The sequence below is a fragment of the Pinus tabuliformis genome, chromosome J, assembly GCF_031772625.1.
Source record: "Pinus tabuliformis cultivar Carrire ecotype Pingquan chromosome J, CPIR1, whole genome shotgun sequence".
Lineage (NCBI taxonomy): Eukaryota > Viridiplantae > Streptophyta > Pinopsida > Pinales > Pinaceae > Pinus > Pinus tabuliformis.
Genome location: NC_142295.1, coordinates 850,565,957 through 850,854,314, shown reverse-complemented (window position 1 = coordinate 850,854,314; position 288,358 = coordinate 850,565,957). Strand labels below are relative to the sequence as shown.

General features: G+C 39.1%; 1 protein-coding gene across 12 annotated transcripts; it reads right to left on the bottom strand.

Annotated features, from left to right (window-relative positions):
* Positions 1–136,254: 136,254 nt before the first annotated feature.
* On the bottom strand, positions 136,255–235,361 carry LOC149229371 (galactolipid galactosyltransferase SFR2, chloroplastic-like). 12 transcript variants are annotated; one of them, XM_089378583.1, is made up of 13 exons: positions 235,151–235,361; positions 234,852–234,994; positions 234,500–234,752; positions 233,572–234,215; positions 232,766–233,390; positions 232,512–232,650; positions 232,188–232,354; positions 216,588–216,797; positions 214,956–215,130; positions 214,595–214,828; positions 214,310–214,459; positions 137,174–137,288; positions 136,255–136,654 (listed from the first exon to the last, which is right to left on the bottom strand). In XM_089378583.1, exons 4-13 carry the CDS (start codon positions 233,741–233,743, stop codon positions 136,500–136,502), a joined length of 2,142 nt encoding a protein of 713 aa, XP_089234709.1. In that variant the 5' UTR covers positions 233,744–234,215; positions 234,500–234,752; positions 234,852–234,994; positions 235,151–235,361; the 3' UTR covers positions 136,255–136,499. The 12 variants fall into 12 exon arrangements, with proteins under 12 accessions (XP_089234709.1, XP_089234713.1, XP_089234711.1 ...); XM_089378587.1 differs by having other exon boundaries at positions 234,846–234,961; XM_089378585.1 differs by having other exon boundaries at positions 234,852–234,961.
* Between the last annotated feature and the right edge of the window lie 52,997 nt (positions 235,362–288,358).

Below are 288,358 nucleotides of genomic sequence, written 5' to 3'. Positions count from 1 at the left end.
TTCTTATTTTTCTTGAGAGTCTGTGTAACACTCTCAGCAATGATCTGATAAGCTATTTCCCTCGCTAGCAGTTTATCAGGTATGTACAAAGGAAGGACGTGAGGTTCGGATTGGCTACAGAAAACTCTTATATAAGTGAACTTTTCCTCCCCGAACCATCTTCCTACTGATGTTAAGTCAATCCCGGCTTGGTAGGAAATCTTGGGAGCAGGTTTATCAAAAATAGAGTAATGAATGGGTAACATAAAGCCATTGCAGACTTGGTATAAATGGTGCTTATAAGAGGATTTCCATAATTTCTGATGGTATATGTGAAAATGCATGGGGTCTTGTGGTGTCCGCCTCCAGCCGAGCACATGAAATTAAGAGTTAAAACACAAGGTATCTAAAATATAGGCACTGTAGTAGAATGGGGGAATTAACCTTTCAGTAACGTGGGTCTTATTTCTAAACTCAAGAACAGCTGTTGCTAGTTTATCTGAGAGAATAGTGGCCCAATCCATTATTTCACTGTTACACGCCGCTTCCATCAAGGGAACCATTTCTATAGTGAAATTAGAAGAGTCGTGCAACCCCCACAATCTACACATCATTATTCCAGCATAACAATAAGGAGAACATAGGGAATCAACTGAGTACTTACCAGAAGATTCATGTTTGTGTTTTGCCGGATTTTGTCTCCAATTCCGAATGGGTTCGGATTCAACTTCATTCTCTTTTCGGAATTTCTCCAAAAACGCCTTGTTGTACTTCTTCTCTGGCTCAGGCAAATGATACATTTGCCTTAAATCATCAGCCTTGAATGACCTGAAAATTCTCCCGTCTCTGGTGCAGAAGGTTCTGTCCATGATCGGGATTTCCTCAATTGCCCATCGCACTACATCCGTATATGGGAGAATTTGTTCTCGAGCTGCTATCCGATGAAGGAAGGAGTCAGCTAAGTCCTTTAAAGTACCATCAGATTTCCGAGTTGAATTTGCAGAGGCTTGTACTGTTGTCACTTTAGGTTCTTCGGCTTCAATCAAATTGTAGGTACTTTGCCAAGTAGTTCTGCCGAGACCAGAACATGTAGTATCAGATATCAATCCTTTATTTTTATTTGTTGGATCAGCGACGGCTTGTCCTGTGGTTGGCGTAGCGGAAGCGACTGTGGTTTTCTTAGACTTCTTCCCCATTCTGTTAGAGTTTTCTGCTTTGGAATAATTCTGCACAGGAGTGAAAATAAACGTAACACAGAGAATTGGTAATGAAAATCCAATATGAGAAAGATATATTGATCAATGCGTCATGAGGGATTAACCTTTAAAGTGGCCGTGGATACAATCTATTAGGAAGATTTTAGGACTTACTATTACATTAAATGGTCGTTTAAAACCTGCCAATCCTTTAAATGCCCATCATATCATTAATCGTCCAAATGATTCGTTTAAGCTTGCCTTGGATGTTTTGGCGGTTGAGCGCAGGTAAATCATTGTTCGATAGATCAGTATTTTAATATGAATTGATCGTAATATCCCTCTGTTTTAACGGCTTTTTTTGAAATTGGCACTTTATCGCAATCGGGCATCAGGGAAAACTTAACTCCTTATATTGACACCTTTTGAAATCCCCGATCGCCGATAGCGATATCACATCGCATCGGGAGTATTGGCATTCTACGAAAACATCGAAAGCATATCGCCGATCGCCGATAGCGATATCGCATCGCATCGGGGTGAATTACCTGGGGCGCTTTAAGAACATGCATAGTATATTGCCGATAGCCAATAGCGATATCGCATCGGGGAAAACTAATGGGTCGTTAAAGTATGCTTCCTATGTCATTGTGATATGCGATCTTGCTATCGCTTTATCGCAATGATAAAAGATTGATTATTTGTATTATTAAGATTAAAATGGGTTTATCGAAAAGGTTTTCATAATGTTTTTCATTTTGTTTTCGGACCTTTTTTGAATAATACAATGTTGATACCAATCAAAACTAAAGGGACCCATTTCATATGATAGTTTTTCTAAATAAATAATGATATGAGATGGGGGGTTGTTGTAGAGCACAACAATTGGCGATTCGCTGGAAGAAACAGTTATCTCTGAAAAGTATGGAAATACTTAAACTTTTTAAAAATAGAGTTCTCATTAAAGGGGAAAATTCTAATATAACTAGGTATATTTTCATTCTAAATAAAATAAATCTATCTTCGTTAATTTCCTCTCTTGTTTAAAATTAGATACATTCTGAGTTTTAAATTGGCATTTATTGGTTTATAATGATAAAACAGAGAACCTTTCCAAATCAGCTTTTAAAATTGACTCCTTTGTCATAGGTAGAGCCTCTGCTGCCAACAAACGTTCATAGTTTCGACAGGGATACCTTTAAACCATATTATTGTCCATGGTCCCATCCATTTAAGAGTGTGATTAACAGAATGAATTCAAAACATGTTTTCACATTTTGTATTTCCTTTCTTTTTCTGTTATTGCTAAGATAAAAAGCCATTGTCCTGGTTTGGTGGCCAGCTATTAACAATGCCATTCACTGGTAGTAATCTAACCGAACAAGCTGGCTCATGATTAGACCCCTTGTCTTATAGATCTAAGCCATTACCCTGTTTTGGTATGCAATATTGGTAATGTCGGTTAAACTATTTCCCTATGAACATGGTAAGCAGGCTTGTAATAAGACCTCTTATCTTTAATATCAGATATTTTAGAATTACACTTTGAGTAACCATAAACTTTGGTGAATGGGATGGACAATTTTCTCCTTAAGAGTAAATGGATGACAAGGTAAGAGTTAAAGATGTTGAAGTTGGATTAGTTTCTGTTTTGATATTGATAACCCTTTTGTGGCCAATCTGAAAACATAAAATGATTTACAATACTTCTAAACTTTGAGGAGGGTTCACAAAAATTGAATTGTGATTTTGGAATGAAATTATACCTAATTTCCTAGAACTTATCCCCCTTATGTAAGACTTCTATTATTTAAAAGTAAATATCTACACTACTTCTGTTGAGAAACTTTTAAATACAGCAAAGGTCAATGGAAGATACCTTACAACTTTTATTTTCTAATGGTCCTACAAACTACAAAACTCTATTAAACTAAAAAGGAGAAGGGGTTACCTCCTCAATTAAAGAATTTCTTTAAGATAAGGCCATTAACAGGGAGAGAATCTCTCAAACCTGATAAATCTTGTAATATGAAGGTCGAATGGCCTATCTTCTCACAGATCTGAAATGGCCCAAGCCACATCTTCTGGAACTTGGTGTGTTTTCCCTTGTCCTCATGGGCTTTGTCCCATTTCAGAACTAAATCACCGACTTGAAATTGTTTTGAACCGGATGAGACTGAATCAAAGGATGACTTGATGATTTGCTGATGTTTTGCATGAATAACCTTGGCTTTTTCCCTTTCCTCTTCTAATTTTAGAATTTGGTCATGTCTAAGTTGAATAGAAGAAGAAGGGCTTTCCTCAATAAACTGAACTAAGGCTAGAGAAGGAAGAACAAGATTTGTTGGTAACACTGCTTCTTTTCCATACACAAGGTTAAACGGAGAAGATCCTATGGAAGCCTTATGTGTTATCTTATCAGCCCATAGTGCGAATATTAAGGATTTGTGCCATGTTTTATGGTTCGGTTCGATAGTTCACTTAATAATTTTAATCAAATTTTTATTTGTAGACTCTGCTGAACCATTACCCTGAGGATAGTAATTAGCAGAATATTTTAATTTAAATCCTCTTTTAATAGCGAAATCAAACATAGCATTGCCTGAAAAGTAATATGCATTATCAAAAACAAGAGCATTTGGGACACCAAACCTGGTAATGATGAATTGATCTATAAACTCAATGATTGCCTCAGAATTTGTTGTCTTCAAAGGAATTGCTTCAACCCACTTAGTAAAATAATCAGTAGCAGTAAGGATATACTTATGTTGCTTGGAAGAATGCGGAGTAATTTCCCCAATGATATCCAATCCCCACTAGAAGTTTGACAATTTTGGCATTTCCTTACATATTCATGAGCATCTCTAAACAGAGTGGGCCAATAATAGCCAGCATGAATGATTTTATGGGCTGTTGTGTCAGCTCCAAAATGTCCTCCTGCTGGTCCATCATGTAATTCTTGCAAAACCTTTTGTGCTTCAGGTTTTTCTAGGCATCTTAATAAGATTGAATCATAATTTTGCCTAAAAAGCACATCATCAATAATTGTGAAAAATTTTCTTTCAATCTAATGGCCCTTTTGTTTTTGTAAGATAGGTTAGGAGGTGCATATCCATTTTTCAAATAAAATATTAAGTCAGCATATTGTGACCCAGAATCAGCAATACTTATCTGGTTGATTTCTTCGGTTTGATCTGTATCACCTGATTCTGGAATGTTGGATGCTCTGCCAATAACCTGCAAAAACCTTGGCCTCTAACAATCTTTGCTGGTTTAATTTCTAAGTCATATTCTTGAAGTGTTGTAACCCAATTTGCCCTTTTTTCACCTAGTTCCTTTTGGATCAATAGTTGCCTTACTGCAGGAAAAGGAACTATAACTTTTGTGTGGGTTTTTAAAAGGAAGGGTTTGTAATGTTTGACAGCTTTATATACAGCAAAGGCTTGTTTTTCTACTTCGGAGTAATTCAATTCAGCACCCTGAAGATTTGAACTATAAAATGAAATGGGTGCTTCCAAATTGTGATCATTGAGCTGTGTGAGTACTACTGCATAAGACAAGTTGGATGTGATAGTATACAATGTAAAATGATTAGAAAAATTAGGAGTATTTAAGGCTGGGGCATTGATTATTGATTTCTTGATTAAATCAAACGCTTCCTTTTCTGTTGATCCCCACTTAAAGACTGAATTTTTCTTAATCATAGTTTGAAGTGGCAAAATAATTTGAGAAAAATCTGGAACAAATCTTTTGACAAAATTGATTTGGCCTAAAAATGACTGCATGGATTTTTTATTATGAGGGAAAGGGATTTCAGAGATTTCTTTGATCCGGTCAGGATCAATATAAATGCCATCTTTAGACACAATAAAGCCTAAGAGCTTTCCTTGGTCAAGAGCGAAGAAAGATTTTTTAGGGTTAAGAGAAATACCATATCTTTTGCAGCGTTGAAATATTTGATTTAGATCATGCAAATGATTGGACTTCTCTTTAGAAAATACAGTAATATCGTCTAGATAGATGACTACTGCTCTATTAATCAACCCTTTAAAAGCTATATCCATCGCTCTTTGGAACGTCGCTCCTGCATTAATAAGTCCGAAAGGCATTTTTTGATACGCATATGTTCCCCATTTTGTTCTGAATGTAGTTTTAAGCTGGTCATCAGGATGGACCAGAACTTGGTTATATCCTGAGAAACCGTCTAGAAAGGACATTAACTCAGAGCCTGCTACTGATTGGAGTATCTGCTCCATAGTAGGTAATGGGAAATTATCTTTTAAGCTCGCCTTGTTCAAATTTCTGAAATCAATACAAATCCTAATGTCGCCATTTTTCTTTCTGACTGGCACCATATTGGAGACCCAGTTTGAGTGCTGAACGGGAAAAATAATCTTAGCTTTCAAGAGTTTGTTAAGTTCTGATTTTATTTGACTCTCTAAGTTCGGATGTATTTTCCTCAACTTCTGCTGAATTGGTTTCTGATCGGGAAGCATTGGAATGGTATGCTGGATGATGGATGTATCATATGTCTTTAAATCATATGTTTTGAGGAGTTTGCTCAGTGCCAAGATTTATCAATTCAAACCTTAGGGTAGAACTTTGGATCTTTGTGTTAGTCACAGGTTTAAACCTGTCTTTAATATCATAAAGATCCTCAAGCTTTACCACAGGCTTAGGGATTGAATTTTCCTCAGGTTTACCTCTCATTTGAAGGTCATGCTTGTTTTCCTCGATGATTTGATCATCATAGGACTTTTCGGAAGTTAAGAACTGTAAAATGTCTTCATCATGTTTGAATACTCTCCAATTAGTGACATTGTCAGGAATTAATGGCCTAAAAAGCAATTCTACTGAAAATCTATCTGGGCTGTAGTCTTCGGAAGGTAGGAGCTTGGAAGAAACATTGGCTAGCAGGTCAGCTACCGAATTTTGAGACCTGGGAATAGAAGAAATATTGAATGCCAAAAAGTGGGAGGTGAGTTCCTGTATCAGCGATTGATAATGCTTGAGATGGGTGGAAAGATAATGAATTGTATTCCTTACCTGTTTGATAATAATTTCAGAATCTCCAAACACTTTCAAATACTGGACCTTGAGGCCGATGGCTTTATATAGTCCTTGGACTAAGGCTTCATATTCTGCTGTGTTATTTGTGCATTCAAATTCTAACCTAGAGGACAGCATTGTTTTTTCCCCTTGTGGGCTAATCAAAATACATCCTGCTCCTGAGCCCTCACTAGATTTGGACCCATCGAAATATAACGACCAAAATAAAGAAGTATGAACAAATTTATTTACAGTATTCTCAGTACTGTTGTTGGGAAAAGTATCTATTCAAAACGCCCTTATCCCACTCTAAGGTGTGATAGTGCCTTAGCAACAAACAAGGAAACTTACTTGAGTATTCTTCTTTATGAAATGTAAATGAGGAGGAAGGATGTAACTAACCTATGTCTTTCGCTAATTTGTTGATCCAATCGCTCCTCTCTTCAATAGCTCCCAGCTCCCTGCTCCCTTACCAGCCCAGCTTCACCGAATTCCTGCAAGATCACAAGAGAGAGAAACTACACGAAGATATAGATATACATTCATAAAAAGCTCAGGATTAGATTAAGCTAAACATGCAAATATAACAAAACATCATTGATACACAGCATGTAGGAGAAACTCAAATAGTTTATTGATATGATAATAAAGTCCAAGAGGAGATACAACCAAGTGAGTCCCGATCCAACATCTACCTCCCAGCAAAGGAATCCCTTCCTCTCCTCCAACAAAGCATAAATCACCCAATGTACTAATCTCAATCTCAAACCAACAGCAATTCTCTGCAAAGTACAAAATTCCAGCCTCTGGATCTCTGGGATGAGGGATCCATATATAGATGTAAGCAGAGAGGATGAGTCAGCTTATGTTTTGACTTGTGGCTTCTCTCTGTCAGTTCTTGCTTCCACTTGGAGACTGAGAGCCTCTTACTCATCATTTGGTCGAATTCAGTGAGGCAAGTGTCATTGGAGAAGATTCTGGAATCTTCCATGGTCTTTCCACCTCGTTGAATGACTTTGCCACTTGTCATTTCCCGCTCAACGCACCTGGGTAGTGCATTCAAGTGCGTTGCAACGCACCTAGACAGTGTACTGGGGTGCTTTGCAACGCAGGCAGCTAGTGGAGCACTTGAATTGATCCTGAATTGACTGTTTCTGAGTAGTTTTTGGTGGAGAACTTCTGGGAGAAGCTGTCATTGGTTGACCTTGTTCCTTTAGGAGCTGTAACAACATCTTTAGGGACTTTGGATCCCTTGGATTATGGACATTTCATGCTTATAGTTGTAAGGCACAAAAATGTCTATAACAGTTGCCCCCTAAAGTATGAGGCCGTTTATCGGGCGAAATGCTTTATTAGGAGGATCCGAAGTTCATTCAATGCTAGGAGGAGACCTGTAATAAGATACAATACAATACATTATTTTTCATACTATTTTCATGATCTAGCTGACGCGGGCATTCCCATGCTCAGCTTTATAAATTCATTTTTATGTACATAGGACAGACAAACGTCTGATGGTAGACTGATGATTCTGATGAAATCATCATCCTTTTGGTAGGATGATCATCTGTTCTGCAATGTTGTACATGTCAATGTCTTTATTTTTCCTGAATATATATCGCAGCCTGGATGGATGAAACTAGATCTGGGGTCTTCAATCTCGTCCGATCTTCACTCGAAGTACAAGTCGATCCATGTGAGAAATGTTCTGAAGTCGAACATGGAAAGACATCGCTTGATTACCAGTCAATGATGTAAACTGTTAACAAGCGCGAGAGGAATCACTGATAATGATAATGACCCTCAAGGTACTGCAGTACAATTCACGTGCTGTGAATAAAGGACTTGGCGTCGAACACCACGCAAAATCTTTCGGTCGAAGGTCATTGATGTATACCTGTCGCCGGAAGTGAGAAACTTGCCATTGAGGCATGCAAGCTTCAAAGTACTGAAGGGGGTGTCCCTAGATCAACTTCTTGGATAATGAGATGATGTTGACAAGAAGCGATCCGTCAAAGGAGGGCCTTAATGTATCCCACATCAGTGACACGGAACGGAGCAAATGACTTTGATGGAGGTGAAAACGATCTGATGATATAAGGTTCAGGGTGGCGGTCATGAAAGAATGAAGGATAATGTATGGTAGTGGATGGGACACGGTTGACTTCTCTGGATGACTTCTCTTGAACATATCGGTGACACTTATGTGATGGATTGGTAGCATTTACCCCAAAGGTGGATGGTATGGCAAGACCATGGTGATGTGACCGGTGAATGAAACAACCCAACCCGACTCAGGCACGGAGTGGAAGTGTCATGTTCAAGAGCGACTTGCTACCAATAAAGGTTCTTTGAGTTTCTTCCCAATTTTTCCCCAGTCATTGCTGACCAGTACCTCTTTATTTTTGTCAAGCTTGAGGAGGATAACATATGCTTGTTCTATAATTTTCCCTTCGGGAAAACCCATCGCTATGTTTTAACGAGCCTAGTGATAGTGAAACTCTTTCTCGTCTAAAGACAAGTTTGTCGCTATTAATGTTTTTAACGAGTCTAACGACAAAGATAACTTGGTCCTTTTCATTTTTAGAGAGTCTGAAAAGGTACGTAGAGTTAACTCCGAAATTCCTTTTTCGTCATCTAATCCCTTAAGTCCAAAAAAGTATAAAACAATACAGAAGGGATGAATTTTCGATAGTTTTAACGAGCCAAACAAAACAAGCCCTCGATCTTTTTGTGCAATAATCCCTCAGGTCCAAAAAGATTAAAATCTAGAGGAGGGATAGCTCTTCTGGTCGCTTTAACGAGCTGGAAGGCCAAAACTCGGCAATCTTTTCATATTTTACGAGTCAAATGAAAAGAGCTTAAAGAAGACTCGTCTTTTGAGGAACGAGTGATAAAATGGGTAGCAGCTGATTCCAGGTAAAGGTTGGAATTTTCCAATCACGGCAGTGTCACAAGGATGGCTAGTGAAATCACTCTTCGCAGCTGTTCCTCAAAACGGGTAAACAATCAAATGGAGGTGAATGATCGGCCAATGGAAAATTGGAGGTGACGGTGCAAACACGACCAAGGCTTTAATGGCTGATAATGTTACATTCATGGTGCTTATTTACCGAAGGATAGTTCATTTTTTAACGAGCTGTTGTGGTCACCAACAACCCCCCTCTTTGTTTGATATTAGTAATAACATCAAGCAAAGGGGGACCCTTAACCAAAAATCCAAAAAATATTTTGTTTAAAAAATCTTTTGTATTAAACTCCCTAAGAGCTATATCGCGTCGCAAAGGTAGAGAGAAGCGTTTTCCCAAAGCGCATAAATACACTAAAAAAAAAGAGTGACGCGAGAACCCATCGCATCGCGTGCATTAAAAGCGCTCAAAAAAGGGAAAACCTAAGGAATCGCCGACGGCCGAGATACGACGTCGCAATGTCGCATAAGCAGCACAGAGTGATAAAGCGAAAACCTTGCGATCTTGCGATCTTGCGATCTGCGATATGCGATCATACAAAACTGCGATCTGCAATATTGGCAATTTGCGATAACACTTAATGACGTCGCAGTCCTCGATACTGCGATTCCAATCGCAGAAAGGACTCATCGCAAGAATTCTCCGACATAAACGGTAAACCCAAAATTGAGCGCGCACCTTAAGGGAAATTAATGATCGCATGCTTCAGTATCCAAGAATGATTGTATCGCATTTTTCAAAGAGTCAAATCATGATGAGTGTCAGAATTATGCATTCATTAGAACTTAATGCTTTCATGTCAATCTTTTCGTCATTTCTCTTCTTCTTTGCGTAAACTGCAAGACATGTAATTGATATAAATCTATATGCAGGAAACATCTAAGGAAAAGAGGAAAGCGCCAATGGGGTAACAGAGAGAAGATGCCTCTGCAGATGGATGACGCATGCAGCAGGACCGCGGATTCCAGAGTATCACCAAACAGGCGCTGATGAAAATAGACTATCTAAGACTCAGATTCAAAGGCACACAAAAGCAGCATGTTTGCAAAAGATCTTGAAGCTCAGACTGGGTAAAGCAAAAAGAGAAATGCAAAAGAAGGAGGACGCTCTAGAAAAGCCTGGAACAAAGAACGGAAGCAATTCTCGATACATGGGATTGTCCAGACAACGCGACTCCTAACTCATTGAGTCATTCGCACGACCGGAAACCGAAATAGCAACAGCGAAATCAGTTCAAAAGGAACCTGGGTTGTACTAAGTATACGCACAGCGAATACACCCAGCTAGAGAAAGGTTTTCGAAAATATCTTCTAGTCTGTCAGAAAGAGGTGCCAGCTCTTGTTGTTTCCACTTTTATCACTCAAACGAAAGAAGAAGACAACCAGCCGACTCTTCCCAGGCAAACGTTGCATTGCTTACAGCACTAAGGAGTAGATACAGAAACGGTTAGAAATTAGATTTGATTTTTAGAAATAAATTTGCTTTTAGTAAAAGGGCGGTCATTTGAAGCCGTTCCCTAAATTTATGTAATTAAGATTAATTAGTTAGTAGTATTTAACCCTTCTCATGGCATTTGGAGAAGGGTTCGGAAATTTGTCAAAAAACTTGTCCTCAGAACATGCACTTTTGCACCCTCGGAGGGGGTTTTTGATGAATGGATGGATCGAGATTTATTTATGTTTGCATTTTAATATCTGCTACTGATGTTGCACTTTTTTACTCTTAGTAGATGTTAGAAGTAAGTAGAGATAAATCGTTATTGCTTGAAGTTTGTGAGTGAAGTCAGTCATAAATGGTACTTTTATCTCTTGATTAATTTCTGCTCATATTCTTAGAGTGATATACAGCTGATTTGTTTATATGTTAATGTATGAATGCCTGGATTACCATTTGGCACTTTTGTACGGTGGAATCATTTGTTTATGCTTAACATATGAATAACTGATTATGCGATATGTTGTTCACAACTGTTTTGCCTAACTTCTTATGCAGAACGGTTCATCTTAAATTGATTTATATTCTTATGATAGCTGAATGATCTTTATTACCAGTTGTTGTATGAAATCTTTTTAGATCGCATAATGAAAGAATTATTACCCGGATTAGTATAGATTAGATGTGCTGTTTTTGTTAGATTACAGTAGCATAGAGTCAGTTTAGAGTCTAGAATTAAATTAGTTTAAAATTACCTTTAGATTAGTGTCTTCAAAATCTACACACACACACACACATCTTTTAGATTGGGAAGCTTGTCCCATCATCCCCAGTCGGACCCGCTACACCAAACGGGCAAGGAGCCGCCAACCAGGTTCCCGACCGGGTGGGTATCCCCCTTGTTGTTGACCTGATTTCGGGGTCCTCAACATACTTGGCGCTAGAAGGAGGGCACGAACTATGAATGGCGCATAAATCAAAATCTAAATACCATTCTGAGAGCAAATCACCCTCACCAACTCCCCCGACTTCTCCGGTACGATTAAACTCGGAGCTAGAAGTCGCTCGGGCATCCACCGCTGCTACACACTCTAATATATCAGACCAACTTATCATTGATCCCCCCGAACTTCAAACTTTGATTCGTAAACTCCAGGGATTCTCTATTTTTACTCAGAAGTCTGATAAATCTAAAGGCAGCATGACTTCGCAGTACAATCCTACTCATCCCCTAACCAGATTGAAGAGTGAAAAGTTTGGCATCCAGCCAACTGAAATCCCTCTCCCCACTAGGAAAAGAGCAAGGAAAGCACTTCCAAAGTCTGACAGAGAGACTCTTTCATCTACCTCGTCCATTTCAACTCCCTCACCGCGAAGTCAGCCACCCACATCTTCACCCCAGATCACTCATCCATCTTCCGCAACCCTTCCTCCGTGATCATCAAAGATCATAATATCTCCATCTTCTCAGCATCAGGGATCATCTTTTGCACTTCCATTGACTAGCAGCTCAACGATGGCCCAGTCTCCATGGAACAATCCTGGGGCGGTTTTAATGCCTCCACCCCTGAGCCCTATACCGGCCCATCCTGAGAAATGGCTGCCTAAATTCAATCCAGAAGCAGGCATGCTAGCCAAAGAACATATCAATAATTTCATGCTTTCTGTTAATCTCAACGGAGTTACTAACGAAGACGCTGTTGTCCGGCTTTTCCCTTATACAATGCAAGGAACAGCCGGGTCATGGTACTTTTCGTTACCTTCTGGATCCATCACAAGCTAGGACATTTTTCAAAGTCAGTTCCTCACCAAGTTTGGTGATGACAGATCCACGGCGACATTGATCAATGACCTATCTAATCTTAAGGCTGAGGCTAGAGAACCCATTAAAGATTTTAACTTACGGTTCAATAAGATCCTCAACAAAATCCCCGCTGCTTCACAACCCAGCGAGGAAGTAAGATGTGAATGGTACATCACGGCTTTACCCCCAAACTTGGCTATCTTCGTAGATAGGGCAAAAAAGACCACCTTAGTTGACAACTTGACAGAAGCGTTAGTAGTGGAAAAACGCGTGGTAGCCCTAGAAAAGAGATCTACTATAGAAGAACGCAAATCTAAGAAGATCTCTTTCAAAGAAGACACCAAGAAGAAGCAAACAAAAGATCCTTTCGATTTGGAAGGATTACAAAAAGTGTTGAAATCCATGTCCAATGAGATGATTGATATTAGGAAACAAGTAGCAGAGACTTCTTCGAAAAAGCCCTATAGGACTTTTAAAAGAAATCCTCCCATGGAGGTAAAACCACCCAGTGCTGTCTCAAACATTGAATCTGAAGAAGACGAAGAAGAAGAGAATACCATTGAAGGGCAGACCAACGATGAAGAAGTTGTAGAACTACAAGGAATGTGGGACTTCATCCTCCCACAAGAAGAGGATCAAGAAGCATTTCCTGTTAGCACGAGAAGCAAAAATCAACTTGATCCTCCCCAAACTACCCCAAAACAAAAGGGCGCAAGCCCTGCAACAAAAGATAAGGTCGCAACAAAAAAGACAGCTGCTACAGCGACCCAGTTTAGCCCAGTCCAATCTGATCAAGCACCTCCATCAAGAACACTGATAGTTTTGGATGAAATGGAGTATAACATCATTGATGACATGAAGAAGACTAGGGCTAACATCACTCTTTATGAATTGAGTAAATTGAAACACCAGCAGAAAATAATGATGAAAGAATTACATGTTGTGCCTACTACATCTTTACCTACAGCTGTAGCTTCCCACAACATGGGAAGACCTCCAACCAACATGATCAATAAGATTGATCCGAATGACATTGCCTTGATTGGAGGAAGGTCAAGATCCCATACTCCTCCTTTTCTCCTCACTTATGAAATATTCAATAAAAACGTGCACAATTGCCTGATTGATTCTGGTGCTTCGATGAATATTCTACCCAGATCAATATGTGCCAAATTGAATGTTCAACCTCAGAAATCTGCAGTGCGCATAGTTCAACTTGATTGATCTCAAGTCGAAGTGATTGGTGAACTTAACCAGGTGACCATAAGATTGTCGTCTAACCCGAAAGTCTGTCAGGTTATCGACATTCTAGTAGCTGATATCCCTGAATTCTATGGTTTAATTCTTAGCAGGGATTGGTCCGAGAAACTCCACGGATATTTCTCAACCGACTGGTCGCACATGTGGTTACCCTACAACGGAAACCCAATCAAATAAAGTTTGAACGAGAATTGCACCAAAAGTACATAGTGACAGATTTGGAAGGAGAGAACAAAGCGATAGCATACAACAGCAGTATCATAGGCAATTACTCGGTAGATTCTTTCCTCGGCAATTTCAATGCTCACACTTCACCTTACTTAGAAGATTCAGTTGTGTCCCAAATTGAAAATTTTTCCCAAACTGATGATTCAAAGTGTTTTAATTTTTTAGATAATTCTGTAAATACATCTTTATTTTGGAAATTATATTTTGATGGCTCTAAAGTCCAACGAGTGAGCAGGAGCAGGATGCATTCTGATTAGCCCAGACAGAAATAAGACCATGCTTACATGCAGACTTGAGTTCGATTGCACGAACAACACAGCGGAGTACGAAGCCTTGGTTCAAGGCCTATACAAAGCAATCGGATTGAACGTTAAGTATCTTCAAGTCTTTGGAGATTCTGAGATCGTCGTAAAACAGGTACGTAACACCATACACTGCCTGTCAAGTCATTTAAAGCACTATCAATCGTTAGTTCAAGATCTCACTGCACATTTCATAGCATTCAACATCTCGTCAATTCCAAGAATTCAAAATGCGAGCGCAGACCTATTAGCTAACGTAGCCTCTAGACTTATTCCTTCCGAAGATTTTAGTCCTGATAGGTTTTCAATAGAATTAATCTTTAAACCATCCATCGCTGACAACATCACCAACTAGAGAGTATTCAATGACGATCTAGACATCGTAAATTTCCTTACTTCTGAAGGATCCTACTCAAATCAGATAATCGATGAAGGCCATCATGATCACCAAATTCAGAAAAATAGCACTGATAACGCTATACCTAAATCGGTGGTTAAGTTAGAAGATTTATATGATTTAAAAAGTCGGTTTAAAAGGTCTGCCAATTCTAAACTCTACAGTTCAACTCTGAACTATGAATTAGTGAACCTAGGAACCGATCAGAAGCCGCAAAACGTTAATCTGGGCCATGGCCTAGCTCCTGAAGAAAAATCAGCATATATCCGTCTTCTAATACAATTCAAAAACGTTTTTGCGTGGAATTACGATGAGCTGAAAACATACAACTCTTCTATCATTCAACACACTATCCCTATGATTGACAACGAAAAACCTGTCCAGCAGAAGCTCAAAAAAATCCACCCCAACCTAGAAAACCAGATAAAGACCGAGCTAAATAAATTGTTGAGAGCCAGAATAATTATCCCCGTCAGACACTCCAAATGGGTATCCAATATGGTGCCTGTTAGGAAGAAAAACGGAGATATTAGAATCTGTATTGATTTCCGAAATCTCAACAAAGCCTGTCAGAAAGACAATTTTCCCCTCCCACCTATGGAGAAAATACTACAGGCAGTAGCGGGCTCAGAATTAATGTCTTTCCTGGATGGATTTTCAGGATACAATCAAGTGCTGGTGCATCCCGATGATCAGTTGAAAACCACATTCCGAACCAAGTGGGGCACATACGCATATCGGAAGATGCCATTTGGTCTGATCAATGCCGGCGCTACCTTTCAAAGAGCCATGGACATCGCGTTTAAAGGTTTAGTCAATAAATCGGTAGTGATTTACTTGGATGATATAACAGTGTACTCCAAGAAGCGAAGCGACCATCTCAAAGATTTGAAACAGATCTTTCAAAGATGCTTAAGGTATGGGATCTCACTTAACCCGAAGAAATCTTTTTTCGCATTAAGTGAAGGGAAATTGCTAGGATTCATAGTGTCAAAATTTGGTATTCACATTGAACCTGACAGAATCAAAGAAATTTCCGAGATATCCATGCCCCATAACAAAAAGACCATGCAATCTTTCCTGGGACAGATCAATTTTGTAAAAAGGTTTGTCCCGGATTTTTCACGTATTATTTCTCCTTTACAAAAAATGATAAAAAAGAATTCAAACTTTAAATGGGGTCTAGACGAGCATGAAGCATTCAACTTGATCAAACAAGCCATCATCAACGCTCCATCTTTAGCAACCCCAAATTTTTCAGAACCTTTTATCTTATACACGTTTGCCTTAGAGAAATCTTATGCTGCGATTTTAACTCAAGCGAATCAAGAAAAGGCAGAAGCTCCAATCGCATTTTTTAGCTCGAACTTACAAGGTGCTGAACTCAATTATTCAGACGTGGAGAAACATGCATATGTTGTTTTCAAAGCAATCAAATATTTCATACCTTTCTTGCTAAAAACCCATACCAAAGTCATAGTACCGTTCCCAGCGGTAAGAAAGCTCCTGATACAGAAGGATGTGGGCTAAAAGAGAGCGAATTGGATCACCACCTTACAAGAATATGATCTTGAGATCAAACCAGCAAGCATCGTAAGAGGTCAAGGCTTCTGCAAGATGTTAGCTGGAGCATCGCAAATTCCAGAGAACTCATCTGGAGAGGTACACACGTGTGAGGTAAGCCTAAACGACGCAGAATCATTATATGCTGACACCATTTATTTTCTTAAGAACGGGTATGCTCCATTTCACCTAGATCACACCAAGAAGAGAGCCCTGAGATTGAAAGCTAAACAATACCAGCTCATAAATGATGTTCTGTTTAAAAGAAATTACGATTCTGTGCTTCTTAGATGTCTTGAGAAAACTGAAGCCGAAAAGGTTTTGCAGGAACTTCACGATGGACCAGCAGGTGGACACTATGCTGGAGAAACTACTGTGCATAAGATCTTACGTGCAGGATATTACTGGCCCACGCTGTTCAAAGACTCATACAATTACGTAAGGAAATGCCAAGTCTGCCATACTGTTGCGGGGAAACAAAGGAAATCGTCCATGCCACTACAGCCGGTCAACATCGAGCAACCATTCAACCAATGGGGCTTGGACATAATAGGTGAGATCGTTCCTCACTCTTCTAAACAGCATAGGTATATCCTCACGGCAACTGACTATTTCACCAAATGGGTAGAAGCAGTTCCTCTCAAGACAGCTAATTCTGAAAACATTATTGAATTCATAGATCAGTTTATCATCACTAGGTTTGGATTGCCAACGGCCTTAATGTTTGATAATGCATCATATTTTTCTGGAAATGCAATGACTGAGTTTGCGCTCAAAAGAGGGTTCAAATTGAAGTATTCTGCCAACTACTATCCGCAAGGTAACGGGTTGGCCGAATCAACAAACAAGAACCTAATCAGGATTATTAAAAAGACAGTCGACCAAAACCAAAAGAATTGGCACAACGCGCTGGTAAATGCCTTATGGGTAGATAGAATTACAAAGAAAGCTTCTATTGACACTTCTCTCTTTAATTTAGTTTATGGGAGAGAAGTGGTTCTTCCGACTCACCTAGTCATTCCCTCTTTGTCTTTAGTGCAATATATCGATGAAGTATCTACTTCCTCTTTACGATTAAGACAAATGGAAATAACCAAACTAGAAGAACGACGAGAACAAGCTAAGAAAACCCATGCTCACCACCAAGCGCTAATAAAATCCTCTTTTGACTCAAACATAATGACCAGAAAAAATTTTCAGATGGGTGATTTAGTTTTAAAATGGGATAAGGCTCATGAAGAAAAGGGCAAACATACGAAATTCCAGAAGCTGTGTCTTGGTCCTTTTCAGATTGTAGAGGTCATAGGCCCATCGACTTTTGTGTTGCAAGATTTAACAGGCAGGAGAGATTCTCTGCCTGTGAATGGACAAATTCTCAAAATGTATTTTCCATAGAAGATCATTCTTCTATTTTTTGTAGGATAGTTTTAGTTTTATTTTTGTTTTTCTTTTCTTATAAATAAGATTGGTTGTGAATGATCATAAATAGTATTCATGAAAGAGCACGCCAATTCTCTATCAGATTTTGATTTCGCTTGTAGCAAAATTTTTGAAAATCTGAATTTTATTATTGACAAATAGAGTTAACTTCACCTTGATTACGATGCTAGTTTCAACCTCTAAAAACTTTGACAAAAGCAACCTTTGGTAAAGAATTGTTTTGTATCAGCACAATGAAAGGTATCATCAATAATAAAATAAGTATTCTCTGCAAAACTGTTGTTTTCAAAAACTCTATTATTGTCGTCTAGAGCTTTCTTAAGGAAAAACAATGACTTCCTCCCTGCTAAAAGGAAACCGCAGCATTCAGAGAAACAATCCAAGGAAAACACTATATCTCAAAGAATAAGAGGTCTCATCACGAGCCAGCTTATCATGATCACAGATATTATAACTTGCTGACTTTGCCAATACTGTCTATCAAAACAGGGCAACGACTTAAGATTGTTGCAATCAAAAGACAAGAGGTCTCATCACGAGCCGGCTTGTTCAGCAAAAGTGTAAATCAAGTGAATGACTGTGTCATAATTTGGCCACCAAACCAAGACATTGTTCTTTAGAGAATTAAAAAAAGGAAAAGTGTGTCAAAAAGGATTTTTTTCTCTGGAATGTTGCGAGTAACCTCAAGCAGGAAAAAGGATCATTGTTGGATAACATGGTAACCCTGTCGAGGCTATGGACGCTTGCGGGCAGCAGAGGCTCTACCTACGACAAATGAGCATACTTTTAAGCCAGTAAGCAGAGAAGACCTTATTTTATCTTTAATCAAGACCAAGTAATGTCTGGTGCGAATGCAAGAAAAAGCCTGAGGAAGCAAGCAATTGGGATATGAAAAAGGTTGAGACAAAGTATCGTTGACAAGGTGAGGGGTAATCTACTCTATCTGTCCATAACAAAATTTAGACATATAAAAATTTTGTTGTTTCGAAAGTGAACGGTCAATAGAAAAGCAGAGATAATTGGTTCTTCACAGTGAATCGCCATTGTTGTGGTCACCAACAACCCCCCTCTTTGTTTGATATTAGTAATAACATCAAGCAAAGGGGGACCCTTAACCAAAAATCCAAAAAATATTTTGTTTAAAAAATCTTTTGGATTAAACTCCCTAAGAGCTATATCGCGTCGCAAAGGTAGAGAGAAGCGTTTTCCCAAAGCGCATAAATACACTAAAAAAAAAGAGCGACGCGAGAACCCATCGCATCGCGTGCATTAAAAGTGCTCAAAAAAGGGAAAACCTAAGGAATCACCGACGGCCGAGATACGACATCGCAATGTCGCATAAGCAGCACAGAGTGATAAAGCGAAAACCTTGCGATCTTGCGATCTGCGATCATACAAAACTGCGATCTGCGATATTGGCAATTTGCGATAACACTTAATGACATCGCAGTCCTCGATACTGTGATTCCAATCACAGAAAGGACTCATCGCAAGAATTCTCCGACATAAACGGTAAACCCAAAATTGAGCGCGCACCTTAAGGGAAATTAATGATCGCATGCTTCAGTATCCAAGAATGATTGTATCGCGTTTTTCGAAGAGTCAAATCATGATGAGTGTCAAAATTACGCATTCATTAGAACTTAATGCTTTCATGTCAATCTTTTCGTCATTTCTCTTCTTCTTTGCGTAAACTGCAAGACATGTAACTGATATAAATATATATGCAGGAAACATCTAAGGAAAAGAGGAAAGCGCCAATGGGGTAATAGAGAGAAGATGCCTCCGCAAATGGATGCCGCATGCAGCAGGACCGCGGATTCCAGAGTATCACCCAACAGGCGCTGATGAAAATAGACTATCTAAGACTCAGAGTCAAAGGCGCACAAAAGCAGCATGTTTGCAAAAGATCTTGAAGCTCAGACTGGGTAAAGCAAAAAGAGAAACGCAAAAGAAGGAGGACGCTCCAGAAAAGCCTGGAACAAAGAACGGAAGCAATTCTCGATACAGGGGATTGTCCAGACAACGCGACTCCTAACTCATTGAGTCATTCGCACGACCGGAAACCGAAATAGCAACAACAAAATCAGTTCGAAAGGAACCTGGGTTGTACTAAGTATACGCACAGCGAATACACCCAGCTAGAGAAAGGTTTTCGAAAATATCTTCTAGTCTGTCAGAAAGAGGTGCCATCTCTTGTTGTTCCCACTTTTATCACTCAAACGAAAGAAGAAGACAGCCAGCCGACTCTTCCTAGGCAAACGTTGCATTGCTTACAGCACTAAGGAGCAGATACAGAAATGGTTAGAAATTAGATTTGATTTTTAGAAATAAATTTTCTTTTAGTAAAAGGGCGGTCATTTGAAGCCGTTCCCTAAATTTATGTAATTAAGATTAATTAGTTAGTAGTATTTAACCCTTCTCATGGCATTTGGAGAAGGGTCCGGAAATTTGTCAAAAAACTTGTCCTCAGAACATGCACTTTTGCACCCTCGGAGGGGGTTTTTGATGAATGGATGGATCGAGATTTATTTATGTTTGCATTTTAATATCTGCTACTGATGTTGCACTTTTGTACTCTTAGTAGATGTTAGAAGTAAGTAGAGATAAATTGTTATTGCTTGAAGTTTGTGAGTGAAGTCAGTCATAAATGGTACTTTTATCTCTTGATTAATTTCTGCTCATATTCTTAGAGTGATATACAGTTGATTTGTTTATATGTTAATGTATGAATGCCTGGATTACCATTTGGAACTTTTGTACGGTGGAATCATTTGTTTATGCTTAACATATGAATAACTGATTGTGCGATATGTTGTTCACAACTGTTTTGCCTAACTTCTTATGCAGAACGGTTCATCTTAAATTGATTTATATTCTTATGATAGCTGAATGATCTTTATTACCAGTTGTTGTATGAAATCTTTTTAGACCGCATAATGAAAGAATTATTACCCGGGTTAGTATAGATTAGATGTGATGTTTTTGTTAGATTACAGTAGCATAGAGTCAGTTTAGAGTCTAGAATTAAATTAGTTTAAAATTACCTTTAGATTAGTGTCTTCAAAATCTACACACACACACACATCTTTTAGATTAGGAAGTTGGTCCCATCATCCCCAGTCGGACCCGCTACACCAAACGGGCAAGGAGCCGCCAACAGGTTCCCGACCGGGTGGGTATCCCCCTTGTTGTTGACCCGATTTCGGGGCCCTCAACACGAGCTTAAACGCGGGTTGAAACACTTGCTCGATCTTATGTTTATTTTTTAACGAGCATGAACTATGTGCTAAAACTACTCGATTATCCAGTCATATGATAAGAATGTCTCATGTAAGATTCCATTTTTTATGGATCTTGCGCCTTACAAAGCTATGCCCCGCATCCTTTTGTTATGCAAGTTCGGAAACGACTAATCCTACGAGTTTAAAGGGTTATACCTACAGGTTTAAAGGGAAGGACCTAAAAATTTAAAAAATAAATAGCCGCCCCTTGCTTGTACTCCAAAAGGTTTGCATGCCCTCAGGTATAAAACAGAGTTTCGAGGTCTCCCTCTATTTGAGCTGACAAAACATTCGTTTTATCAGGAAGGGTCACCCTTTATTCGAGCTGACAAAACATTTGTTTTATCAGGAAGGGTACTACCTCTTACAGGCTACCCAAAGATTGTTCTATTTACAGTGTAAACAAAACATTTCTTCGGCGATGTCTACCGAGATAAACAAAGGTGAGTGACAACGAGTGCCACACACATAACTTTAACAAGAGAATCTTATTCTAGAATAACCCCTCTTCCAAGACGGACGGGGTACAGACTAGTCATATTCTCCCGCGGAAACCTACCCTATACCCAAAGTTTTCCTGCCGAAGCAGACCAGGACACATGCTCCCTGGGTTCCAGTCATATCCTTCCTAATTACTCGCGCTCATCAGGAGGACGGACCGTGGGTTGAGACATTTCTTGCGTGAAGAGACCATTTAGGGATGGTACATGACTATTTGCGATGCGTGATCCGGGAAATGAAAGCTGGTCTACGAGCTTGACCACTCTTCCTTCGTGCGGAAAACACATTACTCTAAAGAGTGAGGAGATGATGGCTCCCATGCAATATATATAGTCTCGTCCAAGGAGCAGGTTATAATCCAAGGGTCCTTGAACGACCATCACGTTCATTTGAACGGTCTTCCCTTTCAATGTTATGGGCACATTGGGGAGGATCCCTAAAGGTCGACTGGTTCCTTTATAAAAGCCTGTCAGATTTCTCATTTCAGGCAAAAGCGATGGCAAACCAAGCGCTTTCCAAGCAATAGAGGAAAGGATACTCACAGATGCCCCCTCATCAATGATGGTGCCAGCCATGACCATTATGTATATTTGGACGATAATTATGAATGGTATGCTTGCTGGCAAACGGGGTCTGCCTAGTTGGTTCCAGTCGAAGGAGACAACTAGGTTGCTTGGTGGTGGGACCGAGTAGACGGCCGGGTATCGCTCTGACGAACTTCCTTCCTGCGATAAAGGAATGGGTGGATTGCCCCCGTGCTCATTGGAGTCTATGTTGATGAAGAGAATTTGGATGGTGTCATCTTTATCCTCTACAGTGACTGTATCATTCGAAGATAAAACCTTTGAAGGCAAGACCGGGTCAACTGCCACCTCGACCTTTTGACTTTCGTCGGATATGGATTCAGCTGGTTCATCTTCAATGACCGGCACTTCAGCTGACCACTTGAGTGGGCCAGCTGGATTCTCAACTAACGAAGGACTTGGCAAGATTTTCTTACATCCAGGAGGAAGTCGTAACGGTGAAACCGGACGATCATCCAAAACTCTTTTAGCTTCGTCTAAGAAGGGACAACGGTGGATGGCGTGATTGCCTTCGCACAGCTTACATGGAGATCTAGCTCTCCCTTTTTGTCCTGGGACTTCACTTTCGCTAGTTGACGGTGTGCATTCAACATGGCTATCAGAGGTTGACGCCACCAGATTGTGCAAACGGGGAGACCAGTCCCTTAGTATCCAAGGGATGCAGGGACAATCTCTGTGAAAGTGGTCTCCCTTGCAAATGACACATGGTGATTTAGGCCTAGTCAGTGTTGTGTGTGGATTTTCGTTAGACGACACTCGTTTGCCCCCAGCTGCTTTTGGCTCCTTCTTCTTCTTCTCTTTCTTCTTCTTTTCCTTCTTCTCCTTAGGAACTTGGTTTTTATCTTTACCAGTCCCGTCAAGCGAAGAGGAAGGAGGAGAGGAAGAATTAGAGGAAGTAGAAGGCTGGTGGGTAACTCTGGACTGGTCTAACTGCTGATTCGACTGTTCAGGAATAGTGGTGTTCTGAACGACATTGGTTGAGAAGAGCCAGACCGGCAAGCCAATTGTCAGTCCTGGAAGCGACAATGTGGCCATATGGGGTGCACCAACATCTCCCCAAGAGGAGAAGGGACTAGGATTTCCACCAAGGGGAATTCCTTGGTTGGTAGGCTCCATTTTCTCAGCCTAAAGATCAACGCAGGAAAAAGGGGTATGAATATTCCGTTTAAAATAAATTTTAACGACGCTTGGACACAACTTGCTTTTTCAATTTTAAAGAGTCGAGAAAAAGCAAAAGATGACTCTAGTCTCCTTTAATTTTTAATGAGCCTGAAGTGACAAGTGCTCAGATGGACCTTTTCCGTTAAGGAGTCTGAAAAGGAACGAAAGGGATTGCTCTGGAGTTCTAGGTAGAGGGTGTGCCAAACCAATCGCAAAACCACAGAATAATTTTTAAGGTACGGGCGGTCAATCTTCCCGAATGCTGTGTTCAGTGCATTGCGATCAGTAGGGCGGCCGACACGGCTTCCTATGGATAAAGGTTTTATTCCTATATGGGTCTCCCAATATATACTCGACGGTACATGGGAGCACAATCCGTACTGGCGCTTATCGTCTCTTAGGAGGAATCACCCAACCATCAGCGAGATCGGCAGTCACCAGGTTTTACGACGCCGGAACACGTCTCTAGCCTAGACCTCTATGTTGTGCGTTAAGTTACAAAGCGTTGTTAATTCAATTTATTTTAGGTTGATCTTTCTTAGAAGTTTGCCTTTTTGGATCACCACGAGATGTAGATACAATTCCTAAATGTAGTCTAAAGATGATAAGCAAGCATTTATCTCTTTTCAACAATGAAAATCCTAGCTACAAGGGGAAAAGAAAGACACAATCTTTTCTCAAAGAGCATAGAGCACACTGTAAATGCACTTTTCCTAAATCAAACCATACAAACTATCATTATGCAAATGCACAAATGCATGTATTTGTTTTCACTTTCTTAATATTGATGCCTAAAAAGAAAGCTGTTGTACAAATTTGAATTCGATTTCAAGTGAAAACACAAACAAGTTTCTTTTTGAAATCCAAAAAGACGATTACGACACTTTATGATTTTGAAGTAAACACTTGTTTCGACACTAGAAATTCACAAATTCAAACCAAAAGACAAAAGTAAAAGCGCAATCAACTGTCAACAGCAAACAAACTTACTCCTAAGATCAAAACGACACTTACGACAGGTCTAGATCTAAGGGCGACAGTATGACTAGTTTACTTTTGTAATGGGAAACTGCAAATGATGTAACAAATACAGTTTCTTTATACAAATGAGGCGGAATTAAGGCAGAGAAAAGGGGTTTTCAGATAGGTACACACACTGATAACAAGCTGCAAAAAATAGAGATAAAATTGAACACAAGGATGCAAAGAACCACAGCTGCACAGGGCAAAGGCTGATCAGCGCACCTGCAGCACAGAGAAACTGAATTGCAGCACAAGTAGCCCTCTCAAGACCTGCGTTGAAATGCAGAGTCTCTTCACATAGCCTGCACTGAAGCAAAAACGAGAATTATCTCTGGGTTCTGGGTCACGGTTTGCAGTTTGATCTGAGGTTTTTGGCCGGATAAAAGCTATCAATAAGGTACAATTAGGAGGATGATTTAAAGGAGGACTAAGAGCTATCACAAAGGGTTGTTAGAGCATTTGTGGATCAGCTGTTCAGATCATAAACAGGCCCAGTGAGTGGACTAGAGTGGCAGATCTCTACTTTAAATTTGTAAATGGCAAATGCAGTTCGATTCAGCACTCCTGAGTTTATGAGAAGAACAACAATAGAAACACAAATAAACTAACTAGATACGCTCCCCAGCGGAGTCACCAATTTGTTGTTGGGAAAAGTATCTATTCAGAACACCCCTATCCCACTCTAAGGTGTGATAGTGCCTTAGCAACAAACAAGGAAACTTACTTGAGTATTCTTCTTTATGAAATGTAAATGAGGAGGAAGGATGTAACTAACCTGTGTCTTTCGCTAGTTTGTTGATCCAATCGCTCCTCTCTTTAATAGCTCCCAGCTCCCTGCTCCCTTACCAGCCCAGCTTCACCGAATTCCTGCAAGATCACAAGAGAGAGAAACTACACGAAGATATAGATATACATTCATAAAAAGCTCAGGATCAGATTAAGCTAAACATGCAAATATAACAAAACATCATTGATACACAGCATGTAGGAGAAACTCAAATAGTTTATTGATATGATAATAAAGTCCAAGAGGAGATACAACCAAGTGAGTCTCGATCCAGCATCTACCTCCCAGCAAAGGAATCCCTTCCTCTCCTCCAACAAAGCATAAATCACCCAATGTACTAATCTCAATCTCAAACCAACAGCAATTCTCTGCAAAGTACAAAATTCCAGCCTCTGGATCTCTGGGATGAGGGATCCATATATAGATGTAAGCAGAGAGGATGAGTCAGCTTATGTTTTGACTTGTGGCTTCTCTCTGTCAGTTCTTGCTTCCACTTGGAGACTGAGAGCCTCTTACTCATCACTTGGTTGAATTCAGTGAGGAAAGTGTCATTGGAGAAGATTCTGGAAGCTTCCATGGTCTTTCCACCTCGTTGAATGACTTTGCCACTTGTCATTTCCCGCTCAACGCACCTGGGTAGTGCATTCAAGTGCGTTGCAACGCACCTAGACAGTGTACTGGGGTGCTTTGCAACACAGGCAGCTAGTGGAGCACTTGAATTGATCCTAAATTGACTGTTTCTGAGTAGTTTTTGGTGGAGAACTTCTGGGAGAAGCTGTCATTGGTTGACCTTTTTCCTTTAGGAGTTGTAACAACATCTTTAGGGACTTTGGATCCCTTGGATTATGGACATTTCATGCTTATAGCTGTAAGGCACAAAAATGTCTATAACAAGTACCATTGAAACATCTTGACTTATCTGTTTGTGAAAAAATTTCAATCTGAGATGTAAAATGGTTTACTGAGAAAGGGGATGGCTCGGCAGCGAAGTTGCCAAAGAATGACTCTGATGAATAATTCCCCAAAATGTTGTTATTAAATGCTATTGGTTGGTTTTCTTGCTCAAACTCAGTAACTGTATGGGTCATATGTTTTTCTCGATCGATCCTTATTTGATTTGGCTTACCCTTATAGGGAAGCCACATATGTGACCAATCAGTAGAAATATACCCATGTAGTTTCTAAGACCAATCCCTACTCAAGATTAAACCGTAAAATTCAGGTATATCGACTATTAGGATATCAATCCTTTGTACTATTCTGGGATCAGCAGATAACCTGATAGTTACGGAATTAATCTCTCCCAAAACCTATACTTTAGTCCTGTCCAACTGTACAATATGAATAGCAGACTTTTGGGGTTCAATGTTCAGTTTGGAACAAACTGAAGCTGGCATTATGTTAGAAGATGCCCCTGAGTCAATCAAACAATTGCGCAGGTTTCTATTGTAGATCTCATAGGTTAGAAGGAAAGGTGGAGTATGAGAGTTTGATCTATCTCCTATTAGGACTGCATCAGTAGCTTCAACCATACCGGAAGGTGGTTGACCTGTATCGTTAGCAGCTTTAGCACTTGGAAGAGGTGAAGTGGGAACAGCATTTAATTCTTTGAGAAGCAATTTATGCTGATGTTTTAATTTGCTAAGTTCAAACATGGTAATGTTTGCCTTAGTTTTCTTCATGTCATCAACAATATTGTAATCCATCGAATCGGATACTGCCAAAGTTTTAGATGTCAATGGAGTATTTGAGGTTGAAGGTTGGTTTTGAGGAACTGCTGCAGGTGGCTTCTTTGTAGATACTTTTTCCTTTGTTGTAGCAGCACCTGCACTCCTTCTCTTTGAAGTTGCCTGAACAGGTTCGGAGGTACTTTTACTCCTAGTAGTCACAGGAAACGCTTCTTCTTCATTAACGGTATCGGAGTTAGGCAGTATGAAATCCCACATTCCGTGACATTCAACAACTTCCTCTTCTTCATCAGCAGGTGTAACTGTTTCTTCTTCTCCTTCTTCAAGATCTGAATATGCATTTGATATAATATTTGGTGGTTTTGATTCAGTTTTCTTATAATTTCCAAAGGGTCTTTTGGTTGAGGTTTCGGCTACCTGTTTTTTGATTTCAACCATTTCGTTTGACAAAGTCTTGAGGACCTTTTGCATACCCTCCATGTCATATGGATCTCTTGGGGTTTTCTTCCTTGAATCATCTTTAAAAGAAACTTTTTTGGCTTTTCTGTCTTCCAGAGCAGCTTTCTTTTCTAGAGCATTTATGTGTTTCTCCACAACAAGTGCTTCTTTCATGTTTTCAGCTAAATTAGGTTTCCCAGCCCTGTCTACAAAAATAGATATATTGGCAGGTAGGGCGGTTATATACCATTTGCTTCGAATTTGCTCACTTGGTTTGGAGGCCGTTGGGATTTTATTCAAGAGTTTATTGAATCGGGCATTAAATTCCTTAATCGGTTCCCTATGCTCTATCCTAAGATTGGAGAGATCGTTTATTAGTGTAGCCAAAGACCTATCATCTCCATACTTAGTAAGAAATTGTTCTTGGCAAGTGTTCCAACTGGTAATGGAACCAGAGGGTAAAGAAAAATACCAGGATCCTGCTGATCCTTGCAGGTATAAGGGAAAAGTCTAACAACAACATCTTGTTCTATTACTCCTTTCAAGTTGACTGCCAACATGAAGTTATTAATATGTTCCTCAGCTTGGGTTGCATCATCTGGGTTAAACTTGGGTAGCCATTTTTCAGGAGCATCAGGTAATGCATGCAATGGTGCAGGCATGTTGACTGCACCAGGCTTGGTCCATGGATCTGCCATTATAACAGCAGTAGCAGATGATGCTACTGTTGAAATTCCAAATGTCTAGGAAGGAAATAATGTTGCGGAGTGAGCAGATTGGGATGTTAAAGTTCATAATCCCTGATGGACAACAATATGTAATGGGGGAGTGGATGGTTGACTTCGCACAGGGGAAGGTGAGATGGAGGATGTGGATGAAAGCTCTTCACTGTCAGATCCTTCAATATATTTCTTCGCCTTTTTACTTTTGGGTAAAGGGAACTCAGTGGGTTCAATACCGAGCTTTTCGCTCTGAAGTCTGGTGAGAGGGTGAGGTAGATTGAACTGCGAAGTCGCACTGCTTTGTGATACCTCAGATTTCTGTGGTGAAATCGAGAAGCTCTAAAGTTTGTGGATAAGAGACTGGACTTCAGGGGATTCAAGACTTAATTGTTCTGGAGTATGATGGGTTTGAGCAGTGGTAGTTGATTCCTCTTCTTCTTGTTTGGATACTTGAGAACCAGCATGCAATTGGGAAGTACGAGGAGATACGGAGGGAGAATTACTCTTAGAATGGCCTGCAGATTTAGGTTTGCTTGCCATTCACAGTTGAGGCCCTCCTTCTAGCACCAAAAATGTTGATGCCCCGAAAATCGTTGTATCAACATTGGGGGATAACCACCCGGTCCGGACCTTAGTACAACTCCTTTTCCGTTTGGAATGGTGGCTCCGACTGGGGATAATGGGACCAGTTTCCCATAAATGGATAAACGGGATGAATGAATGATTGGTTGACTAATCTAATGATAGGCGAATAACTTAATCTATCGGTGAAATAAAAGAACTACTACTAATCCCGGGAACTATTGTATTTTTTAAAGTGTAGCGCTTGATGATCTATGTTTACAAACAGGCATGTAGATGACTCTATTCAATAAACATGGACTTTTATTCGTTCAAGAATTACTCTGCTTAAATCGTTAAACAAAGGGATTAGCGCAATATTGCTACACTTTATATATCATCGATACATATATGATCAAAGGAAAAGCATCCCATAAACATCCAATAGTGGAGGGAATAAAGAAATGCTGTTAAAACACATACATATATTCGATAATAGCAAAGGCAATCAGATAACAATTCATATGAAAAGAATGAATTCAGACATAGATAATAGTACCATATGAGCTTCTAGACACTCCCAATATCAATCGCTATTTGAGATTCTTCTTCCAACGCAAAAATACTTTCAAACAAAGACAGTAGTGCACATTTGCATAAAATCTTCCTTGTCAAAATTAGAATAATTGGTCCAGTTTTATAAAAGAATATGGCTGAAGCACAATAGTGCGACTTCAGTCTTTAAGTCAAGTACAAAACTTTACGACCCTTTCCAAAACAATGAAAGGGTCTATAAATACTTAATTAATCTAACTATCTACGAAACTGAAATCCTACTTAATTGGTATCAATTGATTTTGATCATATTTTCCTCAGCAACCTGGCAGTCGGCGGCATGAATCATCAAGTAGGCTGTTTGCCTTTAAATCTGAGCTGACTTATCGCAAGCATCGGCTCCACTTCGGGCGGTCTGTTGAGGCGAGAGCTAAGCTGGGTGGCATAGGTGGCATCCTGAATATCGGGGATAATATACCCGATTGCATCTGTAAGGCACTTGAGGGCAGCTCTTTGAGTGTGTGGTTTTACCAAGAAGAACCAATAGGTGTCCCATGTTAAACTGTTAATTCCAGCAATTAATCTCCCCTTTTCCTCTAGATCTGGATAACATGACTGCTCCAATGTTTTCATTGCTGTCAATTTTCCTGGCGTGCATTGGGAAATCATATTTGACAAGTAGAGAGTGTTATTAACTAATTCAACCAAATTGCTTGTAGTTGATTTGCACCTTGAAACTGCCCTCTCTGCTTTCATTAACTGGGACTGCCATTCTGTAAATAATATATCTTTATGTGACTCTAAAATTCTTGGTAAATTCGCCGCTTGTCCATGATCAGTATCTTGCCAGTCAAGAAATGCAACTATCGTTTCTTTAGCTTGATCCAATTCCGTTCGAGCCTTTTCTATTTTCTCACTTATTGATGCCGTCAATTCACATAGTGGCTCCGCTTGGGGGATTTGTTGACATAGAAGCTTAATTTGGGCTATCAATCCCGTATTTATCTGTAGTGCTTCTACTCTGAATTCAGTTATTTTTGGAACGCCCTTTGTCTTCTCAAGCTGTGCTGATAGTTGAGCAATTTGCTCATCTTTTGTTTTCAGCATTTGCTCATTTGCTGCCTTTAGTTGTGCCAAGGCCTCTGACAATTCTTTCTGCTTCTGGATTGCGCTGTGGTCAATCCTTTGTTTCTCTGCCTGCAATTGTTGAGTTAGTTGATTGTTTACTTGTTGTTGTGTCAACAATTGTTGTTCTGCCTGCTCTGCTTTCTGCTTTGCTTCAGTTAGTTGTGCCTGTAATAAGAAGATTTCCTAGTCTTTTGTTTTCAATAAAAGACTTACCTCTGATGCCTTGTCTATTGTTGCTACTGAATAGGCTCCAGCATATTGTGACAGTTTTGTCAGGTCATCAGAGGGGTCAAATTCCTCCTTCCAAACCACATTGCCCGTGACCGTCTGTTCTGGGAAAAGGGAAGGTTGATCAGTCCTTCTTCTCTTCCTCTGTCGTTTTACTACAGCTTTATGCCTTGGGCTATAGAAGAAATCCAAGGGAGGAATCTCTTCTACCTGCAAAATGATTTGATCGGAGGGGTCCTTTGGTATTATTTCTACTTCTTTTGAAATGGGTGGGCCGCTGGTTCCACTTAGAACCTGTTGTGAAGTGGTTTCCTGTGTGTCTGCTGCTTTCGAAGTTTCGGTGTCCTTTGAACATTCCAGACTGCTGATAATATAATCAAATTGCTGCCATTCCTAGAGCAATTTTGGATCAATATGAGTATCCACATTTACTTCAATGTTGGTCTGTTTCTGCTCTTTAGTATGGGTTTCCTCCCACACTTTCTCCTGCTCTTTAGTCTGAGTTTCCTCCTGTGGTTTTTCTTGTTCTGTTGTTGTAACCGGAGGTTCCTTTGACTATTCCCGTTCAGGCTCGCTTGACGATGTTGTTGGGGTTGTTGCTAACAGATCTAGAGGTAGAGTTTGCAACCTCTGTTCTCTAAGTCTGTTGAATTCAACCAACCCTTCATCTTGATATTTCATTCTGGCAAATTCCTTAACCTACATTATTGACTCAGCTGAGGAGAACAGGTCATCGAACATATCTTATTTATGATCAAACTTTGCCAATTTGGCCTGTTCAAGTGCATTATAGGCGACTTTGTTGGGATCAAATTGCCTATTAGGGAGAGTTGCTAGAGTTAATGATTTTATCTTTGTAGCTTCTTTCTCTGCATGTTTGAGATCATGCAAGGTGTAGACACCGCATCTCAAAGGAAAAGAGGGCCAGCCCTGCTTCTTATTTTTCTTGAGAGTCTGTGTAACACTCTCAGCAATGATCTGATAAGCTATTTCCCTCGCCAGCAGTTTATCAGGTATGTACAAAGGAAGGACGTGAGGTTCGGCTTGGCTACCGAAAACTCTTATATAAGTGAACTTTTCCTCCCCGAACCATCTTCCTACTGATGTTAAGTCAATCCCGGCTTGGTAGGAAATCTTGGGAGCAGGTTTATCAAAAATAGAGTAATGAATGGGTAACATAAAGCCATTGCAGACTTGGTATAAATGGTGCTTATAAGAGGATTTCCATAATTTCTGATGGTATATGTGAATAGGCATGGGGTCTTGTGGTGTCCACCTCCAGCCGAGCACAGGAAATTCAGAGTTAAAACACAAGGTATCTAAAATATAGGCACTGTAGTAGAATGGGGGAATTAACCTTTCAGTAACGCGGGTCTTATTTCTAAACTCAAGAACAGTTGTTGCTAGTTTATCTGAGAGAATAGTGGCCCAATCCATTATTTCACTGTTACATGCCGCTTCCATCAAGGGAACCATTTCTATAGTGAAATTAGAAGAGTCGTGCAACCCCCACAATCTACACATCATTATTCCAACATAACAATAAGGAGAACATAGGGAATCAACCGAGTACTTACCGGAAGATTCATGTTTGTGTTTTGCCGGATTTTGTCTCCAATCCCGAATGGGTTCGGATTCAACTTCATTCTCTTTTTGGATGGATTTTCAGGCTATAACCAGATTGTTGTACATCCAGATGACCAAGAGAAGACTGCATTCACCACTCCTTGGGGCACCTTTATGTATTCCAAGATGCCTTTTGGGTTGATGAATGTTGGAGCTACCTTTCAGAGAGCTATGGATATAGCATTTGTGGGAAAGAAGGATAAATTTGTCCTTATCTACCTTGATGACATAACAGTATACTCCAGCAGCCATCAAGACCATTTGTAGCATTTGAGGAAAGTGTTTTTGAAGTGCAGAAGGTTTGGGATTTCAGTTAATCCTAAAAATTCACAGTTTGCTTTACAAGAAGGCAAGTTGTTGGGACATGTTGTTTCTACTGCAAGTGTCCGAATTGACCGAAAAAGAGTAAAAGCAATACAGACCCTGTCTGTCCCGAGATCAAAGAAGGACATCCAGTCCTTTCTGGGCAAGATTAATTTTGTGAGGAGGTTTATACCAAATTTTGCAGAATTGGTGAAGCATATTACCTCCATGTTAAAGAAGTGGTCAGAAATCAAGTGGACGGATTCAGCAAGAAAATCCTTTGAGTCCATTAAGAAGGCTATTATGGAGGCTCCCACTTTAATAAGTCCGCATTACAGTAAGGAGTTCCATATATTTTCTTTTACCTCTAATGACACCCTTACAGCAGTGTTATTGCAAGCAGATGAAGAAGGCTCAGAGCATCCAGTGGCATTTTTCAGCAAAAACTTAAGGGATTTTGAACTGAGGTATGACATTATTGAGAAACAAGCATATGCTTTTATCAATCTTTCAGAGTTCACATTCTACATTCCAAGATAGTTTCATATGTACCCTCTGCTGCAATAAAATATGTCTTAACACAACCTGATGCTGATGGAAGAAGGGCTAAATGGATTGCAAAGTTAATTTAATTTAATATAGAACTAAAGCCCACCAAACTTGTCAAAGGTCAGGGTCTTTCCAGATTGTTGGCTAAAGAAAATTGCAAAACATTGGACATAAACCTCATGGGCTCAATTTCAAAAAGTGGTCAAACAGAAGAAGAGGAAGCAGCTGAACCAGAAAAGAATCAGACATTGGCCAAAAATCTAGCTTCTTATGATTGGTATTCTGCAATAGTTAAATTCTTGCTGAAGCTAGAAATCCCTCCAAGCCTTACTCAAAGTCAAGTCATAACTGTTATACTTAGGGCAGCAAAATATTGTATCCATGAAAATCTTCTCTACAGGAGGGATCCATCTAGAGTGCTTTTGAGGTGTCTAGACAAACAACAGTCAATAAAAGTTATGCAGCAGTTTCATTCCAGCATGTGTAGAGGGCACCACTATTGGAAAACCTTTGCCCATAAGATCCTCAGAGCTGGGTACTATTGGCCCACCTTATTTTCTAATGTCTTTTCATTTGTTAAATCTTGTGACAAGTGCCAAAGATTTGAAGGAAGACAACAATTGAAGTGCTTGCCCTTGAAACCAATACATGTTAATGTACCTTTTCAGCAGTGGGGCTTGGATTTCATTGGAGAAATCAATCCACATTCCAGTGGCCAGCACAGGTGGATATTAGTAGCCACTGATTATTTTACTAAGTGGATTGAAGCAATCCCTACCAGAAAGGTTGATCATGATGTGGTCATGAAGTTTTTGACAGAAAATACCTTTACCAGATTTGGTTGTCCACATAAATTAGTCACAGACAATGCAGTAGCTTTTAGGGCAAAAGAATTGGTGGATATGTGTGATTCAATGGGCATCAAGCTAGTTCATTCCACTTCATATTACCCTCAAGGCAATGGTCTCGCAGAATCTTCCAACAAAAGCCTGATAAGGATAATCAAAAAGCTGTTGGAGTATAACAAAAAGAATTGGGATTCTGAGCTCAAGTATGCACTGTGGGCTGACAGAGTGACCATTGAGAAATCCATAGGGAATTCTCCATTCAAGTTGGTATATGGCACTGAGGTTGTGTTCCCAATTCAATTAACTCTCCTTGTGGTAAAGTTCCTACAACAAGAACAGAACGAGGAAAAGGACATGGCAAAAAGGATCACTGATTTAGTAGAGTTACATCAGATCAGAGAACAGTTGGTAGAAAGGTTTGCAACCCATCAAAAGAAGATCAAGGAAGCTTTTGACAGAAAGACAAAATCAGATAATTTTCAGGTTGGAGATCTAGTTCTGAAGTGGGATGCATTTGAAAGAAAAGAAAGGCAACCATGGGAAGTTTGATGCTTTCTGGACAGGGTCTTTTATCATTTCTCATATTCAAGGGAACAATACCTTCATGCTGAAAAGTATGGGAGGGGAGACAATTTTTGATGACCCAGTTAATGGGCATTTTCTAAAAATTTATGTTCTTTAAGGTCTTTTGGCCTTAAAGTTGTAAATATTTTATTTTATCAGTTTAGTGTAGGTTCAGTCAGACTCCATGCCCAATGGAACACTAAGAAAGTTTGTTAATTGGTTTTCACAGGAAAGGCATTGATCTGCAGTTTCTTGAGACCTCACTAGGAGGATCTCATCCCCAGAAGGAGCCAGTGTTAGCTCTGCCACATCCTTCAACAATTGAAGGTCAGATATAGGCCTAGCCATGTTGCTCTCGTTCAAGGAAAGCTCACATTTGGTCATTTTCTCCTTTTTCCTCTTCCCTTTCACCCCGCTCACACTCTCATTACCCCCGCCACCTCTGTTTGTCCTCCAAAATTCTGTATAAACCATGTTTCTTCAAGCTTTAGCGTGAAGCTTAAGTCCCCGCACAACCATGTTCATGTGGCCCCACGCTCCCACAGTCCATCACTAGCTTTTGATCCCAGTCGTTGATCGTCGCACCTTGATCTAATTGCCCCCGCTGCGTTCAATCAACGATCTGCCCGTTATTTCCTCCACCATCCAATCAACTCCACCGCGATCGGACGGCGATCGCATCCCCCGCGCCCATGAAACAATCGCATGTTAACTCATGATCAAAGTGGTTTCTACCCTGTCCCATCTACCACGCATCACCCGATAACTCGCATCACTGGCCTTTGTACGTTTACCACCCACCTTTGAAAAGCGGTGCAGGAAATACCACTTACCGCCCGAACTGTTTTCCCCAACCGTTAAGCTCTGTGTACCTTCCGCCCCCGATAACCATTGGATCTATCCGCCCAAGATCCAACGGCTCAGGAATGTTTGTTCCCGCTTCCTCCTAATGTCTCCCACCAATAGATCTCCGCCATCCATCTGTTTCATCCAACGGTCGATTCTGCTCCGCTGACCAAATATCCCATCCGCCATGCAGTACGTCGCCTTTGATTGTTCTGTGCTCCCAAAGGACAAAGGCGATCACCTACTAGTACTCGGAGAATTCCATCTTCAACAACTGCATTCAAGGAACAGTATGGTCGAGAAGAAAATGGACAGCCTTGAGCAGATAAACACATTTATCAGTTATGGAGCTTCTTTCATGCAACACTCCACCTGCTCGAGAAGGACAACAGAGTATCTGAAAAGATCAATTTTTTTCATTAAAGCACGTAGATTGTAGCAGAGACTCTTTCAGAGAGTTAAGGTGGTTGGTGATCAATTATGACCCCTCCATGCATAGAATAGCAAAGCATTTTTGTAAAGAAAATCTATATATACCTAGAAAACAGAGGTAATGAAGGTTGATGGTTGTTGTTTTGATGTAAGGTTCAACTTCTGGAGACTGTAACTACTTTGATACTTGCAGCTTTTGGTCTTCATTTTCAGCTAATACAAGCTTCTTTTGCTATTAATTGCTCACTTTCCATTTCTACTCTGTTCTAGGTTGTGCCTTTTATGCATTTGTTCATGTGCTCTTGATATTTAGCATTGGAGGGGTTGTCATCCCACCTCTGTGTTGAAGTCTAGTATGTATCATTGAATGTGTTATGCAGGTTTCTATTTACTTAGTGCCAGAGAGTTGTCATCCTGTTTGTGCATTAGGAAATAGATTTGCAGACCTCTTTACTGGTTGCAGCCGGCCATCACATGGTCTTGTGCATCTGCTGGTGTGGTCAGTATTCTCCATGTACACCTAATCCTCAAACTGTGAGTAATTGGTGGTCTAAAGCCTTGTAGTCTAGGGGTGTTCACGCATGTCTGGAGTTAAGCATAGTAGAAGTGGTTATCTGGCTTGAACAAGCATCATTCCTTCCATTCATCCATTTCCAACATTTTGTTGAGTTTGTAATGTTCCCAAGCATCTCTGAGATACAACCTAGGAGAGTTTCTTGGGGTGATAACAAGCCCAACCAAAGGATCTAATTGAGACCACAGATAAAGGTTATTAAGGAAAAAACACAAACATATATGAAAACCCCACAATAGCAAATCATCAATTAAAAGAGAGAATAAATATTTGAAGGGAAAGTAGTTAATCGTGGAAACCCAGGTTGCAAATGATGTTAAATTGTTTGTTTATGAAAAAACATTATACACAACTAGAGTTAATAGGGCCCACACATACAATGAACTATTCCATTTGATCAAAGATGGGAAAGGATTATGAGAAGTTGGTTTTTTTTTGCCAAAGAAAAATACTCGTAATTTCAATCATAATAAAATGATGAATTTGCATTCGACATATACACCATGAGAGTGTATTCCTGAAATTTCACAACATATCAACTTAAAATTTCTAGCTCACCTGGGGATAAAAGGTCAAAATTACAGAACCATGTCAACCATAATACCTGAGATAAAAGGAGAAAATTTTACATTGCCTTATACAACAGGGGTATATCAGAAAAATGTCACTAAAATTGAATTGTCCATGAGAGAGAACTGATTAAAGAGGTATATGAGAACCAAAAAACAATGCCTTGCAAAAATTATAGATATGTCAAGTTGCAATGCATTGAAATGTACAGAAAACATCATATAGGGCCTGAGTAATCCCTTTGTATGAAAAATATATGGCACATCCCTATGAATCTTTGTAATAATTGTCAGCTGAAAAATTGGGAGTTGTCTAACAAAATAAAAAAAGGAATGCATGTGTATATGAATGGGTCCTTGTGTGTCAATCAATATCAACAATTGGAGTAGTGATATGATCCTTGTATGAACGATTAAAGTATTCATGTGATTGATCATTGACCTGTTCCATTATAGCCCAAAGATTCTTCTCCAAAAGGAGAACATCTTTTGACATATTATCAATAATGTGATTCCTTTTCATGTATATATGAGAGTAATAGAAAGATGTGAAAGTATCAATAATATGTTTTATCTCCTCTAGAATAGGCATAAGGTATATATTCTTGTAAGTAATAATGTCACTAAGCCAATTTATAGATAGCATGGAATCTCCAAAATGTGTAAATGAGAGCAACCCTTCTCTTTTGCAAATAGGAGAAAGTTTTTGCAAGCTAGAATTTCATCTGATTATTGGTCTCAAGTCCCAGACCCTTCTTGACTTTGAAAATATGATTTGAGGAAAGGAATAAAATTAACCCTCCTCCACATATATGAACATTATTAATTGAGTTTCCATCAAATAAATCCCACTGCATAGAATAATTGATGCTTTCAGGAGTAATCACTCTAGGGGAGAAAACATTTTTCCTATGGGTAATGGCATAAGATGGTTCACACCTCATCAATAATGTGCCTAGGAACCAAAATATTATCCTAAAAGATTGCCCTGTTTTTGGCTAACCATACCCCCCAGTAAATGATAAGGGAAGAACTTTGAAAGGGTCATTGATGGGGTGGACATACCAAGAATGTTAAGAAACCTCTAGGTTCACTCCTGCCCATGGAATAGAGAGACACAATGTTGAACTGCAAACCTTCCATACCTATTGAAAGAAATTACAAAACATAAACAAATGAAACACAATTTCCTCATTGTTTTGACATAATGAGCACCAATTGGGCCCATATATGAACCTTCTATGGAGGACTTCCTAGGTGGTAAACTTCCTTATCATCAAATACCACATGAATAATTTTGATTTTGGGGGGCATTTAGATTTCCATACCACCTTCCGCCACAATTTTTTCTCCACATCCACTTTCTCTGCCATGAGAAAGATGAAACCCAACTTTGGAGAGTAGGTTCCAAAAGGATGAGAAATTGGATGAAAGAAAAGAGGAAGAATTCACAACATCAAAAAAAATTAAAAATTTTCCTTCACACATAATGCAACGACCAAAATCTTTAGTAATTTCCCATGCAAAAGTGATCAGATACCTAATACAACATATAGAGATTAGCATTGACAAAATTTTGAATGACCAGGGAAAGTGTGTTATTATCATTCACATCAACAAATTTTAAAGCTTACTATAATATGTCAAAGATTGAAATATACTTCATTGAATGGTTTAAAGTCTTTACTCGTGACCATAATTGTTATGACATCCTTATAATTGGTATGAAGAAGGGTGGAGTTTCAAAACTTTAAGCAATCGACGTTTCCCCACAATGCCTAAAAAAAGAGCAAATCAACTTAAGAATGGCACAGTTCTATAGAAGAATTTGAAGTTTACAATTTTGCATGGTCATGTTAAAGGTAATAAGATAATAATGAAGATGCAACATATATAAAGACTATCATATTTAGAGTTTTATAAGAGATCAAAAGAATCTTAGATTATGTTTCTTCATTTGAAGTGATGAAAATGAGTCACAATCAGTTTTTTTGTCACAAGGGCATACTTTAAGCCCAAAATAAGCATTAAAATTATTCGAAGACATTTGGGGCCACAAGCAGCACACTTACATGAGAGAAACAACACTCACAAGTTGAAACACTAAACATAAGCATCTTCACTTGGCCAAAATGTCACAAGTGGTACTCTTCCATCAAAATCAACTACGACTTGCACTACTCCCAACAATTTATCCACGTCTCTCAAATATGTCACTAGATTCGTTGTTGAATAAAAACCCCATTGGCACGCCATTGTCGCACTGGAAAGCCCCAGTTCTAGGAAACTGACTTAATTTGAGAATGATTAGAATCCATATGAATGAAATCAATGCAACATCATACTTACAAGTTTGTAAATTGATTATTATTAATTGCTATCCAAGAGACATAGCTCAACCTAATAAATCCCATCTCAACTCAATAAATCCCATTTTCTAGATTATAACAATAAAATCCATTTCAAACATAATATATCAATCTCTAATATATCATTTTAAAAAATCCAATATAGTAACCCTAAACTTAGTAATATAATTCCATAAATACAACCCAAAACTTCATCATTTAAAAAAATTCAATGTCATGACCCTAATCTTTGAAAATAAATTCCAAATTCACAAACCAAATTTTATTATTTATAATGAAAACAACTTCTTGAGTGTAATTAAAACAACTCCTTGAGTGCACACCTACATACGTTAAAAACCATATTAAAAAAGATTAAAGCCTTCCTTTGGTTTCTCTAGATTTACTTATACCTTCAATTTCATTTAACACTTAAATATATTCATTTTAATTTATTTTATTAATGTTATGTAATAATTTACCATTATACCCATAAGTAAATACTTAAAAATCTTTCATCATTGTCTCTCAAACCCAACCCAATAGAATCTTGTATCATAAACTAACCTAAAAAGTATGGGTAAGACCCATGAAAATGTGCTAATGTGCATCTCAAAGGAACAACCAACTTCCATAATCAAATAAAAATTAAGAAACAATTCAAGTATATAATAAATACATTTGAAGCTCCTAACATAGGCGTAATGTATATAACGGTAAACATCTCCAATGTTTTAAATTCTAATATTTATACAAACTCAAACTCATAATAAATTTGAAAATTCCACATCTAACATCTTACCAGAAAAATATAAAAATTTAAAAAAGGTATAGTTTAATTAATTAATCTTGCCATATAATATTTAATAAGATTATGATTTCTTATAGTTTAAAATGAACATTTGAATGCATAAATGACTTCAAAAACATCTAAAACACTTAATCTTTATAGTATAAACAAGTTATATTTATGATTTTTAAAACTCTCTATTAGATTTTAAAGAAAATTGCCAAAAATAAGTGTTCAAAACAATCATTTCCTTTACTAGTCAAACTATCAGTTTAGAAAAATTCATATTCAGAGAGAGTGAAAGCAATGTGTAAAAACTACATGTATATAGATTGAAAAATGTTGAATACTTTTTCCATTAATTAAACAATAATCATTTTTTTTTGTAAGCTTCGGCGGGACCCTCTCATTCTACAACCTCCACAGGATTCGAACTTGGCTGGGCGATGTGAAAGCCATCCGCCCCAGCCATTACATCATGCACGTCATGTGCTAATTAAACAATAATCATTATTATTTTTCTTTTTTTGTGTTTCTTAGTTTATGTGAGTCGTTAGATAATTGACATGAACTACATGTATATTAATTGAAAAATGTTGAATATTTTTTCCATTAATTAAACAATAATCATTATTATTTTTCTTTTTTTTGTTCCCTAGTTTATGTGGGTCGTTAGATGACTGGCATGAAGGGACATTTAAACATCAAAATTACTTGGGGATTGTACTCATCCTATGCCACATTAGGCCTTAGCATGGCTGGAATTTTGCCCACGAAGTTTCAGAAAAATGACATTTGCATAAGGGAGTGCCTTAACAGAACAACCTATCGCCTTCTACTAGTCTACCCTCTTGCCTTCTACTAGTCTATCCTCATACTGTTGGCCATTATTATCTTTATTATCAATTAAAGAATGATTATTATTATCTTTTTTATTTAAATATATAGTTTGAATAATTTTGCACTTATATTAATAATTAGATTGAACTTATATAAATTAAGAGTATTATTTTCCATTTTCAAATAATAAATGTTATATTAAATAGTGCCTTACAAATCAAAAACAAAGAAAACAAGGTTGCATAGCTAGCATTCCCTGCTGCTTAGTTTAATTATTGAATTTTGAATGTTTAGTTTAAAGATAGTTAAATTAGAGTGAAAAGTAATAAATACGTGATCGCTTCCATTGGAACCTCATTCTCATTTTGCAGTTCCCCGTGTTTTGATGGGGTTGGATTCATCTACAACTACCAATTTTGATCAATCCATTACAAGGAAACTAATTGTTTGTTAACTGACATCTAACATACAGAATAAGACATGATATTATATAATATGCAGGCTTACACTCTTACACTTTCTTATTAATATTTTGAAAAAAATATATTATTATAAATAAAATACTTAATTTAATTTATTTAGATTAATTTATATTAATAAAATGATATTATACCATATCTATTAAATAGTGCACATATATATATGAACAATGAAAAACAATATAACTCTTTTTCTCTTTTTTTTTTAATATAATTAATTTATATAATAATATGGTAATTATTTATTGATGATATTAAAAAATAAAAATATAATGGAACCCAAATAAATAATAAATAATTATAAATGTGTATAATTTTTTTAAATAAAAATATTATTATAATTTAAAATTCATTTAAAGTTGATATTAAAAAATAATTAATTTCTTTTAAGGGTTTCAATGTAATTTAAAATGTGAATTTATATTTTTTTTTAGGTTCGGCTAGTGAGACATGTTCGGGGGATTGAACTTTGGATCAGTTGGATACACAAGGATTTGCCAACATGCTTTTTTCCAATTGTGCTACCACCCACAAACAAATGTGAAATTATTTTACTTCTTTTAAGAATTATAATTTTCAGTCATTCGTGTGTATATATATATATATATATATATATATATATATATATATATATATATATATTATAATAATACCGGACAGCTTGAATCGAAAACCGGTCAAACCAGTCAGTTCATTGGGCGATCAGGTCAAACCGAACAAAAAACCTGTTTATGGACCTATTTTGCCAAAAATAACACAAAAATTAACCCAAAAATATCTATTTTGGACAGAACTCGCCAATTTATGGCCAAATCAGTCGGTTCCATCCTAAACTAACTGGTTCATTGCCAAGGTCGTGACGAACCCACACTGCATCATTTAGGAAGCTTCCTGGGTGTTTTGGAGGGAAATTAAGGGTTGTTTCCCTCCAAAAACACCCTCTCCAAGCCTTTAAAAGGATCTCACCCCCACATTTGCCTCACACATCTCATTTGGAGTTTTTGTGAATTTGATTGGGAGCTTGGAGAGTGTTGAGTTTTTACTAGAGCATTCATCTTGGAGGCTTGGAGTTGGAGCTGTTTTGGAGATAGTTTGGAGTTGTTAGTAGAGTCAACATCTTCAAGAGGAGGCTAAGGAAGTTAGTTTGTATTTCCAGGTAAGGGTTTTCACTTGAAAAATTACTCATTTCACTGTTTTCCATGTATTATTTTTTTATGGGTTCTATGCTATCAAATCTCTAGTTCTATGTTATCAAATTTTGTAGGCTACATACACATTTTTTTCCTAAATTTATCTTAGATTTTCCATTTTTCTTAGCTGCAATTTTTTTAAATGGTATATTTCTTTGCAAATTTTAATTATTTCAAGCCAACATGGCTCCAAAAGCCAACGACACTGCATGGGCTCATTGTGATGTGATTGATGGAAAAATGATATGCAAATTTTGCAATAAATCTATTGGATGTGGGGGTATTCTCATATTGAAACAACACTTGGTAGGGATAGAGGCCAAGTAAATTCATGTGAAGCACCAAAGCAGTGTTAAGTCATGTTAGGGAAAAATACCTTGCCAAGTTTGAAAAGTTTAAGGAGAATAATGGTAGGGAGAAGGCCATCCAAGAAGAAATTTCAAGGAAGAGGGAATTATTACAAACCATGAAAGACAGTGGGTATGATGATTATTAGATTCAAGACTCCTCTTCTATCCCTTCCACCAATAAAACCTTTCACTATGTTGCTCCTACTCTTGGCCAACAATCTAAAGGAACAAAGAGAACAAACATCCAAAGTTATTTCTCATCCTCTGCCACCACTGCCTCCTAGCTAAGTCGTCAACCCACTTTGGATGAACATTGGAAAAAACAATGCAAATAAACTTCTTATCAATACACTTCTAGATGGTGGTATGATGCAGATATCCCATTTAATGCTTCTCTCTCACCTTATTACCAAGCTATGTGGGACTTTCTTATAGTTGTAGGAAAGGGCTTCAAAGGCCCTATTATGTATGACTTGAGGGGAGATCTTTTGCAAAACGAGATTTCTTCCATTGATGAGTATTTGGCTAAGTATAGAGAGTCATGGCTCAAAACATGTTGTTTCAGAGATCAGTTGCTGCATGTGATAAGGTGAAGCATGCAACCCTTCTATTTGAGCTTTTGGATGAGATTATTCAGGAAGTGGGGGAGAATAATGTTGTGCAGGTCATCATAGATAATGCCTCAAACTATGTTCTTGCTGGAAAGATGCTTGAGTCCAAATATAATACCATATTTTTGACTCCATCCACTGTTTCACATTGCATAGACCTCATGTTTGAGGACAAGGACAAAGTGGAGTGGGTAAAAAACATTGTAGAGCATGCCAAGTGAATTACAAAATACATCTAAAACCACTCATGGGGATTGAGCCTAATGAGGAAAAAAATTAGGGGAAAGGAGCCTGTTAGGCCTGCAATTACGAGATTTGTAACTCATTTCCTCACGTTGCAATGTCTCAATTCTCAACAAAAAAAACTTGCAGAAAATGTTTTCTTCTGATGATTGGATTGAATCTCGGTGGGCTCGTATATAAGATGGAAAAGACACCAAAAAGAAATTTTTTGACAATTATTTTTCGGAAAATTTCTATGGAGCTTGTGAAAACTACCGAGCCCCTTGTTAAGGTGCTAAGGATGTTGAATGGGGGAAAATTGGCCGTGGGCTACATTTATGAGGCTATGGATCAGGAAAAGGAGCAACAACGGAAACTTACAAGGGTGGGTTAGATAAATATGGTCGTATATGGGAGATCATTGATAACAGATGGAACAATCAACTCCATCTTCCTATGCATACAGCTCGGTATCTTTTGAACCCAAAGTATCATTATAAAGCTCAGCTAGGAGATCTGCAGGTTGGGGAGGTCAGAGATGGATTGATTGATTGCTTGGAGTGCATTGTCCCTATCCATGCAGACTAGTTGGAAATACATAAACAATTTACTTTTTTCAATATGGCAGCTGGTACCTTTGGCAAAGATGGAAAGAGATGTGGATCAACCAGGTAAGCAATTCCAATTTATTTTTATTTCCAAGTTAAATTGTTTACAAATTTACAATTCAAATTATTTATAAATACTTGTAATTTGTAAATAAGTAATGAAATGAACAAAGTTACTAATTAATGTTTTTTTCTTTGCAACACATTGGTGGGAGTCATTTGGTGGTCAAAGTCCTCTATTGCAAAAGTTTTCAATTAGAGTCCTCAACCAAACTTGCAGTGCTTCAAGTTGTGAGTGCAATTGGTCTATTTTTGAGCACATACACATGAAGAAGAGAAACGTTTGGAACAAAAATGGTTAAATGATCTTGTCTTCGTGCAATACAACCTTCGACTAAGGTGGAACCAAATGATGAACGGGCCACTTAATGCAGATCTGAGTGTGTTGGATGATATTGATTCAATGATCCGAATGGAAAATGGCATCAACCCATGGTACTCATCCACCCATATTATTCATCGACCCATGGAATTTACCCATGGTATTGTAAATGGCATCCGCCCGTGGTATTGCAAAATCCACCCATGGTACTCATCCACCCATATTATTCATCGACTCATGGAATTTACCCATGGTATTGTAAATGGCATCCCCCCGTGGCATTGTAAAATCCACCCATGGTATTCATTCACCCATGGAATTGACCCGTGGTATTGTAACTGAAAAATACTATAAGTAACAAGTCACATTTTGTAAAGGACAGATTGTCCACCACAATGTAGCCTTTATAGTTCAGAGGCATGTAACCATCACATCTCTTCTCAGAGATAAGCTACCATCGCCCTAGCTAGTTTATTTCCATTTCTGGTTGTAAGCATATTTCAGTATTTTCCATTAATGAAATGAAGTATTATTTCCGCTGCATCTTTGTGTATATGGTTATCTCTGTATTTTGTTGCATTCATGTTTAAATCCATATCAGTCGGTTTTAATAAAAAGTTTCTTTGTGGTTTTGTTTATGGCGCATTGTCCTCTTTTTTTCTTCTGGCAATTCAAGTTTTCAGATCTTGGGGGTCCCTCCTCCCAAGATCCATTTCAATCTCTTAGATCTTGGGGGCCTCCTCTCAAGATCCGGATCAGTGGTATCAGAGCAGGTTATGATTCCATGGGAATGAGGGTTTGATGCATATTTCAGTTTCAAATTTTGCAGCAATATTCAACAAACTTCAAGCATGTGCTACAACCTCCACAGAGCACTTTCTTGGGTCAAGCAGGAAGAATTTTTCTTTTTTCATTTTTTTGCAGGAAATTTTTTTTGGGCGGCGACTTTGCAGATCAGATCTGAAACATTTGGTACAAAATTTACAAAAACAAATGCCAGATCTGGATTCCTCTCGAAAAATCACCCAATTTCAAAAAAAAATGGGTTGAATCGGAGTTCGGATGTGGGAGATATCGCTGCTTTAAAATCAGCTATTTTATTAGAATTTTTGTGACGACGGAACTGTTGCAGCACGAATCTGAGATCTCAGAGTGTCCAGATAGGGATTTCCAACTCACGGGAAGATGCAAAATGATCCTTTTGCTTCTAAAAACAGGTTATAATAAATATTCTGAGTTATATTGGCCGAGTTATGTCTATTTTAACTTTGGAGCAGCATTCGGAGTGGGTTTCCATTGGAGACGTGCCCTCCCACCCCACTTTAGTAGGCACCTGCTTCACATTCATCAGTTTCAACATAGCAGCATTCGGCTTGGGTTATTTGGAGACGTTCCCTCCCACCCCAGGCTATGTAGGCACCTGCTACTTCATCAGCAACCAGCAACATGGTTATGGGTCAACCGCATAAAATCATTGTCATCGAAGTCCATTTGCTAGGCCACACACTGTCAGAATCACAGTTGGTCACAAGCATTACAGGGTATCTCTATCCTCGGATCTTCGTTTTTCAGGGTTTTGGGTTAACCACATAAAACCCTTATCTTCAGCGGCTCTTCATATTCCACAAAGGCTTCGCAGGAGGGAACTTTACGCAATGGGGACCATTGCTTCTTAAGGAGGGAGGAATGATCCGAATGGAAAATGGCATCAACCCATGGTACTCATCCACCCATATTATTCATCGACCCATGGAATTTACCCATGGTATTGTAAATGGCATCCGCCCGTGGTATTGTAAAATCCACCCATGGTACTCATCCACCCATATTATTCATCGACTCATGGAATTTACCCATGGTATTGTAAATGGCATCCCCCCGTGGTATTGTAAAATCCACCCATGGTATTCATTCACCCATGGAATTGACCCATGGTATTGTAACTGAAAAATACTATAAGTAACAAGTCACATTTTGTAAAAGGACAGATTGTCCACCACAATGTAGCCTTTATAGTTCAGAGGCATGTAGCCATCACATCTCTTCTCAGAGATAAGCTACCATCGCCCTAGCTGGTTTATTTCCATTTCTGGTTGTAAGCATATTTCAGTATTTTCCATTAATGAAATGAAGTATTATTTCCGCTGCATCTTTGTGTATATGGTTATCTCTGTATTTTGTTGCATTCATGTTTAAATCCAGATCAGTCGGTTTTAATAAAAAGTTTCTTTGTGGTTTTGTTTATGGGGCATTCTCCTCTTTTTTTCTTCTGGAAATTCAAGTTTTCAGATCTTGGGGGTCCCTCCTCCCAAGATCCATTTCAATCTCTTAGATCTTGGGGGCCTCCTCTCAAGATCCGGATCATTCAACATCAGAATGGGTGTAAGAGACTGAAGATCCTATTTTTTATGTTGATTTTTATATTGACATGGCATTGAGGGGGATGAAGCAGATTTGATAGTGCCATCATAACCAGGATTAGTAGTTGCATCAAGAAAAGGAAAACAACCAATAGAAGGCACTAGTAGTGCAACTCGACCAACTCATGGTTCCATTAGGTCCACTTCTATTTTTATTTATGGCAGTGTTACTACTGAGGTTGCAGATGAGGCTGAGACATCCTCGGACTCTGAACCAGATGATGTCTATGTAGCTCTTGATGATGATCCTGTGTCTAGTAGTGATGATGAATTTGATGATTGATCATGTGTAGACTTGTAGTAGGCCAATGTCCTCATAGCTTGTAGCATTGTTTTTGGATTATATAGGCCATTTAGAACCTCATTGATTATGTATTTTTTCGATGATAGGTATTGCACTAAGTTCCATTTTGATATATTCACCTTTACATGGTATATAGATGAGAAAACTTTGCATATTTTGTCTCTATTGGCTTGGAATCATAGTTTTAAATCTTAAAAATAGTTTTTTCCATTAAAAAATAATTATTTAATGTATTTTTTTTAAATCGGTTCATTGAGATCTGACCAGTCACAGTTTGACCGGTTCTGTTTGAAACCCGGTTTATTAGGTGGACTGGTCCATTCACCGGTTCCAGTTTTTAAAACTATGATGTGTGTGTATGTGTGCATAATAAAATCTAAATAAAATACTTAGTTATAATTCTTAAATTAAATATATTTGTTATGTAGATAAACATGTTTATTTTGAAATAAGATTCCTAAAATTTTAATTTTAATATTTATTGAATATTTTTGTTGTAGCCAATTATATATGGCTGACATTTATCTTAAATTTAACTACTTTTTTATTTTCAATTTGTGAAAATGTATTACATTCCATTTCCATTCAACTTTTATTTGTAGTATTGAACTTGTTATTTTTTTGTTATATTTTTTTAAATATATATGATTTTTTTATATATAATAATAAAAATTAAAATTATAATATATATATAATTTAATATTTTTCACAATTTTATATATATATATATATATATATATATAACTGGTGATAAAAAACTTCTAATTTACTATATAGAGAAAGAAAAATTAATTAAACGCGTCATAATTTATATTTAATTAAACTACTATTCATAAAAAAAAAAAAAAAAAGATTCATATCAAAAAATTTTATTATAGTGTGTTGCATATCTCGCGTGAAACTAGAGAACCTGCTAGCAATTTGAATTCAATGAGGACCCTAAAAGCTTATGAAACATGAGCACTTCAAAACCCCCTTATTTTATTTTTCCCATTGGTGACCACATTGTTAAACAATTACAAGGTCCCATCTTTTCTACAATTATGCATTCAACAAAATATATTTTTTATAAGGTATCCCCACATTAAACTAGTTTAATTGTAAACTAATTCCTCTTTATTATTATTGTTTCAAGAACTTGAACTTCGAGCCTTATACATAGGAAGGGAGCATTAAAAATGTTTCTACAATTTGCATTTCCAGGTTGGGGCATTAGAGGACTTTTGAGGTATAAAATGGGCCTCCAAAGAAAAATGTACAATCAAAATAAACTTTATAAGAGCCAATAGGATTCAAGGTGATGATGTCGACCACGGGGGATTATTCACCATTTTTGGAGTAAAAAAGTAAAAACATTAAAAAAGAATAAAATAATTAAACTACTTTTTCAACTCATATTTTCAACCTATCTCCCTAATGTTTTACTCAAATTTCAAGCAAGAGTACTTGTTGGGTGCAAAATTTAATTCCTCGTCCAAAGAGTACCCATGTTGCATACTTTTGATGGACCCTGCTACACAAAAAATGAGAAATACATGAAAAAATGTGATTGCAATCATGTTTTTCGTGTATTTCTCATTTTTCGTGTAGCAGGGTCCATCGAAAGTATGCAACATGGGTACTCCTTGGATGAGGAATCAAATTTTGCATCCAATGAGTGTTCCTGCTCGAAATTTGAGTAAACCCATAGGGAGATAAGTTGAAAAAGTAGTTTTTTCTTTTTTCCCTCTAAAATTTGATGATGTAATCTAATCTTATTTTATTATTTCCACTATTATTTTATAATTTCCTTAGGAGGCCCATTTTAGACCTCAAAATTCCCCTAATGCACATGTGAAACAAAAATCTAATATGCATCATTGTTGAGATTTAATATAGTCGGTGTCCATTGGCTACACAACTATGACTCTATCGTCATGGCTATCAGTATCTGTGGAGTTATAGCTCCATTAATGCATGGAGGCAGTGCATGTCAACCATTGGATTTAGTTAAGTACAAAATCCAATGGGTGGCATTATTGCCCTCGTGCATTAATGGAGCTATAGTTCCACAAATATTGGTTGCCCTATCGTCATGTGTTATTGTTTGTGATTAAATTATTGTTTTGTTGTTAGTTTGATAGTTATTGTATTGTATTATTGTTGTGTTTTTAACCTTTAATTATTGTATTATATCACTATTATCGTGCTTCCACTTTGATTGTATTGTTATTTTAATCTTTAGTTGTTGTGGCACATTCTAAGTTTCCCTGGTCATTAAGCTTTGTAATCGTTAAGCATCATCCCATCATCGATTTATTTAACCCAAATTGTAGGCTTGGAATTTGGTAGGCATGGGATCATCGTAGATTTCTTAACCCATAGATATTTCCCATATTCGTCTTAGTACTAGGATGGAAGTACACCTGATTGATTGTATAACATGGCCATTGAACAACGACAGTGTGATTGATTGATTGAAATAACCATTGTAAAATGACAAATATTAAATAAAAACCCCAATTTGAATGAAGGACACAAGCTGTGAGAATTACCCTGTGAAAAGGGAATGAAAGAATGAATGCATTGCAAGGAAACTGACTATGGCTGATCGTACACGAAATAAGAGTGCATTTATTGTCACTTCCCAGAAAACGTTGCAAGCACTGGGTAGGATTCAAGGGTCAGGCTAATTGTCAACAAATTTCAGCACTAGCTCTTTGTTTACGCAAGAGGCATGCAAGAACTTAATTGTTGAGAACTAACTATGAGGTGATGGTGGTATGAGGGTTGTACGTCAGCGATGTTGACAAAATAAATCAATGAAACTTAACCAATGAGAGTTGAAATAAATAATATTAAAATATTTTTAAAAATAAATTATTTTCGTTTTATAAAGCTAACCTTATGTATTGTAATTTTATTTTTAGTCAATGGCAGATTAATTCAAGGTCAACGCACTTACCCAATGTGTTATAGAAAACAATATATATGGATTTATCGCCCCATTAATGGGTGGGGTTGGTATATGCCACCCATCCGATAATGTACTTGGTTAAATCGGATGGGTGGCATAAACTGGCCCCGCTCATTAATGGAGTGATAGCTCCATATATAATGGTTTCCATGAGTAATACCTACCTAGCGATAAGGATAATAAATAAAAAATACATCGGCATTCTCACTCCATATATTTAGATTCATTCAATATAATTAAACATAGAAATTCAATATAATCATTGGTTCTCATATTTCCTACCCTAAATTGGAAATATAAAAACTTCGAAAAACATCGATTGAATTACTTGCTACAAGTCTATTTTAGTAGCCTCTATTACATATTATTTTGTCACACCTCCTGCACTTCCCCGTGACATACCCTGAAGTGCCCGAAACATGACCATCATGCAGTGTACTCATTCATATATGCAGTTCATATCCTTCCTAAGACATTGATTGGAAAATGCCTTGAGCTTCCCCTGAAGGAAATAGCTCTAAAACCCTAATTTGAGAATCATCGCCCTTATGAGACTAAAAATAGTGATGGTCGCATGTTACGCTATCCTTGACCCGTGATGGCATTTCTCTCTTCGCTTGTATACCCACAATGATCCCAAAAAGGCAATTTTCCCAAAGAGGATGAGAAGCTTTGTGATCTAGAAGCTTCCAGAGCAATGAGCTGGAGGATGTTCGCATAGATGAGGTTGAATTCTCCCAACTTGGTCTCTTGGTCTTATCCCTATGAGCTACCTCCTTGAGATAAGGACCTACTCTATCTTTGGATAGATCCTAACTCCCTTTGCCAGCCTATATATTCATCCTCTCCCATTCCCAAATGGTTCGTCTATGTCTATTTGCACCCTTATGCTAAGATTGTGCCTATATGCTACTCATTTGGCTTGGAGATGGAGTGCTTGGAGAGCTTAGCTTGGACTTGGGTATTCATTCAAGGAGAGCCTATCAACATCAAGGCTCGGTTGTATGCTTCCCTTTATTTTCTATTAATATACAATTGTTGGTGCATTTTCCCTAAATGTGCATGCTCATGTATCATTTAGTTTAACATTCCTTGATTAGTTAAGTAGGTTGCTTTTAATATGTTATTTGTATTTGTATGCCTTGTTGTGTCTTGATCTCTTGAGCATATGCATAAATGTTGTGAGTGGTAGGAATGAGCCCGTGACACAAGTGATTCAAGGTCTTCAACAAAGGAGATCGAGATAGCATCAGAACGAGGTAGGCCATCTTCTTCGTCTCTCTTTTCAATTGTAACTTAGGAAAGTGTCTGGTAGATTGTCACTTAGGTTGTTAGACCCACTCAGTGGGCTAGAGGGATCGTCTCTATCCGTAGAGAGGATTTACCTAAACAATAGCCTCTGTTTGGGGAAGCATGTTTAGTACTTTCTCATCCCACCTGAACCTCAGGTTAGAACTTGTTATGAAACCAGCTCACAAAAAGATAGAAAAGATAGATCAATACCTTAGAATTCAGCCTCTTCGAGGGGGAAACCTCCTTTACATTACAAAAATGAACAATTCTTGGATGATTCAAATGAAAAAAACTACTTTCTATATATAGGAGTCTAAGGGGTCACAATATAACCAAGCCGACCTAACAATAATAATATAAAGGCACAAAAATAACAATAGAGGGATTTTATGGGGCACAATAATAACAATATGGGGACAATAGGGGCACAACAATAACAATAAGGGATACAATGACAATAGTAATGGGGGAATCATTAGTATTATAGGGACTTAACATGCCCCTCTCCTTCAAAAAAGTGGTGTCCTCAACACTTGAGTAGTTTTGGATGCTTTTGTATAAAATTCTCATCCTCCCATGTGGAATGTTCAACAGGTAAGTTCCTCCACTTGATGAGATACTCTGAAATTGATGGATTTCATAGTTGTCGAGTTCTTGTTTCTTTGAATGACTCAGGTCCCAATATGATTTTTCCTTCCTCATCAAGTTCTGGCAATATTGTTTGAACTGGAAGCTTGTCACCTATAACCTTCTTTAAGCATGAAACATGGAAAACTCGGTGCACTAGGGAAGTTGTAGGAAGCTCCAATTTGTATGCCATAGTACCTATCTTTTGCAACACCTTGTATGGACCATAATACTTTGGTGATAATTTTTTATCCTTCTTAGCTTGCTTTAGGGACATTCTTTACATGGTTGTAGCCATAGGAATACCCAATCACCTACATCAAAACTTCTTTCGTTGCGATGTTGATATGCCTGTTGTTTCATTCTATTCTGCGCCAAGGTGAGGTTATCCTTTAAGAGTTGGAGAACTTGTTGTTGATGCTCGATGTGATCTTCCACTGCTTGAACCTTAGAATTTTCTCTTAAATATTATGTGATGGATGGTGGATGATATCCATAAAGTGCCATAAATGGGGTCATTTTTATTTTAGTATGGAAGGAAGTGTTATACCACCATTCAGCAAGAGGCAACCATTTGACCCATTGTGTCTGTTTATCATATACAAATCAACAAAGATATCCTTCCAAACCTTTTTTTACTATCTCAGTTTGCCCATCAAATTGAGGATGATAGGATGAACTATGAGCTAACTGAGTACCAAGACAAGAAAATAATTTTGTCCAAAAATTTCCAATGAAAATGGGATCTTTGTCACTTACAATAAGCTTTGGGTTTCCATGTAGCTTTTGAATTGTTTCCATAAATGCAGTAGAAACTATACTCGCTTTAAATGGATGAGATAATTCACAAAAGTGTGCATACTTGGTAAGTTTGTCAACTACCACCATGATAACACTTTATCCTTCAGACTTGAGTAAGCCTGTGATAAAATCCATTGAAACCTCCTCCCAACGTTGGCTTGGAATGGATAAAGGTTGTAATAGTCCTGGGGTCTTAATTGTTTCAACTTTATTTTTTTGGCAAACCAAACATTCCGCCACAAAATTTTGAATTTTTTATTTAAGGCCATCCCAAAAAAATCCTTCTTAACCCTGTGGTAGGCTTTTAGAAATCCTGAGTTCCCTCCTAAGGGAGAGGTGTGCAATTCCCTAAAAATCTTTTGTTTGAGTTGGGAATTCTTACATAGGTATAACCGATCCTTGTACTATAACGAATCATTTTTCCAGCTAAATGTATCAGATGTACTAGGATCTTCTTGTATCTTTTGAATGAGTTCCCACACTTCCTCATCATTCTTCCATTCATCCCTCACTTCGTTTATCCAATGTGGTTGGATAATAGAAATGGCACAAAGAAATGATTCCACATCCTCATCCTTTCTTGAGACTGCATCTGCCACAACATTTTGCAAATGATTTCAAAGTCATAACCCAACATCTTTGTGACCCATTCTTGCTGCAATTTTGAAGATAATCTCTGTTCTAAAAAGTATTTAAGACTATCATGATCCTTTTTTACCTTGAAGTGTCTTCCCATTAGGTAGGGTCGCCATTTCTTAAGTGCATGTAGTACTGCCAACATTTCCTTCTCATAAATAGCTTTGTGTAAATACTTTCCTTTGATTGGACGACTTTCGAAAGCAATGGGTCTTTCTTCTTGCATTAAAACAGCACCAATTACATTTACTGAGGCATCACATTTCACAATAAAGGTTTTTGTGAATTCCGGTGTAGCTAAGACTAGTGCTTGGCACATTGCCTCTTTAAGATGTTCAAAGGCCTGCGTTGCTTCTGGAGTCCATGAAAATGCATCTTTCTTCAATAATGTTGTTAGAGGTGCTACTATTCTCCCATAATTCCTAACAAACTTGTGATAATACCCAGCCAACCCGAGAAATCCTCGTAGATGCTTTATGGATGTGGGAATTTTCCATTCCTTAATGGTTTTAACTTTGCTAGGATCTACCTTAACACCTTCATGAGATACAATATGACCCAAATATTCCATCTCTTGTACTCCAAAGAAACATTTGGAGATTTTTTCATATAATTGTTTCTCCTCCAATACTTTGAGCACCATGTCAACATGTTGGACATGATCCTTCCAAGACTTGTTGTAGATTAGTATATCATCAAAAAATACTAACACAAATTTTTTAAGGAAGGGTTTGAAAATGGAATTCATCAAACCTTGAAATGTAGGAGGTGCATTAGTAAGGCCAAAAGGCATGACCAAAAATGCATAATGACCCCCATGAGTTCTAAATGTTGTTTTTGGAATGTCTTCAGTCTTCATTCTAATTTGATGATATCCTAAACGAAGATCCAACTTGGTGAAGTAAATTCATCCATGCAATTCATCCAATAATTCATCAATGACAGGAATGGGAAATTTATCTTTAATAGTGAGCTTGTTGAGCTCCCTATAATCTGGACAAATGTAACATGATCCATCCTTCTTGTGAACCAATACTACTGGAGCAGAGAAAGAACTTTGACTAGGTTGAATTATACCAGCCTCTAGAATTTCTGCAACCATACGTTCAATTTCACTCTTTTGGACATAGGGATATCTATAAGGCCTAATGTTTGGAGGAACACTTCCTGGAATCAAATTAATAGCATGATCATGATCACAAATAGGTGGGAAGCCTTTGGGAGTCTCAAATAACTTGGAATGATTGTCCAATACTTTTTGGAGATCTGGAGAAATGGATGATTTCGATGTGGGAACCTCTAGTGAACATAATTGTGCAATTATGCCTCGTTGTTCTTTCTTTAGAAGCTTTGTCATTCCGTTAGAGCTGATTATCTTTCCTGGTTTCCCTGCGATACCCATTAATTCAACTTCCTTTCCTACTAAAGAGAATTTCATGAAAAGTTCTTGAAAATTAAAAGAGATTGTACCCAAGGATTGTAACCATTGGAATCCTAGTACAACATCAACACCACCCATTGGAATGGAAAGCATTGGGTTATTCAATACATATTCTCCCATAGATAGATTGATATTATGGCACTTTCCTGAGAAATTTATGGTTCCTCCACTTACAACCATCACTTGACGCTTTGGTGCTGGATATAGGAAGCAATTCAATTCCTTGGCTATCTTACAACGAATAAAATTAAAGGTACTTCCCGAATCAATCAACACTATTACCTTTTTCTTCTTGATATGCCCTTCTATCTTGATAGTTTGAGGAGTGGTAATTCCAGCCAATGCATTACAAGATATGGTCAGATCCATTTCTTATTTTTCTAGGGTTTGTTCCTGGTGTATATCCTCTTCTTTTGACATTTCTTATTCCTTTTCTTCCTCCTCTTCACAATCTATATAAAATAATTTCTTCTCAGCACACTTATGACCTTTAGTGTATTTGCAATGACAACTGTAACAAAGCCCTTTTGCTCTTTTTTCTTCCAATTGTTGTGGTGTCAAACTTGTAGGTTATGGATGGCTAGGTGTAGTAACACTTCCATCTTTATGATTTTGAGTGGTAGGCTTCCTTGTTGCCATAATTTTGCTTTCCATTTTTGTTGCCAACCTGAATGCCTTCTCCAATGAATCTAGTTCCCAAAGGCGAACCTCATGTTGGATGTTATATTTTAAAGTCCTTATGAACACATCAAACCTATGCTCCTCTAGAATATCTTTTACCCTTATATTCAATTTTTGGAGGTCCTCAATGTCCTCATCATTGAACCCTTTTGTTTGAGATTTATCAATTAGCTAAAAAAAGTGTTGCTTTTTGTATCCTCATAATGTGCTATTATTTCATCCGTAAAAATATCCCAAGTGACAATTTGTTTAAGAGAGAAAAGCCATCGATACCATACAAACTGATTTGGTTCCAAATATAAAGTTTTGGAACCAAATATAAAATACCTTTTGTGTGTTTTGCACATTATGGAAATCAAAAAATTGCTCCATCTGTAGTATCCATGTTTCGGGATCCTTGCCATCAAACTTCCTCATATCGATCTTTGGAACATGGTGGTTCTTCGATCCAATGTTAGAGTCTATGAAATCATGACTAACATTTATTTTGTTCTCATCATGAGTTTCCTTTACTACCCTTTCGCCATTAGTAAGCATTTCTTGTAAAAACTTTGTCAAATTTGTCTTCAAATCTTCCATGTCTTTCTTTACATCGTCCATCTTAGCTTCCACACAGTCCATCTTAACTTCCACGTCGTCCATCTTAGCTTCCATGATGTCCATCTTAGCTTCCACGTCATTCATCTTAGCTTCTACGCCTTTATTTAAACCATCCATCTTAGCTTCCACGCCTTTATTTAAACCATCCATCTTACCTTTTACATCTTTCTTTAAACCATCCACCTTATTTTCTGTTACTTTTTGTGTGAGTGAAATTTGTTGCACTTAGTCTCGTAATTTGATCTATCATGTTGCATTTCTTCCTCTTCTTCATGAGTCATGCTAGAGATTTCAAGTTGCTTACTAGGTGTTTCAATTTTCTTTCTTCGAGGCATCAATTACCGATAATAATGCTTCACTATGCCCTTTGAATTCTTTCAAACTAATTTTTCAAACCAAGCTTATGCAAAAATTTTAAAAAAAACTACACATATTTTTTCACTTTGTAGGGGCTCAATATTGAATCTGATGTATCTCTGATATTTTGGATCTCGCAGGTCTGAAATTTCTTCCTGCGGTAACCCTCTGAGTAATATTTCTAACCCCGCAAGTCTGATCAAGATTGGATTCTCCAATGAAGAGTTATGTCAAATCTTCCACAATGACCTGAGTATAGACTAGTTCAGTAGAGTGAACTTGTACGACATGATGCGGGTCACTGTTTCAACCTTAGGTTCTGAAAATGATACCCAAAAAAACTACAGTCTGTCCTCTTTCTGTAACTTCTTATGAAAATTCAATCTGATGCTCAGAGCGAAAGTTATGACAATTTTCCCAAGCTGACCTGTTTGGAATGTAATTCGGGGGTCTAAACCCTAATTTCCTCATATTATATCTCCGAAAATATAGCGAGACAGGATCTGAAATTAGAAACCAAGGTTCCAACCAATTTCTTCTCAAATGGGTTTTTTTTTAGCTTTTGAAACTTTGTAGAGAAAGAAGTATAGTGAAAATTACACGATGACCTGTTTTAGATGAAATTCTGGAGCTTGCAAAAACCCTAACTTCCTCATATCATATCTCTAAAAATATAGTGAGAAAAAAATCTGAAATTTGGACCCGAGGTTCAGCGAGATTTAGACTCAAATGGGTTTTTTTTTAGCTTCTGAAACGTCACAGAAAAAGAGTTATAGCGAAACTTCCACGATGACGATGAGCAGCAAAACCCTAAAAGCCAAAGCTCTGATACCAAATGTTATGAAACCAACTCATAAAAAGATAGAAAAGATAGATCAATGCCTTAGAATTCAGCCTCTTTGAGGGGGAAACCTCCTTTACATTACACAAATGAACAATTCTTTGATGATTCAAATGAATAAACCTCATTTCTATATATAGGAGTCTAAGGGGTCACAATATAACCAAGTCGACCTAACAATAATAATATAAATGCACAAAGATAAAAATAGAGGGATTCTATGGGGCACAAATAACAATATGCGACAATAAGAGCACAGCAATAACAATAAGGGATACAATGACAATAGTAATGGGGGAATCACTAGTATTATAGGGACCTAATAGAACTTGAGGCACAAAGATTCACCAATGATATACAATGTTCAACATAGTCCAAATGTTCTGGTGCAAGGCACCCATTAACAGCCAAGAATTTAAACTTTGTTAGTTGTGCCAAACATGTATGCTCTTCGAATTTACACAATCTGATGCCTGCAAGTATTCCAAAGATACCAATGTATTTACATAGAGCAACTCCTGTAAATTATTTCACTCGGATACGTCAATATGTAAGAGATTTGTCAAGTTACCAGAAGGATCTGGTAGCCTTTCCAAAATTTCACACTCATTAGAGGAAATTTCAGCCTAAAAAATCCCATGAAATTTCCATGTACTTTCCATGTCATAATATGTGAACCAATCAAATTCCTTTAAATTTAAAAAGAGGTACATGTAAATATTTAGGAGGGAAAAGAAAAAAAAAACTACTTTTTTTAATTCTATGTTTGGCTTATCTCCCTATAGGTTTACTAAAATTTCGAGTGTAGACACCTGTTGGACGTAGAAATAAATTCCACATCCAACTAGTACCCATTATGCATACTTTTGACAAGACCCACATTGATAAAAATTACAAATACATTAAAAAAAAGTGTTCAACGCGATTTTTTAATGTATCTACAATTTTTATCAATGTGGGTCTTCTCAAAAGGATGCATAATGGGTACTCGTTAGATGTGGAATTTAATTATGCATCCAATGAGTGCCTACACTCAAAATTTGAGTAAACCTATAGGGAGATAGGACAAAAAATCTAATATAAAGAAATAGTTTTCTTCTTTTCCCTCCGAAATTCATAACTGTTATTTTATTATTTTAACTATTATTTTATTATTTTTCCTTAGGAGGCCACTTTTAGGCTGAAATTTCCTCTAATGAAGACCAATGCAGTAGCTCAATGAGTTGGAGCCTGTAGGTTCGTACAACTCCATGTGTTGTTCAAGTTACCAAAGGACTCTTGCAGACTCTCCAAACTCTTGCACCCAGACAACTCCATGTGTTGGAGGTTTGTCTAATTACTAGAGGACTTTAGCATCCTTTATAAACACTCTTGCACCCAAACTACCCCATGTGTGGGACCGTAGTCAAGTTATCATGTGTTCATATTTTGGAAGTTTTTCAAGTCATCAAAGAACACCAGCAGCCTCTCCAAACTCTAGCACTTGGACAGCTCTGTAAATTGAAGGTTAGTCAAGTTACCAAAGAGTTATGACAACTTCATTCCTCAGGATGTTTCTCATATAAACAAAAGACAATTTCATGTATTTGAGGTTTGTCAAATCAAAGGCAACACTTTTGCAGCCTATCAAAACATCCATAGCTAGACACCTCGATGTGTTGGAGGTTTATCAAATTACCGAAGGACTCTGGGAACCTCTCTGAACTCTAGCACCCAAAAATCTTAATGTGTTGAAGGTTCGCCAAATAATCCAAGAATTTTGGCAGCCTCTCCAAACTAAAGGACTTGAAAGGACTAACACCCATACATTTCAATGTGTTGGAGGTAAAATTACCCAAGGATTTTGGTAGCCTCTCTCCAAACTAAAGGACCCCAAAGTACTACCACCCATACCTTTTGATGTTTAGAGGTTCATCAAGTTACAAAGGACTCTAACAGCCTTTCCAAATATTCATATTCAGACAACTTAATGTGTTGGAGGTTCATCATACCAAGCATACATATTGATATGTTGGAGGTTCATCAAGTTGCTAGGAGATTCTGGTAGCCTCTTCAAAAAGCTTGATGTGTTGGAGGTTCGTCAAATTACCAAGGTATCCTAGCAACCTCTCCAAACACCTGCACCAAAACAGCTCGCACCCAGACAACTCAGTGTGTTGGAGGCTTGTCAATTTGCCAAGCTATTTTGGCAGCCTCTCCAAACACTTGCACCCAAACAACTCATTGTGTTGGAGGTTCTTCAAGTTATCAACGTGTTACCAACAAACTCTAAAGCACCCATTTAAGACCAAATCCTCAATGACCTCATATTAAAAAACAAATCTAGCAAATTTTGGAAAGAAACATCGTAGAAAAAAATCCATTCAAGGTGCTTCAACTACCCTATGGATTTGAAATCTTCCATAAGTTAACAGAAATATATAAGTCTCACAATTGCATAGGTGCTTGGAAAATCATGTCCTTAAACTATTAAAAATATATAAATGGGTGATACTCATGAAAAGAACCTTTACATTTCCTAAGAGTCCAGCTGAGAAATATCGACGACTAATAAACAAACAAATTCCAATTTTTATACACAACTAATAAAGAAACAAATTCCAATTTACCTACGATTTTCCTTGCCACGATGTTATCAATACTTTTCCCCCACCTTCAAAACCATGAAATTTTTCATTGGAATCCAGGAAGGCAAATAAGAATAGATACAGTCAAGGTAAGAAATCCATATGACTCTTAAATTTTTCATTGGAATCTAAGAAGGCTCATTGGAATCCAGGAAGGAACGTAAGAGTAGGGACACCCATGCCAAGAAAGCCATATGATATTTGGAAAGTCCACCCTGCTAGAAACGCGCTCAAAGAGATGCCCTTCAGACGCAAGTTGTATGCGCTTTTCATTTTGCTTCAGAAGTTGCTACTCTATGGCACTGATATTATGTGGTCTATTGGAAGGCTTCATCAACTAGTTCAGACTGGTGGTTGAGTGGTATCAGTTGCAAAATGGAACTCGTCTTCATCTCGAGCTTGTGCAAGCCTCCACTTACACTGCACTTTTGTTTCGACTTTGCCAAAATTCAACTAATTCGATATGGTAAAACACTGGAATTATGGTAGGTCAGATGCCCGCATGAGGAGGATCTCATCTGAACACCATCACACATTGGCTTATTTTAAGTCTCGAGGATGTGGTCTAAGGGTTAGGTGGGGAGGTTTGGTCCCGACAAGTCTTGTGGTGCAATCGCGGGTAGGATGTTTACTCCATGCATGATTTCTTTAGTTGAAAAAAAATATATCAACTTAAACTACTTCAAATAATGGCTTCAGTTGAGAAAAAAAATCGAGTCCCTCTTGCAATAATGGCTGAGAAGGAAAATTGTGTGTTGTTGTTGGTGAGATCAATAGTAGAGGAGGAGGGGTAGAGCCAACCAAAGTTGGAAGAGAAGAAGATGAACACCAATTTTCTACTTTGCTTTCAATTTCAGATGTTGGGGACAGGGAAGGAAGATGCAGGAGTTATGTCTGCCATTGCATTTCCCACAGTGATACAAATAGAAATATCAATTGAAGTTGGCTAATGGGAAGCTCTGGATTTGAAGTGGAAAAAATTGTGGTTAGGGTTGTTGTGTGAAAAGGTTCAGAGTGCAAATAACATCAAGCTGACAATGTTCGAGAGGGATCCACTGCATGCTGTCTACAACTGGAAGGAATAAAAATAAAAAGAATCAACATTCCCACTTTCATTTAGGTGATGCCAATATCATTTCTCTTTTCACTACACAACATTGCAGACATTTCAGTCAAATTGGACAGAAACGTTGTCTACAACTGGAACACATAAAATAAATGCTCCTCATTTTCAATTTACTACAAAAATTGAACCTAGAAAAACAAAAAAGAGTAGTCTAATGAGGCCACAATTTTTCTGAAATTCTGGCATGATTTTGACAAAAATCCAGCGGAAAATTTGGGAAATCTAGGTTACAGTTGCCAAGCTTCAGTATTTTGGGTGCCCTAAGGTTTTTGATGGAGCTAAATCCATTTCCACCATCAAAAAAATGATATAAACACTCCATTCCAATGATTGGATTTTTTTGAAAGAAAAAATGACCGAATTACAGCGAAAAATGATTTTTTGGTTAAAATTGTGGCCTCGATAGACAACGCTAAACAAAAATTCACCATGTAGTCTAACAAAGCTTCAAATTTGCCCAAAAAACAATGAAATTCCGACAAGATTTTGATAAAATCCAGCATAAATTTTGGGAAATCTAGGTCACAACTGTCAAGCTTCAATATTTTGGGTGCCTTGAGTGTTTTTAATGGTGTTGAATGTATCTCCACCATCAAAACCATGATTCAAGCACTCCTATCATATTTTTTAAGAAAAAATTGTCAGATTCCAACGATTTTCTAACGTCCAGGAAAATTTGTAGCCTCGGTAGACAACGCCAAAAGTCACCTTGACTACACAATATTTATACTCCCGTGATTCAGAATTGTCAACTACATACCACAAAACATCACTCGTCTAGTTCTTGGCTTCCTTCATGATTTGTAGATGATGGTTGCCTCATTCCTTGCTTTAGGCACTTGCAAAATCATTCATGTCCATGCCATTTATTTCATAGTTAAGATTTCAAAACTCTAGCCATTAAGATTTCAACCAAAGGTGATTTTCAATAGAAAAGATAGAGAAAAAGCAACTGCTTTTTTTTCATTTCATGTTTCGCTCATGCTTGTCTATGGTCTGTGATTAAGACAACTTCATGTTCTCAAAATATGTGGAGGGAATGCATTGTATTCCAATTCCATGTTCCTTTGCTACCACTATCATAGTCGAAGTTGATGCGCATTTTGTTCAAAACTCTCTTCACATGGTATCAACCTTCAGAATCTCTCAAACTGCAGGCGGCTGTTTGACTCAATTCTCTGTTGTAATATACACCTTCAAATTCTATGATTTCTATTTGCTTCACTGAGAAAATATCAGCACCTAGAGTTTATAATTGTAAGACATCATACTTTACAGTTGCATATAGCCTAGTTACGCATTGTAGAAATAAGAGTGGTAAAAAAAATCGAATTGTGAGTACGTATATGATTGAGTTTATATAATGAAATTTTGGAATATTCTAGAATTTTGATTCAAAAATAAAAATACTTAAAAAGATAATTAAAAAAAAACAAAACAAAACAAACAAACAAACTACCTATAGAGAAACTTAAATACCCAAAAAAAAAAGTCAACCTATACAGAAAACTTGAAAAAAAGTCACCCTATAAAGAAGACTTGAATAACCAAGACTTTTAAATCATAGATCTTTAATGCACCATATAATCATTTATATAATGAGATTTTAAAATATTCCAAAATTTGCGTTCAAAATAAAAATTGTAAAAAAGAAAAATATAATAATTAATTATAAATAAATAAAACCATAAAGGAAACTTCAATAACCAAGACTTTTAAAATCATAGATATTTAATAGACATGATAAAAACCAATAATAATAATAATAGAAAAGGAACCACATGTAGAAAAATGAAATTTCATGAAATTTTCTATCTTGGGTGGTTCTAATAAGATCCATGCTTTATCAAATAAACTATCAAATCCTAATTGCTTAAGCTCAAAACTTTACACTAGTTTTTAACAAAGTGAATAACACTTTATTTCTTCTTATTTATGGTAATGGTTATATTTGGTTTGTAATTTTTTTGGATCATCAATATGTAAGCTTAAATTTTAATGCAAAAAAAAAAAAAAAAACTTACCTCTAGCTATGGTGATTAGATTTGATGTAGGAAATTATTTCCAATCCAATATAGAGGTTTTCTGATCTATCCAAGACTTAATATGCCAAAGGATGGAATCACGGGCAATTTATTTCATGATAAAAATCAGAGACTTTTCTAATCCACCTATCTTTATAATTATTTTTCCATTAAATATCATTAACTAACTTGGAGTAAATGGAGTGGTTATTTCCAGTCATAACAAACACTTAATGGGAAGTTATATAACCAAATATATAGATTTGTAGCCCAAACTTACTTGATAAAAATTAGGGACCCTTCTAATCCACTCGTCTAAATGATATTTCCATTAAAGATCATTAACTAACTTAATTGAGTGATTATTTCTAGCCATAACTAACACTTAATGAGAAGTTACATAACCACATATATGGATTTGCGGCTGTTTGAACGATAATAAGAAACATTTCTAACATTTCCCCACTTGGTCCAAATTAACACAAACATAATATTTTTTTAATGATTATCTTCCCTTTCTAGTTCCTCAAGAAAGAATTTCAATGAATGAATCATGGAAGTAATAATCTATTAGATAAATATTACCTTCCATATAACACAATATCATGGATTCCCTCTAAATAGACACTTTATGTGGCATAACTCTTTATGAATGTGCAGCGAAATGTTCATTCGATGTCCAACTTTATTGTCCCAATAGACAACTTGTCATTCATTATTCCTTTAGGTATATAAGTTTGTGTAGACAAATATTCCAGGAATCATCAAAAACATAATTGCAATTATCAAATTGAATGGTGTTTCAAATGTATATAACAAATAAAGCATGAAACAAGTTAAAGAGCTCTATACACCCCACATGTTCTCCATACAACTTAGATGGTAAACCTTTCGTCACGGGATCCAAAATCATTTAGTGTTGATTTTCTTAATAGTCACATGATTATTTTGACCATGTTCTTTAACAACAAGGTATTTTATGTCAATTTGTTTGTTTGAGATACTATTCTTATTGTTGTTAGCAAAGTGTACTGTAGCGGAATTATCACAGTAAATCCATAATGGCCTGGAGATGGAGCCTACAACTTTAAGCGCTATGATGAAATTCCATAATCATAAATCCTATGAGCTAGCCTCATAACATGTTATATACTCTGCCTCCATAGTGGAAGAAGCAATCAACTTTTGTTTCTTTCTTCCCCATGAGATGGAACATTTTGCAAGTAGGAAGACATATCCTAATGTAGACTTTCTAGAGTTGAGACATCCTGCATAGTCTAAGTATAAATACTTGATCACTTCCAAATGGTCTGATCATTTGTATGTGAGCATGTAGTCTTTTGTACCTTGCAGATACCACATAACTTTCTTTGCAACCCTCTAGTGATCAATGTCTGGATTACTTTGATATCTACCTAACATTCCAACTACAAATCCAATGTCTGGTCTTATATAGACCTGAGCATACATCATACTTCTGACTGCATATTCATAAGGAATGGTATTCATATTTTACCGTTCCAAATAATTTTTTGGACATTAATTAAGACAAAACTTATCACCTTTAACAATGGGTTCTACACTAGGTGAAGAGTCTTTCATGTGAAACCTTTCTAGAACCTTATTAATGTAGGCCTTTTGAGACAATCCTAATATCTCCTAATATATGTCTCTATGAATCTCCATGCCATTGAAAACCCATATCCTTCTTATCAAAGTTATGTTTCAAAAATTATTCAACCTCATGTAGCAAGCCCAATTCATCACTGGCAAGTAGAACATCATCCACATATAAGACTAAGGATATGAATTTTCTCCTATTGACCTTAAGGTGTATACATTGATCCAAAATGTTCTCTATAAAATTGAATGAAGAAATGACACTGTGAAATTTAAAATACCTTTGATGTGAAGTTTGTTTTAGCCCATATATGGATTTTCTAAGTCTACAAACCAAATGTTTTTTCTTTATCTAAAGAAAAACCTTCAGGTTGACTCATGTAGACCTCTTCCTCTAGATTCCAATTAAGGAATGTTGTTTTCACATCCATTTGATGTAGCACTAGATCAAAATGATCTACTAATGCCATGATTATCCGAAATGAGTCCTTTATAGAAACTAGAGCAAAGGTGTCATGGTAATCAATGCCTTCTTCCTACATGAATCCTTTGGCTACAATTCTGGCTTTGTACCATTCTATATTTCCAGATGAGTCCTTTTTGGTTTTGTAGACCTATTTATAGCCAATGGTTTTGTCTTCCTTAGGCAATTCAACTAAATCCTAGACATGGGTCATAGCCATTGAATCCAACTCTTCTAACATATAATTGTGCAAGAGCTTAGAGTTTACTTCGCCCATGGCTTTTGAAAATGAGATTCGATATTCCTCAATTCCAATATCTTGGTCAAACTCTTGTAGGTACACAACATAATTAGAAGAAATTGCAGGTTTCCTTATTTTTGAGGATCTTCTTAATCGTATCTCTTCATCCATATTTTGTGGTATTTGAATAATAGGTTTATTGAAAACTCAATCCTCATGGGGTGGAATTTCATTAGTTTGTTTTTATTTCATAATAACATCATGTTGATTGTATTGAAATACATTTAACCAATCCATATTTGTAGGTATAATAATTGGAGCCTACATTTCCTCAAAATTTAAATTTTGAGGTTGCTAATTCCCGTTAATGTCATTATCCTTAAGAAACAATGCATTTCATTCTTCAATGATATTAGGTGCATAGGAAGGACAATAAAACTCGAATCCCTTGAACATTTCTACATAACCAATGAAAAAACTACTAGTTGTCTTTAACTCCAAATTTTTCTCTAATGGGTTATATGTCCTGACCTCAACAAAACAACTCCATATGTGTACATGTCCTAAACTTGGTTTCTTAACCATTCCACAACTTGAAAGGAGTTTTAGGGACTACCTTAGTGACAACCCTATTTAGGATATATACAATGGTTTTTAAAGCCTCACTCCATATACATAATGAGAGAGTGGTGTTACTAATCATACTCTTCACCATGTCCATCAATGTATGGTTCCTCCTTCCAGCTACACCATTTATATGTGGTGAGCCAAGCATTGTGTATTGAGCAACAATTCCTTGTTCCTTAAGAAAGTTTTCAAATGGACCTAGTTTTTGTCTTGTGCCAGTGTACCTTCTCTAATACTCTTCACCTATGTTTGATCTCACGATTTTAATTACCTTTCTAGTTTGTTTCTCTACCTTTGCCTTATAAATTTTGAAAGCATCGGGTGCCTTACTTTTCTCATATAGCAAATAGAGATACATAAATCACATGTGATCATCTATAAAGGAGATGAAATATTTTTTAACATTTATATATGGAGTCGAAAATGGTCCGCATATATCTGTATGTACGATTTATAATAATTTTGAACTCCTCTTAGCAGATTTCCTGGTTTGTTTCTCTGCTTTCCTTTTATGCAGTCCACACAAACACCAAAATCAGAGAAATCAAGAGTCTCAAGGACTCCATCATTTTCTAAAATTTTGATTCTCTCTATGGAGATGTGTCCCAATCTCCTATGCCAAGGCATGGAGGAATCTTCATTCATAATACCATGCTTAATGCCAACATTCCCATGCAAGGATAGAAAAAATTGGAATCAAAAGTAGGGCTTAAATGGAGTTTATACAAACCATCAAGTGTTCCATCACCAATGACAAGTGAGTCTTATATAAGACTAAAAGTAGAATCAGTAAAATTGAAACTAAAACCATGGGGAACAAGTCTGACGATTGAAAAAATATTCATGGAGAAAGAAAGAATATAAAATGTTATTTCAAGATTTAAACCAAAGCTAAATTTTAGGATAATTTTGAAGGTCACAATTGATTCCACATGTGTGAAAGTTTTTGGATATAGTAGTAGTGAATAGGTCTTCTAGTTTTGGATTGGGTCTAAGAGGCTAAGGAACATGAGATCTCCAAAACCCAGAAAAGGTTTCGCGAGAAAAGACTTGAAGGCGCCTTAATTAAATTAGTTAGTCAATAATTAAAAATTTCCTAAGTCTAACTTAGGAAAATTGGTTAATTAAAGGGAATTAATTAAGGAAGTTTGTTTTTCTCTAGAGGATTCTATTAATGAAGTCAAATTGATCTTAGCCATCAGTTGATATTTAATCGTGGACATTGAGAATCCAACAAGATATTATAAGAATAGGTCGAAGGGATTGGAGAAGATACAATTTATGAGTTGAGCACTTTGACTACCCAGTTGCAGATATGCAGCAAGGGCACAGTTCAAGCTAGGGAAAGCATTAGAGCAAGGGTTTCATCAAAGATTTGAGAGCGAGAGTCCACGGGAATTTTCCTCGGTATTTTCCAGTGTCTGGGAGACAAGAAAGAGGAGGTTGAATGCATCTACAGAAGAGGTTGAATACAACAGTGCAAGTTAGCCAGTTTACCCAATGTGAGTTGTCGGAAAAACCATGTTTCAGTTGCCAATTGTCGGATCAGTGTCCCAGAGGAAGAACAAGTGGGTTTTAGAGGAAGAGGGAGACATGAAGACTTACCTAGAGGTGATTCTAGGGTTGTATGATTTCTCCTCAACCAAATTTGTGCATTCCAACAGGAAGTGTGAATTCCAGGAGGAGGTGTGAGTGGCTAGGTGAGGCCAAATCGATTGCAAGGTGTCTTCCATATTATTTTCCAGTAGAGATTATCAGAGCATTTCTATATTGGCAAGTAGATCATTACATAACAATAAAACCCTCATTTGTTGTATTGGTTTTCCCTGATGGTTTTTCTAGGGACAATTGTCCAAAAACAACAGTGACAATTTTTATATGTAAATATATTTCTCAGTTCCGTATTTTATATTTTGTAATGTTTTTTATTGTGAAGAATGCAATATTGAATTTATCGTATTTATTGAATAATAATTAGAAAGGCAAACAAACTACTAACAGTTAGAAGATAAATATCCAGTTTATTACATTCGTGGAAATTTCACATGGTATCATGTTGAAATTTCTAAGTCTATCCGTTAGAAATTTAATTTGTATTCTTCTGGTTTATTTCTTCTACTTGTTAAATTTGAACAAGTTATTTAAAACATATAAATAATGAAATAAACACAATACAGTATCAACATCTACAAATCATCAGCTAAAAGAAAACAAACGCACAAGTGACACCGTTATTTTTGGACAAATGTCCCCAAAAAAACCCAACGCGGGAAAACCAGTGCAACTATTCTAAGGGTTTATTATTATGCAGTATTTCCTTGAGTACAACTGGGTGCCAAACTGGCTCACCCGACAGAGAAAAATAACTGGCAGCAATACATCTCTATTCAAAAACAGGTATTTAGAAAACTTGTCCCACAAAACCCTCTCCAGCGAATTTGAATCTCTACACTAATCCTTCTAGCCTCTGTGTCATCCCTCTGAGCCACTGCGCAGCCTCTAGGACCCTCTGCGTCATTCCAACTGCTCTTTGTGTGGATGAAGCGGTCCCTTTGGGCTCTGCGATGTCTCTACTGGGCTCTGTGTGGCCTGCTCTAGTTGATGCTTCTCGCTCTTTGCCTCTACGCTGGTCTCTTGGCACTATCTCTACCTCTCTATCCGGCACTCACTACCCCTCGCTGCTGATCACTTATTCGAATTCTCTTAGCAACCCTGCTCTAGCAAATTGAATGACTGATCACTCTTGTGTATCTTCCAACTAACCCTCAAGCCTCTTCTTATACTTTTCTCGTTGGTCCTTCAACGGACGAGATTAAATCTCTAATCAATGGCTAAGATTAGATTTGTCTTGATCCATGACCTTTGGAACCTTCTAACCCAGTTTTATATTAATACCCATTAATATTTTATTTTTGCTAAGTTTAGACTTAAGAACTCCATTAAAAATATTAATTATTTTAATATCTCCCAAAATGGTTAGAATCTGCCCAAACCATTTTTGGGTCTGGGATATCTCATGTGCTTTAGCCTCTCCGCTAATTTTCATGGCTAGAACACATCTGATGCTACCCCAAATCAACACTCCCTCTTAGCGAGGAGTGTGCTCTAGTAATACTCCACACTGAGCATCACTCTGATTATCTGGCACCGGTACTGTGTTGATGCTATGTCTCCCCGCCCATCATCCTTTGCAATGTTGCATCCTGTATTGCTGCCCATGGCCCTGCCACTTCCACTTCTACATTTGTACAACAGCTCCCTCTACATCTGCGTTGTTGTTGGTCCATACTCCCAACACTACATCTGCAAGGAAACCCCCTCTCATCATGTTGCATCATGATACTGCTAACTGCTACTGCACTGAAACTCAGTTACTAAGAAGTAAGTAACTGATCCATCCAACTTCTGACATCCCTATCAGGCTAGAAACACTCTTGATGCTAAAGCTCCATCTGCCGCTAATAAGTGTTCCCTCTATTGACCTCTATGATGTTGCAGCAACTCCCTACATCTCACACCATTGCACACTCTCTATGCCATCATGCACTGGTGCAACAACCTTCGTGCCTCTTGCGTTATTGCAGTCTGCTAGCCTCGCACTGCCCGAGGACTCCTGCACTGTAGCACTCTTCACCGCTTCATCTGCATCTGTCTCTACCAACATCTGCCAGTCCTACTACTCTCTCTTCGGGGCTCCCGTAGCAAGGTATAATCCAAGAGTTTTGGTATCTCAAGGATCTTGCCCCTCATCACCTATAGTCCTCCTAACTACAGCTCGATGTCTTCCCACCTCTTCTCTAGAGGTACGCGAGCACTCCACAATCGTCATCCTCCTCGACTTCCTTCTCTGCATTCGTTGGTGCTTCCTTAGAGTCAGATGCCTCTCCCTTGTTCTTCTTCCTCTGACACTGGTTCGCATAATGACCCAGTTCCCCATAGTGGAAGCACTTTACCTTAGAGAGGTCCTTCTTCTTCCTCTTCTCTTAATTTCCCGAAGATGCCAGAGTTGCATCCTCTTCCTCTTCCTTCTTGATCCAAAATCCTTTACTGCTACTTCCCACCTTGCTCAATCGCCTGATCTACTCTTGGCGAAGATTCGCCCACAATTCTTCCCAATTTGGAAGATCTACCCTGCCCAGTATGCTTTGAACAAATGTATCCCACTCCTTGGAGACTGCGTTAAGTGTGGTCCTTACCATCATTTGTGTTAAGTGTGGTCCTTACCATCATCTCCTCATCCAACGTGGCCCCTATGGAAGTCAATTAGTCTTGGATATCCTTCAATTGACCAAGGAAGAGATCTATCTACTCCCCCTTCTGCATCTAGTATGATCGCAGTTGATTCTCAAGTAACATCTTCCTCTACACGGAAGTATGTTCATACAACGTCTTCAAGGTGTCCCACATTTCCTTTGTCGTCTCCTTCTCATCAATATGTTGGACCACATGATCCTTGACCCCACCAAGGATGATGCATTTTGCCTTGGCCATTGCCTCCTCGTACTTCTCATTAGATGTCGGGTCAACTGGGATAGCCATTATTCTCAAGGTGAAGCCCTTGATGCGATGTCTATCTAGAACGGATAAGATCCTAGACTTCCAGACCACAAAGTTGGACGCCCCGTCCAGCCTGTCTTGATCCCTCAGCCCATTCATGGCCATCTCTATGCTCTTCTCGTCGACTCCTTTGAGTCTCTCTACTTCCCTCTAGAAGTTCTCCTTTCGACTCCTACTGAGTCTCTCTACTTCCCTCCTGGAAGTTCTTTGCTAGACTCCCTCTGAGTCCCAATTTCCCTTCTAGAAATACTCCTACCAATCATCAAGTTGCACCTCTCCGATCTTTTGTGCACCTACAACATCGATTCATATTCCTTGGCTAGAAAGTTGCCTCGGTAGCAACTCCCTCTACCTTGGTTTTTCCCTGTTAGGTATTGTTCTAACCACAGTACCCCACCAGATTTTCTCCCGCAAAAATTCCCACAGTTTCCTTTGCCCCAGCAACTAAAGGACTAAGCCTTTAGGCTCTGCACAATCTCGGCATTGGAAAAAACTTCTCCTTTAGCCACTGCGTCAACCCTCCTGGTCTCTGCGTGGCTGTGCTTGATCCTCTTTCTGCCCTCCTCAACCTCTGTGTTGGCCCCTCTTTGGCTCGGATTGATGACGCAGTCCCTCTGTGTCAACCCTTCTTCTGTCACTTCTGCAAGGATCAGCTTCTGTCACTCGGGACAGTTGATTCTGTTGCAAATGCTCTGCTTAGCTGATGCCTTCAACTCTCCTGTGATCTGAAAGCACACTCTCATACCATGTTGAAATTTCTAAGTCTGTCCGTTAGAAATTTAATCTGTATTCTTCTAGTTTATTTCTTCTACTTGTTAAATTCGAACAAGTTATTTAAAACATATAAATAACGAAATAAACAGCTGAAAGAAAACAAAAACACAAGTGACACCATTATTTTTGGACAAACGTCCCTGGAAAAACCCAATGTGGGAAAACCAGTGCAGCTATTCTAATGGTTTATTATTATGCAGTATTTCCTTGAGTAGAACTGGGTGCCAAACTGGGTCACCTGATAGAGAAAAATAACTGGCAGCAATACCTCTCTATTCGGAAACAGGTATTTAGAAAACCTGTCCCATGAAACCCTCTCCACTAAATCTGAAGCTCTGTGTCGGCCCTCCTGGCCTCTGCGTCAGCCCTCTGAGGCACTACACATCCTCTGGGACCCTCTGCGTCACTCCAGCTGCTCTCTGCGTGGATGACATAGTCCCTCTAGGCTTTGTGTTGTCTCTGTTGGGCTCTGTGTGGCCTGCTCTGGTTGTTGCTTCTTGCTCTTTGCCTCTGCATTGGTCTCTCGGCACTATCTCTACCTCTCTTTCTAGTACTCATTTCCCCTCGATGTTAATCACTGATTCAACTTTGCTTAGCAACCCCTCTCTAGCAAATCGAATGTCTGATCACTCTAGTGTATCTTCTAACTAACCCTCAAGCCTCTTCTTATACTTTTATCGTTGGTCCTTCAATGACCGAGATTAAATCTCTAATCAATGACTAAGATTAGATTTGTCTTGATCCATGAGTTTTGGAACCTTCTAACCCAGTTTTACATTAATACCCATTAATATTTTATTTTTTCTAAGTTTAGACTTAGGAACTCCATTAAAAATATTAATTATTTTAATATCTCCCAAACTGGTTAGAATCTTCCCAAACCATTTCTGGTTCGTGGATATCTCATGTGCTTTAGCCTCTCCACAAATTTTCATGGCTAGTGCACATCTGATGCTACCCCAAATCAACATATCATTGCAAGAAAGAACGGATCATAGGATCTAGAGAAAAGGCAATGAGGGTTGTACGGTTTAGAGAGAGATCTAAAGCACATAAATATATTTGTGCAAGCCAGCTAGGCAATGTGAGTTGCAGAGAGGAAACGAATCGATTTCTAGTCCAAGTTGAAGGAAAAGTTTGATTTGTCTCAAAGTGGTAGCAACATGGAGTGTGGTTGTCAAGAAGGGTTTCTAGTGAACAAATCAAATTTCATAGAGAAAATCTAGCGCAAAGATTTTACAGCAAGGGTTTTGCAATTTCATATTAGCGAGGGGAAAGGAAGAGAAAAGCACACAAAGAATTATACCCAAGACTTCTCTAGTGTATTTGAGATTCTCTAATTTTCCAGTATGGTCGTAGAGAGATTTAGAATTCAGAATGCTCTAGATTTCTCTTCTAGATTGGAAGATGAATTCACTCAGATAGCTTGTCTCTCTAGCTTGAATTCATAGGGTGTCTAGTATATAGACATTGGAGCGTCAACACACATGACAAGAGTTAGAGACTACTTCTCTAGTTATAGGGAGGAGAAAATGGATTTCCAGATTGAGATTGGAAACAAAACTAAATGTACTCTAGTAGGGAGAGGTACCATCGAGATTCAAAGGGAGTCAAGAGCAAGCACCAATGTTATAGATTCATTGCATGTGCCAGGCTTAGGTACGAACCTAATTTCAGTCTCGGAACTACGAGACAAGGGATATGATGTCCACTTTCTAGGGAAGAAGGTGTTCATCAAATGCTATAATTGGAAGAAGTTGAAGAAGATTGGGGTTGAAAACAACAGGTTATATAAGTTGCATTTTGATTATCTAAAGGTACTAGTCAGCAACACCAGTGGAAATAGGAGATACCGGAATGAATTGTGGCATAGGAGAATGGGTCATCTGCGCCATGGAGCATTAACGATTCTCAAGGATATAGTAATGGGTGTTCCAAAATTAATCATGGAACACGATTACATGTGTAGGGGATCTGTACTTGGGAAATACGGTAAGGCAACATTCCCAATAAGTGACAATAGATCATATGGGGTGTTGCAGCTTGTACAATCAAAAAATTTCGACCCAATGTCCACCATATCTCTCAAGTGGTACGAGTACTCGTCACCTTCATAGATGACTACTCCATGGAAACTTGGATCTATTTTTTTAAGACCAAGTATGAGGCCTTCAGTGGGTTCAAAGAGTTCAACGCTCTAGTGGAAAAATGAAAAGGAAAAAGATCAAGGTACTTTGCACGGATAATGGAGGAGAGTACACAAATAGTGACTTCATTGATTACTACGTGAAGGATGGCATCAGGAAGGAGTGGAAAACTCCATACAATCCACAGCAGAATGGAACAACAGAGCAAAAAAATAGAGTATTGTTGGGGCAACAAAGGCTATTGTATATGATTTAGACTTTCCGAACTTTCTATGGGCAGGGGAGTTTAGCACAACAGTGTACATCCATAATAGGGTTCCTCACAGGGCTTTGGGAAAGATAACACCAACAAATCTTTTTTCAGGGAAGAAAAAGGAGGTCAGCCAATTCAGAATTTTGGTAGTATAGCATACTGCCATTTACCATATGAAAAACACACTAAATTGGATTAGACTGTAGAGAAGGGGTACTTTTTTGGGTATAGTGAAACCTTAAAATCATACAGGATCTACATTTCTAGTAGTAGGGGAATTATCATGAGAAAATATGTGAATTTCATGGAGGAGAGGGCCCTTAAAAGGTTTCGTGAGATGCCAGCAGGTGATCAGAATGGGTCGGCAAAATCTCCATTAGTCTAGTCATAGTGTTCTAGTACAGTTACCAATAAGAGCACTAGATTAAGTGCAGGGTATCCAGCAAGTTTTCAGCAAATAGAGCTACAGAGGTAGGATGAGGAGCTATTCGAACCACCCACCACTAGTGGTTGAACCAATGAAGAAGTCTGTCATGTTAGAAAATCGAGAGGCTTTACAATTAGATTAGATTTTCCTTTCTTTAATAACTTCTTGTGAAATCTGTTGGCTTCTTATTCATTCCATTATGTTTTTATTCATCAAACAATTATCAAAACGTAAACATGAAGATCACAAGAAACAAAAAACACAAGATATAGGCTCAAAGCCAGGGCAAAACCCCTCCAAGGGGAAAACCTAGAAAATTCTCTTCTTATAGAATCAAATCAAAATGAGATATGCAAGACCCATAACTAGACCTCTAGATTCCAAGTCAAACCTTCATTTTTACACAACAAATCCATCATCAAGAGACAAAATAGAAGAGATGTACCAAGGTAGAATTTCCATGAATTCTATCTCATGAAGAAACTACTTCTCTCATACTTCATCCCTCCTCTTCATATTTCTCATTTCTACGATATTTCAGACCAAAATAATCCAACTGTGTATATCCAAATGAGCTCCATCTTCCCTCTATTTAAACAATCCAGAGGGGAGCGAATAGACATGTCCATTGGGGCAGCACCGAATTGACAGTGTTAAATTATGAAACTAGGGTATAATTCCACTTTGGACAGCTCTTGTGATGAAGATAACCATTGAATTGAATTCCTCTTTTTGAGAGAACCAAAATTGATCTAAAGATCACTCAAATTAGTCAAGGAGAAGTAGTTTTTGAATTTAAGCCCTCACATGTGCAAATTGTCAAGGTTAGATTCAATTTCATGTAGGCTCATGAAGCCCAAATGTCATTTATTTTCACCCTCAAGGATTTGTATAAATAAGAGAGACCTCCAATCTCATTTCGAACCTCACTCACGCATTCATATCTTCTCTCTCCTCATCTGATTGGTTCGTACAACTATTAGGAAGCCTAATTCTCTCACACGTATGGCAACAAGGAGGACAAATTGCAGGGCCGAAATTTCAGATTCTATTGAATTTTTTACCAGCATTGACTAGGGTTGTTTTGACCTCATATTATTCTGATTTTTACACCAAAATTTTGATCTTTGCAAGCCACATATATTGGCACAAAAACTGAGAAGTTCTAAACACATTGACAGAGACTGAGCGTAGGATTTACCGTGGGCAAAAGAGCAAACTTTGAATGAGTTTGACCATATGTGTTGGGATTGTTTTGACCAATATTTGACTAGCTTCAAATTTCGAATTTGACTATCCTAGACTGAGTTGCTGAAGGGCTAATTTGACTATGAATCGTTGACTAGTTAGGGCATTGACTGTTGTTTGTTGAGAAATATAGGGCATCAGCTTTAGGTGATTTCTCTTTTATTAGTGACTGCCTGTGAATGCTTTTTACTTATTTAGAATAGGATCTTCGTCTTATTAGATTATTAGTGTTCTTCTTCATCAAACAATAACCAATGCATGAACATAAAGAGACAAGAGACATAGCATGTAGGCTATGAGCTAGGGCCAAAACCTCTCACTCTTTCAGAGGAAAACCCACACAAATTCTTCTTCTAGAGATTCCAATTGATGAATACCAAGACCAAGACCCCTAACCTACTTTTCACTCCAAGACCAAGACACATATCCTCTGGATAGTCAACCTCCTTCTTCATTCTTATTCGATTTCGATCTTCATAGCAGCATCAAGATCTTCTTAATGTCATCCTTCTTGTTGTCATATTGTCTATACCTTACTTCTATGATGGCACCAAGCCATTTCTATTAACATAGCACTGATATCTTAAGATAGCACCGAAACTTATACTAAGAGCCCACAAAATCACTATGATATGCAGCTCTTTCATAGCACTGAGCAGTGGTCTTCATTATGGCACCAAACTGTGATTTTTTCTTGAAATTATAACCTTCATATTCTTTCTGAAATCATGACACCGAATTGTATGTATCATTGTAGTCACCACAGGGATCTGAACTTATCACAGTGCTTTGATACCCAAATTCTAGAGGGATCCATATTGCCTTGACTACACTAGCATTCAAATTTTTCACTCTAGCTATCCACCGAAGTCATGGAGATGTCTGAACTTCTATCTATCACATTATCTGAATTACAAAGAGATGTATGAATTTTTCTTTGTTCTTTCCATTCGAAAAAATCAGAGAGGTATGCGAAAATATCTGACTATGGAATAGGTTGAGGTGGGTATATATAGTAGTCTATTCGTTAATATAAGCCAACATGAGTTTATGAACCGGTGTGAGACGACGAGTTAATATTTCATCTTATAGATCGACATAGGAAGAGGATTGTGCTTGTCTTTGGATGGATATCTAGACATTTTATAGACTCATATACATTGTTATATCCTCAAGAAAGGTTCTTCATACATGACATAGACTCTTTGACTTTAATGACCAATCCTAGGGATCTTAATGGGATCCATCTCAAATAAAATCACTTGCTTATGAAACCCATGGAACGGGGTTTACAATAATAATTTTATTTTCTTCATTACATCATTTACAAAATTCACAATTACATTTCATTATGAAGACCAAACCTAGTTACACTTTTCAACGCTCCCTCTTAACTAGGGAGGTATTCATAATGGTACTTGGTCATTCTCAATCTGAAGAATTTATCATAAGAATAATTCGGATTGGTAATTAATTTGTATAGCATCATATAAACCAGCATTGTTACATAGCAAGGCCTTAACTAACATCTCTTTATCTCCACAAGATCGGAGCTTAATTTTGGCGAGACCAATGATTTATAGACACCCTCATCATTGTCTCTCTCAGAAAATACCCCACCTGGGTTCTCTTAGGGTGTGTTCCATGAGGACTATTTTTATATTGGACTCCCCATCCCTCAAAGAATATTGGTCCTCCACAACTTCTATTCCATTGAATTCCCTATCTCATCCTCGAAGAGTATCGGATGTCAAATGATTACCCAATCCTCCATTCTGTCTTCCTAAGTGAAGACCAGAATGACATGACTATCTCTCCCTCTCAAATACGAAGGACATATTCTAATAAAGGAATGTACTCATTCCTACCGAAAAAGGAATTTACCTAATCTCCCTCTTGGCTTAGGAATTTCCAAGTTTCTTCCAAGTAAGAAACTTATTTTCAGTCTCCCTCTTAACTAGGGACCTACAATAACTCCTCATGTGGAACAACCAGCTACCTAAAGAACTCCTCTCTTCTTCGATGTCAAATTTCTTTTGTCATGGAATATTCATATTTCAGGGACTTATTCATAGGGCACATACTATCCATCACTTTCATCCATGAGTTAGTCATTTCCTCATATCATTTTTCCATCTAGCTTTGCTTCATGTCATTTTTCTTCCATGTCATATTTTTCGAAAGGATCTTACATCCTTCAATATGGTCCTCTTGGAAATAATCCACGGATCTTCCCTTTAGCAATCCTACATAAGCCCATCTAGATATTAGTTAAAAAATAAGAGGTGAACATTTAAATCAAAATTACCTTTGTGATGGTCTTTCATCATGACATCTTCCAGTTTGCATCAGCATCCTGCATACATGTTGACATATCTCCCAGAGATATCCATTGTCAAGGTTCTCCATATTTTTCTGACTTCCATCAAAGTCTTCATATCTTTTTGGTATATTTCCTAGTCAAATATTTCTTGGTCTTTTGGATGTTGATTGCCTTTCTCATGGTTTCATATTTCACGATCTCTTCCTTCCTTTCTTCACACAATTCTTCCCAGGAGCTTCCAATCAAAGTTCCTCAATTGTAGTCAGCTAAATCCTACTTCATACGAGGACATATTATCTTGATTTCATCTAGTGTGACCCATGCCTTCCGGCAGCCTTTCATAAAAGGAGATTCCTTTCCTTTGATCATGCTTCTCAAGATCGAGCAATGATCCATGTTATCTGCAACCATACAACATGACTATATAAAATAAAATATAAGCATACATACTCATTTACCTTTACGTCATATAGGCTTCTTTCAGCAGCTTCCTTGATTGACAAGATCTTCAACCCCTTGATCTGCTTCATCTCTTATGTCATCATACCATCATCCCATGAATTCCACAAGTTGGAGTTCCTAATGAAACACTTTCTTCCACTCTAGATCAATGAATCCTCCGATGAGAATTCCATCATAGAATCTTGAGGATCTCACATATCCTTATTCATCAAATGTTTCCCTTTTGACTGATGTATGATTAGAGTTGTCATGGATGACTTCTTCATTTGATCTTTCAATGAGGTCACCAAGAGCTATATCCTTCAAAGTTGACTATCATACATCCTTCATGTTTCTTATGGTGATGTCACGATCTCTTGTTTCTAATTCTTCCATGATGCCACGAAGCATCTTATTATTTATTATAGCCATATCCTATAAAATATTTAGGAGCTATGACAAGACCTTTTGTGAGGGAGACTATCTTAGCATAGTAGAGATCTCTTACTTCCTCTTTTCTTGTACCTCTTCTCTTCGGCTCCACTTCTTTGGTGATATGCGCTTCTTCTCTTCCTCTTTTTATATTGTCTCTTTAGGACAATATTTCTTGTAATGTCCATAATCCATAACATTGAATCTCAGTTATGCTTCTTCTTTCTTTTTGACAATATGTCTGAATCCTTTCATTTTATCCTTCAACACTTTTGTCCTCAACCTGTCTTCTTCTATCTTGCATAGAAGCCACAAGTTTTTGAATGAGATAGCTTTCTTATCCTCATAGACATGGTTACCTTGCTCATCAGTTAGTGCATTTACAACAGTGAGGATTATCTCTCCCAGATCTTGCAATTGAGATCTTTATGAATATAACCCTTTATCATTTGATTCCTTTAATTTTAGTAGATCAGATCTAAGTGATGTGACCTTCTTTATCGCATATTCAAAGAATAGCTCTACCAACCTATCATCTATATATCTCTTTGATGTCTCCAATATTGCTATATGAGGAGACCTTTCACAATAATCCCTTTCCATGTATTTAGAGGAGACCTTTCCATTGATATTTTCAATGACTTCACTTTCTTAGAGGACTATGCCTATCCTCCTTTTTCATGCAAGGAATTTCGATGACCTAACCAACTTATATATCTCCTTGCACAACGAAGTCATTTTACAAAATTTGATTATAGAATGAAAGATACTTACTTGAAAATTGAAGATGAAATATTCAACTTGATCACTTTGATGGTGGATGAAGAAGATGTATTGGTGCCCCCTCTTCAATAAAGGAGATTGCTCCTTTTGTGATGTCAACACCTTTAGATCTAGATCTCTTTGTTGATGAGGATGTTTTTGTTGCTTCCTTGGATGATATTCTTCAAGGATAAGGAGAGGATAATTGCTTCAATGAGAGGCAACTTGCCTTATAGTTTTTGAATATGATGAAAATGCCTTCTAGCCTTCAAGATACTTCTACTTCTTTGGTGGTGGATGATTGCATATCAGAAATGATTCTAGGGTTTTGACTTTCTCTAAGATGATGTGATCTTAGTCCTTAAATTCCTTATCTTTGATGTCTATACTTTGGGCTACCTTTTATTTTAGATCTTTTGACTTGATGAGGGTATTTGTGGTCTTTTAATGATGACTTAGAGGATCCAAAACTTTTGTTGGTGTAGACTACTTCTTCGATCTAGGGTTTGATTCTTCAATGTAGATCTTGAACTTTCACTTTGATACCTTTCTTGAAACTCGATCCTTGATTGTCTCTTTGATTAGATGCCCTTCCTTTGACTTCATCACCTTAGCTCTAATTCCATGTTGAGAAATCTAGGGCATTAGCATTAGGTGAATTCTCTTTTACTAGTGACTGCTTGTGAATGCTTTTTACTTCTTTAGATTAGGATCTTCTTATTATTAGATTATTATTGTTCTTCTTCATCAAAGAGTAACCAATGAATGAGCATAAAGATACAAGAGACATAGCATGTAGGCTATGAGCCAGGGCCAAAACCTCTCACTCTTTGAGAGGAAAACCCGAAAAAAAATCTTCCTCTAGAGATTCCAATTGACGAATACCAAGACCAAGACCCCTGACCTATTTTCCACTCCAAGACCAAGACACATATCCTCTAGATAGTCAACCTCCTTCTTTATTGTTCTTTGATTTCGACCTTCATGGCATCATCAAGATCTTCTTATTGTCATCCTTCTTGTTGTCATATTGTCTAGACCTTACTTCTATGGTGGAACCGATTCATTTCTCTTAACATAGAACTGATATCCTTCTTCTTAAGATAGAACCGAAACTTATATTGAGAGCCCACAAAAGCATTGTGACATGTAGCTCTTTCATAGCACTGAGCAGTGGTCTTTGTTATGACACCAAACTTTGATTTCTTCTTGAAACTATGGCCTTCATATTCTTTCCAAAGTCATGACACTGAACTATATGTATCGTTGTAGCCACCACAGGGATCCGAACTTATCACAGTGATTTGATATGCGAATTCTAGAGGGATCCATATTCCCTTGATTGCACTAGTATTCAAGTTGTTCACTCTAGCTTTCCATCAAAGTTATGGAGATGTCTAAACTTATTTCTATCACCTTATCCGAATTATAGAGAGATTTTTTAATGCTTCCTTGTTCCGCCCATCTGAAAAACTCAGAGAGGTATGCGAAAATCTTTGACTGTGGAATAAGCTGATGTGGGTATATATAGTAGTATGTCCGTCAATATAAGTTGACATGATTTTATGAACTCGTGTGAGCCTGCATGATTTAATATTTCATGTTGCACGCTGACATAGGAAGAGGAGGATTGTGGTTGTCTTTGGAGGGATATCTAGACATTTTATAGACACATATACATTTTTATATCCCCAAGAAGTGTTCTTCATACATGACATAGACTCTTTGACTTTCAATGACCAATCCTAGGGCTCTCAATGGGAGCCATATAAAATAAAATCACTTGCTCATGAAACCCATGAAGCAAGGCTTACAATAATAATTTTATTTTCTTCATTACATCATTTTCAAAAGCCATAATTACATGTCATTATGAAGACCAAACCTAGTTACACTTTTCAACATTGTTGACTGGGACAAATATGCACTTGAGTTGATTGTTGTTGACTCTCTCTATTTCGTCTTTGTTTTGGATAGTGGATTGGATGTTGGATATTGCAATTGGATATTGGATGACGTACTCTTTCTCTGTTGAACATTTTAAGACAATCTAATAGAAGAATATTTGCAAGGGTTTTCCCCCTAGTGGGGTTTTTCCCTGGTCATTGACCAAATTTGTGTCTCTTGTCTCTTGGTTGTCTTTCATTGTGCATTTATTTAATTGTTCTATCTATTATTTCTCTACTACTATTGGGTAATTGAAGAAGTGAAATTGTTAAATTGGATGTTATTGGATATCGTTGAAGTGATAGTTGCATCATAAAAAAATTGATGAAAAATTAACAAACAGGTAGGTCGACTTGGCACCTAGAGGGGTTTTTGACCCAAAAATACATGTTTAAAAAAAATCTCTTTTTTCTTTACAATAGGTCCAAATAGGACTTTGACTCTTTTTACTCAAAAACCTAGAAGAAAGAAGAACATGCTTATCTAGAAAAATAATAATATTTTTCTTTTTCTTTTCTTTTACATTTTACATAAAATACATAATGGTACAAATTATGAAGACTGAAACTAGTTACATTCTCCAAAATTCCCTCTTAACTAGAGACTTATTCATAATTGTACACCTGGTACAAGGATACTCTCAAACTGAAATATTATCATAAGAAGAGTCAGATTGACAAGCCATTTTTAAGCATCAACATCATAACCAGCATTGTCAACATAGTAAGCATCTTAACTCATAAGCTTTAATTATATCAGAGCATAATGTTGGGAGGCTTTATGTGAGACATCACACTACCTCTTAAGGCACATACCCCATCCAAGTATTCACTAGGTATGTCCTTTTAGGACTATTCTTATCTTGGATTCCCAATCCTCGGAGAATATCAGTCCTCTTCAATCACTCGTCTTGGATACCTGTCCAATCCTCAAAGAGTGTCAATCTACTTTTATCTTGGATTCTCTATCCTCAAGGAAATCTCATATGCTTATCCAAACCTCTAGACCCCGTTCTCTCTCCATGGCCTCCACTAGACATACAATCGTTAGCCCTAGCCTAGTGCATGAGAAATGAAGAAGAGAACATAATGTCCATCATCACTCCCTTTAAATAAAAAAGGATATTCTCATTCCCTCTTGATCAAGGAATAGATCCTTGTTCCTTCTTAAACATTTTAAGGAGACTTCTTACTCCCTCTTAATCATAAAGGAGATTCCTTACTTCCTTTCAATTGGTAAGTCATAACCATGTGTCTTTATCAACCCATCAACTACTAGTTCTTCATGGAGATCTTCAAGTAGTAGTTGCATGGCTCTTCCTCTTTGCATCTCATCATACTGAGATTTTGTAATGGAGCCAAACTTTCTTTAGTCTGTGACAGGGTTCAGGTCCTCAACATTTAATATCACTTTCATCATCAACAAAGGCATTATATTGAGCTAATCATAGTGAATGCAAGCTACAAGCCATTCAAATTTTGTTTTTGTATCTCAGTTCAGAATTGCGGTCTTTAGAAATATGTTTGAACTTCAGAAAGATAATAGATATGCAATTCATTGCATGTATTTGTAATCTTCCTTTTGAGCTCAGAGAGTGCAAAATTTGAATTATAGACTTCATACCTATGACAATGATCTTTTAGAATTCCAACAGGTAATGATCTTCAAGCCTCCTTAACCAAACCTTAGCTCTGATACCATGTTGGAAAATCGAGAGGCTTTATGACTAGATTAGATTTTCCTTTCCTTGATAACTTCTTGTAAAATATGTTGGCTTCTTATTCAATTAATTATGTTTTTCTTCATCAAAAAATTATCAAAATGTAAACATGAAGATCACAAGAAATAGAAAACACAAGGTATAGGCTTGGAAACACAAGATATAGGCTCCAAGCCAGGGAAAAACCCCTCCAAGGGGAAAAACCAGAAAATTCTCTTCTTATAGAATCATATCAAAATGAGATATCCAAGACCCATGACCAACCCTCTAAATGCTAAGTCAAACCTTCCTTTTTTCATAGCAAATCCATCATCAAGATACCAACAACAAGAGATGTACCAAGGTAGAATTTCCACGTATTTCAGCTCAAGAAGAAACTACTTGTCTCATACTTCATCCCTCCTCTTCGTCTTTCTCCTTTCTACGATATTTCAAACCAAAATCATCCAATTGTATATATCCAAATGAGCTCCATATTCCCTCTATTTATACAATCCAGAGGGGTGTGAATAGACATGTCCATTAGGGCAAGGCCAACTTGGCACCTAGATGGGTTTTTGACCCAAAAATATATATTTAAAAAAAGAATCACTTTTATTTATAGTAGGTCCAAATAAGACTTGGACTCTTTTGACTCAAAAACCTAGAAGCATGAAGAACATGCTTGTCTAGAAAAATAAAAATAATTTTATTTTTCTTTTCTTTTACATTTTACATAAAATACATAATGGTACAAATTATGAATACCAAAACTAGTTACATTCTCCAACACGACAGACGTTGAAGGATGCACAAGAGATTATGGGGGCTCAAAGGATGGGCAAAAGAGAATGTAGGGAGCCAAACAAGTACCAAGCATTGGTGGCACGGGTTTTTGAACCTTCCAATTCTAAGGAAGTTTCACAACATCAGGTATGGCCCATGGTGGAGGAGTATAGCTCCATCATGACAAACGTTATATGGGAGTTAGTTCCTAGGCCTGTGGATAGGTCAGTTGTGGGCTCTTGATGGATCTATAAGATCAAGAACATTGTAGATGATAGTGAAGAGAAGTACAAGGCTAGGTTTGTGGAAAAGGAGTATGCATAGAAGGTATAGACTATGAGGAGACCTTCGCCCCAGTTTCTAGATATACTTCCATCCGAGATGGAAGATTCACCAGATGGATGTCAAGACAACATTATTGAACAAGGTGATAGAGGAGGATGTATACATTGAACAACTAGAGGGCTTCAAGACACATGAGAGGGGCACACATGTATGCAGGATGAAGAGGGAACTATAAAGCCTCAAACTAGCTCCCAGGGAATGGTATGGTTGGATTGACAACTACTTACAGCAGATGGGATTTTTGAAGAGTGATGTGAATCCCAACCTTTACTATCATATGGTATAGGGTGAGCTAGTCATTTTAGTGTTGTATGTGGATGACCTCTTCTTGACAGGGTCATCAAAGTCATTGAGGACTACAAGAGGAACTTGGAAGCAAAATTTGACATGAAGGATTTGGGATTGATGCATTACTTCCTAAGCATGGAAGTATGGCAAAAGGATGGGGAGATATTCCTTGGTCAAGAAAGATATACTACAGAGATCTTGAAGAGGTTTAGGACTGAGGATTTTAGACCTATTTCCACGCTTATGATTATTAACTAGAGGAAGATAGATGCATCGGAGGACAAACACATTGACTCAACCTTGTATAGACAACTTATCGGTTCACTCATGTATCTGGTCACCACTATGCCAGCCATTTGTTTCATGGTCAACACTCTCAGTCAGTTTATGATGGGGCCTAAGAGGGTGCATTGGATAGCAAAGAGACATATTTTGAGGTACTTGCGCAACACAGTCAAGTATGGATTGAGGTATACTCGAGGTGATGATGTCAGGTTATGTGGTTATATGGATGTAGACTAGAATACAGTTCAGTGAATCATAAAATCACATCAGGGTGTTGCTTCAATGTTGGATCAAGGGTTGTATCTTGGTGCAGTAGGAAGCAAAAGTTTGCAACATTGAGTTCTGCAGAGGCAAAATACATGGTAGCTAGCATGGCCACATGCAAAGCTATTTGTATTTGGAAGCTTCTAGTGGGTTTGTCCAGTCAAAAGATGGAGGCAACAAATATCTACTGTGATAATCAAGGTTGCATCAGGCTCTCTGAGAATCCAATGTTCCATGCTAGGTTGAAGCATATCGACATAAGGTACCACTTCCTCAAGGATTGTGTTCAGTGTGGATTATTTCGACTACATCATGTTCCCACATACTAGCAGGTATTTGATATACTCACAAAGGACCTATGGAGGGAAAAGTTCTTCTACTTCAAAGAACATATGGGTATAGTGGAGAACACCTTCCTCGCTTAAAGGGAATGTTAGTTTTTGGATATGGTAGTAGCAAATATGTGATCTAGTCTCGGATTGTGTCTAAGAAACTAAGGAACATGACATCTCCAAGACCAAGAAAATATTTCACGAGAAAAGACTTGGAGACACCTTAATTAAATTAATTAGCCAATAATTAAAATTTTGTTAAGTCTAACTTAGGAAAAGTGGTTAATTAAAGGGAATTAATTAAGGAAGTTTGATTTTGCTCTAGAGGATTCTATTGATGAATTCAAATTGATCTTAGTCATTGGTTGAGATTTAATTTTGGTTGTTGAGACTCCAATGAGAGATTATAAGAGTAGGTCGAAGGGATTAGAGAAGATACATTTTATGAGTTGAGTAGTCTGACTACCCAGTTGCAAGTATTCAGCAAGGGCACAGTTGAAGTTAGGGAAAGCATCAAATCAAGGGTCTTGACAAAGATTTGAGAGCGTGAGTCTAGAGGATTTTTCCTTGGTATTTTCCAATGTCCAGGAGACAAGAAAGTGGAGTTCAAATTCATCTGCATAAAATATTGAATACAACAGTAAGCCAGTTTATCCACTACAAGTTACTGAAAGAGCCACGCTTTACTTATCAGTTATCAGATCATTGACTTAAAGGAAAATCGAGTGGGTTTCAGAGGTAGAGGGAGGCAAGATGACTTTCCTAGAGATGATTCTGGGGTTGTAAAATTTCTCGTCAGCCATATTTATGAATTACAATGAGAAGTGTGAATTCTAGGAGGAGGCGAGAGTGGCTAGGAGAGGCCAGATCGATTGCAGAGGGAGACAAAGGTGTCTTCCAAATTATTTGTCAGTAGAGATTGCCGAAGCTTTGCCAAATTGGTAGGCAGATCATTGTATTCTTGAATTTGTTGAACATAATAATAAAATCCTCATCTGCAACACTAGTTTTCCCTTTGGGGTTTTTCCAGGGACAATTGTCCAAAAATAGGTGTCAATTTTTATGTGTGCATCTATTTCTCATTTTGTATTTTATATTTCGCAACATTTTTTATTGTGATGAATGAAATAGTGAATTCATCATTATTTTCCAAATAATAATTCAAAGGACAAATAAACTACTAATAGTTAGAAGATAAATATGTAGTTTATTGCATTCATGGAAATTTCACAATGTGCATTCATATGGTTTCCTGAATAGATGAAACGTTCACTTTTCATTGGTTTCCTTTGGATGATTAAACACTGCACTGTATTGGAAATATGGATTGTAGAACCAAAGTCAATCCACCAAACTCTACAAAAAATACCAACCATATTATATTCATAATGCACTAAAAGAACAAGATTACCTTTCTTTTCGAGACAAACTCTATATTTAGAGCACTCTTTCTCAATAGTGTCATTTCTTCTTGCAAAAAAAACATTTAATGGTATTCTTATTTTCAACTTTACTAGTTGTCATCTTCTTATTCTTTTTCTTGCAATGAGCATCCTTTCCTTTTTCTAAATGTCCATTTTGATGAGTCACTAGATGAGCACTCTCTAGATTCTCCTGCTTCAATCTCCCTTCCTCTTGGACACACATGATCAATGGTGTTGAATTGTAAATATGATCGGTCTTCATAATGTACTTTTGGTCACTTGATGTAATAATATTTATCATTCTTAAGCATCTTTATAAATGCTTGAGTCAAAGGAAAACCTATTTTGAGTAAAGGTCCCATTGCGACTTTTAAAAGATGTAAATTTGAATTTTTGAAATGAAATTTTTGGCTCAAAAAGTGTCAAGTCATATTCACTCATTTTCAAGTCGTCCCTAGCCAAGAGGCATGCCCATTCACCCTAGACAGACTACTATATAAAGGCAACTCGAGATCCTCATTTGGTCAATTTGCATTCCTCTCTCAAGACAGTTTCTGGGCAAGTAAGCGAAGGAAAACAAGGACAAATAAGAAGGCTGAATTTTCTCTCTCCTATCTCTCTTTATCAACTTGAAATTGTGAAGGAATCTCTCTCTTTGTGATTCACAATTTCCGGGGCAACTGTTGCAGGGGGGTCGAAATTTTCTGGGTTACTGGCGCAACTGCTACAGGGCCAAAATTCTAGAAGTGTAGGATCAATTTGGGTGACTTGAATTGGAGGAGAAGACCAAGTTTGACCATAGGTCTAGGTGTGTATCTCATGGAACAATAAGAATTCTCTATTGAAAAGGTTGTTTGGTTTTTCCCCATAGTGGGTTTTCTCAGGGTAAATCTTGTCTCTCTTTTGTGCATTGTGATCTCTATTGTTTTACTATTCTTTATTGTTGAATTTATGAAGTATAATTGTTGAATGATATATTGGAACAAGTTAAAAGAATATCTACATCAAAATTAATTATCATAATTTCATAAATATTGTGCTAACCCTAATTGCACTAGAAAATCAACATGGTATCAGAGCTTTGGTGACGGAAGGAAGGTACATTGAGATCATTTTTGCAGAAACCCTAGAGAGAGAATTTTATTAAAGTCCTTGTACATTGACATCTATGACTTCCTCCATGAAATCCAAAAATAAGCTAGAGGGAGCATCAAACTTTAGAGCTTGGAAAGTCATAATATATCTAATTCTTGCCAAAAAAAAAGTGTTGGATATTGTGACAGGAAAGACTGTTGACTGACTGATGCAATGGAAAAGAGAAGTTTAAGGAGGATGTCATTACTACTATGAGTCTAATAGTAGACTCCATTAGAGATCATCTCATTCCTTACATTGAAAAAAATGATACTTCCAAGAAGATTTACGATGCCCTAATAAATCTCTATACTATCAAGAATATTGGTCAATCCATGAGTTTGAAGAATGAGCTCTGAAAAACAAGAATCATTGATGATGAAATTTTGGCTTCATACTTCATGAGGATTTCACAAATAAGAGATCAAATTTCAGCTATTGGAGAAACTATATATGATCAAGAACTTGTGACTACAACACTCAATGTTGTCCCTAGATCATGGGATGCATTTGCAGCAGGTATAAGCAATTGGAAAGAATCTCCTTCATTTGAGAAATTATGGACATCAAGTGCTCACGAAGAAGCAACATTTATGACTATAGATCATCAAAATGAAGAAGTTCAAGTCCTTGCAACTCGCTTCAAGAACAAGGGAAAGAAGAAGTTTGGACCTCAACATAAGAAGTCGAGAAAGGGATATTCTTCCTCTAAGAAGAAGAAATACTTATCAAAGATACAATGCTATGGTTGTCAAGAATATGGACATTTCAAGAGAGATTGTCCTAATATGGATAATAAGAAAAGAAAAGGGAAACAACATGCTTCCACAATAGATATTGAAGAAAACGAAAAACTGAAGAAGTCCAAAGGTGAAAAATATTTCTTCTACTATTCCACTTTGACAGGTTCCTTTGTAGATGATGATGACATGTGGCTGGTAAATAGTGGAGCATCAAGAAACATGACTGGAGAGTGTAGGAATATTTCAAGCATGACAGAAAAGAATGTTGGCATTATGACACAGGTTTGGCTCGATGACATAAGTGTTGTTCTTCATGGCAACTCACTCAAAGTGCAGATCACAAGTTCAGGCTCTCAAAATAGTAGAAAATGAGATACCCGCAGGTTCCTGTTCACAAAGTCGTGGACATACGCAAGTGCGCCGAACAAAAGTTGCGGACATGTACGCAGGTTCTCCAAACAAAAAGTGTGGACGTGAAGTTCACGCACTTTCATGCAGAGAAAAGCGCGCACATGGGAAATCTTATGGTTGGTCCATGGTATTTAGTCCGACATTTTTGATCCTATGGTTTTAGTCCGTGGTTTTGCATCTAAAGTATTGAACCCAGGTTTTTGGGTCCCTAGTATTGGATCTCTATGGTTTTGGACCATGGTTTGAGTAAGTCCTAGACTATAAAAAGGAAAGGAGAACATTTGGCTGGGTAACTAATGTGTTGAATATCTTGAGAAGAACAAGATCTGAAATACTGGTGATCGGTTGGTGAGTTATGACTAGACCTGAATCAAGGAGAAACCTGAGCATTACAAGACGGATCTACTGATGGGTCGAGATCTCTTTGACGCATGATCAGATCTGTAAATCTGATAATCTGGGGTATAATTGAAGTCTGATAAATTATCTATACCCACAGGTTTGACACATCGCAAGCATGGATACCCGGAAGTTTGACACAGCTCAGGCACGGATACCCGCAGGTTTGACACAGCACAGGTGTGAATACCCGCAGGCTCGACACAGCGCAAGCGCGTATACCCGCAGGCTTGACACAACGTAGACGGGGATACCCGCAGCTTTGACAGAGCGCACGTGCGGATACCTGCAGGTTCGACACAGCGGAGGTGCGGATGCCCACAAGTTAAAGAAGTGAATACTGCGGACGTATGCAGGTTTCTCTTGGTGAAGTTGCAGACTTTTGTCTTGAAATATGTTTTAGCTGCTTTTGTCTATTACTGCAGTATTCAGGGTTCTGAATTGGTGTATGGTTATTGGTACTGTGTTCTGAGAAGTTATTGATTCAGTATTTGTACAAGTAAGTTAGTTGATTGCAGATCTATTTGATGTTTGATTGATATTCATCGCTCCAGTTTGAAAATTTATGAAACGTGGTCCCTGGAAGAAAAGAGAAGTCTTTTGTAGGTCAGCACCTATGTACTAGTACCTCAGCTAGTACAATAGCTAAGGGGGTTGTAGCTCCCTTCCAGAAGAATCTGGAGAACAAGAGAAGGTTGTAGCCTTCTACAGGTTGAATCTTGCGTACTGGTATAAGACTGCACCAGTACAAAATCATTGTAAAAAGAAGTTTCTAATTGAAAGAAGATAGAGACATATTGCAGCAGGTGGTTTTCACCCACATTGGGTTTCCACCTTACATCTTGTGTTCTTTTGTGTGACTGTCTGCTCTACTTTTTTGTTCCTGCTTACTGTTATATGATTCTGACACACAGATTAATGATCAACATCTGAAGAATAAATTAAATTATAAGTCTGGGAGGTATATGCAAGTTTCATTAGTCAGATCTGCAAATCTTTGTATAAATTGAAAAAGAGTTTAATAATATTGATTCACCTCCCCTCTCAGTATTATTTCCAACAATTGGTATCAGAGAAGGTCCTTCAGGAAAAGCTTGATCTCTTGAAGGAAGATCTATCATCATGAGCAACTACGAAAAGGAAGCATCTATCAGGCCACTGATTTTTGATGGGAGCAACTTCGTCTATTGGAAGGTAAGAATCACTGCCTATCTTCAATCTCTTGGTACAGAAGTTTGGGATATTGTGGAAACAGGATACACATTTCCATCAGCAACTCCTACAGATGTAGTTGGTAAGAAGCAGTATGAAACAAATGCAAAAGTTGTCAATGCTATATTAGGAAGTCTACCTCAATCAGAATTCGTCAAGGTTATGTAGCTCAAAAGCGCAAAAGAAATATGGGAGAAGATTGTTCTGAGCTATGAAGGAGATGAACAGGTAAAACGAGCAAAATTACAAACTCTTAGAATTCAATATGAAAGTCTCAGAATGCATAATGATGAAAGTGTGGCTAGCTATTTCCTACGTATAGATGAGATCGTAAATTGTATGAAAAACTTGGGTGAAGAAATAAAAGAAGTTGTTTTGGTTGAAAAGGTTCTAAGATCTTTGTCTCCTAAGTTTGATTCAAAAGTTTCTGCCATAGAAGAAAAGCAGAATCTACAGAGCCTTACCATGTCACAGTTGCACAGAATTCTAACTGCTTACGAAATGAGAAAAGGAGGACCATCAGACAGGAGAGAAGTTGCATTCAAGGCTTCAGGAAAAGGAGATTACTATGAGTCAGGACTTATGTCAGAAGAAGAGGAAGAATCAAATTTTGTCAAGAACCTTCAACGGGGAACTAGAAGATTCAGAGGTAAGCTACCTTTCAAATGCTTTGCTTGTGGAAGAGTCGGTCATTATGCTGCAAAATGTCCTCATAAAGATAAACTAGACAAAGGTAAGGAACCTGTTAGATGGAACAAAAAACAGAGTGTAAATAAGAAGAGATATTACACGCATGAAGACAGTGATGGACTATCAAATAGTGATGGGGATCAACAAGGTAATGATGATAGACTTTTGATGGCTTTTGAAGATGATGATTTCTTGGATGCTATAAATGAAGGTGGTCTTTATGAAGAAATTTCTAAACTTAAAATTTGTTTAGAGGAAAAGAATATGAATGTAGATACTCTAACATTCAAACTTGTTGAAAAGGATAAACAAAATGAAGAGTTAGAATGTGAAATTGTGGGACTTAGAAAAGAAATTGAGAAAACAAAAGCCCTTAATCTCAGATTTGCAAAAGGATCTGAAACTCTAGATGAGATTATCAAAGTGGAGCGTTCTCCTCTAATCAAGACTGGTCTCAGATATTCTGAAGAAGCATCTCAAGCTCAGAAGCAAGCGCAGAAGTCATCCAGCTCCAAAATTTATCTTGATGCAGCAAGGAGAAGTGAACAAGTTGACAATCGACAGCAAAAGCAAAATGAAGATCACCGGGTAAATCAAGGACAATTTGCTTCAAGAATGATCAAAGATTATCAAGTAAATCAGGGGCAATCTACGTCAAGGATGAACAGAAGCCTAAACCGACCACAGGCAAATCATTCTCAATTTGGCTCAAGAATGGATGGAAAATACAATCATATGGTTGGTAGATTTGATAATCGCAGGGATTTCTTCAGTGGCCAATGTTTCTCTTGTCATAACTTTGCTCATAAAGCTGCTCAATATATTGCCTACAAGACCATTATGACTAGGGAAGCTCGAAAAAAAAGGAGTATGACAAGAATCATGAAAAGAACCTACAATAACCTCTCTGCTCTTGAAAATGAAATAGAATGTTCTATCTGTAACAACTTCGGTCACGAAGATTCTGAATGCAGAAGCAGGTTTCGACAAACAACGCAGAAGGCGCAAGCTTCATTGAGTTCCAAAACATGGAAAAAGAAAGAAACGCAACCGGAAAGATGTGGGATAGCCTTATATGCGGAAGGACAGGAAAACCAATGGTACATCAATAGTGGATGCTCGAAACATATGACAGGTAATAAAGAAAAACTTCAGTCATATAGTGCCTTAGAAAAGGAAAAGAAGGTCTCATTTGGAAATGACACCCCTGCATTCATAAAAGGTAAAGGCTATGTTCGTTTGAAAGAAAAGGTCAAGGCTGGTAATGTTATGTATGTTGATGGCTTAAAGCATAATCTATTAAGTTTCAGTCAGATGTGTGATCAAGGAACTGAGTAATATTTCAATCAAATGGATGTATTGTTCGTGAGCTTGATACAGGAAAGACAGTGATCAAAGGCATAAGAACTCCAAATAACTTATACGTACTCAAGGGAGAGCAAAAACAATGTTATTTAAGCAAGAATGATGAACACTGGCTATGGCATAGAAGACTGGGGCATCTTAGCTTCTCTTAGATAAGGAAAGCATGCAAATATCAGGCAGTTCGTGATCTTCCTGACATCAGAATTCCAGACAATACAATATGCAAATCATGTCAATTTGGTAAGCAAACTAGAACTAATTTCCCTGAGAAGGAAGGATCAGCTAGCAGGCCACTTGAACTTGTTCACGCCAATATATGTGGTCCAACTAGGAAGAGGTCACCTCGAGGAGAAGAGTATTTCATATTGTTCATTGACTACTTTTCCAGGATGTGTTGGATAGGACTCATGAAGTATAAAGATGAAGCTTTCAAAAAGTTCAAGTCATTCAAAGCCTTGGTTGAAAACGAATCAGATCGCAGAATCAAATGCCTCAGATCTGATCGAGGAGGGGAATTTACCTCAGATGAATTTTTTTATTTTTGTGAAGAACATGGAATAAGAAGGGAATTTTCTGCTGCAGGGACTCCTCAGCAAAATGGAGTAGTGGAAAGGATGAACAGAACGGTTCAACAAATGGCTTGTGCTATGCTTGATGAGTCTGGAACTCCCGCAACTTTCTGGGGTGAAGCCGCATTTGCTGCTATTACTATTCTCAACAAGACAAACGTCTGGGTAAACAGCACTCAAACTCCTCATTAACTTTGGTACGGTAAGACTCCCACGGTAAAATACTTCAAAAATTTTGGAAGCAAATGCTACATTAAAAGGACTGATGAAAATCCTGGCAAGTTTGAACCTAGAGCAGATGTAGGCATTTTACTTGGCTACTCTCCCCACAGCAAAGCTTACAAATGTTACAATAAAAGACTTGGTAAAATTATTGAAAGTATTGATGTAGTGGTTGATGAAGAAGGAAACACTCCTAGGCAGGTAAAATATGAAGATCTCGAAGATGGAGAAGACTATCCGTCAACATCAAATCAGATTTATGACGAAGAAGAAACCCATGAGGCACCAAAAGAATAGATAAGGATAGAAGAAAAGACTCCATCCAGATACATTCAGAAGAATCATCCAGAATCTCAAATTTTGGGGCAGAAAGAGGCAGGTGTACAAACAAGAAGAACCATTTCAGAAGCTTCAAGCTATCTATCATTGCTCTCCTCCACTTAACCGCAGAATGTAAGAGAGGCTTGCAAAGATGAATGTTGGGTCAAGGCCATGGAAGAAGAACTCGAGCAGATTGGAAAGAATAACACTTGGGAGTTGGTTCCTAGACCAAAAGATAAGAATGTCATAGGGAAAAAATGGATTTTCAAAAATAAGTTGAATGAAAATGGGGATGTGGTTAGAAACAAGGCAATACTTGTTTGTAAAGGATATGCACAACAAGAAGGAATAGACTTTGAAGAAACTTTTGCTCCAGTTGCCAGACTTGAGGCCATAAGTATGTTCCTTGCTCTCTCTAGCTTTCAGAAGTTCAAAGTATTTTAGATGGACGTAAAATCTGGCTTTCTGAATGGAGATTTAAATGAAGAAGTATATATTGAACAACCAGATGGGTTTATTCTTGGAAATGATCCAAAACTTGTATGCAAACTCAAAAAGGCTCTCTATGGACTTACACAGGCTCCAAGGGCATGGTATTATCGGTTGGATAAGTACCTCCATCAACAAGGTTTTATAAAAGGATCAACTGATAGCAATCTATATATAAAAATTGACAATGATAAGTTGTTGATACTTGTTGTGTATGTTGATGATATCATCTTTGGTAGCAATGAAGAAGACATGAGTCAAAATTTTGCCTTGGTGATGTAGAAAGAGTTTGAAATGTCCATGCTTGGTGAGCTCACATATTTTCTTGGTTTACAAGTCCAACAAAACAAAGATGGCATTTTTCTATCACAAACCAAATATCTCAAGCAGATCTTGAAGAAATATGGGATGGAGGATTCGAAACCGGTATGTACCCCTATGGTGACAGGATGCAACCTCAGTGCAAATGATGAATCGGAAGTTGTACATCAACCAACCTATAGATCCATGATTAGTAGTCTGCTCTATCTAACAGGTACCTGACCAGACATTATGCATGCATTGGGAATAGTTGGAAGGTTTCAGGCAAATCCAAAGGAAACTCATCTACAGGAAGTTAAGAGAATCTTCAAGTATCTTCAAGAAACTCAAAACTATGGCTTATGGTATCCTAGAGGTACAAATCTCACACTTCATGCATACACTGATGCGGATTGGGCAGGAAGCATGGATGACAGGAAAAGCACTAGTGGTGGTGCATTCTTCATGGGTCCTAGATTAGTATCTTGGTTCAGCAAGAAACAAAGCTCTATTGCATTATCTACAGCTGAAGCAGAATATGTAGCTGCTGCATCTTGCTGCACACAACTCCTTTGGATGATGCAAACATTGCAAGATCTTCAAATCACTTGTACTCCACCTATCTCCATCTTCTGTGACAATACAAGTGCAATCAGTATTTCAAAGAATCCTGTCATGCATTCAAAGACTAAGCACATACCAATCAAGTATCACTTTCTCCGAGAACAAGTGCTTGAACAAAAGGTCAAATTGGAGTATGTTCCCTCTAAGGAACAAGTTGTTGATATTCTCACCAAACCACTGCCCAGGGAGACCTTTGAATACCTCAGACAAAAGCTGGGGGTAGTTGATGCATCATCTTGTTGTTGAATCTTGTCTGTTTCAGAGATTGTTGGTTGTACGTGAGTTTCATATGGGGTATACGTGTACATACGCTGGTTTATGTGGGTGTAGTCGACTTGAAGAAAAGAAAGGATGAGAAGAGTCTGATATGGGTCTATCAGAGACCATCTGGCACAGGTTCAGGGGGAGCATATATTCTTCTACTAATGCATTGCTGGCATTATCAGGAGAAGCAAGTGCAGAAGGAGAACATGGATACTAATCTGAATAATGATTGACAGATGTTGTTGATATTTTGTCTCTATATTTCTTTTGTCAAGGTCATGTAACGGCCTATCTTGGTTGCCCCACTATGCCTGGGATGGATAATGTAATATGCTTATTCTATCATGTATCCCCACTTGGTTGGGAGTCGTATGTATGAGTCTTTGGTGATAGGAAGGTCAGTTATGATGTATAAAGTCATATTTCTTTTGTAGAACATTTTCTTGTAGATGTTGCATGTATGTCAGGGGGATCTTGGACAGCACAGCAGAGCAGAGATTTCAGTGTGTACTCAGGGGGAGCATAACCCTTTGCCCTTGATGTCAAACGGGTAGAAACGAATTTGAGTGAATTTGGGTTGCCATCAAGTCCAAAGGGGGAGATTGTTGGCATTATGACACAAGTTTGGCTTGATGACATAAGTGTTGTTCTTGATGGCAACTCACTCAAAGTGCAAATCACAAGTTCAGGCTCTCAAAATAGTAGAAAATGAGATACCCGCAGGTTCCTATTCACAAAGCCGTGGACATACGCAGGTGCACCGAACAAAAGCTGCGGACATGTACGCAGGTTCTCCGAACAAAAAGTGCGGACGTGAAGTTCACGCACTTTCATGCAGAGAAAAGCACGCACGTGGGAAATATTATGGTTGGTCCATGGTATTTAGTCCGACATTTTTGATCCTATGGTTTTTTCCGTGGTTTTGCATCTAAAGTATTGAACCCAGGTTTTTGGGGGTCCCTAGTATTGGATCTCTATGGTTTTGGACCATGGTTTGAGTAAGGCCTAGACTATAAAGAGGAAAGGAGAACATTTGGTTGGGTAACTAATGTGTTGAATTGTTATAGACATTTTTGTGCCTTGCAGCATTAAGCATGAAATGTCCATAATCTAAGGGATCCAAAGTCCCTAAACATGTTGTTCCTACCCCTAGAGGAACAAGTCTAACAAACCACAGCAATTCACAAAATTTCTCCACCTGAAACTGCTCAGAAACAAGTCAATTCAGGATCATTTCAGTGGCTACACTAGCTGTCTGCGCTGAATGTCAAAGCCAACACTAGCTACCTGCGTTGAATTTCAACTGAAACAAAGGCTACCTGCGTTGAACGAGAGTGGACAAGTGGCAGGCTCATTTCTCAAGGTGTCAAGACCCAGGAAGCTTCCAAAATGACACTTGCCTCAGGGAATTCGACTGGTGATGAGTAAGAGGTTCCAAATCTCCAAGTGGAAGCAAGAACCTCCAAGTGGACTCAAGAACTGATAGAGGGAGAGGACACTAGTCAGATCTAAAGCTGACTCATCCTCTCTCCAAACATCTATATATGGATCTCTCCTCCATGAGATCTAGAGGCTGGAATTTTGTTATTGCAAAGAATTGATGTTGGTTTGAGATGGGAATCATTGGGTGCTTAATGCTTTGAAGGGGGAAAAGAGAGGAATTCCATTTGCTGGGAGGAGATGCTGGATTGGAGCCCTCTGGGTTGTATCTCTTCCTGAACCTTGTTATTCATCAATAAAGTTATCTTGGTTTCTCCTATATGTTGATGTATTTTGATGTATGAATGTATTAGTGTATTTGGTTTATTTCTAATCCTAAACTAGTTATGAATGTGAATATATGTCTTTGTGTAGTGTTCTTCTCTTGTCTCAAGTAGATGTTCTCTTGTCGCAAGTAGCTGTTCTCTTGTGATCTTGCAGGAAGTTGTAGCTGGATAAGCAAGAAGGCAAGTAGCTGTGAACACCCAAAGAGAAGGGAGATTGGATCGAGGGACAAACGGAAGACACCGGTAAGTCTATTGATCTCTCTTCTTTCACATTTCATAAAGGAAGTAACCAGAATAGCTATACTCGTTTGTTGCTAAGGCACTGTCACACCTTAGGTGGATAGGATCGTCCTGCATAGGCATTTTTCCCCACAACAAATTGGCGACTCCACTGGGGACATTTGTTTAGTCATTTTATTTGTGTTTCTATCATTGTTTGCATCATATACTTGACAGCAACAGTCGAACTGCATCTTTCCCGGATGCAAAGTAGAAAGTTGCTGCTTTGATCCAATTGCTGGACTTGTCTATGATCTTAACAATGGATTCACAAATGATTTGATGATCCTTGTGATAGATCTTAGTAGCCTCTCAAAGCATCCCTTTGATTACACCTTGCTTGTTGCTTTTATTTGGCCTAAAACAGTGAATTAAATAGCAATTTTTGCCCCAGAACCTGAGGGAAACGAGAGTTTCTCCTTCAGCGCAGACCCAGTGAAGGGATTCTGCATTTCAACGCAGGTCCCGTGAAGGATACCTACGCTGAATGTCAAAACCCCTGTGTTGAACCTGCACTGAACCAGTTTGCTCTTGTGCAGCTGGGGTTCTCTACTCTATTTTGCCTTGTTTTGATCTCTGATTTTTGCAGCCTGTAACCAGCATAGGTACCAGTCTGATAACTCCTCTTCTCTGCTTACATTCTGCCTCCTTTTGTACAAAAAGACTGTGAGTGTTTTTATGTGTTTGTGGTGTCATTTACAGTTTTCCTTTGCATGAGTAAAATAGTCATCCTGTAGCCTTTGATTCAGATCTGATTGATTGTGATCTTAGAAGAGAGTTCATTGGCTGTTCACAGATTGATTATACATTTACTTTTGCTTATTGGTTTGAATTTGTCTCTTTTAAGTGTCAAAACAAGTCTTTATTTCGAAAATCGTTAAGTGTTGTAATCTCTTCTACCCTCTCTGATTTCGAAAAAGTAAACTTGTTTGTATTGAACATTTAAAAGCAAATTCAAAGTTGTGCAAAAAGCTTTCTTTGTAGGCATCAATACTAAGAAAGCGGAAAACAAACACCTGCATTGTGCATTTGCATTTGATAGTTTGCATGTTGGATTTAGGAAAAGTGCATTAGAGTGTGCTGATTGCTCTTTGAGAAAAGATGGTGTCTTTCTTTTCCCTTAGTAGCTAGGATTTTCAAAGTTGAAAAGATATAAAGCTTGCTTATCATCTTTAGACTGCATTTAGGAATTTGTATCATACATCTCGTGGTGAACCTTGAAAGGCAAACTTTAAAAAGATCAACCTAAAATAAATTGAATGAACTTAACAACGCTTTGTAACATAACGCACAACATAGAGGTCTAGGCTAGAGACGTGTTCCGGCGTCGTTAAGCCTGGTGACTGTCGATCTCGTGGAAGGTGGGTGATTCCTCCTGAGGGACGATAGCGCCCGTACGGATTGTGCTCCCACGTACCGTCGCGTATATATTGGGAGACCCCTATAGGCATAAAACCTTTATCCTTAGGAAGTCGTGTCGGCTGCCCTACTGATCGCAATGCACTGAACACAGCATTCAGGAAGATCGACCGCCCGTACCCTAAAAAGTATTCTGCGTTTTTGCGAAACGTTTGGCACACCCTCTGCCTAGAACTCCAGAGCAGTTCCTTTTGGCCTTTTTCAGACTCTATAACAGAAAAATTCCATCCGAGCATTTGTCACTTCGGGCTCGTTAAAACATCGAAGGAGACTAGAGTCATCTTTAGCTTTTTCTCGACTCTTTAAAAGTGAAAAAGCAAGTTGTGTCTAAAAGCGTCTAAAAAATTCATTTAATTCAAAAACACGATTTCCCCTTTTGTATTTTGGTTGATCGAGTAATCCGCAATCGTGGAAGAAAGTCAATTGAAACCCCGTCATTCGCGAAGGCTTACGAGTCAACCGTCTTTGTCTCTGGAATTGAAAACACTACGGACAAAGCGAACTCGTTTAACCGGTTTGAAATCTCCTATCAAAGTTAGAACAAGTGTTCCAACAACATCTGAGATTCCGGTTACTCCAAACATTTCTGGAAACCCTGCCTCTATAGAAGAAGTTCAACAGCCACAGAGGGACAGTAGCACTAATCCTAGTCTGGGAGCAAATACTTGCGTTACTGAACCAGTTCCATCTGTAACCGGTTTAGAGAGTCTTTCTCCTCAAACAACTGTCGCTGTCGATTCAACCCCTTCTTCGGCACCAGAAATATTTTACGGACCTGACGGTCTTCCTCTTCCACCTCGTTTGATTGCGATAGAGGAAATTGTAGAGGATCCACAAGCAAGTACTCCAACCCATTTTGGAGTCGGGGTCACTCTATTTCCTTCATCAGAAGTTAATCCACCACAAGTGGAAGTTCCTGTAGAATCGCTAGGCAATCTATTGGATAGACTCAAAATGTCTGAACAACCATCAACATCTAGGACTGTGTCGAACGACACAGTGACAGCAGAAGCCCCTGCCGTCACTCCAACAATGTTTGCCGGCATACCAGCTATCCCGACTAGCTCACAACCGCTAGAAGGAGTCCACCAAGGGACTATTTCGACAATGTGGTCTGTTCCAGTTTGTTCATCCGGAATAATATCCGGCAACTCTTATGTTGAGACTCGCCAGATTGATCCATTTGGAGGTCAATTTGGGCAATCCAGTCCCCAAGGACAAACAATCCCCTTGAGTTCCGGATTGCTACCGTATGGGGGGCAGTATGCCCTTTCATTACCCCCTCCAGGAGGGTATCCATACGGGAGTTCACAACAGTATTCAGGTTATACTGGAATTACATCAAGTGGTTGGGTACCTATGCTACCTCAACAACCAAGGGTTGTGTATTCTATGCAACAGTGTGTACCTATATCGAACATCCCCGACCACACCGGCTATTGTGACAGTGTCGCAAGTTCAAACATTGCCTGTTGTATGTCAACCTCAGATTTCTCAGGCTGTAATGCAACAGCCCCTTGACCCTGGGACACAACCACAATTGCCAATTGGTGGGGCGACACAGGTCCAAACGGGTACAATTACCCCACACCTTGGTCCAACAGTTAGTATAGCACAACAGAACGTGGCTTCACAACCATGGCTGGTGCAATACCAACAACCACCATTCCAGCAAGTGTACCAAGGTTCTGAGCAGCAGATCTTTGCGAACAGTGGAAAACCGTATATTCAAAACGGTCAAAACCAACCGCTTTACAGTGGTCAAGTCCACCAACCGTATCAGTCATACCAACATCAATTACATTATGCTGGTATGCAGAGGCCCACTGCTCAGGCAATTCCATCATACCCTGGGTATGCTTCACCTAACCTGAATCAACAGTTACCATTCGTGGCAACTTTAGAGTTACCCGATTTACACCGGTTAACCAACGATCTGATTGCTTACGCCCCTTGGTGGCCAGCGATTCCTCACAAACTTCCATCTGACATTCCTAAATTCAATGGAAATCCAGGTGAAGACCCATCGAATCACGTGATGACTTTTCATCTGTGGTGTTCATCAAACACCCTAAATGATGATTCGATAAGGCTTCGCCTTTTCCAGAGGACGTTAACGGGTCCAGCGGCAAAATGGTATATTTAATTACCTAGAGCCTCGTTCGACAATTTTAGCTCCCTAGCCACGACTTTCTTAACCCATTTTCAATTACCGATAAGGTATGAAATGGGAACGGAAATATTAACCAACTTCAAGCAGACAACTGCCACTCATATATCCGATCATATACATGAGTGGCGTCGTCGTCGTAGGATGGTGAAAACATACGTTCCCGATCAGCTGTTAGCTGAATGGTTTATAAAGTTGTTACTTCCTGCTATAACGGAAGATGTGGCAAAGGGGGGAGTCGTAACAGAGGAGCAAGTTATTGCTCGTGCACAATATCTAGACTTATTTTATACTCAGTCTAGCACGCTCTACGACAAAATACCTGACGCCCCTAGACCGGAATTCTCAATTCCTCCTCCTCCTAAATCTAATAGTGACTCTCATGCCGGCGATAGTGTGATTGGCACGACAAATGGGAAATCGACAAAGGCTTCGTCTAAGAAAGCCCGTAAGAATTCGGATCAAAATGCAAAAGATGAGGTTCTTGCTTCGGAAGTAAATGTCGTATCAACAGATAAAGGCAAAGAAACCAAACAACCAGGGAGCAAGAAGAAAAAAAAGAAAGGGAGAAAAAGGAAACCCCCTGCGGGGTGTCATATATGCGATGAGGATCATTGGACGAGAGATTGTCCACACATAGCTGAAGTTAAGAAACTCTTTAAGAGTTCAAAAACCTCAGCAGTATTGACTGATCCGTTTCCAAACCCGGGTACCAAACTGGTTGCTAATCAAAATGCTTCCCGATCCCAAGTGCTTATGTTGTCTGTCTCAAAGCAGCAAAATGATGCTTTGGCAAGGAATAAAGATTACGGGAATCCACAGGTGTCGAATAACAAGGCTAATGAACAACCTAGTAGTTCGACAACAACTTTGACCAAAGTTCTGCCACCCACCATTCCTGAACAAATGATAAAGTCGCCAAAGGGAGTAGTGTACAAGTCGAAATTTAATCCTCGTGCAAAAATAGCACAGAATTATAATATAATAGAGGACCTGGCCCAATCGTCGTCCGCTATGTCGATGCTTGAGGTACCGCAAAATTGCCTCTCCCAAGAGCAAGCTTTATTATCAGCAATAGGTGAAATTGACCCAATGGACTCCAATCTTTTGGCCTTTGATCATAAAGGATATGACCCTCAGTTACCAGCTCAACTAGCTTTCCTTATTCAAGTGAAAGCCCTCAACAAAACTGTTCATCGAACAATTATTGATGAGGGGGCATCTACATGTATTATGTCGATGAGTTGCTGGAAGAATTTAGGCTCACCACCCTTGTCGAGATCGTCAACGACGTTAAAAGCATTTGATGGACGATCATACACTCCATACGGGATTTTAAGTAAATTGCAAGTTGAACTAGGGGGCAAAACAGTAGGAATTGATGTTGAAGTAATTGATGGAAATCTCGATTACAACATCCTACTGGGAAGGTCCTGGATATATGCCATGGCCGCAGTTGTGTCGACCTACTTCAGGAATATTGCATTTCCCTTTCAAGGAGGAATTACAGTCGTCGACCAACAAACTTTCCTCCCCGACAGTTCACAAGTTACGGGAAGCATTCCAATGATCCATGGAAGCAATCATTCGCTTCAAAATATTGGAGTAGGTCTCCTAAAAGACCCTACCTTAATGGGTACTTTTTCCCTACCGCCTGCAAGTAATCTGGCGGAAGTGGCCACAGTGGAAACCTACAATATGAAATCTTCTATATCTAATGGATTCGGAAGAATCCTAAACATTTTGTCAGCGTGGATCATCGCCCTAATAGAAATACTGTAAATACAGTGGGCTCTGAGGACGGTTCTAATCTCGTGTCAACCTCGTTAAAAAATGAAACAAGGAGTCATGAGGATAGTTCTTTTACTGTGTCAACCTCATTAAAAAATGAAACAATCTCCTTTCCAAATCTCAAAGGTAAACCTTCATTCCAACCACCAAGTTGAATACAATGAAGCTTGGGGGGGGCATGCACCTCGATTTGCGTTGTTATGCTGGGGGCATGCAAACTTATCATCGAGCAGTTTTAGTACAAAGTTCATGCTCGTTAAAAAATAAACGCAAGATCCGAGCAGTTTTAGCACATAGTTCATGCTCGTTAAAAAATAAACATAAGATCGAGCAAATGTTTCCACCCGCGTTTAAGCTCGTTAAAAAATGAACTATCCCGGTAAATAACCACTGTGAATGTAATATCATCAGCCTTTAAAGCCTTGGTCATGTTTGCACTGTCACCTCCACTTTTCATTTGGCCGATCGTTCACCTTCATATGATTGTTTACCCATTTTGAGGAACAGCTGCGAAGAGTGATTTCACCTAGCCATCCTTGTGACACTGCCGTGATTGGAAAATTCCAACCTGTACCTGGAATCAGCTGTTATCCCTGTTTATCACTCGTTCCTCAAAAGACGAGTCTTCTTTAAGCTCTTTTCAGCTGACTCGTAAAATATGAAAAGATTGCCGAGTTTTGGCCTTCCAGCTCGTTAAAGCGACCAGAAGAGCTATCCCTCCTCTAGATTTTAATCTTTTTGGACCTGAGGGATTATTGCACAAAAACATCGAGCGCTTGTTTTATTCGGCTCGTTAAAACTATCGAAAACTCATCCCTTCTGTATTGTTTTATACTTTTTCGGGCTTAAGGGATTAGATGACGAAAAAGGAATTTTGGAGTTGACTTTATGTAACTTTTCAGACTCTCTAAAAATGAAAAGGACCGAGTTATCCTTGTCGTTAGACTCGTTAAAATTATTAAATAGCGACAAACTTGTCTTTAGACGAGAACGAGTTTCACTATCGCTAGGCTCGTTAAAACATAGCGATGGGCTTGCCCGAAGGGCAGGTTATAGAACAAGCATATGTTATCCTCCTCAAGCTTGACAAAAATAAAGAGGTACTGGTCAGCAATGACTGGGGAAAAATTGGGAGAAACTAAAGAAAACTTTGATGGTAGCAGGTCGCTCTTGAACATGACACTTTTCCTCCGTACCACAATCGGGTTGGGTTGTTTCATTCACCGGTCACATCCATGGTCTTGCCATACCATCCATATTTGGGGTAATGCTACCGATCCATCGCATCAGTGTCGCCATATGTTCAAGAGAAGTCGTTCAGAAAGAGTCAACCGTGTCCCATCCACTGCCATACATTATCCTTCATCCATTCATGACCGCCACCCTGAATCATATGTCACAGATCGTTTTCACCTCCATTAAAATCATTAGCTCCGTTCCGTGTCACTGATGTGGGATTCATTAAGGCCCTCCTTTGACGGATCGCTTCTTGTCAACATCAGCTTATTATCCAAGAAGTTGATCTAGGAACACCCCTTCAGTACTTTGAAGCTTGCATGCCACCATGGCAAGTTTCTCACTTCCGGCGACAGGTATACATCAATGACCTTCGACCGAAAGATTTTGCGTGGTGTTCGACGCCAAGTCCTTTATTCACACCACGTGAATTGTACTGCAGTACCTTGAGGGTCATTATCATTATCAGTGATTCCTCTCGTGCTTGTTAACGGTTTACATCATTGACCGGTAATCAAGCGATGTCTTTCCATGTTCGACTTCAGAACATTTCTCACATGGATCGACTTGTACTTAGAGTGAAGATCGAACGAGTTTGAAGACCACGGATCTAGTTTCATCCATCCGGGCTGCGATATATATTCAGGAAAGATAAAGGCATTGACATGTACATCATTGCAGCAGATAATCATCCTACTCAAAGGATGATAATTTCATCAAAATTATCAGTCTACCATCAGACGATTGTCTGTTCTATGTACAGAAAAATGTATTTATAAAGCTGAGCATGGGAATGCCCGCCTCAGCTAGATCATGAAGGCAGTATGAAAAATAATGTATTGTATTGTATCTTATTACAGGTCTCCTCCCAGCATTGGATGAACTTCGGATCCCCCTGATAAAGCATTTCGCCTGATAAACAGCCTCATACTTTAGGGGGCAACTGTTATAAACATTTTTGTGCCTTGCAGCATTGAGCATGAAATGTCCATAATCTAAGGGATCCAAAGTCCCTAAACATGTTTTTCCTACCCCTAGAGGAACAAGGCTAACAAACCACAGCAATTCACAAAAGCTCTCTACCTGAAACTGCTCAGAAACAAGTCAATTCAGGATCATTTCAGTGGCTACACTAGCTGTCTGCACTGAATGTCAAAGTCAACACTAGCTACCTGCGTTGAATGTCAAATGAAACAAAGGCTACCTGCGATGAACGAGAGTGGACAAGTGGCAGGCTCATTTCTCAAGGTGTCAAGACCCAGGAAGCTTCCAAAATGACACTTGCCTCAGGGAATTCGACTGGTGATGAGTAAGAGGTTCCAAATCTCCAAGTGGAAGCAAGAACCTCCAAGTGGACTCAAGAACTGATAGAGGGAGAGGACACTAGTCAGATCTAAAGCTGACTCATCCTCTCTCCAAACATCTATATATGGATCTCTCCTCCATGAGATCTAGAGGCTGGAATTTTGTTATTGCAAAGAATTGTTGTTGGTTTGAGACCGGAATCATTGGGTGCTTAATGCTTTGAAGGGGGGAAATAGAGGAATTCCATTTGCTGGGAAGGAGATGCTGGATTGGAGCCCTCTGGGTTGTATCTCTTCCTGAACCTTGTTATTCATCAATAAAGCTATCTTGGTTTCTCCTATATGTTGATGTATTTTGATGTATGAATGTGTTAGTGTATTTGGTTTATTTCTAATCCTAAACTAGTTATGAATGTGAATATCTGTCTTTGTGTAGTGTTCTTCTCTTGTCTCAAGTAGTTGTTTTCTTGTCGCAAGTAGCTGTTCTCTTGTGATCTTGCAGGAAGTTGTAGCTGGATAAGCAAGAAGGCAAGTAGCTGTGAACACCCAAAGAGAAGGGAGATTGGATCGAGGGACAAACGGAAGACACCGGTAAGTCTATTGATCTCTCTTCTTTCACATTTCATAAAGGAAGTAACCAGAATAGCTGTACTCGTTTGTTGCTAAGGCACTGTCACACCTTAGGTGGATAGGATCGTCCTGCATAGTCATTTTTCCCCACAGCATGAATATCTTGAGATGAACAAGATCTGAAATACTGGTGATCGGTTGATCAGTTATAGCTGGACCTGAATCAAGGAGAAACCTGAGAATTACAAGACAGATCTACTGATGGGTCGAGACCTCTTTGGCGCATGATCAGATCTGTAAATCTGATAATCTGGGGTATAATTGAAGTCTGATAAATTATCTATACCCGCAGGTTTGACACAGCGCAGGCGTGGATACCCGCAGGTTTGACACAGCTCAGGCGCGGATACCCGCAGGTTTGACACAGTGCATGCGCGGATACCCGCAGGCTCGACACAGCGCATGAGCATATACTCGCAGGCTTGACACAGCGCAGGTGCGGATACCCGCAGCTTTGACAGAGCGCAGGTGCGGATACCCGCAGGTTCGACACAGCGGAGGTGCAGATGCCCGCAAGTTAAAGAAGTGAATACTGCAGACGTACGCAGGTTTCTATTGGTGAAGTTGCGGACTTTTTTCTTGAAATATGTTTTAGCTGCTTTTGTCTATTACTACAGTATTCAGGGTTCTAAATTGGTATCTGGTTACTGGTACTGTGTTCTGAGAAGTTATTGATTCAGTATTTGTACAAGGAAGTTGGTTGATTGCAGATCTATTTGATGTTTGATTGATATTCATGGATCCAGTTTGAAAATTTATGAAACGTGGTCCCTAGAAGAAAAGAGAAGTCTTCTGTAGGTCAGCACCTATGTACTAGTACCTCAACTAGTACAAGAGCTAAGGGGGTTGTAGCTCCCTTCCATAAGAATCTGGAGAACGAGAGAAGGTTGTAGCCTTCTGCAGGTTGAAGCCTGCGTACTAGTATAAGACTGCACCAATACAGAATCATTGTAAAAAGAAGTTTCTAATTGAAAGAAGATAGAGACATATTGCAGCAGGTGGTTTTCACCCACATTGGGTTTCTACCTTACATCTTGTGTTCTTTTGTGTGATTGTCTGCTCTACTTTTCTATTCCTGCTTACTGTTATATGATTCTGACACACAGATTAATGATTAACATCTGAAGAATAAATTAAATTATAAGTCTGGGAGGTATACGCAAGTTTCATTAGTCAGATCTGCAAATATTTGTATAAATTGAAAAAGAGTTTAATAATACTGATTCACCTCCCCTCTCAGTATTATTTCCAACAAAGAAGTTGTCTCAAAGAGTTGAATTCGGGGACAATAGAAACTATGCAGTCAAAGGAGTTGGAAAGGCATCCATAGAGCTGGAATCTGGTAGCAACGTTCATCTCCAAAATGCCCTTTATGTACCATGTTTGAAAAAGAAGCTTGTCTTTGCTTCCTGTTTAGAAGATAAAGGAGATATGGTTGCTTTTGTGGATGGTGTTATCACTCTATAAATCCCTTTAGGCTGAAGAAAGGGCCATAGAGGTAACCAAAAGTCACTTGCAGAATTGGAAACTAGCCCTTCCAACCCCAGAGAGGGCTCTCTCTGGGGTTGGAAGGGCTAGTTTCCAATTCTGAAAGTGGTTTATGGTTACCTCTGGGTTTCCTTCCTACATCCAATGGAAATTACGGAGTGCTAACAGATGGAAAAGTACTTGTGCAGTCAAAGGGCTCTAGTAGAGATCATGTTAGGGTTATTGTGATTCATGATGGAAGGCTATATAGACTTGTGAGTCAACTAGATCAAGGACTGGTACATGACGAAATAGATTTGAGTTAGTTATGGCACCGAAGGTATGGAAATATTCATTTTATAACATTGCCTGAATTAAGTGAAATATAGTCGGGGGTTTAAAGAATGATGGTGTATGCAAAGGTTGTGCTCTTGGGAAAAACATCAAGAGATCATTTCCAAATAGTGACAATAGAACTAAGGAAGTTTTGGATTTGATTCATTCTGATGTATGTGGTCTAATGCCCGTAAAATCGCTTAGTGGTTCGTTGTACTATGTGACATTTATTGATGACTTCTCCCATAAGACATAGATATATCTATTGAAGACGAAAGATGAACTACTTGACAAGTTATAGGAATTCAACACTGAAGTGGAAAACTTGACAGGTAAAAAAATCAAGATATTGAGATCTGAAAATGGAGGAGAATACAGCTCAAAGAAGCTTGTTTCTTTCTAAAACAAGGTTGGCATTAAGCGGTGATACAGAATCTATGATTTACCGGCATTATCCAAGATCTTTTCTTCGGTTGATGTTAGTAGAATTACATGAAAAAGCATGTAAAAATCATATGTGAAAATACTTAAAGAAGAAGCAACATAAAGGAGACCATAAAGACAATGCACACAATGCTTAATAACGGAGTTTTTCAAGTTTGGGCTACATCTTCCGACCCTTCTTCAATAGTGGGGAGGTTGCTTCATTCATCTCATCAAAAGAAAGGCAAGTACATTGCAAAATACATCATTATGCCTCCATCCTAGGAGTGAATTGAAATTCAACTGCTCAAAAAATAGTAATCACAGCACCAACAAGTATGTCCCATCATCCTAAGACTTTTGATTGTAAACAAGACCCACTTTTGAAATGTGTATTTTTGTCTCAAACTTCATGCCCAAAAATTAATGGACAAGGCGGTTTTCTACCATGACCTCTAAATTTTGCTGCCCAAATGAAAAAATAGACTGCACCATTGTGATCTTTGTGAAATTCTGGTTAAAATGAGTATAAAGTCGACCACATTCTTACACTATAAATTATGACCCCATAGGTAATCTTCAAGATTCCTCACAGCATCAAAAAGGAATATTCTAGGAATATTTCGTAGAATCTATCTCGAAAAAACATGTTCGCTCTCGGTTCCTTCATGCAGGGTTTCGACCTCCTATCCTGGTTCTTTCAAGCACTGTTCCACTAGCGTTTGGCTCACGACTCCGTCGGCCTCCCCCTGTCATATGGAAATAATGGGTTTTAAATAAGTTTTCATCGATGTTTTTTTTGGTAGAGAAAAGGATCCAATGACTGGACACCATGTGTCAATAGCTAATAGGCTTATGTGTCCCATGTAGTATGTTGTAGGCCCCCCTTTTCCTATGTAACTTTTCAACTTCTGACTATGATAAGTTGATCATATAGAATTGAAATGAGGCGTCATTCGCACTATTCAATTCAGAGTGATCAGATCCACGACTTGGACTTGGTTTCGCTGAGAGTTGAATACTTCGATTTTTGATCCCTTAGGAATCCACTTGGATCATTCCTCCCTACTAAAATACTTTTGTTCCTCCAAAAGTATAAACAGTACTGCAATCTCGATTTGTATAATAAATGTCTCTGAAAGCCCAAATGTTCTTCTCTTTCACCTTTGTACTTTAGATGTAGAAGTGATCAAACCAACACATGTATCCATATGCAAATATGTAGCCACCAATACATGTCCCACTTGCAAGATTTCAAACAAGGCCATAGTTGTCTAGAGTTTATAGAATACTCATGAACAAGTTTTTCAACAGCAACCATACCCCATGCTATTCCACTAAGGGCCAAAATATCAGGATGTTGCATTTATAAATGATGTTATACATTCATCACTTTTACAAACATTTTCGAAACATGTGATTTACAATGGTGGCCATGCCAAAACACTTAGAAAAACTACCCTTATCTGACCTAACCATGTTAATGGGCTTTCTTCCCGTGGTTGGCTTCCTTGTTGAACCGCTTTCTCAATTGGTTCCTTAACAAATTCTTTCATATGCTTCTGGTCCTTCTTTGGGCGTAGCTCTCGATGGAGCTTCCAACATGTGGCACTTTGATGTCCACCCATGTTGCAATGGTTGCAATGGTTCTTCTTCCTCTAGACTTTCTTGATCTCATTTCTCCCCTGACGTGGAGAGGGATCCTTATGTCATAACTCCTTTTGTACAAGGTCATTCTTTTCCAACACTTGGCAGTAACACAGTTATTCAAACCACAAAATGTACATGGTTTTCTATGCCATAAACTTTGCTTTCCAATTTTCTTATAATCAAATGGAACATTGGAATAGTTATACGGTGAATGGTTTCCTTTGGTGCATATATGGTGAGAAGAACTTTCCTTATATCTTCCTTCAAAAGGCTCACCTCCTTTTGGAGATGACCTACAATCATGATCGTTAGAATGGTGTGATGCACTCTCAGCCTACAGAGATTCAAACCCATTGCTTGAAGACTCTCTTTCTTTTGTGGCTTTAGAGTTTCTTTCATCGATACACTACAACTCTACCAAGGCCTCTTTTGTGGCTTGTAATTGAAGCTACAATCCCTTCTTCTCCTCTTCTACTTCTTGTAGCAGTCTCCTCAATTCAACATTTTTTTATTGAATGCTCTAATGATGAGAAGAAGATGAAGAAGAAGAATATTAACTTGAAGATGGAGATGCAGGTTCTTCTTCATTTACTGAAGCAACATCCTCTACTCTCTTTTTCTTGTTCTTTTCCTTCTTTAACAATTTCTTCTCATAATCTACAAACAATATACTTACCATGTTTTCCATTTGGTAGAAATCCTTGTAGAGATTTTTTCCATTCTCCATTTTCCTTCTTTGTGTTGTACATCCAATCTCTGGGTCAAATGACTTAAGTTTTCCTTCTCCCTGTTTGAGTTTAGCCCTAGTTACCATGCACACTCGCAATTCACATCAGCAAGAAGACTGCTCTGATACCAAACTTGATCCAAAATCTTTGAGTTACAGCACTATCCAAAATCTTTCCTTCGGTTGATGTTAACAGAATTGCATGAAAGAGCATGTAAAAATCATGTGTAAATACTTAAAGAAGAAGAAACATAAAGGAGACCATAAAAACAATGCACATAATGTTTGATAATGGGGTTCGTCCAGTGTGGACTACATCTTCAGGCCCTTCTTCAATAGTGGGGAGGTCACTTCATTCATCCCATCAAAATAAAGGAAAGTACATTGAAAAATACATCATTATACCTCCATCCTGGGAGTGACTTGAAATTTGTCTGCTCAAAACGCAACAATCATAGCACCAACAAGTTTGTTTCTTCCTCCTGAGACTTTTGACTGTAAACATGACCCACTTCTAAAAGGTGCATTGTTGTATTGAAATTTATGCCAAAGAATTAATGGAAAATGCGGGTTTTTTCCATGACCCCTGAATTTTTCTGCCCATGTGCAAAATCAAACCGCACCATTGTGATCTTTGTGAAATTCTGGCTAAAATGAGTATCAAATTGACCACATTATGACACTATCAATTCTGGCCCCAAAGGGAATCTTCAAGATTCCTCATAAGCATCAAAAAATATATATTCTAAGAATATTTTTGCAGAATATTCCCTGAAATCTATCTCGAAAAGCATGCCCACTCCTTATTCCTTTGTGCAAGGTTCCAACCTCCTATCTTGATTTCGTCGAGCACTGTTTTGCCATCCTTTGGCTCACGGGTTCGTCGGCCTCCCCCCGTCATATGGCAATGATGGGTTTTAATTAAGTTTCCGTCGGCAGACTTACCAACGTAAGTCCATTGGGCTCCTGGATGGTGCAATTATGATAAAATGTTGGTGGTTTGGGGAGGTCCCCAAGTCAAGTCCACGGGCCTCCATATTTTGGCTTGTTCAACACGACATATAATGGTGGCACAACAAACTCATGTGGCATATATGTAACGGTGGCATAACAAAATCTTGTGGAATATATATATATGGTATCAAACCCTTTGACCGCTGCAACTAATTAACATATGGTTATACCATACACCTTCATTAATACATATTTGGCAAGGTCAAACCGATGACCCATGTGGGTTATTATATATATATATATATATATTATATATATTTATTTTTGTATTTTATATTTTATATATATATATATATATATATATATATGTGTGTGTGTGTGTGTGTGGTTTTCTAATGTCATTTCTTTAGTGTTTTTGAAGGGACAAGGATCCAATGACTAGACGTTATATGTCAATGGCTAGTTTGTTGCCACGTATGCCTTGTGGGTCCCATGTAGTATGTTGTAGGCCCCCCTTTTCCTACTTAACTTGTCAATTTCCAACTGTGATATGTCGATCATATGGACTCGGAATGAAGCGATGTTCGCGTCATTGGATTCAGAGTTATGATATCTACAACATGGACTTAGTTTCGTTGAGAATTACAACTTTTATTTTTGAGCCCTTCAGGATCCACGTAGATCAAAAGGGAGTTAACTGTTCCCTATAATCCATAAAAAAAATGGTGTAGCAAAATGAAATAACAAATTCATTGAAGAATCTATCAAGGCCATGATGGATGCATGATTTGGACTTGTCGTTGTTCTTATGGGGAAAATCATCACAGATATCTAAGTACATTCAAAATCGAGTCCTCATAGAGTTCTAGAAGGTATGACTCCCGAAGAAGCCTTCTCCAAAAGGAAGATAGAGGTTAGGCACATCAAAATCTGTGGTTGTCTTGTATATATTCATGTTCCCAAATATAATAGGAACAAGCTTGAGCATTCAGAAAAGAAAGGTGTATTTATTGGATATATTGAATCTTCAAAGGCCTACAAAATATACATTCAAGAGCAGTGACATATTGAGGTCAACTGAGATATCACCTTCGATGTGAAAGTAGCATATTGGAGATATAAGGAAGTCTCCATAGATTCCTTGGATGCAGTAAAGAAAAAGGCCTCAAGAGAAGAGCACTCAAGTTCTACAGAATGTCTCGAAAGGCCAGAAGGGCATCAAGATATAGCAAAACCACTTATAGTTCCAAAGATCAAGAAGAGACCAGCATGGCTTAGATCCACATTGGAAGAGGTGAAAGGACATGCAGCTCCTGATGGTACATCTAGAGAGGTGAAGAAACCTAAGAGGTTCTCCAGCTATGCAGCTCTCATGGCAAAACTCATTGATGAAGAAACTTCCATGTATTAAGAAGCAACTAGTCAGTGGGTGTGAAAGGAAGCAATGAATGAGGAGTACAAATCAATCATGAAGAAATATGTTTGGGAAATTGTGCCAAGGCCTAAAAGGAATTCAATGGTGACTTCCAAGTGGATCTACAAAGATAAATGATGTTGTAGATATTATTATTGACAAATACAAGGCGAGGTTCGTGACTTGAGGATTCTCTCAAAAACAGGGAGACGACTATGATGAGACTTTTTCTCCAGTTGCCAAGTACACCTCCATTATATTCATCATTTCACTTGTTTCTTCCATGGGATGGGAACTACACCAGATGGATGTAAATATTGCTTTCCTCAATGGAGTAATTGAGGAAGAGGTGTGTATAGAGAAACCTCAAGGATTTGAGGTACACAGAAAGGAGTATCATGTTTGCAGATTGAAGAATACCTTGTATGGACTCAAGCAAGCTCCAAGAGCTTGGTATACTCATATCGACAGTTAACTAATGAGACTGGGATTTACCAAAAGTGAAGTAGATCCAAACCTTTACTTCAAGGTTATGAAGAATGCACCTATGATCTTACAATTATATGTTGATGACTTGTTTCTGGCAGGTGCCAAGCCTCTTATCATTCAGTGCAAGAAGCAATTGGCTTCTGAGTTCGACATGAAGGATCTTGGGTTGATGCATTATTACTTGGGATTAGAAGTATGGCGAAAACCTAGTGAAGCCTTCCTTGGTCAAGGAAAGTATGCATTAGAGATCCATCAGATATTTTGTATGATGGTGACTAACTTGAAGAAGTTAAGAGGCACTGACTCCAGATTGTTAGATCCATCCATGTACCGACAGTTGATTGTGTTAGAATATAATCCTAACATCTACATTTACTTTTTAGCCTATGTATCCTTGACTTAGCCACATACACTAAATATCATGTTCACACTTGGATTTTGGTAAACTAGCTCGGTGGACCAACTTTCCCTTGTTTTTTGCCTTTAAAGGCTTAATATTAAGGAAATATTGGTCCAACCACTTTCCTAAACCATTTAGACATCTAAGTGCATATTCACACCGAACCACACCTCATCCACTTGAGTTATTTGAGGATTGGCACCCCACATGAAGATTCCCTCTTAAATCAAGGGATGTGGTCCCCTGGACCATTTTAGCATGTTTTAAAGTTGCCTTCCTTGGGAAATACACCCTTCCTCATGGCTGATAGTTGGCATAGGTTGTTTTGAGTCATTGTTGCTATTTTAGGCCTCCCTTAGCTTTTTTTAGCCTTTTCTAGTTTTTTACTAGTTTTTTCCTAGTTTTCTAGATTCGGCAATTTCTGTATAACCACCTCCTTTGGGATTAGAGGTTTGGTTGCTCATGTATTACTATTGTCCATTAATTTAATACATTGATTTTATGGAGCAAATTCTTTCTCTCCTCTCTTGAATATCAGCAAATTATTTGTGTTTAATTTAAGTAGAATTCTAGATCTATCGGAGTTTTTGCAGGAATTCTACATGGTATCAGAGCTAGTTCAAATCTAGTGGATTGTACACGATTTTATTTGCAGGTATAGATCATCAGGAGGCATAGAAAGAAGCAATGGATCATCTCTCTCAGCCCACAAAACTCGTTCTAAATCCTTTCAATTACTTCGAATGGAAGACAGAGATCACTCTACTCCTCCGAAGCAAAGGGCTTTACAGGGTAACAATGGGAATAGAGACTAAACTGATTTCTGCAATGGAGAAGATCAAGTATTTCAATAAATTAGATGAAGAAATTGGGATGATATGCCTATAAATTTCTAGATAACTCCTCTTTCGTGTCAGCGGAGCCACTACTCCCGATGCGGTCTAGACCACATTAGAAGGACTATTCAGCAAGCAGGATGAAATGAGAGTGCATCAACTAGAGAATGAACTCATATCCCTCAGTCCAACTCATTTCAGAAACCTACAAGAATACTTCACCAAGTTTAAATCCCTCCTCGTTTTACTTGATTCATGTGGAGTCAATAAAGAGGAAGATCAACTCATCCTTTCGATTCTCTTGAAATTAGGCCCAGAATATTCTGTATTTGTATCGTCTTTTCAAGCATCTAAATTGACTCAGGAAAAATGGAAAATTCTTCCATTGAATGACTTCATTGTAGGATTGACTCAAGAGCAAGCCAAGTTAGTCCAAAATGGGTAGCATCAAGCGTTCAAAGAACAAAGCACTTGCGGCTACTGATGCTCCAAAGAGCAATGGAAGAGACAAGCAAAAAGGGAAGGGTAAATTTAATGAATCGAAGAAGGAGAGACCCATACAATCTTCAGAGAGCTCTTCTTTGCCTAAGGATAAGAAGAAGAAGGAAAGAACACTTTGCAGCTACTATTCCAAAGGTTTACATCCTGAAGAAAATTGTATGAGGAAAACAATCGATGAGATGGTAAGCAATTGCAGCAGCGCAATCTCACCGTGCCCGAGAATGCAAAGAAGAAGGATGACAACAGAACGGGAGATGGGAGAGGGAGAGCATGAGATGGTCATGCTTTAATGGCTGTCACATCCACTCCATCAGCTTGGATCCTTGATTCAAGTGCATCGAACCATATGGCTGCATCAAAAGATGAATTTTCCTCCATCAAAGAAAGCACCAGATCCCCAATTTACTTGGGAGATGCCACACCCGCAAAGGCGTGCGGAGAAGTAATTGTAGATTTTGAAGGGGGCTGCTTCACAAATGTGCTTTATGTTTCCTCGTTGTCTGCAAATCTTCTCTCAATATATTAGATCACTCATTCCGGCTCTGGAAGGAAGGTGGAGTTCACTCTGGACTCCGCAGCGATTACCGACACTTCCACGGGCTCACAGCTTTCACATGGAATTGCAGATCACGGTTCTCGTTCTTATTTCTTCTCCAACTTTGTTCCTAAATCTATTAGCATTGTATTTCTGTCACAATCTAATGATATCAGTAGGTTATGTCATGAAATATTTGGCCATCTAAACTATAAGTACTTGCATCAACTCAGCAAGGAAAACATGGTAGAAGGATTGGCTGCTATTAAATTCACAAGCGGTGTATGTCAAGGATGCATTCCTGGCAAGCATCCAAAGCAAAAGTTTGACAAAGGGAAGGCACAAAGAGCTTCTTCACCTCTTGGGCTAATTCATAGTGACATCATGGGCCCTTTCCCGCAATCTTCAATCAGTAAGGCTCAATATGTACTCACCTTCATAGATGATTTCTCTCGCTTTACTTGGGTATTTTTCTGAAATTAAAATTGGAAGTATTTGAATGCCTTATATAATTTAAAGCACTTGTTGAGAATGAGTCTGGGTGTAAGATTAAGATACTCCGTAATAATGATGGGGGGGAGTATGTCAACAAAGATGTGCAGCAACTTTGTATTGATGCAGGTATACAGCTACAACACACAGTGCCATATACACCACAGCAGAATGGTGTCATGGAGAGGAAAAATCAGTCGTTAAAAGAGATGGCCAATTATATGCTACAGTCCAAATCATTAGCTCCTAAGCTATGGGTTGAAGCTATTAATTGTGCAGCATACATTCGGAACCACATTCCTCACAAAGCACTCAAAGGCGCCACTCCATTTGAATGTTGGACCAGTAAGAAACTGAAAGTGTCGCACTTTCGCATTTTTGGTTCATGAGCATAGGCTCACATTCCGACAAATTAGAAGAAGGCTTTGGAGACTCAAAGTGTTGAATGTATCTTTGTTGGATATCCTGACAATGTTAAAGGATATAGATTGCTAGACTCTCACACTGAAAAGTTCCTTGTAGCTCGAAGTGTGAAGTTTGAAGAAGAATCACTGCATGATTTTTCAGCAGACCCTACCGAGGAACCGCTTGTTGCCACTGATGAGGAGTCGAAACTTCTTGGAGCACTTCAGAGCAGCCATCAGAGAAGCCTCTTGGGTCTGATTTAGAGGATGAGGAGCAGGTCATGGCTACTCCAATTCAACTGCCAACTTGGGCAAAGAAAACCCTGCAAGATGCGAGTGAACTAATCGGTGATCCTATGGATGCGAGAAGGACTAGATCACAGTTTTCTGGGGCTCCTCAAGCCTTGGCTGCCACCGAACCATTACTTCCCATACATTGCTATATGACACTTGGTTTAGATCCACAGTCACAGTTTGAGGTTGCTGGAAACCTGCTTTGGGAGGCTGCCATGGATGAAGGGTATCCTGCTCTCATGGAAAACGACACATGGGACTTGGTTCCACTTCCGAAAGGAAGAAAGCTTGTTCGATGCCGATGGATATGTCAAACAAATATTGTTGCAGATGGTGAGATCAGCAAGTACAAACCCCAACTTGTTTCAAAAGGATACTCACAGGTACATGGCATAGACTACACAGAGACATTTGCACCTATTGCAAAAATGGACTCCATTCGACTAGTTTTAGCCATTGTTGCTTCTCACAGATGGGAATTTCATCACATGGATGTGAAGAGTGCATTTCTTTATGGATATCTCAAGGAGGAGATATATATGGAGCAGCCACATGGATACATTCAGAACTCTTCTCTCGTTTGCAAATTAAAGAAGTCTTTGTATGGCTTAAAACAGGCTCCCAGAGCCTGGTATGCAAAGATGGATTCTTTCTTGCTTTCCATTGGATTCATTTGATACAAATCTGATCTGAATGTTTATTCGCTGCAACATGATGATTCCCTTTTTCTGATATTACTTTATGTAGATGATTCACTGATGACAAGGAACCTTACCTCAGCTATTGTTTCGGAAAAATCAACATTGCACGATTGATTTTCCAAGACAAATTTGGGAATGTTTCACTACTTTCTTGGTCTTGAAGTTTCTCAGTCTACTTCAAGGATCAAGATGGCACAGTCTAAGTATGCATCAAATCTACTTGTCCGCTTTCAGATAACAGAATGCAAGCCAGCAGCATCTCCCTTTCTTTCGGGGATCAGATTTGAGGATGCGGGTACTACATCTTTGTTGGACAATACACTGTATCGACAGTGGGTTGGGAGTTTGTTGTACCTTACTCACACCTAAACTGATATATCTTTTGCAGTAGGAGTTTGTTCTAGATATATGCAGGAGCCCCATGAGCTTCACTAGAAAGTTGCAAAGAGAATCCTTAGATATGTGAAAGGTACTTCCAATTTTGGTATCTTTTATGCTGCAATTTGCCCACTTTCACTGATTGGGTACACAAATTTTGATTGGGCTGGCGATGGTACATACCGCAAGTCCACCTCTGGTTATGTTTTCAGCTTTGGTTCAGGGCCTTTTTGTTGGTCTAACAAGAAGCAATCCACAATTTCTTTATCTACAGTCGAGGCAGAGTATAGAGGTGCAGTGAATGTAGCTACACACTCTGTTTGGTTGTAGGGGCTTCTCTCCGAGTTTGGTATTCAGTGTCCACTTCTGACTATCATATTTTGTGACAATCAGGGGTCCATTCAGATATTGATTGATCTAGTTCAGAGGCAGAGGACCAAGCACATCGAGATTCACATGCATTACATCCACGGATTGATCCGTGACCGAGTCATATCACTGCAATACTGCCCCACTGAGCAGCAAGTTGCAGACATCTTCACCAAGTATTTCACTGAAAAGAAATTTTCAGAACTAATAGTTATGCTTGGAGTGGTGGAGATAGCTAAGTAGGCCCTTATGGCCACTTATTCCTTTTTTCCTCTTTTGGGGGGGGTTTTCCCACAAGGTTTTCCCTCTTTCTTCATTTTATGAGGATGTTTTATTTATTGTACCTGAGTACCTAACATGGCATCTTGGCCGGGACTTAGTTTAGATAAGTAAGTTAGGATGGGGGGGGTGTTGGAATATAATCCAAACATCTACATTTATTTTATAGCCTAAGTATCCTTGACTTAGCCACATGCACTAAAAATCATGTTCACACTTCGTTTTTGGTAAACTAGCTCGCTAGACCAAATTTCCCTTGTTTTTTGCCTTTAAAGGTTTAATATTATGGAAATATTGGTCCAACCACTTTCCTAAACCATTTAGACATCTAAGTGCTTGTTCGATGCCGATGGAACTATCGAACAAATATTGCTACAGATGGTGAGATCAGCAAGCACAAACCTCTACTTGTTGCAAAAGGATACTCACAGGTACATGGCATAGACTACACAGAGACATTTGCACCGGTTGCAAAAATGGACTCCATTCGACTAGTTTTAGCCATTGTTGCTTCTCGCAAATGGGAATTTCATCACATGGATGTGAAGAGTGAATTTCTTTATGGATAACTCAAGGAGGAGATATATATGGAGTAGCCACATGGATACATTCAGAACTCTTCCCTTATTTGCAGATTAAAGAAATCTTTGTATGTCCTAAAACAGGCTCCAAGAGCCTGGTATGCAAAGATGGATTCTTTCCTACTTTCCATTGGATTCGTTTGATGAAAATCTGATCTGAATGTTTATTTGCTGCAACATGATGATTCCATTTTGCTGATAGTACTTTATGTAGATGATTTACTGATGACAGGGAACCTTACCTCAGCTATTGTTTTGGAAAAATCAACATTGCACGATTGATTTTCCATGACAGATTTGGGAATGTTGCACTACTTTCTTAGTCTTGAAGTTTCTCAATCTACTTCAAGGATCAAGATGGCAATGTCTAAGTGTGCATCAAATCTACTTGTCCGCTTTCAGATGACAAAATGCAAGCTAGCAGCATCTCCCTTTCTTTCGGGGATCAGATTTGAGGATGCGGGTACTACATCTTTGGTGGACAGTACACTATATCGACAGTTGGTTGGGAGTTTGTTGTATCTTACTCACACCTGACCTGATATATCCTTTGCAGTAGGATTTTGTTCTAGATATATGCAGGAGCCCCATGAGCTTCACTAGAAATCTGCAAAGAGAATCCTTAGATATGTGAAAGGTACTTCTAGTTTTGGTATCTTTTACGCTGCAATTTGCCCACTTTCACTGATTGGGTACACAAATTTTGATTGGGTTGGCGATGGTACAGACCGCAAGTCCACCTCTGGTTATGTTTTCAACTTTGGTTCAGGGCCTTTTTGTTGGTCTAGCAAGAAGCAATCCACGATTGCTTTATCTACAGTCGAAGCAGAGTATAGAGGTGCAGTGAATGCAGCTACACACTCTATTTGGTTGCAGGGGCTTCTCTCCGAGTTCGGTATTCAATGTCCACTTCTAACTATCATATTTTGTGACAATCAGGGATCCATTCAGATATCGATTGATCCAGTTCAGAGGCAGAGGACCAAGAACATCGATATTCACATGCATTACATCCGCGGATCGATCTGTGACCAAGTCATATCACTACAATACTGCCCCACTGAGCAGCAGGTTGCAGAAATCTTCACCAAGTCTTTCACTGAAAAGAAATTTTCAGAACTGAGAGCTATGCTTGGAGTGGTGGAGACAGCTGAGTAGGCCCTTCTGGCCACTTGTCCCTTCTTTCCTCTTTTTTTTTGGGGGGGGAGGGTGGGTTTCCACAAGGTTTTCCCTCTTTCTTCATTTTATGAGGATGTTTTATTTGTTGTACCTGAGTACCTAACATGGCATATTGGCCGGGACTCAGTTTAGAGAAGTGAGTTAGGATGGGAGGGGTGTTGGAATATAATCCGAACATCTACATTTATTTTATAGCTTAAATATCCTTGACTTAGCCACATGCACTAAAAATCATGTTCACACTTCGTTTTTGGTAAACTAGCTCGGTGGACCAGCTTTCCCTTGTTTTTTGCCTTTAAAGGCTTAATATTATGGAAATATTGGTCCAACCACTTTCCTAAACCATTTAGACATCTAAGTGCTTGTTCGATGCCGATGGATCTATCAAAAAAATATCGCTGCAGATGGTGAGATCAGCAAGTAAAAACCTTGACTTGTTGCAAAAGGATACTCACAGGTACATGGCATAGACTACATAGAGACATTTGCACCTGTTGCAAAAATGGACTCCATTCGAATAGTTTTAGCCATTGCTGCTTCTCACAGATGGGAATTTCATCACATGGATGTGAAGAGTGCATTTCTTTATGGATATCTCAAGGAGGAGATATATATGGAGCAGCCACATGGATACATTCAGAACTCTTCCCTCGTTTGCAAATTAAAGAAATCTTTGTATGGCCTAAAACAAGATCCCAGAGCCTGGTATGCAAAGATGGATTCTTTCCTGCTTTCCATTGGATTCATTCAATGCAAATCTGATCTGAGTGTTGAAATGTTGCAACATGATGATTCCCTTTTGCTGATAGTACTTTATGTAGATGATTCACTGATGACAGGCAACCTTACCTCAACTATTGTTTCGGAAAAATCAACATTGCACGATTGATTTTCCATGACAAATTTGGGAATGTTGCACTACTTTCTTGGTCTTGAAGTTTCTCAGTCTACTTCAAGGATCAAGATGGCACAGTCTAAGTATGCATCAAATCTACTTGTCCGCTTTTAGATGACGGAATGCAAGCTAGCAGCATCTCCCTTTCTTTCAGGGATCAGATTTGAGGATGCATGTACTACATCTTTGGTGGACAGTACACTGTATCGACAGTTGGTTGGGAGTTTGTTGTATCTTACTCACACCTGACCTGATATATATTTTGTAGTAGGAGTTTGTTCCAGATATATGCAGGAGCCCCATGAGCTTCACTAGAAAGAAGCAAAGAGAATCCTTAGATATGTGAAAGGTACTTCCAGTTTTGGTATCTTTTATGCTGCAATTTGTCCACTTTCACTGATTGGGTAGACAAATTTTGATTGGGTTGGTGATGATACAGACTGCAAATCCACCTCTGGTTATGTTTTCAGCTTTGGTTCAGGGCCTTTTTGTTGGTCTAGCAAGAAGCAATCCACGACTGCTTTATCTACAGTCGAGGCAGAGTATAGATGTGCAGTGAATGTAGCTACACACTTTGTTTGGTTGCAGGGGCTTCTCTCTGAGTTTTGTATTCAGTATCCACTTTCGACTGTCATATTTTGTGACAATTAGGGGTCCATTCAGATATCGATTGATCCAGTTCAGAGGCAGAGGACCAAGCACATCGAGATTCACATGCATTACATCCACGAGCTGATCCGTGACCGAGTCATATCACTGCAATACTGCCCCACTGAGCAACAGGTTGCAGACATCGTCACCAAGTCTTTCACTGAAAAGAAATTTTCATAACTGAGAGTTATGATTGGAGTGGTGGAGACAACTGAGTAGACCCTTCTCGCCACTTAGCCCTTTTTTCCTCTTTGGGGGGGGCGGGGAGGGTTCCCACGAGGTTTTCCCTCTTTCTTCATTTTATGAGGATGTTTTATTTATTGTACCTAAGTACCTAACATGGCATCTTCTAGAAAGTGCCATAATATCAAGCTTATCCATGGGAGAATATATATTGAATAGCCCAATGTTTTCCATTCCAATGGGTGGTGTTGATGTTGTACTAGGAGTCCAATGGCTACAATCCTTGGGTATAATAGCTTTTAATTTTCAAGAACTTTTTATGAAATTTTCTTCTGAAGGAAAGGAAGTTGAATTAAGGGGTATCACAGGGAAACCAAGAAAGATAATTGGCTCCAACGGGATGACAAAGCTTCTAAAGAAAGAACAATGAGGCATAATTGCACAATTATGTTCGCTAATTGTTCCCACATCGAAATCATCTATTCCTGCAGATCTCCAAAAAGTCTTGGACAATCATTCCAAGGTATTTGAGACTCCCAAAGGTCTCCCACGTATTCTTGATCATGATCATGCTATTCATTTGATTCCAAGAAGTGTTCCTCCAAACATCAGGCCTTATAGATATCCATATACCCAAAGGAGTGAAATTGAGCATATGGTTGCAGAAATGGTAGAGCTTGGTATAATTATCCAACCAAATTTGATAAACAAAGCAAGGGATGAATGGAAGAATGGCGAAGCAGAGTGGGAAAGCATTCAAAAGTTGTTGAAGGTTCGAGTTCCAACAATATTACCAAAACTTGATAAGGAAGGAAAAATCATATTAAAACCTGAAGCATTCACAGAACCGAGAAATCGACAGCTACGAAATCGATCAATTTCAGAGTATCTCATCAAGTGGAAGAACTTACCGCTGAAGATTCCACATGGGAGGACAAGAATTTTGTACAAAAGCGTTAAGAACTACTCAAGCGTTGAGGACAACAATTTTTGAAGGAGAGGGGCATGTTAGTTCCCTATACTACTAGTGTAACCCCTATTGTTATTAGTACAACCCCCTTATTATATTGTTGTGCCCATGTAGTCCCCATATTGTTATTATTGTGCCCCATAGAAGCCCACTATTGTTATTATTGTGCCCTTACATTATTATTGTTATGTTGGCTTTGATTATATTATGACCCCATAGACTCCTATATATAGAAAGGAGGTCTTGTCATTTGTATCATCCAAGAATTGTTTATTTGTGTAATGTAAAGGAGGTTTCCCCCTCGAAGAGGCTTATTTCTAAGGCGTTCATCTATCTTTTCTATCTTTTTGTGAATTGGTTTCATAACAGATTCCCCCTTAAATCAAGGGATTTGGTCCCCCTAACCATTTTAGCATGTTTTAAAGCTACCTTCCTTCGGAAATACGCCCCTCCTCATGCTTTCCTCGTGGCTAATAGTTCACATAGGTTGTCTTGAGTCATTTTTGTTATTTTAGGCCTCCCTTTAGCTTTTCTTAGCCTTTTCTAGTTTTTCACTAGTTTTTTCCTAGTTTTCTAGATTTGGCAATTTACATATAACCACCTCCCTTTGGGATTAGAGGTTTGATTGCTCATGTATTACTACTGTTCATTAATTTAATACATTGACTTTATGGAGCAAATTATTTCTCTCCTCTCTTGAATATCAACAAATTACTTGTGTTAAATTTAACTAGAATTCTAGATCTGTCGGAGTTTCTGCATGAATTCTACAGATTGGTATGTTGATGTATTTGGTTAACAGGGGGTTGAAGATTTGTTTTGTTGTAAACACCTTAAGCCAGTTCCAGGTAGAACCGAGACACGAACATTGGATTATAGAAAAGCGCATTTTGAGATATTTATATGGTACAGTAAACTATGGCTTGAGATATGCTGCAAACAAGGATGTATAGCTTCAGCGATATACATAGTTGATTGGGAAGGAAGTATTCAAGATAGCAAGAGCACCTCAGGAGTATGCTTCAGTGTGGGATCTACTATGATATCGTGGATGACCAGGAAGTAGAGGTTGATTTCACTCAACACTACTAAAGCAGAGTACATCCTAGCCAATGAGGCTTGTACCGAAGCAATATGGCTATAAAAGTTGTTTGCAGGATTGTTTGGCCAAGAGTTGGAACCGATGGTGATACACTGCAATAATCAAAGTTGTGTGAAGCTTTCAGAGAATCATGTGTTCCATAACATATCAAAGCATATTGAGATCAAGTACCACTACATCTGTGGTGTGATGCAGAGGAGAACAATAAGGCTCAAGTACATCTCCATCGATGAGCAGACAATTGAAATTATAACAAAGTTGTTGCCAAGGGACAAGTTTGTGTACTTCAGAGATAAGCTTTGTCTCTGAGGCTCGTGGAGATCACTCCTCTCATCAAGAGGGAGTGATGATTCATCTGCGACACAAATGGACATTCTCTTGAAAGGGAGAATGGGTCCAAGAGACCTATAGGGCTCAACAGAGAGTGTTGAGTGAGTGTCCCTTAGAGGAGGACCCCGATCACACACCAAAAATGGAGTGAGGTCCTGAACAATGATCACACACCAGGTATGGTAGAGTGAGGTCCTGAACAATGATCACACATTGGAAGGGTGGAGTCAGGTCTTGGACCTTGATCACACACCAAATAGGGTGGATTCAGGTCATGTTCAACATTTGGACCCAATCACAAACCAGGTAGGGGTTGAGTGAGGTCTTGGCCCAAAGTGCTCACCGGGAAGGGTGAGTGAGTGCTTGTTAGTTGAGGGTCCCAATGTGTTGGCCTAGGTAGTGGCCATGGGATTCGAGGACCGATCACTCTGGAGGAGTGAGTCCTCATATGTTGATGGCATTGCCATGGGCTTGGTACCACCCTGAATATGGCCACTAGCAGATAGTGATGATAGATGATGATGTTGGTAATTATGTATAACCTTTTTTTAGAGAAATTTGTTCAATTTGAGAACATTTATGACAGTGATTATGAATACCTCCTTAGTTAAGAGGGAGTGTTGAATTTGTAACTATGGTCAGTCTTGATAATGTACTTTTGGTCACTTGACATAATGATATTTATCATTGTAAAACATATTTATAAATGCTTGAGCCAAAGGAAGATTTATTTTGAGTCAAAGTCCCATTGTGACTTTTAAAATATGTAAATTTGATTTTTTGAAGTAACTTAGTTAAGAGGGAGTGTTGAATTTGTAACTATGGTCGGTCTTGATAATGTACTTTTGGTCACTTGACGTAATGATATTTATCATTGTAAAACATATTTATAAATGCTCGAGTCAAAGGAAGATTTTTTTGAGTCAAAGTCCCATTGTGACTTTTAGAAGATGTAAATTTGATTTTTTGAAGTGAATTTTTTTGCTCCAAAAGTGACAAGTCAACATCCCTCCAAGTCAAGGCACGTCCATTCACCCTAGACAAACTACTATATCAAGGCAGCTCGAGCTCCTCATTTGGACAATTCATATTCCTCTCTCAACACAATTTATGGGCAAGTGAGTGAAGGGCAAGGAGGACAAAGAAGGTTGAATTTTATCTCTTCTATCTCTGTCTAGCAACTCGCACATGTAAATGAATCTCTCATTTTCTCTCTTCTATCTCTCTCTAGCAACTCACACATGTGAAGGAATCTCTCTCTCTGTGATTCACAGTTTCTGGGGCCATTGTTGCAGGGGGGGGCAACATTTTTTGGGCTACTGGGGCAGCTACTTCAGGTCCGAAATTCTGGGTAACTGGCTATTTCAAAAGGGTCGAAATTCTAAAAGTGCAAGATCAGTTTGGGTGACTTGAGTTAGAGGAGACGACCAAGTTTGACAATGGGTCTAGGTGTGTCTCATTGAACAAGAAGAATTTCTCTATTGAAAAGGTTGTTGAGTTTTTCCCCGTAGTGGGTTTTCCCAGGGTAAATCTTGTTTCTCATTTGTGCATTATGATATCTATTGTCCATTGTTCTTTATTGTTGAATTTCTGAATTATAATTGGTGAATGGTATATTAGAACAAGTTAAAAGAATATCTGCATCAAAAGTAATTATCAAAATTTTAGAAATATTGTGCTAACCCTACTTGCACTAGAAAATCAACAAATAGTTCATCAATTGACCATTTATGCTCGTGTTATAGGAAACTTAAATGACCCCTATTATATAGGCAAAGAGTTGAGCATGAATTGGACAAAGGCTCTGAGAATGTGACCACTAAAGCTTTTAGTTGAGCATCTATATCTCTCATTTTCATAATGTGTTCAAGTACTCCCTTACTAGCTAGCGCCTTCTCGAAAATTACATATTGTTGTTCAAGAACATTAATGAATTCCTTTGCTTAGAGCATTCTGTTATAGAACCTCGAATATCTTTTTCAACATGGTTCTTGGTGAACATTAAACTTAAGTGACAAGTTCATTCCCACCGCTCATATAAGGCCCTCTGCTAACGCACAAGATTTCGTAGGGACGGGTGGTTTATTCTCATGGAATGCCAAATCTAAGTCCATGCACCCTAATGTAAGGAGAATTTTCTCCTTCCAGTCCTCAAAATTATCACCAATTAACATTGGAACACGAGATGATTCATTAGACATAATTGTAGATGGAATAACTACAAAATTAAACAAAAAGATGATATGATTCATATATGACCATAATTTAGATTATTAACCCATGTTAATAATACTAAAAGAAAAATAGTGTGTCATCATAATCCTCCTATGGGCCAAGATTACAATACGCCATTTTATTTGCTCAATAATTTTATAATGCAACTAATAGATCTAACATCAATAGGGAGATGACCCAGTGCACAATATTACAATACACCATTTTATTCTCTCAATAATTTGTTAATGCAGCTAATGGATCTAACATCAGTAGGGAGATGACCCATTACCTGTAGGAATTCAGAATCATCTCTAATTTGATGCCTAATTTATCATCACATTCCCATTAATCCAAGCATTATGATTTCCTCCCTATGAGGCCAAGACACATCATTTTCATTATTTAATTGCAATTTTGACGTTATTCAGTAATATAGTCACTTGCATCCAATATGTGCTTTATACTTTATCATTGATTTAAGATGTTGTGTCTACTCTATGAGCCAATTAAATGTTACAAGCATACAATAGAATCAAGGATTAAGAAATTATATATATTGGCTAATCTTGAGGTCAATGCATCAAAACGATTAAAAATTAGTATGCATTAGCTAATCATAATGTCAATGCATTAATTTTAAACTTATAGGATCAAAATATATATAATAAACATGCGTAAATAACAATTGAATGGTCCTATCAAAAATAATGCATATCACGATATTCATTCATGTGCATATTATGCATCATGATGCATAACTATAAAACATTAAAGTTGTATTATGTTATCTTGAATAAACTTAAAACAAGGTATGCATGTTTGTCATGATACATGAAAAAACATATAAATATCTATTTTTCTTGATACCATGTTCAAATAATGTTCTAACATCCATTAACTATCAATTACAGTTCTGATATATGCATAATTCATAATTGTCAGTTATAATTTTACCACATATATGCACAATGGATACATGTTGTCATGAAATGCATATACCCATTGGTTCCTTTGATATTATCATGTTTAACATACTAAATTGTCACCATATATCATCATTAAATAACTCAAATCGTGTTGAAAAATCTTCATATGTATATATTAAAACTCGTACTAAGACGAGCCTTGAACCACTTACTTTAGAGCCACTTTTAACTACACATAAACCTGAACTATCAAAAGCAGGACCACCTGCACCTAAACCACACAAAGTAAGACCACCAACTCTAGAATATCAACCCACTCCTACATCAACAATTGTTATGGGACTATCACCCCCTCCTCCTTGGCCTAATTCCCACAAAAGTGCCACTTGTCTTGGCTCCTTGAGAGACAAGATCACCAATACCTACACCTATAGCCTCCCCTATCTTAAGCCATCAGATAGGGAAACCTATATAATCAAATGATCTTGAGCCAAACAAGCAAAGCATGGATTCAAATATTGAGATATTGAACCTTTTATTGCTTGACACCATCATCGATAGTGCAAATATAAAAGTGGGGAAGAATTTTTCGCTTCAAATCCACCTCCACAAACTTTTGGATTATTGGTAACCATTGAGAATAAGGACTTCACCAAAACATTTTGCAAATGTCTCAATGAAAGGACACATCATTATCAGGAAAGGCTAGAAATTCTAGCCAAAGTGGGTAGTTGGCCTAAGTTCTAACCACAATCCTCTTGCTTAAAATCCATCGTCCATGATTGCACATAAGCAAGGGATCCAACAATATTCCAAGTACCAAATTGTATGACTAGTGCACATAGTGGAAAACCTGGACCCAAGTAAGAAATCAAGGAAATCCCCTTTGTCTCCTAGTTTAACAAGCACCATTTGTGAAATGCATCCTTATATAGCATTTGACATTAAAAAGTGAAGAAAGAAATAAGAATCACCCCTCTTATTTCCAAGTGCATATATCCCTCAAAAGACTCTTTGTTATTACTAATTAGGAAGGAAGGTTAAGAATTTGACCTTCCCGAGGAGCTTTGTAAGAATATCGATGCCTTGCTCATCGGTCCCAATATGATGGAGCCTTATTGCTCCCCATTGTAGCATATCCAGGATAAAGTGGTACCTGATATCAAAATGCTTGGAGCGATCATGAAACAAGGGATTCTCAGAAAGACGAATCCCACTCTGGTTGTCACAGAGGATCACAGTGGTATCCAACACATGTCCAAACAGCTCACTAAAGAGCTTCCTCAACCAGACAGTGCCACAGGAGGCCAAACTAGCAGCAATTTATTCAGCCTCAGCGGTGCTTAAAGCAACTGACTTATGCTTCCTGCTCATCCATGATATTAAAGCAAAACCTAGAGAGAAGCAACATCTTGATGTGCTTTTGCGATCCACCACACTGCCAACTCACTCTGCATCAAAGTAACCATGAAGCCTTACATTCTCGGCAGTGTATCTCAGTCCATAAGTGATTGTGCCCTGGAGATATCTCAAGAGATTCTTGGCAGCAATCCAATGTATATGACGAGGCTCGACCATAAACTGACTCGATCTGTTCATACAAAACATATGTTCGGACAGTACTCAGAAGGATTTCCCAAATCAGCGCTGACAACACTTCTGCACAACTTCTTGAAGTTAAGTTCCATCGGAGTAGTCACAGACTTGCAGTCCACCATCCCAAATCTTTCAAGTAGCTTCACAACATATTTTCCTTGAGAAAGGGAAATCTCCTCTGGCTTTTGCCAGACCTCCAACCCTAGGAAGTAATGTATCAGTCCTAGGTCCTTCATATCATATTCGGAAGCCAACTCTCTAATACATTAATGAATAAGAGGGTCTGCACCTGTCAGAAAGAGATTGTCCACATAGAGAACCAAGATGAGAGGTCTATCATTCTCAACCTTAAAGTAAAGGTTCAGATCAGCTTCACTTCTTGTAAATCCCAGCGTCATCAGATAGTTATCGATCCTCTCATACCAAGCCTGGGGTGCTTTCTTCAACCCATAGAAGGATTTCTTCAACCTGCATACATGTGTGTGACGATCTTGAACTTCAAACCCCTCAGGGTGTTCCACATAGACTTCCTCCTTAAGTGAACCATGCAAGAAGGCAGTCTTGATCCATTTGGTGTAGATTCCATCCTTGCGAGGCAGCAAGGGCTATAATCGAATGGATGGTGGTTTAGCGAGCAACGGGTGCAAATATCTCATCATACTCTACACCTTCCTCTTGAGAGAAGCCTCAAGCAACAAATTTGACCTTGGAACTTCTCAGCACTTCCATCAACACCATGCTTGATCTTGTAGAGCCATTTAGAGGTGACAACAAATTTGTCCTAGGGTCTAGGGACCACATCCCAAACATCATTCGTCATAATTGACTCGTACTCTTCGTTCATAGCATCCTTCCATACCTGCTGCTTCACAGCTTCTTCAAATGAGCAAGGTTCAAACTGAATAATGGTGTTCATAGTAGTTAAGTACCCTTGGTACCTATTAGGCTTCTTGCTTTCACGAAATGTCCCCCTTTGTGCAACATGTCTCTCGGCATCTTCGAGAGTTTCCCTCAGCCATGAGGGTCTCCTTTGGAGGAGGAGGACTCGTGAGGAGGAGGATCAATGGGATCCATCGGTTCGTCAACATCGGGCATCGGCGCATCCTGTGGATCTCCATGATTTCCTACATCTGCTTCTTTGTCCTTCCTTGGAATATGAAGGTTGCTAATCTTCCTTGGGGCAGCATCCTCATCGAAGGTGATAGCATGACTCAACTCTACTTCTCTTTGACCAGGCACATAGATTCTATATGCCTTAGAACTTTCACTGTAGCCCACAAAAGTTCCTTTCTTCCCAGATGCCTCCAATTTACTTCTCTTTTCTTTCGGCACGTGAAAGTATACAGGACTACCAAAAATTCTAAAATGAGAAACATCAGGTTTCTTACCCGTGAAAACTTCTTCTAGAGTTTTGGAGTCCAAAGCTTGATGAGGGCATCGATTTTGAACGTACACAGCGGTGTTGGCAACTTCTCCCCATAGGAACTTTGGAAGTCCTTGATCATGAAGCATGGCACAAGTAGCTTCTATAATGGAATGATTCTTCCTTTCAGCAACACCATTTTGCTTAGGAGTATATGCAATAGTAGTCTCCCTCTTAATGTCAGCGTCCCTACAATAGTCATTGAATTCATTTGACTCATACTTGGTTCTATTATCAGTCCTCAATATCTTGATCTTCTTCCCTATTTGATTTTCCACCAAGGCTTTGAAGGCACAGAACCATGAGAATATTTCATATTTCTTCTTCAAGAAATATATCCAAGTTTTGCGAGAGAAGTCATCCACAAATACAGCATAATATAAATATCCTCCTAACGATGTCACAGGCAACATACTAGATAGATAAGAATGAACCAATTGCAAAATGTCTGTGGTCTTGCTATCACTTGAGGGGAATGGTCCCCTTGTACGTTTTCCCTCAGCGCATCCCTAACATACACCTTCAAGCTCTATTTTCAATTCGGGCATACTTGTAACCATCTTCCTTGCATCGGGTAGAGCCTTATAGTGAAGATGAGAAAACCTCCGGTGCCATAGTTCGGATTGAAGAGATGTGTCGCAAGACATGGCTCCCAGAGGACTTCCAACTCGATATAAATTGTCAACCCTGAATCCAAGAATAAATGCTTCTTTCAAAAAAAAATTCAACACACATACCTTTCCATCGATGAATGCCACCTTGAATCCTTTGTCTTCCATCGCGAAGATAGACGCTAGATTCTTCTTTAGATCAAGTACATATAGTACTTCTTGAAGATAAATGGTGTTACCATTATTCAATTGAAAGGTAACATTCCCGACTCCCCTCACAAGATAGGTGGCATTGTCTCTAAGGATAATTTCCAAATTTGTATCCTTCTCTATTAGATTTGAAAGAGCTTTCCTTGTACCCGATGAAGTGCCTTGAGGCACCACTATCAATCAACCAATTTCCCAAAGTATCCAAAGGAAAGGCAGTAGAGAGGGCAGATATAAGATAAAATTCCTTTTGCTTAGAATTTACAACATTAGACTCATCATACTTGGAGTTTCTTGTTCTTTTAGAAGTTCGACCATTTCCAAGTTGAGTAGCAAAAGCATTCCTTTTCGCTTTGTTGTTTACCCTGCCATTCCTTTGATTTTTGGTGTTGCCCTGGAATGATTGTGATCATCATCATGAGATGTGTTCCTTCTATTTGGACACTCCCTGGCATAGTGACCAAACTTGTTGCAAATGAAGCATCTTCCCTTCCTTCCATTTTTGAATCTCGGCCTTCCTTGACTTTGCCTCTTTGAACCTGCATTGTTCTTCCTCTTGCCATGAGCGGAGAATGCGGTAGGATTATTCCTATTTGAAGGCCTCTATCGTTATTGAAAATAGTAGTGTTGAACACATGCCATTCGGGAGGAAGACCTCCCAGGGAAATGAGAGTGAGCTCCCTGCCAGCAATAGCTTCACCAATCGAAAGAACATCATTTTTTATCTCGGTAATCCTCATGAAGTAGGATTGAATATCCTCACCTTTTCCCTTCTTTATATCCTTCAGTTTGTTCTTGAGGAAAAGAATTTGATTTACATTGCTAGATTGAAACATGCCAACGAACCTATCATATATCTCCTTTGATGTATTCAAATCGGAGATGTAAGCAACTAAGTGCTTATGTGAATAGAATCCCTAATGATCTTCTTGGCTTTGACTTCACCCTTCTTGTACTTTGTCTTAGCAATAGCAGGTGCATTTGAAGGAGGTTCCGAAATCTTTCCATGCACATAATCCATGACATCTTGCTCTTCTAAAGTCAAATCAAGAGACATCTTCCATGCATGATAATCAGACTTATCATGAAGCTTATCATCAAACTTGAAGTAGGATGTGGCGGCCATTGAGACTTGTTCTTGATCAGTGACTGCTCCTCTTAATGATTGCTCTTCACTCTTACTTGGGCTTTGTTTTCACCTCAGCTCTAATACCATGTTGATTTTAGAATAACAATGGTATGTTCTATGCTTAGAGCAATTTTACTTCAATTTTCTTTATTAGCCCAATATCATATCCAGTGTAGCAATCACATCAACATGATAATAAAACGCAGATAGAACATAAACAATAATAGTAGAAGACAAGCCAACACAGGAGGACACAAGATATGGCACAAGCCAGGGACAAACCCCAATGTGGGGAAACCCTTGATCAATTCTTCTTATAATTCTTCAAAATTTCAGTATAATTTACAATATTCACTTGCCCAAACTAATCAGTCAAAACAGCAGAAACAGAAAGCCCTAACCAGAAAGTCAACGTTGGTCAACAGGGCTGAAATTGACCTCCAAAACAGCGCGATCAACCTTGGTCAACTCGGCCTCCAACAGCGAGATAAAGCAACCCAAAATAGTCTGAAATTAACCAGTCAAATCTGGTCAACAAAAGTCAACACAACAACCTGAATTAGTGGTCAATGCTGGGTCAAACTTGCCTCGATTTTTGTGCCCAAAACAGTGGCCTACCCAAACAGAAGTCTCCCTCACAAAACCAAAGTCAAACAGGGTCAACGCTAGTCAAAGTCAGCCTCCTAAAATTTTGATCAAATCTGGTCAACACAGCATCTAGAAAAGACAATCTTCCTTTCGCACGTGTGGAGAGAGAGGCCCAGAAATCCGTACCCAATCAAGATGAGAGAGAGAAAGATGAATGAGATGAGATGTCAAAATGAGGAGGCGGCACCTTTTATTTATATGCAACGTTGAAGGCTGAAGGAGCCTAATTTGATCGCTGGTCAAACTTGACAATTTGTCCATAATCAAAATAAATTCATAACTTCATTTGTACATGTCAGAATTCGATGATCTTTAGATCACTCCTACACCTCTCAGAGAGAGGAATCCAAGAAAAATATCAGCTACCTGACAAGAGTTGTTCAAAATGATGTTTGGCCCTAGTTGCCAAATTTAACACATTGTCACCTATAGCAAAAGTCATACCACTACCTCCCTCGACATTTGCATCCTTAATTTGTAGAGAACTTGCAAAATTCAAAGCCAAACTAATCGTGCATTCTATTACCAGATCTATGAGCATTGTACCATCAGATGGTGCCATTATACTCTACTCCTATATAGCTATATAAATGGTCAAAATTCTGCCCCACATTGTCCATACCCTATAGTATCTTCCATCATCACTTTTGTATCTTCCATCATCACTTTTGTCTCACCTCTAGAAATAGTATCTTCCATCACTTTTGTCTCTCACCTCTAGAAATATTTACTCTAATGCTTGAGATGAAACTAGAATTCAAGGAGATATATGTCAAGCTCAAATAGTGAGCTTCAAGGGGGCACAAAAGCTCACTCCTAGAGAGTATGCCAAAAGCTTTCTAGCACCCTATCACCATTTCTAAGGTATGGAGTGGGTGTGAGTGTATGAAGGCCTTCTAGCACCCTATTTGAGCTTCAAGGGGGCACAAAAGCTCACTCCTAGAGAGTATGCCAAAAGCTTTCTAGCACCCTATCACCATTTCTAAGGTATGGAGTGGGTGTGAGTGTATGAAGGCCTTCTAGCACCCTATCACCATTTCTATTACAGGTATGGAATGGGTGTGAGTGTATGGACTTAAATGCCACTTAGGCCCATAGAAATATCTACTCTAATGCTTGAGATGAATTTAAAAATCAAGGAGATTTATCCTGAGGTCAAACGAATCCTATAGTAGTCCTTTCCTATAGTAGTCCTTCTATAACCATTTCTACCTATAGTAGTCCTTTCCTATAGTAGTCCTTCTATAACCATTTCTATAGTAGTCCTTTCCTATAGTAGTCCTTCTATAACCATTTCTATTACAAGTATGGAATGGGTGTGAGTGTATGGACTTAAATGCCACTTAGGCCCATAGAAATATCTACTATAATGCTTGAGATGAATTTAAAAATCAAGGATAATAGTAGTCCTTCTATAACCATTTCTATTACAAGTATGGAATGGGTGTGAGTGTATGGACTTAAATGCCACTTAGGCCCATAGAAATATCTACTCTAATGCTTGAGATGAATTTAAAAATCAAGGAGATTTATCCTGAGGTCACTACTCTAATGCTTGAGATGAATTTAAAAATCAAGGAGATTTATCCTGAGGTCAAAAGAATCCTATAGTAGTCCTTTCCTATAGTAGTCCTTCTATAGTAGTGTAGTGAGCTTCATGAAAGAGCTATTATAGTTAGAGATGAATTTAAAAATCAAAGAGCTTTTATAGTAATGTAGTGAGCTTCATGGAAAAGGCTATAAAAAGATTATGCCAAAACCAGATTTATCCCGAGGTCGAGAGTCCTTCTATAGTAATGTAGTGAGCTTCATGGAAGAGCTTTTATAGTAATGTAGTGAGCTTCATGGAAGAGGCTATAAAAGCTCTCCGACACCCTATATATTAAAAAGATTATGCCAAAACCACAACCTTTCTTGGAAGAAAAACCAGTGCAGTCAATCACGTTGGACATCAACCAATTTAACACTGAAAGCAAAGATGAGTAGAAAGGGTGTACCAACAAGCCAGCCTTCACATCAAGTCAAGCTAACAAGACAGCCTTCACATCAAGTCAAGCTAACTATAAAAGGAGGACGAATTGATGAACATGAAGGTCAAGAGTAAGTATATTCAACCAAAGAAGTTTGTACAACAGCCCGCTTTGAAGCCATAAGAGATAACGTAGAGGTTAAGGGTTAGTTGTATAAATTTGATAGGCAAATATAAGAACTTTCGAACAAAAGGAGCCAATTAGAAAATCTAATGAATGAAGCTATAAGAGATAACGTACAGGTGAAGTGTTAGCTGTATAAATTTGATAGTGAAATTTAAGAACTTTCGAACAAAAGGAGCCCATTAGAAAATCGATAATGAAAAGCTAATCCAAACGTTTTTAAAAGAAATGAAGGACTGGCATCAATGATGTTGCTTTCTCACCAATTAGACTTCTTTTTCATTCCCCAACACTGAACTTCTGCAAAACCGTTAGGCATCCTACATATCATATCAAAGGTCTTGCTTTAATAACCACATCTCAAACAAATCAATCAAAGGGTTACTCAAATCAATTCTAACCACTATAGCACATCCGACATACCAGAAATTTCGCAACTTATTAAACCATGGTACCAGTAAGTGGAGGTGTCGATATTCAACAATAGAGATCAATCCAAATATTTGAAAAATTATTTTTTTTCCCAAAAGGGTCCATGGCATTATCATTTACAAAGACTATCCCCCACCAATCCATTTAATAATAATTCAGAAATTTACATAGTAGTCAATTTTCTTTCTTTCAGTCTTTCCGAATGTTTCATGCAACAGGCATGCTTGACACCTGAAAATTATATTAACGTTCCTTACGTCTAGTGTCTAGCTAGACTGAAACCCTAAAATTAGATTATAATTATTATTATATCTTTTCTATTCTTCAGATTATATTTCTTCTCTATTTTTTGAGATTACAATAATTTATATACACATGATATATGCATAATATATACAAATTAAATCCCTCCCTTTTCAATGTTGAGAATATTTTAAGACCGCTTTAGTTACGATCTCTCTTGCCTTGTGGATATCATGTGCGGTGCCCTGCATATCCATCTCATAGTACGGCTCATTGGATCTTGTAATCCATCTGGTCTATAGTGACCGAACCTCCAATCCTTTTTAACAAATGGCCTTTGTACTCGGTTCTCCAACCCACCTGCGTGACAACCATTTTGAGTATCGTAAATAACACAAAATGAGTAAGAAATCTTCTACTGCTATTCAAAATCAAGTTTCTCTATAAACCCTGGTTTAAAGGATATAATTCAACCAATCCGATTTAATTTAACCAAGAAAAAAAAATTATTCATGTAATTTATTTGGAGATAGAATGTCTATACAATGCAGATTGAGATCTTCAAAAATCCTTAGTCAATTAACTGGAGGGTTAGGAAGCTGAAAGTGTTTGATTCAATATTTTATAGCACCAATTAGCCATTAGTTATATTAAAATTGATGTATCTTATTTCTTTCTAGTTCTACTGGGCTTAATTTGTCCATAGTTTATGGAGAATAGTAAATTGATGCCTCGTAAACCACCTGTCTCACAGTTGTCATTCATGTGGAATTATTGGGTATGTGTATGTTGTCATTCATGTGGAATTATTGGGTGTGTATATGTTGTCATTCATGTGGAATTATTGGGTGTGTGTGTGTGAGGGGTAGAGAGAAACACCTTGAGCGTCTGGCCCAAAGCAAATGAGGTGGTTGTTCCCTTGCTCTATTGCAGTTTGCAGTTCAGCCCAAGCTTTATTCCTTTGTCCCTTGGATATTGATCCAGACTTAGCAACCTGCAAGCAACAGTTTCAGCATCAGTTTCAGCGTTCAAAATGCCAGTGGCATCCACACGCTATCATATTATCTTTATCTTTACCAAAAGCCCATTGACAGTTTTGGAGATTCCGCACACAAGGTAGCCTGAAACTAGAGCTACTCCACAAGGATGGGTACTCATCTTACGGGTGTCAAACATCAAAATGATTATCATTAGTGAATACACATCTAACAGAAAGTTTCATTCATTTAAAGAATGGAATGAACATGCTTACTGGCATATATGTTAATAAGTGTGCAGAGAGATACTCCTTAATGCAATCTGAATGTATGCACGAACAGCACAACAAAGGCAAAATAATGATAAAACTTCCGAAGAGAACACGGAAACGATAATGTTATTCAGTCATCAGAGATTTTTACAAATCACGTGTATACACGAATAGTGTTGATGAACGGACTCCCAACAGTCATCTGCACACTATCTTGCTATCACTACCTTTGCCAAAAAGCCAGTCGTAGTTTCTTGGTTGCACATTAGGTAGCCTCAAACTGGAGCTCCCCCACAACAATGGGAACACATCTTACCGGTGTCAACAACGAAATGAATATCACTAACGAATACACATCTAACAGAACGTTCCATTCATTTAAATGAAGGAATAAACAAGCATACTGGCATTGTATGTTATAAACACGCAGAGATGCTCCTTAATGCAGTCAACAACGAAATGAATACCACTAATGAATACACATCTAACAGAACGTTCCATTCATTTAAATGAAGGAATAAACAAGCATACTGGCGTTGTGTGTTATAAATATGCAGAGACGCTCCTTAATGCAGTCAACAACGAAATGAATATCACTAATGAATACACATCTAACAGAACGTTCCATTCATTTAAATAAAGGAAAACAACGAAATGGGTATCACTAATGAATACACATCTAACAGAAAGCTCCATTCATTTAAATAAAGGCATAAACATGCATACTGACATATAAGCTATAAACGCGCTGAGAAATACTACTCCTTATCGCAGTCTGAATGTATGCATTAACAGCAAAACAAAGCTAAAATAATGATAAAAACTGTTGGAGAACACGGAAGCAATATATTTATTCACTCATCACAGTCTTTTTACAAATAATATGATACGTACAGTCTACACATGAATTTTATTAATGAATGGAATCCCAATAGTCATGAAGTCAAAGGTCCGCGGCTGAATTGATGTGTTTTATATCAAGTGTAAAATCTGGTAACAACTTGTCACTGCTGTAGGCCAGGATGTGAGAGAGTGATTATCAAACCTATTACAGCAAACGCAATGTTTGGTTGAGCACACACCAATGAATATAATTAAAATTCCAAGTTCCGACGACACTTTGATATCACATATCACACACGTTTTCCGTCTCTTTTCGGTTTGACGATTTGTTTCCCTCAATAACTGGAGACTCTATTCCACTGGGATGGTTACTAGCTTGCACATCTCCATGTGAAACTGTCCAAGTATATTCATTCACGGTACTTCCTTTGATTAATGTGTGGGGTCTTCTTCCTGTCCCACTGCAAATGAATACAATAGTGTATATTGCCATAATCGATCTTCTTAAATTTGGATTGACGACTTGCTTTTGTTTGATTCAAAATTGTTAAATCATTGCCATGTAGTATGGCATTATCTGCATACAAAGCAATAATAACATGACTTCCAATGTCGGCATAGAAATTGCAATCCTCATTACTTTACTTAAAATCATCGTCTGTAAAGCATGCATCGACTCTTTGATACCATGCTTGGGATGATTGCACAAGTCTAGATAAAAAATTCTTCAATTTGCAAACCAACACCTCAGCTCCAACGAAAAACCTTTCTGGTTGATCCATGTGTATTTCCTCCTCTATTTCTCTATCGAGGAACACAATAATTACACTCAAAGTTGCAGAGGCCAATGTCACTTGATTATATGTTGTTTTCACAACTGGAGTATGTATCATGGTAATCAATTCTTTCAAATTAAAAAGTACCCTTTGTAACCAATTGAGATTTGTATCAATAAATGGTACCATCAAATTTAAACTTTTGTTTGACTATCCATCTGCAGTCAATTATCTTCCATCCAGGTGGAAGTGTAACCAGAGCACATGTATGGATTTCATTGAGTGATTCATGTTCTTCATCTAATGCTCTTCTCTAATCAGAAGCTTTAGGACTTTCTAGTGCCTCCTTTTAGACAGGTTTGGTTGATCTGGCTTTTACTTCATAATATCCTAGTGCAACTTTTTGGGCTTTCAGTGAAGGTTTGATTCCTCTGCCTGATCAGTGAAGTACTTGTGACATAACAGTTTAGAGGCTTAAGCTTAATCCTTTAATTCCATGGAGTCTTCATCTGAAAAAATGTTTTTCAGCATCTGATAGTCTAACTCCATCTCCTTCAGTGGGCCGCAACTACAACATTGGACTGGCTAAAATTGCCACCATGGAGCATCATATATAGTTTCTTCACCAACTTTTAATCACTTATTCAGGTCTAATTCCCATGAAAAATAGCTTCTCCACCATATATACAGTTCTTTTAATAGCAATAAAGTGCATAATCATTTTATCTTTATCTATTCTGTAGCAAATTGAAATTACCCTCACAATTTTCGACCTTGGTGTCCTATTACAGCAAAATCTAGTACATAGTGCAAAGCCTCACTAGGTGACCCAGAGAATGTGCAACCCAACAAGGACCCGCAGCTGACCGCAGAAAGGGAATTAACCCTAAAAACAACGGGCTACTCTAAGATCCTACCTGTTTTGACTTAGTCTTTAGGATTAGAGATAACTTCTTACTTTATAGCTTGATAGAACTCATAGGAAGAAAGTAAGTATGCTTAGCTCCTGAGATTAACCCTTGCTTCATCCTAGCTAGGGACTCGTCATTTTCACTCTTATCTATCTTTAGGATTTCTCTACGTTCATAGAGAGATCTTGCTCCTCGAGCCTGGCTATTGGGCTTTGCAGGAAGAAAACCCGGCCATCCTTCTTCACCCGGCCAGCAGCTTACGTCCAGAACAATCGGGCAAAAGAATCAATCTCAATCGGGAGATAGGAAGATAGGGCGCCGTTCTATTCTTCGCAAGAGCGGCACCCCCCAGCTAATAGTGGGATCGGTTTGATCCGCTTCATTCATGGTAGGCTCGGCTCTATTTTCATTGCAGAGCCAGGTATAGATGGTGACATCGTAGCATGATCCAAGCTGATCGGTCCTAGGAGCCCAGTCGAATATGGAATTAGGAGGACCAACTAGATATGCAATATAATATAGTAATAATTGTAGACATACATACGGTTTCTTTCAGCAATAGTAATGGGTGGAGTGTTTAACTGGCACGTTACCATTCGTTTGATGCATTCCTTTGTAACTTATTCTCAACTGGTAGAATATGAAGATAATGAGCTACATATATGTATAGATATGTATGCTTTTAAAGGCATGCGATTATTGGATCAACCATGGATAGATGGGATCTGTTCCCACTTGTGGTTGTTTTCAATGACGACTAGAGGCAGATGGGAACATGTGCAAGGGAACTAGAAGGAACAGCGCCACTAACCGAACCAAGGATGAGATGATGGGTCACCCAACAAGGAAAAAACACATAAGGTCAACAACTTGCAGGGCACACAAAGACAACGCAATGAATGGGGTTGCTAGCAGAGCAGGAATGCCCCGAGTGAGTATACCTCAGCCCATAGGGGTTAGTAGACCTCAGGCCCATCTGGCATCGTATCAGCAGCACATAGCGGCACTCATAGCATGGGAGATGGCCGGATAGAGAGAACCACATCCCATAGACATAGAAAGGAAGGAGTTCACTACTCGAGATGACCCCTGTCACCTCACTAATTACTCCTCTCATTTCATGATGGACAGAATCTAATGCAAGGAAGGCTTCCCTAGTAGGGCTTAGGAATCAAATAAGCCAAGGAACTAAGTGTCCCCTGTTGCCACTCCTTTCAGGAGGAGTTCAGCTAGTAAATTTTGAACAGAGCAGTTTATGGCATAGCATTGCCTATCTTTATGGTCTGGTTGTACTCTTATTTTTGGGTACTTTCAAGTTTCCCAAAGCAATACACATTGTTGGAAATATTACCAATACTGAGAGGGAGGGGAGGTGAATCAGTATTGGACACTATTAACCATTGTTTAAAACTTCAAAGACAACATGCAAATAATACTTATCAACAACACATTAATTTACATATAAAATTTATCTTAAATAGTTTCAATGTTTACAAGTACCAACTTGAAAGAGGCAACAACCCCCTAGTTTACCAACACCTACTTGAAGGAGGCAACAACCCCCTAGTTTACCAGCACCTACTGGAAGGATGCACCAACCCCCTAATTTACAGGCTTCAACCTGAAGGAAGCTACAACTCCATTGCCTTGCTCCACCTTGCCACCCTTGTTTTAATAAAGAGAAATAAACAATCTCGTACTGGGGATATTGGCCCTCTCAAATACACTACACAGAAAAACAAAACAAAACAAAACAAAACTACAGTAGTACCTCTTATCCTGTTGAATATTGTAGCTATGGTCAGTCTTCAAAATGTTTCATTTAAACTTGTAATGATGAAATATAAATTATATTTGTAGAAGAAAATTTATATGAAGCATGTTCTTCATGCTTTTAAGAAAAAAGAAAATATTTATTGATTTTTATATTCAAAAGAAAATTTATGAAAGGCGTGTTCTTCATGACCTTTGCAAAAGAAAATTTGAATTTTTGCCTCCACAAGAGACCAAGTCGGCCCTCCAAGTCATCATGTTGGCCTGCCCAAGGAGACACCCATTCGCATCATGTAACTAGGTTTGGTCTTCATAATGACATATGTAATCATGATTTTATGTATTTGATGTAAAGAGGAAAATAAAATTATTATTATTATTCTTGAGGAATGGGTTTCATGCTCAAGGTTATTTGATTTATAGGTCAACCACCCATTGAGTGCTTCTAGGGCTTGTCTTTGAGTCAACAAGTCAAATTGAGTCATTGTCATGTATGGAAGACCCTTTTGGGCATGTTACATATTGTAAAGAAAATTTATTTGAGTCAAAGTTAGAGTCAAAGACCCTCCAAGACCTTGTCATAGTGCTACAAACAAGTCGGCCTTCAAAAGGAGCAAGTCAGCCTACCTAGAGGGACAAGTCAGCCTATTAGGGCACTCAAGGAAGCCTATAAATAGAAGTATTTAGCCTCATTCAAAGAGCACCCATTCAAGCATCAAGAAGTTCAAAAAAAAACCAAGGAGAGGTGACCTAAAAGCCAGCAAAGGAAGAGAAGACTTCAAGAAGAAAGAGCCTGAAATTTGACGATTGTTTTAGGGTTGAAATTCCTCACACGTGCGAAGAAGTTTGGGTACTATTTGTTGCAGTAGAAGCTGAATTATTGCAATCGCAATAGGACGCTAAAACAAATAAAGAGGTATTATTGTGTAAATCGAGTTGCAGGAGAAGAAGTTGTTATTCAAACAAAGGAGAGAAGAGGAAAAAATCACCATAAAACCTCACACATGCCATCTAGGGTTTCTGCAGTAGGGGCCGAGAATTGCAGGTTGAAATTACAGTCCAAGGTTGAAAGTCCGAAGTCTAGGTCGAAGGAGAGATTGCAGTTGCTACAAGGCTAGATTGACTTGGTTTGACTCTGTTTCAGCAGAAGCCAAATTATTGCAATCACAATAGGAGGCTAAAACAAATAAAAGAGGTACTATTGTGTAAACTGAGTTGCGGGAGAAGTAGTTGTTATTCAAACAAAGGAGAGAAGAGGACAATCACCATAAAACCTCACACATGCCATTTTGGGTTTCTGCGATAGGGGCCAAAAATTGCAGGTTGAAATTGCAGTCCAAGGTTGAAAGTCCGAAGTCTACGTCGAAGGAGAGATTGCAGTTGCTACAAGGCTAGATTGACTTGGTTTGACTTTGCTAGAAGAGGAAAAGGTTGACTTGGTCTTGGAGGAATCTTGGTCAAAGGGCAAAGGTCTTGGAATTCGTCATTTGAAGTTCTATAAGAAAAGAAGAGTTCTTGTGGGTTTTCCTCTCAAAAGGAGAGGTTTTCTCCCTGGATGATACTTATATCTTGTGTCGTCTTGTCTCGTTATTCTTTATTTTTTGATAGTTGTTTGATGATAAGAACACTAAATATAATCAAAGTGAAAGAATAAACTAATCAAGTTAAGTAAATATACATCACAAGCAGTGATGAAAGTAAGAGAAATCACCTAATCTAACTTCCAGAAGTTTGGGTACTATTTGTTGCAGTAGACGCTGAATTATTGCAATCGCAATAGGAGGCTAAAACAAATAAAAGAGGTATTATTGTGTAAACCGAGTTGCAGGAGAAGAAGTTGTTATTCAAACAAAGGAGAGAAGAGGACAAAATCACCATAAAACCTCACACATGCCATCTAGGGTTTCTGCAGTAGGGGCCGAGAATTGCAGGTTGAAATCGCAGTCCAAGGTTGAAAGTCCGAAGTCTAGGTCGAAGGAGAGATTGCAGTTGCTACAAGGCTAGATTGACTTGGTTTGACTCTGTTTCAGCAGAAGCCAAATTATTACAATCACAATAGGAGGCTAAAACAAATAAAAGAGGTACTATTGTGTAAACTGAGTTGCGGGAGAAGTAGTTGTTATTCAAACAAAGGAGAGAAGAGGACAATCACCATAAAACCTCACACATGCCATTTTGGGTTTCTGCGATAGGGGCCAAGAATTGCAGGTTGAAATTGCAGTCCAAGGTTGAAAGTCCGAAGTCTACGTCGAAGGAGAGATTGCAGTTGCTACAAGGCTAGATTGACTTGGTTTGACTTTGCTAGAAGAGGAAAAGGTTGACTTGGTCTTGGAGGAATCTTGGTCAAAGGGCCAAGGTCTTGGAATTCGTCATTTGAAGTTCTATAAGAAAAGAAGAGTTCTTGTGGGTTTTCCTCTCAAAAGGAGAGGTTTTCTCCCTGGATGATACTTATATCTTGTGTCGTCTTGTCTCGTTATTCTTTATTTTTTGATAGTTGTTTGATGATAAGAACACTAAATATAATCAAGTGAAAGAATAAACTAATCAAGTTAAGTAAATATACATCACAAGCAGTTAACAAAGTAAGAGAAATCACCTAATCTAACTTCCCCTAGATTTCTCAACATGGTATCAGAGCTAAGGTGACAAGACAAGAAAAGGCAACTTGTAGAAGGACCATCAAAAGGAATATCAAGAACAGTCAAGGCATCAAAGAGGACATCGAACCATTAAGAAGGCATGCATAAGAGTCGAGCAATCTAAGCAACACCAAGGAGAACCATTCATCACATCACAAGGATCATCACAACTCAAAAAGAAGACGACCTCAAGACTCTACTTTCAAGTACCCTACCTCCACTCAATGAAAGAAGGACCCTACATTTTGAAGCACCTTGGGAAGCCTCCACATTCTACATTATCGTCCAAGGAAGTAAGAAGCGTTGTCATAATAATCAAATACATCAAGGTGATCTCCCTCTTATTAAAGCAAGGATCACATCTCAAGCATATTTGAAGAAAGACACCTCTAGAAAAAGAACTATTGTCATCTTCAAGGGAGCTATCCTCGTCAACCATCATCAAAATCAAAGAAGGCATCAAGTTGAAGATATCATTATCAAAGGAGCATCTTCACTTGACAAGTACCTTTATATCTATGTTTGAATCTACTATTAAAATGGCTTCATTCTACAAGGAGAGCAATAAATTGGTTCATCAAATTTCCTTCCAGGGAAGAAGAGGACAGATTTAATCCTCATAGAAAATGAAGTCATTGGACATGTTAAGGGTTCAATTGTCAAACCACCAATAGAAGAAGTTCAAGCTCTAGCAATATATGAAAAAGGGAAATAAGGGTTCAAAGAATCCTTATAGAATCAATCAAGGGTCTCCTCATCCCTTATGTGGCAAAGTTGGAAGATTCAAAAGAAATCTATGATAAGTTGGTAGAACTATTCTCTGTAAGCACTGCAGGAGAAGTTATATCCTTGAGAGCCGAGTTATACAAGATGAAAGTATCAAAGGAAGAAGGGACAGCCTCATATCTTATGAGGGTGTCACAAATACGAAACCAACTACAAGAGTTGGGGGAAATAATGTCCGACAAAGAAATGACCACTGTTGTGCTCAATGCACTACCTGATGAATAGGGCAACTTTGTATCAAGCATCTATGGAAAGAAGGAAGCCACCCCATTCAATGAACGTAAGATTGAAGAAACCAGGTTGAAAGAAAAAGGCAATGTGGGATCAAATGAACATGTTCAAGCATTTCCTTCCATGGTTAGGAGAAAAGGAAAGTTTGGGAAGTTTGGTCCTCATAAAAAGAAGAAGATCAATATGTCAAAGATCCAAAACTATGGTTGTCAAGAATATGGGCATTTCAAGAGAGATTGTCCTAAACTCAAGAAGGACAACAAGAAAAGGAAATAAAGGAATAAGCTCATCTCACCGACGAAGTGGAAGAACCTAAGAAGAAGAAATCAAATAAGGAGGAAGTGAAAGATCTCTACTATGACTGAGATAATCTCCTTCACTTAGTTCTTTTCAATTTTAGATAGCTATCATGGTAGGAAGCATTGTAAGTATGATAGGATGCATCATATTTGAAGATGGCATCGTATCAAAATCATACGATTGAAGCAAGAGCTCACTACATCATTATAGCAGCTTGAAAGGATAGTTGAAGTAGAAGTCTACATGGTTGTAGCAGTCATTACGATGGAAAGGAAGTAGCTCAAGGTATCCTCATTGAAAGCATGAAAAGACAACCAAAATAGTAGCATATATGGTTGGAAGAAAGTCATCTAGCAAGATAGAAACAAATCATCATACATCATCATCATTAAGAAGGAACATTTTCAAGATGAGGATAATCAAGACCCTCTATTGGAATCTTCATTAGTGTTCAAAGATTTCTCTTACTTTGATAACTACTTGTGATGTCTTTTTACTTAACTTGATTAGCTTCTTCTTTTAACTTTATTATTATTGTGTTCTTATCATCAAAGAGCTACCAAAACAATAAAGAACAATGAGACAAGAGGACACAAGATATAGGCGATCAGCAAAGGCCAAAACCTTTCCACTTGAGAGGAAAACCCACAAGAACTCTTCTCTTCATATAGAACTTCAATTGATGAATTCCAAAACCTAAGACCCTTGTTAAAGTCCCCTCCGAGACCAAGTCAATCCTTCCTTCTTAATGAGCTTTCTTTCTAGCAACTTGACCCCAGCGACTTTTGCAACTTTGACCCCTAGTTGCTTCTTCTGCAATTTCGACCCCCAATAGATTCTTTTGCAATTTCAATCCCCAACAGCTTCTTTTGCAAAAGCCCTAGATTGCACATGTGAGATGAATTTACCTCCTTTCCTTCTTCGCTTGGATAGCCTTCTCCTTCTTGAGTACTCGGCTTGCAAACTTAATCTCTTTCACACCTAATTTCAGTCTCCTAAGGTAGCTGCAATTTCGGTCTTGTTGCTTCAATTGGTGCCCTAACTCTTTTGCACATGTGAAGGATATTAGCCCAAAACATTTCCAAAAACTTCACTTTTTCCTTCTCTCTCTTTGCTAAATATTATGCTTCCTTATTCGTCCTCTTTTCTTCTTAGATCGAACTACTTGAGACCTGGATGGATGATATACAAATGAGGTCGAAGTCTTCTTATTTATAGGCTTCTTTCTAGGTCGAATTGTTGCCTTTAGTCCGACTTGTTCACTCAAGAAGGCCAACTTGATCTTTTGATGATGACAAGGTCTTGGAGGGTCTGTTTGACATTTTTTACTTTATACAAATTTTTCCCAAATGGGTCTTCCATACATGACAATGACTCAATCGACTTGTAGACTCAATGACAAGCCCTAGAAGCACTCATTGGGTGGTTGACCTAAAAATAAATTTCCCTTGAGCATGAAACCCATGCCTCAAGAATAACAATAACAAATTTAATTTTCTCTCTACAACAAATACATAAAATTATGATTACATGTGTCATTATGAAGACTGAACCTAGTTACATATTTCAACACCCCCTCTTAACTAGGGGGGTATTCATAATCCATACAAGGTACTTGGACATTCCCACACTGAAGAATTCTCATAAGAAGAGTCGGATTGGTAAGCCATCTCATAAACTACTTTCTTAACTTATCCCAAAGCATCTCTTCATACCAACCAACATTGTCACATAACAAGGCCTTGACTAATAGCTCTATCTCTCCACAAGATGAAAGCACAATGTTGGCGAGACCAATCACTGATAGACACCAGCATCATTGTCTCTAAAGGCACATACCCCACCCGGGTGTTCACAGGGTATGTCCTTTTAGGACAATTCCTATATCTTGGAATAACACATCCTTAAGGTATTTCCTCTTTGACTACTCTTATCTTGGATGCCCTACCTCATCCTCAAAGAGCATCAGAAGTAGTGTCAAATGCTTACCCAATCCACCATTATTTCTTCACAGTATGAAGACAAGAATGATGTGTCTATCTCTCCCTCTAAACTAGGGAAGATATAATCATTCCTATAAAAGGAATATACCCAAGCTCCCTCTTATCCAGGGACTTGTCTAAGCTCCCTCTTATCCAGGGACTTGTCTAAACTCCCTCTTAACCGGGGACTTGATTCCAAGCTCCCTCTTAACTAGGGACTTTTTTCCAACAACAACTTTCTGCTCTTTGGTGGAGATCATGGTACCTTCAACTACTTGTATAGCTCCTCCTTTCGATGTCATGAATTTTTATCTTCATCATTGTGAAGCCTTCATCTTCTAGGTTTTTCTTCGTAGGGCATCGACCATCCATCACTTTCCTTCACGAACCATATTAGTCATGTAATCCTTCTCTTCATTGGAAAGTGATCTTCTAGTCTACATCTGGTTTTTCTTCATCTAGCTACCTTTTTCCAAGTCATGTTTCTTTCAAGATCTTCCATCCATTCTCGGTTGTAGGTGACATCTACAACTCTCCTTTGGTAGCCTTGTTTAACGCAACCAGATATTGTTCAAAATTCAAAATGAACATCAATCAAAGTTACCTTTTTATGATGGCCTTTCATCATGACATCAGTTGCTTGCAACATCAACATCCTGTATATTCATAAACACATCTCCAAGACTTTCAATGTCAAGGGTATCCTTCCTTTACAGACCTTATCAGGGTCTTCATACCTTCTCTATGGAGATGTCATAGCCAATTCTTTTAGCCTTTAGATGTTGATTTCTTATCTTTTCTTACATGACTATAATTGCATCTTTCACAATCTCTTCTTTCTTTCTTCACATATTGCTCCTCGGGAACTTCCATCCATGGTTCCTTCATCTTTGTCAACCACCTCATATTCCATATGAGAACATATTATGGTGATTTCATCTTGTCAATATGTGAACCATGCCTTGATGCATCTTTCTAAAGGAAGAGATCCTTCTTTTTTGATCATGCTCATGAGATAGAGCATTCACTCATGTTATCTACAACTATATGATGACATGACTTAATCTATCAAATACATGCATACATACCTCTTTTCTTCATTTGGTTATCTAGACTTCCTTCGGTAGTTTCCTTTCCTTGCTTGAAAGTAGTTCAGCTATGTTGCACTTCTATGTCATCATACCATCATCCTTCTAACTAATAGATCCCATACACAGTGGAATGATCAACGAGACGCTTCTTCCAAGTAGAGGTGAACCTTCTAATGAAGCTTCGAACAGAGGATCTTGATTATCTTCATCCTGCAAATACTCCTCCCTAATGATGATGATGTATGATGAATTATTTTTATCTTCTATCATGCTAGATGACTTTCTTTCAATCATATATACTACTTATGCTTTCAATGAGGTAACCAAGAGCTACTTCCTTTCTATGATGATTGTTACAACCATGTAGACTTCTATTTCAACTATTCTTTCAAGCTTCTATAATGAGCTCTTGCTTCAATCGTATGCTTCTAATATGATGCCATCTCCTAATCGTATGCATCCTATCATACTTACAATGCTTTCTACCATGATAGCTATCTTTCACAAAAACTAAAAAGAATTAAGTGAAGGAGATTATCTCAGTCATAGTAGATATCTTTCACTTCCTGCTCCTTTGATTTCTTCTTCTTAGTTTCTTCCACTTCTTCAGTGACATGGGCTTCATTCCTTTCTTTCCTTTTCTTGTTTTCCTTCTTGAATTTAGAACAAACTCTCTTGTAATGCCCATATTCCTAACAACCATAGCATTGGATCTTTGACATATCAATCTTCTCCTTTTTCTGAGGACCAAAATTCCCAAACTTTCCTTTCCTCCTAGCCATGGCAGCAAATGCTTGAACTTGTTCACTTGGTCAAACATCACATTTTGCTTTTAACCTAGTTTCTTCAATCTTACACAATGACCAAAGTTCACTGAATGGGGTGGATTCCTTCTTTCCATAGATGTTTGATACAAAGTTGCCCCATTTATCAAGTAGTGCATTGAGCACCGCGGTGGTCATTTCTTTATCGAACATTATTTCCCCCAACTCTTGCAGTTGGTCTCGTATTTCTGAAACCTTCATAAGATATGAGGTTATCCCTTCTTCCTTTGATAACTTCATCTTATATTAGCACATTTCTCAAATATATTACTTCTCTTGCAGTACTTACGGAGAATAATTCTATCGATTTGTCATAGATGTCTTTTGACTTTTCCAATTTTGCTACATAGGGGATGAGATAATCCTTAATTGATTTTATAAGGATTCTTTTAGCCCTTATTTCCCCCTTCATACACTTTTCTAGAGATTGAGTTTCTTCCTTTGGCGGTTCAGCAATTAAACCCTTAACATGTCCAATGACTTCATTTTCTATGAGGATCAAATATGTCCTCTTCTTCCATGCAAGGAAATTTGATGACCCAAACAATTTATTGCTCTCCTTGCACAATGAAGTCATTTTAAAAGTAGATTCAGTCATAGATATAAGGACACTTACTTGTCAAGTGAAGTTTGAAAGTAGATTCAGTCATAGATACAAGGACACTTGTAAAGTGAAGATGATCCTTTGATGGTGATATCTTCAACTTGACGCCTTCTTTATTTTGATGATGATGTTTGCGTCCTTGAAGATGACAATGCTTCTTCTAGAGATGTCCTTCTTCAAATATGCTTGTGGTGTGATCCTTTCTTCGGAGAGAGGGAGATCACCTTGATTCTTTTGATGATATGGTAATACTTCTTTTTGAGTGGAGCAGGGGGCATTGAGATATTCTTCTCCTTGAGATGATGATTGTAAAAAGTGTGATCTTCCCAAGAATGCTTTAAGTGTGTACCCTTCTTTGGATGAGCTATGGTTTTGAGGTTTTCTATGATATTCCTTAGTTCCTTCCTTAATACTGAATCCCTTCTTGATGGTTCAAAGCCTTTACCTTTCTTGATATTCCTTTTGATTGTCCTTCTTCAAGCTGCATTTCCTCGTCTTGTCACCTTAGCTCTGATACCATGTTGAAAGACTTCTCTTACTTTGATAACTGCTTGTGATGTCTTTTTACTTAATTAGCTTCTTCTTTTAACTTGATTATTATTGTGTTCTTATCATCAAACAGCTACCAAAATAATAAAGAACAATGAGACAAGAGGACACAAGATGTAGGCGATCAGCCAAGGCCAAAACCTCTCCACTTGAGAGGAAAACCCACAAGAACTCTTCTCTTCTTATATAACTTTAATTGACGAATTCCAAGACCTAAGACCCTTGTCAAAGTCCCCTCCAAAACCAATTCAATCCTTCCTTCTTGATGAGCTTTCTTTCCAGCAACTTGACCCCAAATAATTCTGTAACTTCGACCCCCAGATGCTTCTTATGCAATTTCGATCCCCAATAGCTTCTTTTGCAGAAACCATAGATTGCACGTGTAAGATGAATTTACCTCCTTTCCTTCTTCACTTGGATAGTCTTTTCCTTCTTCAGTACTCGGCTTGCAACCTTAGTCCCTTTCACAATTGATTTCGGTCTCCTAAGGTCATTGCAATTCTGGTCTTGCTGCTGCAACCAATGCTCTAGCTCTTTCACACGTGTGAAGGATATTAGCCCAAAAACAGTTCCAAAAACTCTACTTTCTCCTTCTCTTTCTTTGCTAAGTATTCGGCTTCCTTATTAGTCCTCTTTTCTTCTTAGATCGAACTACTTGAGAGTTGGATGGATGATAGACAAATGAGGTCGCAGTCTTCTTATTTATAGGCTTCTTTCTAGGTTGAATTGTTGGCCGACTTGTTCACTCAAGAAGGTTGACTTGATCTTTTGATGATGACAAGGTCTTGGAGGGTCTATTTGACATTTTTGACTTTACACAAATTTTCTTTACAAGGTGTAACATGCCCAAATGGGTCTTCCATACATGACAATGACTCAATTGACTTGTAGACTCAATGACAAGCCCTAGAAACACTCAATGGGTGCTTGACCTAAAAATAAATTTCCCTTGAGCATGAAACCCATGCTTCAAGAATAACAATAATAAAATTATTTTTCTCTTTACAACAAATACATAAAATTATGATACATATGTCATTATTAAGACCAAACCTGGTTACATATTTCAACAATTAGAAGGTTCACCTCTACTTGGAAGAAGCGGATGTCTCGTTGATAGTCAACATTCCACCTTGCATAGGATCCATTGTTTAGAAGGATGATGTTATGATGACAAAGGAGTGCAGCATATCAAGATGGTTGACTGTTGAGAGAATATTTTGTGAAAGATGCAACTACAGTCACGTAAGATAAGATAAGTGATCAACATCCGATAACAAGAAAGATTAGCGATGACATCTCCATAAGAAAGGATATGAAGACCTTGATAAAATCTGTAAAGGAAGGAGACCCTTGACATTAAAAGTCTTGGAGATGCGTTTATCAATGTGCGTGATGTTGACATTGCAGCAGCAGATGTCATGATAAAAGGCTATAATAAAAGGTAACTTTCATTTGATGTTCCTTTTTTTATTTTGAATAACATCTAGTTGGGTTGAAACAAGGCTACTGAAAGAGAGTTTTAGATGTCAGCTACAACTAGTACTCATGAGAATGGATGGAAGATCCTGAAAGAAACATGACATGGAAGAGGTGGTTATGTGAAGAAAAGCCAGATGTGGACTAGAGGATCATTTTCTGACGCAAAGAAGATGACATGACTATTGGTGCAACACTATGGTTCGTTGAAAGGAAAGTGATGGATGGTCGATGCACTACGAAGAAAATTTAGAAGATGAAGGCTCCATAATGAAGAAGATGAAGTTCATGACATCAAAAGGAGGAGCTCTATAAGTAGCTAATAGAACCATGATCTCCACCAAAGAGCAAATAGTTGTTGTTGGTAAGAAGTCCTTAGTTAAGAGGGAGCTTGGACAAGTCCCTAGATAAGAGGGAGCTTGAGTATATTCCTTTTATAGGAATGAATATATCTTCCCTAGTTGAGAGGGAGAGATAGACACATCATTCTTGTCTTCATGTTGTGAAGAAAGAATGGAGGATTGGATAAGCATCTAAGATTGATTATGATACTCTTTGAGGATGTGGTAGGGCATCCAATAGGCAAGAGTAGTCGAAGAGGAAATTTCTTGAGGATGTGTTATTCCAAGATAGGAATGGTCCTAAAACGACATACCCTATGAACACCCGAGTGGGGTATGTGCCTTCAGGGACAATGATGATGGTGTCTATTAGTCATTGGTCTCGCCAGCATTGTACTCCGATCTTGTGGAGAGAAAGAGCTATTATTCGAGGGCTTGCTATGTGACAATGATAGTTGGTATGATGAGATACTTTAACATAAGCTAAGGAAGTAGCTTATGAGATGGCTTACTAATCCGACTCTTCTTATGACAATTCTTTAGTTTGAGAATGCCCAAGTACCTTGTATGGATTATGAATACCTCCCTAGTTAAGAGGGAGTGTTAAAATATGTAACTAGGTTTGGTCTTCATAATGACATATATAATCATGATTTTATGTATTTGATGTAAAGAGGAAAATAAAATTATTATTGTTATTCTCGAGGCATGGGTTTCATGCTGAAGGTTATTTGATTTATAGTACAAGCACCCATTGAGTGCTTCTAGGGGTTGTCTTTGAGTCAACCAGTCAAATTGAGTCATTCTCATGTATGGAAGACCCTTTTGGGCATGTCACATATTGTAAACAAAATTTATTTGAGTCAAAGTTAGAGTCAATGATCCTCCAAGACCTTGTATAAACAAGTCGGCCTTCAAAAGGAGTGAGTCGGCCTACCTAGAGGGGCAAGTCAACCTATTAGAGCACTCAAGGAAGCCCATAATAAAAGTATTCGGCCTCATTCAAAGAGCATCCATTCAAGCATCAAGAAGTTCGAAAAACAAGCAAGGAGAGGTGACCTAAAAGCCAACGAAGGAAGAGAAGACTTCAAGAAGAAAGAATCTAAAATATGAAGACTGTTTTAGGGTTGAAATTCCTCACACGTGCAAAGAAGTTTATGTACTATTTGTTGCGGCAAAAGCCAAATTATTGCAGTCACAATAGGGGGCTAAAACAAGTAAAAGAGGTATTATTGTGTAAGCCGAGTTACAGGAGAAGAAGTTGTTATTCAAGCGAAGGAGAGAAGAGGACAAAATCACTATAAAACTTCACATGTGCAATTTAGGGTTTCTACAGTAGGGGCCAAGAATTGCAGGTCGAAATTGCAGTCCAAGGTTGCAAGTTCGAAGTCTAGGTCGAAGGAGAGATTGCACCTGCTACAAGGCTAGATTGACCTGATTTGACTTTTCACTAGAAGAGGAAAAGGTTGACTTGGTCTTGGAGGAGTCTTGGTCAAGGGTCAAGGTCTTGGAATTCGTCATTTGAAGTTCTATAAGAATAGAAGAGTTCTTGTGGGTTTTCCTCTCAAAAGGAGAGGTTTTGGCCCTCGCTGATACCTATATCTTATGTCCTCTTGTCTCATTATTCTTTATTGTTTGATAGTTGCTTGATCATAAGAACACCAAATATAATCAAGTGAAAGAAGAAACTAATCAAGTTAAGTAAATATACATCACAAGTAGTTATCAAAGTAAGAGAAATCAACTAATCTAGTTGCCCCTAGATTTCTCAACACTATTGTCTATGGTGTTGAATTTCTGAAGTATAATTACTTAATGATCACACTATTGCGCTAAACAACATCTATATCATTGGAAGTAGAAGTAATTATCATATTTCATAAATAAAGTACTTGCATCTATTGTACTGGAAAAATCAACTTGTCCAAGGTGCAAGCCTGTGATAGCCTTCTAACCAGAACCAAAAGCCTTCAAAAAGTGTGCCAAAACCAATTTTTAAAAGCGCCAAAAAGAACTTCAAAAAGTGTGCCATAACCCTTTTAAAATGTGCCAAAATCCCTTCCATATATAGCCTCTCCAATCCAACCTCTCACTTCTGGTTCATGAGATATGAACCCCAAAAACCCTTCTTTTCTTCACTTGTTTAAATAGATCTGAATTTTCCTTGAGAAAATTGCTAAAATGCCTCCTCCTCATGCCTATATATAGTGCTTTTCGAGGTCCAAACCATCATAGTGGGGCTGACTTGTCAAAAGCATCATAATTAATAAACTTCAAAAATTCATATCTCCTCAACCATGAGGAGTAAAAGGGAGTGCAATATACCATTAGAAAGGTCTTGGAATACGCTTTCCAACCATCTATGTTATCCTTCCATTTGAGCTAGGTAAATGAAGTAAAAATGCATTCAAAGAAAGGGTTACAAATTCTCTTTTTCTTGGACATCCTTTGACATCAATGACAACTTCTTTCACCAGTCTTCCCCTTCGTCATTTATGGCAACCAATATACACCCTCTATGATCATGCTCCCCCTATCTCCATGCTTCCTGGTCTTTCTCTCCCCCTTTGACATCAATGGCAAAGGGCGATTCTTCTGTTTGGGGATGCTCCTTCTAAACTTATTCCACTCAATACTACTTCACATTTCTTTTATGTCTTCTTAACCTTTCTTTCCTTGTTATCCTTGACCTCTTTTGCATGGCTTCAATCTTCTTTCTCTCTTTTTTCTCTAGGATATATGTTATTAGATCTTCTTCTTCTTGTTGCAACCAATCTTCCTAAGTCTTCTCTGATTTCACATCTTTGAGAATCAAACATGAGATTGTATCCCTTATGACATATTTTGATAACACTAAGGAGACTATGCTTCAAATCTTCAACTAGTAAGACATTTGTTGCTTTTACATTTTCACTTTCAAGACTTACTACACCATTTCCTAATATCTAGACAGAGGAGTGTTAAAATTGGATACTAAGGCCAAACTCCATGTGGGTCATCTTATTTATCGCAGCTGATATTTTTCTTGGACTCCTCTCATCGAGAGGTGTAGGATTGATCTAAAGATCATCCGATTCCAATAAATATTCTTGGAGATATGAATTTATTTGTGTTATGGGACATTTCGTCAAGGTCAGCTAGCAACTAAACTGCCCCCACTTGTGCTCCACGTTTTGGTATAAATACAAGTGCTTTGCAAGTCATTTGTACACATTTCACTCTTGATTTCTCTCCACTTGTTTTGGGTTTTAGTGGAAGAGAAGTCTAAGAGGAGGAATCCCTAGATGCATGAGGAAAGGAGACTAAGGGAGTTTCCCTAAAGGAGATACCCTAGCCCTAGACACTATCTAAAGAGACCTAGATGCAGGCACTATGGACACAGTCGTGAAGGATGATTATCATTGGAGAGAGGCACCTACGCTACCCTAAAGGAGGCTCTCCTACGTTGTCCTAAAAGAGGCCTTATCACAGATAAGGAGACATCCTAATTGCAGTCAAGAAAGAGAAACCTTATCACAGTCATAGAGACCTTAACGCAGTCCCTTAACGCTATCTTAAAGGAGAAGCTTTAATGTTGTGAAGGAGTGTTTATCTGCGCTACTAGGAGAATCCTTCTATAGGCTGTATAAGGAAGACTCATACGCTGTCCCTAGCCGCAATCAAGGAGGGTTATATATACAACTACAGGAAGATACTAGCCACGGCATTTATGGGTGCCCTAGGCCGTAGATTAACAAGGGACTTTACACAGCAAGAGGAGGATCCTTATACGCTGTATAGAGGAGGCCTCTACAAGCCCTAGCCGCAATCCAAACAAGAGTCACAAGCCGGTGTTCTAACATGCACTAGACGCAGTCAAGGAGGAATCCTGTATTCTATGATTGCTCCAGCATATAGACATCAGGTACCACTTTATTTGGGATATCGTACATCGATGAGCAAGAAGGCTCCATCGCATTAGGACTGACGTGCAGGTCGCAGACATTCTATCGAAGCCCTGGGGAAAGGTCAAATTTGTGACTTTCCAGAACGACTTGGAGTTGTTGAGAGACCCTCTTATGCGGGTCCGGTATGATGCATGCATTGAGCTCTGGGAGCTCCAGGGGGCTTAGGGTACTTCTTGGAGCAACAAGCGACCATAGGGTGGCTCACCCTCCCATAGTGGTGTCCGGTGTACAGGATGAATGGTTAAACCTTCCCCTGTGATACCCCGTGGCGACTTATGGATAGGATGAGTGGTTCTCCTATCGAGGCATCCTACCCATGCAGTCTGGGACTCATGGGAAGTACCTCTCATTTGGCCAATGAGTAGGGAAATGGGGCTAGGGACCATAGTAGTACCGATGGATGCATCGTGTATCTATTGTACTCCCTATGCTAGGATGACCGACATTGATCTGGGATCAATTGGAACTGACTTCGGGTCAATAAGAGTGATATAGCTCACTCTCTTGGAACTGATCTGGGATCAGTATGAGTGGTTTGAGACACTCTCTTTTGATATTGATCTAGGATCAATTGGAGCTGACTTCGGGTCAGTAAGAGTGACATAACTCACTCTCTTTTGGAACTGATCTGGGATCAATAAGAGTGGTATGACACACTCTCTTCATATGGGACTGACTTCGGGTCAGTAGAGAATGGTATGAGACATTCTTGATCAATTCTTCTTCTTCATGGTTCAGCAGTGCAGGGCACTGATGGCAGAGATAGTATAGTCTGGCAGATGGATTAGCGAATGGAGTTCTCACTAGTTGAGAGGGAGTTTTAAAATTGGCAACTAGGGCCAAACTCCATGTGGGTCATCTTATTCATGGCAGTTGATATTTTTCTTGGACTCCTCTCATCGAGAGGTGTAGGATTGATCTAAAGATCATCCGATTCCGATAAGTATTCATGGAGATATGAATTTATTTGTGTTATGGGACAATTTGTCAAGGTCGGCCAGCAACTAAACTGCCCCCACTTGTGCTCCACGATTTGGTATAAATACAAGTGCTTTGCAAGTCATTTGTATACACTTAACTCTTGATTTCTCTCCACTTGTTTTGGGTTTTAGTGGAAGAGAAGTCTAAGAGGAGGAAGCCTAGACGCAGGAGGAAAGGAGAGACTAAGGGAGTTGCCCTAGAGGAGATGCCCTAGCCCTAGACATTATATAAAGAGACCTAGACGTAGGAACTATGGATGCAGTCATGAAGGATGATTATCATTGGAGAGAGGCACCTACGCTGCCCTAAAGGAGGCTCTCCTACGCTGTCCTAGAAGAGGCCTTATCACAGATAAGGAGACGTCCTAATTGCAGTCACGAAAGAGAAACCTTATCATAGTCAGAGAGACCTTAACGCAATCCCTTAACGTTGTCTTAAATGAGAAGCTTTAACGTTGTGAAGCAGGGTTTATCTACATTGCTAGGAGAAGCCTTCTATAGGTTGCCTAAGGAAGACTCATACGCTATCCCTAGCCGCAGTCAAGGAGGGTTATATATACAACTATAGGAATATACTAGCCGCAGCATCTATGGGTGCCCTAGGCCGCAGATTAATGAGGGAGTTTACACAGCAAGAGGAGGATCCTTATACACTATATAGAGGAGGCCTCTACAAGCCCTAGCCGCAGTCCAAACAAGAGTCACAAGCTGGTGTTCTAACATGCCCTAAACGCAGTCAAGGAGGAGGCCAAATACCAGCCCTAAACGCTGACAAAGAAGGGCTCTATCACGCAGTCAGTGTATGTCTAAAATGCACTTAAGGAGAGCCCTTATCCGTTGATGAATAAGGCTCTAAATCCGCAGAAAAAAGGGAACTCTATCTGCCTTCGTGAATGCCCTTATTCACAGTTACAGAGAAGCCATATCTGCAGCAAAGGAAGGGCTGATCAACAATGGAATATAAGCTCTATATGCAGTTTGAAGGCAGCCCTAATCCGTTGTTAAGAAAGGCCCATTAGCAGTCTTGTGAAGACTGTTATTCACTACTCAAAGAGACCTAGTTCCAGTCACTTTAACTGTCATAATGCCACATTGCTATAGGTGACAGCGTGGCCTAATTGAAGACTATTTGGGCATGTTGGTGTAGATTTTGTAGCTCAATGTTGCTAGACATAGTATGGTGCAGCAATGGGACAGCATAGTAATGATAGGCATATAGCAACAACGAGAATGTATTGCAGCAACAAGATGATGAGGTATTTCAGCATGCATTTGGGTGCAGCATAGTGCAATGAAGACCTCAGCATAATGCAGCGGTTCAGTGATGGGCACAGTCATGATTCGTGAAGCATGAAGAGATGCAGCATAGTGATGATGGGCGCAACATGGTGCAGCACAGTGAGGTGCAGCATGATGATGAGGTGCAACTCAATGATAGGAGCAGCATGGTGATGGAGTCACCTTGGATAATCAGTTGAAGCAGCATGTCTTCAACTAAGTTCAACTACCTCATGTATCATCTTCTTAGAGATGATCTATGCTCTTATTTAGATAAGTCAAAGTGTTGACTTTTGTTGTATATGTACTATCTCTCTCTCTCTGCTAGACTATTGAAGAACATATAAAAAGAATTGATTGAGGGTTTCCCCAAATTGGGGTTTGTCCCTGGCTAACGCCACATCTTGTGTCCTCTTGTCTTGGCTTGTCTTCTGCGATTTATGTTTATGTTCTATCTACAATTTATTATTATGCTGATGTGATTGCTAATCTAGAAAAGATATTGAACTAACTGTGAAAATTAAAATAAATTGCTCTAAGCATAGAACATACCTAAAATTAACAAGGAGTCGTGTCCAAATGCAACACTGCCACTTTTTCCTTTCTCCAAATTGATGATTTTTTTTTTATCCTCGGTCATGTGTGTCGAGCACCCACTATCTATTTGCCATTCATCTTCTTTATTTTTAGCAAGCAATGCTAGTCTGCAATCTTCCTTCTTTTTCTTTCACCATATTTTCATTGGTTTCTATTTCTTTATGATAGGAGCATCTTCTTTTATATTTCTGCAATCTTGTGCCTTGTGACCAAGATTATTGCATTTGTAGCATACAATGTTCTGATCCATCAGTGGATCAAATGGATTGTAATTTTTGTTAACAAATCCATGAGCATTTCCAAGTCTATGGTCATCCTTTGTATATCCATAATCATTTATGTTTCTTGTATAGTTGTTTCTTGCATTGATTTTACAATGAATTGCTTTATGTCTAAAGTTTCTGCAAGAATAATAGTGACCAAGAAAATATACTTGATAGAAGCGAACCTTCTTGGTGGCTCAATTTTCCTGAATTTTGATCTTTTGTTCTAGCTGGTGGTGACATGTTCTTGTTGTTCTTCAACTCCTTTTTGTTTGTTTTCACCTTTCAAAGCATTGGTATAACTACTAGAATTTTCTTCACTTTCCCTTATTGGTGGTTTTGTGTTTGCTTTATCTATGATTAATGTTTTTAAACTGTTGTCATAACCAAGTCTCATCTTATCAGTAGGTGGTTTTGTTTGTTGATCATTTCATCTAATCTTTTAGTACTTCTTTCAAATTTCAAGTAATCATTTAACTTTTTTATTGTCAACATCAACTCCTTTCTTGTGTGATCCAATTTTGCTTTCAATTCCTCATAATCTTTGGCTTTATCTAACTGCTCCTTCAAACTGTTAATTGTCTTTTCAAACTCATGATTCTCTTCTTCACACCTTTTCAGTTGGCCTTTCAATTCTCTATTTTTGTTTCTAAGCTTGATATTTTCTTCTTCAGCATACTTAATTTTTCTTCAAGATTCTCTTCATCTTCCTATATGATTTCTATATCACCTTTGATTCCCCAAAAGGTGTATAGTTCCATAATTGTTTCTTTTACATCAAACTTTATTGTATTGTTTATGAACTCTTCTTCATAATCGATATCATTTGTTTCAAAAAATTTATGGTCGCCATTCTGGGTTTCTTGAGTTATGAAGAGAACTTCCCTTACATCGCCTTCTTCTCCATCACTTTCATCTAAAGAAATTATTGTCCTCTTTGGAGTAAAGACTCTTGTAGAAGCTTTTCTTTTCTTCAAAAGGACATCTCTTAGCATAGTGTCCTATTTTACCACAATTGAAACATTTAAAGGAGAACTTATCTTTGTATTATCAAGTTTCCCTTTTTAGCTTCCTTACAAAATTTACTTCTTCTTCATCTGATTCATCGTCTGGTCTTCCTTCTACCCTATGTTCTTTGTTCCTTGTCTTCTTCGAGGCCTTAAAGGTTGCTTCTCTATTTGGTTGTCCATCTTTTGTATATATTCTCATTTCATATGTTGTGAGGGTGCCATGTAGTTCATCCATTGTCATTTTGGTTAAATCCCTAGTTTCTTCTATGGTTAATACCTTAGCATCATATCCCAAGGAAGTGATCTCAGTACTTTCTATAAGATCAAGGATTCTTGGACTTCTTCTCCTAATCCTTTGATAGCATTGACAACTTCATCTACTCTGAGTAAATAGGTTGCAATATCTTTTAATTCATTCATTTTCAGATTTTCAAACTGTGCTCTGTGTCATTGAAGCTTGACCTGTTTGACCTTTTGATCTCCTTCATAAAGTTTATCCCAAACCTCTTTAGCTGTGTTGCACCCCATCACCTTGGTCTTAACAGTTTTTGACAATCCACATGTGATAGCATGATGAGCCTTTGAATTACAACTAAATAATTTATTCTCATCAGGATCAGTTGGAGGATTTTTTGGAACTTTGTAGCCATTAACAATAGAGAGCCAGAAATCCACTCCTAAAGCCTTCAAGTAAATTTCCATGTTATTGCTCCATAATGCATAATCATTTCCATCAAACACTCGAACTATGTTTGGAAAGAAGCCTTTCATTTCATCCATATTTGTTTACGATCTTATTTCCAGTGATTAGATTGTTCTTAAGGTAACTTGCTCAAATAACAATTGTTGGAAATATTACCAATACTAAGAGGGGGTGAATCAGTATTGGACACTTTTAACAATTGTTTAAAACTTCAAAGACAACATGCAAATAATACTTATCAACAACACATTAATTTATGCATGAAACTTATCTTAAATAGTTTCAATGTTTACAAGTACCAACTTGAAGGAGGCAACAACCCCCTAGTTTACCAACACCTACTAGAAGGAGGCACCAACCTCCTAATTTACAGGCTTCAACCTGAAGGAAGCTACAACTCCCTTGCCTTGCTCCACCCTGCCACCCTTGCTTTAATAAAGAGAAATAAGGACTCTTGTACCAGGGATATTGGCCCTCTCACATACACTGCACAAGAGAAAAAAGAACTACAGTAGTACATGTTGTCCAAGGTGCAAGCATGTGACAGCGTTCTAAACCAAAACAAGAAGCCTTCAAAAAGTGCGCCAAAACCCTTTTTAAAATGCGCTAATAAGAACTTCAAAAATTGTGCCAAAACACTTTAAAAGTGTGCCAAAACTCCTTCCATAAATAGCCTCTCCAATTTAGCCTCTCTTGGTCTTCCTTCTACCTTGTGTTCTTTTTTCTTTGTCTTCTTCAAGGCCTTAGAGGTTACTTCTCTATTTGGTTGTCCATATTTTGTATTTGTTCTCATTTCAGATGTTGTGAGGGTGCCATGTAGTTCATTCATTGCCATTTTGATCAAATCCCTTATTTCTTCTATAGCAGAGACATTGGCATCATATCTTAAAGGGGAAGCAATCTCAATACTTTCTGTACGATCAAGGATTCTTGGACTTCTTCTCCTAATCCTCTGTTAGCATTGACAACTTCATCAACTCTAAGTAAATAGGTTGCAATATCTTCTAATTCACTCATTTTCATCTTTTCAAACTGTGTTATGTGTTGTTGAAGCTTGACCTATTTAACCTTTTGATCTCCTTCAAAAGGACTTTTAAGCTTATCCCAAACCTCTTTAGCTATGTTGCACCCCATCACCTTGACCTATTTGACATTTGATCTCCTCATAAGGACTTTTAAGTTTATCCCAAACCTCTTTAGCTGTGTTGCACCCTATCACCTTAGTCTTAGCGGTTTTTGACGATCCACATGTGATAGCATGATGAGCTTTTGAATTACAACTATATAATTTCTTCTCATCAAGATGAACTGGACGATTTTTTGGAACTTTGTAGCCATAAACAATAGATTTGGGCATTCACTCCTAAAGCCTTGAAGTAAATTTCCATGTTATTGCTCCATAATGCATAATCATTTCCATCAAACACTTGAAATGTGTTTGGAGAGAAACCTTTCATTTCATCCATATATGTTCATGATCTTAGTTTCAATGATTAGATTGTTCTGAAGGAACTCTGCTCTGATGCCAATTGTTGGAAATATTACCAATACTGAGAGGGGGCGTGAATCAGTATTGGACACTTATACAGTTGTTTAAAACTTCAAAGATAACATGCAAATAATACTTATCAACAATACATTAATTTATGCACGAAACTTATCTTAAATAGTCTCAATGTTTACAAGTACCAACTTCAAGGAGGCAACAACCCCTTAATTTACCAGCACCTACTGGAAGGACGCACCAACCCCCTAATTTACAGGTTTCAACCTGAAGGAAGCTACAACCCCCTTGCCTTGCTCCACCATGCCACCCTTTCTTTAATAAAGAGAAATAAGGACTCCCGTACCAAGGATATTGACCCTCTTACATACACTACATAAGAGAAAAAAAACTATAGTAACACCTGTTGTCCAAGGTGCAAGCATGTAATAATCTTCTAACCAAAATTGGAATCCTTCAAAAAGTGTGCCAAAACCCTTTTTAAAATGTGCCCAAAGAACTTCAAAAATTGTGCCAAAACCCTTTAAAAATGTGCCAAAAGCCCTTCCATAGATAGCCTCTCTAATGTAGCCATATCATGAGATATGAACCCCATAAACCCTTCTTTTCTTTTCATGTTTAAATAGATCCAAATTTTCCTTAAGAAAATTGCTAAAATGCCTCTTACTCATGCCAATATATAGTGTTCTTTAGAGTCCAAACCATCACTGTGGGGTCGACTTGTCAAAGGTGGCATAATTAATAAACTTCAAAAATTCATATCTCCTTAACCGTGAGGAGTTAGAGGGAGTGCCATATGTCGTTGGAAAGGCCTTCGAATAAGCTTTCTAACCATCTATGTTATGTTTCCATTTAAGTGGTAGATGGAGTAAAAAAGCATTCAAATAAAGGGCATGAAATACTCTTTTTCTTGGACAACGTTTAACATCAATGAAAACTTCTTTCAACACACATTGCTCAAGGGACTTCATGTAAATCGAAATATTGGTCACACATCTCGAGATAGTTTTGGGTTGTATATGGGACACTTGGACACCTCAAATGCATGCCACGTGTTACACCATTGAGCATTATCCTTGCTTCTCACCTCATGAGTTGATGTGGAGGGTCGATTTGCACACATGAAAATCATGGGGTATTATTCTAGGATTTGATGAGTTGGAGGGATGATTAGAATGAGGTAGGATGAGGTGGCACTCTCTTGGCATGGCTTCAGCGATGTGGACTTGCCTTGAAGCCTTGACTTGAAGAATAAATGCGGTGGGACAAGGATTAATTTCATTATGTTTTAGCGTCACTTGGCTGGATGGGAATTCAAGGACCAAAATTTTGACTCACAGGGGCATCTCCCATGATTCATGGAGTGCCTTGACCCAAGGTATGACTATGGGCCTTCATTTGGGACATTGTTTGGAAGTGTTGGGCCTTTAATTGGTATAATTTATAGGATTGTTCTCTTAGTTCCACCCCTATTGAAGGAATATCATACACCACTTTTGAAGTTCTTACATCAAAGGAGGAGGAATGTTGGAAACTTGCTTTCTTGGGAAACCACAACTTGAGGCTTGGACCATTATCTTCCATGGAGGGTGTAGACCGTTTAACCAACCTTAGACCATTTGGAGCCTAGACATTGGTAGCTTGGACCATCATCTTCCATGAGGGCGTAGACCATTTGACCAACCTTAAGACCATTTGGAGTATAGACATTGGCAGCTTGGACCATTTGTGTTTTTCTTTGGTGGATTGACCCCCCCCCCCTCCCCCCTCATGGGGCTTCAACTCATCTTATCAATGTACATGTGGCATGACCATGGACCATTTATGTTTTTCTTTGGTGGATTGAGCCCCCCCCCCCTCGTGGGGCTTCAACTCATCTTATCAATGTACATGTGGCATGACCATTTTTATTTTATTGTTGAGATAGCCCTATTAGTTGAAATTTTGATTTACGTAACTAAATTTAAGGAATCACTTAGAGAATTATGATTTTATTGCAAAGGGGGAGATGCATCACCTATATAAAGAATTGCACTCCCTCATTTTCACTCATGTTTGGGCTGTGAGAGCACTCCTCTCCTTGGAGCTTAATAGGAATATCTGTGTTGGAGCATTTTTGGTGTTAAGGACTTATCTATATGGTAAATATTTTTGACTTAGAAGTTGTTCTTTATTGGTTATTTCTTCTATATCATTAAAGACATCATTGTGATTACTAAACACTACCACAAGGCTACTAAGGTTGATCTATTTGAAGCCATGAAGGGCAACTTTGTCACTTGGAAGGAGGACATCTACAAGTTACTCTCACACTCTCTCCTTTGTTGGTTTGGGGTAAGTTTTAATCCTCCTCATTAGGCCATACTCTCAAGCTCCTTGGCAAGATTTTTTATTCTATTTCATGCCATAGTCGATCTTGTGGTTGAAGGTTTTCCCCTTAGAGGGATCACTTCTAATAGAACCATGATTTCACGATTTTCCTAGATTAGCCAAGGGATTACTTTAGCTTATAGGGTTCTAACCTCTTGCCCTAATCCAAAAGCACTGAATAACAGACCTTAAGAGAGCTTTATTCTTGATCTCATCTTGCCACTTGGTTCCCTTGACTCCATAGCACTAGTAAGATATTGGCAATGATCTTCATATCGCTTCGTCACTTATTTCAAAAAACTCCAAAAAATTGTTTTAATGAGGCTATTATCAACATCACCTTGTGCTCATTTGATTAAGCCTTACTGATCTGTGTAGAAAAGCCCTTGAGTCGAAGCAGAGCTAGCCTAAAGTGAGAGGACAAGTTGTTGAGGTGATAGTGGGTGACCTTCCTAAAAGGTTTCATTGGATTATGCATTGTGGATTGAAGCTTTTATCACTCACGTACAATTTGGGTGGTAACACCCCGTAAGGATCCTACAATGAAAATCCAATGGATATAGGTATATCCAATTAGGGTTTGAGGTGGATGGAGTAATTTCCACATTTGGGTTCAAGGTTACTAGGGCTCAATCTAAAGGATATGGTTGACCTATGGAGGCTCAAGTAGGTTTCTCAAAGACAACAAACAAAGAAATATTCAAGGCTTATCACAAACTAAGGTTTACAAGAAGCAAATTGCAACAATACAATAGTTTATGACAACAACAAATTTAGCCCGTGAGAATATCCTAAAGAGGTGTCAAGTGAAGGCTAAATTTAAGAGTAAACTAGGTAATAAATTACAACAAATTTTGACAATTGATAAGGTGTATAATGGTAGTAAAAACCTTGCATTAGCCCTAGAATATCATTGTAAAATGCTCATAAAACAACAATTTTATTTATAGAATGCACTTTTCAACAGTGTCTAAACCTAGGGCATAAATCATTTAATGTTGATAATATAAGATTTTGTCATAAATAAACCCTAATTTAACATGAAATAAAAGGAAAAATGTTTTTATATTTTAGGTGTTTGTCACAAGAGAGATGAAGTAGTGTCTTCTCAATCTAGGGCATATGGAGTCTATGAATCAAACTATTCTAGGGCTCCCTTGAAGTGAAAACAAAGTTAAAACTAAGGCAAGTAAATTAACTTACCCTAAGGTTTGAGATGTAGGCTCTCAGTTTCCAAAAATGATTAAGGGGAGGAGCAAACTAGCTCTACTTCGTCAAATACTTGAAAGAGGGATTAGTTTACCAGCGATCATGCATCAAATACCAAGAAAATTGTCTTAACACATGAAACATCTATCAAATAAAACATAATGCATTCATCCAAGATCTACCATAATAATCCATGAAAAGGAATCACTTCACATCCCAAGTATGTCGAAGAAAAGTTGCTCAACTAGTGCTCCATAGGGCATAAGAGAGAAAGACTACTATCTAAGAGATGAATGATCTTAAAGTGTGACATTGAATCGACAATATGAATCGCCCCCCTTTACATATGAGGTTAACCAAGTGATTTATTGCTATTAAGCTAAAAGCCCCTAAAAATACATAATCTGTGATACAAGGTGGATAGGTCACCAAGTCGACACCCAAAAGTAGCCTCTACAATGAATAAACATGAAAAATAGCCTCAAAGAACCCACACGTTTGAGTAAAAACTCCTCCAAAGGGTGACATCATCCTCGTAAGACATGTCACTTCATTAAAAAGGTGCAATGGATGTATCAAGGGGTATGTCTCATCCAAAAATTCATGTCTCCCATCCAAAAGTGGTGCATCATCACTAAAAATAGCCCCTTCAATACCAACATCATCGTCAAATGCCCACATCATCATCAAATGTAATACAAAGGTGACATGATCATGCTAGGGTATGATGTCATGATGGTAGAAGGTACCAAATTCCCTCCAAAGGGATCTCAACTCATCATCATCATCCTCTATCATCATCGAGAGATGTTCAACATCCATCAAGAAGGTGAAATGCCAACATAGGAGCATCCTATCATCTCAAGGGCACATCCTGCTCCTAAGGAAACGCCCTAGCTTAGAAGCTCAACGTCCAAGGTCATGAAGTTGCAAGAGGGTCTCAAGATCTGTGCCAAGTCATCATCAAAGACAATACTACTCAAAAGTTGCTCAACATCCTCTATCAAGTGTCTTGTGCCACTAAGAATATCATCTAGCACATACTCAAGGAATCAAGCGAGATCAACATCATGTGTACAAGAACCATTAGAGCATCAAGGTGGACCATATTTAATGTCAAAGTCATCAAAGTACTTCTCATTACCTATCATCTTCAAATATTTCACTATCCTATGAATGTATACAAGTTGCCAAATTTAGGTCTAGGACGGCTATTTGGTGTCCCTATTATGTGCTTCCAACCCTAAGGGGAGGAACAATTCCCAGGCCGACTCTTTCAAATGATAGGTGTTATGGTTTAGGGTTTACTTCATGAAAGGTGTAATAGCCTTATACTAGGTTATGCAAGACCATCATCCATGAACACCTTTGTAAAGAAAGCACTTAGTTGCTTATGTTATGTTACTTTCCCTGCCTTTGTTTTAATTAGCCTTTTTATTGCTTTCATTTGCTTGTTTAACAAGCTTCACTAATTATCACATAATAATGATGATATCACCCTTTAATGATGGACAGTTTATCGCTTCATCGAGGTTGGGATGTTCTTTAAAAGTTTATTTTACTTTGATAGGCCTAAAATATTCATTGAACATAGGGGTGAGTGGCTATATAAGAGGGGGTAAAGCTCAAGTTATAATTGACTTCCGATTTGCTTCACATCCCATATTGTTCTTTTGCATTTTGACATTTTGCTTATGCTTTTTCTTTTCTTACAGCTGCATCAACCTCGAGTATTTCTAGCCCCTTTTTCTCATAGGATGAGGCATATAGGGAACCAAAATAAGCGACTAGCAATAACTAATCAAAAGATGGGAGAATGCATGAGGGAATGATGACAAGTATTAAGTATGAGTAACATGGAACACTACCACAATTAGAGCCTCCTCTTTGTGCCCCTCCTAGAGGGTGAAAGAAAAATGCGTAAGAAAAGTCACACTAGAAATGAATGATAACCACCAAGGTCAAATAAGGGAACAAGTATATACTATACATCCCAAGTATTGTCAACTATTATTCAATTCCAACCCATGATCCATACTAGAATGTCAAAAACATTAAATGAGAGCACTTGCATGCAAAAATAGTTGATGTACCTCACAATTGATTACCCCATCCAACTTCTTTGGATGAATAGGATAGTCAAGTGGACAAGTTGATGCAATAGTGGGCATAAGGCATCTAAGGCTACTATCTAGGATCATGGTGAGCCTACTGTCCAAGAAAATTGCATCATGGGAGAAAATTGTCCTCCTAAGGTTACCCATGCATGTGGATGGGTAACATGTCTAACTTTTGTCTCTTTCAGTCTGGCCTCTCAACGTAGGATTCCCAAATAAACACCTTAATGTATTCCACAATTTTTTCTCACATGTAGAAGTTGTTGTCTCTTGGATCTAGCAGCAATCTAAAAGGGCATTCACTGAGGATAAATATCCTTCCACTTTAGGTTTAAAACGCTGGCCTCCCTTAACCTCAGGGGGTATTCCCTGTAATTTATATAGTTGGATATTCTATGATAAACCTTTTAGATTTGGCCAGATTATAGATAACAAGCAGAAATGTAAATGTTTAAACTTTAGATGAGAAGGAAACTCATAATCAACACAGGTTTTGTAAGTCAAATAAAAGATTAAGTATCCAATTTAAATAATTAACAATACCACGAAATTAAAATGTAGAACATAACTAAAATTTAAAAAAAAAACAAACATTAAGTACTCCTATATTTTGTGATATGATATCTGCTATAATGCCAATGAGACATAATTCAACATCATGTGTTGTACTAACTCTCGACAGTGCATAAAGCAAATATCTGGAAACATAAAATCCGACAATAATATATATTAACAGATGAATAAATTTATCAACTGCTATAACAAACCAATAACGATCATGTCAATTATTGACTAATGACTTGTTAATCTTTCTCAATATAGACTTATACCTGCTGACCACTCCGTGTCAACTACCCTATAGCAGCACACATTTTTTTTCAAAGCACTCCATCATGGTTAAACAGTGAAGCAGCCAAAGATCATCATTATCTTTCAGCAGATTGTGAAGTCATGTAAATCCAAATTTTGCAACCCTATGGGCCTTTATTGTAAAAATGCCTTTATTGTAAAAATGATTCTAGTATGATTATAAAGCCATGTAACACACCTAGGTAAGCTTAAGAATTTTTGCTAACGAGTTTCATCCTAGGGAGTTTTTTAACCTCGTTAATTATTTTGTACATGAAATAATTAATAGAGTTTTTCTCCCACATATACCCCCAAAGCTAGGGTGGTATTTGATAGTGATGTCTTAAGTAAGTCCTAATGTATCGAGTCTATGTATTTTCATCATACTAGATCATGTCTTGAGTCTCACAGAATTTAGTTGAGTCTAAGTGTCTATTTTTAATTATTAAATTTCCAGTTGGTTAGGAAATTTAATTATTTGGATGTAAAACATAAAATCAAAAGTTTGTAAAAGTTGAAGAGGGTGAAGAACTCATAGTTAGAACCTCTACACCTCAACTTTGTGTTTAGACACCTTTTGAGGGTTAAAATTATAATTTTCCCTTAAATCATTTTTATTTTCTTTTTCCGGAAAAAAAAAGGCTAAATAATTACCCGAAAATTGGTTAGATAATAAAAATGAGAGAAAAACAAATTCTCTAAAAGTGAAAAATATTAAAAAAGGGACTGTGCACTTTCCAAGAAGGGAATCTCCACAAATCAAGAAAGAAAAAATTCAAGAAAATATTTTTGGCCCAGAAGAAGAAGAAAGAAAAAAAATTATATATATATGTATCCTAGGAAAAATCAACTTTTTAAGAAAAATCGAGTTTATGGTCGAAGTTGATTAAGTGAATGGGAGTTTTTCGAGGATAAAAAGTCATTAAATAAACAAAAAAAAAAAAAAAAAAAAAAAATTGGACCAAGAAAAAGGTCTTCATCAAGGAATTCGAATTTTTTCTCAAGCAATCAACGGTGGAGATTATTTTGACATGGATCAAGCATTTAATCAACCAAGATCAAGTCAAATTTGTGCACCTTCATGGATCTAGCTGTTTTTCACTTGGAAGAGTCTCTAGAACTCTCATTTTTTCTATATAAGGAAGCATATGCTCCTCATTGTAATCATCTTTGGATGTTGTAATTGGCTCTTATACCACGGTGTTCTTCTCAGTTTATTATGGTAATGTGTATCATCATGTGCTTCTAATTTCTACTTGGTGTTAAACGCTTGTTGAACTCATTAGCCATCTGGATCTGTAGCTGCTTGTTTGCATCTATATTTGGATTTGAGCATTGTTGATTAGTTTATATGCAATAAAGCAAAAGACTTTGGACGTTATACCACGGTGTTGTTCTCAGTTTATCATGGTAATGTGTATCATCATGTGCTTCTAATTTCTACTTGGTGTTAAATGCTTGTTGAACTCATTAGCCATCTGGATCTGTAGCTGCTTGTTTGCATCTATATTTGGATTTGAGCATTGTTGATTAGTTGGACCTAGTGAGTTCTTGTTTGAATCTTTAGGGCTTTATGTCACTATGTGAATTATTCCTTTTGAGTTTTAAGGAGATTTGTTGAAGTTGTTTTAGTAGGAATATTTTTGTGAGTAGGTATCAAGGATTTGGGGAAATTCTTGCTTGAATCAACCAAGGAATCGAGTTGGGCATTTGGGGAGGTTCTTGCTTGAACCACCCATTTACTTAGCACATAACAAACTGGGAACTCGCGGTGGATATCCTTAGGGCTTGACCCTTTGTAAAATTTTAAAGGGGAGTTTTCTTACTTCTTACTCTACTAAAGATCATCTATTTAAAAAATTAAATTTTTTATTTATTTTAAAGAGCTTTAAATGATGTATTTGCTATTTATAGAGCTACTTTATCTGATCCATGAGCAGAGGTGTCATCATACCCATAGATTAGATTTGTATATTACATTTGTAAAGATTTATGAATAATATTTTGTGAATATTTTATTTTAAAATTGTATAAATTTATTTTTCAATATTTTGTTTTAAATAGATTTTGAAAATACTTGTTAATCTTTGTAAATAAAATATTTTTTTAATATAAATGTATTTTATTTAAACCTTGTAAATAATATTTATCTTTTCTTTATTTTTTAATATTTGTAAATATTTTATTTTAATATTTGTAAATATTTCATAATGATATTTGTAAATGTTTTAACTTTGTAAATATTATTTATTTAGTCTCTATGTCTGTGATTTTTTGTATATATTCGTGGTCCTCGTAGGAGGAGCGTCGGTTTTGTTTTTTGTTTAATTTGCATGTATATCCCGTCATATTCCTTGAAGGGAGTGAAAGGGACCGAGTGAGGAAGGAGGGCTCAGCCCCTTCGGTTTTGTTTTTTGTTTAATTTGCATGTATATCCCGTCATATTCCTTGAAGGGAGTGAAAGGGACCGAGTGAGGAAGGAGGGCTCAGCCCCTACCCAACCCACACGGCCAAGGCTGGAGACTCTACGCCATACCTTTGCGGGTCATTAATGTTCCAAAGCTTAAAAAAATTTTGAAGACACATTCATTTTGAAGATTTTCGGATTTGAATTGCCTAATCTTGGTTTTGCAGGAATTTTCATAAAATCAAAAAGGGTTTTGACTTGTCTTCTCCATCTAAATTGAAAACGGAATTAATTATCAATTTTATCTTGGATTTTGTCGCGGTTTGTCTTATATTTTCTTGCATGTTGTAGAGATTTGGGGAGAGTTACAGCAATTTATGGGAACAAAATTTACTCAATCACATTGATTTACTTGCATCTAACCCTTGCTCATCTTTTTTGCAGCGGTTTACAATTTTTTGTAAGGGTTTAACAATTTATTGTGGGTGTGAATTTGTTGATCTAAATTTCTAATCTTGTTTCTTTGACAGGGCCGAGATTGTCATTTAGAGAGTTCATCCTAATCTTACCGTGCCTTAAAGGCTTGTCTTTTTCATCTCCTGAGGTGTTCTGATCTTGAAGAGGATTTCATCATAAGATTTGGCAAGAAAATGATTTCAAGGAGGGCTGTATAACTTTTTCAGAACTGAAGCAAAATTTTGGAGGATTTCCATACAAATACCCTATGATTTAAGGCTTGAAAATTATATATATAATTCACTGCAATTTTTTATTATTCTTTTCTAGCCTAATTCTTTTAGACTGCATACTTGGAGGACTCAGATTCATTGCCATCTAACCTTATTTGATTTGCAGCAGTTTCAGTTCAAATTTGAGGATTTTTTTTATTTTATTTTGGTTTGGCATATGAAATTTTTCTAATATTGCTGTCCTTACAGATCCAAAAAGACTTCATCTTGAAGCATATTTCTGTCTAAGCAGTGGGCCTAGAGGCCATTTCTGTCATCACCACACTCATCTTCAAGGTCTGTTTCTTATTGCATTGTGGCCAAAGGCTAACATTTGTCACTGGCAGGGATAGCGTGCAATCTGGAGGGATTACACCACTGATTTGTGGTCAACTCTTGGCATTTCAATTCTACAGCTGATATATCAGTCACCGGAAAGGGGCAGCAGGCCCTAAAGGCTTTGTTTCCTCCAACTATCACCTATTTGCAGACTGTCATAAGCATCAGATCTGAAGCAATCATATACAATGCCTAATCTCAGTAATAAATAAGCCTGAAACACTCCTAAATTAACACATAATAATTACAAGTGTTTTGGTGATCATTTCATGCATTTTTGGGTAACTAATCTTGACTGTTAGAGGAATGATATATTTGTTGCAGAGGTCTGATCTCTTGCTACTGAGGTCTGCAACCTAAGCTTACAGTGAATTTGCAGTGAGATCTTTATGTTGCTTCCAGCACTAAGCTTGTTTATTTAGCATTGGTACTGTTCCTTTTGCTAATCTCATCTTTAAATGGACTAATAATTCTCAACAGTGGTATCTTTTAAGGACTGGTGTATTCCCTCCATCTCTGAAGCATGCTGGCAGCCTTCTTATGCATCTCTGAAGTTTGGTACTGTTAAAATTGGCAGCTAGGGCAAAACTCCATGTGGGTCTTCTTATTTATGAAAGTTGATATTTTTTTTGGATTCCTCTCGTCGAGAGGTGTAGGATTGATCTAAAGATCATCCATTTCCGACATGTATTCATGGAGATATGAATTTATTTGTATTACTTGACAAATTGTCAAGGTCAGCCAGCAACCAAATTAACCCCAACTTAACCCAATGTTGCACTATAAATAGAGGTGGCTTGCTAGTCATTTGGCACACACCTCTTGTGATCTCTCTCTTCATTTGTTTGGGTTTTGGTGAAAGAGAGATCTAGAGGGATTGCCCTATACGCTGCCCTAATGAGATCCAGACACAGTCATGGAGAGTCTTATACGCTGCCATGAAGAAGACTTATACACAGTCCAAGGGAAGGATCTAGCCTCCATCTAGCCGCAGTCTGGTAGGAGCTCAAGTGCCCTAGCCACAGGTCAATCAGCAGCCCTAATCTAGGCAGTCAAGGAGGCTTCTACAATGCAGTCAAGGAGGCTTCTATAATGCAGCAAGGAGAGGCTTTAACGCTGTCAAGGAAAGCCCTAAAGAGCCCTAACTGCAGGTCTAGAAGAGACCTTAATCCACTGTTTCAGGATGCCCTAAAAGAGACCTAGCCGCAGTCCGAGGAGGAGAGATCTAATCCACTGTCTAAGTAAAACTATTGCTGCCCTAGCCACAGTCCTAAAGGGTGATCTAAGGTGCAGTTGGAGAGGCCTTAACGAGCTGCATGTGAAGGCCTAAATTGCTGTTGTTGGAGAGGCCTTAACGAGCTGCATGTGAAGGCCTAAATTGCTGTTCAAAGTGGCCCTTATACACTGTAGTTCCTTAGATAAGCGTAGGATTTTCCTAAGGTCATCTGATATTCTATCCAGAGTTGTCTTCAGCAACTTAACTCAGAGATAAAATGAGAAGAGGCCAATATACTTCGCAAAATTTCCAGGGATCCTTCCTATATATGGTATCTGAGTTCATCCATCTACTTCCCTTTCTTTCCCTTCCTGATTCTTGAGTGTCTCTACCAATGTCGTGTTAGCAAAGTATTCAGAATAGTTAAACATGATTAAGTGTACCAAGTAGGTACAATGTCAAAAAATGAACAGTTTGAACTGTACTGAAATCAACATAGATATTCCTGGCCAAATACACTACGCATAATTTCCAGGGATCCTTCCTATATATGGTATCTGAGTTCATCCATCTACTTCCCTTTTCATTCCCTTCCTGATTCTTGAGTGTCTCTACCAATTTCGTGTTAACAAATTATCCACATGATTAAGTGTACCAAGTAGGTACAATGTTGAAAAATATGAACTGTACTGAAATCAACATAGATATTCCTAGCCAAATACCCTGGAAAATTAATAACAGGCTCAATGGGATTTGCCAATACTTCTCTCAGGCACATGAACATTTCCTCATCCATTTTTAAATCATGAAGACAACCCCGTATGACAACTAAAAGCAAAGCAATAGTTTGATACAAGGGTTTAAGTAGCTTTGTTGAAATGGTCAGTGCTACTTCTGAAATCTCATCAGGGTTTTTTTAGCAGACTTTGTCAAAATTTCAATTTCTTAATTTCTGCCCAGATAATAAATTCTTCACTCGACCCTTTATCAGTAATGTTCTTGCCTAAAATGGGTAAATTAAGCATTTTGGCTAGAGTTTATTCTGAAATTTCTAAGAAGACATGACCATTCATAAGGAAAACAATAATTCCTGACTGTTGGTCAAAGTTCTCGGCTAGCAACATAATGGTATCTAGAGACTAGGACATAATGTACAATCGGCAAAGCCGCCTGGAGTGCAGGTTTTACAGTACAGAAATTACCTGCAAACGGATTCTTAAAACAGAAAAATATACAATGTCAAGAACATAAAACAAATATATACAGAGATTTTCCCTTGGATCCCAAAACTGGGACTACCAAATTGATTTTTCATTAAATTCCTTTCAATGTTACACTACATATATATACATGCCGAAACATTCATAAAACCCAATCCACTAACCCTGGATTAGAACATAATCGTAACCATAGTCCCCTTGACTGGACCAATGTTTTAAAACTCCGACTCCGACTCGGGCGAGGATCGACTCAGCTAGCTCAATTTCAATGACTCGGTTGTTGTAAAAAATACCAGTATAATGGCATTGTTGAGTGATCACGAGGAATCACGAGTAAAATTCAGCTCAGCGTTCAAACGATCCAAGTCAAAACTCTGCGAGTCGAATCGCATTGACCGAGTTTGACTCGTGGTCAACGCAAGTTTGACTCACGAGTCTGCGGTTGGGCCAATTTTCACGTGTCTTTGGCTTTTTTCCTGAGTCTGCGATTATTAGGTTTGTTGCCGCCAGTTTAGGATTGTCACTTTCACTGCCGCAGTATCGGATTTTCACTTCGCGACCGCCATTTTTGAGTTTTCACTTTGCTGCCGCCAGTTACAGGTTTTCAGTGTTCACTTCGCACTGCACAAAGAAGTCACATTCCACAGCCGTCGTGTTTAGAGACGTGTTTTCACTTTGCAGAGATGGGTTTCTGTTTTCCAGACAGCCGCAACCCACAGATGTTGCAGTTCGGTTTTCGATTGTGACGTTGTCCCCCCACCGCAGTCAGCAATCATTGCCGTAGTTCGGTTTTCCACTACACGCACTTCCGCTTCGGTAAATCAGACACCTTTCTCTAATGGGTCATTCATACTTCAAATTTGTTTAAGTGCATACAAAAAAAAATCATGATACACAGTGCACACTGACAGCAAACCGAAAGTTGTCCGTTTAAGTGCATTAGTATTACATTATTACTACTGAGACTGAGACTGAGTGTACTGGTTAGATTTGAATCTTTTACTATGTTTAGACTGTGGCCTACTCTCCTTGATTGCTTCCTAACAGTCACTATGTAACCTTCTTCCAATGAGTTTCACCCTTTGTTGTCCTCTTCCAGACATCCAACAATGATCTAGGACTTGCGGCTCCTCTTCAAGGCACCCTACAGTAGTCTTGTACTAACAGCAACAAGCACTACCCACAAACTCGGGGAGTCTGAGACTGAGTGTACTTTCTTGACTCTTGATCATGCAACTGCTTGGCCTCTTGTACATGCAGTTATAAAGCTTAGTTTGCAGCCAGATTGGATTTTTTCCCCTTAAAATTTTGTCTCATCACTGATCAGTAAGGCTAGTATTACTCATGCAGTTGGTTTTTAATATAGACAGAGCACCCTCTTATAACTAAGCAAAAAGGGATTTCATTTAATTTTTTAGATTTCTAGCATATTTTAAATTTTTGGATCATTTTTAAATTTATTTTTTATTGTCTTTCACAGGAGCCACAAATTAAATAGAAGCCACAACTCCAAATCTTAACAGAAGCCACAAATTAAACACAAGTCCAAAACAACAACAATGCCAAGGGAGGACTTTGCTTGGGCTTATTGTGACAAGATTCTCGGAGACCCCAAGCTCCTTTGTAAATTTTGCAAAGCAAAATGTAGTGGAGGCAATTATAGATTCAAGTTCCACCATGCACAAATACCTGGCCATGATATAGGTCTTTGCAACAAGGTTGACAAAAATGTCAAACACCAAGCAACCTTGGCCATTGATATGTTGCATCAGCGCAATGTTACTTGGGAGCGGGAGCGGAAGCGGGAGCGGAAGCGGGAGCGGGAGCGACCATTTTCAGAAGCTCCCGGTTTGGGAGCGAATCCCGGAGCGATTTTTTAAAAATATATATATTTTTTATATTTTTTAATTTTTGATACATATATGTCAACAAAAACATGTAGAATGATGAAATAGACATAAAAAACATAAAAAAACATAAATTGATCATTGAACCATATCACATCAATCATCTAGAAATTATAATCGTCATCAACCTTAGTAAAATTAAAATACATATTACAACTGCAACATATTGAGTCTTATAAATCATGATTCATCAAATTCAATATTAAAGTTTCAACTTCAAGCTTTCAGAATTGAAAATTCAATAACATTTATCATCATTGATCACCAAAGTAACAAGTTGTACTTGTAAGCCAAGTTTAACCATTACAAGAAGTAATATCGAAGATATTTCTAAGTCCTGACTCCTAACTTCTAACTGTTAACATGATATGAAATGTTAAAAATTTATAAAATGAAACATGAATAATGAGATGAAATGAAACAACTTTAGTGACTAGTCTTTCACAAAGCATCATATTCATAATTCACAATCATTACCAATGAGTTATAATTGCCAAGGCCCAACTTCAAACTTCAAATTTTCATTGTCACAGTGATATAATGTTTACAAAAAATATCATAATGTCATAATGATATGAAAGAGTCAAGAGTCAAGAGTCAAGGACTCAAAACTCAACACTGAACAGTTATGAAAACTAAAGTGACAAGTCTAATAGAAACTAAAAAAGACAAGTAAACTGTAAATCTACAAGTGGCCCTTGCCACGAGAGTCTCCAGGAGTATAAGTAGGTCGTGGTGGTCTTCTAGGAGTCTCCCGCCCAGACCGACGACCAGAACTAGAGCCTCCACGCGAGGGTGCCGATGGAGGTGGCGACAGCAATGGAACAAGACTCGGGCCCCGAGAACTGCTACTGGATGGTGGAGGTGGAGGTGCCATGGCTGCTGCAACTGCTTCAGCTTCATCCCGTACAAGCTCCTCTTCTAGTTCTTCCATATGTACAATGCCATCCTCCAAATTGTCGTCCTCAGGGTGATTGTCCCAAATTTTATATGTGGGATCTTCACTAGCCCGATCACAGTAATGGCTCAACAACCTCAAGTTGTAGTGCACATAAACTAAGCTTTCTGCTCGGTTTTCGTTGAGCCTGTTTCTTTTCACATTATGTATATAACTGTAGGTGCTCCAACACCTCTCTGCAGAAGAAGAATTTACAACCTGTGAAAGAACTTTTATTGCCAATTTTCGCAAAAGTCCGTGGCCGCCATATGTTTCCCACCATGTGAGAGAATCAAATTTATCTTTGTCATCCATTGCATGGAAGTTACCATACAAACCACTGCCAGTGAAGTATCTGCCTATTTCAAGGCGCACAGCTGCACATTCCTCCCTGTCAGGCACCAACTTTTCTAATGCTTCCAGATATCCTCTAGTTACGTCTCGATCTAAATGGGGTTTGGTCCTAACACCACCCCCTGCTGCAGGTTTGCCCAACCAAGAATCTGAGTAGTATTTTGGCGTAAGGATATACGCCAAGCAATGTAGTGGAAGGTTAAGCCTATTCCACCGTTCACACACACAATCGTGAATCAGTTTGTACAAGTCGGGATCTTTGTTATGAACAATGTCTTTTATTTCCCCCAACATGGTATCCATTTGCTCATACACCTCGCCAATCACTGGTTTGTCTGTATCTGCAAACCGAATCATGTTATAAATTGGCTTGGTGAAATCCAATACCTGTCTCACAGTTGTCCAAAACTGCCCATCAAGAGCGGCCTCCTCCACCGTTTCAAAACCTGCAATGTCAGCTACATTTGTAGCCCTTTCCTTTAACACCTGCCAATGTGGACTTGATACCATGCCAGCTAATGCCTCTCTTACCTTCAAAAGGCGCCTGAAGGTGAGGTAATAGCTACCAAATCTAGTCCTCGCAATCTTCAGCAACTCCAATCTCGAGTGACTGCGGAAAAGGCCATGGGTATTGCTATGATTTGTAATAAATTTTATCATTTTTTTTCCTTTCTTGTACAAATCACCAATCCATTGGTATTGTTCATTTTTGTTTTTGACAATATCATGCAACAGAAGGTTCAATGTGTGAACCAAACATCCAGACCAAAATATGTTCGGGTATTTATCCTCAATAATTGCTCCCGCTGCCTTACAATTAGGAGCATTATCAGTGATGACTTGGATGACATTGTATGGGCCAATACGCTCAATTGTTTCAAGCAATGCTTCTGCAATGTTGATAGCGGTCTTGAACTTGTCTGAGTAATCATGTGCAGCTAGAAAGATGGGACCACTAACAGACACGGCAAGAACACTTATCAATGGCTTGCCTTTTACATTTGTCCATCCATCAGATACAATGGACACCCCATTGTCAATCCAAGAACTTGTCATTTTATTCAAAGAATGTGATATTTTTGCTTTTTCATGATCAAGGCCAACAGTTCTTGCCTTGTCATACCCAGGGCTCTTGTATCCTTTAGGGGCATCATTTATGGCAGAAACCATTTCGTGCCAATAAGGTGAGCGTAGAACATTGAATGGTATCCCACATGCATAGAGGAACCTGTAAACTTTTGAATCCACATCATTCCTACACCCCTCATCAAGGAAATCTGATATGGTTCTACGGCGTAAAGATGATGACCCTGTGCCTCCATGTCCATATCCACTGCCTTGGGAGGATGCTGAAGGAGTTCTTTGTGAGCTTGGTTCAAAGAAACCCCTTGATCTTTTTGCTCTGTATTGGGCGTCCTCCTCTTCCTTTATGTATTTGGCTCTATCTGCTGTTGACACCTTGTCACAAGTTTTGATTCCTATTTGTTTCTCTCCATCCCATGGCCTTTTCCCGCAGAGGTGTCTTCTAGCACGGGTGTATGAGCCTGTGTAGTCAGTGTTGCAATGGGGGCAATGAAATTTAGTGGTTCCACCCCCTCTCCCTGTTTCAGCCCTGTGAACATATTTCCACAATGGAGTTTGGTCTTGTTTAGTTTTTTGACCCTCATGTTCACCCTCCTCCACATCCTCCTCACTGGGGTTTTCACCCATTTGACTTCCTCCGGCTTCTTCATCCACCTCTTCAGTTTCAGGCCCCCTCCGTTTCCTACTCTCCACCACCATAATAACCAGAAAGGGGACCAGGAAGAGGAAAATGCCAATAAAAATGCTCAGGTCCATCGTGTTTGATGTTTGTAGGGTTTGAGTCTTGAATCTGCAAATTAATTTAGTTTATTGGGATTAATTCATTTAATTTATTAATTTAATTTAAATTAATGATCTTTAAACTCAAACAGGTAAATGAAACTAACCAAATTAACTACCTAACCAGCTAAACTAACTAAATGATTAAGTTACTTACCTCTGCAAGCTTCCTCCTCGCTCCTTGGCACTTGCTCCTCGCTCCTCAGCTCTGGCTCCTTGCTCCTCAGCTCTTGCTCCTTGCTCCTTTGCTCTTGCTCAGCTCTCAATCTCAAGTTCAATGAAGTTGAAATGAGTTTTTTTTGGCCCATTGGGCTTATAAACAAAAAAAAATTAGTTAAATTTTTTTGATTTTTCGGGTCCGGCGGAATTTTTTTCCGCCGAACCGCTCCCGGCCGATTAAAAATCGCTCCCGGAGCGTTTTTTAATGCCCGGGAGCGATCGCTCCCCGATCGCTCCCGAGCATTAAAAAGCGCTCCGGGAGCTCGGGAGCGATCACTCCCTGAAACGCTCCCTATCAGAGCAGGGAGCGTAAATTTTTTTAAGGGAGCGCGCTCCCGAAAATCGCTCCCGTCCGGGAGAGCGATTTTGGGAGCGCGCTCCCGACCCGCTCCGGCCCGGAGCGCGCTTCGGGAGTGGGTTCGAGGGGGGGGGGGCGCTCCCCCGCAACACTGCATCAGCGTAATGCCAAGAAAGCAAAGCAAAATAGTTAAATAGGAACTCTTGGAGTTGACGGTTTTTCTTCCACTATCTCCTTGTGACCTCCCTCTGTTGAATCCTCAATGTCGTTCGCAAGTTTCCGACACATGCCTCCAAGTCCAAGACAAACTCAAGGCCAAATGAGTCCTTCCTTTAAAACTGGAGGTGGAAACATAAACACCTTTTTTGCTCCCCGCACAAAACCCAGTTCCCAACCAACTTGGATGCCACTAGTTGGAAAAAAAATGTCCATAGTCAAGTAAGGAAGGCCATTGCTAACTTTTGGTACTATTTTGACATACCTTTCCACTGTGCCAGAAGTCCTTATTGGCAAGCTTTGATTGATGCAGTTGTTGTTGTAGGTCTAGGGTTCGAAGCCCCTTCATCAGAGAGCCTTAGGACAGATTTGTTGTTAGAGAATGTTGAAGATGCCATGCTTGTGCTAGCTGAGTTTCGTTCATCATGGGTAGAAACAGGGTGCACCATCATGAGTGATGGATGGACAGATCAAAGGAATAAAACTTTAATAAATTTCCTTGTATCTTGTCCCGCAGGCACAATGTTTCTCAAATCAGTGGATGCTTCAGACAAGGTTAAGACTGCCCAACTTATCTGTGAAATGATGGAGGAAGTCGTTCAAGACGTGGGAGAAGAACATGTTGTACAAATTGTCACCGATAATGCAGCTAATTATATGGCTGCGAGTAGACTTTTTGAGATTAGGCAACCGACTATTTTTTGGACCTCTTGTGCTGCCCATTGCATAGATTTAATGCTTGAGGACATTGGTAAGCTTCATTGGATACATGAGGTTGTGGAGAAGGCAAAATCCATAACCAAATACCTATACAACCACACTATTGTCCTAATCCTCTTCAGATTTATCTTTTGCTCAACCACAGATTCAAAGATATGAAATTTGTTGCAAATCTAGTCACTGCAGGTCGAACAATTTCTTTAGGTAAAGAAATTGTTCGACCTGCAGTGACTAGATTTGCAACAAATTTCATATCTTTGCAATCTGTGGTTGAGCAAAAGATAAAGAAATTGTTCGACCTGCAGTGACCAGATTTGCAACAAATTTCATATCTTTGCAATCTGTGGTTGAGCAAAAGATAAATCTAAAGAGGATGTTCTTGGGACCTGAGTGGATGGCATCTAAACATTCCAAGACCCTTGAAGGCATTGAAATTGTTGCACTTGTGTTTAATGATGGTTTCTGGAAAGATGCCAAAGAGATTATTGTTGTGACGGAGTCCCTTGTTAGAGTTCTCAAGTACTTCAAGTCTTTTAACTTTTTCATTTTTTAAATTTCATTTCAAGCTTCTTTTTATTTACAATGTTTCATATTTCTTTAAATTTGAATGCTTGAACTTTCAGGATGGTTGATGGTGACAAACCCGCTATGGGTTACATTTATGAGGCGATGGATCTCGCAAAGGAGGCCATCAAAAGAAGATATGGGGATGATGAGGCAAAGTATATGCCTCTTTGAGACATTATTGATGCACGTTGGGATAGGCAATTGCATTCCCCCTTACATGCTACTGGGTACTTCTTAAACCCACAATATTTTTATGATAAGAGCAAATTTAATGAGGATGGGGAGGTTGGCAGAGGACTTATGACATGCATGGAAAGGTGCTTCCCTGATCCAGAATTTCAAAGTCGTGTCTTTTCCCAACTACAAGATTATAGGGCGCCATCTAAATTGTTTGCCTATACCAGTGCTATAAGAGAAAGGTCTAAGATGTTCCCAGGTACCCAACTTGGGCTTCATCAATTCATTAAATTTGTTTAAACTTTATTTTGTATGTTAAATGTTTTATTAAATTTTCTTGTCTTTTTAAGTTTTTACTATTTAGTATTTAGTACTTCTACTCACAAATCCTTGCCACTTGCTAGGTCTTTGGTGGCAAAACTTTGGTAGTGATATGCCAAATTTGAAGAGATTTGCCATTCGAATCTTAAACCAAGCATGCAGTGCTTCAAGTTGTGAGCGCAACTAGAGCATGTTTGAGAAAATACATTCTAAGAAGCGCAACTGGAGCATGTTTGAGAAAATACATTCTAAGAAGCGCAACCGATTGACACAAAAACGCTTAAATGACCTTGTATTTGTCCATTACAATCTACGACTTCGCAACAAGCAAATACTAGGTGAGACTCGAGAGCTTGAATTTGAAGGTTTCATAATCTAGTTCGTTCTTTAAAGTTCAAACTTCAAAGTCAAATTTTAATTCACATTTCAATGTCTCATGATAATGACAGGTTTGAATCATTCACCAATCGACCTTGAAGAGATAAATTTGCAAACTACAAATGCGGCAGACTGGGTCCAATTAGAAGAGGCTCCTCTTTTAAGCCTTCATGACTTGGAGAACTTTGAGACTCGAGAGTCAAGCAAGCGAAGGAGTGGGAGGAATCACTTCTAGTTCTCACTCTTAAGAGTCTTAGACTCTTAGTTACTGATTTTTTTTCTGATTAGTATGCAGTTTTTTGTAAACTTTTAGAAGCATATGCTTCTGGTTCTATGTAGTCACTGGTTAGGAGTCAAGACTCAGTACTTTGGATCATGTTTGGACTCATAACATATATGAGATACTTATTCATTCATGATATTTTGGACATCTATTGATATTATGCATTGTTTGGACATGGGTTTACCGAATATTAATGAAAAATGTTTTTTTTAGTTCAATATATGTGTAAATTTTTATTTATTGAATTCACCGATTTTTTGCCGATCCGATTAAAACTCTTCGCTCTTTTGCCTCACCGATTTATTGCCGATTCAGAGTCTGGTAACATTGAAAAACACATTAAATATTTATTTCTTTTTATAAAAAAACATAATTTTAAAGATTTTCATTCATGTTTCCAAACACAGCATTAGAATATAGATAGAAGACAACATATGATCAAAGTAGGCTCATGTATATATCCATTGTGTCAAAATGGCACGCAGTGCACTATCCAATACATACATGATGATGATATAGAGATCAAAACAAAAACACATAACCAAGGAGGCTAGAAATGGCCTCTACAACAAAAGTAAACTGTGACCAGTACTACTGGCCACTGTTAGAGGAGCCAAGATCATCTAGATCAACCTCTAGATCAGAGTCAGACAGGGGGCTCCATGGCTCTTCCTCATCATCATCTCCAACTACAACTGTAGAAGTGGTAGCACTAGCAGGTTGTGCAGCAACTGCAAGCTGAGATAGACGAGATATGTGCTTCTGTCATGGCTAAGTAGAGAAAGCCCCTGCAACTGGAGGACTTGGCGCTGGCCCTGAGGCTGGTACAAGTGGATCTGCATTCAACTGAACATTATGTTCGAGTGATGCCTCCACCTGTAAATCCAAATCAAGATCCTCATCAAGATCAAACTCTGTTGGATGACTCTCCACTACCCAATTTGATGTTGGATCAATGTCTTCCAACACAATGGGATCTGAATCAGGTCTTCTGTTTAGCAATTGGTTGCATCTGAGTCGGAGGTTATATTGGACATAGACTAGATCATTTAACCGTTTTTTATCCAAACGGTTTCTCTTCTTTGTGTGAATCCTCTCAAAGACAAAACAATTGCACTCACACCCAGTAGCACTGCAAGTTTGACTCAAAATACGAATTGAAAATTTCTGCAATTCGGGACAATGACCAAAAGCCTCCCACCATTGTGCTGCGAAAAACATAGGAGTGTAATGAGTTAGCTCAACAAAATTACAAATTATATCCAACTTTCAAATTATAAACGATTTAACGAAATAAGTAGTAATAATTTGAAAATTGAATTTTTTGTTTATCTGGCTCATATGCTTCCCTTGCAATCTTTGCTAGGTTCTTCCCAAAGGTACCTGAGGCATTGCTGAAAGTTGTGGCCTGTCGGTGTATCTCCAGCTAATCACACTCCAATGGGATCATGCGATCAATGCAGTCAATCAAACCATCTCTAACCTCCCCCTTCAAAGCTCCTGTCTCCTTAACTTTATAATGATACCATGGGCTCAAAAAATACCTAGCTGCATGTATAGGGCGATGGAGTTTATTGTTCCATCTTTCATCAATGATTGCCCAAATGGGCCCATACTTAGCCGCTTTATCCTTGTATGCCCTCTTTATTTGCTCCTTTGCTTGATCCATAGCCTCATAAATGAAGCCCATAGCCAATCTTTCCCCATCCACCAACCGCAACACCTTAACCAGTGGCTCAGCAAGCTTCACAATCTCTGTCGCCTTTCTCCAAAATATTTCTTCATTAAATTTCTTTTTCAATTCTTTGCCTTCTAGTTTGCGAGACCACTGGCTTTGATTCCATTCTTCACTAGAAAATATCTTTTGCAAGTTTCTAGGTTGTGAAAGCATAGATTGCAATGTCAAAAAATGAGTAGCAAATCTAGTAATGGCGGGCCTAATAATATCCCTGCCCCCTGTGTGTTTCCTCATAAGGCTCTGCTCAAAATCCATGAATGATTGTAGATAAATTTTGTTATGCTTTTGGCATGATCTACATTGTTTTTGACCCAACCTAATTTGCCAATATCCTCAAGCATGAGGTCTATGCAATGCGCAGCACATGGGGTCCAAAAGATGGTTCTGTGTTTTTCCTCTAACAGTTTACTAGCAAAAACATAGTTAGAGGCATTATCTGTGATGACTTGAACAACATTAGCCACCCCCACCTCCTCAACAACCTCATCCAATAGCTGAAACAACAATTGTCCATCTTTTACCTTATTAGATGCATCAACTGATTTTAGAAACATGGTTCCCTGTGGGCAGAAGATAAGAAAGTTTATGATGGTACGGTTTCTTTGATCAATCCATCCATCTGACATGATGGTACATCTTGTTCTTGCCCATGAGTTTTTGAAATCTTTCAAATACTCATTAATGGAGGCAATTTCCTTCTGCAAATGATACCCCCTTATCTCATGCATAGTAAGGCCTTTGAAGCCTTTTCCAGCAACATGTATGGCATCAAACATAGGCTCATAATATGGTGAATGGGAAGCATTGAAGGGGATATCAGCATCATACCACCATCTACATATGTAATCACAAGCAGTCTCCCTCAATTCTTTCTTCCAATGGTCATCTAAAGTGGGTTGCAAAGTTCTACTAGCTTGAGGACCATGTGCATCTGATGGAGAGGAGGGTGTGACAGTGAAATAACTTTTGATATTCATATCACCCTTTTTCATTTTACCCTTACCCTTTTCTTGAATAGACTCCAAAGAGGGAGGAACATATCGAAAGGGGTTGGATGCATCAGTACAAGGGATAGAGGAAGAACCCTCAAAATCAAAATGGAGGTTGGTAGCCAGCATTTTTTGTATATTCCTCTTCCTCCCAATTTCAGCCTCTAACTCTTTTTGCCTAGCCTTTTCTTCTTTAAACTTCTCAAATTTGACTAACAATTCCTTCCTAATCTCCCCAATTTCATCTAATTCACATGGAGTAATTTGGCCTCTAATCCCCGCCAAGTGTTGTTTCAGCCTATTAATGCCCCCAAGACCATCCTTAATTTTTCTATGGCAAAATTTGCAATGCATTTGACAATCAGCCATTTCAACATCATATGCCCAAGCAACATCCCTCACTTTAGGTGTCATTTTTTGACTTGGAAATGAAGGCAAAAAATCTTAAAATGAAAACAAAAAAATAGCATTGCTTCAATGTTCATTTCTTTCACAAAAAACACTCTTCTCAATTTCCAAATTTGCACATAAAAATTAATAAGCAAAAACAGATTTTTACAAGTGAAAAAAAATACCAATTTGCACATAAAAATTAATAAGCAAAAACAGATTTTTACAAGTGAAAAAAATACCTCCAGGCACAAACTGCCTCCTCAAGGTTGCTCCAAGAAACCAACTCCTCAATGCTACTCCAAATGGCTGACTAAGAAACTCCTCACTCCTGCTACAATGCTTGCCCAAGACTCCTCACTACTGCTCCAAAAACAAACTCCACAACTCCTCACAAACTCTCACTCAAATTCTCATTCAAATGCATGAGATGGCTGTGAGGAAATGAGAGGGGTTGGGTGGGTTTTATAGGGTTTAGGAGAGGGGAATGGACCCCAAATACACTATAGGCAAACTAGAAACCTGTTTGGAGTCCCCCACAAGCAAAAAAATAATAAAAAAAACGTCGTTTTTTTGGTTCATGGGCCGCTGTTAAACATCCCGGTCGAGTAGGCTAGGACTCGGCCGAGCCAGCCAGCTCGGTAATAACCCGGTCGGCCGAACCGGTTCACTGGCCAGGTTGACTCGGTGAGGTCGTGGCTCAGACCAACTCAACCGAGCCGGTTCAGAGCTGGTCGAATTTTAAAACAAAGACTGGATCTACAAAATACCATGGGCAAAAAATCATCATGCCCAAAACCATGTGCAAAACCCATGCACAAAACCATGGGTAGGTTTTCCCACCGTCTTTGGATCCACCCCCCATCCTTGGGTCCACCCAACTATTATTGGATCTGCATAAAAAAACACAGAGCGCTGCCCCAGACCCCATGCAGGGGGGCGGTATGAACCCCCTTCCTCTGTGTCCAACGCAATGTACAACGTGTGAGCTAGTCGTGGAAAGAATATAACACACACCCAACATGGAGTAGCCATGTTTTTAATAAGCATCCATCAAAGCTAAGAATAGGACTGGACTCCAATTCCCTCCTTAGAGTATAGATATTAGTGTTTTCTACTTGAGTGTCCCTAATCTGAGTTAAAGGATTAACGAGAAATTTTTCCGCAGAGTTGAGAGCCATTTTCTTTTACAAAAACTTTAATAAAGATCACCTCATAGAAATGCTACAACTTTTAAATGGCAAAATTTAGAGTATTTATTGGTTTTCTAGGCTCGGTTTCCCTAGCTCTTCGCCAAAATCTAGAGAATTTGAAGGATAGAGCGAAATCGCGAGTGAAATATTGTGTAAAACGTAAATTGGAGGTTTAAATTATGATCTGACAATATTAAAATCCTGTGCACTGCATATTAATTTTGCAGTACACCACCTTACCTGAAATTTATTAGGTTTAATTAACGAATGAACTTCATTTGACTGCGGGCCAATCAAATTTGGACAACACATTGATACAGCATATCCGTTCTGGTCAAGACCTTTAGTTTCCGCACACATTGCGATCCGATATAGCACGCCGGCCGTCAATCTCCTTTATTCCTCGTCGTTCGATCGTATCTGAGGGAGAGGGGATCATTATCGAGGCCATAACTTCTGATCTAATATGGGATCAGAACTATTAGATCAAATCTATGAGGGTCGTTCGATCTTGTTGGTAGTGAAAGCCACGGCAAGATGCGCGCGAGTTTACAACCGATAGGAATTGGTGATTGTTGGATGAAGTGTGTGTTAGGCTGTAATATTCCCAAATTGATTTTCAGCATTAGAGATGAGTTTAGGGAGAGGACGCAATTCCAACACCGAGACTTACGAGGAAAAGAGAATATTGCGGCTCTAGAGGAAAGTGGGGACCACAAGAAAGAGAAACTCGACTCAAGGAGGGAACTCGCACTCTTGGAAGAGAGAGGAAAGAGAAGGGAGTGTGAATTAGGAGAGCGAGAGAGAGTGGGAACCACAAGGAGAGAAGGAGCCACAAATAAAGAGAAGGGAGTGTGAATTAGGAGAGCGAGAGAGAGTGGGAACCACAAGGAGAGAAGGAGCCACAAATTATAAATAAAGCAAGACGCACTCATTTTGGTCATTCATTCATTTATTCAAAAACTTGTCTTTGACATAGCACGCTCGAGTGGAAGCCAAGTCTACAAGTGTTGTTTAGCACACGAATGTCTTCGAGCGGAGATCTCGGCCCCTGCTTCGATTGACTTCGAGTGCCAGCCCAAGGAGGGAGTTCCATCCTTTTCTGATTGTTCCAGCATCAGGAGTGCGAGTTTGTGTGGAGGAGACACTAGCAGCAGCGCAGGCACTGTGCATTGCTTAGAGGAGACACACTTGGGAGTTGAGGAGTGAAGGGAGTTTGGGCCTAAGAATTGAGGTGGAGTGTGGGGAAGTGTTTTGGGGGATTTTCCAGCATTTTGGCGGGGGATTTTCCAACATTTTGGCGGAGCAGTAAACGCAACATCTGCTATATGCTACATCTTTTACTTGTGGAGGGAGGTCAAGCATTTGGGGTCAATTTTGGAGCGTCAAAACTAGGACAAACCCTCTCTAGGTTTTTCTGGGTTTTTGGCAAGGACCATAGAAATACTTTGGCCAAATTTTCAGGGCAGATTTGAGGGGAAAAACAGGGGTCCCAATCCAGGCAACAGCTAGAGGAGCTAGGGGAAATTTGGGTCGAAATTCCGAGGTAAACATTTGGCCAATTCCTTCGTGGGTTTTTGTGGGTTATTGGTGGAGAGGTCGAGGTTAATTTCTCAGAATTCTCTAAGCACCAAAGGAAGCCCTAGCAGCAGATCTTCACACCCAGCAACGTATTTTTGGGCAGTTCAGCGCAGAGCTAGGAGATAGAGAAACAACATATTTGAGGGGGACTTCTTATTATTCATTTGGTCTTAGCTAGTTTGCCTTGAGCAAGCCTAGGTGCACTCTTTCTAGCACCTCATTGTACCCTCTTCAAATTATAATAAAATGGCTCAACATTGCAGTTTTTAGCTTTAAAATGGTGTTCTAATGCTTGAGAATTTTTGTGTGTTTTTGGCTATGTTTGCTTTGTTTATCATTGTACATTTCCATTACGAATATTACAGTGGTCGAGATTCGCTTAGGGTCGAGATTGGCAGTGGAGGGGAAGATATTGGCATCATGGGGGTGCCCGAGAAGGATGAGCTTGGCTCTCACAAGTCTTTTGCCACTAGGCCTCATGAGAGGAGGATACAATCCACACAAGATGGGGAGTATGTCATAATCAGAGTAGCGCAGCTTCAGCATGGTGGCACCACTCTGAGATTAGTAGGGAACCTGATCATCAGCGCTCTTCATAGCTCAATAACCTTTATGGATGAGTTGGCTACTATAGGGGGAGATCATGCAAATCTTGCATTGGGGTTTAGCGAGTCAACGATGGCTTGGGGGACTTCATTAGCATGGTAGGTAGGCCAGCAGGATGATATTAGGAGAAGCTCATGTGAGCGAGACGCTATCTCTGCAGGGATTGGGTGGTATCTTCGAGAGTATACTCCTGGAGTGCATGGGATGGCCTACGTGGTAGGACAGCTTCACGAGGAGTTGGGCATAGTGCCACATTATCATGATCCCCTACTCATTGATGGTATACAGGGGACTTCTGGTACTTATACCGGGCAGGATAGTGAGTGGAGCAAGGGGAGCTTCAGGTGGGACAGGATGGCTTGGGATCCTGGTATTGAGGGATTCTTTCATGTCAGGACAGTGCAAAGACCTGGGACGACTTGGTGGAACGTTTGGGACCTCGGTATTACTGATGGTGATAGGGGTGATCAGGAGACAGAGGCGGCGTTGGTTCAAGCATTGCTCAAGGACAAGCAATTTTTGGCGGGGAGGATTGTAATATCCCCAATTTTGATTTTCAGCATTAGAGATGAGTTTGGGGAGAGGACGCAATTCCGACACCAGGTCGTACGAGGAAAAGAGAATATTGCGCTCTAGTGGAAAGTGGGGACCACAAGAAAGAGAAACTCGACTCAAGGAGGGAACTCACACTCTTGGAAGCAAAGGGAGTGTGAATTAGGAGAGAGAGAGAGAGTGGGGACCACAAGGAGAGAAGAAGCCATGAACTATAAATAGAGCAAGAGGCACTCATTTTGTTCAATCATTCATCTATTTAGAAACTTGTCTTTGACATAGCACGCTTGAGCGGAAGCCAAGTCTACAAGTGTTGCTTAGCACACGAGTGTCTCCAAGCAGAGATCCCTTGCTTCGGTGGACTTCGAGTGTCAGCCCAAGGACGGAGTTCCATCCTTTTCCGATTGTTTGAGTAGTGGGAGTGCGAGTTTGTGTGGAGGAGACACTAGTATCAACGCAGGGACTGCGCAATGCTTGGAGGCGACACTTGGGAGTTGAGGAGTAAAGGGAGTTTGGGCCTAAAACTTGAGGTGGAGTCTGAGGAAGTGTTGTGGGGGTTTTTCCAGCATTTTGGCGGAGCAACAAACGCAGCATCTGCTACAAGCTACATCTTTTGCTTGTGGAGGAGGGCCAAGCATTTGGGGTCAATTTTGGAGTGTCAAAACTAGGATAAACCCTTTCTAGGTCTTTATGGGTTTTGACAAGGACCTCAGAAATAATTTGGCAGAATTTTCTGGGCAGATTTGAGGGGTCAAACAGGGGTCCCAATCCAAGCAGCAACGAGAGAAGTTAGGGGAAATTTGGGCTGAAATTTCGAGGTCAACATTTGACCAATTCCTTCATGGGTTTTTGTGCAATATTGGTGGAGAGGTCGGAGTTAATTTCCCGGAATTTTCTAAGCGCCAGAGGAGGCCCGAGCAGCATATATTCACACCCAGCAGTGTATTTCTAGGCAATTCAGTGCAAAGCCAGGAGATAGAGCAGCAGCATATTTGAGGGGGACTTCTTATTATTCATTTGGGCTTAGCTAGCTTGCCTTGAGCAAGCCCAGGTGCACTCTTTCCAGCACCTCATTGTACCCTCTTCATATTATAATAAAATGGCTCAACAACACAGTTTTTGGCTTTAAAATGGTGTTTTGATGCTTGAGTATTTTTCTGTGTGTTTTTGGCTATGTTTGCTTTGTTTATCATTGTACATTTCCATTAGGAATATTACATAGGCGTCAGATGTTGTAGGATGGAAAGGGCCACGTTAACGTACTCCTTGGTTACCATCCGATAGCGAAACACAATCATCAGATTAAACTATTCACGACCCTTAAGATCACGTCAGATGGCAGGAAAGGCTGCCACCTGATACTGCATTTCTGCAGATCACGAACGTTGGAATCAGCTTACAATTTCCATGGGCAATAATTTAAAAGGAATCCGAACGTGGGGTATAACTTTCAATGAACAGAACATTCGATATACAATTGAAAATCTTACACATATTCTGTTGATTTTTAATGACAATAAAGAATATAAATGCAACTCCTTAAAAAATTTAAAAGGCAAAGTTAAGGTTCAAGTATGGCTACACCAGAAGGCTCAAGCTTTTTATGGAGTCTGTCCTTATGTAGCTTGACTATAAAAAATTAATTTTGAACATATTTTGCAATAGAATTAGCTTCCAACTTGAATGAATCTGATAGACCACTGTTTGCAAACATGTTCTACTAAAGTTCAGAATTCAATTATTCCTCTCAGCCACTCTATTTTGATAGACCACTGCTTGAAAACATGATGCTGAAAATTGTCTCCTAATGCCTTGTTCTTTGCATAGGTTGGTGAACTCGTGTAAGGTATACTGACCTCATTATCGCATCTTAACCTTCTTGTGGATTTTCTAATGTACTTCTCAGCTACAACCTTTATTGCTTTAATGATTTAAACATTAAAGCTTATTTTCTCTTCTTCAAAAAGTAAACATATCTTAACTAGGTATGCTGGAGTATCCATCCTCTTCTGTTGACGTTTTGATCCCTCCACCCAAGGTTCTTCTCGAGGGCATTTGAGTGTTGATGAGGCTGTTCTTCAGGACATTTGAGTGTTGAATGTCCAGCACTCAAATATCCTGAAGAAAAGCCTCAGAGGGAGGGCTTGAAAAGTCAACAGAAGAAGAAGGATCACACTGCTGATATACAACACACCTATTCAATGATTTACACCGTAAATTTTCAGTCAATTTAATAAACATATGTTTTTCAGGACAAGTCAATAATAAATGTAATAAAAAGTTTGGAACATCCAAGAAGCAAAGTTTGAACTTTGGCTAGGGCTCTAAGTACTAGAGTGCACTGCCTTGTGAAAATTTTTTGCTCAAATTGAGCCAAATTTTGGAAACTAAGTAGGTTGGTATGACCCATGCAAGTTTAAAGGAAATGAATACAGATACCAATTCAGTTACAGTTATGACCAATTTTTAGAAAATTTTAAAAAATATATGATGCAAACTAAATACCATGAAACATATCACGATTAAGTATTGCCCATAACTATAACATAAACAATTGCTATTAAGAGTCTTTCATGACATTTTGGACACATCCTAGTGCCAACAGGCACTTCGACAGTCCAGTATGGTAGAGATGTTATTTGAGCACTGCTTACATCATCATATGTCGGCTTTAAGAGAAAAATATCACTTGTAACAATTACTAACAAGAACACTATATCTTAGTCTAAGCCAAGTATAGATAAATCAGAAATAAAGATATCTCCATATATATTTGAAACAGAGAGATTGGACATATACACATAATATTAAAACTACTATACGGAATTAAAAAAAGACTAAATTTCCACATAAATAGAAATACTACAGATATGATATTTGCAAAGAAATATTATTACAATGCAAATATAAATATCTTAACAATAATCAAAATAGTATTTTTACGAATCTATATCTCCATGAGTTGTGAGTTATTTGTTCTACAAAGTTGAGAGAGACTAAAACCACCGTAATTCCATCTTCAGTGAATTATTTAAACTCAAATGATTTAACCCCTCTCGGAGCTTGATAGATTTGGAATTAAGATGGATCTATGCTGGTTGTATTTAAACAGCTGGTGTCCTCTTCAGATACATGCCAATATTTGGTTCATATAAATTAAGATGCAATAGATACTGTTAAGGACGGCAGACTCCAGAACTGTTTAATCTTTTCTTGTACCCAGTAAATCTCCATGCTAGGGCTAGTTGGCCCTCTCATTATTTTAAGAGGCATTGCAAGTTACTCTATGTTGTTTGGTAGAAAAAAGATATTCAATTGATAAGCATCCCAAATAAACAATATGTACTAAATCCCTGAGATTGTTTCTTTACACTGAAAGCATTTACCAAAACTAAATAGCAATCGAGCTTTGATAACTCTTGACAGTATTTCAATTTCAAATGTCTATGTTAAATTTCTAATACCAACCCAGATTTATTTATACCTCAACAATTTTTATTCCCATAAAATTATTAAATAAAATTCTGAATTGCTGTGAAAATAAAATCACTGGTATTTAACTTCTGAAAAATAATTTGCAGTGGAAAATAAAATCAAAAAGTCAATTAGATCACAACCGTAAGTACACATCCATAATTTTTTCCCTTCATATAAATTCTTGAGAAAACCTGGGCCTAGACCCACAGAAAAATACACAAAAAATGCATTGTTGGAACCTATAGGTTATAACTCGGCCCGCATTGAAAAGCTCAGCCCTAGGAATCCGTGCCACCAGAAAATCAGCCTCTTGAAGCAGCCCTAGAGAAACTTGGTCTCCACCACAAGCAAATCGGCCCTCTCCTTTCCTCCGCGTATGATCCCTGTGCACTCAAGAAAAAACAGCCCATTGGATAAATCGACCTCTCCACAACTCAGCCTCCTCTATGCTTCAGCTACTTGGCCTCTCGATTTCCTGAACTCAACCCTCCTAGAAATACTCCCAAAATTTCCCTGCACTCTTCCTCCCTTCTCTTCAATCTAGTTGAGCCTCTCACTTAGGAGAAAATCGCTTCCTCCACTTGTGTGTCTTCAGTTCTCCCTTGGGTTTATTTTATAACTTCATTAAGTCAAATCCCTGACCCTAATCTCCTAATTGATTGCCAACCGAGATTAGATCTCACCTCACTTGAGATCAACGATTGAGATCATATCTAACTCACTTAAATAATTTTATTATTTATCTTTAGTACTTTCACTTAATAGGCTTGACTTTAATTATTGTACTTTTCTAAGTTAGACTTAGGAAAGAAGTCACAAATCACTTACTCCACAAAGAGAGCACCTAAAGAGGCAATCAACCATCTCCTACATGCTAAGACACCAAACTCATGTAGAAGACCTTCTAAAGCCACCAAGAATTTCAACACTCCCTCCTAGAAAGGAATGGATTCTTCACCATCCCCAACTTGTCCCTATAAAACACAAACTTCCCTTTCACTAGAGGCTTGGTGAGAATATCCACCACCTGCTCTTTAGTGGAAATGTATTGCAATCTCACAACACCTCTCTGGACCCTGTCTCTAATGAAGTGGTATATGATCTCTATATGTTCATGGTTGTCACGAAACACCAAATTTTCGGAGAGTTTAATGCAACTTTAATTATCACAGTGAATCACCGTGGGATCCGACTCAAGACCAAATAACCATGTGAGCATCTTGCAAAGCCATATGGCTTCAAAACTCGCCAGACTCCCTGCAATGTCCTCTACCTTTGTTGAGCTAAGTGCCATTGACTGTTGCTTCCTACTACACCACGAGATCATGGTTGATCCCAAGTTGAAACAACATCTAGACATGGATTTTTTGTCCACGGCACTCCTAGCCCAATCAGAATTTGTGTACACGTGCAACTCTACTCCACCAACTTCAACATATCTCAATCCAAAGTCCACCGTACTGCATAGGTATCTCAACACATGCTTCGTCGCCAGCGAACGAACCTATCTCGGCTCCACCATGAACTAGCTAAGTGTGTTCACAACAAAACAAATATTCGGCCTAGTGTTGACCAAATACATCAAGGACCCGATTAGTTGCCTATACAATGTGGGATCCACCAACTCTCCCTTAGAAGCACTTAGCTTCTTCAAGTTGGTGGTCATAAGTGTAGACACCGGCCTACAACCCTCCATCCAACATGTCCTCAAGATCCCAATTACATCTTGCCCTGCCCTAGGAAAATCTCTCCTAGCTGCTACCACACTTCCAATCCCAAAAAGTAATGCATCAAGCCAATATCCTTCATCTCAAACTCCAAAGCAAGGTCCTCCTTGCACATCCTTATGAGCTTCTCTAATCCTATCAAGAAGAGATTGTCCACATAGAGGACCAAGATAAGCAGTGCACCCTCAACAAGACCAAGATAAGCAGTTCACCCTCAACAAGTACATAATACAAATTGAAGTTTGCTTCATTGTTGGCAAAGCCCAAACCAAGAAGATATCCATCAATCTTGGCATACATGTGCCCGAAGCTTGCTTCATCCCATAAAGGGCCTTCTTCAACCTACATACATGAGACTCTCTCTCATGCACCTCAAAGGCTTGAGGTTGCTCAATAGACACCTCTTCCTCAATCACCCCATCGAGCAAGGCAGTCACATCCATCTAATGTATCCTCCACTTCATCTCTAAAGCAATAGATATTATGGCCCTAATAGATGCATATTTGGCGACAAAGAGAAAATGTCTCCTCATAGTCCACTCCCTCCTAGGAGAACCCTCTCGCCATGAAGCTCGCTTTGTACTTCTCGACGCCGTCATCAGTTGTATGCTTGATCTTGAAGATTCATCGAGAAGTGACCACTGACTTCCCCTCGGGCCTTGGCACTATGTCCCACATATCATTCCTCATGATGGAGCTATACTCCTCCACCATCGCATCCCTCCAAACCTACTCACGTGTAGCCTTCTCAAAAGTTGTAATGTCCCTTCTCAATAAATTTTTCCCAAGGAGGAAATTACCATTTTTGAATTTTGAGGCTAGTACAATTTTGTACACCAACTTAGGAAAAGTGGGTCGAAATAATTTTGTTAGTGGAATGTGGGGGCCACACCCACATGAAATACGCACCCTTTGGAAAGGAAATCGAATGGGCTAAGGAAAATTGAAATGTTTGGGTAGAGGGACTCACATGAGGAAGGGGGGCAACTAGTATAAGTAAGAGGAGGGGAGCAGTTATTGGGATCTTTTTTTGACAATCTATCATTTGCCATTGTTGCTCAATCTATTCAATTGAGTCACAAGTGCTATTGAGCACAAGAGTTTTCCAAGGAGACGACTTACCCCTTTCTTCGGTGGACCTTGAGTGCCACCCTAGGAAGGTATTGCTAAATTCAGTCGAAGGATTGTGGGGGAGAGCATAGAACTTTCCAGCTGAATTTCCTCAACCAGTTCATACTCCAGGAGGGACGCAATAGACCATTCGAACCAATCAACAAAGAAAGATCTGAGGGGTATTTTGGCTAGAGAAATTTAGGGGAGTTTCATAAAGGGAGGACCAACATTAGTGGGGAGTTTTGGAGCTAGGAACTACTACTTTGAAGGGGGCCAAAATTGTTAATTTTGTGCCTACTCAGGGCTCACTGGACAAAATTTTGTGGGACTGGAATTAGCCTTCCTGTGCGGGATTTTGAGGTGGGGTTTCTCTCTTCCTTCTAGGGAGCGTTTCTGGAGTACTTCTACAGCAGATTGAGGCAAGATAAGGCCACATTCAACAGTTGAAGATTTGAGGGACGCAGTTTTCTGGCCAAGAGGGCGACGCACAAAATTTAGTAATTTCGAGAGGTTGGAATTAGCCCAATTCCTTCCTGGGTTTTGCTGAGCTATATTTCAGAAGCACAATCCTAATTTTGCAGAATTTTTGGTGTTTTGGGCCCTCAAACTCCAGTTTCCTACAGCGGCAGTGCAGAAATTACTAGGTGCAGCGTATAGCCTTTCTGAGCAAATTTAGTGGGAAAAAATCCGGCTACTCTCACCTGGGTATTTGCTTGCTTTTCCAACAAGCCTAGGTGCACACTTTCCACCACCTCTTGTAAACAAATTTCATATCAATATTAATAAAAGGCTCGGAATTTTGTTGCTACAATATAGGTTTTTGACTTGTGCTTATTGTGATATGTTTCCAAAAATTTATATTTGTTAAATTAGCTATAGCTAGTGCATGTTTTTGAAATTTCACTTAAAATTTCCATTAGGAATATTACAAAATTGGAAGGCTCAGACTCGCTGTTAATTTTAGATAACAATGGTATGTTCTATGCTAGCACAATCTACTTCAATGTTCCTTTACCAGCTCAATAACAATTTCCAATTATTTCCAGTAGCAATCACATTGACAATAAATGCAGATAGAACATAAAACAAGATGAAGAAGACAATCCAAGACAAGAGGACACCGGATTTGGCGGATGCCAGGGAAAAACCCCAATGTGGGGAAAACCCTTTGATCAAATCTTCCTATTATTATTCAATAATTCAGCAGAGAGAGAGTACAAAAATCAAATTGATTAGCCCAATACAAACTAAAAGTAGCCCTTTCAAATTCTACAATCAACTATAGTCAAACTTCAGCCCTAACTAGAAATTCAATGCTAGTCAAAACAAACGTCAAACGCCTACTTTGAAGCTCGGTCAAAGGCAGTCAAATTCAGCCTCCAACAATGGTCAAAGTCAACCCAAAACAGTCACAAAAACTCTAGTCAAACTCAATCAACGCAGGTCAAACTGCCCAAAAAACCTCGATTCCTGTACCAGTCAATGAGGTTTAAGGAAATTGCAATTTTTCCCTCCAGACCATAGTAAAAACTAGTCAAAACAACCTTGGTCAACGTTGGTCAAACTATCTAAAATTCTGCAATTTCAGTTATGTGATTTAGCCTAGAAATTTTGTCCTCCTAGCCACACGTGTGAGAGAGAGAGAAGCTTCCCAAGCTATATGAACCAATCTAATGAAGAGAGAGAGAAGAATGTGTGAGTGATGGATGTCTAAACGAGGTGTGAGGTCTCTTCTATCTATACACTTTGTTGTGGGTGAAGAGACACATCCATTGGGCTTCTTGGGCCCACATAATGATGAAGCTGACCTGAACAATTTGCAGATGTGAGGGAATAAATTCAAAATCACACTACTGCTTGTATGAATGAGATGATCTTTATATCAATCTTGGACCTCTCGAAAAGAGGAATCCAATGCAATCATCATCTCCATCAAATGAGTTGTCCCAAGGTGGAATTTGGCCCTACTTGCCAATTTTAACACTCCCTCTCAACTAAGGAGAATTCCACCTACCAACCCACCGTCGTCATGCCATCCTATCGTCATGTACCATCTATGTCATCTCTGCTCTACCCTGTTGAACCATGAAGTAATAATAAATAAGAATTGATCGAGAGTGAGTCACAAGACCTTACCACTCTCCACTTACAAAGGCCAATCCTCAATTGATCCCAGATCAAGTTGTTGAACACCATGCATCCTAGACATAGGGAGTATGACAATACACGATGCATTCATCGGTAGTGCTATGGTCCCTATCCACATTTCCCAACTCATTGGCCAGATGAGAGGTACTTCCCATGAGTCTCAGACTCTATGGGTCGAATGTATGCTGGGGCGTCAGCAGGAGAAGTTGAACCACTCATCCTACTCATATGCCATAGGAGAAGGCGAACCACTCATCCTATGCATGTCAATCATAGGGGAAGGTGAACCACTCACCCTACATACATGTGTTCACAATCATAGGGGAAGGTGAACCATGCACCCTACACACATGTCAACCATCATGGGGTATCACAAGGGAAGTGAACCACTCACCCTGTACATAGCGCACCACTAGGGGAAGGTGAACCACTCACTCTATGGTCGGTCATAGCTCCAAGAAGTACCCCAAGCCCCTAGGAGCTCCTAGAGCTCAGTGTCCAACTCATGCGAGACCCTCATAGGAGGGTCTTTTTGTGACAATTCCTGAATCTAACACATCAAAAAACCCTACTGCAATTACCGGTTTACAATCTCCTACTTGTTCTTTACATTAACAAGTTATTTAATTGGATAAACATCGAAGTAAACACTATTGCAGCCTCACCAATATACAGATCATGCACTGAAATAAACAAATATAATAACACAAGGGACACTGTTATTTTTGGACAATTGTCCTCGGAAAAACCCAATTCAGGAAAATCGGTGCAGCATATAGAGGGTTTGTATTATTAAACAGATTTCGTGAATACGACTAGCGTGCCAGAAATGGCTCACCCAACAGAGAATATCCACAGCAGTAGTGCTTCTATCCGGAGACAGATATTCCGGCAAATCCGCAACTAGATGATCAAACCCCACAGCGCCTTCAGTTGTTCCCTATGTTGGACAACGAAAGTTGCTCCAAACACTGCTCTGGAACTGCGTCACTCCATCAGGAGCTGTGTCACTCTATCCTGGCTCAGAATCTGCTGATCTGCTCTCAGTTTACCCCATAGAATCTCCCCAGTGCTGCCTCTGAGGCCCAGCGTCAGCCTTTGCATCCTCTGCGTCAGCCCTTCTAGGGTTTGTGTTGTCTCTTCTGGCACTACGTTGCCTCTCTGCTATGTATTCTTCAGCCTCGGATGAAAATCCCTTGTTGAACTACCCCTCATTGCAACTATGATCACTAACTTGATTTCCTCAGCAAACCTCGCCCCAGAAAATCGAATTCTTAGATCATTCGGTGTGTCTTCAACTTACCCTCAAACATCGTCTTATACTTTTCCTGTTGACGAATCAACGGTTGAGATTAAGTCCCTAATCAACGGCTAAGATTAGAACTAGCTAGATCCTCGTCGCTTAGAACTTTCTCACCCATATTTTATTAATACACATTAATATTTTTATTTCCCTAAGTTTAGACTTAGGAACCCATTAAAAATATTAATTATTTTAATAACTCCTCATCTGGGTGGAATTTCTCCAAACAATTTCTGGGTCTTGGAGATCTCATGTGCCTTAGCCTCTCAACCGATTTTCAAGGCTAGATCACATCCAATGTTACCCAAAATCAACACTCTCTCTTAGTGAGGAATGTGCTCTAGTAATACTTCTCAACAAAAGTACTACACTAATCCACTGCATCGGTCCTCTGTGCCACTGATGCTTGGCCTACTGCCCTTCATCCACTGCACCGCTGCAACCTGTATTGCTGCCCATGACTCTGCCACTGTCACTGCTACATTTGTACTGCAGCTCCTTCTCAAAATGTTGCATCATGTTGCCCATGGCACTGCCACTGCTAACTGTTGCACTGCAACTCAATTGTTGAGAAGTAAGAAATTGAAAACTCACCCAAACACTGACATGTTGGTCGGTCTGGATGCCTCGTGATGTTGAAGCTACCTATGCTGCTAATCTGTGATAACCCTCTGCTGCCACTGCGCTGCTACAAACTGCTTTGTGCTTCTTGCACTGCTAAAACATCCACTGCGCTGCCTCAGACTTTGGCACTCTAACAATGCCACTGTCGCTCCATCACACCTTGCTCCAACCGACACCCGTCATTTTGTTGTTGCCGTTAGGGGCTCTCATAGTCGTATGTGATCCAAGAGTTTGGCCACCTGAAGGATCATACCCCTCCTTTTGTAGTCCTCTCAACTACAACTCCAAGTCTCCCCACCTCTTCTCTAGAGGCGCATGAGCACTCATGGCACAATCATCATCAGTCTCGACATCCTTCTTCGCCTTTGCTGGAGCAGCCTTTGAGTCAGAAGCTTCTCCCTTGCCTTTCTTCCTGGGGCACTGAGAGGCATAATGTCCCAGCTCCCCACAGTTGAAGCACTTGACCTTGGAGATGTCTTTCTTCTTCCTCTTTTGTAGCCCCTATTGTCCTGCTGATGCGAGAGCTGCATCCTCCTCCTCCTCCTTGATTCGAACTCCCTTACCGCTACTCCCTACCTTGGTCAATCTCCTGAGCTCTTCTTGTCGAAGAGCTGCCCACATCTCCTCCCAACTGGGGAGAGTTTCTCTGCCCAAAATGCTTTGGACAAATGTCTCCCACTCGGAGACTGCATTCAGGGCAGTCCTGACCATGAACTCTGGATCCAGTGTAGACCCCACGGAAGTAAGTTGGTCGTGAATCCCTTGCAACCTGAAAAGGAAGGGATCTATCTCCTCTCCATTCTGCATTTGATACTATCTCAGCCGATTTTCTAATACAAACTTTCGTTGCACGAAAGAGCCCTGATACAAGGTGGTCAGGGTTTCCCACATCTCCCTTGATGTGTTCTTCTCAGCAATGTGTGGTACTACATGATCTTTAACCCTGTCTAGGATCATGCACTTGGTCTTAGCCTGGGCCTCCTCGTATTTCTTCAATGGATCAGTGTCGACCGATTCAACTACTACTTTGAAGGCATAGTCTTTGATGCAATGTGTATCTAGGATTGTCGGGATCCTGGCCTTCCAGATGACAAAATTGGATGCTCCATCCAATCTGTCCTGATCCCTCAACCCATTCATTGCCATCTCTGCTCCTCTTCTCTAGACTCCCTCTGAGTCCTAATTTCCCTCTCGAAAATCCTCTGACCAACCGTCGAATCACTCCTCTCCAATCCTCCTTTGCCGCTGCAACCCGGATCTAGATTCCTTGGCTAGAAATCTGTCGAGGTAGTGCTTCCCTCTATCTTGGTTCAGTCTCCTTAGACATTGTTATGCACCGACAGAAACAGCGTCGCACCCGCTCCACAAATCAAAATCTGTACAGCGCACTTATAGCCCCGACAACTCAAAGAATCTGAGCCCTTTAGACTCTGTGCAATCACTGCGTGGGCTGAATCTGCTCGTCCCGACCAACTGCGTCAATCCTTCCTGGCTCAGAAAGATGACGTGGCTCTGCGTGAGCCTGATCTGCCCTCCTCTGCCTCTGCGTTGGCCCTTCTCCTAGCATAGAGTGCCGACGCAGGCACTATGTGAGCCTCTACGTCACTCTTCCTCTTACCTCTTCAACTCTGGAACAACGCTGTCTCTCGGGACAGCTGCTTCTCTGCTGCAAATACTCAGATTTTCTCGGCTGGTGTCCTCAGTCGCCTATGATCTACAATCACTCTGATACCATGTGAAAATTCCTGAGCTCTTCTTGTCGAAGAGCTGCCCACATCTCCTCCCAACTGGGGAGAGTTTCTCTGCCCAAAATGCTTTGGACAAATGTCCCCCACTCGGAGACTGCATTCAGGGCAGTCCTGACCATGAACTCTGGATCCAGTGTAGACCCCACAGAAGTAAGTTGGTCGTGAATCCCTTGCAACCTGAGAAGGAAGGGATCTATCTCCTCTCCATTCTGCATTTGATACTATCTCAGTCGATTTTCTAATACAAACTTTCGTTGCACGAAAGAGCCCTGATACAAGGTGGTCAGGGTTTCCCACATCTCCCTTGATGTGTTCTTCTCAGCAATGTGTGGTACTACATGATCTTTAACCCTGTCTAGGATCATGCACTTGGTCTTAGCCTGGGCCTCCTCGTATTTCTTCAATGGATCAGTGTTGACCGATTCAACTACTACTTTGAAGGCATAGTCCTTGATGCAATGTGTATCTAGGATTGTCGGGATCCTGGCCTTCCAGATGACAAAATTGGATGCTCCATCCAATCTGTCCTGATCCCTCAACCCATTCATTGCCATCTCTGCTCCTCTTCTCTAGACTCCCTCTGAGTCCTAATTTCCCTCTCGAAAATCCTCTGACCAACCGTCGAATCACTCCTCTCCAATCCTCCTTTACCGCTGCAACCCGGATCTAGATTCCTTGGCTAGAAATCTGTCGAGGTAGTGCTTCCCTCTATCTTGGTTCAGTCTCCTTAGACATTGTTATGCACCGACAGAAACAGCGTCGCACCCGCTCCACAAATCAAAATCTGTACAGCTCACTTATAGCCCCGACAACTCAAAGAATCTGAGCCCTTTAGACTCTGTGCAATCACTGCGTGGGCTGAATCTGCTCGTCCCGACCAACTGCGTCAATCCTTCCTGGCTCAGAAAGATGACGTGGCTCTGCGTGAGCCTGATCTGCCCTCCTCTGCCTCTGCGTTGGCCCTTCTCCTAGCATAGAGTGCCGACGCAGGCACTATGTGAGCCTCTACGTCACTCCTCCTCTTACCTCTTCAACTCTGGAACAACGTTGTCTCTCGGGACAGCTGCTTCTCTGCTGCAAATTCTCAGATTTTCTCGGCTGGTGTCCTCAGTCGCCTATGATCTACAATCACTCTGATACCATGTGAAAATTCCTAAATCTAACACATCAGAAACCCCTACTGTAATTACTAGTTTACAATCTCCTACTTGTTCTTTACATTAACAAGTTATTTAATTGCATAAACATCGAAGTAAACATTATTGCAGCCTTCACCAATATACAGATCATGCACTGAAATAAACAGAGACAATAACATAAGGGGCACAGTTATTTTTGGACAATCGTGCCAGGAAAAACCCAATTCGGGAAAATCGGTGCAGCATACAGAGGGTTGTATTATTAAGCAGATTTCCTTAATACAACTAGGGTGCCATAAATGACTCACCCAACAGAGAATATCCTCGGCAGTAGTACTTCTATCCGGAGACAGATATTCTGGCAAATCAGCAACCGGATGATGAAACCCCACAACGACTTCGGTCGTTCCCTATGCTGGACAGCGAAAGTTGCTCCAAACACTGCTCTGGAACTGTGTCACTCCTTCAGGAACTACGTCACCCTATCCCGGCTCAGAATCTACTGATCTTCTCTCAGTGTGACCCACAGAATCTCCCCAACACTGTCTCTGAGGTCCAGCGTCAGCTTGTGCGGCTTTTGCGTCTCACTGCGTTGGCCCTCTGCGTCCTTTGCGTCAGCTTTACAGCCTCTGCGTCAGCCCTTCTAGGGCCTGCGCTGTCTCTCCCGGCACTGCGCTGCCTCTCTACTATGTATTCTTCAGCCTCGGATGAAAATCCCTTGCTGAACTGCCCCTCACTGCAACTCTGATCACTAACTCGATTTCCTCAGCAAACCTCGCCCTAGAAAATCGAATTCTTTGATCACTTGGTGTGTCTCCAACTGACCCTCAAGCCTCCTCTTATACTTTTCCTGTTGACGAATCAACGGTCGAGATTAAGTCCCTAATCAACGGCTAAGATTAGAACTAGTTTGATCCTCGTCACTTAGAACTTTCTCACCCATATTTTATTAATACACATTAATATTTTTTATTGTCTGAAGTTTAGACTTAGGAATCCATTAAAAATATTAATTATTTCAATAACTCCTCATCTGAGTGGAATTTCTCGGAACGATTTCTGGGTCTTAGAGATCTCATGTGCCTTAGCCTCTCCACCAATTTTCAAGGCTAGAGCACATCCGATGCTACCCAAAATCAACACTTTCCACGACTCCAAGTCTCACGAAAGGCTAAGAATTTGACCTTCCATAAGGGCTTCGTGAGAATGTTTGCAACCTGCTCATCCATCCTAATGTGCTGCAGCGTTATTGTTCCTCGTTGTACCATATCTCGGATAAATTGGTACCTGATTTCAATGTGCTGGGAGCAGTCGTAGAACACGGGACTCTCTGAAAGGCAAATCCCACTTTGGTTGTCGCAGAAGATCACGATGGTATCTAGCACGCGTTCAAATAGCTCATTGAAGAGCTTTCGCAACCAAACAGCTTCACAACAAGCCATACTAGCAACAAAGTATTCAACCTTGGCGGTGCTTAGTTCAACCGATTTCTGCTTCATGCTCATCCAAGATATTGAAGCAGACCCTAATGAGAAGCAACATCCAGACGTGCTCTTGCGATCCACCACACTGCCAACCCAGTCAGCATCAATATATCCATGTAGCCTCAAATTCCCAACGGTGTATCTCAAACCATAGTGGATTGTGCCCCGGAGATATCTCAAGAGATTCTTAGCAGCAATCCAATGTATGTGATGAGGCTCAACCATAAATTGACTCAATGTACTCACAGCGAAGCATATGTCTGGACAGGAGTTTACCAAGAACATCATCGTCCCCACAAGTTGTCAATACATGGAAGGATTTGCCAATTTAGGCCCAACAACACTTCCACATAGCTTCTTGAAGTTGAGTTTCATCGGAGTAGACACAGAGTTGCATTCCACCATCCCACATCTATCGAGTAGCTTCACAATGTATTTTCCTTGAGAAAGGAAAATCTCACCTGGCTTTTGCCAGACCTCCAAGCCTAGGAAGCATCAAACCTAGGTCCTTCATCTCGAAAGCTAAAGCCAACTCCCTCTTGCATTGATAAATGAGAGGGTCTGCACCTATCAGAAAAAGATCATCCACATAAAGAACCAGAATGAGAGACCTGTCCTTTTCAACCTTGAACTATAGGTTTGGGTCAGCTTCACTTCTTATAAAACCTAGCTTCATAAGATAGCTATTCATCCTCTCATACCAAGCCCTAGGGACTTGCTTCAACCCATAGGGGGCTTTCTTCAACCTACATACATGTGTCTTTCGATCTTGAACTTCGAACCCCTCAGGTTGCTCTACATAGACTTCCTCCTTAAGCGAGCCATGCAAGAAAGAAATTTTGACATCCATTTGGTGTAGGTTCCATCCTTGAGAGGCAACAAGAGAAATGATGGATCAAATAGTGGTGTATCGGGCAATTGGTGCAAATATCTCATCATAGTCCACTCCTTCCTTTTGAGAGAAGCCTCGAGCAACGAACCTGGCCTTGAATTTTTCAGCACTCCCATCAGCTCCATGTTTGATTTTGTAAAGCCATTTTGAAGTGACCACTGACCCGTCCTTGGGTCTAGGAACCACACCCCAGACATCATTCTTCATGATCGATTCATATTCCTCATTCATCGCATCCTTTCATACTTGGTGCTTCGCGACTTCTTCAAACGTACATGGCTCAAATTGAACAATGGTACGCATAGCAGCTAAGTACCCTTGGTACATGTTCAGCTTCTTGCTTTCATGAAATGTCCCCCTTGGTGCAACATGTCTTTCAGCAACTTTGAGAGTATCTTTGAGCCACAACGGTCTTTTCCTTGAGGTACAGGGCTCACTAAGAGGTGGATCAATGGGATCCATCGGGCATTGGATATTCTGTCGAAGATTCATCTTTCTTTCCTATATCATCATCATTGTCTTTCCTAGGGATAGGAAGATCTCTGACTTTCCCAAGGGCAGAATCTTCATCGAAGGTGACATCATGACTTATTTCCACTTCTCTTTGACCAGGCACATAGATTCTATATGTGTTTGAAGTTCACTTTAGCCCATAAAAGTTCCTTTCTTCCCAGATGCATCTAGCTTGTTTCTTTTCTCTTTCGGCATATGAAAATATGTGGGACAACCAAAAATTCTAAAATGAGAAACATCAGGTTTCTTAACGGTGAAAACTTCTTCGAGTGTCTTAAAGTCCAATGCTTGATGCGGACACCTATTTTGAACATATACAGTAGTGTTGGCAGCTTCTCCCCATAAGAACTTTGGTAGGCCTTGGTCATGAAGCATAGCATGGGTAGCTTCTATGATTGTTCGATTCTTCCTTTCGGCAACTCCATTTTGCTAAGGATTATATGCAGTAGTGGTCTCCTTCTTAATGCCAACTTCTCTACAATAGTCATTGAATTCATTTGACTCATATTCGATTCCATTATCGGTCCTCAATATTTTGACCTTCTTCCCTGTTTGATTTTCGACCAAGGCTTTGAAAGAGCGAAATGATTTGAACACTTCGTCCTTCTTCTTCAATAAATAGATCCATGTTTTGCAAGAGAAGTTATCCACAAAAATTGCATAGTACAAGTATCCTCCCAAAGATGTTACGGACAACATACCTAATAGATCAGAATGAACCAACTGAAGAATATCGTGACAGGAATGGTCCCCTTGTATGTTTTCCAGCTGCACAACCCTGACAAACTCCTTCATGATCTATGTTGAATTCGGGCATACCTGTGACCATCTTCCTTACATCAGGTAAGGCTTTGTAATGAAGGTGAGCAAATCTTCAGTGCCATAATTCGGATTGAAGAGAAGTATCGCAAGTCATAGCTCCCAAAGGACTTCCTCCAACCTGATAGAGACCTTCAACTCTTAATCCCAGTGTAAATGCATCTTTCAGGTTCCTTCGCCAAACACGTACCTTCCCATCAACGAATGTTACCTTGAAGCCTTTATCTTCCATCGCAAAAATAAATACCATGTTCTTTTTCAAATCAGGTACATAAAATACTTCTTGTAGATGAAGGATTTGACCTTGATTCAAGTGAAGAGTGACAGTGCCAATCCCTTTTACGGGTTAGGTGGCATTGTCTACAAGAATGATCTCCAAATTTGTCTTCTTTTCAACCAAATTTGAGAGGGCCTCCTTGTACCTAGTGAAGTGCCTTGAGGCACCACTATCAATCAACCAATTATCCAAAGTGTCTGGAGGAGAGGCAGTGGTGAGGGCAGAAATAAGATAAAATTATTTTTGCTTATCTACAACATTAGTTTCCTCATACCTGGAGTTTCTCGACCTTTTGGGAGGACAACCATTTCCATATCTAGCAGCGAGAGCATTCCTCTTTCCTTTGTTGTTGAACTTGTTGTTTCTTTGATTGCCATTGCCTTTGTAATTGTTGTGGTTGTTGTTGTCATCATCCCTTGGAGTATCCTTCTTGTGAGGACACTCTCTAGCATAGTGGCCAAACCTGTTGCAATTGAAGCATCTTCCTTTTCTTCCTTCTTTGAATTCCGAATTAAATAATTGACCTTGCCTTCTTGGACCAGCATTGTTCTTCCTTTTAAGCATGAGTGGAGAAAGTGATAGGATTATTTCCATTTTAAGGCTTATCTCTTTCCATCATCCTTATTTCTTCTTGAGTGCATCTAGCCAATAATTCATCAAAACCCGGAATCCTGTCATTGTTGAGGATGGTGGTGTTAAACACATCCCATTCTCTTGTAAGACCTCCAAGTGCAATAAGAGTGAGCTCCCTATCACCAACAACTTCTCCAATAGATAGGAGATCATTCTTGATTTCGGTAATCCTCATGAAGTAGGATTGAATGGACTCTCCTCTATCCATCTTGGTGTCTTTCAACTTGTTCTTAAGAAAGAGGACTTGATTTGTATTGTTTACTTTGAACATCCCAACCAGTTTGTCATACATCTCCTCAGATGTTTCCAAACTAGAAATATAGGCAACCAAAGGGTTGTGAATGGAATCTACAATAATTTTCTTAGTTTTGACCTGACCCTTCTTGTACTTTGTTTCTACAGCAGCAGGCACATTTGAAGGAGGCTCCCCCACTCTTCCTTTTACATAGTCCATAGCATCATTCTCTTCCAAAGTCAAATACAGAGACATTTTCCATGCATGATAGTCAAATTTGTCCTTGAGTTTGTCCTCGGATTTGAAGTATGATGTATTCGTCATTGAAGCTAGCTCAAAATTCTTGTCTCCAACAACTTTCCTTAGTGATTGTTTTTCTCACTCTTGCTTGGGCTTTGTCCTCACCTAGCCTCTGATACCATGCTAATTTTAGATAACAATGGTATGTTCTATGCTTAGCACAATTTACTTTAATGTTCCTTTAGCAGTCCAATAACAATTTCCAACTATTTCCAGTAGCAATCACATTAACCATTAATCACATTGACAGTAAATGTAGATAGAACATAAAACAAGATGCAAAAGACAAGCCAAGACAAGAGGACACGAGATTTTGCGGATGTCAGGGAAAAACCCCAATGTGGGAAAAACCCTTTGATCAAATCTTCCTATTATTATTCAATAGTTCAGTAGAGAGAGAGTATGGTTTGTAGATTTCTGTGGTGTGGTTTTTGAGAGACTGAATTCGAATATTCCACAGTGTTCATCTTTTATTCATCGATGTTTCGAGTCTAGACCAAGACTCATCATTAGCCCAATACAAAGTCAAATCAACCCTGTCAAATTTTGCAGTCAAACTTCAACCCTAACCAAAAAGTCAACGTTGATCAAAACAACAGTCAAACACCTCCTTTGAAGCTCAGTCAAAGGCAGTCAAATTCGGCCTCCAACAGTGGTCAACATCAACCCAAAACAGTCACAAAAACTCTGGTCAAACTCGATCAACACATGTCAAACTGCCTAGAAAACTTTGATTCTTGTGTCAGTCAATGCGGCCTAAGGAAATCGGAATTTTCCTTCAAAACCACAGTGAAAACTCGTCAAAACAGCCTCTGTCAACACTGGTCAAACTGTCTGAAATTCCACAATTTTGGTTATGTGATTTAGCCCAGAAATGTTGTCCTCCTAGACGCACGTGTGAGAAAGAAAGAGAAGCTCCCCAAGCTGTACAAACCAATCTGATGAAGAGAAAGAGAAGAATGTGTGAGTGATGGATGTCCAAATGAGGTGTGAGGTCTCTTCTATTTATACACTTTGTTGTGGGTGAAGAGACACATCCATTGGGCTTCTTGTGCCTACATAATGATGAACCTGACTTGAACAATTTGCACATGTGAGGGAATAAATTCAAAATCACACTTATGCTTGTCCGAATGAGAGGATCTTTATATCAATCTTGGACCTCTCGAAAACAGTAATCCAATGCAATCATCATCTCCATCAAATGAGTTGTCCCAAGGTGGAATTTGGCCCTAGTTGCCAATTTTAACACTCACTGATGCTGCTCATCAAAAGGCCAAATAACAAGAAAATCTCACTAGTCGTCTACTTTGCCTGAAAATGTTGCTAGGTGACTCCACATGCTCCTCAACATCTCTCAAGATTTGTTCAACCCATCTCGGCCTCCTCTTAGTAGAGCTAAAAGGAGCCTCTCACTCCTCCTGATCGAGAGGTTATGTCCCTATTGCTAGTGTTATTGGTCCTTGCTCAACCTTAGGAGCCTTTTGTTCCTGATCCTCTACCCCTTTTGGCTCTATATCATGAGATCTCCTAAAGGTCCTACCCTCCTCGAATCTAACATTCCCACTAAAAATGACTCTCCTCTGTCTTAGAATGTAGACCCTATAAGCCTTTGAGACCTCCCTGTAACCAACAAAAATTCTCTTCTATGATAAAGGCTTCAGCGTAGTCCTCTTCTCTGTAGAAATGTAGACATAAACTACACTGCCAAAGATGCGCAAATGACTCACCTTTGGTCTCACTCTTGTACAGTGTAAACATCTCCTCAAGAGTGTTGTCCTCCAATGCTCTGTGAGGACCTCTAGATTGGAGTGTGCTTCGAGAGTTGATTCGTGGGGGCCGCTCCCCGCAGCCCTAGAAAGTAAAGTTGCATAGGTATTCCAACTCAAATTCGATAGGAAGTGCAACAGACAAATAGAACACCTCAAGGAGTTGCTTTAACTCAGGATCAACAATGATACCTAGCTCAATAGGAAGAAGACTTCTATGGCACTTAAATCAGTAGAGGCATAATACATGGCAGCCAAGACTGTAATTGTGAGGGCCATCTAGTTTCGCAAGTTACTTGCAGGATTGTTTATCAAGGATTGGACCCCACAATCGTTTACTATGATAATCAAAGTTCTATCAAACTCTTTGAGAATTTGGTGTTTCATGACAGGTCCAAACACAAAGAGATTACAAATCACTTCATACAAGAGATGAGTCAGAAAGAAGCAATAGTGATCTAGTATATTCCCATAAGATCAACAGGTAGCTAATATTTCAACCAAACCTTTGGCATAGATTAGACTTGGATTGGTGCTGAATTTCTTCCTCGCTAGGGAAGGTTGAGAAATGTAGCTCAAGTAGAGAACTTCTTGCACATGTTCCAATGTGAATGTGCAAGAAGTGGCTATTTCATTTGTCACCACCTTGGAAAGGTTATCACTAATTCTCTCCTGTGATATGACTTGAAAAATAAAATATAATGTTTTGAAGTTAGATTAGTCTTAGCAATCTATAGAAATATTTTAGAAGTTCTAGAATATTAGTGACTTAGATTAGGATTTAATCTTAGCCATGCATCTCAATATTGAAATAGGTAGCGGCTAAAATTGAGGAGATTAGTTGTTTCTCTCAAATCATAAATAGACCAAGATGAAAAGGTCATAGTCATGAAAAGAGAGCAAAAGTGCTGGAAGAGGGCAGTGTGCATTCAAACAGGAGAAGAGCAGATTACTAAAACGACCCGCAAAATACCAATAGGCCATACAGGTTGTACCACTATTGTAGCCATCTCTTCCTTATGCACAGGCCGTACACTGTCAGATCTGAACATACACCTTCAGATCTGGCTGTACATGTTCTATAGTTGCTTAAGTATATTTCAGTGTTGAGAGTAGAGAGAGAAAGCAGTCTGTCATCCAAGAAAGGCAGTAACAGAGCAGATTGTACTGCTATAACTGTACCCTCCTTTACCCAGCCCATACACTTCTGCTTGAAGTGATTTAATGACCATACAGCCGCTGATTAGAAGCAGGCTACAGAGTTCACCTTGTAAGCTTTTATGAAAGAAATGAAAAGACGATTAGGAGGAGAAATCCCTGTGTATGTATTTTATTTCTTCCACTGTTCATTTTTCAGCCGTTTGTGTGATTGATGAAACGTTCAGAAATTTAATTTTTTAATGTTAAGCAAATCTGCTTTGAGTTATTTGATGAGAGAACCTTAGGACAACAGTTGCCTAGGCTTGAAAAGTTTACAAGGGCTTAGTTCAGTCACCCAGTGCTTAATCTGGTATTGGAAAGAATGGCCACTCACATCTCAAAACAATGGATCATACCCCAAAAACGGATAAAGAAGCGAAACATGAAGTTACTCAAATCTACCTTGAAGACACTAAAATACTTTGTACAAATCCTTTGAAAGAGTAGTTTTTTTCTTCCTACTTGTGGAAGTGGCAACTGGGGCAGTCTCATACTCGCATGACACAGGGTCAATTCCATCTGCCACTATAACCACTAGTTGCACCACACCTGCCCCTAACATGGACACAAGTAAGTCCATAGTTTTAAAAACCGGCAGGCATGAACCAGAAACAGGTCAAACCAGCCGGTTCATTAGGCAACCGGGTCGAACCGGGCAAAAAACCTGGTTTAAGGGCTGACTTTGCCAAAAAATCACAAAAACTGTACCAAACCAGATGGTTTATGAAGGAATCGCACGGTTTTCCCATAAGCCAGCCGGTTCCTTCATAAACCAGCCGGTTTATTGCCAGGCCAACTACGGATCCCACAGAATGCAGTTTTGTGAGTTTGGATGCTATTTTGAGGGAAATTTGGGGTTGTTTCCCTCCAAAAATAACCCGTCTAGAAAAAGCATGCCTCCCCTCTCATTTGCCTCTCACATATCAAGCCTAGCAACACTAGCAATCAATGGGAATGTTAAAGGAATTCATGGTTTGGGGGTTTGCAATGTTTCCACTTGATTCTATCATGCATGAGGGTATAAGATTGGTGTTTAATCAAGAGCATGAAGCCCTTTAAGAACCTTGATGTTGGTGGCATTAGTTTTTTAACTTTGTTGATGTTGGTGGTATTGATTGTTGAACTCCTCTACCATGGCCTTAACAAGAATATACCCTTCACTCAAAGGAAAATAATTGGTTAGGGATGCTAAGCTTTTTCTGACACATTATAAGGCTGAGGAGATGAACCCTTCACTCAAACCAAAATCACTAGTTAAGCATATTAAACTTCAATTTCTATCATATTATATGGTTGAGCAATCCAAGTCTGAAGACTTTGAGCAAGACGATGTTTATGTATCTCTTGCTGATGATCCCATTTTTAGTAGCGCTGAATCAATGATGAGTTTCACGAGTGATAATATTGATCAGTGATTTGTAGTTTTGATATCTATTTTTCCTGTTACTACTACCACTACTGCTAAGGTTGCATAGGAGTTTTAAGAGTCCTCAAACACTTAGCCAGATTATTTATGTAGCTCATGTTGATGATCCCTTGTCTAGTTCTGGTGATGAGTTTGATCATCATGAGGAGTGATCAAGTTGATCACTGATATGTAGACTTGTAGTAGTCCAGTGACCCGATAGCTTATAACATGGTTTTTGGACTCTAGAGACCATTTAGAGCCTCATTGATTATGTATTATGTTGTTGATATGTATTGCACTCAGTGCCAATTTGATATATTCACCTTTACCTGGTATATAGATTAACAAACTTTGCATATTTAATCTCTATTGGTTTGGAATCATGGTTTTAAATCTTAAAAATAGTTTTTTTCATTAAAAACTAATTATTTCATGTATTTTTTTGAAGACCGGTTCATTGAGATCTGACCAGTCCCAGTTTGACCGGTTCCGGTTTGAAACCTGGTTTGATAGGTGGACCGGTCCGGTCACCGGTTCTGGTTTTAAAACTATGGGTAAGTCAGGGTTTGAACCAAGGACCTTACAAATTTAACATGCGTTTCCAAGTGATCTACAACCCAGAGGCTGTTTGAAAGAGTGATTAAGATATCAAACACAAACTATATTTTTTGAGTGCTGTATTTTGATATAAAATGTTATACTGCCAACCTTACGAATTACATTTTTCACAATAAGAACCATCAATGCTTTTAATTTAGCTCGTTCTCTTGACCATTACAGCAACTTGAACTGCTGTCCTTACCTCAGAGAAGAGATAATAGGATGGTCGAGTAATTTGTTGCAGGTTGTTATCAGAGTCTATAGCAGCAAGGCCAAACTTGAACCTATGCTCATTTTCAGATTCCCAGTTGTCTGACAAAGCCCAAAAGCAGTAACCTTTAACAGGTACACCCTACAAATGTTAAAAATCCTTGTTAAGAATGAATGTAAATAAATTACAGTCTTGGAAATAATACTTGCTTCAACCAATTACGTGTTTTCCATAAACAACAGATGAAAACTAGTCCAGCAAGAGAATATCAAACACCTTATTCATGGCTGCTTTTACAGCAAGGAGATGTTCCAGAATATATGGCTTCCGAAGGAGGTCAGAGGCATCAGCAACACCATTTTCAGTAATGATGAAAGGAACATTAAAATTTTTATAGCGGTTGTGGAAGTCAAGGAGTAGTCGATATAATCCATCTGGGTATATGCATCTTCCTGATTCACTGTATTCCTCGTTCTCAACTAGTTTCAACCCAGCAGATGAAATGAATTCCTGAGCAACAAGAAAAATAGTTTCTGATTATGCTTGTAGCAAAATTATAAATCAAACGCTTTGCAGGTTTTCAGTTTTAACATTCAAAACAAAACTATGCATTAGCAAGGTTGTGTGCAATATAAACCTGCCCATGGTAGTTTATTCCTAAGAAGTCCAGCTTGCTGAAGACATGATCTACATAGCCAAAGCATGCAATCCAATTGCTGAACTCGACTGTGGTAATATCAAAGAAGCCATATGGTCGCATGAAAGAAGTATGATGCGCAATGCCAACACTTACTTTTCTTGATGCCTTTTCTCTGTGAAGAACAGGCACAACATACAGTACAATTTAGTCAAAGTTTAACTGCCAATCTTTCCTCGCTCTTAAAACGATAAGTGTGCTGATTGTTACTTATTTGCCAACGTGATTTTATCATAATCAAAACATGGATATCATGTTATCATGCATTTTATTTCCTAGGTCCTCAACTAATAATAGCCAGAGTTTATGGCTGCAAGGGAAGAGGAAATTTGGAAGACAGAGTGGAAGTGAAAAGAGTGGTCTACCATCCATACGTTAGCCTGAGAAATAAGGAAGCAATTGAATGCACAAAATGTTAAATGAGAGAGGTGGAAAAGAATGTAACAAAATAGCATGGCCCTAGTTGGCCAAGGAACCCCTCATAAACAAAATTTGAAATTCAGAATTGAAACCAACAAGAAACAATTAATCCATAAAGCTGATAATACTTTACAGATTTTTGCAATCACAAGGTTAAATGTCAGAGTAGCTGTACTTCTTTAGTATATGTTTTTCTAAAATACATCATGAAAAATGAAACTTTCTGTTCCATACTCAACAATATTTTTCAACCAAGCTTAGGCATGCCTCTATTTTCAAATAAGCATGAAATATTTCTCAACATGTTTGCCTCTTGAGTCTCGACTCTCCAAGCATGTGAGATTCAATGATTGAAATTCTAGGCAAAGTAGACATGAATTGAAAAGTTATGACTAGATTTCTATGGATAACAAAACAATATTCAGAGCATAACCTGAGCATGGCATTGTGCAGGTAGTAAGATGATTATTCCCTTAGCCAAACTGCCCACATAATTTGTGCACGAAAATAATATGCATTTCCATTGACAATTATGACAAATCCACCAAATTTAAACTGTCACAAGTGCAAAATCAGATGTCTATTCCTCAATTTGAGGAAAAAGAATACCTCCCAAAAATGAAGAGGATGAGAGGAATGATTAATGAAAGATTTCCTACGCAAAAGTGACCCAACCTATCAGATTACCATCTAACTAATTCTTACTAGGATCAAGGTAATAATTACAATAAATTCTTCTGCTGCTGTTTTTTGGCCTTGAAATAGCATTAAAACAATTCTGTATCATGGTGTTTAGCTGTAACTATTTCAATGATAAATTGATAATGATGTAAAAGATCAAATGCAAACAAAAAAACAAATTTGACCAAGGAACAGGTTGGGCACCAACTGAAATTAGTGCTTATGGGGCATAAATAAACAGCTGGGAGGGACTGGAATGAATTATGGTACTAATCTACATAAATGTGTAGCGACAATCAACAAGAATATTAATGACTACAAGAGAAAATTTGTGTTACAGACTCTTAAGAGAGCCTATCACTAAAGATAAAAACTCACAAAATTGTGGTCACATACAAACTTGGGATCAGTAGGAATCAGTTTTCCTTATTTTTTTCTTCTCTTTGCTAGAAAGCATGATTTGGTACCCACCCTGTATCATGTATAATATCATAAGCTTTTATATGAGCTGTTAACATTCTGTCCATTGTGCTTCTGTAAACTCTTTGATGTAAAGCAGTTGCAGCAACTTGGAATAGGTTGGCCGGGACACCACAACAATATTCAGTCAAAGCAAATAAATGTGGCTCATTGAATGTTATCCAGTAATCCACCAGGTCATAGAACCTGTCTACCATTAGCCTGCACACAGTTTTCCAAACATAAATTTATCAACATATTTCATTTCAAAGTTAAGCGGAAAAATGGGTAAATCTGCACAATATAAGTTTACCACACATACATTTACTCTCATTTTTGAAATAATGATACCGTGAATATTTGGTAAAGCAGCTCCAGACAGTTGACATAAGACCAAACAGCATGTGTGCATATAATGATGCATGTTGATCCCACGCCTTTTATATATTTTAACATTATGTTTTTGAATGCTTATTGGGACAAAATCGCATGCATTTTTAAAAGAGACACATCACTGCAGAGGATTGTGTAAGAAAATCTACAGTTCAAATCACATTTATGTTAAACACTTATCTAGCTCTATCTTTCACTTAAAGTCTACATTCTGTGTGATAACCATGCAAACAGACCAACGTGTTTGCTACAACACTCCACAGGAAAATTGATCAACATAACAGTATCATGCCCATGTAAAGGTGAAAAATAAATATACATTTTTTCAAAAAAAACCTTAGAAGCAAACCCAATGGATGCTTCCACACATTCATGGATGGCATCCCTAGTAAACCCACCTGTTACACCAAATTCTGCATGGGGTGTCAAAGGACCATTTTTCACAACACTCGATAGGATGAAACCTATGTAAATTCTATGAACCAGTTTGCAAATCATGGGCATTATTATGGTAAAAGTTAAAACAGTTCTCTTTAGTGCTACCCTTATGGTTTATCAAACCTAAGTTGCATGAAACAGTGAAATGTCTACAAGTTTCCAAACCAGAAATGCCTGAAAATGTGACTCCCCAAAATGGATATGTAGGGGAGGCATAATAATAATATATATATATATATACAAGAAATAGGGGAGACACAGTATGTAATGTCCTAGGGTAGTTTTTTTCCCTAGGGTTCCTCTGTTTGCTAGGGTTACAATCAATCCACAAGATCATACAACAACAGTATTCACTTATTCAATAGTAGACAGCATTGAAAATGCACAAAATTTCCACAGCAATAAATATCTCCAGCAGTGATATGATTCTAGCAATAGATTACTTCAACCATTAAAACATAATCCTGATTTCAAGATCAATATTTAGTTCTTCAACCAATTCCACTGTGACTATGCTAATTTAACTTGTGTTAAAATTGGCAACTAGGGCCAAATTCCACATGGGTCATCTTACTAATGGCAGCTGATATTTTTCTTGGATCCCTCACATCGAGAGGTGTAGGATTGATCTAAAGATCATCCAATTCCAACAAGTATTCATGGAGATATGAATTTATTATTGTTATGGAACAATTCGTCAAGGTCGGCCAGCAACCAAATAAACCCACTTGTGCTCAACGTTTTAGTATAAATAGAGGTGGCCTTCAAATCATTTCACACACTCACTCTTGTGATCTCTCTTCATTTTGTTTTGATTTGATGAAGATGAGATCTAGAGGGAGTGCCCTATGTGATACGCTGCCCTAATAGAAGATGCCCTAGAAGCTGTCATGGACAAGGTTCTACGCTGCCCTAAACGTGACCTTCCTACACAGCAAGAATAAGCCTAAATGATGCCCTAACGCTGCCCTAACAAACTGTTCTAGGACGCAGTTTAAAGAGGGTTCTTATGTGCCCTGACTGCTGTAAATGCAAGCCCTAGCCGCAGTCCTATTGGGAGGACTATAGCCTTAACCTAGCCGCTGATAATGGAAAGACTTGGCCGCAGTTCTAGGAGATCTCTAGCAGTCAAAGAGAGCCACCATACGCTGCCTAAAAGGTTCCTCATCCACTGTCCAAACACTCAGTCTAATCCACAATTTCAAAGAGGCATCTATCTGCCCTAGCCACAGTGAAAGTTGAAGGTTACAGCCATAGAAATAAAGGGTCTCTAGCAGCGGTCATTTATGCTACAAACCGCAGTCCAAGTAGGGCCAATACTGCCCTAGTCTCAGCCCTCAAGGAGGTCATCTTGGCCACAATTGGAGAGGACCCTATCAGCCAAAGGATGAAGTTTAAGAGGTCCATAACTCTGTAAGGAAGGAACCCTTAGACGCTGTAAGGAAAGTCAGATCTAAGTCACATTGCTGTAGATGACAGCGTGACACATTTGAGATCTGTTCTGGGCATGACTGTGCAGCAATAAGGCTGATTGGTAGACATTGTTCTTCAAGGGTAATAGCTGGGTACTGTATGACAACCTTGCTTGCTGCTGGGCTAGGCCGCAGGCCATAGCCAGCAGCATATTGTGTTAAGGGTTGCACAAGGATAAGGACTGAAGGTTGATGTGACTACTTGTGTGGTCAGCATGTTAGACAGCATGGTTAGTTGCAGCAGTTGGATGCAGCATGGTATTAGAGACAGCAGCGAAGTGCAGCATAGTAATGATTGGGTGCAGCTCGGTGATGGGAGCAGCACAGTGATAAGAGCAGCTCCGTGATTGGGTGCAGCACAGTGACGGATGCAGCATGATGATGAGGTGCAGCACAGTGATGTGCAGCATGGTGATGGAATCACCTTGGAGGATCAGTTGAAGCAGTTTTCCTTCACCTGAGTTCAGATCAGCTACCTCATTTGTTATCTTCTTAAAGAAGATCTCTGCTCTCATTATGACAAGTCAAAATGTTGACTTCTGATGTATATGTACTATCTCTCTCTTTGCTGAACTATTGAAGAATATATAAAAATTGATCAAGGATTTCATTCATTGGGGTTTGTCCCTGGCTGGCGCCACATCTTGTGTCCTCTTATCTTGACTTGTCTTCTGCTACTTATGTTTATGTTCTATCTGCAGTTTACTTTAATGCTGATGTGATTGCTAATCTGGAAAAGATATTAAGCTAACTGTGAAAATTGAATTAAATTGCTCTAAGCATAGAACATACCTAAACTTAACATGGTATCAAAGTTGAGGTGAAGACAAGCCCAAGCAAGAGTGAAAGAGCAATCACCGAAGGCAGTTGGGAAAGGACAAAAGGATCAATGGATTCCTCATCCCTCTTCTAATTCACCAAGGGTGAAGTCGAAGCAGAGAATATTATCTGAATGGCGTAGCGGGAGTTTCTGATGGCCTACCTGAAGATCACTTCTATGGGAAGTCCGGATCTAAGGGTGGAAGGAAAGGCAGATGCCTTGGTTGAAATAAATTCGGCCATTATGCGAAGGAGTGTCCGACTGGGAGGGACACATCACTTGATCAAAGGAATGACAAGTAATGCAGGTCATCAAGGAAAACGGTCGACTCTTCAAAGAAAACAAGGAACCCCAGGTATGAAGAATCAAACTTGTATTGGCCCTCTCCTTCATATTCTTTGGGAATATGGCTTATTGATTATAGTGCTTCAAGGCACTTCATCAGATAGAAGGGTGCTCTCTCTAATTTGGTAGAGATGGAAACAATCGTGGGATTATACTTGGAGTCCAAGCCACCTATCCCGGAAAGGGTGTAGGGAATGTTACCCCTAAATTGAATTAGGGTAACTCGATTCATTTGCACGAATGTCTTTTATGAACCTGATCGCAAAAAGAACCAGGTGTCCATTTTGGCAATGGAAGTCAAAGGTTTTAGGGTGACATTCATCGATGGAAAGGTACGTGTTTGAAAATAGAATTTTCAAAGATGCTTTTACTCATGGGTTCAAGGTTAGCAATTTGAATCAAGTTGCAGGAAGTCCATTGAGGACCATGTCAGTTGACACATAGCACCGAAGGTTTGTGAGTCAGATGATGACAGGGATGCCTGAATTCAAAAGGAGCATGAAGGTACATGTCTAAGATGTACCGAAGTAAAATCTTACAAGGGGACCATTCCCGTCATGTAGCAGGTCCACAGCTTTGGAACAACCCGAGAGGTTTAAGATTCATGACCGGGAATCTCATATGTGCAGGTGGAAGCCTCTATGGCTTGAAGAAAACACCCTGGTCTTAGTATGAGAGGATTGATAGTTGTCTGATGAAGCTGAGATTCACTAGGAGTGAAGCCGATCCAAACCATTGCTTGAAGGTTGTGGATGATAGAACTCTCATACCGGCACCTTCTGAGGACGACCTTTTCTGACAGGTGTAGACCCTCTCATTTGCAGAAGTAAGAGGGAGTTGGATTCCGGATGTGGAATGGTAAACTGCAAGCCCGTGACTACCTCAAGGATCTTAACTTTCAGAAGTTATATGGTGATGATGCCAGACCAGATTTGGGAAATGCCTCTGAGTTTCATAAACTCATTTGCATTGATGTTCTTGGTGAACTTCTGTCTAGATATATGTTTTGCAGTTAGCATGGTGAGCTCATATTTGGTTGAGACTCACTAGATTGGTGCCGAGAATCTTCTGAGATATCTTCGAGCACAATCTCTCATGGATTGAGATACACTGCCGGAAATATGTAGCTGCTAGATTATTTGAATGTTGACTAAGCAGGCAGTGTGGAGGATCGCTAGAGCACTTCTCAATGCTGGTTCTCTTTGGATTCTGTGTCGATATCATGGATGAGCAGGAAGCAGAAGTCGATTGCTATAAGCACCGTCGAAACCGAATACATAGCTACGAGTATGATCTTGTGTGAGGCTTCATAGTTGTGGAAGCTATTCAGTGAACTGTTTGTACACATGATGAATACCACTGTGATTCTCTGTGACAACCAGGGTAGGATTTGATTGTTGAGGAATGCTGTATTTGATGATTGCTCCAGCAGATACACATCAGATACTACCTTATCTAGGATATGGTAAGTCGATGAGCTAGGAGGCTCCATCGCATTGAGACTGATGTACAGGTCACAAACATTTTGCCAAAGCCCTGGTGGAAAAGTCAAATCTGTGACTTTCCCGAACGACTTGGAGTCGTTGAGAGACCTTATAAGGGTCCTGCATGTTGCATGTATTGAGCTCTAGGAGCGCTCTGGGGGATTGGGGTACTTACTGGAGCGACATACGACCAAAGAGCGACTCACCCTCCTCTGGTGGTGCGTTATGTACAGGGTCAAAGGTTCAACCTTCCCCTATGATACCCCGTGGCGACTTTGGGACAGGATGATTAGTTCTCCTGTGGCGACTGTTGGACAGGATGATTCATTCTCCTATGGGACAGGATGATTAGTTCTCTTGTCGAGGCATCCTACCCATGTAGTCTGGGACTCATGGGAAGTACCTCTCATCTGATCAATGAGCAAGGAAATGGGGTTAGGGACCATAGTAGTACTATCGATGGACGCATCGTTGTATCTACTGTACTCCCTATGCTAGGATGACCTCCATTGATCTGGGATCAATGAAACTGATCTGGGATCAGTATGAGTGGTTTGAGACACTCTCTTGTGATATTGATCTGGGATTAATAAAACTGACTTCGAGTCAGTAAGAGTGATACGACACACTCTCTTCAGATGAAACTGACTTCGGGTCAGTAGAGAATGGTATGAGACATTCTCGATCAATTCTTCTTCTTCATGGTTCTAAGCATAGCAGAGAAGAGAAGAGCATAGCAGTGCAGGGCACTGATGGCAGAGATAGTACAATCAGTACAATCAGATATATGGATCAACAGATGGAGTTATCCCTAGTTGAGAGGGAGTGTTAAAATTGGAAACTAGGGCCAAATTCCATGTGGGTCATCTTATTTATGGCAGCTGATATTTTTCTTGGATCCCTCTCATCGAGAGGTGTAGGATTGATCCAAAGATCATTCGATTCTGACAACTAAACATGGAGATATGAATTTATTAGTGTTGTGGGGCAATTCGTCAAGGTCAACCAGCAACCAAATAAACCCACTTTTGCTCAACGTTTTAGTATAAATAGAGGTGGCCTTCAAGTCATTTCACACACTCACTCTTGTGATCTCTCTTCACTTTGTTTTGGGTTTGATGAAGATGAGATCTAGAGGGAGTGCCCTAGGTGATATGCTGCCCTAATAGAAGATGCCCTAGAAGCTGTCATTGACAAGGTTCTACGCTACCCTAAACGTGACCTTCCTACACAGCAAGAATAAGCCTAAATGATGCCCTAACGCTTCCCTAACAAACTGTTCTAGGACATAGTTTAAAGAGGGTGCTTATGTGCCTTGACTGCTGTAAATGCAAGCCCTAGCCGCAGTCCTATTGGGAGGACTATAGCCTTAACCTAGCCGTTGATAATGGAAAGACTTGGCCGCAGTTCTAGGAGATTCTCTAGCAGTCAAAGAGAGCCACCATACGCTACCTAAAAGGTTCCTTATCCATTGTCCAAACAATCAGTCTAATCGCAGTTTCAAAGAGGCATCTAACTACCCTAGCCGTAATGAAAGTTCAAGGTTACAGTGATAGAAATAAAGGGTCTCTAGCAGCGGTCATTTGTGCTACAAACCGCAGTCCAAGTAGGGCCAATACTGCCCTACTCTCAGCCCTAAAGGAGGTCATCTTAGTCGCAATTGGAGAGGACTCTATCAGCCAAAGGATGAAGTTTAAGAGGTCCATAACTCTATAAGGAAGGAACCCTTAGACGTTGTAAGGAAAGTCAGATCTAAGTCAAATTGTTGTAGATGACAGTGTCACATTTGAGATCTGTTCTGGGCATGACTGTGCAGCAATAAGGCTGATTGGTAGACATTGTTGTTCAAGGGTAATAGTTGGGTACTGTATGACAACCTTGCTTGCTGCTGGGCTAGGCCGCAGGTCATAGCCAGCATCATATTGTGTTAAGGGTTGCACAAGGATAAGGACTGGAGGTTGATGTGACTACTTGTGTGGTCAGCATGTTAGACATCATGGTTAGATGCAGCAGTTGGATGCAACATGGTATTAGAGACAGCAATGAAGTGCAGCATAGTAATGATTGGGTGCAGCGCGATGATGGGAGCAACACAATGATAGGAGCAACTCCTTGATTAGGCACAGTGACAGATGCAGCATGATGATGAGGAGCAACATGATGATGAGGTGCAACATAGTGATGGGTGCAGCATGGTGATGGAATCACCTTGGAGGATCAGTTGAAGCAGTTTGCCTTCACCTGAGTTTAGATCAACTATCTCATGTGTCATCTTCTTAAAGAAGATCTCTGCTCTCATTATGACAAGTCAAAATGTTGACCTCTGATGTATATGTACTATCTCTCTCTCTCTGTTGAACTATTGAAGAATATATAAGAAGAATTGATCAAGGGTTCCCCACATTGGGGTTTTTCCCTGGCTAGCACCACATCTTGTTTCCTCTCCTTCTCTTCTGCGACTTATGTTTATGTTCTATCTGCAGTTTACTTTAATGTTGATGTGATTGCTAATCTGGAAAAGATATTGAGCTAACTGTGAAAATTGAATTAAATTGCTCTAAGCATAGAACATACCTAAACTTAACATGGTATCAAAGATGAGGTGAAGACAAAGCCCAAGCAAGAGTGAAAGAGCATCACCGAAGACAGTTAGGAAAGGACAAAAGGATCAATGGATTCCTCATCCCTCTTCTAATTCACCAAGGGTGAAGTTGAAGCAGAGAATATTATCAGAATGGCGTAGCGAGAGTTTCTGATGGCCTACGTGAAGATCACTTCTATGGGAAGTCCGGATCTAAGGGTGGAAGGAAAGGCAGATGCCTTGGTTGAAATAAATTCGACCATTATGCGAAGGAGTGTCTGACTGGCAGGGACACATCACTTGATCAAAGGAATGACAAGTAATGCAGGGCATCAAGGAAAACGGCCAACTCTTCAGAGAAAACAAGGAACCACAGGTATGAAGAATCAAATGTTGTTTCTGATAAGATAAAGAAGTGTTATCTTGTATTGGCCCTCTCCTTCAAATTCTTTGGGAATCTGGCTTATTGATTATAGTGCTTCAAGGCACTTCACCGGATAGAAGGGTGTTCTTTCTAATTTGATAGAGATGGAAACAATCGTGGGATTATACTTGGAGTCAAGGTCACCTATCCCGAAAAGGGTGTAGGGAATGTTACCCCTAAATTGAATGAGGGTAACTCGATTCATTTGCAAGAATCTCTTTTATTTACCTGATCGCAAAAAGAACCAAGTGTCCATTTTGGCAATGGAAGTCAAAGGTTTCAAGGTGACATTCATCGATGGAAAGGTGCGTGTTCGAAAATAGAATTTTCTAAGATGCTTTTACTCATGGGTTCAGGGTTACCAGTTTGAATCAAGTTGCAGGAAGTCCATTAAGGACCATGTCAGTTGACACATAGCATTGGAGGTCTATGAGACAGAGGATGACAGGGATGCCTGAATTCAAAAGGAGCATGAAGGTACATGTCTAAGATGTACTGAAGGAAAATCTTACAAGGGGACCATTCCCCTCATGTAGCAGGTCCACAGGTTTGGAACAACCCAGGAGGTTTGAGATTCATGACCGGGAAGAAAGCCCTCTATGGCTTGAAGCAAACACCCCAGGTTTAGTATGAGAGGATTGATAATTGTCTGATGCAGCGGAGATTCACTAGGAGTGAAGTCGATCCAAACCATTGCTTGAAGGTTGTGGATGATAGAACTCTCATACCGGCACCTTCTGAGGACGACCTATTTCTGACAAGTGCAGACCCTCTCATTTGCAGAAGTAAGAGGGAGTTGGATTTCGGATGTGGAATGGCAAACTGCAAGCCCGTGACTACCTTGAGGATCTTAACTTTCAGAAGTTATATGGTGATGATGCCGAACCAGATTTGGGAAATGCCTCTGATTTTCATAAACTCATTTGCATTGATGGTCTTGGTGAACTTTCGTCCGGATATATGTTTTGCAGTTAGCATGGTGAGCTCATATTTGGTTGAGACTCACTGGATTGGTGCCAAGAGAGCACGGTCTCTCATGGATTGAGATACACTGTCGAAAATATGTAGCTGCTTGATTATTCAAATGTTGACTGGTTCTCTTTGGATTTTGCTTCGATATCATGGATGAGCAGGAAGCAGAAGTCAGTTGCTATAAGCACCACCGAGACCGAATACATAGCTACGAATATGATCTCATGTGAAGCTTCCTAGTTGTGGAAGCTCTTCGGTGAACTGTTTGTACACATGATGAATACCACTGTGATTCTCTGTGACAACCAGGGGGGGTTTGATTGTTGAGAAATCCTGTATTCGCTGATTGCTCCAACAGATAGACATCAAATACTACCTTATCTAGGATATGGTAAGTCGATGAGCTAAGAGGCTCCATCGCATTAAGACTGATGTACAGGTCGTAGACATTTTGCAAAGCTGCTGGGGAAAGGTCAAATCTATGACTTTCCCGAACGACTTGGAGTCATTGAGAGACCTTCTTAGAAGGGTCCTACATGTTGCATGCATTGAGCTCTAGGAGCTCTGGGGGGCCTTAGGGTACTTACTAGAGTGACATACGACCACAAAGCGACTCACTCTCCCCTAGTGGTGCGCTATGTACAGAGTGAAAGGTTCAACCTTCCCCTATGATACCCCATGGTGACTTTGGGACAGGATGATTAGTTCTCCTGTGGGCCAGGATGATTAGTTCTCCTGTGGCGACTGTTGAACAGGATGATTCGTTCTCCTGTGGGATAGGATGATTAGTTCTCTTGTCGAGGTATCCTACCTATGCAATCTGGGACTCATGGGAAGTACCTCTCATCTGAGCAATGAGCAGGGAAATGGGGTTAGGGACCATAGTAGTACTATCGATGGATGCATCATTGTATCTACCGTACTCCATATGCTAAGATAACCTCCATTGATCTGGGATCAATGAAACTGATCTGGGATCAATATGAGTGGTTTGAGACACTCTCCTGTGATATTGATCTGGGATCAATAAAACTGACTTTGGGTCAGTACGAGTGATATGACACTCTCTTCAGATGAAACTGACTTCAGGTCAGTAGAAAATGGTATGAGACATTCTCGATCAATTCCTCTTCTTCATGGTTCTGAGCAGAGCAGAGCAAAGCAGTGCAGGGCACTGATGGTAGAGATAGTACAGTCGGACATATGGATCAGCAGATAGAGTTCTCCCTAGTTGAGAGGGAATGTTAAAATTGGCAACTAGGGCCAAACTCCATGTCGGTCATCTTATTAATGGCAACTGATATTTTTCTTGGATCCCTATCATCGAAAGGTGCAAGATTGATCTAAATATCATCTGATTCTGACAAGTACTCATGGAGATATGAATTTATTAGTGTTATGGGACAATTCGTCAAGATCAGCCAACAACCAAATAAACCCACTTGTGCTCAACATTTTAGTATAAATAAAGGTGGCCTTCAAGTCATTTCACACACTCACTCTTGTGATCTCTCTTCATTTTGTTTTGGGTTTGATGAAGATGAGATCTAGAGGGAGTGCCCTAGGTGATACACTACCCTAATAGAAGATGCCTTAGAAGCTGTCATGGACAAGGTTCTACACTGCCCTAAACGTGATCTTCCTACACAGCAAGAATAAGCCTAAATGATGCCCTAACGTTGCCCTAACAAACTGTTCTAGGACGTAGTTTAAAGAGGGTTCTTATGTGCCCTGACTGCTGTAAATGCAAGCCCTAGCCGCAGTCCTATTGGGAGGACTATAGCCTTAACCTAGCCACTGATAATGGAAAGACTTGGCCGCAGTTCTAGGAGATCTCTAGCAGTCAAAGAGAGCCACCATACGCTACCTAAAAGGTTCCTCATCCACTGTCCAAACACTTGGTCTAATCCGCAGTTTCAAAGAGGCATCTATCTACCCTAGCCACAGTGAAAGTTGAAGGTTACAGCCATAGAAATAAAGGGTCTCTAGCAGCGGTCATTTATGCTACAAACCGCAATCCAAGTAGGGCCAATACTGCCCTAGTCTCAGCCCTCAAGGAGGTCATCTTGGCCACAATTGGAAAGGACCCTATTAGCGAAAGGATGAAGTTTAAGAGGTCCATAACTTTGTAAGGAAGGAACCCTTAGACATTGTAAGGAAAGTCAGATCTAAGTCACATTGTTGTAGATGACAGCATGACACATTTGAGATTTGTTCTGGGCATGACTGTGCAGCAATAAAGTTGATTGGTAGACATTGTTGTTCAAGGGTAATAGTTGGGTACTGTATGACAACCTTGCTTGCTGCTGGGCCAGGCCGCAGGACATAGCCAGCAACATATTTTGTTAAGGGTTGCACAAGGATAAGGACTGAAGGTTAATGTGACTACTTGTGTGGTCAACGTGTTAGACAGCATGGTTAGATACAGCAGTTGGATGCAGCATGGTATTAGAGACAGCAGTGAAGTGCAGCATAGTAATGATTGGGTGCAGCTCGGTGATGGGAGCAGCACAGTGATAAGAGCAGCTCCGTGATTCGGTGCAGCACAGTGACGGCTGCACCATGATGATGAGCAACAGCATGATGATGAGGTGCAGCACAGGGATGGGTGCAGCATGGTGATGGAATCACCTTGGAGGATTAGTTGAAGCAGTTTGCCTTCACCTAAGTTCAAATCAGCTACCTCATGTGTCATCTTCTTAAAGAAGATCTCTGCTCTCATTATGACAAGTCAAAATGTTGACTTCTGATGTACATGTACTATCTCTCTCTCTCTGTTGAACTATTGAAGAATATATAAGAAGAATTGATCAAGGGTTTCCCCACATTGGGGTTTGTCCCTGGCTGGCGCCACATCTTGTGCCCTCTTATCTTGGCTTGTCTTCTGCGACTTATGTTTATGTTCTATCTGGAGTTTACTTTAATGCTGATATGATTGCTAATCTGGAAAAGATATTGAGCTAACTGTGAAAATTGAATTAATTGCTCTAAGCATAGAACATACCTAAACTTAACAACTTGCTATTAAAAATTGGCAGCCAATAATGCACTGTAACGACTCATTGTCAACTTGTTGCTCTCAAGGGAAGCATGTAGCAGTCCTAGCCAATTCCACAACTTCAACTGTCCTTTTCTACCGACGTGTAGCAGTCCTGGCCAATTCCACGACTCCAACTATCCTTTTCTTCCTTGCCTGAGTTAGTGTTTGTTGTTCTACACTTGCTGCTACCAGGGGTTCGACAACCTGTCCTTACCCTTATCAGTCTGCAGCCATCAGCCCTGCGGCTACCTCAGGATCAGTGTTGCGAACATCACGATTTAATCGTGATTTTTTAACTGTCGATAAAATTGCCGGATTTTTATGGTGTTTTTTTATTTCGAAAAATTCTTGAAAAAATCGTGATTTTTTGGAAAAACTCGCGATTCAACAAGAAAAAATCGTAAGACTCCAGGATAGCGTGTTTTAAAAGCGAATTCATGGTTTTTAATTGTCATTTTTAGCAGACAGCAAACTTGTTTGAGAGCTGAGGAGGAGAGGAAGGCGACTACTAGGGCAAAGGAGGAAAAAAACAGAAGATTTTAACATCCCAAGCAAGAGAAATTCGTGTTTGGAGTCTGGACTCATGATATGAGATACATTATTATATTTTTTGTTGATATTTTGAGGCTGAGTTGGGACTCAGGAGTCCGGACTTACTATTCGGGATATGATTCACTGTTATGTGTGATATAGCACTAGAAATGATATTACACATCTTATATATTAGTTCTTTTATCATATTTATGTGTCAATGTATTTATTTTATGTTGTAGATGCTTTAGATATTAAAAAAAAATTGAAAAAAAATGAATATTTTTGTATTTTCCGATTTTTTCCCAATTTTTACCGATTGTTTCCTGGTTTTTATGATTTTTTCCAATTTTTTCCCTCGCCGATTTAATCCCGATCACGATTTTCGCAACATTGATCAAAACAACTCACTCACTTTTGAAAGTGAAATTCCAAATGTCTTAGGGGTGAAGGAAAATTCCTAAAGCGCGAGCTTACAAAAAAGCTCAACACTGCTAGTCCAAGATGTCCAAGTAAGACATGTTGAAGTAGAAATGCGAACAGACTAAGAGGAGGTTCAAGCCCAACAAATCCCAAGGATTTTTAGTGAAAAATGAGTGTGAATGCCCAAGAGTTAGTGAAATTTTAGATAATTCAAAAAGTGAATGTTGGTGCCTTTGAATGTATATAACAACAACGCCTCAAAATGAAATTAGTGTTGGAGTAAAAATGAACATCAACCTTTCACCATATGATTCAGATCACAACCTTATTTAAAGATCTTGTACTTACGAGGATTATTATGACAAAAAAAACTGACTGCATGTATCATCCATCCATGATACTCAGCATTGTAAAATGAAGTATTAAACAAGTTTGCTGATGTAATTCTTGACCAAGACAGTATATCATCCATCCATCATATTCATCATTGCAAAATGAAGTATTAAACAAGTTTGCTGATGTAATTCTTGACCAAGACAGAGATACGATTGTTGTTCCTTCAGATCATAATTTAAATGCAAATTTGAATTCCAGTCCACAACCATGAATGCAGTTCCTCGAAAATTGCAAAGACGTTATACCAGACAGTAAACAGCCTTTAGTGATAGTTTTAATAGTTTTAACAAATGTGTGATAACATTAGGTATGCATATGTTCAAATCTTTAGACTACCTAGCATTTGGACAAGAAAGAAATATGTAAACTGATCTTAGGAGCAGAAAGACAAGAGCTCATTCACCATCAGATAATGCTCAAAGAACGAATTAAGTTACTGTTGTTTAGTACCCGATCATTGTGAAGCAGGGGTACCCAAACCCAGGGGTAGCGTTCTTGTACCCGTACCCGATTCACGCACCTCAGCACCAGAAACCGGTTCGGGTTCTTCTCATACGCACCCTTCCAAACCCGGTTCAGGTACGGAGAACCCGATACTCTGAAAATTAAAAATGGGCTCTTTCTTTTTGACAGGTACTCAGTACCCCATAGAAGGGTGCGTGGTTCCCCGAAAACGGTTACTTGGAGGGTACGTCTACTTAGTCAGGGTACAAGTAGGGTCCTTTCAAGAGATGGGACCAATACATAGATGATGTTGCATGTGTGGACGAGGAGATACAACCATATGGTCTTATTGAGCTACCTCCAGTTGCTTGGATGAGCAGGAGCCTGCAGGTGAGAGTGATCCCTCCCTAGAGAGCCTGTTGATTGATGAGCTTAGTGATGTTGATCATGATGATATGGATGCTGATGAGTGACGACATGGCTTGAGGAAGCCAAATCAGTTATCTTGAGACTTGTTCATTGTTTAGTTTCACTTTTTTTAAGAATTTTCTATTTCATGTGTGGAAATTCCTTAAGGCAAATTTTGAATGTAGTATGACAATGGAGTCCTTGACATATAATATATATCTATTATATTCTATTATATATATATATATATATATATATATAAGCTATAATATAGTATATACCCTCAACGAACCCACACACCCTGTTTCAAAAAGTGACATACCCATCCCCCGTCTCCATACCCAAACCCAAACCCACGTTTCCTGGCAACTTACTTGTTCATCAATTATCAATGTCCCGTGGCGGAAAAGTATTGGCGAACGGTTGTAAACGTCACTTAGACATGGAAATTAGAGGTTAACCCTATCATTGACACGAGGGGATCTGATGGAGAAGCATTTAAGTTCATGACAGTCAAAGAACAAGTCGAGTTCACAGTTAACCACCTTGATCGTCAGGGGTAGCTAGACCAGGGGCATAAAGGATATTTCTCTGTTGGTTGTGTGCAGGTGCTTCCTGTTCATTTCAAAAAGAAGCAGTTTATTAGGCAATATATAGCAAACTACAGTCATGTCAGAAAAGTTTGTCAATGTTATATTATTGCTATCAGGTCATAAGATCTTGTCAACATTTTATGCATCATGGACTAATAGGACAGAGTTGCAAACCAGATAATACTGTGGAAAGTTGATTCAAACCTCTTGCGGGAATCCGTAGACAACATGTGCACTAAACTGGAAGTCTATGTATGTCTTTGTACCCACACGAATTGATGTAGAAAGATGCACACCAAATATTTAATATAGTGGAAAAACATATAAAGCTTAGGATATATTGAATTTAAAAAGAAGATGGGAACATGTATTGCAGTTGATGACATGATGTTGCTTTTATAATAAGGGTATAATTAGCAGTTACTGTACTTCGAATTAGGCAGATATCCATATTAGCAAGTCTTGTGTGAAGTAAAAGATACTATTATTAGTTAAGCTTCAAAAGCGGACAAAGCTAGGGTTAGCAAGCAGTTTCTTCGCTGTAAATATCATAACTTAAGCATAGAGGGAATCTTCGGAGTTCATTCTCTTTCACTCCATCAATCTCCTGATTTGCGTATGTATGGTGGTGAACCCTGCACAAGTTTTGGTTCAAAGCTGCATAACAGTCACAAGACTGCCTTTTCCTCCATTTCTTTCAACAAAAACATACATTAGATAGCTGTAATGGTTCTCGGTCATCTCACAAAGAATATGTACAAAGGAATCCTACAAACAATATATTCCATCTATCAAACAGGCCACTATTATAAGTTACCTTTCATATTGGAGTAGGTTAATAGCTTTACCTTGTATACTGTAAAAAGTAATCAATAGTTTTGTCCTCCATCCAACCACCATAAGCACACGCCCATGTAGGTAGAGATTGATGGAAAAGAGTCAGCATCACCCGCAATCCATACGCACGAACTCTTTCAATTTTGCATCTGTATCGATCTAGTGCTGTTCTATTGATCTAGAGCAGAAGACAAAGTAGAAGTAATTCAAATTAATACAAGACTAGGAATAGCAAATCCGACATGATAACAAATACAGAGTTAATATAGATAAATACATTCAAAGATAAATCAAATTTGCAATAAGGCTATCCTTTTCGTCCTACAGAAACTCACAGTCTTCTCAAAACCACCAAGGGGTTCTTCTGGCATTATTATGTTCCAATCAATACTCATGCGAAAAACTGTAGCATTCGTTTCTTTAGCTAAATGCAGCTCTCGGTCTGGATCAGACCAGGAGCAAGGCTTTTCCTCTCTGCGTGAATCAATAAATGAGAGATCAACTTGAACTTTTAATAATCTAGATAGAAATATAAGAATGAAACAACAGTATAAAGAACACTGGAGCAGTTCCAGTTCAGTAAACTTACAAACAAGTAAGTTTTGCCTGAGAAGCCACTCCTTTCTGTTCATCTGTAACATTTTCCAATCCCTTCATCAACCTTTTAGGAGTTGAATCCAACAGTTTCTCCCCCTTTTCCGCAATACTACCATGAAGCTCAAGATGCTGATCAGAACATTTATGCAGGTCTTTTGGATCATCCAAATCTATGTTTTCTACCTCTGATTTGCCATGGCCCGCTACAGAAGGAAATCTGGAAACTTGTTCTCGAGACCACTGTTCTCTTTCTCCCATTTTCTCATAATTTAAAAGTTCCCACTCCTCCAATGGCATTTCATAGAAATCCTTATTCTGTCGTCCACCTTCCTTGATTTGATGGTGTTCTGATAGATTTTTTGTGGATAGTGTTGATGAAATTTCCATGTTTTGACCACCATATCCACCTTTACTCTCTCTGTCTTCGCCTAATTGCTGGTTACTTCTGACTTGCAAATCAGTTTGTGCTTCAGACAAAATCGATTGGTTAAAATCTTTGGGTTCTGGTTTTATCTCCTTCGGATAATCACCATACTCGGCTGCAAACTTAAGACATGCATCTTCTTCTAGAAGAGCAGAAGCAGTTGAAATGGCAAAGAAAAAGCCGTCGTCATCCACTGCCATGGTCAAAAATGTTAAAAATGGGACGAGTGCTTTGGCATAAAAGAAATTCTTCAATTCTTCAAACACTTGAAATGACCATAGGTTTGCAGCTACTAAAAATACCATAAATGATTAACAACGAAAGAATATTAGTTTCGTACTAAAAAATATATAGAAGCAAAAAAATGAAATTACCATCTTTGTTTACTGGAAAGCTTGCGAGCACCTCCTGTGACTCATCAATTGGATTTTCAAAGGGAGCCAACTTCCTTCTGTGAATTCGAAAAAAGGCAAAGGTGTTGGCTGCAACAGCAATGAAGCCTGCCACACCAAATACCTTCGACACATTTAGGAGGAACATTGCCATCTCGAGCAATGTGTTTGGATGGAGCTTTTGTTCAGGGCCGACGGTAATCAAACAGATAGAAACAGAAGAAGAAAGATGGCCAATATATTATCAAACTGTGTAATTTTAACTTGTATTCAGACTTTCAAAAACGTTCACCTAGAACTTTAGATACTGTAGAGAAGTAATGATTCAGCAATGGATATGTGTGCAGAGATTCGATCTGAGGGTTTAAATAGCATAACTAAGGATGCAATTAACTGACATGTCAACAAATTGGGGAAATTCAATTTCAGGTACTTCTTGACTCCGAATATATTCTCGAGCACATTCTAGAGAAGGCCTCACTCATCCAAACAAAAGATTAGCAACCCGGTACTGGGTAAAGCACTCGTTCCAAAACACCATCGAACTCCGTAATAGAAATTTATGGACAATATTTGTGGCTTCAGATGAATGAAAAATATGCACAAGATTTCAACGGTGCCGAGCCCTGAAAAATCATTGAAATTGCCGTTACTGTAAGACACGAGCAAACTTCAGGAATCGAGAGAAAATTTCACGAAATATAACTTCATTTAAATATTTAAAGAATCTTGTGCACATGAATGTTGAAAACAGAGTTCAACAAACAAATGCGAAATGACGTTCCAGCAGTTCCAAATTCTCCGAAAACAAACCGAATTCCGTGGCACAAAAACTCAAATATGGATAACCTTAGGCCTTTGGTTCAAGAAAGGGAACCAGGGGCTTCGAACTTTGACGATAAGTACATACCTTTATGTACTTTACCAAAAACTTGAGTCAGTGTTTCAGCGACATTTTACAGTCCCTGCAGAAAGAATTCGCCTTTAGAACGACAAAATTGGCCAGGTTTACTGAAACAATTAGCTCAAATTCTGTGATCGTTAGTCCATTCGGTAACTGGCGAGAACAGCAAAGAAATCCGAACCGTCACGTTCCAGGCACACCTTTATGTGCTTTCCGAAAGCTTGAAACGAGAACTTCTGCTTCGAAACAAACCTTTTCCCTGTAGAGACAAGTTGTCCAACCTTTATAAACTCCCCGATGCTAATTCACAAAAGCTACAAATTCAGCAACCAGAATTCAAAATATTTACAACCTTTACCAATATTTGCCTAAATTTAAAGCCTTGCGTAGCTGGTAGCGGTTAATCCCGAAAAGAACACTAATTTTTCATGTTCCGAGCATTCCTCTAACGACTTTAACCAAAAAAATCTACAAATACCACCGCGGATCAATATTTCCAGTCTGAAGAAAGCAAAAGATGACATTAAGTGATCTAAATACATTGAACATGAATTGTGAAATTCTTTGACGGTTTCGTGCGGAAAAGAGGATCAGAAATCCCAAAACGCAAGCAAGCAAACTTAAAATAATAGTTGTGTGTAATCTGTTCTCGCGTACTTTTCAAATTTGGCCACGCCGAAGCCGGGTTAAAATAAAGGTATAACAAATTGAGCTCGTATTTGAATGCGCCGAGCATCGATTGGTAGGAAATTGCGAGAGGAGTTCGTGCCTTGTGAAATCCGGCAGGTCTCAAGCGTTGAAAGCAGCAGAGATCGGGAGGACAGGGACATTATCGGCGCGGTGACCAGCGAGCCGAGGACAACCGCCTTGTCGGGTGACGGAGCGGCGGAGGACGTGTCGACACACTGGCCACTTTTGGTTAAAAAATTACTGAAGCACCGGCTGCACCCGGTAAAGATAGGCCTTGGTCTACATGGGCGCCTCTTGTACAGACACGATGAATTGGGTCCCTGGATTTTGACAGGAAGTAAAGACACGCCACTCTGAGAGTCCCAAAAGATGGGATAAGGTTCATGGATATTTTAAAAGTCTCGTTACCTATAAGACAAATTGGAGGTGGAGATTCCCATTGCAATGAGTACCAATGCCGTGGTCCATAATGGTGAGGATGGTGGCGTGTTTCCCTACCATACAGGGTTTGTGTCAGAATGTGAGATTCATCTCCCGTAGATTAGTGATAAAGATGGTTTGACACTAGCGTAGAGGTTGGTGGATGTAACACTAAATTTTTTAACAAAATGACAATAAATGTTTGGATTTTAGCATAGGATTGTAGAAGTTTGGATTTAGTATAGGATCTTAAATTTTGAAGAGGTTTGGTTCGTTATAAAGTAAAATGGTTGTTATGTTAAAATAAATTTTTAATTTATATAGTCATTTGTCATTGTCATTTCATGCTAGACAATATTACTTTATGGATTATATGCTAAAGTTGGTGCACTTTGTACTTTGTAAAAGATAAAGTTTGGAATATAATAAAAAGTCCAAGATGGTTGGCAAAGCTCCAATGGAATAATGGAATTCCCTTAATAAAAGGGAATTATGAAAAATAAAGTTATTGTAAATAAATCCTTTCTTGTCCAACTATGATTCTAGGAATTTATTTTTTTTTGTTTTTTCCTCCATGCACTACCATTGAAACTTGTCAACATTTTTGACTTAGAAAGCCAAACATAAATGTAAGAAATTATTGGTTTAGAAAGCCAAATATAAATGTATGAAATTATTGGTGAAGCAAAGTTCATGTCACATATAAAGAAAGAAAGAGTATGAAGAAAGGTATATGGTTAGGAAATTTATTATTATTAAGAAAATGTAACAACCTCTTGTTGAATTGCTTTACTTGTCATATGATTATGATTTTTTATTCATATACTTGTAATATACTCAATCTCTTAAGCATCACTAAGGAGGTGGCGTAATTAAAAATTATCATAATAAATATGGCTAAAAGCTATTTCTAAACTTACAATTGTATTTTACTAGTTGATAGCTTTCAATGACTATAATTTTGTCAGAACCCAAGTTCGAGGCATATAGTTATAGCCCTCCAAAATTCTCATGCATACTCTCCCAATGCACCAATAACCCACCATTTTTCCAAAGAATAGATGGACAATTCTCCAAAGTGTCTATGGAGATTTTCCCACAGCATCAGTGGATAATTTTCCAAAGCACTAATGGACACTTTTCGTGAATGTTGATGGGCAATTTCACAAAGAGTCAATGGACAATTTTCCAAAGCATCAATGGGACAAATTCCCAAAGTGTTGATGGACAATTTTCCAAAGCATTAATAGACAATTTTCCCAAGCTTTGATGGATAATTTTCCAAAGTGTTGATGGGACAAATTTCCCAAATTATTGATGGAAAATTCTCCAAAGTGTCAATGGACATTTTCCCAAAGAACCAACAAACAATTTTCCAAATCACCAATGGATAATTTTCTCAAGCATCAATGGACAATTTCCCAAAGTGTCGATGGACAAATTTCCTAAAGTTTTTTATGGATAATTTTCCAAAGAGCCAATGGACAATTTTCCAAAGCATTGATGGGACAAATTTTCGAATGCATCGATGGCTTTCAGAGGTTTTTCAAAAAGTGCTAATGTTAAGTTTTCCTCTAAGTGCCAATTACCATAGGAGGTTTGTCGAAAAATGCAAATACCACAATTTCCAAGAGTGTTGATGCACATTTTCTTCAAGTGTCAATGATAATCATGTGTTTTCCAACAAGGGTAAGACCACTTTTTCCAAGAATATTGATGCTCCTTTTCTCGTAGTGTCGATAAAATCCTAGTTGTCCATCTCGAGAAGAGGATTAAATTTGAGTCATTGATCCTTCAAATGTATGCATGCTTTTTTTCCCTTGTTAACATGAATTGTACCACACGGGCTCTATCCACATCATCCTCAATATTATCAAAATCATCGACCATACATCCCATGTCATCATCCATACACATAATTTTCCATCGTGGACCTCATCCATGTCATCACCCATATCGCACATGTCATCGCCAGTGTGAAAACATGTCCCTATGGACATTATCTGCATCATCATTTGTATTATTATATCACTAATCTTCTAAGGTTTTATGTTGTTATCAATCCCTACAATCTCTTTCATTAATAATTATTTTCTTTATCATTCAGGGAATCATTTTTTTTCACCAAAACATTTTCCTTTATCACCGAAGATTATTTTCTCTCATTAAAACATATTTGTTATCATCGAGATTTACTTTTCTTCTATGTGGTGTTTCTCCCTCAAAGATCTTTCTTTGTCAAACGATTATTTTCTTCTTCTGCCAAGGCTATCTTTCTTTATCGTTGTGGCTATCTTTCTTTATTGACAATATGATCTTTTCTTCTTGGCAAAATATCTTCGTTTATCTCTAATATGATCTTTCCTTCTTGCCAACATTTCACCCCATCTTATTTTCTTTTAGGTGATAACCATATATCACTAGCTAGGATTTTCCTTAAGTGCAAAGCGTCCACCAAGAAGCTTTATCCTTAATGACATATGAAACTACCTAAGTATTCTAATGCTTCAAGACTTAGGCTAAATACACTCAATCTTCTTCTAAATTATTCGAATCCACTAATGGGGCACAATATACTAATGTAACAACTTTTATGTTTAGATACCTAAGGATATGTAGCTTAAACAAAACGTCCATTATGCAAGGCTTCTATGAGCTAGGTTAACTTGTTATTAAGCCCCTCCAATATGCATATTTAAGAGGACATGTAACAATCAATACATTATTACAAGATTTGTTAACATTCCCTTCTACATACACATATTGTGCCAAACATCCCTTCGTCAACGTTATCCCTTACATTATTCCTCATACATATGTACATTATTATTTAATTGCCAATGCAAGCACATAACTATGATAGAAAGACTAGTGGTGCGGACAACCATTCCTTCTTTTAACTATTATTAAGCCCCTGCAATATGCATATTTATGAGGAAATGTAACAATTGATATATTCTTACAAGATTATATTAAAATTCCATTCTACATACACATATTATGCCAAACATCCCTTCATCAATGCTAATCCTGGCTTTGTTACTCATACATGTGTACATTATTATTTCATTGCCAGTGCAAGCACATAACTATAATAGAAAGACTAATAGTGCGGGCACCCAAAAACATACAATGAAAATTTCCTATGCTATAGGGATGAGTGAGAGGATACTTGCACTTGTCATAACATCATTGTATATACAAATAATCAACTAACGAAGCCACCATGCAACACAATCACAAAATTTACAATTATCTCCCACCCAGACCCTATAATCCACCATTCCCATTGCACAAGGAATCTTCTTACAGGGTGTCATAGTACATAATGATTCCATACTTCATTCATAAACCAAACAAGAGAAAACAACTCTACCTAGAAACTAATCAAGCATTCATACAATTGTTCCACAAAATTAGGGATCTTGCTCCGGGCAAGCAAACAAGCCATTTAGGTTATATGCCACTGACTTCAAGGAGATTGAAATTTCCTCCTTAGGATAGGTTAGGGTTTCATACTCATATTAAGAGTAAATCTTATATTTTACAATGGTAATCGAATTCCACAAGTAAAAACTCAGTAAATTCATATAGATGTTTTATGAAGACTAGTCAACCTAATCAATCTATCACAAAATTATAACATCCATGTTATAGTCCATAAACATTGCCATCCAACATGACCATGGTCCAAGGCATATAGAGGTAAGGTATCCCATAGAAAACAAAACAAATAATGCTTATTCTAGAGTTGCCATAAGACACTCTCAACCAGTCAATGTCATAAGGCAATTATATCGAGCCATATTGCCCAATAAAGGTAATATCTCTAGCCCCATCATGTTATCTCAGCGCAACCAACAAAGTACAAAGGATTCATTTATTTATATCTATCATATAAATTCATTGTAACTCAACATATAGGTTGCAAATTATATCTACCGAGCCATTCACTCAAGCAAGGCATACACATGATACCTTTTCCATTGTCAAATAGCCTCTCAACTTACCATTAGGCATTATTCACAATCAAAAACATTTTATCTCTGAAATTCAGCTTAGCATGTATTTCATGTAATTTCTTTCAAAATTTACTCATACATGATAATTTTATAACAAATACATTTTAATTCCTTAAACATATCTAACAAGTAAAATCAAAAGCACATATTCCATGAAGGCAAGAGATACACTTATCTAAAATATAAGCTACCAACTAATTAAGAATGAGTCATTTTCTACCCAACCATAGGCATAGATACACATCAATCTCTCTATAGTTGGTCATCCCCTAACTAAGCCGTGGGGAGCTCTTCAATACTCAAGAATTTGGCAAGGTGAAGGAAATTCTCTCTTGTAAGAAAAAAATAAATAAGGAATTTCTCTTCCAATTAAGCCTAAGGTCTCTATGAATTCTCAATTGTTTCTCATCTAGCTTGCGCATCACCCAAGGAATCTCTTCACTACTTTGTAGTCCTCAATGATTCCCCTTCCTCATGCTACTCAGGCTAGCCCAGAAACACATCAATCATGACCCTCTCAGCTCATAAAGGATCATAGCCCTCTTAGCTCATTAAGGATCATGACCTAAGTTTGAAGTTGCAAATCATGTCTATCATACACATATTCCTAAAGCATGTATACCAATCGAGCATGGGTGAGTAGAAAATCACCCTTTCCTACACTCATGCAGCTCTACCACCAAACGAATTGCATACATGTTTATGTGCTACTCTTGCACATGGTCACAGAATGTTCTATCTTCCTCCATCCTCAAATGAATGAATGACTTTTCCATCCTTGCACATGCCCTTTAATTTTGTGGGCATAATTTCCCAACCATGTTTCCCAAGAAAAGGGTGAAGTTACTAGAGGTGATGGGCTTAGTCCATTCCTCTAATAATTGTGGAAGGTGGTCCTTCTGCTTACTTCATTCAATAATTGGCTCATTAAGTCAATGAGGGAAGTTGGGAGGATATTTCTCAAAAATGAAATTGGGCATTATAATATAACTTAGCAAAGGTGGATAAGGCTCCTTGGGCACATCTAAACTTTCTTCTAGTCCCCTCACTTTTCCCCACTTGTGGTATCATAACCTATATCAGTTCTCATATTTTCTATCAATTATTCAACATTTTTATTAATGAGTAAAATAAATTGCATACATCCATATTGCTTATAATTGTTGAGTTCAACTTATTGCAACAACATATAAATTCCTATACAAGCAATGTCAACATGATTAATTAAAACCCCCTCCTCCCACATCTACCCAAGTAACCATCCAATTGGGGTAAACATGTGACAAGAAGTTACAATGATATGATTCGACCTCTTAAGTCACCTTAAGGAAGTGGAGCCGATGGAAACACACCATATAGACCTTCCACATCAACAACATGACTTTGAGAAACCATCCCAACCTCTCAGGTAACCATCCCCTGAGTCCCACTAAGTTTTGAGACCATTACACTCCTGGGCGCTCCCTTGATATGGGCATGCATGCGTCTAGGAGGCTCTGGACGCTCCCACAACATGGGTATGCATGCATCCAAGGACTTTTCTACCCAGTGTTGTGCCTACATCTCCAATATTTGAGCCACTTTTTAAGGCCCAGAGCCCAGGTCACTGCCCAAAACTAAATGACACTTTCAGAACTGAAAGATAACCACAGAACAATGATACACATACAATTACTTGAACAAGGACTTTACTGGACCCCTACTAGCCATGATAGAAATTTTGTCAAACATGTCACAATTATGTAATTTACAGGTTTAAACAATAGATCTTAGCATAGTGGTCTCATACTCATCTAAGAATCACTAAGAAGCATTTATGCCTCAACGCATTAGCTACAGTTTCATCCATTAGGACATAGATACATATTTCATTCATTTATAAGTAAAAAGATTATGAGAGCCATACATAGCCACTGTCATAATACATGTTCATAACCAAAATAATAGCAACAAAAATACCAAAGAAACAATAGTCATATAATCCACATATAAACCAGTTTAATACTCATGAAATAACAAGGAGAAATAACCTCATATTAATGACGCAAAGGCCAACTAGTTATTGGGACTTCCACAAACAACCCGACCATAGACATGGTTGAACCAATTCTCTCTTCGGTCAGTCACCCATGTGCCATATTCCAAGCATGAATGTGGGATCTCATAAAACACATCAATAAAAAACCATCCAGGGCTTCCAGAGGCCAAACCACCTCAACCCATCAAACAGTGGTTCCACCTCACGTTATGACATCACAACCATCACCAGATTGGTCTCTACCCAGGCCTTCCAAGGCTCTGGAGCATTTGTTCCAACCAAGGCTTCCAGGACTAGTAACTCAACCCAAAACTTACTATGGGCTTCTAGAGCGTTTGTCCAACCAGGGCTTCCAGGACTAGTAACTCAACCCACCAAGGGCTTCTAAAGCATTTGTCCAACCAAGGTTTCTAGGACTAATAACTCAACCCAAGCTATTACAAGGCTTCCAGAGCGTTTGTCCAACCAGGGCTTCTAGGAACTAATAACTCAACCCAAGCTAAAGGAAACATGAGAACCAACCATAAAAACAAAGAAATAAACCCATAACACCATGGTTATCCAAGAAATGGCAAGGCTAAGCAAATCCACTATCAATCGAGGCAATCCTCCATGCCAATGATAGATTATGACCAATAAACCACATGCACATGCCATGCATGCCAAAACTAGTGAGGAAAACATACATGCAACTCGGTACTTGTTGGCTTATAGGGGCCTGACCCAGGTTCGGAAGAGTTATTTAGCCAAACAAATCCCGCAGCTACCGGCCCTTTCGGCAACAGCCCGCGAAGCGAGGATTGAGGTCTCACCCGAGGTAGCAGGGGAGGGTGTTGGAACCAGGTTTCCGCACCCTTGGGATGTCTTGATGTGGTCTGGAGGGTTCGCGCGTCATTTTATGGCCTCGCGCCCCTCTGCTTCCGCGTAGATCCGAACCAATGCAATTCCTTAATACTTATTATTAATGAGTTGTTATAGATCATATCTACTTTTTATGGTCTTTAAGCAAACATTTGATAGAGAATAACCAGTTTGCGCACCCAGAAAAATTATAGATTTGCATCAACTCATAACATGAGCATAAGCGCATAGATCAACCAAATATATCAACCATAAATTAACCAGATCCACAATGTTTCAAATTCAACACAGTATTTCATAACCAACTTATCTTTATTCAACTCTTCACCAATACATCCAGATCCACCCTGCGCACTCAACTGCAGGGGTCTATGCACACAGCTGCGGACTCTACTAGGCCTCTGCACACACAGCTGCAGAGCCTCTATCTACCCACCAACACCCTCGACTCGGACTTACAGACACTTCAAGACTTCTTTCTTCAAAAACCCATTACATTCCAAATCCAAAAGTACATACCAAAAAATTAACTCCTAACTCTAGAGCCTTGCTCTATTTATACATTTCCATGGTCCGTGGACCATGGGCAGGCCGACTCTCTTCCTATTATTTTATATTATTTTTGGGCGGACAACCCTTTGACTTGACTCATTTATAATTCGCGCTCTGTGCACTTCGCGGAGTCCTTACCATACCTTTCCCAAAATTGCGAGCTTTGAGCCCCAAAACTGTTACGCGGGCCCTCTGCTACCCAACAGTCCCCCAACACAATCATCGTGACTCATCCCAAGTCACTCGGTTGGTGCGGTAATCTTCGCGCGGAGGTCGGTCAATAATTTCTACACGTCGCTTGTGCTTGCAACAAACTCTGTCGCTATCTTCTGTACCTATTCTACGCGAGCCACTGATGCATCTGTATCACTTGCAGTTGCCTGTCCAGGATCACATACTGCCTGCATGTGCGCTAACTTTCCTTCGATGGCTGTGGAGACTACGAATGCTTCATCAAGCCAAGGCTGGATGCGTTCTTTAAGCACTGCCTCCTTTTGCCGCACGACATCAACTTGTGCCTTGAGAGCCTAGGCCTCCTTCATTTTAGCCAACCGTTGCGTGATAGCGACTGTCTGCGCAGTCCCTCGGACTATGTCATAAGCCTGCTGCAACTCTCGCGCTTCGGTTTCTACTTGTTGTATGGTTGGGTCTTCTTGGAGGGAGGTGAGCGTAAGGAGGGATTGATCTAATAGTCCCGAGCAATCTCGAACAACGCGCTCTATCACTTCCAGTCCTACTTGAATTTCACCACGGGGCTACTCCCGAATTTTCGGCGGTGTGGTCAGCTGCACCTTCAGTCTTAGCTCTGCAATTTGTAAATTTAATTCCCATTGAGCCTTCACAGCCTCCTCTTAGGCCGTACGAAATCTTGTGGCCATGAGATGAATCTTGTAAGTGGTTGGAAGTTCAGCTGGGATAGCTAACTCTCGTACCTTGTTGCAAGCTTCCCTCACGGCCTGTTCCACTTCCTGGTTGTGTGTGATCAAGTCATCTCGCTGGAGACTAACCTGCTCTAGATTTTCCTTGTGCTCCATCAATGTTTGGAGGGCGCGACCTTCGCTGGCACGAAGCTCAGTAGTTACCCCATCTTGTAGTTGGTATAGGTTTTCTCTAGGAAGAGCAGCCAGATTCAACCCCCAACTTCACATGTCCCCCTCTACTTTTGTTAAGACAACGCCTTCTGGCAACGCTAAGGTGTTCATTGTATTGGTGCACACCATCTGGTCAGCTGCAGCTCTGTCCTTTGTCAATTTTAGGATTACCCCGCCTGGGGGTCGCACTTGTAACACCTATAACTACGCTCGGATCTCCCCCAACGTAGTTGTCTGCTTTGTGATCAGTTCTGTCAATGCATCGGTATGGACATTACTCGCCGGTTTGCTATTGTCAATAAACTCTTTCTCCAAAGCTTTTGCTGTTTTTGACTTTTTGCGTGTGTGCGGTGATTCCTTGCTGCGCGGTCGCTTGACTGGGGTTGATTCAGTAATATGGTCTGCACATTCATGTATCTCCTTTTCCTATTGCATGTCTTGTTCTGAGGCCATTTCCTAATTTGTCGTGATTTCTTCGGCTATCACTTCCTTGGTTGCCTCCTTCTACGAAGCTGCCTGTTGTCCCTGACGGGTCTTTTCTGCCAAGTGAGTGAGTCGCTGCTGGAGTTCCTTTTTTCGTTGCTGCGCTACCATTCTTTCTAGTACAGCCTTGTCTGGGGCGCGCCACTCTGGGGGCCATGTTGCCAATACCTCGTAAATAGCATCGTCTATTGCAATGAACAGAAGCGTGACCCATGCTCGCTTTGGATCCTTCCGTGCCCGGATATATAAGTTATGCATGTCCACTTTGAACTCGGTCGTGCTTTGCAAATTGTTGTAGATTGTTGGAGACATTCGTGGCCTGCGAGCAATCTGTGTTTGGATACTCCCCTCCATGAAGGTCCAAAAAACCTTGATGTCAGAAACCCTTGTTGCGTCCTTTGTAGCCCAGAGCGAAGTATACCGAACTGCTTCCGGTAGACTGTCTTCAATGTTGAAAAACTGGCTACCCTGTGGCAGTTCTCCTGTAACCAGAAGGAGTGATATTAGGAACCATGCATAGTAAAATGTCCTACCTTTGTCCTGTGCTTCCTGAAAATTTGTCAAAAATTCGTCGCATAAGAACTGTGCCCAGTTGAACTGAACCCCTTCTGCGCACTGTTCCGCAAGCGCAATGACATGCTGGCACCTCATCTGCACGACATTTCCTCATTAGTTTACTGGCTAGTAACTGGGTGGCAATTCACACCCCTCGGTCTTTGATGCTTGCTATTGCATACCCCCGCTTCTACTTCTCCAACTTATATTTAGCCTTCATTGTTTCTGCGAGACCCACATCGCTACTTGTTCCGGCTATGTTTGTGGGGTCATTCCCTTTTACAGGCAAGTGGGTAATCCGGTGTACTAAATCAGCTGTGATAGGAATCGACTCCTCCAACCAGAGATACCCATCATGTACCAGACATAGTAACTGCCGGATAACAAAGATGGTGATGGCCGCATGGTGATAGTGAGGTATCCACCTTAGATTAAGTAATCTCGCCTTCTCCACACCTAGTAACCACTTCCACGGCAGTAATTTGTCTTCGGCCAATTCGGGGAACTTGTCGCTGTTTGCAAGGTCCCAATATTCAAACTTGATGCTCGGGACTCGGCCTAGCGGCAACCCATCGAACCTTATCTCATCCGGAAGAAGCGGGGTCTGGAGCGTATTCTTTGCAGCGTCCAAGTCCTTCGGTATCTTGGCCGTCCCGGTCCATGGGGAGATATATGGGGGTCGTGAAGGGATTTGGAAAGCATCCTCTTCGTCCTCATCTTATGCGTCAATCTGATCAATCAAAGCTTGCAAATCTTCGTCGTCCTCCTCAGGTTCGGTGGTGATTGCTTTGCCCTTTTCAGCTCCTGATAACTTATTGAACCTTGGTATATCCAAACTGGCCCCATCCGAGGCTGCGTTATGCGTGGGGATTTTGGGACTTCGGGGACCGTGGCGGCTTCATCTAGCTCCTCTTGGGTTGAGTATAGTTCTTCCGTGAACCGTGCTCAGGTTCTCGCCATGGTACTCATGGAATACCTGGTAGCCGAGTGTTTGTTGGTCATTACTGGTTCAAATCTCAAATATCCCGGTGCCGTCCATAGGTTGTTAGAGGAACATGTAATTTTGAATGGATCCCTTCCCTCCACTTCCAGTTTATTAACAGCGTCTAGGCGGTAGATCTTTTCGTATCTAGCTCAGAACTTTCGTCTTAATGGCCCGCCGCCCGCTCCTCCCTGATGTAACTCGACTTTCTTGTCAGGAATAGTGGTGTTAATGGTCACCTCTCTACCTTTCCGCACGATAGCGCCGTCCCTCGGGTGCAGCCGCCATCTTGTGGACTGAATGACTCTGTACAGGACCTTTTTGCCGCACCGGCCCCTCGCAGACTCGTTTATAGTCCCGTGCCTTATTTCAACTGCTTGGGGCGCTAAGACTGTGCTTTCTACAACTACTCAGGTGGTTGCACCCCTGATGCGATTTCGAAACTTTCCTGCTAGCCCGTGCTGCGAGCACCCTTTCGAGTGTCTTTGTAGCCATTATCTCTTCGTGCGTCGTTGTGTGGGGTGTATCCTTCCGTAGGTGTGGGAAAAGCCATAGTAGCAGGGTCATGGCTCGTTCTCGTTCTGTGCGATACCCAACTGAGCCTGATTCCCTTATGTGCAGACTCTTGCGGCCTCCGTGGGTGTCGCTACTTTTCATCTTGCTGATTCCTTCCCCAACTAGCGCGCTTTTCTTTCTTAGCCATGCCCATAGTTCTTTGATTTCGCGAGGCCTGCTGCTACCCCGCTTATTCTGGGCTCCCTCCTGTTTAATTATTGACACTCTCATCTGTGCCTTCCTTCTATTATAGGCCCATCAAACCCCAGGTATCTGCAACATCCTAATGGGTCGTTTTCTCAAGCGAATGCTGAGCGAACTTCCCCCTGTTCCCTTCCTGACTTTGTCACGGACCGCTGGCGAATTGGATTGCCCTCTAACCCTTACGCACACCTGCTTCTGACATCCGCGCCACTTTTACTGAATCTTTGGGCATGTACTCCATTCGTGAACAATTGTCGCGCACGGTGTCTCTGCGGGAGCATCCTGTGGCTTTTGCCTCAAATTCGTCGTTTCGCGTTGGTCGCATGGTGCCTCCACCTCGTGGAATCCTTATTAGTTGGCCGCTCCCTTGCTTCCATTGTTACATGGCGTAGTGATCTAACCATCATATTACAATTTAGTGTCGTTACCTCATGCAATCGGTTCTGCCACCGCTTAATCTCTTGATTTGAGTCCGATGTGCAAGAACTGTCACGGTCCCATGAGATTCATTCGTCTGATGTCGGATTCACTCGGTCCTGATATTGCACGGTGATCTGGTAGATACAATCCAGTTCGTCGTCACTGTCCTCGTCGCGCACTGGCTCGGTATAACGCGTTCCTTCAGCTGGGTCCAGCGGAACTGTTGAGTCCCAAACTTGCATCTTCCCTATACACCTTTTTAGCCTTTTTTTTTTTCTAGTTACCTGAACCTCCTAAGCTGTCAAATCATTGCATATTAGTTTAAAAACAACATATAAAATGGTTTCCTAACTATGTCTTGTGACTGCTGTTTGATCTACATTTTTGCTCAGTCAACTGCGGAATCTTTTCACTTTCCGCAGCCAGCTCAACTTTCCACAGCCTTTTGTTGAAGTCTATGTTATAGGTGTCTATAGGAGAATTCGGCCACATGGGTAAGTTGCAAATGATGTGGACATGGAACGTGTCCTCTTGGTTCGGCCGAATCCCTCACAGAAGGCCATGGTCAAATACAGTCAAGCGGTGGTCAACCTAAGAGTTTTACGGTGGCAGAACTCTGTTTTTCACCACGTGAAGACTCGCGTGGCAAATTCCTAAATCTCAAGAGGCGTGCTAACACCTGTGGACTGCTCCATGAACCGAATCTAATAGCCACCCTCCTTGGATTTAATTGTCACAGCTACCATCATGCTAGATTTCCGGACGTGGTTATTCACGTGTCTGTTTATTAGCGCAGATTTTAGGAAGTAGTTGTGTCATCCTCTGTTATAAATAAAGCGTTCTCATACGCATATTAGCTAGCTTTTTGAATGTAATTTTGACTGTTTTATAAGCCCATTGTGCCGTGACTTAATCCTTATGTTATGACTGCGTTTTAATACATGAGAAGACACTATTTTTAAGCTCAATTCGTGGTTGATTGCTGATTGGCCGAGGTTGTACAGAGGGCCCCTGTACACACCAAGGTTCTGTAATTGCTGTATAGTTTCATGCTTTCTTCCTTTACGTTCCTGATGTCATAATTGTTTGTTTGTATATATTACACTGCGTATGGTATTCATGTTGATTACTGTCCATAGTTTTTTTTATGCTTTCTAATACTGCTAATTGATCAGTGTCTTTATTTCAGGTTCTAATAGATAGCCCGGGCATTTGCACATATCTTTTTAATGACTAATGACATGGAATTATCTTGTACTTCTACTGATTTATTTTCTTAGTTCTAATTCCAGCACTATTTATTTCTTTCAGTTTTGTTTTGTTCATTTACTTTTCTGCAAGATAGATATTAGATTACTCATGTCATTTTCAGTTACCTCCTATAGCCAGAGCGAGTCAAATGGTGAGGGATTGAAGTATGAATGCGTAGTTTGATATTAGTTTATTTTTCTACAAGTTAGTGATTAGATTACTCATGTCATTTTCAATTACCTCCTATAGCCAGAGCGAGTCAAATGGTGAGGGATTGAAGTATGAATGCATAATTTGATCTTAGTTTCATTTTATGCAAATTAGATATCAGATTGCTCAATTTGTTTATGATTACCTCCTATAGCCAGAGCGAGTCGAATGGTGAGGGGTCAGAATATGAGTTGAGGTAATATGATTTAGTTTACTTTGTTTGCAGTTTTTGAATTTTTTTGAGTTCAGTTTCTTTTTATACAGTAGCAAGGATACTGGGTTTCATAGTCACTAGCTCACTGTTTGGTTTAATTAGAATTTAGGTACATTTTTATTTTCTCTTAGGAATTGATTTCATCATTGCAAGTTTGAAAACCTTTTTGAAAACTTTGAAGTTTGGAAATTATTTTAAAGGTCACCATTGCCTTGAACACTTATATCCATACTTGACTTTTAGAATTGCCATCTCACATTAGGGAATCAACAAAAGATAAACCCAAAAACAAACCAAAAATAAAAAACGACAAAGAAGTAAGAAATCGGTTATCTTGCATATATAGTGCACCTCACTTCAGTAGTTTACGACACCCGGATTGACAATTTATATAGCAATTTAGGACACACTAAATTGACCAAACATTTTGGCGCCGTTGCCGGGGAAGTGAAACTAGGTAGCCAATTTCTTAAAAAAAAAACAAGAAAATTTCAAGGAAGGTAAAAATTGATAACTTCTCAAAGTATGCTCTCCTCTTGCACCTAATGTGACCTGGAGGATCAGAAAAGAGAATTATTGGTTCAATAATTTCTTGAGTATGCTCTCTTCTTGCACCTAGAGTGATTTGGAATATCAGAAAGAGAATTATTAGCCCGACTTGAAGAAAATAAAATAAAATGACATGCATAGAGCAAGAGATTCTAGGGGAAGGTTTATAGCTAGGGCCAAGAGTTCGATTTTTACAACTCCATCTACTTCAAGGTATAAACAAGATACACCTCCATCATTTCCAACTCACACTCCTAGCCTTAGGATTCCTGGAATTGAAGAGGCAGTAGCTGAATTAGGAGACTCTCCCACACTATCCACCGAATCTGAGTTAGGAAAAGACCCTTTCTTTACTTCTACAGGAAAACACATTGTAATCGAGGAAGTAGAATCACCTGAAGAAGAAGAGGGAGAAATTCCTCCTCATTCGCCATTAGTAGAAGAACCAAAGGACTCTGAAATCTCTGAGGAAACTATCATGACAGAGGAAGTAGTAAACGGATTTGGAGGAGGTAGAGGTAGAGGTAGAGGAGGAGGAAACAATGGAGGAGGTAGAGGTAACAACGGGGGAAATAGGGATGGAGATAACTCATTTGGATTTCCTATAGTTGATGAGGAATCTCGAACAACAATGAAAAACATTTCACCATCTGTCCTCCCAAACTTTTATGGGTTGAGAAGTGAGGATCCTGAAACATTTCTATTTGAGTTTGAAGTCGTGTGCCAAACTTATGATTATATGGAAGACTCTCAAAAACTCAAATTGTTTCCTTCAACATTGAAGGGAGCTGCTCTAAAATGGTTCATGGGATTAATCACTCAATCTATTAGGACTTGGAATGATATGAAACAAACATTTTTGGATAGATACCTGGACTATTGTATGCCCACCAATCATAAGGATGAGGTATTCAAAATGGTGCAAAAAGAAGATGAAAACTTGGAGGATTTACTTGAAAGATTTCAATACAACCTGAAAAGAGCAAAAACGAATAACCTAGATGAGGAAACCTTGAAAGCCCTTCTATTAAAAGCCATTAGAGATGAATGGATAGATATTTTGAACATGATGGGAAAAGAAGATATATCTCAACTTCCACTTCATGATATAGCTGAGCTATGTGTCCATCTCTCAAGGGGAAAATCTAAAACCAGAAAAGGGCCTAGAGATCCTTCTCTCATTAGAGAAAACAAATCTGCAACTGGATCAATAAGTAGGGATGAGATTGGCAACATGCTTGATGAGTTCAAAACTGATATTTTAGGGAGCCTTAGTGAGCAACTAGACACCCTTAAGATACAAAACAAGCAGAAAGCTGAAGCTGAAGCTTTTGCCATCTTTTGTCCAAAATGTAGGAAGAAACATGCTCTAAGGGAATGCCCCTTGGACGCAAAAGTTGTAGAAACATGTATGATTTGTTCATAAAGCCATGAGACCAAGGGTTGTCCTTCAATTCTGGGGCTCAAGGCTGTCTTTCAAGAAGACCCAAATTCAATTGATTCTCTCTATTTTGTTTCAAGGAGACCTTGGCAGGGGCAACAAAATCAAGGGTTTAACAACCCCACGAACTTTCAACCCCCACCAAATTGGAATCCTTAGCAACAACCTTGGTCCCAACCTCAAAATCCATTTCAATCACGGGTACAAGGTATGCAAAATCCTTAGGGAGATTTGCTCAATTTTATCAATATCCTAAATCTTTTCAAAACCAACAAGCTCCACAACTTCCAAATCAAAATCCACAACTTTCATTGCCATTTCCACAACAACAACAACAACAACCACCTTCTCAACAGAATCCAAATTCCCAACTCTTGCTTCCATTCCAATAAAAGACAAATCAACTACCTTACCAGCCATTGCCAAATCCCAATAATAAAAACCCTCAAAATGCTTACATGGTAGAAGGACAACAATTTCCTACCTATATGATTGTTCCTCTCAATGATGTACAACTCAAATCTGGTAGAGTTTTAGAAAAGCCTTCTATAGATGCTCAAAAGCAAAGCATTTCTGAGGAAGATTCTCTTGAAGCCAATAAAAGTTCTGAAGCATCTCTTCAAAACCCAAGCACTCAAAAAGAAAAAGAAAAAGAGTCAACCCCCACAACTCCTATAGTTGAGCAACCTGCATATTCATCCACACCTCCTTTTCCTGAAAGATTACAAAGTGATAAAGGAGTGGAAAAACAAATCTTGTTGCCTGACTATGATTTTCTAGATGAATTAAAGAATGTCTGTATCAAGATTCCCTTGCTACAAGCCATTAGAGAGATTCCTATTCTAGCAAAAAACAATAAAGGAGTTGAGTCTCAAAAGACCAGGAAGGAAACCAAGAGATACAAGAAGAATCCACCTGGTAGGAAAAATTGCAGATATCATGATGGGAAAAATTACCATGCAGAAGTATGTAGATCCCGGTAGTCCAATTGTCAAAACACATATCAATGGGGTAGAAATTCCAAATACTTTGATTGATTTAGGGGCTGCTATCAACATTATGAGTAAACAGACTATGGAACAGCTAAAACTTCCTAATCTTCTTTTTACACCTACTATACTGCAACTTGCAGATCGATCAATTATCAAACTAGATGGTGTATTAGAAGACATTTCGGTCTCCTTAGATTCTTGGGAATATTCAGTAGATTTCATGATTTTAACTCCCAAGAGTAATCTAGAAGGGCACCCACTCATCTTAGGAAGACCTTGGCTAGCCACAACTGATGCTTTTATCAGTTGTAGATCTGGGGATATTTATATTTCTGATGGTAATTCGACAAAGAAATTCAATCTATATCCTCCAGCAAAATCAATTATAGAAGTAGGAGATAATGAATGGGTCGATGATGAGGACACTATACAACTTGTCTTTACCATTTCTAAAATCAGTGAAGATAGTCAAATTCTGAACACATTAGAAAACTTTGAAACATCTTCAGAATATGACCACACACAATTTCAGTTGGATTCTGACATTGAGTATCTATCATCTAGACAAATGTCTCTTTACTCTATGGAAGAGTTTGGTAGTTCCGCCATTGAGATCTTTCCAGGTAAAACATTGAATATCAACAAAAACTTGGAAAAATCACAACAGGAAGAGCTAACCAAAATCTTGCAAAAACATTCTATTGCATTTGCATGGGACTATACTGATATGAAAGGTATTGACCCTAAGACTTGCATTCATCACATCTACATCGAGGAAAACAGTAGACCAATCAGACAACCTCAGAGAAGGATGAATCCAAACCTTAGGGAGATAGTGAAAGAAGAGCTCCAAAAACTACTCAATGTAAACTTCATTTATCCAATTTCAGATAGCCGATGGGTTTCTCCTTTGGTTATAGTACCTAAAAAGAATGGTAAATGGAGGGTATGCATTGATTACAGGGAATTGAATAAAGCAACTTTGAAGGATCACTTTCCTTTACCCTTTATCGATCAGGTATTAAATACTCTAGCAGGCAAAAAGTACTTTTCATTTTTGGATGGTTTTAATGGTTATAATCAAATTCAGGTAGCACCTGAAGATCAAAATAAGACCACATTTACCTATCCATGGGGAACTTTTGCTTACAGAGTGCTTCCTTTTGGATTATGTAATGCACCCGCAACATTTCAAAGGGAAGTACTAGGAATCTTTTCTGATCTAATCCATGATTGTGTAGAGGTTTATATGGATGATTTTACAGTTTATGGTGATTCATTTGAAGAGGCATTAGAGAATTTGGAAAAAGTCCTTATAAGATGTAAAGAAACAAACCTTTCATTGAGTCATGAAAAATGCTTTATGATGTTTACTGAAGGTATTGTTTTGGGACATCACATTTCAGGGGATGGGATTAAAGTTGATAGATCAAAAGTTGAAGTCATCTCCAAGTTGCCTATTCCAAATTGTCAAAAATATGTTAGAAATTTTATGGGATTTACTTGGTACTATAGAAGATTTATAGAAAACTTCACCAAAATAGCATCTCCACTCTTCAAATTGCTTACAAAAGACTGTGAATTCAAATGGGATCCTGATTGTCAATCGACATTTGAAACTTTGAAAACAAGAACATCTGAAGCACCCATCTTGAGAGGGCCAAATTGGAAACTTCCTTTCCATATTTCTACAGATGCTTCAGATACAGCTCTAGGAGCTGTGTTGGGTCAAAAGGATTTAGTTCCTTATGCCATTTACTATACCAGTAAAAATTTGACTCCCACTGAGTTGAACTATACTGTGACTGAAAAAGAGTTCTTAGTTGTTGTTCATGCAATCAATAAGTTTAGACATTATATAACAGGCTATGAAACTTTTTTCCATACTGATCATTCTGCGATTAGATATCTAATGAACAAACCTGTTACTAATGGCAGAGTTACAAGATGGCTCTTACTTTTACAGGAATTCAATATTACTGTGTTGGATAGACCAGGGAAACAAAATACAGTAGCTGATTTCTTGTCTAGGATCCAAAATACTAAAGAAGATTCTCCTGTAGAGGATAAGTTTCCAGATGAATATCTATTTGCAGTAACTACTAAGTCTCCTTGGTATGCAGATATTGCTAACTATTTGGTTGCAGGGAAACTACCTCCACATTTATTTCCTAACGAAAAAAGAAGAATTATTCAGGAGAGTTCAAAATAATCATGGATTTTTAACGAATTGTTTAAAACAGGGCCAGATTGTGTGATCAGAAGATGTGTTCGGGAAGATGAAATGTCTGACATCCTCAAGGCATGTCATGATGAACCATTCGGTGGACACTTTGCTGACAAAATGACGACCTATAAAATCCTTTCTTTAGGATATTATTGGCCTTCCCTCTTCAAAATACAAAAGAATATGTCAAAAGGTGTGACAGCTGCCAAAGAGTAGGGAAACCGACCCTTTCAAATGAAATGCCATTACAACCACAGGTACTCATCGAACCCTTTGAAAAATTGGCTTTAGATTTCATTGGACCCATTAATCCACCATCTAAACAGAAGAAGTATATATTGGTATGCACTGATTATGTCACTAAATGGGTAGAAGCCAAAGCATTACTTTCTGCTACTGAAAAGTCAGTTGTTAGTTTTCTTTATGAGGATATTTTTACTCGCTTTGGTGTCCCAAGAGAAATTGTGACAGATCAAGGAAGTCAATTTACATCCAACATGATGGAGAAGCTGATGGAAGAATACAAAATCAAGCATAGAAAATCTACTCCTTACCATCCGCAAGAAAATGGCCAAGTGGAGTCTACAAACAAAGTTATTGAAAGCATCATCACTAAAATTGTTCATCTACACAGAAGAAATTTGGCAGAAAGGCTTCCTGAAGCCTTATGGGCCTACAGAACTACATGGAGGAATACAACAGGACATTCTCCCTATGAACTTGTTTATGGAAAAGAAGTCCTGCTCCCCATTGAGTTTCAAGTCAAAACTTTCAAGATGGCAGTTCAGTTGGGGATGGACCTATCAGAAGCCCAAAAGCACAGAATGGAGCAGTTGAATGAGCTAGATGAGATTAGACAAGAAGCAATCCTAAGAACTGATCTAGTTCAACATCAAAGAGCTAAGTGGCATGACAGATACATCAAAGAGAAAAAGTTTCAAGAGGGAGATTGGGCATTACTATTTGATTCCAAGTTTAAAGACTTCAAAGGTAAATTTCAGACCCATTGGCTTGGGCCATATGAGATTGACAAAGTCTTTAGCAATGGAGCGGTAAGAATCAAGACCATTGATGAATTTCAAACTCCTCTTATTGTGAATGACCACAGATTAAAGATTTACCATAAGCCACTCTCAAAAGAGGAATTTGTCAAAATGTTTCAAGAGAATTCTGCAATAAGGCTGGTGAAGAAGAATCCTTCTTCCCCACCAGCCTAGCCTTTGTTCCTTTCTGTTAAAAGATAAAATAAAATTGTATAAGCCTGAAAACCAATCACTGATTGGCAGTCTTATACAGAAAATGTAGAGTGAAAATTAGGAACACCTCGCACTATATTTTACAAAAAAAAAATTCTCTCTTTCTTTCCCATTTTCACTTCACTTCATTTCCATCCCACTCCATCTCCATTTCATCTTCATTTCACTCCACTCCATTTCATCTCACTCCATTTCATCCATCTCATTCCATTTCATCAATAAAAGTCTTTTTCATGACCATTTCCATTCAGATAGTTATTATATAACTATCTTTATTCAACCAAGTGGTTGATGTGTCAGTTTCCGCAGCTGGAATCAGTTTCCACAGCCAGAAGCAGTTTCCGCAGCCACCACTCTGTTTTTAAAATTTACAGTCAAGATGTTAGTGCAATAATCATGAAAATGCAGGTATGACTGAGCATATGCTATGAAGACATGGAGCATCTACAGACATCAATAAAGAGTAGTTGATTAAGGGCTAATGGACAACAAATGACAAAGATTCCAAGGTATGAGTAAAAATTTCTTTCAAATGGCAATCAAAGGCACAATTTTGCATCGTTATTAAACCTTAAAGCTCCACTATATGCAATGATTACCACGATAGCTCCATTACCATTCCACGACATTACTCCATGAACCATGCATTTATTCCCTAAACGGTCTCATGATTAATTTTCGGGTTTAACTCATAGTTGACTGCACTTTCACACTCCACTTGTAATCATGAGATGTGACCCATTTCATTACGGCTCCTCTCCACCGCACTTTTCGCAACCATTTCATAAACATGTAACATCTCCTACGCAGCCGTTCAGTTCAAAAATTCCGACTTCACTTCACTACCCTGCCATTTTGTTAAAGCCACGGCTACATTACCACCTCGTTCACATACGTCTCCACTCCATTTCATGAACTCACCTCGGCTGCTCATCCTCTGTTTCCGCTTACAGTTCCTGAACACTCCCATTACCTGTTATCCATCTTCCATTTTCAGCCACTATTTTTTTCTCCATAAACCCTGCAACCTAGCCATCTTACCTCTGCTAAACCCTCACACGCAGTTGAATTTCAGTTGAATTTCAAACAGAGGAAATGATGGGATGGTTATTAAGGGCAGAACTGGAAGGGCCTAAGTTCTTAGAAGGATACCCTCAAGTAAAAGACTTGCTGAAGAAGGAAAAATGGCTACGTTTCATTCAAAAATTTAAGGGCCACAATAAGGAGATAACAAAAGCCTTTGCAAGGTCTTTCAACGGCCAGGTGGTGGAAATTGGAGACCTTAAGTTCACGGTCACTGAAGCATCAATAGCAGCTGCTACAGACCTTCCCCAGAAAGGTGAATGTTGGTTTAAAAACAAAAGTTTGGATGAGAAGGCATGGAGAGTTATATTACGTAACCCAGGTATGGACGTTACTGTATTTACAAAAGGAATTCCTGTTCATGCATTAAAAGAAGAGTGGGTCAGCTTACTGTTAATCATTCAAAAGTTCATCACTTGTGAAGGCCATTTTGGAGCAATGTACATGTATCATACTAGGTTATTGATGAACTTCTTAGAGAACCAAACCCTTAATCTGCCCTATTTCTTATTGCTGAGCTTGAAAAAGATGAGCACAACAGTCCAAAAGAACATAGAAGACATAGAACCTCATTTATATCATCATGGGCTCGTGAGGATTCTAATTGAAGACCAATTGAAGAAAAACAAAGATACCTGGGAACGTTTTTTAGTAAGAAACTACTTTCAAGAGCCATCTGAGGCACCTGAAAGCAGTACACCAAAGACACCAAGAAGGAGTAGGAGAAAAGAAAAAAGTGCCATAATCCAAGACTCTCCTATTAGAAAAACTAAAGAAGTTGGTCAAAAAGAGAAGGAGGAAAGAACTAAGGACAGAAAACAGAGGAAATTGAAAGGAAAAAGGAACATAGAAGATGTCTACCAATCACCAGAGCCATCTATAGAGGAAGACTATCAAGTGTTGTCTGAGAGACTAGTGCATCTTCGAAAACAAGCTGCTACAGCCAAGAAGAAAGAAAAAGGAAAACAGAGCATGGAAGAAGAGAGTACTAGCCCACAGTATTTAAGAAGAAGCAACAGGCTTAGAAGAAAGTGGAGGAAAACACAAGTAAAAGGACCCCACTTCATTGACTTGGGTGGGGAAACACCCGAGAAACCTCCAGCTGGCCGTAGTCCACCTCATCCTCAGCCAAATATTGAAACCAGTCCTCCAGATGTTGATGTAAGTCCTTCTCGGCCAGAATTAGAAATCAGTCCTCCTCCTCAACAAGACTTTGAAGTCAGCCCAAGGAAAACACCCGAAATAGATCCAAGTCAGCAAGAGGTGTATGATTACCTCGAATCCTTAGAGAAGACAGCTGCAGGCCCGAGCACATCATCCACTCTGCCTCACATAACACAAGAAGCACAAGTCCAATCCTTAAAACAAGAAGTGTTTGAATTGGAGGTTTTAAACAGGCACATTAAACAAGAAAATGAAGCATTAAAGGAGCAAAGCAAAGTGGAAAAAATCATTCATGATAATACTATGCTACATCTGGGACTGTGGCAGAAAAAGAACAAGAAATTAAAGAAAAAGTGCAGAAAGTTGAGCAGGGAATTAATCAATCTCAAATTCAGATGTTTGATAAGGAAGCCCAGGATGGTGGTAGCACCAAGAAAGAAGAGAAGAGGACTAGATGTACTAGCAGAGGCTTCAGAACACATGGACTAAAGGGGGATGACCAAAATTTTGGTTGCATGAGGACATGCAACACCTTCACAGTGGGGGTATGTTGAGTCCCAAACTTGCATCTTCCCTATACACCTTTTTAGCCCTTTTTTTTTTTTTTTTTTTTCCAGTTACCTGAACCTCCTAAGTTGCCAAATCATTGCATATTAGTTTTAAAAGAGCATATAAAATGGTTTCCTAACTATGTCTTGTGACTGCTGTTTGATCTAGATTTTTGCTCAGTCAGCTGCGGAATCTTGTCACTTTCCGCAGCCAGCTCAACTTTCCGCAGCCTTTTTGTTGAAGTCTATGTTACAGGTGTCTACAGGAGAATCCGGCCACATGGGCAAGTTTCAAATGATGTGGACATGGAACGTGTCCTCTTGGTTCAGCCGAATCCCTCACAGAAGGCCGTGGTCAAAGACAGTCAAGCGGTGGTCAACCTAAGAGTTTTACGGTGGCAGAACTCTGTTTTTCACCACGTGAAGACTTGCGTGGCAAATTCCTAAATCTCAGGAGGCGTGCTAACACCTGTGGACTACTCCATGAACCGAATATAACAGCCACCCTCCTTGGATTTAATTGTCACGGCTACCATCATGCTAGATTTCCGGACGTGGTTATTTACGTGTCTGTTTATTAGCGCAAATTTTAGGAAGTAGTTGTGTCATCCTCTGTTATAAATAAAGCGTTCTCATACGCATATTAGCTAGCTTTTTGAATGTAATTTTGAATGTTTTATAAGCCCATTGTGCCGTGACTTAATCCTTATGTTATGACTGCGTTTTAATACATGAGAAGACACTATTTTTAAGCTCAATTCGTGGTTGATTGCTGATTGGCCGAGGTTGTGCAGAGGGCCCCTGTACACACCAAGGTTCTGTAATTGCTGTATAGTTTCATGCTTTCTTCCTTTACGTTCCTGATGTCATAATTGTTTGTTTGTATATATTACACTGCGTATGGTATTCATGTTGATTACTGTCCATAGTTTTTTTTATGCTTTCTAATACTGCTAATTGATCAGTGTCTTTATTTCAAGTTCTAATAGATAGCCCGGGCATTTGCACATATCTTTTTAATGACTAATGACATGGAATTATCTTGTACTTCTATTGATTTATTTTCTTAGTTCTAATTCCAGCACTATTTATTTCTTTCAGTTTTGTTTTGTTCATTTACTTTTCTGCAAGATAGATATTAGATTACTCATGTCATTTTCAGTTACCTCCTATAGCCAGAGCGAGTCAAATGGTGAGGGATTGAAGTATGAATGCGTAGTTTGATATTAGTTTATTTTTCTACAAGTTAGTGATTAGATTACTCATGTCATTTTCAGTTACCTCCTATAGCCAGAGCGAGTCAAATGGTGAGGGATTGAAGTATGAATGCATAATTTGATCTTAGTTTCATTTTATGCAAATTAGATATCAGATTGCTCAATTTGTTTATGATTACCTCCTATAGCCAGAGCGAGTCGAATGGTGAGGGGTCAGAATATGAGTTGATGTAATATGATTTAGTTTACTTTGTTTGCAGTTTTTGAATTTCTTTGAGTTCAGTTTCTTTTTATACAGCAGCAAGGATACTGGGTTTCATAGTCACTAGCTCACTGTTTGGTTTAATTAGAATTTAGGTACATTTTTATTTTCTCTTAGGAATTGATTTCATCATTGCAAGTTTGAAAACCTTTTTGAAAACTTTGAAGTTTGGAAATTATTTCAAAGGTCACCATTGCCTTGAACACTTATCTCCATACTTGACTTTTAGAATTGCCATCTCACATCAGGGAATCAACAAAAGATAAACCCAAAAACAAACCAAAAATAAAAAACGACAAAGAAGTAAGAAATCAGTTATCTTGCATATATAGTGCACCTCACTTCAGTAGTTTACGACACCCGGATTGACAATTTATATAGCAATTTAGGACACACTAAATTGACCAAACAGGAACCACTACGCGGAGAGATTTTTTCTCAAGTATCATTTTTCGTTTCTTTAGGTTGATGACTCCATTCATATCTGTTGCCCAGTCTATCCCTAATAATGCAGGATATGGGTTACAGTCATCCACAATTTCTATGACCTCAAAATCGGTTAGTGTGCTTACACTGTCGATGTCTACTGTAACTCCTTGCAATATTCCCATAGGCAAGATCTTTTGTTGGTTCGCCATCCGCAGTTGGATAGGGGACCATTGTAGTGCAGGCCTGCCCATGCGCTCCCAGGTTTGTTTAGGTAGGACATTCGCATCTGACCCCAAGTCCAAAACAACCTGATCCATCTCATAGTCGCCAATTTGGGCAGTCAATCGCTTTTCTCGCCCAGTTCACAATGCATGCTTGCTTAACTTCTGGATCATTCAAGGTTCATCTGATCCTGCGCACCTAGTTATTAACTCTTGCAATCCCTTCACCGCTTTGGAGTCTCGTACGAGCTTCATGCATGTCTCTAAGAAGGTAGTTAGCATAGAAGTATCCCTCTCTGACTCTGTTTGATCCTTGCTACCCGAAGTAGAAGCTTCCGCGAAGTTCTTCTTGGCCTCCATAAATGTTTCCTTCGCGCGCTCCAAATCAAATTCCGGTTGTCTCGTGGGAGCCTTGCGAACCCATGCATCCTCCTCTAGTTGCTTCCCTTTATCTTCTCCCGTAGTTGCACCACTTCTGAGCATCATATCCACGTTAGGGTCTTCTGCGCACGGTCAGCCTTCATCATTTGGACGTTTTGAGTGGGAGTAGCCGGAAGCACCCCTTTTTCCTGCATCTGAGCAATTAGCATGGGAAAATCGACTGCTTCGTGGTCGAATTGGTAATAGTACGAGAAATAGGCTCTAGTCGAGTTCGTGCAATCAAGTGCGTAGTGCCTCGATCCTCCACAATTATAGCAGATTAATTGTCCTCGTCCGCGTCCGGGTCCCATTCCCCCTCTCACCCATTCGCGTCCTTGGAATTCGCCCCGCGCTATTGCTGCGGCAGGATCCTACCCGTGCGCCTCCATCTGCATCCTATAAGCAGGTGTTCGATCCATCAACATCTTGTAACTTCGATAGTTTCTTTCATCGTGGCCCATCGTCCTACAAAAGTTGCAAAATAACTACTGGGGGGGGTTGTCTTAGGTTCTGTAATAGATGACAATTGTCCGTGGCATGCTTTCCTCCCACCTAACATATTGCGCACTAGAGTGCGGGCACTGCGCCTGGCCCTACTTGTACCTCTGGTCGCAATGGTATTGGTCCCCCCGCCGCCACATAGTTCGCAAAGACTGGATAGTGTTCCTTATCATGGCCCTGGCCCTTACATTTGATACACCATACCTCTTCACGCACTTCTGACTGAGGCACCTGTCCTTGTTTCAAACTTCGCATCTCTAAGCATAGGTTTTGTATTTGCGCATGGATTTGCTGAACTCCCAACCCTAGATCCTGTATTGGGGTTTCGTGCAATCTCATCGCGGTCTCTAATGCTTCGGCTTGGGTTGAGATATTTTGTTGTGATAGCGCCGTCCTTAGATGTGGTGTCAAGGACGCCACAAACCACACACAGTGTTGCGCATCTGTCAATGTCATGTTAGCCTCGCGGATTGTGCTTTTTAATCTCTGATCCAGATCCCACGGGGTTTCACCAAGTAACATCACGATCTCCTTGAACCCAATGACCGACTGTGTCTCTGATTTTGGCCAACCAAAGTCTTTTTTCAAGGCGTCCTGGATGGCCGCTATTCCTGCATTCAGATAGTCGCTTGAGTACTTTATATACCACGTCAACGCGTGGTCCTGCAGTGCGCTAAACAAAGTAGCCTTTTTGATGTTATCATCCGTTATGCCTTGGGCTTCCCATACAGCCCTTACCACAAACCATAACTGACCCAATTCCTCATTTCCTGCACCCTTAAATACCGGCAACTTGACTGTGCTCGCCATCCCAACCTTCAGTGGTGGCGGAGGTGGAGTTGGTGAAGATGGATTTGACGTCGGTGAAGTAGGTGATGGCGTAGACGGAGGTGGTATCAGTGGAAAGTGTTTCTTAATCAACCAGACTGCACTTCTTGGAGAGAACCTCGCGAGCTCCTCCTCACTTTCCCATGAAATAGAAATCAACGGACTGTTCTCTAATCCTTCGGTTCCTCAGTAGCCTCTTCCACTCCGCGTTATGCCAGACATCAATAAATGTGCATAATTTGTTTCTCACACAACAACATCTTAATCCAAGTATTCAATGATTTGATATACTTACCCTGCGGTCCTTGGAGAAAGCGCCTTTCTACTTCACTATAACTCACAGTTGTGTCTATCGCGAACTCAGTAATAAACCCTCCTATTACTTGATCCAACTAGTGATCTACTGTGCGTGCGATTTTATCTTCAGATGCTTCTAGCCTGCGCACCAATTCTGGAGTCCACACAATAGGTTGATCTAGTCTGCACCTTCCCACGCTGTCATCTAACCTCGCGATCCACTCGTACAACTCTATCGGGAATGTTGCGAAGAAGATCTCGTGGACATCAATGTATATGTAACGATCCAACCATCCTTCCTCTGATATCCATGGGTTTCTGTTTTCCTAAACCACGAACTCATGAAGCTTCTGATCCAACCAATCTCTAAGCTCTTTCTTCGTAGGATTCCAGTGTTCTGACATCAGACATCCCTTAGGAAAATCCCGGTCCCGGCAATGGAACCATTTGTTGGCTTATAGGGGCCTGACCCAAGTTCAAAAGAGTTATTTAGCTAAACAAATCCCGCAGGTACAGGCCCTTTCAGCAACAGCCCGCGGAGCACGGACTGAGGTCTCACCCGAGGTAGCAGGGGAGGGTGTTGGAACCAGGTTTCCGCACCCTTGGGATGTCTTGATGTGGTCTGGAGGGTTCGTGCGTAGTTTTGTGGCCTCGCGCCCCTCTGCTTCCGCGTAGATCTGGACCAATGCAATTCCTTAATACTTATTATTAATGAGCTGTTATAGATCAAATCTACTTTTTACGGTCTTTAAGCAAACATTTAATAGAGAATAACCAGTTCGTGCACCCAGAAAAGTTATAGATTTGCATCAACTCATAACATAAGCATAAGCGCACAGATCAACCAGATATATCAACCATAAATTAACCAGATCCACAATATTTCAAATTCAACACAGTATTTCAGAACCAACTTATCTTTATTCAACTCTTTCACCAATACATCCAGATCCGCCCTGTGCACTTAGCTGCAGGGGTCCGCGTACATAGCTACGAACTCTACTAGGCCTCTGCGCACACAGCTGCAGAGCCTCTATCTACCCACCAACACCCTTGACTCGGACTTACAGACACTTCAAGACTTCTTTCTTCAAAAACCCATTACATTCTAGATCCAAAAGTACATACCAAAAACCTGACTCCTAACTCTAGAGCCTTGCTCTATTTATACATTTCCATGGTCTGCGAACCATGGGCGAGCCGACTCTCTTCCTATTATTTTACATTATTTTTGGGTAGACAACCCTTTGACTTGACTCATTTACAATTTGCGCTCCGCGCACTTCGCGGAGTCCTTACCATACCTTTCCCAAAATTGCGGGCTTTGAGCCCCAAAACTGTTATGCGGGCCCTCTGCTACCCAACAGTACCTATAAGCAAAACCCATTGTAGTTGTTGATCCCGATGTCCTCTTGTGATTTCCTTCTCTTCCTTTGGCTTCTTGCTCCAAAACTCCAAGTACGCCACACTCCTCCAAAAGTACTCCAAGAAAACTCTAAGTGTCCAAGAGTATGAAAGAGATAATATAATGAGAGCTCCAAAACTGAACTCACACAAAACTACCCTGACCAAGCTTGCCCACTGATTCTCAGAAGCCTTTTTATCAATAAGGCCTCTATTTTCTTCAATTTACATTATTTTCCTTCATTTTTCCTCCTCACATGCAACCTGTGACCTTTCACCTTCCTTTTCTCCTAATTTCCATTATTTTCATAAATAAATATGCCAAAATGCCATTTTGCCTTTCCAAAGCCTTTTCCAATTTCCTTTAGCCATAATAACTAAGATGAGCACCCACTGGGATGTTTTTCCCACTAGTCAGCTTGGAATATGTGTCCCATGACCGTGGTCTTATATATTTTACATGGATTTTTAACTAGAGTTGTTACATAACCCTCCCCCTTATGGGAACACCGTCCTTGATGTTCAATGACACCTATAACCAACAAGACTGATGAAAACAAAACATACTACCCATGGAGCTTTATAACACATCATGTTGCATTATTTACAATGACCCTTGTTGAAACATGACAATCATACCGTTTACTAGAGCTTTATAACACAACTCATTACAATATTTACAATATTTACAATATTAACCACATATACACACATACACATTTTCTTCCCCCAACAAATAATTATACTGTCTATGGATGTAAGGTGATGAATTTGGAAAATTTCAGAATTTGATACTAATAATACAGGCACTAAATTTTTTTAGCAGAATTTACTAATTAAATACACAACAACATGCCTGGATACTAAATTTGAACTGAATCTGAAGTGGATCTTGCGTGGTTGTGGCACCCAATTTTCTCCTGCTACCAAAAGACCAAAACCTCCCTGCAAACCTAGGCACAATCTTAGTACCCAGTTCCAAAGTACTTCAAAATTTGAAGTAATTTGGCCCTTGTGCCCAAAAGCTTCAAGAACAATTAAGGCTTCTCTTAGTCTGTGACTCTCTAAGTAAATTCCTCCTTCTTGCACTTCATTCCCCACAGCCCAAAGTCCCTTCTCAGTCATACCCCCTTCCCTTTTTATTTCTCTGATTCACCGCCTTTCTTCCCTTTCCTGTCTCTTTGTCACTCCTTGTTACGTGGAACTCTACATGCCTTTGAACTTTTAATGATCTTTATAGATTTGATTGTGTAGGTTCTCTTTTTTTTAAAAGGATAGGTTACATAGAATTCATTTGATTAGTTTAATTAGGGTTAACATTACTTTATTAATTTAATTAAATTTTAATTAATTTAATTCACCTTATTTATAATTTTAATTAAATTACATTATTATTTTATTTATTTTACTCCAATATAATTTGTAAATTAAATTATATTTTCTTTTGGTATATAAGGGTGGTATACATATCAAGTACCTAACTTGATATATTTATTATATTCTGGTGAGATAGGAATTTATTTCGATAATCAATTCATTACCCTAACTTAGGCATTTTCCAGTATTAGCTAGTATGTGTACTAGTGCAATACATGCGGTTCATGCATATGTAGCTATCATATGGATGCCCCGTACGTATGCTAATATCCACATTTTGTTTATAATTGTAGGTGGATCATTACAATGGAGCTTTATAAATCTAGCTCGATACAATATTTACAATAATACACACGTATACACATATACACATTTGCTCAACAAATAAATGAAAAGGATATGATGCTTGCATTCACAACAAGGGAATCCAAAGGCTCACGCCTCCACCCTCAAAGTAATACCAGGATTCACCTCCTTCCCAGGAAGTCCAAAATCCACTGCAAGGTCAAATCTGCATCCAATGTCCTGCATTATAATCCTGTGCCACTTATCCTCTCAGTAAACAATTATCGACTCATTGTTCCAGGGCACACTCCCAATGTGCATTTGATTCCATATGGAAATGCTAATGACCAAAACAAATATATCCTTGGCCTTCCCTTCTCTACTACACAGTCACTTGGGCAATCCAGTTACCCCCTTTTGTGTAGTCACACACCTTCCAAGTTCCGTTGGCACCCCCCATCCTTGGAAGTCCATCCCTTTGCAAGGTTTCCTCACATCGAAAGGTCCAAAAACCAAAGCATATCCATGCCTTAAAACCATCATACCGGCCATATCATGCTCATGGAAATCAATGGACCCTATTGGGTACTAGTGTCCCATAATGACCCTGCTCCTAAATACTTTACCATCATATTGTTTCCTGTTCCAATTCCTTTTGTTGTTGTTGCTAATGCTTGTCATCAGTTTCGACCACCCAACTAGGCATTTCATGCTTTCCTGTACCAAGCACATAATTTCCATTAGATTCAAAATAAATTGAAATAACTTCAAATCCTACCTCATTGGTGGCCTGTCAATAAGGTATACTTTCAATTCTATTCGCTTCCTATCACATCAAGTCAAACTAGTGTATTTGACCAAATCATCATGTATAAACATATCACATCAGGTTAGCTCAAAACACAACCATCATAGATCAAAATCATAAATCACATGTAACCATCATAAACCAGAATCATAGATCACATGCATAATAAAACTGAAATAAAATATTGATACTTATCCTTTAGTCAATCCTTAGCTTCTAATTTTGTCCTTATTCTGTACACACTCTGGATCAGTTGCTACACCCAACAAACACCCAGTGCCTTCTCCTCAACCATGTGCACATACACATAGTGTGCATCACACACATACAATCACACATGAGACACAACACCATGCAATAAATGCACCTACAACTCATACACCTACACCAATGTACAACACAACACAATACATACACCTTCATCCGGTGTACACCACCACACAATACATACACTCACACTCGATGTACAACACAATACATATACGTACAACACAATGAATACACATGTCACGATGCCACGACTACACAATGCACATACGTAGTACCGCATGTACACAACACAACATGTACGACATGCACATAATACCACATGTACACTAGTACCACATGTACAACATGTACACAGTACCACCTATACACAACACCACCTGCACAACGTGTACACAACATCACATGTACATGGCACCATCTGCACAACGTGTACACAATGCCACATGTACACCGCATGACCTGTACAACGTGTACACAATACCACATGTACACAACACCATGTGCATGACATGTACACGACACCACATATACACAATGCCACATGCACAACATGTACGCAACACCACCTGCACACATCACCACATGTTCGACATGTACACAACACCACATGCACACAACACCATAAGTACATAGCACCATATATACAACATGCACACAACACCATATGCACATAGCACTGCATATACAACATGTACATAACACCATATGTACACAAGACTACCTATCCAACATGTACACAACACCATATGCACACAACACCGCATATTCATGATGTGCACAGTACAATATGTACACAACACCACATATCCAACATGTACATAGCACAATCTACACCCAACACTGCATATGCAATATTCGCACAACACTATATGTACGACCATGTACATAACATTTCATAAACAACATGTACACACACTATATATACAGCACACTGCATGCGCATTACGTCACAAATGCAACATGTACAACATATACAACATATGCACAATAGTAGTACCACACCTCCAAAACCACATTATCTCTACCAAGCAACCTTGCTTTCAGTGTCTCTCTGTCATCCATGCTTATCCTAACATCTCGCAAACCACACTGCTTTCATTTCGTAGATGTATCCCTCGGTATAGCATGTCCATAACATATACATAATATAATCACATAATATCAACTCATAACCTCATGATATTGACCTCCTATATTTGTCATGACGACTCTTCCACTTGATTACTCATAAACCAGGAACCTCTTCATGTCATTCACCTGCATAAGAAATCATTCCTCCACAAGAATAATTCCTAACGACCTTGTCAGACAACATACATACATACATATATATACATATAAATATTAGCATTAATAATCATGATCCATGATGACCCTGTCAGACATGATATACATACATACATACATGTATACACATATAGACATCAGCATAATCATGATCACAACATAATTACTAAATGTCATAATTTCAAGGTTAAGAGAACTCCCTTTATGCGTGCAACACATGCGCAACATTGAAAACAACAGTTCCCAACATAGCCAAGACATATGATGCCTCAAATCCATTCACCTTACCTTTCTTGATTACCTTTCCCATGACTGTCCTGTCATTGTCCATTTACACCAATGGACCCAACTAGTCCAACTGGTTGTCATACTCTTGCCTTCAACTTCCCTTATACATGCACCGAGCTTCATCCATGTCTTACCTTACCTATCGGGTACCACACAACTCTCCCCAAACTCCATTAACTTCCTCCTCCACAAACCAATTCCCAAGACTCTCAAAACAATAAAGGCAAGACCGAGAAGCAAACAAGAAGAAAACCATGGAAAACCAACAACAATACGACACCACAAACAAAGTGGCATGGCCATGCACAAGACGCAAACAAAACTGTAATCAAGCACAAAAAATGCCCCATTGATAGAGAGGGGGAGAGAGAGATAGCAGATAAGCACTCGCTTACCTATCAAGCAGGGAGAGAGAGCACTCGACCCATCGATCTCAGGAGGTCCGAAGCGATAAAGAAAAGATCCATCCCATAAGGGGTCCATATAATCGCACTGAACGTCCATCGATTGTGTGTGATCCTTAAACAAAGCCGGTCCGGTCTTTCCCCGGCCATAAATTCCGTTAGTTTGCTGCTGTCGTCGATGGTTGAAACACCAGGGGATAGATCTATATACTTTTCACCCTTTATCCAGATCCCACCCAACACTGACAACAAATGCCATGAATCAATCCCCATGGTTCTCGGTGCTTCCAAGGGAAAGATCAACCTGAGCCTTCTTCGAAATTTAATGGAAACCTCTTTTCCATGCAATCCCTTGCATCATACTGCCATCAACACATAACTGTCAGTGCATAAATAAACATAACAATACACTAATTACCTTACCTTGTTGTGCCAAGCATGATGTCTTGCAACTGAGCACATCCACACCATCTCTCAAGGGACTCCAATTCCTTTGACAAATCTAGCTATAACTAGACACCAGTTGTTATACCTTTCAAATATATGTCCATGAATATAACACATACCCACATAATGTCAAACAAAATCAAGGTTAAGAAGACTTCTGGTGTGCAAAGCACTCATTCATTTGGAATTAAGGTTTCCAAACATAGCCAAAGGAATTCTTGCCCAATTCCTTTCTTTCACCTTTTTACCTTGTTTCAATCGAGGCTTACTATGTACTACCACATCACCCAACTAGTAGTTATATAAACACATCAATTGTTACCTTGTCACGCTAATACCAAACATGTTTCCTGCAACTGTTTACACATGTCAACCACATGTTCCAAATATCAAGACAAGCATATCTATCAATTTGAAATCAACCTTTACCAAGACTAACAATCATGTCATAATCCATAGTCAACTCATAGCCATTAGACATTGTAGGTTTTAACCCCATATAGAAATTACTTGCATATGAATTCTACAACACAAAAAATAAACAATGCGAGAGCATAACACATAAAACACATACACAGAGATTTTCCCCTGGATCCCAAAACCGGGACTACCAGCTTGATTTTTCATTATGTTCCTTTCAATGTTACAATACATATTTATACATGCCGAAGCATCCAATACCATGGACCGAAAACCATTGCGTCCAATACCATGGACCGAAAACCATCGCGTCCAAAACCATGTGCGAAAACCATGCACAAACCCATAAGTAGGTATGCCCAACCTAATATAGGGTCCAAAAAAAATTTCCCCGGGGCGCTGCCCTAGACCCTGTAGAGGGGTGCTACCCGCCCCCCTCAAACCCACTGTGACCCCTTCGCTGCGCAATCAACGCAACGAAAGGGGGGCTCTGCCCCCCCTCTTACCCCTTAGTTAACTACATGGGCTAGTCATGGAAATAATATAACACAACCCAACATTCTCCCACTTGTTGTTTTCTTTCCATAGGGGGACACAAGAGAGCTTAGTCATTTATCCAGCCCTGCAACGCCCATTGTTTCTCTACACCAAGAGAACTTCTCAGAGCTCACAGATTTTGTCAATGCATCTACAATATTCTTAAAAGTGTCAACCTTTACCAGCAACAAATTTTTGTCTTCTATCATATCCCTCACAAAGTGATACTGAACATCAATGTGTTTTGTCTTTGAATGGTAAGCAGGGTTCTTTGCCAAGAAGATTGCACTTTGGCTGTCACAATCTATCCTTATAGCTCCCTGTACTAACCCCATACTTGAACACAATCTCTGTAACCAAATTGCTTCCTTGCTTGCATGAGTGGCTACCATGTATTTTGCCTCTGTAGTTGATAGTGCCACTATAGATTGTTTCTTACTCATCCAACTGACTGCACCTCCAAATAGGTTAAAAACATACCCACTTGTAGATCTTCTCTTATCCAGATCTCCAACCCACTTTGCATCAACAAAGCCACGAATATCCAAAACTCTGTCCAATCCTGGTCTTCCTTGGTAGCACAAACCATAATCACTAATGCCATGCAAATACGTGAAAACCCGCTTCACTGTTGTCCAATGCTCCTTCCCTGGTTTTGACATAAACCTGCTCAATACTCCCACTGCATGTACAATGTTTGGTCTAGTACAGACCATCGCATACATCAGACTACCAACTACACTTGCATATGTAACACAAGACATGTCCTCTTCCTCTTCTTGTGTCTTGGAACACTGTTCTACAAATAACTTTACACCTATAGGAATAGGAACCTTCACCGATTTACTATTTTGCATATTAAACCTCTGTAGTATTGTCTCGACATACTTCCTCTGGTTTAACCAGAGCTTCCTCTTTGCCTGATCTCTTTTAATTTCCATGCCCAAAGTATAGTTTGCAGCACCAAGATCTTTTATGTCGAATTTGGAGGACATTTGGGTCTTCAAATCCTGGATAATTTCTTTGTCATTTCCAACCAGCAACATATCATCCACATACAAGACCAGATAAATAACACGGTCACCAATTAATTTAAAATACACACAGTGATCTGCTTTGCTTCTGGTGAAGCCAAGTCCCTGTATAAATGATCAAATTTCTGATACCACATCCTTGGTGACTGTTTTAACCCATACAGAGACTTCTTTAACTTGCATACTAGTTCTTTCTTACCCTTCACCGCAAAGCCTTCAGGTTGCTTCATGTAGATCTCCTCTTCCAGATCCCCATGAAGAAATGTTGTCTTCACATCTATCTGTTCTACCTAAAAATCAAAAGCAATAGCAACAAACAAAAGTAATCCAATAGAAGCTACCTTGGCAACAGGAGAAAAAATATCACCAAAATCAATTCTCGGCACCTGGGAATAACCTTTTGCTACCAACTGAGCTTTGTATTTCTCCACCTTTCCTTCTGCATTTGTCTTCTTCTTGAAGACCCATTTGCTGCCAATGGGTTTCCTTTCAGCCAACAACTCCACCAGATCCCATGCCTGATTTTTGTGCAAAGATATCATTTCGTCAACCATGGCCTCTTTCCAGAGTTTGCCATCCTCTGAATCTACTGCTTCCTTCACAGTTTTGGGATCATCATCAGTAATAGATAAAACAAAATTTGAACAGAAAGCAAATGGACTATACCTTTCTGGCTACCTTCTTTCTCGAATTGATCTTCTCACACCTAGAGTTTGTGGCTCTTCATCTTCTGATTCCTCTTCTGCTATATAGTATGGTTCTTCCTCCTTTAGCTCAAACTCTATCTTCTCAGGTTCCTTTGGTTGGACTTCATGTTTAATAACATCTTTAACCTCTCTGAACACCACATCTCGGTTGTACACAACCTTCCTTGTTACTGGGTTCCAAAGCTTATAACCCTTTAAACCATCCTTATACCCAATAAAAATGCACTTTTCAAATTTACTATCCAATTTTGTTCTTTTCTCCTTTGGAACATGTACATATGCATCACATCCAAATACCCTCAGATGTGAAAGAGAGGGTTTCTTACCACTCCATACCTCTTGTGGAGTCTTATCCTCCAACACTGATGAAGGTGATCTGTTGACCAGGTAACATGCTGTCTCCACCGCCTCTGCCCAAAATTCTTGTCCTAACCGGGCACCACTGAGCATGCATCTTGCCCTTTCCATCAATGTATTGTTCATTCTTTCTGCAACTCCATTTTGATCAAGTTTGTATGGAGTAGTCTTCTGCTGTGCTATACCACACTTCTTACAAAATTCTTCAAATTCCTTACTGCAAAACTCTCCACCGTTATTTGTCCTCAACACTTTTATCTTCTTCTATGTCTAGTTTTCCACCAAAGCCTTAAATTCTTTAAACCTGTCAAAGACTTCAGATTTTTTCTTAAGGAAATATATCCATGTATTCCTTGAGAAGTCATCTATAAATGATACATAGTACATAGAATTAACCAGTGATGGAACCTTCATAGGTCCAAACACATCACTGTGCACAAGTTCTAATATCTGTTTCACCCTCTTACCACCAGAGGGGAAACTCACATGATTCTGCTTCCCATATACACAATTTTCACAGAAATCAAAATCCAGAGAGCTATTAATCATACCTTCTACCATACCTTTGCCATGAAGTATTCGAAGGCCCTTCTCTCCAATATTTCCAAGCCTTTGATGCCACAGCGTGGTCTTCTCTCCAGAGAACACTAGATTTTCTGCTCCACTTTCAGGAACCACAGAAGTGGTGCACTCATCAACAACAATGATACCTTGCAACTTGTACAAAGTTCCAATCCGAACTCCATGCATCAATACTAGTTCTCCCCGAACCATCTTGCAGGTATCCTTCTTGAACATTGTTTTTACACCTGCATCATCTAGCTTGCTTACAGAAATTAGATTTCTGGCCAATGCAGGAATATGCAGAACACCTGGAAGTGTTCTAACCCTTCCACCTTGCAACTTCAACTTTACTTTTCCGGGACCAATGATTCTAACCTTCCTGTCATCCCCCAAGAAGACATCCACAACATCATATTTCTCATACTCGCAGAACCACTCTCTATGGGGAGTGAAGTGAAAGGATGCACCTGAGTCAACCAACCATGCCTCATGATCTACATGTGTACTTGAAGAAGCCAAGTACATATCCCCACCTTCATTTGAGGTGGTTTTCACCTTTGGAGAAGGAGCATCATCAAATCCCTTTCCTTTGTCAGGAGCTTTAGATTTACAGTCCATTTTGTAGTGCCCTTCCTTTCCGCATTTCCAGCACACCACCTTTATAGGTTTTCCTAGAGATTTAGATCTCCCACTCGATGACTTATTATTGTTTCTGTTCTGGGACCATCCTCGTACAGACAATGCATCACCATTCTCGCTCTCCATATTTTTCCGTCTCATCTCCTTCATCAGCAAGGATGATACTATTTCATCAAACTTCAAGGCAGTTGCATTGCTACCTATTGCAATAACCAGACTATCCCACGAATCTCATAGAGAACAAAACAAACTGATGCACTTATCTTCATCTAAAATTTTAATATCAACAGATAATAACTGACTTACCACAATATTAAATGCATTCAGATGCTCTGTCACTGGGTCTCCATCTTTCATCCTCAGGTTATACATCTTTTTCCGTAGGAACAGTTTATTTACCAGAGACTTAGATTGGTACAAAGTCTCTAACTTGTCCCAGAAAGCCTTAGCCATAGCTTCCCCTGATACATTTAGCAATACTGAATCTTGGACACACAATCGTATTGTGCTCTTTGCCTTCCGATCCAACTTCTTCCATTCTTCATCGGACACTCCCGTTGGTTTAGTACCTAGATCTACCGCGATCCACTGATCTTTATCCACCAATAGATCCTCCATCTTGAGTTTCCATAACTCAAAACTCTGACCATTAAATTTCTCGATCTCTATCTTTCCATTGCTCGCCATCTTCTTTCACCACCAGAATCGATCTCGCAAATCTCCCTCTGAATAGGGTCTACCACAAGCCCGAGCGAAACCCCTCAGCAACAAAGGCATCTCCTTGAAGCCAAAATATCTTTGATACCAAATGTAGGTTTTAACCCTGTACAGAAATTACCTGCATACGAATTCTAAAACACAGAAAATAAAAAATGCGAGAGCATAACACATAAAACACATATACAGAGAGATTTTTCCCCTGGATCCCAAAACCGGGACTACCAGCTTGATTTTTCATTATGTTCCTTTCAATGTTACAATACATATTTATACATGCCGAAGCATCCAATACCATGGACCGAAAATCATCGTGTCCAATACCTTGGACCGAAAACATTGTGTCCAAAACCATGTGCAAAAACCATGCACAAAACCATAGGTAGGTCTGCCCAACCTAATATAGGGTCCAAAAAAAAATACCCCGGGGCGCTGCCCTGGACCCCATAGAGGGGGGCTACCCGCCCCCCCTATGACCCCCCCACTATGCAATCGGCACAACGAAGGGGGGGCACCACCCCCCTTCTAACCCCCCGGTTATAGTCATGGAAAGAATATAACACAACCCAATAGACATAATGCTATAGCTATCGCCTACTACACTCAAGTACATATCTACTGTCTCAACACATATGTCTTAGTACAATAATCTTAAAACAAGATCATTTGGACAAATACTCATATTATGCACTTCATCAGACATCCAACCAAATTGCAAACATACCATGTTAATTTAATCAACTAGATGACATAATCAAACAATCAAGCACCAAATATACAACATAAGCAAACTCATACCTTAATGTATCTCAGGGGAGGCTATCTTGTCTGTACAATCAATCTAGTTAGCATGCTATAACTTTACAACACATCAACTTAAGCACAAACAAGATCATGATATCCATAACAATAACTAGCTAACATGTTCACATCATAAGCTCATAAACATTTGTCGTTTATGAATAACAATCACGTATGTACGATCAATCTAGATTAGTATGACATAATATCACAACATATTAACTCATACCTGAATGCCATAACCTTAACCATTTGCATAGACTAATCCAAATTACTATGATACATATAACATCAAGATCTTAATGTAATAACCCTAATCATCAAGTTACTAGCATATAACAACAATAAGTTATATATCATGCTCATCAACAACATATAACCTAATCATCAAGTTATCTAACATAAAAAAACAATAGAAATGCATACAACCATAGGTTACTATCATGCATGACTATCTGACACATGTGCATATGACTACACTAATCAAGTAGCATATATCATGTATGTAACGATAACATCAATAGAATGAAAGGCATACGCGTAACCATAATGCATATAATAATCCTTAACCTACATACCTACATGCCCAACATAAAACCTGTAGAACGACATGCTCTTGCCTCGAGGTCCAATGCTGCAACTTCACTTTGATGATTTTCATTTCTTGCTTTATCTCAGCCAACACATTAGCATCATAACATACCAATATCATCATGATGACCTAATTGCATACAACGACCTCACAATGCATGTCTGACCTACCATACATGCATAACCATAACCATGACAATGCATGCATAACAACATATAGACACTAACATGCATAACAAATGCATATACAACCATACACTCATGATGACACATCCCACAATAACACCATCAACCTTCACATGGCGACATCACTACAACCATGATCAACACCATGCAAATGCAACAAGAACATGGAATACAAGCATAAGCAACACATATGCAACTGACATGAATTCATGACCAACACATCGCCCATCGAGTCTGAGGGGTGAACCATGCTTTGATACCCCTTTGTGGTATCACATGTGACCCAAAGAGACCGCAACCCACTCTGATACCACTCTGTGGTACCATATATGACCCAAAGAGAGCGTAACCCGCTCTGATACCACTTTGTGGTATCATATATGACCTAAAGAGAGAGAAACCTAGCTTGGATACCACTTTGTAATCCCCTCCTCCCACATCTACCCAAGTAATCGGCCAACCAGGGTAAAAATATGATGAGAAGTTACTATGATATGATTCGACCTCCTAAGTCACCTTAAGGAAGTGGAACTGACAGAAACACACCATATAGACCTTCCACATTAGCAACATGACTCCCAGGAACCATCCCAACCTCTCAGGTAACCAACCTTTGGGTCCCACTGAGTTTTTAGACCATTACACTCCCTTGATATGGGCATGCATGTGTCTAGGAGGCTCTGGACGCTCCCACAACATGGGTATGCATGTGTCATGGTACTTTTCTGCCCAGTGTTGTGCCTACATCTCTGAGATTTGTGTCACTTTTTTAGGCCCGGAGCTTAGGTCACTACCCATAACGAAATGACACTTTTAGAACTGAAAGATAACCACAAAACAATGATACACATACAATTACTTGAACAAGGACTTGACTGGACCCCTACTAGCCATGACAAACATTTCATCAAACATGTCACAATTATGTAATCTACAGGTTTAAACAACAGATCTGAGCATAGGGGTCTCATACTCATCTGAGAATCGCTAAGAAGCATTGATGCCTCAACACATTAGTTGTAGTTTCATCCATTAGGCCATAGATACATTGTTCATTCATTTACAAGTAAAAACATGATGAGAGACATACATAGCCATTGTCATAATACATGTTCATAACCAACATAATAGCAACAGAAATGCCAAGGAAACAACAACCATATAATCCACATATAAACCAGTATAATGCTCATGAAATAACAAGGAGAAATCACCTCATATTAATGATGCAAAGGGCAACTAGTTGTGGGACTTCCACGAACCACCCGATCGTAGACATGGTTGAGCCAATTCTCTCTTTAGACAGTCACCCCCATGCCATATTCCAAGCATGAACGTGGGATCTCATAAAACACATCAATAAAAATCCATCCAGTGCTTTCAGAGGCAAAACCACCTCAACCCATCAAACAATGATTCCACTTCACATTCGAACATCACAACCATCACCAGATTGGTCTCCACCCAAGCCTTCCAAGGCTCTCGAGTGTTTGTTCCAATCAAGGCTTCAAAGACTAGTAATCAACCCACAACTTACTCCCGGCTTCCAAAGCGTTTGTCCAACCAGGGCTTCCAGTACTAGTAAATCAACCCACCAAGGGCTTCCGGAGCATTTTTTCAACCAAGGCTTCCAATACTAATAACTCAACCCAAGCTATTACAGGGCTTCCAGAGCGTTTAACCAACCAGGGATTCCAAGAACTAATAACTCAACCCAAGCTAAAGGGAAACATGAGAACCAACCAGAAAAACAAAGAAATAAACCCATAACACCATGGCTATCCAAGCAATGGCAAGGCTAGGCAAATCCACTGTCAATCCAGGCAATCCTCCATGCCAGTGATAGATTATGACCAATAAACCACATGCATGCCAAAACTAGTGAGAAAAACATACATGCAACTTGGTACCTGCAAGCAAAACCCGATGTAGTTGTTGATCCTGATGTCTTCTTATGCTTTCCTTCTCTTCCTTGGGCTTCTTGCACCAAAACTCCAAGTATGCCACACTCCTCCAAGAGTACTCCAAGAAAACTCTAAGTGTCTAAGAGTATGAAAGAGAGACTAGAATGAGAGCTCCAAAACTGAACTGACACAAAGGTACCCTGACCAAGCTTGCCCACTGATCCTCATAAGCCTTTTTATTAATGAGGCCTCTATTTTCTTCAATTTCCATTATTTTCCTTCATTTTCCCTACTCACATGCAACATGTGACCTTTCACCTTCATTTTCTCCTAATTTCCACTATTTTCATAAATAAATGTGCCGAAATGCCATTTTGTCTTTCCAAAGCCTTTTTCATTGCCTTTGCCAATTTCCTTTAGCCATAATTATCGAAATGAACACCCAATAGGATGTTTTGCCCACCATTAAGCTTGGAATATGTGTCCCATGACTGTGGTATTATATATTTTAGATGGATTTTTAACGAGGGTTGTTACATTAATTACAATAGTTACAATATAATTAGGGATCAAAATGGGGATGTTATAATGCTACATCCCAACTCTATAATTACTTGTAACTAGTGCCAATAATCCATGAATGGGAAGCTTAAGTGCATCTAGCAGTTGGAGGAGAGATAGGAACCTATTACCTACATGCTTATGTTGTTCATTGACTCTCAATAAGAAAAAAGAATTTGTGTGGTCAAGGTTTGCTAAAGGGAAATCATGATTTGGGTTCTTCTTACCTACACTAGAGCACAAGTTGGTAGTGATTTTCTAAAATACTAGATATCAAAGAGAGTCATAAATATTATAGAGTGGGTTAAATGTATTTATCTCGTACTTGTTTCCTTACCTTATTGAACTCCCAATCCATCTTAGGGGTTGCATATGTACTAAATCCCTATAGTTAGGTGTCCAATTTGATTCAGATTTATGAAGGAAAGAAATGAATTGCAAATTCAAATAGAACACTGAGATACTACGAAACAACATAACTTCAATTAATTAATAACAAGTATTGAAAATTGTTTACATGCAAAATGGAACACACTGGCTTGGGCGATAGTAGCTTATCTTTGAGAAGAGATGTAACGACTACATGCCTTTTGAATTGTGTTACAAAGAGGATCGAAGGCCTTTTTATCATAAAAAAAGAAGTGTGAAACCCTAACCCTAGGAGATGAAGCGCCAATAGTTTTGGGCCCCATTTGGGTTAGTTGGACAACCAACTTCTCGGGGTCGTAACTTTGGCATATGACCTCTGTTCAGCTATCATAATACCTCATTTCGAAGATCTCCATGAGAAGGTGAAAATAGAATTTGTGAAACATATTCTGGCATTCTTTTTTATCTTTTCGTTTTCCCAGAAAACGTCTTTTGGGACCTCAAAAGGGCTCAGGAAGTTTGGGACCCAAAAAATTGCCAAAAATAGAAAGTTGTGCTAGAATTAAGGAAAACTAAAAGGAAACAGTGTTGGGGGTCCAAGTGGAATATGCGGGTGGCCACAAATATCCACTTGAATCAGTACCCCCCTAGGAAATAATGGTCCCTATTACATTGAGTGCCTCCATGAGATAAATAAACTTTTGTTGAACTTGGTCCCTAGTGAGCCACTTTACTTGGTGCAAGAGTTGACTGGCTTTGACAACCTGATACAATTGGATCCTCTTTTAGAGAGTGTTCTTAATCTGTGTGTCCATGATCGGTCAGTCATGGTCTATTCTATGAAATCTGGGTTGAGCTTTGTTGGTGTCAACTACTCAGCAATGTCTGATGTGTCCAACAATGGTCGAAAGTATGGACAAAGGTGGTCCACATTGAACACTGGGTGCAGGCCAAGGAATAGGGGAATGTTGATATCAAAAGCATTGACACTCGTAACCTTGGTGATGGTGTAAGGCCCATATTAGAGTGGTTGAAGCTTTCGATGGGCTCTAGTAAGGCATTCTTCTGCAAATGTAACCAAACTTTGTTGCCCACTTGAAACGTATGCGGCACCCAATGTTAATCATGACGTTGTTTGTACTTGGCATTGGCTTTATCGAGGATATCATGGACCTGCTGGAAAATGTGTTGGATGTGTTCAATAAATCTGGCGGCTTTATCAACATTAGACTGAACATGTTCAAATTCTTCCTGTGTGGTTGCAAGAGGCATTGCAACATCAATGGGACACAACGGTTGAAATCCCATGCTCACTTGAAAGGGATTGTGGCCAATTGAGTAACGGAGAGCTTTGTTCTAGTTTTATTGCACATAGGGAAGACTCTTGTCCCATGTTCGTGGATGATTGGAGTTGTACATGCATAGTATGTGCACTATCATCCTGCTGACAATCTGCTATCCCGATATGATATAATGGTTTGTGGGATCCCAAAATGAACCCATGCCTGTTCAAAGAAGAATTTGGTTTTGTCTTCTGTTATGATGCTCTTCATGCAGGCCATTAATATAGCCATCTTATAAAATCTATCGATGGCCACAAATACACAATCATTACCATGCATGTTAGAAGAGAGGCGAGACATATAGTCCATGGAGATGGATTCCCAAGGTCGGCTAGGAGTAGGTAGAGGAGCGTAAAGGGCTTGCTTCTTAATGGTTGGATTGGCAATGGCACGAGAAGCACAAGATTTGATATATTTTCCAACATCATGTCGGAGTTTTGGCCAATAAAGATATTTCAACAATACTACCATTGTCTTCTTAACACCAAAGTGTCTTGTGACCCTGTTGTAATGCACCTCCCAAATCATCTTGGCACGCTTGCTTGAAGGAGAAAAAATATGTCACAGATACCACAACAATCCATCTTGAAGGTGGAAGTTTGGAATTGGATTTCCATCCGTCTTGTAGGTGGCAACGAACTCTAAGTCACTTTCATATAGTTGTGGCCATCCAGAGGTCTTGTGCCTGCAATAGTTGAGAACTATACTCAGTGCCACAATCGGGGGTTGACTGAGGCAGTCAATGACAAGATTGGTGCTTCCCTTCTTGTACTTTATGTTCAAATGAAGTGTTGCATGTATGTGGACCATTTCTAATGGCGATCATTCTACAACTTCCCTTGTGTTTGCATAAATTAGAGAGGTCGATGATTTGTGTGTATGATCGTCTCCTTCCCCAGAATATAATGCTTCGATTGCTATCAGGCCTACACAATAGAGTACATCTCCTTATCATAGATGGGGTACCTATGAACAATATCAAAGATTGTCTCATTGTGATAGGCCATTGGGTGCCTTTGTTGAGTGAGGACTACATCAATAGCATAGAGGCATCTGTCTCAATCTCAAATGGTTGTTGTAGGTATGGAAAGGTGATGACTGATGCAGAGCAAAGGCAGTGTTTTAGTTCAATGAATACCGCTTGTTGTGCCTCAGACCAAAAAAACTTCACTTTTTCTCCACCCTTGGTAACTTGACTCAAGGTCCAAGTAATATGAGAGAACCCAAAAACGAATCTCTCATAGAAATTAGCAAAGCCCAAGAAGCTGCGAAGCTCTGTCATAGTCATCAGGTTTTCCCAATCCCAAATGACTTGGATCTTAGCCAGATCCACATGCATGCCTTGCTCGTTGATTATGTAGCCCAAATATTGGACCTGGTCCATGCCAAAGGAGCACTTCTCCAGGTTGGCACATAGCTTGTGTTGCCGTAGGGTTTGAAGGACTTGTCGAATATGTTGCAAGTGCTCTACCAACTCTCGTTGAACATGAGGATTTCATCCAAATATACAACCACACACAAGTTGGTGAAAGGCTACAAGATGTCATCCATTAGCCTCATAAAAGTTGCAAGGGCATTTGTCAACCTGAAGGGCATGACCAACCACTCAAAAAGACCCTCCTTGGATTTGAAGGTGGTCTTCCATACATCTGTGGGCTCTATTGGAACTTGGTGATATCCAAACTTCAAATCAATCTTATTGAAGTACTTGGCCCCCTTGAGTTGGTCAAGAAGGTCATCAATCTATGGGATCAGGTACTTGTTCCTGATAGTGATTTTATTCAATGCCCGATAATCAATGCAGAGTCTCCAGGTCCCATCCTTCTTCTATATGAGTACAATTGGGCTCCCACAAGGTGAGGAGCTTGGTTATATGTGCCATTTTTGTAGCAACTCTTAGATCTGCTGCTTGATTTCCTCATTTTCCATAAGAGAGCGATGACATATTGGCCCATTGGGTAGAGGAGCTCTAAAAGTCAGATCGATCGAGTGCTTGACCTGAAAGTGCAAGGGTACTCCTGTAAGTGAGGAGAATATGTACCTATATTCTTCCACGACCTTATCAACTTGCTTCTACTACATGAAGGGACCCTTTCTAGGGGCCATGGATGTGGCCACAATCTTCCCCTTACTTTGAGAACGAATTAGAAAGAAAACAATTGCCTAGTCTGGGAGATGATCTTACTGCATTGTTTAGCAGATATCAAAGATATGGCGGTAAGCGGCGCTACCTCCGGTATCTTGTATAATTTCCTATCCAAAGTAATAATAATTGTGCGAGGCATGGACTCATACACAACATGGCACTTCCACAAATATGGTTGGCCTAATAAAACATCACAAAATTCAAGAGGAGCACCAAGTGAGGAGATGTCCAGGAACTCCATTTCTTCCTAAATGTATTTGTGTAGACAAACGCGATACTTAAGCCCCATATGTCACTCAAAACCTTTGATACCCAACTTTGTGCATAATGTATGAAAAATATTTGTGATCTCATGCACATCTTGGTCCCTTTGTTGCCGTAGTGTGGTCCATTGTTTGTACTTGTCTTCATAGCTCCTAATAGGGTAATATTGATCCTTGATATCGTATGAGAAAGAGTTCCAAGAGGGTGCAACTGTAAACAGAGAGGGTTCCTCGATCCTTTTCTCACAGTAAGTTTCCTACCAGTCCTTGACATGGGGGGCAACCTTAAGCAGTGCAAAAGTAATATTTTCCCTATAAGAGAAACTATGCACCGAAAAATAATCTTCCAGTAGACTTAACCATTTATCTACAACATTTGCATATATCTAACATTTGAATATAGGGATATCAAAGTTAACTTGTACCTTTAAGGGGGAAACACCTCCGAAGTGATTGTTGGATGAAGATGCATCGCCTATTCCGTTGTCGCTCAAGGGCTTCTTCGAGCAATAATTTGATAGGATCTCCTACTCCCTCATCTTTCTTTTCTTCTGCCATGGGAGGACATTGATGGCGGTGAGGATGGTCTTGCAAGGGATCAACCAATTCAAGTCCCAACTCTTTATACCTCGACCTCATTGGGGACATGCACAAAAAATAGAGAAAGAGTAGACCACTCTGATGCCACTAATTTGGATTTATGAATGAGCAAAATGAAATACAAATTGAAATAGAACACAGGGATACAACAATAGAATAGAACTTCAATTAATTAATAACAGACACCAAAAATTGTTTACATGTAGAATGGAACAAACTAGCTCGGGCGATGGTAGCTTATCTCTGAGAAGAGATGTGATGGCTACATGCCTTTTGAACTGTGTTACAATGAGGCTCAGAGGCATTTTTATCATAAAGAAGAAGTGTGAAACCCTAACCCTAGGAGATGAAGCACCAACGGTTTTGGGCCCCGTTGGGGTAAGTTTGACCACCAACTTCCCAAGGTCGTAACTTTGGCATATGATCTCCATTCAGTTATCATAATACCTCGTTTCGAACATCTTCATGAGAAGGCGCAAGAATACACTATTTCAATTTCTTCGTTTTACCAAAAAACATCTTTTAGGACCTCAAAACGGATCCAGAAGTTTAGGACTTGAAAAATTGCCAAAAATATAAAGTTGTGCTAGAATTAAGGAAACTGAAAGGAAACAATGTTGGGGGTCCAAGTGGAATAGGCGGGCAGCCACCAATATCCACTTGGATCACAATCACTCTTACATAATGGATTTCTTCAACTGCTCTTTCATTAAAAGCTAAGTTTTTTAATTTTTGTTTAATTAGTTGTAGTTCAATTATTTGAATTATATAATAATGAGGAATTATACATATGCATTGCTTTATGACTATGCTTGATAATGGAAATAGACATGTTTAATCATTTTCCCCATGATTACATGTTTAAATTCTACCACTATACCCTTAAATCTACAGTTAGCATGCATTAGTAGTGTTTTGGGAAATCACAATATGTGTTTAATTAGAGACCCACTAAGTAATGGTCAAAGTTTAAAATTCAAATTGTTGGGTACTTTATGTTTGCTTACAAGGCATGGACAAATATATCAGAAATCCCATGATATCGAGACATGTGTGCAATCACTTTAACATTAATATATTGCTTCCATGCTCATTATATTTACAATGATGCATGCTTTAACTAGATAATGATTAGGAGGGATGATTTTCTCATAAGTGATGTTACACCCTTACATGTACCCACACATGTACGCCTTTCATATATTCCTTCACCTCATGATTTATAGGTTATAATTTGTAACATTTACACATGATTTGTGATTGTTAGGGGAAGGCTCAATGATTACTAAGCTCTTATTGAAATTATGGATGTATCAACAACATGTATTGTTTAACCTTTATGGTTAAGCATGCTCAGGATAGGATAGCACTAGAATAGTTATTCACTGGGAACTCTTAGTATTGAACTCTTCTTTTGAAATGAAATTTTCCTTTGCCCAATACTTGTACCTTACCATAACACAAATGTAGGAAAAGGAAACAATGAAAAGGCATCTCTCAAGGCCAAGCCAACAATGTCCTTGGAATACATAAATGAAAAACAATCTTTGTAGGTGTGAACATAACATTGTTAATGCATTAAATTTCCATATAATTCTACCTTTAAGTACACTTAAGCTAGAGTAGCAATAGGTGGGGGATCTCTTTATAAGTCTTAATTTTCATAATCTTTCAAATTATTAATGGAATTGTTGTCTTAGGAAATGTCATAGAGACAAGGAACTATTGCTCCATGGATCTAGCCCTATGATCCATAAGATGGTGGTTGTAACCTATGTGGATTCCTAAGACTTAATACAAACACATGCAAACCGAGTCTATATCATAGAGTAATAAGTGTGCACTCAATCGAGGAGGCAAGAGCGGGAGGGGTTATTTTTCGCCCCAACGAAGAAATAGAGATTCAATATGCTTGGGGTCTGGGGATTTCAAATAACAAACGAGTTGAATTATTACCATTGTGGTAGAGTCTAGAATTGGTAATTAAAAAAAATGGCAATTAATGGTATTTGGTGACTCTATGATAGTTATTCAATAGGTGTGCAAGCTCAAAGAGAACTAGGCACAGACTCAATCTCCTATTCTACATAGAATAAGTTTGCAAATAACGAAGTTTGAGGTTGTTGATTTCTTCCATGTCAAAAGGCATCTCAACTCATTGGCAGTTTCTCTAACAAATAGTGGTGTATCCCTAAATCAAGGATTGATGGCACATGATGACATAACTATAGTTTTCAAATCTATATCATGAAAATTTCATATATAAATCAATCATTAGGAGTACTAAAATATCTAATTATCATTAAAGGAAAAATGACTAGGTTGGATGTTCAACGCCCTCTTATAAGTCCCCAAATCATTTTGTCGACCATGGAAACTCTCTCTCCTCTTCTTTGGTGACTCATCTCTTTTTTGAGTGTTGGGATCGTGCATACAAGTGGATAGCCCATGAGATAATGGCCACAATAAAGGACAGATGGAATCTAGATTTCCCACTTAATAAATTCGGGTGGAGGCACGAAATCAATATCTTCATTCTTGAGATGCAACAAACACACTCACAAATATCGGCTTTAATGGCAAAGGATGTAAGTTGCAGAGGCATTAATTCACTCTCTGAGCCTTAGAGTCAGAGAATGTACGAGACTGATGGTTTTATTAATGAAGATGCGAGAAGTGGCGACCAGTGGTGGCACGCCTACAAGTTTACAAGGAGACTTGGTGCATCTATGTTTCATTAGAAATTCAAGTTTGGTTGTTCCAAAGTTTTGCTTCCAAGATGGTTTATAGTGTGAAGAATCAAATGGAGCATTCGACCAGTGCATAGAAGGATGAAATTAATTGGCAGCTGAACTATTTGATGGCATCGACAAAGTACATATTGATCCTATTAACCAGGCAAGGGGAGATGGGAAAGGCTGAAATCCAAGCCCAATTCATCCTTCTAAATCATAAAATAGGCTTGTTGCAGATCGAGATAGATAGACTTCAAGTGGCATATGATGCTTTGAGTCTTAAGCTTGACAAGATGGTACCTTTGTTTGAAGGAATGAAAAGTGGGGTGGAGAAGGAATTGTTTGTAGAGGTCCATGTGCAGCAAGGCGCAGATCTATTTCAACAAGTGACAACAACTATGGAGGCTTCTATGGAATTGGATTTTGTTCCCTCCTAGCCAAAAATTGATGTTGATGGCCCTGAAGTTAGTATTTCCCATGGGGATAATAATGATGGATAATCTCTTTTTTTAGTTTTAATTTATGTTATGCAAGTATGTATATATTTTAGGAGTCATTTGGAGGCAATGTAAGCGCTGCCAGATTAGAATAGTAGTACGTAGAGAATGAGTAAAAATCTCCATTTTTTTTTTTGTCTTTCTTGAATATAGTGGACGCTGATTTTGTAGCAAATTTAAAAGGTTTTGGCCTTCAAATTAGATTGAATTAATAAAAATAAACCCTACCCTTTTCATTAAAAAAGAATAAGTGTGCACTCAATCCCTCACAGACTGATGGAATAGATCTGAAAGCACCTCAGATATCCCACTCCTATTCGAACATCTTGCTCCTCTTACTCCTAGATCCAACCTCTTGCACCCAGTCACCACTAGAAAAGTCAATAGTTCCTCCTCTGTAGAGAGGGAGTCAACATGCATAGTAAAAAGTACAAAACATATGCATATAATTATCAAAAACCATACATAGTATGGAAAAGCATATATAATTTTATTAGTTCGTAACAATAATACAACTTTTACATCAGGTTCTTACGATTCCTCCTCAATCCTTGACTTGACAACTTCCTAGATACACAACAAGACAAGGTTGATCTCGCATGTAAGGGAAGTCTAATGGAAAACTAATAACATGTCTAAGCTATCTCACTTTCTATAACTCCCCTCTCCTATTGACAGGGTTATTTTATATAGCTTTTTTCTATCCTTTATGAGAATGTGTCTGGACACCTAGGGCTTCGAGAAGTTAGGAAGCTTATACAATGATTGACCCCTAGCCAATTCATACATGAGTAAGTCAACTTGATCTCCTCAAGAATGACAAAATATAAAAGCTTTGACCATGATCGCTCCTAGCACAAAGGAAACTAGGGTATTGTGTCTCTATGTTGAACATTGTCTAGAAACAACCATACACATCATGCCAATGTTGTGGGAGTGACTGCCCTACTAAGGATGGCTAATAAAAAAGGATGAAGTATGGATCAAGGTTAACAAGTATGATGATGGATTATGGTCTCTCTTACTAACTGAAAGCGGGACAAATAGGTTATAATATGAACACACTTTCTGTGCATATGAAAGGTTTGAAACAGGGCCTAAGCTTATGTCTTCTCTACAGAAAATTGAGGATAATTTGTACCTTTTCCTTTACCTATAAATAGAGGGGATGACCACCACTGTATTTGAATGAGTTTTCAATTATGTTGATCTATTCAAAGGTCTTGTAGGTAAAATTGGGTCAAAGTGTGATAATTACAACTCAAAACATATTTTCTATCATGAATATAATGATTTCCATTGTATTCTTTATTTTGACCATTGACATATTTTAAATATTTAGCAAATATGATGTGATGTGAGTTTGATATAAAATGAGATAAAATCAAAATAAATAGAATATGTATTTTAATATTCAAGTATACATTACCCATGGGGTGTATAACAGTCAATGATAAAGTGTATTGTTAAGGCACTCTGTGTGAGAATGTTGCTAGTTCAAAGCAATGTGGGCCTAGCCAACAAAAAAAATATTCAAGTATAAATTTATATAGAGTAGTCTATTTTTTATAGGCTTGTTTGATGCACAATGAAGTATTATGCCTCTCTCTTTTCATTAATTATATTTTACTATTATTATTATCCACTAACTACACTTTGTTATTTATTCCACTTCATGGTGTCTTGATTTATGTGCCATCTCCTTTTAGTTTAAGTGGAAAGTGCCCTCACTATCCTTTTAATCGAAGAGAGTTACTAGACCAATTAGAAAATGTGTATTCTTAAAAAAAATGTAACAAGAGAAAGTCCCTATCCCCATGGGTTCTGTAGGATCAAAATCTTCTTGGAACAAAGACTAGTGAATGCAAAGAAAAACACACCATTGTTAACAAGTAAAATACACAACTATACAAGGATATGATATGAGATGCGAACCAACCATGCATCAACTAGCAATGTTGGAAGGAGAATGTTAATTTTGTCCAAGACATGAGTGAAGGATTTGACATATTGCACTATCGAGTTCCAATATATCCACAGTGGGTTTCCCTAGTGAGCAAAAATTGCTTGCCCTCCTTGTTATGCCATCAAATTGCTGAACATCTAATGGGTGAGACTTTAAATGTAATTTTGGTCTCTCACCAAATATGTGCTCCTTATTTGTGATTATCTCAGCACTAGAAGCTAATTTTCCACTTTGTCCTTTATGCAACCACATTGAGAGGATACCAAGTTCAAAAGAGAGAAACTACCATTGTTTATTAGTGAAATAAAATTCAATTGTCGCAAGTATTATTAGAAAGAAAATCCATTAACGAATCAAATATATTCTAAAGACTTA

Coding starts and splice junctions, on each gene's coding strand:
- LOC149229371 (XM_089378583.1), bottom strand. CDS start 233,743: ATGGCAATGTTCCTCCTAAATGTGTCGAAGGTATTTGGTGTGGCAGGC. Junction 232,651..232,765: donor CAGGCAAAACTTACTTGTTT/GTAAGTTTACTG, acceptor TGATTCACGCAG/AGAGGAAAAGCCTTGCTCCT. Junction 214,829..214,955: donor GAATAAACTACCATGGGCAG/GTTTATATTGCA, acceptor CTTGTTGCTCAG/GAATTCATTTCATCTGCTGG.